This window comes from Sus scrofa, chromosome 12 (assembly GCF_000003025.6).
Source record: "Sus scrofa isolate TJ Tabasco breed Duroc chromosome 12, Sscrofa11.1, whole genome shotgun sequence".
NCBI lineage: Eukaryota > Metazoa > Chordata > Mammalia > Artiodactyla > Suidae > Sus > Sus scrofa.
In genome coordinates, this window is record NC_010454.4 from 5,326,446 (window position 1) to 5,564,001 (window position 237,556).

At 54.1% G+C, this 237,556-nt stretch overlaps 12 protein-coding genes across 29 annotated transcripts; 8 read left to right on the forward strand and 4 right to left on the reverse strand.

Moving 5' to 3' along the window:
* EXOC7 (exocyst complex component 7) lies at positions 5,050–29,971 on the forward strand. 5 transcript variants are annotated; one of them, XM_003357964.4, is made up of 20 exons: positions 5,050–5,207; positions 5,398–5,463; positions 7,602–7,786; positions 7,982–8,087; positions 13,242–13,464; positions 16,243–16,410; positions 19,671–19,763; positions 22,085–22,230; positions 22,503–22,655; positions 22,942–23,040; positions 23,358–23,420; positions 23,712–23,778; positions 24,473–24,511; positions 25,153–25,218; positions 25,487–25,607; positions 25,767–25,862; positions 26,874–26,937; positions 27,168–27,209; positions 27,324–27,457; positions 27,829–29,971. In XM_003357964.4, the coding sequence occupies exons 1-20, from the start codon at positions 5,148–5,150 to the stop codon at positions 27,929–27,931; spliced, it is 2,094 nt and encodes a 697-aa protein (XP_003358012.3). In that variant the 5' UTR covers positions 5,050–5,147; the 3' UTR covers positions 27,932–29,971. The 5 variants fall into 5 exon arrangements, with proteins under 5 accessions (XP_003358012.3, XP_020922260.1, XP_003358008.3 ...); XM_021066601.1 differs by lacking the exon at positions 24,473–24,511 and adding an exon at positions 21,013–21,166 and having other exon boundaries at positions 22,089–22,230; positions 27,829–28,007; XM_003357960.4 differs by lacking the exon at positions 24,473–24,511.
* On the reverse strand, positions 28,726–33,724 carry ZACN (zinc activated ion channel). Of its 4 annotated transcripts, none has more exons than XM_021066603.1 (10): positions 33,563–33,724; positions 32,099–32,154; positions 31,896–32,020; positions 31,715–31,759; positions 31,464–31,570; positions 31,035–31,204; positions 30,133–30,257; positions 29,807–30,014; positions 29,512–29,688; positions 28,913–29,103 (listed from the first exon to the last, which is right to left on the reverse strand). In XM_021066603.1, exons 1-10 carry the CDS (start codon positions 33,706–33,708, stop codon positions 28,913–28,915), a joined length of 1,350 nt encoding a protein of 449 aa, XP_020922262.1. In that variant the 5' UTR covers positions 33,709–33,724. The 4 variants fall into 4 exon arrangements, with proteins under 4 accessions (XP_020922261.1, XP_020922263.1, XP_020922262.1 ...); XM_003357965.4 differs by lacking the exon at positions 33,563–33,724 and adding an exon at positions 32,397–32,766; XM_021066602.1 differs by lacking the exon at positions 33,563–33,724 and adding an exon at positions 32,397–32,762 and having other exon boundaries at positions 28,726–29,688; positions 29,892–30,014.
* Positions 33,787–37,951, reverse strand: GALR2 (galanin receptor 2). The gene is given in 3 exon segments (XM_021066605.1): positions 33,787–34,104; positions 34,107–34,683; positions 36,146–37,951. Coding segments are annotated over 3 exon segments (1,158 nt in total). The 5' UTR covers positions 36,514–37,951; the 3' UTR covers positions 33,787–33,891.
* Positions 41,909–76,046, forward strand: SRP68 (signal recognition particle 68). The gene is made up of 16 exons (XM_005653867.3): positions 41,909–42,114; positions 43,967–44,033; positions 47,601–47,714; positions 52,793–52,988; positions 53,903–53,985; positions 54,456–54,565; positions 54,925–55,007; positions 57,137–57,277; positions 64,933–65,031; positions 67,783–67,847; positions 70,521–70,677; positions 71,329–71,423; positions 72,621–72,750; positions 74,262–74,337; positions 74,778–74,830; positions 75,258–76,046. Exons 1-16 carry the CDS (start codon positions 41,943–41,945, stop codon positions 75,483–75,485), a joined length of 1,869 nt encoding a protein of 622 aa, XP_005653924.2. The 5' UTR covers positions 41,909–41,942; the 3' UTR covers positions 75,486–76,046.
* EVPL (envoplakin) lies at positions 83,011–99,988 on the forward strand. The gene is given in 23 exon segments (XM_003131184.6): positions 83,011–83,320; positions 85,688–85,787; positions 86,149–86,303; positions 86,393–86,519; positions 87,404–87,529; positions 87,688–87,726; positions 87,874–88,035; positions 88,113–88,220; positions 88,395–88,490; positions 89,680–89,805; positions 90,253–90,399; positions 90,713–90,867; positions 91,027–91,124; positions 91,431–91,603; positions 93,192–93,370; positions 93,456–93,594; positions 93,726–93,919; positions 94,246–94,396; positions 95,122–95,205; positions 95,315–95,425; positions 95,544–95,636; positions 96,330–99,060; positions 99,063–99,988. Coding segments are annotated over 23 exon segments (6,099 nt in total). The 5' UTR covers positions 83,011–83,222; the 3' UTR covers positions 99,770–99,988.
* CDK3 (cyclin dependent kinase 3) lies at positions 100,306–104,529 on the reverse strand. Of its 3 annotated transcripts, XM_003131201.3 has the most exons (8): positions 104,395–104,529; positions 103,643–103,797; positions 103,259–103,336; positions 103,059–103,179; positions 102,790–102,960; positions 102,603–102,704; positions 102,110–102,313; positions 100,306–100,981 (listed from the first exon to the last, which is right to left on the reverse strand). In XM_003131201.3, exons 2-8 carry the CDS (start codon positions 103,756–103,758, stop codon positions 100,856–100,858), a joined length of 918 nt encoding a protein of 305 aa, XP_003131249.1. In that variant the 5' UTR covers positions 103,759–103,797; positions 104,395–104,529; the 3' UTR covers positions 100,306–100,855. The 3 variants fall into 3 exon arrangements, with proteins under 3 accessions (XP_003131249.1, XP_013834614.1, XP_013834619.1); XM_013979160.2 differs by lacking the exon at positions 104,395–104,529 and having other exon boundaries at positions 103,643–104,368; XM_013979165.2 differs by lacking the exons at positions 103,259–103,336; positions 104,395–104,529 and having other exon boundaries at positions 103,643–104,368.
* TEN1 (TEN1, CST complex subunit) lies at positions 104,495–124,695 on the reverse strand. 3 transcript variants are annotated; one of them, XM_013979176.2, is made up of 5 exons: positions 124,430–124,670; positions 120,275–120,383; positions 118,106–118,202; positions 112,928–113,085; positions 104,495–104,900 (listed from the first exon to the last, which is right to left on the reverse strand). In XM_013979176.2, exons 3-5 carry the CDS (start codon positions 118,192–118,194, stop codon positions 104,779–104,781), a joined length of 369 nt encoding a protein of 122 aa, XP_013834630.1. In that variant the 5' UTR covers positions 118,195–118,202; positions 120,275–120,383; positions 124,430–124,670; the 3' UTR covers positions 104,495–104,778. The 3 variants fall into 3 exon arrangements, with proteins under 3 accessions (XP_013834630.1, XP_003131235.1, XP_005653925.1); XM_003131187.4 differs by lacking the exon at positions 120,275–120,383 and having other exon boundaries at positions 104,497–104,900; positions 124,430–124,695; XM_005653868.3 differs by lacking the exons at positions 120,275–120,383; positions 124,430–124,670 and adding an exon at positions 118,416–119,028 and having other exon boundaries at positions 104,497–104,900.
* On the forward strand, positions 124,468–153,105 carry ACOX1 (acyl-CoA oxidase 1, palmitoyl). Of its 7 annotated transcripts, none has more exons than XM_021066018.1 (15): positions 124,768–124,957; positions 125,244–125,403; positions 130,498–130,658; positions 138,570–138,730; positions 140,895–141,002; positions 143,149–143,268; positions 143,415–143,530; positions 143,952–144,121; positions 145,536–145,698; positions 146,544–146,734; positions 147,305–147,484; positions 147,610–147,715; positions 147,847–147,990; positions 148,140–148,346; positions 151,042–153,105. In XM_021066018.1, the coding sequence occupies exons 3-15, from the start codon at positions 130,594–130,596 to the stop codon at positions 151,090–151,092; spliced, it is 1,782 nt and encodes a 593-aa protein (XP_020921677.1). In that variant the 5' UTR covers positions 124,768–124,957; positions 125,244–125,403; positions 130,498–130,593; the 3' UTR covers positions 151,093–153,105.
* On the forward strand, positions 156,131–184,526 carry FBF1 (Fas binding factor 1). Its single transcript, XM_021066608.1, is given in 30 exon segments — positions 156,131–156,603; positions 157,755–157,838; positions 158,377–158,404; positions 159,383–159,424; positions 162,041–162,134; positions 162,754–162,814; positions 163,487–163,537; positions 165,327–165,468; positions 165,980–166,057; positions 166,645–166,764; positions 167,063–167,207; positions 167,324–167,451; positions 168,945–169,044; positions 170,034–170,447; positions 171,782–171,880; positions 172,203–172,291; positions 172,459–172,517; positions 173,261–173,416; positions 173,524–173,624; positions 173,707–173,913; positions 175,059–175,166; positions 175,247–175,386; positions 175,473–175,591; positions 179,227–179,349; positions 179,436–179,621; positions 180,240–180,416; positions 180,497–180,634; positions 180,731–180,848; positions 182,911–183,020; positions 183,496–184,526. Coding segments are annotated over 29 exon segments (3,414 nt in total). The 5' UTR covers positions 156,131–156,603; positions 157,755–157,835; the 3' UTR covers positions 183,574–184,526.
* MRPL38 (mitochondrial ribosomal protein L38) lies at positions 187,975–195,226 on the forward strand. The gene is made up of 9 exons (XM_003131188.4): positions 187,975–188,245; positions 188,362–188,541; positions 190,995–191,129; positions 191,207–191,415; positions 192,966–193,038; positions 193,206–193,251; positions 194,132–194,290; positions 194,518–194,654; positions 194,864–195,226. The coding sequence occupies exons 1-9, from the start codon at positions 188,179–188,181 to the stop codon at positions 194,998–195,000; spliced, it is 1,143 nt and encodes a 380-aa protein (XP_003131236.1). The 5' UTR covers positions 187,975–188,178; the 3' UTR covers positions 195,001–195,226.
* TRIM65 (tripartite motif containing 65) lies at positions 196,611–202,439 on the forward strand. Its single transcript, XM_003131202.4, has 6 exons — positions 196,611–197,292; positions 198,410–198,505; positions 199,203–199,436; positions 199,522–199,693; positions 199,830–199,895; positions 200,634–202,439. Exons 1-6 carry the CDS (start codon positions 196,867–196,869, stop codon positions 201,206–201,208), a joined length of 1,569 nt encoding a protein of 522 aa, XP_003131250.1. The 5' UTR covers positions 196,611–196,866; the 3' UTR covers positions 201,209–202,439.
* Positions 208,814–213,276, forward strand: TRIM47 (tripartite motif containing 47). The gene is made up of 6 exons (XM_003131190.4): positions 208,814–209,590; positions 210,595–210,690; positions 210,973–211,203; positions 211,381–211,579; positions 212,030–212,104; positions 212,332–213,276. Exons 1-6 carry the CDS (start codon positions 208,892–208,894, stop codon positions 212,970–212,972), a joined length of 1,941 nt encoding a protein of 646 aa, XP_003131238.1. The 5' UTR covers positions 208,814–208,891; the 3' UTR covers positions 212,973–213,276.

Genomic DNA, 237,556 nt, shown 5'->3' on the forward strand with positions numbered 1-237,556 from the left:
GGAAATTTGCATTCAAGGGTTGGTCACGCTCCACATGCAGACAGTGGAGAGCCTCTTCTCTGGTGGCCAGAGCCCTCCGGTCTCCTGGAGGCACAGGCTCACCAGGCGCGGGGTCAGCAGCAGGGCCGTGACACGCAGACCGCAGCAGGGAAGGGCTAGGTGCCTCCTTGACCCACTCTCTCTCGCTTTGGGATCTAACAAGGCTGAGTCCTCCAGAGTCTTCCCAGGAGTGCTGGCTGCTGAAGTCTCAGGTGCACATCTTGACAGATGGGACTGTGGCTGTGGGTCTGGAATGTTCCTGCTGGTCCCAGGAAGGTCACTCTGATGTTTCTGTGTGAGCCAGCCTGCCACATCATGAGGGACAAAATAGAGCATCTGCTTCCTGGCTCTGGCACTTCCAGGTGCTTCTCTGCACCTTGGTTCCCCCTCCTGTGAGAACAGAAGTACCGACCCCACCCCCACCCCCCTGCCGCAGTGCACGCACTGGTTGTGAGGACTCTGGGAGACGGTCATTACAAAGGCTCAGCACCGTGCCCCCACATGGGCACTCACACCTCAGGCTCACTTCCTGGCCTGTAAAATGGGGTCCATGTCGCTCGCGTGTCCCCTCAACCAGTGCCTTGTGTTCCCTGCTCTTTTTTTTTTTTTTTTTTTTTTTTGTCTTTTTAGGGCTGCACCCGAGACATTTGGAGGTTCCCAGGCTAGGAGTCGAATTGGGGCTGTAGCCGCCAGCCTACGCCACAGCTCACAGGAACACAGGATCCGAGCTGGGTTTGTGACCTACACCACAGCTCATGGCAACACTGGATCCTTAACCCACTGAGCGAGGCCAGGGACCGAACCTGCAACCTCATGGTTCCTAGTCGGATTTGTTAACCACTGCGGCACGACGGGAACTCCTATTTTCATTCTTTTTTATGGCTGAGTGAATTCTATTGTGTATGTATAAACCACATATTCTTTATCCATTCATGTGCCAGTGGACACTTGGGTTGCCTCTGTGTCTTGGCTCTTGTAAATTAGTGCTGCAATGGGGAGTCCCACTGGGGTGCAGTGGATTAAGAATCTGACTGCAGGAGTTCCTGTCGTGGCTTAGCAGTAGCGAACCCGACTAGTATTCATGAGGACATGGGTTCGATCCTGGCCTCGCTCAGTGGGTTAAGGATCGGGTGTTGCTGCGGCTGTGGAATAGGCCGGCAGCTATAGCTCCGATTTGACCGCTAGCCTGGGAACTTTCATATGCTGCAGGTGTGACCCTAAAAAAACAAAGGCATTTGAGCAGCAGCAGCAGCTCGGATCGCTGCAGTGGTGCAGGTTCGATCTTCGGTCCAGTGCAGTGGGTTAAAGGATCCGGTATTACCAGAGCTGTGGCTAGGACTCAATCCCTAGCTCAGGAATATACAGATGCCAAGGGTGTGGCCATTAAAAAAAATAGTGCTGCAGTGAACATTGGGGTGCATCCTTGATCTTTAAGGACCTGACCTGACCGCTCAGGATGCTGTCAGTAACTCAGGACTGTTTGGAGGACAGGCAAGAGGAGTTGTCAAGTTTTCAAAGGTGGATAAATTGACAATTTGGAACTCAGAACACCTTTCTAAGCAGGGGTGATCACCTGCAGAAATCAGTTTCGTTCCTAATACACTCCAGCTACACCTGGAGAGGCCAGGGAAGGGCTGGGGCAGGCACTGGTTAACATCTCTTGAGTACCTGCTGCGTGCCAGGCCCTTTTTCTTTGCTGTATCACTTAATGCCCGTGGTATGTTTTTCAGAGGGACCCTCTCTTGGCTGAAGTCACGTGGCTTGTGGGTGGCAGGGCTGGGAGCAGTTGAGACCTGTCTGACCTCATACCTGGTTCTCACTCCTCTTCTCTGTGTCATCAGAGCACCGGCTGTGATGGCCACAGGAGTCAGCCTCCACGAGGAACTCACTCCCGTGGGAACACGCATCCAAAGCCAGACTCCCACCTGCTCCACAGACCTCTCCTGGGACCTGCCCTGGGTAAGGTGACAGGTGAGGGGTGGGAGGACAGGGCAGGGGGTCTAGAGAGGGGCAGGGAAGTGCAGCGAGTCTATTCTTTTTTTTTTTTTTTTTGTCTTTTTGGGGCTGCACCTGTGGCATATGGAGGTTCCCAGGCTTGGGATCTATTCGGAGCTGTAGCTGCTGGCCTACGCCACAGCCACGGTAACACGGGATCCTTAACCCACTGAGCGAAGCCAGGGATCGAACCTGTGTCCTGATGGATACTAGTTGGGTTCGTTAACCGCTGAGCCATGACCAGAACTCTAAGACAGTGATTCTTTTTAGCTGCACCCCTGCCGGGCATTTCTGCTTCTTCTGAATGTGTGGCTTTGAGTCTGAAAGCAGAGCGGCTCGGTTGCCTCCAGAGGTACAGCTGACCTCTTTCCCCCGCTTCCCCTTCCAGGATGTGTACCCAACTAGCTTTTCTCACCCCTTTGGTTCTCCCTCCAGGCCCCTGCTCCCCCCTTTCCCTCCTGGGTCCAGCTGTCACGAACTTATTTATGGGCTCATCACAGATTTGGGGGGCGTTCTTTTTGTGTCCAGCCAAGACTGGGTGCTGGAGGCAGCCCTTTAGAAGGCTGGCCCGAGGTCTCCTTGTCACCCAGCCTTCCTCTCCTTTTGTCACTCAGCTGCTTCATGCCTGCCTTTGATCTGTCCTCAGCAGGCCTCCTTTGTCCTGGCCGCTCCTGGCTCCCCCTTTCGCCTGTGGGGTCCTTTTTCTTAGCAGTGGCCACTTCACAGGCTCTGCCGGAAGGGCTCGGGTCCAGCCTTCCAGCCCCCCCTCTCCAAGGTCACACTTTGCCTCCATCCCTCCAGCAGGGATGGATCCCTAAGTGATGTCCCAGCCTCTTTGAGGACTTTAATTCAAAGCAGTGTGAAAATAAATTTACAGCTCACTTGAAAAAGAAACAAAATTAGAGTATCTAGGAAGTTGTTTGTTTATTTTGAGAAAAAAAAAAAAGGGCCAAGGAAGAATATCTCCAACAAATATTAAAATAAATATAATTAAGTCATAAAGCTATATGGCCTTAATTGGTTTGGTACTGGTGCTGAATTAGGTAAAAACAGTTCATTTGAACAGAATATACCGTAAATACTTATGGGGACTTATTTATGATACAGGTAGCATTTAAACTAGTGGTTGACTAATTATTGAAGAAATGATATTGGGACAATTGGGTGTCCACCCAAGAAAAAAAATGCAGATGGCTCCATGTTGTAAACATTAAAAGAAAAGAAAAGCAGGAGGAGGATCTTATAATTTTTCTTCTTTAGCTTGTTCATGTGATGGATTATCTTAGTTTATTTTCAAATGTTGAACCAGCCTTACACACTTGAAATAAATCCCATGTAGTCATGATGTATACTTTATTTTTATACATGTTGGATTCTATTTGCTAACATTTTGAGTATTTTTGCATTTGTATTCATGAGAGATATTGGATTATAGTTTTTCTTTCTTATAATGGAACTAGGAAGTTACCAAACTAAAGAACAGTGTGTGAGGAGTTCCCATCGTGGCTCAGTGGAAACGGATCCGACTAGCATCCATGAAGACGCAAATTCAATCCCTGGCCTCGATCAGTGGGTTAAGGATCTGGCATTGCCGTGAGCTGTGGTGTAGTCGCAGATGAGGCTGGGATCCTGCGTTGCTGTGGCTGTGATGTAGGCCAGCAGCTGTAGCTCTGATTGGACCCCTAGCCTGGGAACCTCCATATGCTACAGGTGCAGGGGCCGCCCCCCCAAAAAAAAACAGGCTGTGAAGGGAGCAAGCTCTTGCTTCCTCCCTATCCCCCACCCCCCAGAAAGAGCATCCCTGAGAGTTGGGCAGTTGGGGCCTCTAGGCGACCCTCACATTTGTGCTCTGAACAAGTTTGGGAATGAAAGCCAAGCAACCGAGGCTGCAGCTGAAACACCGCTTTCTCCTTTGGCTGAAGCAGCTTGTGCTGAGTATAGTTAGGGAATCACAGCTTTTACCAAATCAGTGTCCACTGCCAACAGCATGTGCCTGACATTGGGCTGGGAATCACCGAAACTGGTCTTTTCATTCTTTTATTTATTTATTTAATTTTTCTTCTTTTGGTCTTTTTAGGGCCGCACCCACAGTATATGGAGGTTCCCAGGCTCGGGGTCGGGGACAGAGTGCTCACCCATGGCCCCAACAGCATCTGAAACCATAATCCTGACTTGTGAGCCACCCAGCCCGGCCAGGGTGTCTGCTTTGGAGAGGGCTGTGTGGTTTTACTGGCGGGGTTGGTGAGGACCAGGCTGTGGGTAGAGAACTATAAGTCTGCAAACAGTGCAAGGCGAAGCCTGAGAGATCTGAGACCTGTCTAAGGGCTTGGGGCCCAGGGTGGTGGTGTCCTTAGGGAGAGACTGAGGCATGCATGCATTCAGACACACGGGGAGCATTTCTCACGGGCCTTGGAGGAAATCAGAAAGCCTTGGTTCCTGCGGCTGCCGGAATGTCTCAACTCCTTGGCGGGGTCTCCTCTAAATACAGCTTGGGGGCGTGGCCGGGGGTGGGGTTGGGAGAGGGTAGGGGACTGGTTCAAGGTTACTGCAGGTACGTATGCTCTGGATCCACTGCAAAACCTAGTTACTTGCACACTGGGCCTGTTCCGTGAGCTTTTAGGGCCAAAGAGGGACACTACACAGGTCCTTGGTTCATTAAATGGGCACAATTGGGTATCTAGTGTGTGACAAGCTCTGTGCTGCGTTTTGTGGGAAAGGCGACATTGGTGCCTGGATTCAGACTTCGATCTGGAGAAAGGAGTTCGTCATTGATTTTGTGAAAGGCGTAAACCTTCCCCCGAAGACGGCCAAGTGAGCTGTTACTGTTCTGCCAGCGACAGGACAAAACACCACCCAAGAACCTTCTCTGATGAGAACAGCAATCCCTTCACCTAGGAGAATCCAGGCCACACCTCCCTGCCACACTCAAGATGGCCACTCCAGACCGCTGTACTGAGTTCTACGCAGGCGCACTTCCACCTGCCACTCCCAATATGGCACCACTAGCGCGCCCCGGGGCGGGGCCACGGGCGGAAGTAGGTGTGACAGGAACGGGAGCCGAGAGGGTCAGCTGGGACGAGGTACTGGGCAGTGGGAGTCGCAGAGTCGAAGCCATGATCCCCCCGCAGGAGGCGTCCGCCCGGCGGCGGGAGATCGAGGACAAGCTGAAGCAGGTGGGGCTGGCACTGGGAGGCGGGGGAGGGGAAGGGGCCGAGATCCGGGCCAGGCATCCACTCAGGGAGGCGTCAGGAGTGGGAAGGGGACACTCCCTGCCAGGAGACTGAGTAGGGGGCGAGACCACGGGAGCGGTGAGCTCCTTTAGCCTCCGGCTTCTGGTGATGTCCTCCTTTGCGCTCCCCCCAGGAGGAGGAGACGCTGTCCTTCATCCGAGACAGTCTGGAGAAGAGCGACCAGCTCACCAAGAACATGGTGAGTAACCCCTCCTCAGCTGGGGGGGCTTCCAGGCGCTGGAGGAGACCCTGCGACCCGGTCGTGCCTGGACCTAAGGGCTGGGGTTCTGGTCTGGGTAGTGACAGCCGTGACGCGTGGGTTTCTCCCGCAGCAGTGTGGCACGTCTCTTACCCCTTGTCAGCCCCTTGGCCTCAGATGCTGCAGTCCCCGCTGGCCTGGACTTTCTGATCTCTGCCTAAGTTCTCCATGCTTCCTTCTCTCCTCTGCAAACACTTAGTGAGACTGACCTAAGTGGGTTGGATGCTGGCCATGTGTCACCCTCAATTCAAGTGAGGGTAGGATGGCCAGGTTACCACTTCTTTTTTTTTTTTTTTGTCTTTTGTCTTTTTGTTTTTGTTGTTGTTGTTGTTATTGTTGCTATTTCTTGGGCCGCTCCCGCGGCATATGGAGGTTCCCAGGCTAGGGGTCCAATCGCAGCTGTAGCCACCGGCCTACGCCAGAGCCACAGCAACGCGGGATCCGAGCCGCGTCTGCAACCTACACCACAGCTCACGGCAACGCCGGATCGTTAACCCACTGAGCAAGGGCAGGGACCGAACCCGCAACCTCCTGGTTCTTAGTCGGATTCGTTAACCACTGCGCCACGACGGGAACTCCATTTTTTTTTTTTTTTAACGCAGTGAATTTTATTACGTTTATAGTTGTACAACGATCATCACAACCAAATTTTATAGCATTTCCATCCCAAACCCCCAGCCCATCCCTCCACCCCCAACCTGTCTCCTTTGGCAACCGTAAGTTTTTCCAAGTCTGCGAGTCAGCATCTGTTCTGCAAAGAAGTTCATTGTGTGCTTTTTTTAGATTCCACACATAAGTGAGAGCATTTGATGTGGGTGTCTCACTGTCTGACTCACTTCACGTAGCATGATCATTTCTAGGTCCATCCATGTTGTTGCAAATGCCGTTCTTTCTTTCCTTTTAACGGCTGAGTAATATTCCATGGTGTATATGTACCACATCTTCGTTATCCACTCCTCTGTCCATGGACATTTAGGTTGTTTCCATGTCTTGGTTATTGTGTATAGTGCTGCAGTGCACATTGGAGTACAAGTATCTTTTCGAGTCATGGTTTTCTCTGGATAGATGCCCAGGAGTGGCAGGTTACCCCTTCTGAGATTACTGACTCACCTTTCACTCCAGAGGGCTTGAGGGGTAAAATGAGCTCTGAAGTCAGATCTGGGATCTAGTCCTTGCCCCTCCACTTGTCCGCGTATAGCTTGCTGACAGGTAACTCTGATCCTCAGTTAACTTGTCAGCTGAAACAGAGATGATGCCAGCCTCCCATAGCTCTGAAGGTCACAGAAGCTAGTGCAAAGGGACGTGTCAATAAGTATGAGTTTCTTCCTTATTCCTAGAGGAGACTGGAAAAACATAGGCTGTTTAGTAACACAGTCAGCAACTGCTAGTTCTTTCTTTTTTTCTTTTTGTCTTTTCTAGGGCCGCTCCTGTGGCACATGGAGGTTCCCAGGCTAGGGGTCGAATCGGAGCTGCAGCTGCTGGCCTACCCACAGCCACAGCCACAGCCACACCAGATCCCAGCCTCATCTGCGACCTACACCGCAGCTCATGGCAACGCCGGATCCTTAACCCACTGAGCAAGGCAGGGACCGAACCCGCAACCTCATGGTTCCTAGTCAGATTCGTTAACCACTGCGCCATCACGGGAACTCCTGCTAGTTCTTATTTAATGAGATTCACCCTTAGAAAGGGTTAGGAAGGTACCAGCAATGCATTTGAGGCTACTCTGTATGAAACTACTTCCTGTTCAGTCTAGAACGCTCCAGAGAGAATAGAAATTGAGCTTTGGCTTCGGAGGGTGGACGAGAAGCATTCTGAAGTGATTATCTGCGGAGGAATTAATTTCATGCCTGGCTTGCCTTCACATTAATTGATGTGGGCTACCTCCTGTGTGCCGGGCACGCGGTAGCTGCTGGGGATTCAGTGGGGAAGAGATGTCCCCCGTCCCTTCCCTCATGGGCCTGGTTGTCTAGAAAACCGTAGAAAAAGGCAGCAAATGCCAAAGACCCGGTGGGTGGCAGAAGCGGCTTGGGGACCACCCGGCGGTCTGCGAGCACGGGGCTGCCCTCCCCCTGCAGGTGTCTATCCTGTCGTCCTTTGAGAGTCGCCTCATGAAGCTGGAGAATTCCATCATCCCCGTGCACAAACAGACGGAGAACCTGCAGCGGCTGCAGGAGAATGTTGAGAAGACGCTGTCCTGTCTGGACCACGTCATTAGCTACTACCATGTGGCCAGTGACACTGAGAGGATCATCAGGGAGGGGTGAGCCAGGGCCGGAGGGTCACCTGCCTAACGCCTCCGGGCCAGCCACCCCAGGCCTTGGAAGGGGGGGTAGAACGTATTTGAACCTTGGGTCGCCTGGGTGAATTCTCTTCTCCCCTGTCCAGGTATCATTCCTGGGGCCCTCCCTCTTCATCTTCCACCTGCCCAGGCTGATCCAGCTCTTTTCCTTTCCAGCCCCACAGGGAGGCTGGAGGAGTACCTGGGAAGCATGGCCAAGATTCAGAAGGCTGTGGAGTATTTCCAGGACAACAGCCCAGACAGCCCAGAGCTCAACAAAGTGGTAAGAGGCCAGCAGAGTGATGTGACAGGTTTGGGGACACCAGTCCCTGCCATGGTCTCAGGAGAGACCCTGGATCAGCTTAAAGGAGAATGTAAGAGATAGAACAGAAACATAGAGTATACGACACGCATGGTGGGCACTCAGAGCTCCATCTCAGGAATTACAGATAGACCTTTCCATTACATTTTAATAATTTAAATTATGTTATATATGCAGTATACAGTTAACATTTGGTTTTTTTTTTTTTTTTTTTGTCTTTTCGCCATTTCTAGGGCTGCTCCCATGACATATGGAGGTTCCCAGGCCAGGGGTCGAATCGGAGCTATAGCCGCCGTCCTACGCCAGAGCCACAGCAACACGGGATCTGAGCCATGTCTGCGACCTACACCACAGCTCACAGTAATGCCAGATCCTTAACGCACTGAGCAAGGCCAGGGACCGAACCCGCAACCTCATGGTTCCTAGTCGGATTCGTTAACCACTGCGCCACGACGGGAACTCCTTAACCTTTGATTTTTATAAATGCATTGGTTTTTTTTTTTATTGTAGCAAAAAATACCTCACATTTGCCATCTTGGGGAGTTCCCTTGTGGCGAAGCAGGTTAAGGATCTGGTGTTGTCACTGCAGCAGCTCAGGTTGCTGCTGTATAGCAGGATCGACCCCTGGCCTGGGAACTTCCACATGTCTCAGACACAGCCAAAAAGAAAAAAAAATTACCATTTTATCCATTTTTCGGTGAATAATTCAGTGACATGGACTACAGTCACATTTTTGTACAACCATCTCCAGAATTCTTCTCATCATCTCAGACTGAAACTCAGTAGCCATTCAACAATAGCTCCCTTTCTCCTCTCCCTCAACCCTGGCCATCATCACTCTTCTTTTTTTTAATTTATTTTTTAAAAATTACTCAGTGAATTTTATTACATTTATCGTTGCGCCGTGATCATCACAACCGGATTGTATAGCATTTCCATCCCAAACCCCCAGCCCATCCCCCACCCCCACCCTGCCTCCTTTGGAAACCCTAAGTTTTTCAGTCTGTGAGTCAGTGTCTGTTCTGCAAAGAAGTTCATTGTGTGCTTTTTTTAGATTCCACACGTAAGTGAGAGCATTTGATGTGGGTGTCTCACCGTCTGACTGACTTCACTTAGCATGACCATTTCTAGGTCCATCCATGTTGCTGCAGATGCATTATTTCTTTCCTTTTAACGGCTGAGCAATATTCCATGGTGTATATACCACATCTTCATTATCCACTCCTCTGTCGATGGACATTTAGGTTGTATCCATGTCTTGGCTATTGAAAATAGTGCTGCAGTGAACAGTGAAGTACATGTATCTTTTCAAGTCATGGTTTTCTCTGGATAGATGCCCAGGAGTGGGATTGCTGGATCAAATGGTAATTCTGCTTTTAGTTTTCTGAGGCATCTCCATACTGTTTTCCACAGTGGTTGCACCAATTTACATTCCTACCAACATTGTAATAAGGTTCCCTTTTCTCCACACCCTTTCCAGCGTTTATTTTTTGTAGACTTTTTGATGATGGCCATTCTGGCTGGTGTAAGGTGGTACCTCATAGTGGTTTTGATTTGCATTTCTCTAATAATTTGTGATGTTGAACACCTTTTCATGTGTTTTTTGGCCATCTGTATGTCTTCTTTGGAGAATTGTCTGTTGAGATCTTCTGTCCATTTTTTGATGGGGTGGTTTTTTTGTTTTTTTTTTTTTTTTTTTTTTTTTGGTATTGAGCTGCAGGAGGTGGCTTATAAATTTTAGAGATTAACCCCCTGTCAGTGGCTTCATTTGCAAGTATTTTCTCCCATTCTGTGGGTTGTCTTTTTGTTCTGTTTAGGGTTTCCTTTGCTGTGCAGAAGCTTTTAACTTTAATTAAGTCCCATTTATTTTTTGTTTTTATTACCATTACTCTAGCAGGTGGATCCGAGAAGATATTGCTGTGGTTTATGTCGGAGAGTGTTTGGCCTGTGTTTTCCTCTAAGAGTGTCTGGTCTTATATTTAAGTCTTTAATCCATTTTGAGTTTATTTTTGTGTATGGTGCTAGGAAGTGTTCTAATTTCATTCTTTTACATGTGGCGGTCCAGTTTTCCCAGCACCACTTATTGAAGGGGCTGTCTTTTCTCCGGTGTATATTCTTGCCTTCTTTGTCATAGATTAGCTGACTGTAGGTACGTGGGTTTCATTCTGGGATCCCTCTTCTTTCTGACCCTGTGAATTTGACTACCCAAGGAACCTGCATTCACATGTCTGTATTCAGCTTTTTTGTGTTATATCTTTGTGTTTAAGTGTTGGGGTCTTTAAGTCACTAGAGGGAGATGGAGTAGGGCTGGGCCGTGAGGTGCACGCAGCGCACTGAGGAATGGAGAGCATGCCACCAGAGAGACGGGGGGCGCAGAGGTCCGAGTGGGTGAGGAACATTGGAGGGAAGGCCGCCTTGGACCAAGTCACCTGGCCCAGCTTCCTGGTGGCGTCACAGCTCTAGCCCAGAGGTATGGGTCTTATCCAGAAGACGGAATAGGCTCACGACCAAAGATGGGAAACGCCTTTCTCCCACCCAGGAAGCTCTCACTCAAAACAGTGCTTCCCAGAGTTCCCGTTGTGGCTTAGTAGGTTAAGAACCCGACTGGTATCCATGAGGATGTGTTCTGTGAGTTACGGATCTGGTATTGCCATAAGCTGTGGTGTAGGTGGCAGATGTGTCTCTGATCTGGCGTTGCTCCTGGCAGTGGTGTGGGCCAGCAGCTGCCGCTCTGACTCGACCCCTAGACTAGGAACTTCCATATGCTGTGGGTGCGGCCCTAAAAAGGCAAAAAAGGAGAAGAAGAACAGTGCTTCCCAGCTTATCTTCCAGCATGGTCTCCATCAGAAATGGGAATATTTGTATGGCACACGGGGGTAAACTGGTAACTAGCTGGTGGTAACTAGCCCATTGGCTACCCGGGGGACTGATGAGATCAATACCTTGGTGCACCAGTTACCCCCAGTGGGAACACACCAGTATAACCAGTGTGCTGATGGTGGGAAGCCTGGACTCAGACATTGGCATGTCGGGGACTGGAGACCTTTGTTCTTGCGGGTCTCCACCAGGTTTCAATCACAGAGTGAAGAGCTCTGTGCCAGAACTCGGGTGTGCAAGTGGGCTCGAGGAGAATGCAAACAGCGTAAAACCACGGGTTCACCCCTTCCCTCCCTCCCCTCCGAGGGGCTTCCTTTTCACTTGAGCAGAAACACTCCAGGTCCTCTGTTTTTATAACATCTTCAGGAGTTCCCTGGTGGCTCAGCAGGTTAGGGATCTGGCATCGTCCCTGCTGCGGCTCTGGCTACTGCTGTGGCACAGGTTTGATCCCTGGCCTGGGAACTTCCGCAGGCTGCAAGTGTGGCCACAACAAGGAAAGAAAGAAACAAACAAAAAACCCAAATTAAAACATCTCTACTGAGATAGAATTCACGTACCGTGAAATTTGCCCCCTTAAAGTATCACATTCATTGGTCCTCGTGTAATCGCAGAGTTGTGCGACATCACTAGAATAAACTTTACAACGTTCCCGTCGCTCCCCCAAAAGCCAGAACCCGCTGGCCGTCACTCTTCTTCCCTGCCCTCCCGTCCACCCAGCCTCTGATGATCACTGCTCTATTTCCTCTCTCTAAATTTGCCTGTTCCTGGCTCAGCAGTTAACAAACCCGACTAGCATCCACGAGGATGCGGGTTCGATCCCTGGCTTCGCTTGGTGGGTTGAGGATCCGGCATTGCCGGGACTTCTGGTGTGGGATGCTGATGCTCAGGTCCCACCTCGCTGTGGCTGTGGGGTAGGCCAGCAGCCGTATCCCCCATTTGACTCGTAGCCTGGGAACCAGCATATGCAGCTGGAAAATGTTGCCTGCTTTGGACCTCATGTAAGTGGAAGCCTGCAGTATACGTGACCTCTCCCGTCTGGCCTTCACTCAGCAGAGTGCTTTCAACGTCCTTCCATGTGGCGGCCTGTGTCAGTGCCTCCTTTCATCGTGTGGCTGAATCCTGCTGCAGTGTAAGCATCTGCCACGTTTCATGCATCCGTTCCTCGCTGGTGGACACGCCCCTTTGGGGCTGTCATGAACAGTGTTGCATGGCACCCTGAGCACCTGCTGTGGTGTGGACTTCTGCTTCCAGGTCTCTTAGCTGCCCTGGATACCTGTCTCCCATAAGATACACGATTTGCAAGCATTTTCTCTCATTCCATGGGTTGTCTTTTCACTTTTCACTTTTTCTTTTTCTTTTTTTTTCTTTTTTTTTTTTGCCCTTTTTAGGGCCACCCCCGCGGCACATGGAAGTAAGTCCCCAGGCCAGGGGTCGAATTAAAGCTACAGCTGCCAGCCTACACTACAGCTCACGGCAATGCCGGATCGTTAACCCACTGAGCAAGGTGGGGGATCGAACCTGTGTCCTCATGGTTACTAGTCAGATTCCTTACCACTGAGCCACTATGGGAACTCCCTTTTCACTTTTTTCATGGTATCATTTGCAGCATGAAAGTTTTGAACTTGACATAGTCCAGTGTATCTGTTTTTCTTCTTCTGCAAAACCTTTTCTTTTTTTTTGTCTTTTGTCTTTTTAGGGCTACACCTGTGGCACATGGAGGTTCCAAGGCCAGGGGTCCAACCGGAGCTATGGCCGCCAGCCCACACCACAGCCACAGCAGTGCGGGATCTGAGCCTCATCTGCGACCTACACCATAGCTCACAGCAATGCCGGATCCTTAACCCACTGAGCAAGGCCAGGGATCGAACCCGCAACCTCACGGTTCCTAGTCGGATTCGTTTCCGCTGCGCCAAGACAGGAACTCCCTGTAAAACCTTTTCAAGCAAGAACACAAATGAATGGTGCAGCGAGAAAATCATCTGCTGATATTTGTAAAGCACCTCCTTCTTGTAAAACTCTCTGGGTTTCACCCGAGAGTGTACATTTTAAGAGCACACAAGGTGAAAGAAATGATCGAGGAAGGCTTCCCAGCATTTCTTCTCCGGCAAGAAGGAAGTGCAGGCAGGGAGGGCCGAGGCCCAGGATCAGGAAGGCGAGGGGAGAGGGTGGGGAGGCGAGGTCCAGCTGAGCTCTGGAGCAGCAGCCCAGCCCTCCCTCCCTCCCTCCCTGACCCCGTAGAAGCTGCTGTTTGAACGGGGGAAGGAGTCACTGGAGTCTGAGTTCCGCAGCCTGATGACCCGGCACAGCAAGGTCGTGTCGCCCGTGCTCATCCTGGATCTGATCAGTGGCGAGGACGACCTGGAGGTGCCGGACGAGGTGCCCCTGGAGCACCTGCCCGAGAGCGTGCTGCAGGACGTGATCCGCATCGCCCGCTGGCTGGTGGAATACGGCCGCAACCAAGGTGAGACGCCCGGGCAGCAGGGCCCCGCGCGGGGCCAGAGGAGGGGGTCTTTTCCCGTCGGTGTCTCTCATCCACCTGCATTTCTTTGAAGAAAAAGGAGTTCAGTAGGAAGCAATATGAGTAATAAATTTGTAGCTTATGTATCAAATTGAGAGTCTAGCTCACCCCAAGCATTTCTTCATATACCTAACTTTCCTATTTATTTAATTTTTTGGATTAATTATAAAAATTTCAGGAGGTCCCGCTATGGCTCAGGGGTCCCGGATCCAACATTGTCTCTGCAGCAGCTTGGATTGCTGTGGAGGCACAAGTTCGACCCGCAGCCCAGTGCTGTGGGCTAAAGAGCGATTGTTGCCACAGCTGTGGCATAGGTGGCGGCTGCAGCTCAGATTCAATCCCTGGCCCAGGAACTTTAATGAGGGGAAAAAAATTCAAACGGCACAGCAAAGCTTAGGTGAAAAGCGTTAAGTCCACCTCCCCACTTCCCTGATACTTACAGTGTCATAAACCAAAGATGAGTGCTGCTGAGATTAGTTATACCCTTCAGAAAAATGGTATGCAGCTCTGTGTGTGTGTGTGTGTGTGAGAGAGAGAGAGACAGACAGACAGACAGACAGACACAGAGAGTATGTGTGTGGCGTTTCCTCTCCTCATCCCCAGGTGGGAAGGAGCACATGCCATCCTCTGTCCTATGCTGGTTTTTTGGCTTTTGTTTTTAACTTAGTGATATGCCTTGAGAATTTTCCATATCATTACGTGTATATTTGCTTCACTGTTTTTAACGGTTGCATAATATTCCATGGTGTGGTGGTACCATCATTTCTTTAGCCAGTCCCAGACTCTAAAAAAAAAAATCCCAAGTTAAACAAAAATTTAAAAAAAACAACAACAAAACCTCAGAAGTTCTCTTGTGGTTAATTAAGGATCCAGTGTTGTCACTGTAGCAGCTTGGGTCACTGCTGTGGCGGGGGTTCAGTCCCTGGCCCCAGAACTTCCACATACCACAGGTGCAGCCAAAACCAGAAACAAAACCCCTAAAATTCTAACGAATATTCAATTTTAAGCTTTTTAGTCTCTAAACTCTTCTTTTCTCTGTTTTTTGTTTTGTTTTTGCCTTTTGTCTCTATAGGGCCGCACCCGCGGCATATGGAGGTTCCCAGGCTAGGGGTCTAATCAGAGCTGTAGCTGCCAGCCTACACCACAGCCATAGCAACGCTGGATCCTTAACCCATTGATCGAGGCCAGGGATCGAACCCACAACCTCATGGTTCCTAGTCGGATTCGTTTCCACTGCGCCACAATGGGAACTCCTTTTCTCTCTGTTAAATTGCACACATACCAAGTTGTCAGAGTGTGTCATCACTGCCCCTGCCTTCCCGCTGGGGCAACGTGCTGCTGAGTCTCAGGACAGCCTCTCCTAACCACGCAGTCACATTTGTGGCTCACAAGCTGCTCCGTGGGAGCCGAGGGCACGTGGGAGCTTTTCAGGAGCTCCCTTGGGATAAGAGAGAGGCCAGTGGCCGCCTTCAGACCCCTCAACCCCCTTCGGCCAGAGCCTCTGTGCACTGGTCCGTTTTTCACATGGGGTTCCTTGGGATACACTTGTTGGGACCTGCTGAAATGTACCACAGCATCCATACTTCTCCAGGCTCGTTTGCATTTTTGGATTGTCCAGTTTTCTTTAGGGCTGCGCCCATGGCATATGGAGGTTCCCAGGCTAGGGGTTGAATCAGAGCTACAGTTGCCAGTCTACCCCACAGCTGCAGCAACGCAGGATCCAAGCCACATCTGTGACCTACACCACAGCTGATGGCAATGCCGGATCCTTAACCCTCTGAGCGAGGCCAGGGGGGATCGAACCTGCAACCTCATGGTTCCTAGTCAGATTCCTTTCCTCTTTGCCATGATGGGAACCCCCATTGCTCTTCTTATTTAGGGAGTTCTTTGGGGGTATTTTCTCAAAGGTACAGTTATCAGGTAGAACTGTCTGAACAGATCTGTAACCTTCTTGCCGTCTCGAGTTCCTCTCCAGGTAGATGGGACCAGTCTGCTGACCTGTTGACAACCCTGCAGTTATTTCTTCTTCATTAATTTTGCTTATCTTAGCTATTTAACAGGGCTGCCACGGTCCTCTAGTTTTTTTAAATTTGCACTTCGTTCATGGCTAAAGAGATGGTGTGTTTTTTCACTCAGTGACATTCGTTGTCTCTTTACCACCTATAAATTTACCAAGTCGAGGAGTGCCCGCTGTGGCACAGTAGATTAAGGATCCAGTGGTGGCGCAGGTTCAATCCCCGGCAAGCGCAGTGGTTAAGGACCCAGCGTTGCCACAGCGATGGCATAGTTCGAAGCTGCAACTCAGATTTGATCCCTGGCCCAGAAACCTCCATGTGCCGTGGGTGTGGCTGAACAAGATAAAAAAGAATACATTACCAAGTTGAATCCGGCTGCTAATTTTCTATTTTCTTAAAATCTCAAAAACTTACCTGCCCAGCAGAAATTGACAGAACGTTGTAGATCAACTATAATAAAAAAAAATTCTAAAAGAAAAAAAACCCCTCACCTTCAGAACTTACAACGAATTATTGGTTCTGCGGGGAAATGTCTTCCCTTTTAAGGCTTTTCCAGATGCAGGACGAGGCCACGAGGCTGCTGGGAAAGGGTCTGCAAGTGGAAAGAGCGGGCCTGCTGCTGCCCTCTGGAGCTGCCTCTGGCGGGGGAGGGGGGCCCCGGGGTCTGGCGGAGGCAGGGACCCAGCTGTCACCCGTCTGTCCGCAGATTTCATGAACGTCTACTACCAGATCCGCTCGAGCCAGCTGGACCGCTCCATCAAAGGCCTGAAGGAGCACTTCCGGAAGAGCAGTTCTTCCTCTGGGGTTCCCTACTCCCCCGCCATCCCCAACAAGAGGAAAGACACACCCACCAAGAAGCCAGTCAAGCGGCCAGGTGAGCCCCCGCCCTGGCCCACTTCAGAACCCGCCAGAAGGCTGTGGGACCTGGGTGGCCTTTGGCCACCCACCCCGGGGTGGGCGGCGCCAGGGCCCTAGGGTTTGTCCTCACGGTAGCCCCTGACTGTAGGGGCACAGGACAGCAGGCAGGTGTCCGCCCCCCAAAAGAGCTCCTCTCTCCACCCAGCCGAGTCTAGGGCTTATATAAGTGTCCTTGGAGTGGAGGGTCACAGCACGGAGACGTGGGGTGACAGGGGTGCCGGAGCAGAGCCACTTATTGGGCCCCCGTCCTCTCCCTCTAGTGTCCTGTTGGGAGGCCAGGCATGCTGCTGCCACCCAGCTGTGAGATTGGGGCAGGGTGTCAGGGGTGCAGGGCGAGGGGCAGGCACTGCAGCCTTCACCTCCCAGAAAGCCAGAGTGGCCTGAAGTGATGAGTAGCTAAGAAGTGGAGAGCAGAGGAGTTCCCTGGTGGCTCAAAGGGTTAAGGATCTGGTGTTGTCACTGCTGTGGCTCTGGTTACTATTGTGGCGCAGGTTCGATCCCTGGCCCGGGAATTTCCACATGCCTCAGCCATGGCAAAAAAAAAGTAGATACAGGAACGTTTATGCTTTTACAGTCAGTCCAGAAAGAAAACCATCCCAGGCCATCCTCTCCAAAGACCCTCACCTGGCTTTTGGGCTCCGCAAGAAGTTGGTGCCTTGCGGTGGGAGAGTTGAGGGAGGGGCATTGAGGTGGAAGAGGCCTGGGCTGTGGCTTGTTGGTTGGCCTGGGCGAGCAGCTCACTGTCTGTCCTTCTTCCCATCATCCTGTCCCCTGTAGTCTCTGCTCCAGGTGACAGTGTCCCTGTGTGTCAGCTTCGGCTTGACAAGCCTGGCTGTTCTGGCTGCTGAGAGGGGTTGCCTTCGAGAGGCCGGGGTGGGGGTTCCAGCGGAGGGGCTGCAGGCACCAGGAGAGAGAGCCAGCGAGCCCTGGGGCTGCTCCCACTTTCGCCCACCCCGTCCAGCTGCTCTGGGACCCGTCCCTTGGGACAGTGTTTTCCCGAGCTGCCCGGCCTCTCAGAGAGCAGGAGATCTGCTCACAGTGGCCCGAGCATCTGCTCCTCCCCAGCGCTTTGTTCAGGGCTTAGAGAAATGGCAGAGGCTGCCCGCAGAGGCACAGCGTCGAGGTCCAGAGGCCGGGCAGCCCAGCAGAAAGTGCACAGCCTTCCCCTCCAGCTTGGCTCTCCTGGCTGCTCCCTCGGAGAACCTGCCACGGTCAGGGACTCTACAAGCCAGCCAGGGCAGCCGCAGCTGCCTGCTCGAGGCCTGGTTCGTGCCTGTGCCTCGTGCATTGGGCTGCGGCTGTTTCCACGAGGCTGCTGGGCCCCGGCCGGGCTGTGCTTTCTTCCCCTCTGTCTCCTCTGGGACCCCTGGAGGCCTGGAACCCAGGCCACATGCAGGATGCTGCTGGCCATGCAGGGACCAGAGATCTGATCTTTGGGCTCCCAGTGGACCTCATCCATCCCAGCCCTGTAGCCCTAGAAGGAAAACGCCGGCTGTGAGCGTCCCTCTGGTTTCTTTGGGGTTTCAAGGGTTGTCCGGAACCTTGGGGCTCAGGTCCGATGTTGGGAGCTAGAGGCAGGCCCCCAGCTCTTGAGGAGAGGGGCAGGGTGGCCTCGGGGGTAACGAGACACCAGCCTCAGCGACATCCGTGGTAACTGGGCGCCTGATGGCTTTAGCGGCTGCCAGATCAGCGTCCCCGACCCACATACATGCCAGTGTGCTGGCGAGGCTCCTGATGGCCCGGCGGGCCCATCTGGTCCTAGTTGGTTGTGGGGCGGGAATCTGAATCGCTCATTAGCAGGACTACTTGCTGAAGGAGGAGAACACAGCGAGACAGGTGCCGGGCTGGAGCCGCACACTGGCTCATGAGTAACTAATTGTGGTTGGCACAAACAGCCGCTCCAGACGCCGTCCCCTCTCCCTCAGTCCTTTGGGGAGCTGCCAGGACCCCAGCAGGCTCCCCGTGTTCAGAGCTGCGGTGGAGGACCTGGGCGTCTCCAGGGAAAAGGGACCAGATCCCACTCAGGGCTGCCTTCCCGGCCCCGGCCCATCTGGTTATCAGGGCAGCTGCGCATGTCTGTTTTCAGTGCTGTTTTTATATTTCCCCACGGTTTCTGCCCTGAGATGTCTCGTTCCCACGGAGGCAGCTGACCCAGGGGCTGCGGGCGCTGCGGTGTTGCTTCCGTTGTTCTCACTCAGGACACGAGCTGTTGGTTTCTGCCCCTGTGCCTGGAGCGTGTGCTCGCTCCTGCTGCCCTCCCTCCAGCCGTCCGTGAGGTGGCCTCTGTTAACTTCTTCTTGGCTTTTGCGTTTTTCCCAGTTGCTTTGGTGGCTCAGGTCACTCCCCTGGTGTGTGGGGCCAGTCTGCCTGGGGGTCTCCAAGCCTGCCCTCCTGGGCATTGCTCTCCTGGGGAAGCTCAATCCCATTTCGCCAACTCCCAGGCTCTGCTCTCCGTTGGACTCCTGTTTGGCCACGTCTTGACACTGAGCGTGCCCAGAGAAGGCTGCCTGCCATCTAGCGGCAGGGGGAGGGTGGGTGGGGGGAGGGGAGTGCCCCCAGGCTCTGCCACCTGGTTGTGCCCTCTGGGTGTAAGAGCTAGTGGGCACCAGCTCCTCCGTCCTGAGCCGCAGTCTTCTGAGTCAGTGCCACTCAGCACTGTTTTTAATTGTCGGCCCCTCCCACGGATCCTTACCCATCTCATCGCCTTCACCCTCTGCACTGCCGAAAACGAGCTCAGATCCAGGAGTTCCCCCTTGTGGCTCAGTGGGTTACAAACTGACTAGTATCCATGAAGACGCAGGTTCGATCCCTGGCCTCGTTCAGTGGGTTAAGGATCTGGCATGGCCTCGAGCTGCGGTGTAGGTGGCAGAGTGGCTTGGATCCTGCATTTCTGTGGCTGTGGTGTGCAGGCCAGCAGCTGCAGCTCCCCTAGCCTGGCACCGTCCATATGCGGCAGGTGGGGGCTTAGAGAGACACACACACACAAGAGCTCAGATCTGGAATGACGAGGGTGAGCGGCAGAATCAGGAGCTCCTCCTGAGGAGTGAAACGCCTCCGTTCCCGCAACTCCTCCCGCGGGTGGAGGTCCGGGAGGGGCCTGCAGGGAGGGCGGCCTGGGGGACGGGCGTGGGCCTGGGGCAGGTGGGGGCTGCTGCTGTTTTCTCTCACTCGTTTCCCAGGTCTTCTTACCTTCTCTCTGTGTGGCTCTGGTGACAGGGACGATCCGTAAGGCTCAGAACCTTCTGAAACAGTATTCCCAGCATGGTCTAGATGGGAAAAAGGGGGGCTCTAACCTCATTCCTCTGGAAGGTAATCCCCCCCCCGCCCCGTGTTCCTTGCCTGTTCCCTCCTCCTCCTCTGTGTGTCCACTCCCGAGGCAGGGCAGAGCCTCCAACCCCCCAGAGGGCCTCAGGAGCAACCCTGAGAGGGGAGCCGGGGTGGGAACAGCAGGGCCCTGGGCTGCTGGCTCGGGGACAGGTTTCGTGGCCCTCGGCCTGGTCCTGTCTGGCTGACGGCAGCTCTGCCCTCCCCGAGGCTTCCCGCTCCCTCCCCACCCTGTCTCTGTCCTTGTCTCCTGTTTGAACTCAGAGAAAGTTCTTGGTTATGGGGCAGCCCTTTCACGCTCAGACCAACAGTGGCAGGGCCAAGCCATCCTAGGCCTCCTTTGGAAAGGGGAGCATATGGAGTTCCCACTGTGGCTCAGCTGTAATGAATCCAACCAGTATCCATGAGCATGTGGGTTCGATCGCTTAAGCCTCGCTCAGTGGGTTAAGGATCCAGCGTTGCCGTGCGCTGTGGTGTAGGTCACCAACATGGCTTGGATCCCGCATAGGCCGGCAGCCGTAGCTCTGATTCGACCCCCTAGCCTGGGAACGTCCATATGCCACAGGTGTGGCATTAAAAAAAAAATAGGGGAGCGTGTGCCACACGGGGACAGGCAGCCCGTATGCCGTGTCCCTCCTTCTTCCCGTCAGAGGAGGGATGGCCCTGCCCTGGTAGACCAGGCCCTCCTTCAAAAGAGCAGCCCTGGGAGTTCTCGTTGTGGCACAGCGGAAGCGAATCTGACCAGCATCCGTGAAGATGCAGGTTTGATCCCTGGCCCTGCTGAGTGGGTCAGGGATCCGGCATTGCTGTGAGCTGTGGTGTAAGTCGCAGACGCGGCTCGGATCCCACATTGCCGTGGCTGCGGCGGTCGGTCGGCAGCTGCAGCTCTGATTCGACCCCTAGCTTGGGAGTTTCCATATGCCGCAGGTGTGGCCCTGAAAAGCAAAAAAAAAAAAAAAAAGGAGTGGCCTTGGGGAACAAAAGAAGGCTGTCCCCATGCCCTTGGCAGTGGCATTTCTCTGTCTGATGAGATAAAGCTCCTGGGGCCGAGCGTCTGAAGTGGCAGGAACTCTTCCGACGCCTTCATGGTGCTCCGGGCTTGGGGAAACCAGCCCCTGAGGGTGGCCGGGGCACTGCACGTCAGGCTTGAAATGGCTGTTCCCAGGGTGGTCTGAGGCCCCGAGCCCCCCTCCCATACCCCCCCACCCCATCTCACGTCCCCCCAGAGATCGAGGGCTTCTTCCCAGTCCCCCTAGAGGCAGCCTCCCCACCCCTGGACAAATGCTGCCTGTGTTTGCGGCCGACGTCTCGAAAGGTCACCAGCATGATTTCCGAGTTAAGCACCTGTCTGAGGCCCTGACTGACAAGCACGGGCCGCTGGCAGTTGAGTCCCTCTGCCCAGCCCGCCGGCAGCCACCACTGCATTCACGCAGCCCCAGCCGGGCCGCTCCGCTCCAAGGATGAGCCAGGCCTACTCGCCCCCTCTCTCTCTGGTCTCTTTCTCTCTTTTGGGCACTCGGTCTGTCTCCTTGCCTCTCTCCAGATGGGAGTGCACGCCTGGCTCCCAGGGCCCGGGGAGACGTTGCCGCTTCTCGGAAGGCGGGCAGAGAGGGCAGGGAGCGCCACCACCTGACTCCAGCATCGGCTCCGAGGCTCTGACTCCTCCTCAAAGCCCATCCCTTGGCACACAGAACCAGGTTGCCTGCAGGCACCCCTGCCCCAGCCTCCTCTAGAAGGACCTGGTCTCCTCCTGGGGCAGCAGACGACCAGAGAGCCCTCTCTCTGGGGCGCACAGGGCCTCCTCTCCAGGTTTGACCCCACGCCAGCTAGGCTCATGGACCAGAGCCCACCGCCTTTTTATATGTTCTAGAAGGCCTGGCTTGGGCTGTTGACTGCCAGCATTTTCTGAGATAGACGATGGTGGTGCCCGCCTCCTTGAGGTGGTCACTGCCACTTGCCTGTCCCTGGGCAACCTCTTTTGGTCCCATCCGGAATCCTCAGTCCTGGGGTCAGACGTGTGTTAGCCTTTTCTCCGTCTAGTACCCAATACTCGGGCGTAAACTCTGTCCGTGGTGGAGCTGACAGTGAAGCTAGGGCCAAGGCTGGACCCAGCCCCTGTGTCTCCCTCCAACCCTGCCAGGCCCGCGGGAGTCCTCTCAGCTTTCTGCCGGCAGAGTCCCCCTCCTCGTCTGCTGCTGGTCTGGCCGGAGGCCGGGAGCTGGGGAGACTCGTGCCCTCCCTCCGCAGGGAGAGGGGCTGCCCCCAAACCAGTGGCTCAGGCCCCACGCTGTCTGCCCCCCCCCCAGGAAGAGACGACATGCTGGACGTGGAGACCGACGCCTACATCCACTGCGTCAGCGCCTTCGTCAAGCTGGCCCAGAGCGAGTACCAGCTGCTGACCGACGTCATCCCCGAGCACCATCAGAAAAAGACCTTCGACTCTTTGATCCAGGTCCCACCCCGCCCCGGGGCCCTGACCAGATGCCCCAGCAAGAGCTGTCCCTGCAGAAGCTTGCGTGTGGGCCAGGCCCGTGGTCCACAGCCCTCGGCTCCAGCCCACCACCCTTCCCGCCATCCCGGGGGTCTGTCCTGGGCGCCGTGCCCCGTCGGGACCTCCCCGTCAGAGGCCAGCGTCCCCCCAGGCTCCTGCCGGCGGCCTCGCCGTCCCTGGGAACCAGCCGTCGGCCCCCTCCCCTGAGCCCTGCCCTGGCCCCGCTCCCTCAGGATGCCCTGGACGGGCTGATGCTGGAAGGGGAGAACATTGTGGCCGCCGCCCGCAAGGCCATCATCCGGCACGACTTCTCGGCCGTGCTCACCGTCTTCCCCATCCTGCGGCACCTCAAGCAGACCAAGCCGGAGTTTGACCAGGTGCTCCAGGTATGTGGGTGAGGAGGCCCTCGGGGACAGTGGCGGGGAGGAATCCTGCCGCCCGCCCGGCGCACCCTCCCAAGGGAACCGTGGTTCTCGGCCCCCACGCCCCGGCTCCGAGGATGAATGGCAGCCACTTCCGCAGCGCCCGGGGCGTCTGGGGGGCTCGCAGGGGGCGTGAAGGAGAGAGACAGTCCCCTGGGGTGACGGGCCAGGAAGCAGCTGGAAGGAGCAGGGCTCCATGTGCAGCCTGCGGCCCAGGCCCTGGCACCTGTGCAGCCACGTGCTTCCTCAGGGCACGGCCGCCAGCACCAAGAACAAGCTGCCCGGCCTCATCACCGCCATGGAGACTGTCGGAGCCAAAGCGCTGGAGGACTTCGCCGACAACATCAAGGTGCCCTTTCTTCTCCGCTGCCGCCAGGCCAGCCGGTGACCCGGCCTGGGAACTCCAGAGCGGGCCTCCCGGAAGGAAGGGGGGGAAGTGGGCTGTGCCTCTGGTCTCCTGCCAGTACCCACGGGCCTCCCTTTCTTCCAGGGGCCCCCACCCCAGGCTTGAAGCTCCTGCCTCACTTGTCAGGTCGCCCTTGAGCTTGAGGGGTGTGCTGACATCTGTCTGCCAGGAGGTGGCGCCAGGAGCCTGCCGGCGGCACAGGGTGGGCTCAGGGCCTCCTTGGGAGCCGTCTCAGGGAGTGGGGCTGTTTTTTCCCACAGAACGACCCAGACAAAGAATACAACATGCCCAAGGATGGCACCGTGCACGAACTCACAAGCAACGTAGGTGCTGGGTGGGGACACCCAGGGCGGGGAGGGGGCCCAGCCTGGCCCGGAGCCTTCACCAAGGGTGCCCAGATGGCAGGAGGGACCCGCTTAGTGCCGCCAGCACCCAGAGGCCAGACCCACAGGGTGAATCACAAAGTTGGCAGCCCCCTTTCCACTGGGCGGACCCCTGGTGCTGCACCTGCCCCAAAGGGGTCAGAAGGGGTGAATCGTGGGAAGTGACCTGACCTCGTGGCAGGTGGGTCCTGCCTTTGACCTTCTTCCTGGACCTGTTTGCTGCCCCTGCAGGCCATCCTCTTCCTGCAGCAGCTCCTGGACTTCCAGGAGACAGCAGGCGCCATGCTGGCCTCCCAAGGTACTGGGCACCTCCCAGCGGGGCCCGGGGCCCCACTCCTCTCTCTTGCCTGGAGATGTGGGCTTAGCCCCCCTCCAGGGGCACTGGCCCCCTCTGGGTGAGGAGATTTCCACCCCCACCCCCGCCCCGAGCTGAGCATCAGGAAGGTGGGGGGGCGGTTAGACCACCTCTCGTGGCCTCCATCCCCTCTGGGCTCCTCCCGCTGTCCTCACTCTGGAGAGAATGCGCTTGTTTGAAGGTGCCCTTCCTGCCCTTCCCCCCCCCCCGCGTTTCCCGGCTCCTCATGTGTCGCCTGTCCTCCTAATGAGTGTCACGCCGTTGACCCCGTCAGGGGCCGGCATCTCAGGGCCAGCCCGGCCTCCTCTCTTGACCGCCGCCCCGGGACTGGGGCTCGGGGGATTAGCGCGTTAGCACAGAGACCTGGTGCAGCTTGCTGGTGTCCCCAGGCTTCCCCCTTTCACCCCGGTTGCTTGGGCAGGGAGCCAAGGAGCAGCCTCTGGCCTGCGGTTTTCCCGCTGTCCCCTTTGTGCAGCGTGACGCTGCCCTGCTGCCTGTGTTTGGGCGTCGTGGGGAGTGGGGCTGCCTGGCTGGAGGGCGCGGCCGTTTCTAACCTGTTTTTGCACTTCGCATCTTTCTCCCTCCTTGTCTCTCCTCCCCCCCTTCCCCTCTGTGCTCACTGCCTCTCACTCCGTAGTTCTTGGGGACACATACAATATTCCTTTAGACCCCCGAGGTAAGCGGCAGGGCTCGGTGGCCCCATCCTCCCCCTCTGGAGCCCCGTGGGTGACGTTTCCCTGGGGACAGAGGCCCCTGGACAGACCCGGGACCTGCTGGGGAAGGAGTCAGAGGGGACACGGGTTCCTTCAGCGTGTTCCCAACCCTCTCAGCTCCCTGATGGCTACTTTCTGTCCCTGGGCTTCTCCAGGCGGGATCCTGCTGTGTCCAGCGCCCTCAGTACACCCTCCAGGCTGGCCCAGCCCCTCCCGGCCCCCTCCCCTACCTGTCCCCCTCCCCGCTTGCCCCTCGGCTGGCCTTCTGCTCTGTGCAGGCAGCAGGTCCGTTCAGGAGGGCTGTTCAGGAGGGTTCAGGAGGCCATGCAGAGCCTATTCTAAGTCTCTGTTGCTGTCACCTGGGATAAGAGAGCCTTGTAGAAACCAGCCAGCCTGGATCTGATTTGGGGCTAGGGCTCAGGGCGTGCCCCTTGCTGTCCTGCCAGCCTTCCTGCTGATCCTATGATGGGAAGAGGCCCAAGGGAGCGCCCGGCGGCGGGAGGGAGCCCTGCGGCTCAGCACCCAGCTGCTCCGTGGGCCAGGGGAGGCCAGAGAGGGTCAGCGGCCGGGACAGGCTGCAGTAACAGGCCTTCTCCTCTCGCAGAGACCAGCTCCTCAGCCACCAGCTACAACTCGGAGTTCAGCAAGCGCCTGCTGAGCACCTATATCTGTGAGTGCTCCTGCGCCCGGGCTCCCTGCCTCTCTCTGCCGCTCCCCTTTGTGCTCTGCTGCTGTTCCCGTCCTGCTCCTGAGCGCCCCTGACCTTCAGACGTGCAGCCTTCCCTCTGGTTCAGGGTCTGCGGGGGCTGGGCCAAGGGTCCTGAGGTCCATGGGCTCTGGAATTGGGGAGGGACAAGGAGCAACAGGTGGGAGTTGGTTTGTGGGCCCCCTTTGGTCCAGCTGCCTTGGTGGGCATGGCCGCATCCTTCCCTGTGCAGGTAAAGTGCTGGGCAACCTGCAGCTGAACTTACTGAGCAAGTCCAAGGTGTACGAGGACCCGGCCCTGAGCGCCGTCTTCCTGCACAACAACTACAACTACATCCTCAAGGCCCTGGAGAAGTAAGGGGCCTCCCCCGCCCCGCCCGGCCTCCCCCCCCCCCCCCCCCCCCCCCCCCCCCCCGCCCGGCCTGCTGGGCGGGCCCCGGCGTGGCCGCGGAGCCGGCAGCCTTTCTGTCCTCCTCTCTCTCCCCTTCTCCCCCGCACCCCACCCCGCCCCAGGTCTGAGCTGATCCAGCTGGTGGCCGTGACCCAGAAGACTGCCGAGCGCTCCTACCGGGAGCACATCGAACAGCAGATCCAGACCTACCAGCGCAGGTGGGCACCCGCCCCCTCCCCTCGCCCGGGTACCCACCCACCCCTTCCTTCTCAGCCTCAGAACCACCCCGGGCCCAGCAGGAGTGGGGTCAGTGACAGCCCCTGTGATGGTCCCACCCCTGCGCGGGCTGGAGCGGAAGCCCCCTTCCCCACCAGTCCCCGCCCCCCGGGGGCTGTTTGGCCAGCCGTGGCACGGGAGCCTGCCAAGGGTGACCCAGCAGACATGTCGGGAACATTTAGACCGAGGGAAGAGCAGGGTCGCAAGGGCACTCGAACTGGGCTGAGCCTCTCGACAGGGCTTTGTGCTCCTCTCCTCCTGTCGCTTATTTATTTATTTATTTTTTGGTCTTTCAGGGCCGCACCAGTGGCGGCACATGGAGGTTCCCAGGCCAGGGGTCAAATCGGAGCTGCAACTGCCGGCCTCCACCACAGCCACAGCCACGCGGGATCCGAGCCACATCTGGGACCTACACCACAGCTCATGGCAATGCCAGATCCTTAACCCACTGAGCGGGACCAGGGATCGAAGCCGCGTCCTCATGGATGCTGGTCGGATTCATTAACCACTGAGCCACAGCGGGAACTCCTTTTTTTTTCCCCCTATTTCTGAGTTTGGGCATCTCTCTCCCTTTGTGCGTTTCTTCCCCAGGAGTGTGTCTCTCTCTCCCTTCTCATTTATCTGCCCTCCGCGCTCTCCTTTCTTTCTCATCTGCTTCTCTGTCTTAATTAGGTATATTGACGTGAGTGTACTTGAAAGCGCTGGTTCAATGTATTGAGTTTCCTGTTCTTTATTTTAAAAGTGAGCAGATGGAACATTTTTCTTCCCAAGGACGAGTCTGAGCTCTGTTTTGCTTAGTTGTGACCCAGATCGATTCCCTCCCTCCCCACCTCCCCTCCGTAGATCCAGAAATTAAAAACAAAAGCAAAAAACCCCAACCATCCAGCCCCAGGGAAGGAGCAGCTGCCTGAGGCTGCCCCTTCCGTGCCCCCGCTTCTCTCCCTGCCTGGCAGCTGGTTAAAGGTGACTGACTACCTCACTGAGAAGAATCTACCTGTGTTCCAACCCGGAGTCAAGGTGGGCTGAAGGGCCGGGCTGGAGAGGGGTGTCTGGCAGACACGATGCTTTCTGTTGTGTCTCTGGGACAAAACGGACAAGCCAGCGTCCAACTGGCCTGAGAGAGTAAAGGATGCCTGGGGCCCTCGGGATGGGACCTCAGGGGTGGGGAGGAGGGCGCTGGCCTTGGTGTTTGGGGAGGGAGCAGGGGAAGGGCGCCACCGCTCTGAGAACTGCTTTCTGTCTCGAAGCTGCGGGACAAGGAGCGGCAGGTGATCAAGGAGCGTTTTAAGGTGAGTCAGGACCCTCTCCCCGCCCGATCGCTGCTGCTGCTGCTGCTGCCATAGCCACACAGACCCAAACGCTGGCCTCCGGGTCACTTCTTTTTCCACCTTTTGGGCGGCCAGGGCTTCAACGATGGCCTTGAAGAACTGTGCAAGATCCAGAAGGCCTGGGCCATTCCCGACACAGAGCAGAGAGACAAGATCCGCCAAGCCCAGAAAAACATCGTGAAGGAGACCTACGGGGCCTTTCTGCACAGGTGAGTCCTGAGCCTGTCTCCCCAGGCCTGCGCTCCCCCTGCCCCAGCTGGGCCTCTGGGCTCTTCTCCAAGAAAACATGGAGGGGTTCCCTGGTGACCTAGTGGTTAAGGATCCGGCATTGTCCTTGCCGAGGCCCAGGTCACTGCTGTGATGCGGGTTCAATCCCTGGCCCAGGAACTTTCACATGCCACAAGCGCAGCCAAAAAAGAAGAAGAAAGAAAACACAGGGAGGGTGGTGGGTTTGGGGGGCAGATCCAGTGCCCGGGGCTTTGGTGCGGGGTCAGACGTGGACGTCACTCAGGGGCACCCCATCAGGAGGGCGCTGAGCCGGAGCTGGGGGCCGCCCCCGCTGACCCCGGTGCCTGGTCAGGTACGGCAGCGTGCCCTTCACCAAGAACCCCGAGAAGTACATCAAGTACCGCGTGGAGCAGGTGGGCGACATGATCGATCGCCTGTTTGACACCTCCGCCTGAGCGGCCGCCGCCCCACCTGGCTCTGCCAGACCAGCCATGTTACCGGACAGATAAACCCGTGTTAACCAGCCTCGGGCCCCGGGAGCGTGGCATCCTTTGAGACAGTCGTCTTTCTCCGTCACGTCGAGTCCTGGTCTGCGCTTCCTCTCAAAGCCCCCGTCCCCCGCCCAGCCCGTGCGCCCCCAGAACCCGGGGTGGGGGGTCCTCCTCCGTGCCTGGGTTTTGTGACCCTGACCGCAGCCTGTAGGGGCCACATGATGACTTCAAGACCAGAAGGGCAGAGAAGGAGGACAGGGGTCTGGGCCCACACTGCCTTGGGTGTACAGGAGCAGGAGGGCAGGGCAGCCGACCTCTGCCCCTTTGGCCCAGGCATGTGGAGAAAAAGCCCCCACAACTGAGCTGCCAGATCCAGTGCAGGGAACGCATCCCCTGTCCTCACGGTCCTGCAGTCTGGGGGCGTCCTGCTCCCGAAACTCCCCCCCCACCCCCAGTGACCAGAGCAGGAATGCCCTCTCCCCAGCCCTCAGAGCCAGCACCCCACAGGGGTGCACAGGAGTCCCAACCACCCTGTGCGGCCACTTAGGCACCTGTCACCCAGTCCCCAGTGCTCTGGCCCATGGCCAAGCAGCAGTGGCTGCAGAAGGAGCAGCTAGGCTGCCTTTGGGGCGGGTGACCAGCGGACGGGGGTGAACCCTTCAGGAGCAGAGTGGGAATCGGGGGCGTGAGACGGAGCCCCACTTATGTTGACAAGTGTGAGCAGCTGAGCTCCGTGAACACAGACCCTTGAGATGCCCTTGCACTTGGGTGATGGGTTTATTCCACACTCTGCCCGCTCGCACTAACAGAAGGGAGAGCTCGGGGTGGCTGGAGTCCTCGAGGCTTAGGGAAGAGGGTCGACCTCCCTCCGCCTCTCTCCGGAGACCCTGTCACAGCCCTCCCCGCCAGACCTGCCCCCGCCCCCAGGCCTGCAGCCCCTCCTCGTTACAGCCTGGGCTTCCCGCCATGGGGCGCGCCCTCCCCGGGGGCTGGGTCAGACTTGCATGTCCCCCACTTCCAGAGTGCAAGGAAGATGAACTGGCTACACAGCATCCCCGCCACATACACCAGGAAGAACGTGTGGTCAGCAGCCTCGACCCAGCTCTTTGCTGGCCCCTTGACTCCTCTGGGGGCTGCTGCGGGGAGAGGCAGGGAAAGCAGGTGTACCCAGGGCTCAGCCAGCCTGCACGCTCCAGCACATGCTCACTGGTTGTTAGAGTCACAACTAATGAACATTTGGGCCTGGCCCATTCTAGGTCCCCCTGTGATGTAGACATGCCCGCGGGAAGAGGCTCTCAGGCAGAGGGTTAGCCCAGGCAGTCTGAAATCACGCCCCGGCCTTTAGGGAGGCGAACCCTGCTCCCTGATCCAGATCTGCTGCTGCCAAGGGCCGCCGTGGTGGAGCCCAGGGCCAGTGGGCCAGCAGAATATGGGTGGAAACCTCTAAGCCTGGTGGCCCCAAGCCCAAGTGTGCCGCCTGCCAGCTCTGCCCCAAGGCCTTGTTCCTCAGCAGCCCCCCAGGAAGGCCCCCAGGCCCTGCCCACCTTCAGGATTAGCCCCTGGCTGCCCGTGGGCTTGCTGCGCCCCTCTCGGAGCTGGAGCTGGGCTGGGGCCGGGGCCGCTCTCGGCCCTGAGGTTGCCACGGGCCAGCAGCGCGGCCAGCAGCACAGTCTCCATGGTGCTGATGAAGAGCAGCAGCAGCAGGACGGTGAAGTAGTAAACTGGGTGGGAGGGGAAGGAAAGTCAGGGCCAGGCCTGGCCTTGAGCGTGCGGGGCCCGAGCAGAGGCACCCTGGCTCGGGGGACAGCCGCTGTGGCCGGGCGAGGGCTTGGGGCTTACTGAGCAGTGGGTTGCAGGAGGAGGAGCTGGGCAGGCCCTGCACAAGGGAGGAGTGGAAGACGAGGTAGCCCAGCAGCAGGGTCACCTTGTAGGCAATGCGCTCGGTCCGGAGGGGCAGCAGCCCCCCGCACAGGTCAGCCAGCAGCAGCGCCTCCCCGGGCACCAGTAGCGCTATGATGGTCTTGAGCGCCGTGTTCTCCAGGCGCAACTGGAAGGAAGGAAGTCGGGGCTTTCCTGGGGGTGCGTGGGGGCGGGCGGGAGAAGGGTGGTGTCGTGGGGCATCTCGGTGCCCCCCTCGGCCGTGGGGCAGCCACCTCCTGACTCACCGTCACCTGGAAGCAGGGCACCAGCTGCCAGGGTGGGACCTGGGCTCTCAAATCCCGAACCACATATTCCCGCTTGACACTCACAATCTCGTTCACCGCCAGGACCCGGAACTCCAGCTCCATCACTGAAGGGGCGTGAGGGGCGGGGCGGAGGTGAGAGCCGTGAACTAGGAAACAAACAGCCCCGCCCCCGCGGGGGCGGGGACAGCTGGAGCCCAGGGAGGATGTCTGACGGCGGTGGGGGACAGACCCAAAGAAACTGGTCTTTACAAGAGCTTTCCAAACTGATTTTTGCAGTACCCCGTTTTCTCCAGTTAGAGGAAGAGCCTTTACAGATGCATAGATGAATTTTCATTGTAAAAATAAATGCACTTTGCACCACTCGGAGGGGGACGCGGTCACAGACTCACCAGTATATCATCTCACCCTTGACATAGGATTCAGGGGGCAGCTGCTGTGTTATTTCCCAGAGGGGAGGGCTGTAAGGGGAGGTGGGACTTCTCTGTCAAGCTGCCGGGTTTGTGGGATATGCATGGGGTGGCTACACCTTGGAGAGGCTTCCAGGAAGGAGGCCGCAGCCATCTGAACCTCTGGGCTTGACACAAGTTTGGGCCTGGCTGCTGGGAGGCAGTTGCTCCGGAGTAGCTCGGGGTGGGGGTTGTGAGGGAGGAGAGAAGATTGAAGTTAGGCTGCAGCCTAGAGCAGTGGAGAACCAGGAGGTGGGGCTGCCGTGTGCCTGGGAGGCGCAGGGTCAAAGAAGCTCCGTTAAGCCTCAGGGTAGACTGGTGTGAACACAGATACAGCAGCCCTGCATCGAGTCATGTCAACGGCCTATGCTGGAGGCCCAAGGCTTCCCCTTCCGCCACCCCTCATCCCCCAGCCCCCGTCCTGACAGCACCAACCAGTGTTGCTGAAAGCGAAGAAGCTGAGGTTGCACTCGCTCTCGTCTCTGGGGAAGTGGAAGAGCTCAAGGTCACAGTTGGTCTCGGTGGTGAGGGCCAGGTAGAGCTCGATGTGGCCGTCCCGGTCCACTTGGGCCTGGGGGCTCTCGTTCTGCCAGTTCACCCAGAGCCTGCAGAGGGAAAGGCATGACAGCCAGAGGCCCGGCTCCTCCTCAGAAGCGGGGCGGGGGGCACCTGCATGTGCCCAGCTGCCACCCACTGCCCTCGGGGTTCCAGAACATAGGGCCGTGTGAGGCACGGCAGTCGTACCCAAAGTCTGGTGGGGTCACCAGGAGGGGAATGTTCACTAAGGACCTTCTGGCTCTAAAAGGGGACTAGAGAGGGATACGCCCGGCCAGTTCCCTGGGACAAGAACCCCGTGTCACTTACGCCTCCCGGATAGTGAGTCCTGGCATCCAGAAAGATTCCAAGGGCAGCGTGACTGGGCCATGCCGGGGTCCAGGCGAGTTCCAGGCCAGGCGAGTGTCCAGCCAGGACTGGGGACACAAGGATGCTCCTAAGGCTCCCACTCTCTGTACACATGTGCCCCCGCTGGGCAGGTCGATGAAGGCCAGTACTCTGCCAGACCCCCAGGCTCTCCCTCCCCACCCTCAACTGACCCCCCAAGCATGCGTGCTCACCAGCTGAAGCAGCAGCGTGGAGGACATGGTGTAGCGCAGAATGTCCTGGGGAAGGGGCCGTGTGTCACTGTGAGGGTGGGCGTATGTAACAAGGCAAGAGACCCCAGCACTGGCTGGGCCAGGTCTGTTCCACGCCCCCCCCAGGGGGCCCCTGAATCCTCCACAGCCTGAGGGCACTTACCACGTTAAACACGTTGGACACAAACACCTGCACATCCACAAGCAGGGGCGCGCTTCCGTTGTTGGGGATCTGGATGGGTTCCTGAATGTTGCGGGATGAGTTGAGGTTGAAGAAGAATGGCTGGTCTGAGGGATGGAGGTCAAGGTCAGCCAGTGCCCTGGGACCCAGATCCTGAAGCTCAAGACCTTACGCTTTCTACCTACCAGCCACTGGTTTGCTGAAGCTGTGCACCTGGGTCAAGGGTTGAGTGGTACTGAGCCTGAGGAAGGCAAGATGGAGCAGAAGCCACAGAGCCATCAGCAGCAGCTGCACCAAGGGGCTGGATGGAGCAGCAGCGCCTAAGCTGCAACCTCTATTCCAGTAACTTCTCTGGGGAATGGGGCTGTTGATTGGAAGCAGCTGTTGTTCTGTGCAACGACCCTGGAGCCTTGGCCTTGGTACACCCTCACCCCAGGTTCCACAAACACCCGAAGACAAAGCCCAGGACCCAGCCCCACCCACCTTGCACCTGCCTGGGCTTCCCGGTCCTGTTCCATTTCCACCACCTGGAACCAGTTACCACATTCAAGGCTGGCCAAGAGAACCAGGCAAGCATGGGACCCCCCCTCCCCGCCCCAACACACACACCTTTCTCTGATACGGTTCTTCCAATCCGGACAGGTGCAGCCTGTGTTTCCACAGCAGGCGCCCACCTGGCTAATAGCCACACCCTTACCAAAGTGCCCTATGCTCAACAACGAGGCACATCTTTGAGAGTTTTCGTTTTCCTGCCTCTCCTTTAAACACCAAATGAATTTCATGTAAAAAGCCTTGGCTTGGAGTGCTCATCACGGCTCAGCAGAAATGAGTCTGACTAGGATCCATGAAGAAGCAGGTTCAATCCCTGGCCTCGCTCAGTGGGTTAAGGATCCGGCATTGTCATGAGCATAGGTTGCAGAGGAGGCTCAGATCTGGCATTGCCGTGGCTGTGGTGCAGGCCAGCAGCCATAGCTCTGATTCAACCCCCAGCCTGGGAGCCTCCATATGTTTCGGGTGTGGCCTTAAAAAGACAAAATGAATACATATTTTAAAAAGCCTTGGCTCAAGAACTCCAGGAGTGGGGCAAACCTGGGGATAGGTAGAGACTAGCTCCTTTTTTTTTTTTTCCTTGCCACAGCATGCAGTGCCTTAATGTGGGATCTCAATGCCGAGACCAGGGAATGAACCCAGACCACAGCAGTGAAAGTGCCAACTCCTAGCCACTAGACCAGCAGGGAACTCCCCAGACCAGCTCCTGACCAAAGCCCTTGGGGCATTTCTGCTCTGCAAGGGAGTCTCAGCCTCCCCAGTTCAGCAGTGTCTTAGAACCATTTCTGCGAGCCCTGGAGCAGGACTGATGAGCCTGGGGATCAAAGGAGCACTTGGAGAGCAGATCCCAGTCAGCTGCCACAAAGGGAGGAAACCCCAAGGCTGCAAGTGGGTCGCACTGATCTGGCTGGCACTCCTCCAAGGGGCCCCAGGGAGCTGGGCACAGACGCGGAGCGGCCACAGCGCCAGCACACGAATGCTTCTAGGAACACACAGAGTGTCCAAGTGTGTCGTCGACCAACTTGAGCGAGCGCACTCACACACCCTGCCTGCCTCTGTGGAGCTCACTGGCGGGCGCTGGTTGGCTGATCTGTACACACCTGGCGCTTCGCGGCCAAGTGCAGAGAGCCTTCGCCGTCCCAGGCTCCCCCGCCTCAGGTGTTTCTATGCAGATTTGACCTCTGCTGCCTTCCTGCAGGCTGCCTTCTTTCCGTGTAACTCGGCTGAGCACCTTGCACCCGTGCATCCAGGCGTCCCTGTGAACTCCCAGAGCCTCTTACCACGGAGCCTCACGCCCAGGAGATACGCGGAGACAGCGCGCCACTGCACGTGAAATGATTCGCGCCTTTTATTAACAGAGGAAACTCCCTCCACGATCCCACGACCTCGGACTCCAAACTTTTAACACCCAAGGTACCCTCAGGACACATCAACTGTCAGGATGCCTTTGGGGGCCTTTCGGTTCCCCCCAGCACGAGCCGGAGGTCGGGCTCGCGGACTGGCCGCTGAGAGGCGCGGGCGGAGGGGCCGAGGGCCCGGCCGCCTCGCTCACGTGCGTCAGGTGGGTGGACTCGCGCTCCAGCACGCTGCCGTTCTGGGTGCGCTGGGCCGCGATGCACACGCGGCCCGAGCCTCTCCGCGGGCCGGGGCGCGGCGCAGCAGGCCCGCGCAGATCTTGCGGAAGCCCTTGCGGAAATGCTTGGAGACGAGAGCGTAGACGATGGGGTTGACGCAGGAGTTGGCGTAGGACACCAGGTGCGAGAGGATCCGCAGCGCGTAGGTGGCGCGGGTAAGCGGGAAGCGGCCGAACCACACGCAGAGGATTAGCGCGTGGTGAGGCAACCAACACAGGCAGAAGAGCGCGGCCACGATGCTGATCATTCGCGTTACCTTGCGCTTGGCGCGCCGGGCGCCCGAGCCGGCGGCCACCGGCTCCACGGCGCGCCAGAGGTAGCGCAGGGTGCGCGCGGAGGTCAGGCTGAGCACCAGCACCGGCAGCAGGTAGCTGAAGACAAAGGTGCAGAGGTCCATGGCGCGGCGGCGGGGCGCGCTCCACGCCGGGTGGCACACGGTCAGGTTGGCTAACCGCGACTGGCGGTAGTAACTCAGGTACGGTCCGGAAAAGAGCAGCGACAGCCCCCAGATGAACCCGATGGCCGCCAGCGCGTTGCGAGGCGTGCGCAGCTCGCGGGAGTGTAGCGGGTAGCGGATGGCCAGATACCTGCGGGTCAGGCCAGAAAGGGAGACGTCGGGTGAACCGGCGGATTCGCAGGGGCTGGGCCGGACCCCTCCATCTCCAGCTCCACATCCACCCTCCAGGAAGGTCCCCAGCGCACAGTAACACCGCACAAGCCCGGAGGGCGACACGGAGCATTCTGGACACTCTCCGCCTTGCCTCGATGTGGGGCGGGACTCGGCAGCAGAAAGGCGCGGAGCTACGACCACAGTCAGACTCCACCCGGGAGGGCACCTTGAAGATTAAACTGGTATGATGCCACCATCACCACCCTAATACCAAAACCAGACAAAGATACCACCAAAAAAAAAAAAAAAAAAAAAAAAAAAGAATAGGACCCGGTGTCCTGAGGCTCTAGCAGCCTGTAGACACATCAGCCAAGGAACCTCGAAGGGAATTCCTTAAAGAAGCCAACACTCTCTGCGTCCCACAAACGCTCCCGGAACCGACACGCTTGTGTTCGGTGTATGTATGTATACACTGAGGCATATGGGGAATATGGCCTCCCCTCCCTGCCTGACTAGGGAATGTGGGGGGACGTGGGGACAGAGGGGACCTGGAGGTACCGAAGTCAGACTGGGATTTCCTTCCCAGGAATCATCCAGGTGTCCTTCCAAGCTCCAGCTTTGTGGGGGACTCTTGGGCATGTTCCTCTCTTGACCCTGCTGCCAGGCTTGTCCGTGGGGTGCAGAGGGGGTGGGACCGAGCTAGGGACCCTCTGGCTTGCTTGCTCGGACTTTGGCGAGGGCTCTTTCGAGGGACCCAAATTCCGCAGTCCAAACCAGAGTCGACTGTGCTGAGCCAACAAACGGTGGCTTCCAGGTGATCAAGGTGGAGGCGCCCCAGCTTGACGCCAGGAGACAGACCATTGGCTTCACACACAGGATTACTGGATGGGCGACGCTAAGCAAATTACTTATGAACTCAATCTCATCTGTAAATCCGGCACAGTAAGTCCTCCCATCCCAGCCTCACAGGGGGTATTGAGCTTCAAGGGAGATCCAGCGCTTGAAAATACTTTGTGCCAGGAAATACCGTGCTTCGTCAGACCCTGCTGGCACTGGAGAGCTGAGGTCTCCTGCCTGCAGCTCCTGAGAATGCATCTGAGAAAGGGACACCAAGATCTCCCATTTTTTTGGCGGAATCTGTGGCACGCAGAAGTTCCCGAGCCAGGGGTGGAACCCATGCCGCATCCGTGACCAGAGCCACAGCAATGACAATATCAGATCGCCAACCTGCTGAGCCACAGGGGACCTCCCCAAGGTCCCTATTCTTATTCCTCTTTCTCCACCTCCGCGCCTGTTTGTCTCTTACTCCTTCCTGGTCCCCTTGCCTTCCTAGTGTTCTTTTCTATGCTCTGTGGGTCCCTCCCGGGCCCTCCAGTCCTGCCCCCTTGTCCAGCCCAGGCTGCGCGCTGACTGCCTGGGCCGCTAGGGTGCTTGCTCACCTGTCCAGGGAGACCGCGGCCAGCGTGAAGCTACTGGCGTGCATGGTGAGGAAGATGAGGAAGTGCACCGCCTTGCAGAGCAGCGAGCCGAACACCCAGCCCTCCAGGGTGTAGGTGGTGGCCTGGAAGGGCACGCAGCACACGACGAAACACAGGTCAGCCACGCCCAGGTTGAGGATGAACAGGTTGGTGGTGCTGACCGCCTGGCCGCCGTGCAGCAGCACCGCCAGCACCAGTGCGTTACCCACGGTGCCCACGAGGAAGATGAGGGCAAACAGCATGGGCACGATGACCGCCTCGGGCTGCCAGCTGCCCCCGCCGCCCGCCTCGCTCGAGTCCTCGGTGTCCAGGTCACCCGAGCCATTCATGGTGCCGCCGCACCGAGGCTTCCCGGGCTCCGGCGGCCGTCAGGTCCCCGCGAGCGCGCAGCTCCGGCGGCTTCAACCGCTGCAGCGCCCAGCGCGACTCGGCGGAGCTGCAGGCGAAGCGAGGCTCGCTGCGGTTGGGGCAGGAGAAGGGGGTGCGCTGGGGTCAGGGGGAGGAGCGAGCAGCCGAAGGGGGGGACGATCCCCCTGGCGGCCCGCTGCGCTGGGGGAAGGGCTCTGCCGGGGCCCCGGCGCGCCCGGGCCACCGCACAGGCCGCCCACCCCGAGGACGGAGGGCTGCGTTCGGGCGGGCTCCCCGGCCCCCTGAGCCGTCGGCGCGCTCCAGCCTCCGGGCCCGGGTTGCGCCGGGCTGAGCCGCGGACTGACTTTCCAGCCGGGCAGACGCCAGAGTGGCGGAGGGACCGATGACCCTCGGGCCCCGAGTGTGCGCGGCCCTGCGGCGAGCGCGCCTACCCCGGCACCCTTGGCGCTGCCCTGCAACCGGGAGGGCAGGCTAGGTCCAGGGGACCTCTAAAGCGAGGGGGTGAGGGGGTACTAGATGCGGAGGAAGATGGGGGGCGGAGGTTTTCTGGGACCCACGAGTGGGACGGCCCTGCCATGTGCTCCTCGCCTCTTCCCAGCTCTAACTGCAAGAACCCCAAGGACAGCGGTGGGGAAGGAGGGTGGAGGAAGGTTTCTGAGGGAATGTGCTTAGACTCATTTCATTCCCTCCTCTTCTCCACTGAGCCATTACCCGCTCCAGTTCAATCCAATAAAATTGTCTTTTTAGGGCCGCACCTGCGGCACATGGAGGCTCCCACGTCTAATCAGAGATGCGGCTTCACTGCAAGGCAATGCGGGATCCTCAGCCCACGGAGCGAGGCCAGGGATCGAACCCACATCTTCACGGATCCTAGTTGGATTCATTAACCACTAAGCCACGACGGGAAGTCCTCAATCCAGTAAAATTTTATTGAGCCTCTGCTGTGCGTCAGGCCCTGTTCTTGGTGTCTCACTTTCCACAGTGTTACCTTAGGAGTTTATAACCCCGTCTAAGAGGCTCTGGTCAGAATGGAGTGAGATCTATGAGAGAGACCTGAAGCCACTTGGTAGAATCCGAACGAACCAAGTTCTTTTTCTCTTTCTTTTTCTCCTTCCCCTATTCAGATATCCCAAAGGGGGAACTTTAGGGAAACTCGAGACAGCAGAGTTCAGGGGTCGGCAGCATTTTCCTAGATGGTCAGGGGGGTGTTTAGGTTGCAATAAAACTTAAATATTTGTTTCTGATTTTGAGGTATGAGGCATGAAACGTTTGTGACCTGGAATCATTACCGTTATAGGATTTTAAAACCGGGCTTGAGGAGTTCCCGTCGTAGCTCAGTGGTTAACGAATCTGACTAGGAGCCATGAGGTTGCGGGATCGATCCCTGGCCTAGCTCAGTGGGTTAACTGATCCGGCGTTGCCGTGAGCTATGGTGGAGCTATGGTGTAGGTGGCAGATGCGGCTTGGATTTGGTGTTGCTGTGGCTCTGGTGTAGGCCGGTGGCTACAGCTCCGATTAGACCCCTAGCCTGGGAACCTCCACATGCCATGGGAAGCGGTCCTAGAAAAGACAAAAAAAAAAACAAAAAATACAAAATAAATAAAATAAAACTGGGCTTGAAAATCACCGCCTTCTGTAGCTTGACCTCTGCTTCACCTTTCCCTGTCTTGTTCCTTGGGTCCAAGTCAAAAACATTTTTTTCACTTCCCCCCACCCCCCAGGGTCCCAGCCTAGGAGCCCAGCCACCTACTCCTCTTGATAGCGAATCCTATTCACACCTCTGCCCTGCCTACTTCTTCACTGAATAGTAAGATAATGTTCCTGTTTGTGAGATGTGTACATTCAGTACACACTTATTAAGCACCCGCTCCTTCCCGGCTCCTCGTACAGCAAGCTCTACAAAGATCAAGGCCCTCCATGAACTTCCTTTCTAGCAGGGGAGACAGACAATAAATACAACGCAAGTCAGTTATTAGTCGATTACAAGTTGATAAGTACTATCAGGAAAAGTGGATCAGGTGAGGGAATTGGAAGTACCGGAGCAGTAGTGATGGTGCACCTTAAAATAGGGTGTTTAGGAAGGTGGCATTTGACCTTAGGAAGGTGACATCTGAGCAAACACTTGAAGGAGGTGAGGGAGCTAGCCTAGCAAATATTTAGGGGAAGTGCATTCCAGATAGAAGAGCCAGTGCAATTCCTGTCGGGGATCAGTGGTTAACAAACCTGACTAGCATCCATGAGGTTGCAGGTTCGATCCCTAGCCTTGCTCAGTGGATTAAGGATCCGGTGTTGCCATGAGCTGTGGTGTAGGTTGCAGATGCAGCTTGGATCCCACGTGGCTGTGGCTGTGGCGTAGGCTGGCAGCTGTAGCTCTGATTCGACCCCTAGCCTGGGAACCTCCATATGCCATTGGTGCGGCCCTAAAAAAAGACAAAAGCACGAGAAAAAGAAAACAAAAGAGCCAGTGCAAAGGCTCTAAGAGGAGGGTTCTGCCCAGGTCCCTAAGCAAGGAGGGTGGTATGGTTTAAGTTGAGTGAAGGACATGGACTGGAAAGGAGGTGAGAGGCACAGCAGATAGGACTTTTTTCCATTGTAAGGAAGGCTTCTAGTCTGAGTAGAAAGAGGAGCCACTGCGGAGTTTTGACTATAGAACCAAGATGATCTGACTTTTTCTTTTGTTGTTGCTATTTTAGGGTCACACCTGGGGCATACGGGGATTCCCAGGCTAGGGGTCAGATGGGAGCTACAGCCACTGCCCTACGCCACAGCAATGCGGGATCCTGGACACATCTTCGACCTACACCACAGCTCAAGGCAACGCCAGATCCTTAACCCACTGAGCGAGGCCAGGGATTGAACCCACATTCTCATGGATCCTAGTCTGGTTTGTTAACTGCTGAGCCACGACAGGAACTCCCTGACTTACTCTTTTTAAAGAAAGCATTATTGGGGTTCCTCTCATGGCTCAGTAGTTAATGAACACAGCTAGTAATCAAGAGGTTGCGGGTTTGATCCCTGGCCTCGATCAGTGGGCTAAGGGTCGGGCATTGCCATGAGCTGTGGTGTAGGTCATAGAGGTGGCTCATATCCCGCATTGCTGTGGCTGTGGTGTAGGCAGGTGGCTACATCTCTGATTCAACCCCTAGCCTGGGAAGCCTCCATATGCCATGGGTGTGGCCCTTAAAAAAAAAAAAAGATGAAAAAAGAGCATTATTAAAATGTAATTCACGGAGTTCCTGTCGTGGCTCAGAGGCTAACGAATCCGACTAGGAACCATGAGGTTGTGGGTTTGATCCCTGGCCTTGCTCAGTGGGTTAAGGATCGGGTGTTGCCATGAGATGTGGTGTAGGTTGAAGATGTGGCTCGGGTCTGGCGTTACTGTGGCTCTGGCATCGGTGGGTGGCTACAGCTCCAATTTGACCCCTAGCCTGGGAACCTCCATATGCCTCGGGTGTGGCCCTAGAAAATGCAAAAAGACAAAAAAAATTATATATATATATATAATTCACATAGTGTAAAATTTACCTATACAAAGTGTTCATTTGGTTTTTAGTATACTCATAGCCAACACCATAATCAATTTTAGTTAGTTTTTGGCCATGCCTGTGGCACGCAAAGTTCTTGGGTCAGCTGTGGAGCCCAGGTCACAGCAGTGACCAGAGCCACAGTAGTGACAACACCAGATCCCTAATTCACCAGGCCATCACGGAAGTTCGCCACAATTAGGGCATTTTTGTTCCTGCCGAAAGAAACCCACCTCCCACCCCTAACCCTAGGCAACCACTCTGTCTCTATAGACTGGCCTATTCTGGACACTGTATATAAGTGGAAGCAAACAATATGTGACCTTTATCTGTGGCCTCTTTCTTTTCTTTTCTTTGGCCATGCCCAGGGCATGTGGAATTTCCTAGGCCGGGGATCTAACCCTTGGCACAGCAGCAACCTGAGCCACTGCAGGGACAAATCCAGGTCCTTAGCCTGCTGAATGCAAGGGAACTCCATGGCTTTTCTCATTTAGTATAATGTTTTAGAGATTCACCACATGCAGCATGTATTAGTACTTTACTCCTTTCTTTTTTTTTTTTTTTTTTTTTTTGTCTTTTTGTCTTTTGTTGTTGCTATTTCTTGGGCCGCTCCTGCGGCATATGGAGGTTCCCAGGCTAGGGGTTGAATCTGAGCTGTAGCCACCGGCCTACGCCAGAGCCACAGCAACGCGGGATCCGAGCCGCGTCTGCAACCTACACCACAGCTCACGGCAACGCCGGATCGTTAACCCACTGAGCAAGGGCAGGGACCGAACCCGCAACCTCATGGTTCCTAGTCGGATTCGTTAACCACTGCACCACGACGGGAACTCCCCTTTACTCCTTTCTATGGCCAAGTAAGATTCCATTGTATGACGTGCCATTCTATTTATCCCTACATTTGTTGATGGACATTTATTTATTTATTTTTGTCTTTTTAGGGCCGCACCCGTGGCACATGGAGGTTCCCAGGCTAGGGCCTACACCACAGCCACAGCTAGGCTAGATCTGAGCTGTGTCTGTGAACTATACCACAGCTCATGGCAACGGCGCATCCTTAACCCACTGAGCAAGGCCAGGGATCAAACTGGCAACAACTATTCTACTTCCTATGAATTTAACTACATTATAGATACCTCACATAAATAGAATATTACCCTTTTTTGTAACCGGCTTAGTTAGCACAATATTTTCAAGCTTCAAACGTGTTGTAGCACGTGTAGAATTTCCTTCCTTTTTAAGGCTGAATTAGTATTCCATTGTACAGATAGAAGACATTTTGTTTATCCCTTGAGTGTCACTGGGTTGCTTCCAGGGAAGGGTACAGCTCCCCATTTGCTTGAGAAAGCTCCTGCATTGTGGTCAGCTCCAGAGGAAGGCGCAGACAGAGGCGGTTCCCTCTCGGGAGGAGTACTGAGGAGTAGTTAGTGCGGAAGGGTGGGAACCCCATCTCCCAAGTGCCCGGGGAGGGAGACACTCCAGAAATCAAATGTCTTAGCCAACTGCCTTCCTTTGTGCGCAGAACGGGAGCCGGATCCCCCATGCAGGGATGTAGGAATTGGGAGGCCATCCCTCGGTCCTCCCTCCACCCTTGGTGGACGGGAAATGGGATGGTCACCAGAAGACGTCAGAAGCTACGGCCTGCCTGCGCCTCCGGACCCAGCAGCCTAGCCCGCCGCCAATGGAGCATGGGAATCGGAGCCCATGCGCAGGCGCACTCCAACAAGTGGCCGCTGCCTGAGGGCAGGACGGGCGGCGGCGGAGTCCGCCGCTATCCCATCAGCCCGTCCGCGCCTGTCCCGCTCTCTCCTTCCCGGGTCGTCCCGCCTCCTCTATCCCAGCCTGCTCTGCGGCGCGGGGGCAAGATGGCTGCTGAGAAACAGGTTCCTGGAGGCGGAGGCGGCAGCAGCGGCGGCGGCGGTGGTGGCAGTAGCGGTGGTGGACGCGGTGCCGGAGGAGAGGAAAATAAGGAAAATGAACGGCCTTCAGCCGGGTCGAAGGCAAACAAAGAATTCGGGGATAGCCTGAGTTTGGAGAGTATCCTACAGTAATTGGGCCTAACTCGTAATGACTACGTGTCGTTCTGGCGGGTCGGGGGCGGGAGATGCGGCGGGTCCCGGCGCACCCTGGGCAGGAGAGGCCGAGGGCTGTAGTTACTCTCGCCCCTATTTTTTTGACACCTAGGGTTCTAGGGTCTGTGTTTCGACTGGCTTTTTCTCGCATCTCCTTTGCCTTCTAGTCTGGGGAATTTCCTCTTCTTTCAGGTGGCACTGGAATCTTGAGCAGTTTTCTGCAGTTTTCCTGCAGTTGTCCAGGTGGAGGACTGGTGACAGGGCTGACACTGTGGCCACCCTGGTGAACTACTGGCTTGGCACCTTGGGTCACTGCGCTGGGCAGAGGAAACTGCAGTCTTGGCCTTTTTGTCTTAATGCTTCTGTCTGACAACCGTCGGAGAGTGGATAATGAAAGTTACAGTTTGATGCTCTGGAAGTGGAAGCAAAGGCTGACTGTTCTGAGGAAAAGCGTATTGCCCATTTTGAATATAAATCATCGTAGATTTCTAGCAGTACTTGGATAGCTTTCTTGATAGGTCTGTAGGCGTTTTATCTTGGTGAGAGTCATTGAGATGAGCTGGAGGAATTGGTTTCTGGTTTTATCAGAGTGTGTCACAATTAAGTGCTTATGCGTCTGATTTGTGGCTTTTTGAAGTGGATAAATGGTTAAGAAATTGTAGGTGAATTTCTGAAATTACACATATGGCTTGACATCTTTTGGGGAATTGGAGTTTTGCTTTTTGAACTGGTAGTATATACTTCAGTTAGAATGCCTTGATTTTGCTGCAAACCTTCTATCTCCTTGTCACATCAGTGACTGAAAATAGTCCTTTTATTGTTCAGTACTTGAAAATACACCTATAGAGAAGCATCGAGGAGACTTTGAAATGAAACTAAAATTGTAGGCAAAGGTCATTGGATTTCCTAAGTTTGGGACATAAAGTAATTTCAGATTTTTTAAAAGGAAAGTTTGGTCAGGGCTTTTTCTTTTAAAAGGAAAATCTAGTATTCAATGCATACCGTGGCCTCCTTTGGTTGGCCTGTGCTCAGCATGGCCACAGGCAGTGTCGCAGCTGCTAAGGAAAGTCAGATTTGGCAGGTGTGGGACATTATGCAAATAGAGGTATAGTCCGTGTCATTTATAACCTGAATCAGCTTGAATGAGTAAAATCCTGGGTCCAGGTGTAAAACATTGGGAACCACCCCGATGCAGTCAGTATTTAGAATCCAGCAACTATTAAGTTGTTGGGTTTCATTAATCCTCAGTGGCCAATAATGCACCCCCCCCTTTTTTAGTTTGAAGTAGTAGCAGTTCAAGCAATCAGCTTTTCTCCTTGCTTAGCCTTGTCGTATGACAGAATAGCTGTTGGTGTAAACCAGCTAAAATGGAAAAAATAAAAATCATTAAAGGAGTTCCCATCGTGGCTCAGTGGTTAACAAACCCGACTGGTATCCATGAGGACGTGGGTTTGATCCCCAGCCTCACTCAGTGGGTTAAGGATCTGGTGTTGCCGTGAGCTGTGGTGTAGGTCGCAGATGTAGCTGGGATCCCGCATTGTTGTGGCTGTGGCGTAGGCCGGGAGCTACACCTCCGATTCAACCCCTACCCTGGGAACCTTCATATGCCATGGGTTCGTCCCTAAAAAGACCAAAAAAATAAAGAAAATTAGCTGTTGAAAATGGTTCTTAGAGATTTCACAAGTGAAGGTACTAAGGGTTTCAGAAATGTTTCATGTGCTGTGATTTGATACAGATGTGAGCTCCCGGCACTAACAGACTAATGTGATTTATTTGGATTCTTGCCATTGTGAGCTTTTCCTTAATCCTGACTCTAGTTCTTCAGATTATCAAGGAATCCCAGCAGCAGCATGGTTTACGGCATGGAGATTTTCAGAGGTACAGGTCAGTATCACGTGCAGGATGTATAGAAGTCACTGTGGCATTTTCAGACTTGGGCTGTTTTTGTTAATATCCTGTTTACCCTGCTGTATCAGGAAGTATACCTAGAAAGGCAAGCTGTTATATTGAATCCTCAAAATGATACTTAATTTTCTGGAGTTCCCGTCATGGTGCAGTGGAAACAAATCCTACTAGGAACCATGAGGTTGTGGGTTCCATCCCTGGCCTTGCTCAATGGCTTAAGGATCCGGCGTTGCTGTGAGCTGTGGTATAGGTTGCAGACGCGGCTCGGGTGTAGGCTGGCGGCTACAGCTCCGATTCAACCCCTAGCCTGGGAACCTCCATATGCCATGAGTGTGGCCCTAAAAAGATACTTAATTTTCAAATTTAGAAGGACCCAATCTTTTTATCCATTTTGCCTCAGGGCATTGCACATACATTGCAGACACTTCTGCTGGAGATAACAAGCAGTTATGGTAATCTTTTTTTTTTTTAACTTAACCACATTATGGATTCTTGGTTAAATTCAGATTTTCAGTATTTTAAGCATCATATAAGAGGAATTTATGTGCTATCATAATTTATTGGTAGACTTATAATAGCTTTCAAGTTGAAAACCACTTTTAATATGACTCAAAAAATTGAATACAGGAGTTCCCGCTGTGGCATAATGGGTTAAGGATCTGGTCTTGTCTCTGTGGAGGCAGAGCTTCGATTCCTTGGCCTGGTGAGGTTGGGTTAAGGATCTGGCTTTGCTGTAGCAGTGATGTGGGTGGCAGCTGCGTCTTGGGTTCAGTTCCTGGCCTGGGAACTTCATGTGCCATCAGCGCAGCCAAAAAAAAAAGAAGAACATTGAGTAGATACTTAATATATAATACAGTTCAGTACTTTGAAAGCAGAAATATCCAACTATTTCTATATTGTAGATAGAGGCTTTCACTATCTGGTTGTTTTTCTTTTTTCTCCCTTCAGTACTATGTTTGAAATTCTTCCGTATGGTTGTATTTTATCCTCACTGCTCTATGTTGTTCTCCCATGTGACTGTCCTGTGGTTTATTTTCCACTATACTGTTGCTGGGCATTTGGCCAGTTTCCTGTTTGGATTGTTAACACATGAGAGAATACCACGGAGCAATGAGAATAATCTTGTGTCTAGATTCTCTTACTTAACCTATTGCTCGGTACTGTTTCATTGCAGGGATGAACCACAGTCTGCATTCTGTTCCCCAATTCATTGGCTTTTGGTTGTCTCCGATTTTGGGGTTTTGTTGTTGTTATTTTCTTCAATATTGCATTTTTAATTAGTATTCTGGTGGTAAAATATAGAGAACATAAAAATGAGTTTGATGTGTACCCTTTAGTCCATTTTTATGTTATTTAGTACAGAAATGTATTTGTATATGTGTGCCTACTGAATATTTTTTTGATCTTCCCAGTTTGCTGGTATTATGTTTACAACTTTGTATCCCACTTTTTCTGCAAACATTATATGGGTTGTGTTTCTCCATATCTATAAAAATGTTCCCAGTTCCCACTGTGGCATGGTGGGTTAAGAATCTGACTGCAGTGGCTTGGATCCCCGGCCCAGTACAGTGTTAAAGGGTGGCTTGGGTTCCATCCTGGGAACTTCTGTATGCTGCAGATGTGGCCACACAAATAAATAAATCATATATATATATATATATATATTTTTTTTTTTTTCATTTTATGGCCGCATCTGTGGCCTATGGAAGTTCCCAGGCTATAGCAAAGCCAGATCCTTTAACCCACTCTGCTGGGCGGGGGATTGAACCTACACTTCCACCGTGATCTGAGCCGCTGCAGTCAGAAACCTAAGCCCCTTCACCATGGTGGAACACCAACATATGGTTTTTTCGTTTGTTTGTTTTGTTCTTTCTGGGGCCGAACCTGCGGCATATGGAGGTTCCCAGGCTAGGGGTTGAATCAGAGCTATAGCTGCCGGCCTACACTACAGCCACAGCAACGCGGGATCCGAGCTGAGTCTGCAACGTACACCACAGCTCACAGCAATGCCAGATCCTTAACCCACCGAGCAAGGCCAGAGATCAAACCCACAACTTCATGGTTCCTAGTTGGATTTGTTGCCTCTGCGCCATGATGGGAACTCCTGATTATTTCTTTAGCATAGAGTATTATAGAAGTAGACTGTTGGAGTTCCTGTCATGGCACAGCAGAAATGAGCTAGTAGCTATGAGGACTCGGGTTCGATCCCTGGTCTCGCTCTGTGGGTTAAGGATCTGGCATTGCCATGAGCTATGGTGTATAGGTCGAAGATGCAGCTCAGATCCCGTGTTGCTGTAGGTGTGGTGCAGGCCAGCAGTTTTGGCTCCGATTTGACCCCTAGCCTGGGAACCTGCATATGCCACAGGTATGGCCCTAAAAATACAAAAAAAATGAAGTAGACTGTCAGTTCAGGGAGTATGAACTTTTTTTTTTGTCTTTTTGCTATTTCTTTGGGCCGCTCCCTCCGCATATGGACGTTCCCAGGCTAGGGGTCCAATCGGAGCTGTAGCCACCGGCCTACGCCAGAGCCACAGCAACGCAGGATCCGAGCCGCGTCTGCAACCTACACCACAGCTCACGGCAACGCCAGATCATTAACCCACTGAGCAAGGGCAGCGACTGAACCCGCAACCTCATGGTTCCTAGTCGGATTCGTTAACCACTGCGCCACGACGGGAACTTTTTTTTTTTTTTTAATGGCTGCACCTGCAACATATGGAAGCTCTCAGGCCAGGGAGCGAATCCAAGCCGTAGCTATGACCTATGCCACAGCTATGATAATGCCAGATCCTTAACTCACTGCACTGGGCCATGGATCCAACCTGTGCCACTGCAGAGACAACATGGGTTCCTTAACCCACTGAGCCACAGTGGGAACTACAGGAGAATTAACATTTTTTTTTTCCTCTTTCTAGGGCTGCACCTGCATCCATGAAAGTTCCCAGGCCAGGGGTCATATTGGAACTGCACCTGCCAGCCTACACCACAGCAACACAGAATCCAAGCTGTGTCTGTGACCTGCACTGCACCTCATGGCAACACCAGATCCTTAAACCACTGAGTGAGGCCAAGGATCAAACCCACGTCCACCTGGGTACTAGTTGGATTCATAACCTGCCAAGCCACAATGGAAACTCCCAGCATGAACATTTTTAATGATCATGATGAATGTGTCCATATTGCCAGAAAATTTGTGCTAAATTTTTGTTTTGTTTTTTAGGGATGCACCCGTGGCACATGGAGGTTCCCAGGCTAGGGGTTGAATTGGAGCTACAGCTGCTGGCCTACGCCACAGCCACAGCCACACAGGATCCAAGCCGCCTCTGCAATCTGCACCTTAGCTCATGGCAGCGCCGGATCCTCAGTCCACTGAGCAAGACCAGGGATTGAACCTGCGTCCTCATGGATACTAGTTGGGTTCATTACCCCTGAAGCACAGTAGGAACTCCAGATTACCCCAGACTTTTGACCTTACCTCATCACGGAATTTGTTATTGCAGCTGCTTTCAGTTTGGCTGAATGATTTTTGTTTATGATTTCTTACAGAGGCTACTGTTCCCGGAGACAAAGACGTCTTCGGAAAACACTCAACTTCAAGATGGGGAACAGACACAAGTTCACAGGGAAAAAAGTAACCGAGGATCTTCTGACTGATAACAGGTATGAACTGCTCAGGGTTCACTGCTGAGTACACTTACTGAATAATTACAGGCTGCCAGGTATTGTGTCAGACCCTCTTGTTATTTCATGGGATTCTCGTATCAGCTCTGGCATAAGCATCTTTACTATTCCTTGCTATATAAGATGAGGAAACTGAGGCTTGGAGAGGTTCGGTGAGGGAGCAGCACATGTGGAAGTCAGTGATCAGAATCTAATGGGTTATTGGTAGGTTTGTAGAATGCAGATTTCAGTGTCTAAGTGCTTCCTTAAGTGAGTACATCCTGTCTGTAAATTATCACAGAAGAGCTTTGTTTTTCAGTGCCGACTGCGTTCATGCTTAACATTTGCTGAAGGATTACTCTGTCCAGTGACATGTATTAACAGTCTATAGGTCAGTTCCTCAAACTTTGACCTCTGGGCCAGATTGGTCTTCCTGCCACCTGTTTTTTGTAAATAAAGTTTTATTGGAACCCAGCCCCACCATTTATTTAGGTATTTATTCAGCTGCTTTTGTGCTACATGTAGCAGAGTGGTTGTTTGACACAGACCATATGGCCTAGAAAGGCTAAGATATTTACCGTTGGGCCCTTTACAAAAAAGTTTGCTGCCCCCTGGTCTGGTATGTGGCCTGAGCCATGTTGCATGTAGGAGAGTTGGGGAGGCATCATCATTGAACCTCTTTGACTGTGATACTCTTCAAAGATGTCCATCAAGTACAGCACAACGAACTCTCCAAGATAACTTCTCATTCTGCAGTCTTGGAAGGGAGAAGTTAGTTTGGGGGTTCTTGATGGGAAGCCAGGAAGCCTGCATGGAGGAGGCCGGACCTTTGAAGATTTGTGAGCGGAAAAGAAATTCTGTGTCAGGAGAAGGCACACGTGGTGTTGTTTGTTTATCTTTTGTCCTTTGAGGGCTGCACCCACAGCATGTGGAGGTTCCCAGGCTAGGGGTCGAATTGGAGCTGCAGCCGCCGGCCTACACCACAGCTCACGGCAACGCCAGGTCCTTAACCCACTGAGCGAGGCCAGGGATCAAACCCGAAACCTCATGGTTCCTAGTTGGATTCGTTTCCGCTGCACCTCGATGGGAACTCCGTGTGGTGGTTTTGAATACACTGCAGGAACTGTGATGCTGGGCACTTGTTGCTGCGGCTCAGGCAGCAGAGGCTCAGAGCTCTCGGAGTATGAGCTGCAGTCCGTTCTGGAGCATGTGGACCATGGTGGATGTAGAGGAGATGTCGTCAAATCTCACGCGGTCATCTGATGAGATGGGTTGGGAAGTCTGTTAAAAAAGTGAGGCACGGGAGTTCCCTTCGTAGCTCAGCAACGAATGAACCCGAGGTTCATTACGAGGATCCGTGAGGATGCGGGTTTGATCCCTGGCCTTGCTCAGTGGGTTAAGGATCTGGCGTTGCCGTGAGCTGTGGTGTAGGTCGCAGACTCGTCTCGGATCCCGCGTTGCTGTGACTGTGGTGTAGGCTGGCAGCTACAGCTCCAATTCAGCCCCTAGCCTGGGATCCTCCATATGCTGTGGGCACGGCCCTAAAAAGCAAAAAAAAAGTGAGGCAAGATTAAGCTGCAGTTAAAGGAAGATTGATGAAGGCAGTGGTTTTGATGATAATGAAGTAGTTAACTTACATGACAGGAAGTTCTAGCCACTGGTCTATAAGTGTGTTATGTGCATTACTACGTGGAAGAGTGAAACCCAGAAAGATGGGTGTTTTGCCCAAAGTCACACAGCTCGTAACGCTGGTTCTAGTCCATGCTCTAGAGCTGCCTGCTTAACCCCATCAACACACTGCCTCTCTGCACAGTGAAAGAAATGACCAACAAATGGAAACCTATTGAGTGGGAGAAGTCATTTCCAAATGACGTCTGACGAGTTAACATCCAAAATATATAAAGAACCTCATACAACTCAATATCAAAAAACAATTTGTTTTAAAAATGGACAGAAGGAGTTCCCTCTGTGGCACAATCGGATCAGCAGCGTCTTGGGAGCGCTGGGACGCAGGTTGGATCCTGGCCTGGCACAGTGGTTTAAGGATCCAGGCATTGCCGCAACTGTGGCTTAGTTCACAACTGTGGCTCAGATCTGACCCCTGGGCGGCAGCTCCACATGCCTTGGAGCGGCCAAAAAAGATGGGCAGAAGGTCTGAAGAGTAGTTTCTTCCAAGGAAGACATACAGATGACCAGCAGGCACCTGAGAAGATGCTCTCCGTCACTGGTTGTCAGGGCAGTGCACATGGAAACCACGACACGTCCCCTCACACCTGTCAGGATCGCGATCGCCGTCACCAAAAAGACAAGAAGTGGCAAGTGTTGATGAGGGTGTGGAGAGAAGCGGTCCCTGGTGCTGTTGGTGGGCCTGTAAATCGGTGCAGCCACAGTGGAAGGTGGTATGGAGGGTCTCCCCAAAATTAAAAGCAACTGTATGACTCATCAATTCCACTTCCGGGTATTTATCTGAAAAACAAAAACACTAATTAGAAAAGGTGTATGCACACTAGTAAATATTGCAGCGTTGTTTACCATAACTAAGATATGGAAGCAACCTCAGTGATAACCGAGGTTTTATGTGTATAAAAAACCAAGACCGCAGAGTTCCCGTTGAGGCTCATTGGTAGTGAACCTGACTGGTATCCTTGAGGATGTGGGTTTGATCCTTGGCCTTGCTCAATGGGTTAAGGATGTGGCGTTGTGCTGAGTTTTGGAGTAGGGTGGCAGCTGCAGCTCCGATTCAACAACTAGCCCCGGAACTTCCATGTGCAGTGGCATGGCCCTGAAAAGAAAAAGAAAAAAAACCAAGAGCCCAAAAATAAAAACGAGATACCAAATTCACTTTTTTTTTTTTTTGTCTTTTTTATCCATTTTAGGGCTGCACTCGCAGCATATGGAGGTTCCCAGGCTAGGGGTCTGGTCTAAGCTGTTCCTGCCAGCCTACACCACAGCCACAGCAACAGCAGATCCGAGCCGCGTCTGCAACCTACACCACAGCTCACGGCAACGCTGGATCTTTAACCCACTGAGCAAGGCCAGGGATCGAACCTGCAACCTCATGGTTCCTGGTTGGATTCGTTTCTACTGCGCCACAACGGGAACTCCAACTTCACCTTTTAGAAGCAAGATCAGGCCATATACATGTTTTATATTATAAGATGTGTATAATTCAGTTATATAGAAGAACAGAGTTTTGCTGTTTACAACGGCCTGGCTAGACCTAGAGAGTATTATGCCCTTTTTTTTGGTTTGTTGCGGGGGGAGCGGCTGCAACCGAGGCTTGTGGAGGTTCCCAGGCTAGGACTGTAGCTGCAGCAACACAGGATCCAAGACACATCTGTGACCTACACCACAGCTCATGGCAACACCAGATCCCCAACCCACTGAGCGAGGCTAGGGATTGAACCCGTTTCCTCATGGTTACTAGTTGGATTGGTTTCCCTAAGCCACAAGGGGAACTCCTAGAGAGTCTTATGCCAAGTGAAATTAGAGAAAGACAAACACTGTATGATATCACTTACACGTGGAACCTAAAAAGCAAAGGAACCGTCAAAGGGGAACAGACACAGAGAGAAGAGCTGGTGGTTGCTAGCGGGGAGGGGGGCAGTGGGAAGGGTGGATGAGATAGCAGAAGGGGATTCAGAGGCACAGACTTCCATTTATAAAGTGGTGAATCCTTCACAGGGCTCCAGTGGACAGCACAGGGGGTATAGTCAGCTATATTGTAACACCATAGTGTAGTGACAGACTGTAACTAGACTTACTATGAGCATTTTGTAATGTGTCCAAGTATTGAATCTCTTTGTGGTAAACCTGAAACCGATGTAATGTATTAAGTCAGTTATACTTCAATTTATTTATTTATTTAATTAATTTGTCTTTTTAGGGCTGCACCTGCAGCATATGGAGGTTCCCAGCTAGGAGTCAAATTGGAGCTGTAGCTTCCGACCTACACCACAGCCACGGTAATGTCAGATCCTTAACCCAGTGAGCGAGGCTAGGGATCAAACACACGTCCTCATGTATCCTAGTCAGATTTGTTACCCATGACCCACAAAGGGAACCCTAGTTATACTTCAATTTAAAAAAGCATACGCAGGGAGTTTCCATTGCGGCTCAGCAGAAACGAATCTGACCAGTATCCATGAGGACATAGGTTCGATCCCTGGCCTTGCTCAGTGGGTTAAGAATCTGGCATTGCTCTGAGCTGTGGTGTAGGTTGCTGAGTCTCGGATCTGTCATTGCTGTGGTGTAGGCCGGCAGCTACAGCTCCAATTCGACCCCTAGCCTGGGAACCTCCATATGCCAAGGGGCGCAGCCCTAAAAAGCAAAATAAATAAAAATAAAAAAATTATGCACAGAAATTCCCTGCTGACTCAGTAGGTTAAGGATCTGATGTCGTCACTGCTGTGGGCTTGGAGCTGTGGTGCAGGTCGATCCCCGGCCTAAGAATTTCTACACGGTGTGAGCTTGGCCAAAAAAAAAAGTATACACACGCGTGTATTTCTTTATTGCCTCTTAAGGACTTGGTTTCTAGCTGGACTGGGATGAAGGAGGTAGGATTCGAAGATGAGGCCAGATTGTGTGTCTGGACGGCCTCTATCTGCTCTGTTTGGGAGGGGTAGGTCTGGGTTTGCCATGTTTGGGGAGGCTTTTCAACGAGATGTGTCTGGTAGATGGTTAGAAACCTATCAGGTGCTGGGAGTTCCCATTGTGGCACAGTGGAAACAAATCCAACTGGGAACCATGAGGTTTCGGGTTCGATTCCTGGCCTCGCGCAGTGGGTTAAGGATCCTGCGTTGCTGTGGCTGTGGTGTAGGCCGGCAGCTGTAGCTCTGATCTAGCTTGGGAACCTCCATATGCCACCAGAGTGGCCCTAAAAAGCAACAAAAAAAAAAACCTATCAGGTGTTGACTTGGGAGTTGAGGTTCATACTGAGGGAAGAGCAGCTCTGAGGAGGAAAGTGGGGGGGGGGCGGAGAGAAAATTTGAGGGGCTGAAACTTGCACCTCAGAGGATATCTGAGTCCCGTGCTCCTGGCCTTTGCTGTTCAGTTGGTGTGTTCTGTCTCTGCTTTAGATATTTGCTTCTGGTTCTGATGGATGCTGAGAGAGCCTGGAGCTACGCCATGCAGCTCAAGCAGGAAGCCAACACTGAACCCCGAAAACGGTTCCACTTACTGTCTCGCCTCCGCAAAGCCGTGAAGCATGCCGAGGAGTTGGAACGCTTGTGTGAGAGCAATCGTGTGGACGCCAAGACCAAGCTGGAGGCTCAGGTTAGTGTCTTACATCAGCTTTGCTTTATTGTGGAGATTGGAGACAGGGCCTAAAGAAAAAAAAAGGGTTGAACAGAACAGTTTCTTTACAGTTTCTTACAGTTTCTTCTTACAGGAGAGGAAAAAGTCTCATCTTGCCTTTAAAAGGTGAAGTTGTTTTTAGTTTTGAGTTCTTGGTTTTTAACAGTTAGCTTTAACTTTGAAGACAGCCGATGCTCCTTTTTTTTTTTTTTTTTTTTTTTCCTTTGGCCTTTCTAGGGCCACACTCGAGGCACATGGAGGTTCCCAGGCTAGAGGTCCAATCAGAGCTGTAGCCCCCAGCCTACGCCACAGCCACAGCAACACAGGATCCGAGCCGCGTCTGCAACCTACATCACAGATCACAGCAACGCCAGATCCTGAACCCACTGAGCGAGGCCAGGGATGGAACCCGCAACCTCATGGTTCCTAGTCGGATTCATTTCTGCTGCACCATGATGGGAATTCCGGATATATCATGTTTGTAGTCACCTTTTTTCTTGGCCATGTCTGTGGCATGTGGAAATTCCCAGGCCAAGGATTGAACCTTTGCCACAGTAGTGACCTGAGCTACAGCAGTGACAACACTGGATCCTTAACCCATTTAGCCATAGGGGAACACCTGTATTCAACTTTCGATGCTTATGTTATAACCCAGAAGGTAGTTATTAGGTGAAATGAAGAAAACACATTCTTTTTATTTGGAAGCTCTCTCTCGGGAAGTAAGTGAACCATCAGTTATTTATGTGTCACATCTTATTAGTGAAATAAATTTTTTTCTTTTAGAATCAATCTGAATAGCTCTATACTTTTGATATCAGTTGGAAGCAGGAGATTGGGCTGTCGCAGTGGTTCTCAGGGGCTGAAGCAGTTTCTCTTTTCCCGTCGCCTTACAGGCTTACACGGCTTACCTCTCAGGAATGCTGCGGTTTGAACATCAGGAATGGAAAGCTGCCATTGAGGCTTTTAACAAATGCAAGTAAGTCCTCTGGTCCAGAGGCTGTGACCAGTTTTGATGATAGTCATATTCAAGCTGCAGATCAGCTAATGAGTTTTTTTTCTGTGAAAGTTACACAGTTTTGTTGTTTTCTTCTCTTGAGAAAAGTTGACTATTCTCTTGAAGCCCCAGAGTATGCCAGTTCTGAAGGAAGGGCTTGAAAGCCCATGTTTGGTTTTTAGTAGCTACATTCCCTGTGAGTTTATTTTCTTCTTTTTTTTGGGGGGGGCACACCCATGGCCTGTGGAGGTTCCCAGGCTAGGGGTCAGATCTGCGACCTACACCACAGCTCACAGCAACGCCGGATCTTTAACCCACTGAGTGAGGCCAGGGATCAAACCAGCAACCTCGTGGTTCCCAGTTGGATTTGTTTCTGCTGAGCCACGACAGAACTTTAAGAGTTTATTTTCTTAAAGTAAGGCTGCCTGACTCCTGGTGTTTCTCCCCTGCAGAACTATCTACGAGAAGCTGGCCAGTGCTTTCACAGAGGAGCAGGCCGTGCTCTACAACCAGCGGGTGGAGGAGATCTCCCCCAACATCCGCTACTGCGCGTACAACATCGGTGAGCGGGGCTGCGCTGGCTGTCGCGGGGGGCCTGCGAGGGGTTCATCCCAGAGAACCCAGACAGTTGCTTGAACTTTCTGTCCTTTCCCTCGCGTCCATCTTTGGTCTGGGTTTTGGTTGATGAAAAAAGTAGAGTTGTTGGAGTCTGTCCTGCTCAAAATCCAGGAGGCGGCTCCCTGGCTTCTGTTCCGGCCCTGCCGTCTCCTGTTCTCGCCAGGAGCTTTGTGCCAGGACCGGGGACTCCTTGCAGTGTGCCGGTAGAGGGGGACGAGCTCGGAGTTGAAGCTGGTGGTTCTCAAGAGAACAGATAAGACCACTGAGGGTTTTCCGTGCAATCTCTCTCTCTCTCTTTTCCAGGGGACCAGTCAGCTATCAATGAACTCATGCAGATGAGATTGAGGTCTGGGGGCACTGAGGGGCTCCTGGCTGAAAAATTGGAGGTAAGCTAGCATGCGCCTTTGTTTCTTGTGAAGAGTCTTTGGCTTGTGAAAGAAGTAACCTGTGATCTCATCATCCAGGCATAATTGCTGTTAATTGTGCTTATTTATCTATTTATTTATTTGTTTTGCTTTTTAGGGCCACACCCGTGGCATATGGAACGTCCTCATGGATGCCAGTCAGATTCGTTTCTGCTGAGCCACGACGGGAACCCCTGCACGTTTACACACACATATATATATATATATATATTTTTTTTTGCTTTTTAGGGCCAGACCCACAGCATATGGAGCTTCCCAGGCTAGGGGTCAGATCGGAGCTACAGCCGCGAGCCTTTGCCACAGCAATGCAGACCCTGAGCCGCATCTGTGACTTACACCACAGCTCGGTGAGGCCAGGGATCGAACCTGCAACCTCATGGTTCCTAGATGGATTCATTTCTGCTGTGCCATGATGGAAACTCCTGCATATTTATATTTTGAAGAAAAACATTTTTTTTGACCATGTCCATGGCAAAAGTGAAAGTTCCCCCAGCCTGGGATTGAATCTGTGCCGCAGCAGTGACAGTGCCGAATCCTTAACTTGCTAAACCACAGAGAACTATGGACACGTGTTTTAAAAAATAGGGTCTCGGTATAACCTGCTTCTCTTTACACACATATTTTATTAGCATATGGTTGATTTGCAGCGCTGTGCCTGTCTCTGCTGTACAGCAGAGTGACCCCGTCCCACGTGTGAATGTACATTCGCTTTCTTGTGTTACCTTCCGTCATGGTCCATCCCCGTAGACTAGACGTGGTTCCCTGTGCTGTACGGGGGGACCTCACTGCTTATCCGTCCTCAGTGTCATGGCTGGTGTCTGCTAACCGCAAACTCCCCCTCCCTCCCCCTCCTTCCCCCTTCCCCCTTGGCAACCACAGGTCTGTTCTCTTACGTCTGTGAGTCTGTTTCTGTTTTGTAGATAGGTTGGTTTGTGCGGTATTTTAGACTCCACTTAGAATTGATAGCATAGTAATCTGCTGCTTAAATTTAATATCGCGTGCATTTTTTCCACGTCAGTGAGTACACCGCCACACATCTTTTGATGGCCTCCTGGTCTTCCATTGTAGTACATGTTTTATTTGATCACTCATTGTATGCCATTTTTTACTTTGTTTGTTTGTTTGTTTGTTTTTTAGGGCTGCACCTGCAGCATATGGAAGTTCCCAGGCTAGGGATCAAAACAGAGCTACAGCTGCTGGCCTACACCACAGCCACAGCCACATCCACGCCAGATCCGAGCCATATCTGTGACCTACACCACACCTCACGGCGACGCCAGATCCTTAACCCACTGAATGAGGCCAGGAATCGAAGCTGCATCCTCCTGGATACTAGTTGGATTTGTTTGGATTTGTTACCCTTGAGCCACAGCCGGGACTCCCTTGTTGATTGTTTAAAGTGGTCACTGGTGTTAGCATGAATATCTGTGTCCCTAGCTTTTGTACACATTCTTAGTTATTGCCTTAGGATAAAATTTTAAAAGTGGAGCTGAATGTTTTTGGACACTTTTAACAGATGTTGGCAAGTCTTTTTAGCTTCCGCTGATTTACGTTGTCGTGCATACAGATACTCCTTCCTCCTCACGTGCCTCCCAAAACTTAGTGTTGCTCTTTTTAGCCTCCTAGTATGTTCTTTTCCTGTTGACTTTCTGTAAACTAAGAAATATTGATACCAAGGAGGAGTTTAAATGTACATTTGCCACGCATGTTCTGTTTTCTAGCCTGTAATGTGTCATTTTTAGAAAAGAGACAGGAGTTCCCGTCGTGGCGCAGTGGTTAACGAATCCGACTAGCAACCATGAGGTTGCGGGTTCGGTCCCTGCCCTTGCTCAGTGGGTTAAAGGATCTGGCGTTGCCGTGAGCTGTGGTGTAGGTTGCAGATGCGGCTCGGATCCCGCGTTGCTGTGGCTCTGGCGTAGGCTGGTGGCTACGGCTCCGATTCACCCCCTGGCCTGGGAACCTCCATATGCCGCGGGAGCGGCCCAAGAAATAGCAAAAAGAAAAAAAGAAAAAAGAAAAGAAAAGAGACAAATGCTGGTTTCCACGGGTTGTCGCCGTGACCACTCATAACTTTTAAAACTGCTTCCCAGGCGCTGATCACCCAGACTCGAGCCAAGCAGGCGGCCACCATGAGCGAGGTGGAGTGGAGAGGCCGCGCGGTCCCGGTGAAGGTCGACAGAGTGAGGATCTTTTTACTGGGACTGGCCGACAACGAGGCGGCCATCGCCCAGGTGAGGGCCGGGGCCGGTGGCGCGTGCGGGCGTGGGTCGAAGGTCGCCCTGGTGTGCCGACGCGGTGGTGTTCGTTGGTGTTCATTTCCCGCACACGTTCATCGAAGTGCTGCTCGGGGTGTGCTAACAGTCTCAGGACGCACCCTCTTGAATAAAGTTATTTCCAAGCTGAGGTTCTCAGGAGGAGTCCTTAGGTTTAGAGGGTAAAGAAGTCAGCAGTGACAGCCTTCAAGAAAAGTGGGCACCGTCGAGGCTGCGTGAGGTCTGGGGTCCCGTTCGGCCCAGCAGGTGGTACAGCGGCAGAACTGTTAGGTCTGTTAGGTCCCCGGCCGCTCTCGGACCGCTGTCCTAGCCGTCTAGCCCTGAAGGGCCGCCCCTTGTTCCTGGGCCCTTGAAGGACAGCCCGGCAGCCCGGACACCTTGTTTACGTGCGGCACACGTGCAGTGGTCACGCGGTGTCGCCCTAACCGACGCTGTCACGGACGTGATTGTTACCTGCGTTGGGTGTGAACAGCCGAGTGAGCCCAGAAGGTGGGAGATCCTGGTGAGGTTGGTTTGCCGACGTGACTGAGGCCTTTTTTACAGCCCCTTCATATTGGGTAAAGCACGTCTGGAAAAAACCAGGCTGCTCACTGTGTCTCCACCCTCTCCAGGGGCCAGCCGCATTCCCTGCGACGTCGCGGTGCCCGAAGCATGTGGGGGGGTGCTCTGTCGGTTGTGTTGATGCGCTGCTTTAAGCTTCCAGTCCTTTCCGCGACGTTGGGTCGGGGGCACTTTCAGCCGTGCAGGATTTCTTTGTGCCTGTTGTCTGTGTTACGTGTTGCCTCTCTCGTTTCCCTTGTATGTGCCTGAAGGACAGACGACTAGAACAACAGCAGAAAGTTGCGTTTTCATTCATCTAAAAGGCTGCACTTTTTCTGAGAGCATTTCATTGGCCCTGCCTGTGTTGGGCTCTCTTCTGGCCTGGGGCCGAGGGCACCCATGTGGATAATGCAGCTGGAGTAACTTCTGGTCTCACAGTGGTAGATGCTGGAAGCAAGGAACTGTCTCAGTTCTGTGCCAGGCATCGGTGACAGTGGGGCAGGAATTCAGGTTAGACTAGGAGTTGGGGAGGTTCATCAGGGCAAATGAAATAGAGACTTCTTAGGAACGGGGCCGCAGACACAATCATACATTTATTAAGTAACTTTAAAAAGTTATTCATGGGAGTTCCCGTCGTGGCGCAGTGGTTAACGAATCCGACTAGGAACCATGAGGTTGCAGGTTCGATCCCTGGCCTTGCTCAGTGGGTTAAGGATCTGGTGTTGCCGTGAGCTGTGGTGTAGGTCACAGACGTGGCTTGGATCCCACATTGCTGTGGCCCTGGCGCAGGGCAGCAGCTATAGCTCCGATTGGACCCCTAGCTCGGGAACCTCCATATGCAGGTGTGGCCCTAAAAAGACAAAAAGACCAAAAAAAGTTATTCTTGCTTAACATTTAGAAAACATGAATATTTTTCAGAAATCAGCCTGTAATCTGACTTCCCGTATACCTTCATTGATACTGCATTCTACTAAAAAATCATGTATTTCCTTTTAAGTCTTTCATCTTCATAAGAGACAGTTGTGATTTTTTTTTATCTGTTGGAATCATACCGAGATCCAGGTTTGTATCCTGTTTTTTACTAACATGTTGTAAGGATTTTTCATGTTCCTATGCAATATTTCACCAATTTCTTGAGTACGCGGTAGTCCCCTGGACAGAGACACCCCAGAGACAAGCAGGGAGGGTACCGGTCCTCCTCAGTGTTCTGCCTGCGCTGCTTAATGCTCTCTTTTTATCTTTTTCACCCTGGGGTGGGTGAGACTCTCATGTTACAGGTGGGAAAACTCAGAGTGTGACCTGCCCACGGCCTTGTACCTGATGGACGGGAGTGCTTGCACTCAAACCAGGCCCTTTGACCCCAGCACTCGTGTTCCTTGAAGTTTTCTACATGTCCTGTTAGATTCATCAGGAACCTAGTGACAGGATCATTTTCCTTGGCTTTGGTAAACAGTTAAATATAGTTTCACTTCACAGTACAAAAGCAGAGTCCTGGGTGCCTGATAAAGACTGAAAAAGCAGAATCTTGATTGAAATAAATAGTCCTCGGAGCTCCCGTGGTGCTGCAGCGGAAAGAAACCCGACTAGGAACCGTGAGGTAGTGGGTTCCATCCCTGGCCTCGCTCAGTGGTTGAGGGTCCAGCGTTGCCGTGAGCTGTGATGTAGATCGCAGATGCGGCTCAGATCTGGCGTGGCTGTGTCTGTGGTATAGGCCGCCGCTGCAACAGCTCCTATTAGACCCCTCGCCTGGGAACCTCCGTGTGAATTACTTTGATCATTTTCAACATTTAAACCAACCTTGAATATCTGCGGTAAGCCCCTTGTTTACAGCATATTGTTCTTTTTACATATTGCTGGGCTTGATTTGTTAACACTTGGAGAATTTCACCTCTATCTTCATGAGAAGTAGTGGCCTATGACTTTCTTTTCTTGTATGTAATGTCTTTTTTCAGGGTTGGTGTCAGGGTTATACATAACTCATAAAACAAGTTTGGAGATGTTCCTTCTTACTCTGCTTTCTGAAAGAATATGTGACATTGGTGTCTTTTTTCCGTAAATGTTTGTGGTCTTTCCACATCAGTAGAACCACTGGGCCTGGGATTTTCTTTGTGGGAAGGTTTGTAAATTTTGTTTTTGTTTGTTCTAAACAAATATAATTCCTTTACGAGTTGTACATTTCTCTTGTATTACCCTGTGTCCCTTTGGATTTTTGTTTTTAGAAGAAATGTATTAATTTCATGCAAATTGTTGATTTTGTTACCACAGAGTTTGTAATAGTGCTTTATCAGTTTAATGTTTGTAGAATCTGTCACGTTATTTCCTCTTAAGTCCTGGTTAATATACTGGTTAATCACAGTTATGATTTTTAAGGATCGTACAGTGCATTAGGATCAATCACTTGAGTATCGGAGACCTTTCAGAAATGATAGATCAAAGAAAATGTGTATAAAAATCCTGGGAATCCCATTGAGGGTTTTTTTGTTTTTTTTTTTTTTAATTTTTTTGTCTTTTTAGGGCCATAACTACAGCATATGGAGGTTCCCAGGCTAGGGGTCGAATTGCAGCTGTAGCTGCTGGCCTACACTGCAGCCATAGCCACGCCAGATCTGAGCCGCGTCTGTGACCTACACCACAGCTCACAGCAGTGCCAGATCCTTAACCCACTGAGTGAGGCCAGGGATCGAACCCGTAACCTCATGGTTCCTAGTCGGATTCGTTAACCATTGAGCCACGATGGGAACTCCCCGTTAAGGTTTTAACATTAAAAACAGCTCCGTGCCCCATGTGCTACATCACACATACACCAGACCGAGCCAGCAAGTAAAACAGTGTAAGTTCAGTGTCAAATAAAGTTTACTCATATCCTTAGATGTCAGGCCTAGTGCTGTGGCTGATTAAACGTATATCGAGTTGAGTGAACCATGGGTTATTAAATGCCAAAGATGCCCTTTGGCCATTTGAGGCTAATCTCTGGAAGAACTGCCTGCTCCCTGGTGCCACTGTCAGGTGGTGGCAGCTTTTCTGACTGTGTTGGGTTGTTCTCTGCCCTGGGAACCGAGGGGTCTGTCTGAGAGAGACCGGGCTTTCGTTGCCCTGTTTGCTAACCTGGCTGGTGGTGGTGGTTGCCACCCTCTGGGCACTGGAATGCAGGACTTGGGCAGCCCCGGCTTCTTGCTTACTTGTCAAGGTTTTTATGACATTTAAGTAGTAGAACAGCAGTTTACTGAAAAGCATGGAAGGAAGAAATAATTCAGGGAGATAATATTAAACTGCAAAGACTGGAGCTGAGGCTCAATCAGCTGCCAGAAATCCAGCTGCAAAATCCTTCCTTTCTTTACCCAAAACTCTGGGGCCTCATGCCTTTGATAGTGTTTTACTTTTTTTTTTTTCATATATATTTTTTTAGGGCCACACCCACAGCACATGGAGGTTCCCAGGCTAGGGGCCGAATTGGAGCTACAGCTGCCGGTCTACCCCATAGCTCTCGGCGACGCCGGATCCTTAACCCACTGAGCTTGGCCAGGGATCGAACCTGCGTCCTCATGGTTCCTGGTCGGGTTCATTTCCGCCGCGCCACAGCAGGAACTCCGATATTGTCTTACTTTATGATTTCTCTCTCTTGCTTTGTTAACGCTTGATCCCACCCAGACTGTCACTGACGGTTGCCTTGTGTGAGGATGTTAGGCAGCTGGGGCGGGAGTGGGTTTAAAGTACCTGCAGGTTTGAGGACTCTTATCCCCAAGTTACAGGTAATATTTTCCTTTCTTTTTGTCTTTTGTCTTTGGATAATATTTTAATGTTTGACTGGAAGGGAGATAATCTCTGTTTCTTTCTTAAAAATTATTTTTAACTGAGATTTGTATCCTCCTTTGCTCCGTATCAGTGTGTTTTTTCCTCGACCTCAGTGGGCCGAGCGAGACCTGGTTCTCCTACGGGTGTGGCAGAGACCGTGGTCAGACTCACCTGCCTGTCCCTCAGTCACACCACCGCCTTCCAGCAATTTTTGTAGACAAGGGAAAACAATCTGGGAGTTCCCATTGTGGCTCAGCAGGTTTATGAACCTGGCATAGTGTCCGTGAGGTTGCTGGTTCGATTCCTGGCCTTGCTCAGTGGGTTAAGGATCCGGCGTTGCCCTGAGCTGTGGTGTAGGTCGCAGACGCGGCTTGGATCCTGCGTTGCTGTGGCTGTGGTGTAGACCGGCGGCTGCAGCTCCGATTGGACCCCTAGCCTGGGAACCTTCTTATGCTGTGGGTGCGGCCCTAAAAATGAAATAAAATAAAACCATCTGGGAGCTCTGTTTTTGATAGCCGGACAGGACCCCGGCAGCTGGCTTTAGGCGGCCTGGAGACGTGGCTGAGGCTGTAGAAGAGCCCCTCCGAGAGTGCTGGAGGTTTCCTGAGCGTCGATCTAGAGCTTGTCTGTCAGGATCCAGTTTCGCATTACTTCTGGGCTGACGATGTCTCTCTGTCGTAGGCACCTGGGCGCGGGTCCCAGCAGAGCGCAAACCCTCAGGCAGGCGGTTCGCCCCTTGGGTTTGGGAGCCCATCTCTGTGGGCTCAGTGGCAGGCCTGAGCCGTCTGCGGGTAGCCTCTGAGGAACCTGCACGCGTGTCGAGAGGTGTTTGTCCCGCTGTCCTTTCAGGATTGTCTTGGCCTCCAAGGTGGTTTATGGAAGAAGAGTATGAGGAGCAAAACACGCTCGTGCGTGAGCACTCTTTGCCCAGCCTGGGAGCCTTGAAAGCAGGTCTGCCCCAGAGGATGGTGTTCCCTGCGTTGCCGCGCCGCCGGGTGCTGTTGGAAAAGGCAGCTGACTTCTCTGCGCCTTAAGACTTCCTGTGACGTTCCCAATGGAAGTTAGAATTTTCTGGGAGCAGAGGAAACGTTTGCTTCCAGTCAATACCTTGATGCAGAGCTTTCCTCTTTCAAGGAAAGTGAAGCTAATACCTGGCGGGAAGGAGGTTCAGCATTTTTGCATCGTCTTGATTTTTTTTTACTTGCATGTACCCTCGCCATGAGAGAGACAGGTCCTGTGCAGCTGGTAAAGCCAAGCTCCCTCTTCTCTTTCTTCTGCACCCATCGCCTCAGGTCCTGAACCCCACCCACTTTGAGAGGGTGTGGGTGGCGTGTTTGCTGGATTGTGCTGGAGGTCATCCTGCCTGCTCACGCCGTGGCTCTGGGTGTGTGGGTGGCGCCAGGTCTCTGCTCCTGTCATTCCAGCTGCTGACTGTGTGGCGGCCCCGTTCCGAAAGAGCTGCACTGTGAGCGATGTGGCAGTTGGATTAAGTGATTATGAAGAATCTTGCTAACTTGACCTGTTTAACAGTGTTTTGTGTGGAGTGTGTTTCTCCAGAGCTGCCCTTGGCCACACAGTGGCTGAAATTGATTAAAATTTCAGGCCTCGGTAGCCACAGGTAGCTGGTGCCTCTGTTGGACAAGGCAGGGATGTGACCATCACAGAACGTGCGAGTGGACAGCGCTGCTCTAGGTCTCAGGGTGTTAGTGGAGCCACGTTTGCCTTCGTACAGCTGGGCTCCTTGTTTGTTCCTAAGTTCCGCAACAACAAGAAAGTCGCGTAACTTCTAAATAGTCAGGTATGTTTGAGTTGAGTGGGTAACTTATAAGGAAGTTTTTTACACGCTGGAATCTGGGAGAAGCATAAGAGTGCTTAAGGGAAGAAAAGGGTTTTCTTTCAGCTCCTCGCAGGCACCTCTTAGAGGGGCTGGCAGGCCTGGGCTTTCTTTGGGGCTGTCTCAGAGGTCAGTTGACTGTCAAGAGATCACATTGTGTGTTAGTTTCTGCGGAAAGTCAAACACGGTCCCGGGAATGTTGGTGTGCTCACGTCAGAGTGGGTCTGCCGGTAACACAGGTTCATCCCCTTGCTGCCCTTCGCCCATTCCCACCTGCTCAGTCGGATTCTTTGGGATGATAATGTGGTTTGGCAGGTATTCAGTTAATGAGTCACCTTTGGCCTTATCCGCTGGCGGGCAGAGGGGTGACGCCCGAGCTTTGCAGAGACTGTCATCCCGAGCTGGTCAGCCTCTCCCTAAAACTCTTCTCAGCGTAGCCGTGTGGACTGAGTGCAGAATTTCTGTGGTGAGAACTGTGGAGTTGTACTCCAAGGAAAAGAAACTTCTGGGAGTTCCTGTCGTGGTTCAGTGGTTAACGAATCCGATTAGGAACCATGAGGTTTCGGGTTTGATCCCTGGCCTTGCTCAGTGGGTTGAGGATCCGGTGTTGCCGTGAGCTGTGGTGTAGGTTGCAGACGTGGCTTGGATCCTGTGTTGCTGTGGCTCTGGCGTAGACCGGGGGCTACAGCTCCGATCAGACCCCTAGCCTGGGAACCTCCATATGCCGCGGAAGCAGCCTAAGAAATGGCAAAAAGACAAAAATAAATAAATAAATAATAAAGAAATTTCTGGTGTGCTGTGCTTCAGTGTGAGGTAGCAGTGCCCAAATCTAGTCTGTAAGACCGCTCTAGGGGTGCCAGGTGCAGGTCCTGAGCAGAGGCATTGGAGGAACGTAGCAAAAAAATTTTGGGGGGGGCCATACCTGCAGCTTGTGGAGGTTCCCAGGCTAGGGGTCAAATTGAAGCTACAGTCGCAGGCCTACACCACAGCCACAGCAGCATGGGATCCGAGCTGCATCTGTGACCTACACCACAGCTCACGGCAACGCCAGATCCTTAACCCACTGAGCAAGGCCAGGGATCAAACCCTTGTCCTCATGGATACTAGTCAGTTGGTTCATTAACCACTGAGCCACGACAGGAACTCCCAGAAAAGTTTTTGATAGGAAAAAAATTAAAGCATCTGTTGCCTGACAGTTTCAGATCAGTTATACGGCTGTTTCTTCAGTATGTTCGCTTTACATCGATGTATATAATTTCCATGGAAATAAGGGATGAGCCATAAGAGAAATCTCACGCGGTGGAGCACAGTAGCAGTTGCCGTGACCTCTGGTTGGGGGTGTCTTTGGGGGTCTCCTGGGCAGCCTTGAAGCACTGTCCTGCCCTCCTGCATGGGACACTGCGGGTTACTCACGAGGACGTTTGTCTCACATTCTGCTTTGGTTCAGGCTGAAAGCGAAGAAACCAAGGAGCGGCTGTTCGAGTCCATGCTCAGCGAGTGTCGGGACGCCATCCAGGCCGTTCGCGAAGAGCTCAAGCCAGACCAGGTAGGACTGTCAGCGGAGCCACGGCTCTTGCTCTGGGCCGGGCTCCTCCTCGTCTGTGTGTCGCCTTCTCGGGGCACCGACTCGCAGCCCCCGCTGGCTTTAGGTGTGGTGACTGGCTCATAACCACGGCAGCCTCTTCTGGGCCCCACCAGGTTGCGAAAGTCTTTGCTCTGTATCCTGTGTCTCCTGATGGTTTTCTCTGTTGCCTGTTAGCCTTAGGTCTGAAGTTTGTGTCTCCGGGTGGATTTCTCCCGTGCTCCCTTTTTTAAATAACATCACTGTGATTCATCCGGGCGTCCAGGCGGAGCAGCTCCGAACCGTTTTTGTCTCTCTCCGCTGTTACCACAAGCCCTGTCTCTTCTCCCTTTGTAATTTTTCTGGCTGCTTGTCCATCCCACCTGTTTCTAGTGAGCCTTTTATATTTTGCTTGGATTACCATCAAGGTCTCCTGATTGCTTTTCCTATCTTAAGTTCATTTTGCTTCTCCAGGCATTTTTGCCAGAAGAACAGATTGAATCTTTTTATTTATTTTTTTTTATCTTTTTGCCTTTTCTAGGGCTGCATCTGCAGCATATGGAGGTTCCCAGGCTAGGGGTCTAATCAGAGCTGTAGCTGCCGCCTACACCACAGCCACAGCAACATGGGATCCAAGCTGCGTCTGCGACCTACACCACAGCTCATGGCAATGCCAGATCCTTAACCCACTGAACGAGGCCAGGGATCGAACCTGCACCCTCATGGTTTCTAGTCGGATTCCTTGACCACTGAGCCACGACGGGAACTCCCAGATTGAATCTTTTTAGTTTCCATTTCACTCTCTGCTTATGAAAAGCCCAGTGGCTTGCTGAGGTCCTGGAGCAGTGCTCTCTAAACTTTCGTAATAAAGCAGCCCCCAAGTTAACCTCTGATACGTTTATTTATAAACAATATACCCTATTATTCACTTGATTTGTGATATATAAAATGCATTAAAATGAAGTTTTTAGACTTGAGATAAATATAAATAGACGTCGTTTTCTGTGTTTGCCCCACTCTGAGGGTTGTGTGTCCTGCGTCAGACCCCGCTGGTCTGTCAGGTACATTTCCGACTCCTTGAGCCCCTGTCTTTCAGTCCTCTGTTTCCACCATTGTGAGTGGCTGCTTCCCTCTGAGTCATTGTCTTTTTTTTTTTTTTTTTTTTTTTTTTTTTGCTTTTTAGGGCCGTACCTGCAGCACATGGAAGTCTCCAGGCTAGGGGTCAAATCGGAGCTACAGCTGCCAGCCTACACCAGAGCCACAGCAACTGAGGTTCCGAGCCGCATTTGCAACCTACACCACAGCTCACCACAACGCCAGATCCCCCACCCGCCGATGGAGGCCAGGGGTCGAACCCGCATCTTCACGCATACCAGTTGGATTCGTTTCTGCTGTGCCGCAGTGGGAACTCCCCCTCTGAGTCGTCTGCCTCAAGCTGTTGTCCTCACCTTCCTTATACTGCTGTCTTTCCCTTCTCCTCACACCTGGCTGCTCCTTCCTCTCTTTCCACCTGTCCCAACTCTGGCCGGCTTTCAAGCTGCAGCGCATGGCTCCCCATCAGTGAGGAGCCCGCCTACGCCATCCTAGCCCGTGTGTCTCATTTCTTGACTATCTGTACTTGCAGCTCTAATTTTTGTTTGATAGTTAATCCAGCATTGTATTGTTTCCTATTTGTCTTTTTGTTTTGTTTTTCCTAAGACGATAACAAGCATATTAAGAGCAGTTCTTTTTCTTGGGTCTTCTGCCACAGCCCCTTCTGTAGTTCAGGAAGTGCATGTTGGGCCACAGTCAGTTGTCTCCTCCTCCCTTTGAGCTGCCGTCTGCGTGGCAAACGTCCCTTCATTCGTTCAGCAGGTCCGTGCCGAGCCTCAGCCTCTGTCAGTCGCTTTGCGTTCTGAGCAGACACGTCACGGAACGCGGTGCATTTAGTGATAGTGAGCTCTCCCGTCGCTGCTGTGACATTACCACAAGTGCAGTGGCTTAAACCGACACAAATGTGTCATCTCACACTTCTGGAGGTTGGGAGGCTGAAACGAGTCCAGAGGGCCGCGTTCCTGTGGAAGCTCCAGGGGAGACTCCGTCCCCAGTGTTGCAGAGAGTGCCTTTTCCTCCTCGTCGAGGCCACCCGCGTTTCTTGCCCTGTGGCCCCTTCCCCGTCTCCAGGCAGCAGCAGAGCGGCCTCCCTCCTGTCTGACCGCGGCCTCAGGCCCAGTCTTCTCTGTATCACTGACCCTGTTGCCTCCCTCTTCTCGGGAGCCTGGGACTGGGCGGGGCCACCCGGAGAGTCCAGGCTAATCTGGAGATCCTTAACCTCACCGCATCTCTGAGGCCTCTTGAGTGAAAGGTAACATCTTCACAGGTTCCTCTTGGGCTGTGGACAGCTTTGGGGGCCGTCATCCAACAGCCACAGAGGCAGGAGCTGCTGGCACAGGCATAGAACATGAGTCTAAGACAGGTCCCAAAATGGAGCCGAGGACCGTCCGCCTTAAGGCTTTGGGCCTGCACCCTGGACACAGTGGACAGGGAGCCTTCCTGGCTGTTACTCTGAATTCTCCTCTTCAGACCTGGTGTTTCGATGCCAGGGGCAGCTGAGTGACTCCGTGGTTCAGGAATGTGCCCCTCACTATCAGACCCTGCCTGTGCCCCAGGGCACTGCGAGGACCACAGCGTTGAGTGAGCTGGGCAGAGCCAGGGATAGGATCAGCTGGTTTATCTTTACTGTTTCGCTTTCTGCAGAAACAGAGAGACTATCCCCTTGATGGCGAGTCGGGGAAGGTGTCTAATCTTCAGTACCTGCACAGGTAAGGGTGGTTGTTTTCTCTCCTTTTTGACATGGTCTGGTATGACCTGGGAGCAAAAGAGTATCCGTAGTGTTTATATACCTTACGGTTTACGTTGGTTGGTACACGTGACAGTACGAATGCATTTGCGCACGTTTTATCATCTAGGTTTGCATTTGTATATTCTTGTGTATAATTCAAAATTTTTATGCAGGATAAGAACTAGAATACAACCAGTAATTCTGAAGCTCTCTGTGGCCCCACCCATGTTGATTCCGGCCCCTCTCCTATTTATCTTTTATTTTATTTTTTATTTTTTTGCTTTTTTAGGGCCACACCCACAGCATATGGAGGTGCCCGGGGTAGGGGTCGAATCGGAGCTACAGCTGTCAGCCCACACCGCAGCCAGGGCCATGCGGGATCCGTGCCGCCTCTGCAACCTCCAGCAGAGGTCACGGCGATGCCGGACCCTGGACCCCTGAGCAAGGCTGGAGATCGCACCCACATCCTCATGAGTACTAGTTGGTCACCTCCGCTGTGCCACACCGGGAACTCCCCTGCCGCCTCTAGAGCCAGCCACTCTCCCTCCCATGCCAGGCTCCTAGGCCCACTCTCCTCTGTGTTCCCAGTGTTTCAAGTTACCCCTTTTACATTTAAGTTCAATTTCAACTCCAGTCTAATTCCGTCTGGAGTTTAATTTTGAGTGCGGCGTGGATCCAGCTCACCTTTTTCCGTGAGGATGAGGGATTGCCGCAGTGTGCAGTTTGCTCTGCGGGCACGCGGCCCGCTTTCTCCTTGCGGGCTCTTTCCGGGCTCCTCTGCCCTGCGGGTGCACTTGTCTGTACGGACACCAGCGCACTGACTCCCTGCGGAGTTGTCACGCTCCTCGGGGTCTGGTGGAGCAAGTCCCCCCCAGGCTTTCCCTCCCTTCGCTCTGCCTATGCATCTTTAGAATCATCACCTCAGTGTTTTGAAAGTGAGTCATTTTGTTTCATAGAACAAAGAAGGAAGGAAGAGTGACACTCTTCAGACTTCCTGAAGGGAAATAAAATCCACTTCCCATCAGATCCTCTTTCCATGTGACCTTCGAAGTTTCATTTCTCAGACTGTTTGTAATTTCTTTAGCAAAACCTTGCAATATTTTCAGTCATTCTCTTGCTCCCTCCCTTTTTTTTAAATAAAAACAAAACCACAGAAACTCCTCTCCCTCCCCTAGTCTCCGTTCCTGGGGACTTTGGTGTGGTGCCAGATGACTCAGGCGTACCAGGACCGAGCGGGAGCGGCCCTTAGTCTTCTGGTTCATCAGCCCCGGGAGAAGGCTGGCCAGGGGACACCTAGTAGTTCACAGCCACGGAGAGGCGGAGTCAGCGGCTGGTCAGCCTCCCAGCCTTGAGGGACGCAGGAGCTTCAGCAGGGCTCAGGGGACCTGCACAGCGTGAAGCCCCCTTGCCCTCGGACCCGTCCTCCCACCTCCACGTGGAGCTCGTGTCGAGATCATGAGTCCAGCAAGGGTCCGAGGCCAGCTTGGGGTAGATTGAAGTCAGGAATCAGGAGGGGCTTGTATTTTAATAAAACTCTGCAGAGCTGGCTCTAGAGTCCTGTCCCGCTCTGAATAATAATTACTTTGTTTTGAGAGTCTGATTTTTAGGGAAATCCACCTCCTGACCTTCCCTCCCACGTCTCAGAAGCAGACGCTTTTGATTCTTTTAACCAGTTCTTTTGATATTTGCCTCCGTGGCGCTACATGCCCTGTGCACACTGATCTTTGGGTGTGGGCAGCATTTACCACTTTCCCCACAGCCCTCCCTCACCCAGGCTGCTCCTGCTCCACACCCCGAGCTCTCTTGACCTCCCATCTGACTCCTGCGCAAGCTTCCTCATTTCTGATGCCATGTTTTTTTTGTTGTTTTCTTGTCCTTCTAGGGCCGCACCCTAAAAGGGTGCAGGCCATATGGAGGTTCCCAGGCTAAGGGTCTAATCAGAGCTGTAGCTGCCGGCCTACGCCACAGCCACAGCAACGCAGGATCCGAGGCCTGTCTGCAGCCTACAGCACAGTTTATGGCAACGCCAGATCCTTAACCCGCCCAGCGAGGCCAGGGATCGAACCTGTGTCCTCATGGATACGAGTCAGGGTTGTTAACCACGAAGCCATGGCAGCATCTCCTCTGGTGCCATTTTTCAAAATAAATTTTTATTATAGTTGATTTATCTGATGCCATTTTAATTTCTAAGAGCTCATTTGTGTTCTTTGAAAATTATTTTCTGAAGTTTTCTCCTCCTACAAAGTCTAGCTCTTCCAGCTTGCTCTTTTCCCCTCTTCTGTCTCACTGGAGGTTTCCCTCCTGTGTCTCATGACCCTTGTCCCTCTACTCCTGTTAAAGACTCTGCCTTTTCTAGTGGGAGCTCTGCACCCTTGCAGCTCATCAGCTGTGGGCCTCACTGTAAGCGTTCTGGCTCTTAGAAAAGATACAGAGGGCATGTAATTCAAGCTCAAATCAAATTTCGTGTAAGGTCTCACATGGGTCCCCTGCACGTTAGCCACTGAACAGCAGCCGGCATTGAGGGCCCTTGGAGCTTGAGGCCCAGGCCTCACCCCCGCACTCCCCTTGGTCAGTCCCAGCTCGTGGCCCAGTGCGCCTCTGGGAACGTCAGCTTCCCTGAGCACAGTCTGAGCTGACATGTGCTGCATTCCAGCTACCTGACTTACATCAAGCTGTCGACAGCGATCAAGCGGAACGAGAACATGGCCAGAGGCCTGCAGAAGGCGCTGCTGCAGCAGCAGCCGGAAGATGACGGCAAGCGCTCCCCCCGGCCCCAGGACCTGATCCGGCTCTATGACATCATCCTGCAGGTGACCCTGGAGGGCTGGGAAAGCAGAGTCCGTCTCGTGTGTGTGCTGGACACAGAATGGCTGAGTGTTGCATAGCGAAGCTGCTGGGACAGCCAGGAGCTGTTAGCATCTTGCTGAAAGACAGAGAGGTCTTGTTCTCGTACCAGTTCAGCCGCCCATGAGCCCGATGCTCAGATGTGTTGCTGTGTAGACGCTAGTAAACCCACAGGTGTTCCCGTGCAGGATGGTCCCCCGTGGGCTGGGGAGCATCCTGGGACCTGCTGCCACACTGCTGCGGCCCCCAGGAGCTTAGGGGCGCGTGAGCTTGTTTGACCCCTGCATGCAAGCAAGGCGTCTGTGCAGGTGCCACACGGGTGGGCCGTCTGCGACGTGAGTTGAGAGCCGGAGAGCTCCCCTCTGGCTGAGAGGGTCCAGGGAGCCTCTGAGGGCAGTGAGGTGTGGCGGAAAGATAAAGGACAAGTAGGCTTTCAGTGTCAGGAGGGTGGAGGTGACACCAGGTGCGGCTGCTGCCGTGTCACTCCTCACAGGCTTTTCCCCGTCATTTGGAGCCTAGGTGCTTTGTTTTTGTCCACGTCTGTTCTTAAAAGTCCTCTGTCAGAAACTCTGTGAGGCCTCCTCTCTTTGAGTTTTCTTGTTGCGTCTCTTGTGCAGAATCTGGTGGAATTGCTCCAGCTTCCTGGCTTAGAAGAGGACAGAGCCTTCCAGAAAGAAATAGGCCTCAAAACTCTGGTGTACAAGGCTTACAGGTAAGGTCCCAAGGGACAGACAGGGCTCTCTCCCGCCGCCCGCTGGTTCTGGAGGCCTTGGGAACGTGTCCCTTCCCCTGGAAGTTTGGGTCCCGGGCTGTGTGATCAGAGGGCAGTCAGGCCAGTGCTCAAGGGAAGCCTGGGAGTGTGGCTGGGAGTTTCCAGTGCAGCGTTGGTCGGTGGAGAGCTTGGGGAGCTGGGGACACATGATACCCATCTTCGCTTCCTCCCTCCTCCCGGGGACCGAGGGACAAGTGTTGGGAAAGGCGTTAATTAGAACCAGAGCAGCTGGTTCAGGACACCTGAACTGAACTGGGAGAAAGCGCAGCCTTTCGGCTTCCCGTGCGTAACGTGGGAGTGGACTGGCAAGAAGGGGAGGGGACGGAACAGCACCGGGGAGCCTGGCGTGGTTTTGCTCTTCCTCTCCTGGCCAGCACCCCACTGCTCTCTGGCTCCCGTCAGGGGCCTGCAGCGCTCAGGCCCTGCAGATCCCAGTGGAGTAATTTCTGTTAGGAAGAGGTTTCGTTCTCTGGGGTTGGTTTTTGAACGAGATAAGCAGGAGTTTCCGTCATGGCACAGCAGAAATGAATCCATCTATGAACCATGAGGTTGCGGGTCCCATCCCCGGCCTCTCAGTGGGTTAAGGATCTGGCGTTGCCGTGAGGTGTGGTGTAGGTCGCAGACATGGCTCGGATCCTGCGTGGCTGTGGCTGTGGTGTAGGCCAGCAGCTGTAGCTCTGATTCGACCCCTAGCCTGGGAACCTCTTTGTGCTGCAGGTATGGCCCTAAAAAGCAAAAAAACAAAAAAGAGAGAGAGAAGGAGTTAAGCAGAGATGAACAGTAGTGACCTACCTGTGTGGGCAGCGAGCGGCGGGTTTATATCAGCCGGGCAACATCCCTGCCTCCTGCCTGCCTCCGGCTCCCTCCCTGTGCCTTTTAGGAACCGCCATCTTCACAGAGTCAGCCAGTAGGGAAAAGACAGTGGGTCAGCTTTGGACCCGCATTGTCACCTCTGATGGGGGAGCAGAGGCAGCAGAGAAGCCTGCACACTTGGACGTGGAGAGTGGCGGGATCTCCCGTCTCGGGCAGGGACCCCGGGGTTAAGGAGCTCCACACGTTGGCCTAAACAGCGAGGAAAGCCTTGATCTTGGGTGATTGTCGCTTAAGGACACTGTGGCCCTTTTCCTTCCGCGTCAGATGTTTCTTCATCGCTCAGTCCTACGTGCTGGTGAAGAAGTGGAGCGAAGCCCTTGTCCTGTATGACAGGGTCCTGAAATATGCAGACGAAGTGAATTCTGATGCCGGCGCCTTCAAGAACAGCCTCAAGGTGAGCCCTCGGCCTCCCCCTGCTTCCAAGCCCTGAGCGGTTGTGCAGCGAGGCTCCGACGCCTTCTCAGACCGGTCCTGCCCTGTCAGCCGTGGGGCGGGGTGAGTCCCGGGTGCCTGGGAGCCGCAGGCGGTGATTCCTGGCCGTGTTCCGGGCCCGAGAGCTCAGGTTCTAAGGAGGACAGCCTTCCTCTGCTTAAAACCGCCCTGGAGTCCTTGCCTCAGACCGGCTGCGTGTTGCAGTCACTTGAAAAGATTTTTTAAAAGGTGGATGTCTGGGTGCCGCCGTCCGAGATGCCGGTTCTGACTGGAGTGGGATCTGGTCTGAGCACTGGGGCTTCTCATGGCCCCTCCGTGATTCTAATCCGCAGCCAAGCTGAGAACCACTGGTGCAGCCTTTCCACACACAGTGTGCCTGACCAGCAGCAGCACTGGGGAGTTGGCTAGAAACACCAGTTCTCAGGCCCTGCCCCAGGCCTACTGAGTCCAGAAGTGCCTTTTAGCAAGACCCCTGGCGGTTCGGGTATGTGGATATCGAGGCTTACATGCTGATCCGGTCTGTCTTACGGACCTGAAGCTGCAGACGGCTGTGAGGATACAGAGAGTCGTAAAGCCCTCGCCCAGGGAATCCTTGTGCATCTGACGAGTGGAGACTGTTGGGAGAAGCGGGCTAAGGTTACTGTCACAGATGGTGTCACAGCCAGTATGCGAGCAGCTGGGTCTGCCGTTGGCGTCCTGTGTCTGCCGGGACAGCACGGGCTTGGGGGTGGGGTGGGGAGAGACCTGCCCAGGGCCTGTGGTTCTGCCACAGCCCTGAGACCTGCTTGGGGGAGCCCCGTCCGCATACAGGAGGAGAGACGACGAGGGGGCCGTGGGAGGTGGGCGTGGGCAGAGGGTGGGGTGACCCGTGTGGCAGGATCAGCGGAAGGGGTGCCGGCGGACTGTGGAGGCAGACCCGTGGGGACGGTTTGTCTCGGAGAGAGGACAGAGGCAAGGTTTACGGGAGCTCATCTGACCCCCCGGGCCGGGTGGTTCGGGGGAGGTGACAGGGACAAGAGGCGTGAGGGCTTCCCAGTACCCAGACCTACTCTGATCGTCCCCAGTTCTGCCGAGTGAGGCTGAGGCGGGCGGGGTCGCGGGGTAGGGCCCTGGATCCCTGCCCTGCCGCCGCCCTGGGCGTCCGTCTTCTCGCCTGTAAAGGGCAGGTGTGGACCCCGCAGACGACCGCGGCGAGGGAACTCGCACTTGGCGAACCGCGCGGAGCCGTGCCTGGAACAGAGCGGGTCGGGTCCGATGCGTTTGCTGCTGGTGTCGTCCAGTCGTCACCATCTCCACACGCTGTCACTGAAGCCGCGGCATAGGTTGCCCTCTTTGAAACAGGCTCATTCTGTGTGTGTGCTCTTTTAAATAGGGAGAGCCGTCTTGAAAGTCTAAAACCCCGAGAACATCCCAGCAGGGCCACCCAGGTCCGTTTGCTGTGCTCACGCGTCTGCGTTTTCCCGATTGTTGCAGGACCTGCCTGACGTGCTGGAGCTCATCTCGCAAGTGAGGTCGGAAAAGTGCTGCCTGCAGGCGGCCGCCATCCTGGGTGAGCACCTGCCGTCCTGGCCGCCGCGTCCCCAGACTGCCGCGCTGCTGCCCTCTGCTCCTGCCCCCATGCCGCTGTTTTCAGACTGGAAGGGGTTGTTGTGGTTAATCCGTAAGATTGTAATATTCTCCTGCCGTTGCATCTGCCGCGCTAAGTCACTGAGTCGAGCAGAAGAATTGAGAGAAGCTGCTGTGTGAGCGGTCCCTCCCGCCTGCTGGTGTCTCGCACTTAGCCGGGCTCGCTTCACTGGGGTCACGGCCTTGTCCCGGGGTTTAGCGTTGTTACCTGTGCCAATTCTCTGCCGGGTTTGGACTCGGGAGAGAGAGGCTCCCTCCCCGCACACCTTTGCCCTCGGGGTTTGGAACCAGACCTGCCATAGGTCCTCATTCGTGTCCGTTGTGTCGAGTCGCTGTTCTTACTGAATCCTGTGACTCTTTCAGATACAAATGACCCCCAGCAAACGGAGACCTCGTCCCAAGTCAAGGACAACAAGGTGAGTCTGGGCTGCGGCTGCTGAGGGCCTGAGGGGTTCCTGACAGACCAGGAATGTGGGCCCCTTGGAAGCCCAGAGGACCCTCGATTCCTCAGGACACGCCCCGCTTCCCCCTCCGTTTACTCAGGCCCCGCAGGCTGCCTCTGTACGGTTTCTTAGGTGTCATCCAGATGGTCCCAAGTGAGGCCAGGGACCTGCTGTGCCTGGGAGCCCCGACTCTGACAGGCCCGTGCCCCAGTCCCGGGCCACCTCTCTCAGCCTCTCCAGGTTTCAGTGACTCTCGGCTATAAACTGGGCATGTGAGAGCCCCTCACGGGGGGTTAGGGGTTGTGGGGGGCACACGTGAGCTCTGAACTGGGGGCTGGACACGTCGCGATGTCCAGGCTGTGACGGACGTTGGGGTTTCTGCCTTTGATCTGATTTCCAGCCCCTGGTGGAGCGGTTTGAGACCTTCTGCCTGGACCCTTCCCTCGTCACCAAGCAAGCCAACCTCGTGCACTTCCCGCCGGGATTCCAGCCCGTCCCCTGCAAGCCCCTCTTCTTTGACCTGGCCCTCAACCACGTGGCCTTCCCACCCCTGGAGGACAAGTTGGAGCAGAAGACCAAGAGCGGCCTCGCCGGATACATCAAGGGCATCTTTGGCTTCAGGAGCTAACCAGGCTCTTCCTGGGGGCAGGGGAGCCTGACGCTGGGTCTGTGTTGGGAGAAACGCCAGCAGGGTCCGTCTGTTAAATCCAGGTCTGCGTTGGCCCAGGGCGGGAGTGTGACAGGCTCAGCCCTGCGTTCCTGTGTCTCGTGCGGTGTACACTTCCATTCGTAACCATTGTGCTGGGGGGCGCCCTGTCGGCTTCTGTAAACGTTTGGGGTCCTCCCCAGACCTCCCGGGGCGGGGCCCCTGCGCCCGCGGTCAGTGACATGTTGGTGGGGAGCCCCGCCAGGCACGGATGGGGACTTGAATGTGTTGTCCTGTTGCTTCAGTACCATGGATGTGAAATGAACTCAGCCTTGCTGCGAGCGTCCAGGCCCCCTTGAGGAGTTTGCCCATGACTGGGAAACACTGCAGCGTCGCCCCAGAATTACAGTCAGCCTTATTCCCCTCCCTCCAAGTGAAAGTGAAGACGTTTCCGAACAAGCAAAGAGCTCTATTTTTAGAAGAAATATGTTACCCTCAGAAATGATGAAAACAAATCTTATATTAAAAGGCAAAGATTCTGGGTACTGTGCCCATTCTTTACATGCCCTCACGGCCGGTCCCGGTTCTGCTCGGGCTTCCGGCCCCCTGGATCCTGAGCTCCGGCAGCCTGGGTCTGTCTGATGCTGGGTAAGAGTGTCAGAGGCGCTGTGCCTAAAGACTCCCAAGCTGCGGGGTCTGGATGCCATTATATTTTAATCACTTTTCACTTTCCTTCCTTATCTCTTTTTTTCTTTGGTCTTTTTTTAAAAGAATTTGCATTCATTTATTTACTTATTTTGCTTTTTAGAGTCACACCCCTGGCATCTGGAGGTTCCCAGGCTAGGGGTCGAATTGGAGCTGCAGCTGCCGGCCTACACCCCAGCCACAGCCACGTGGATCCAAGCCTCATCTGTGACCTACACCACAGCTCACGGTAACGCCAGATCCCAGACCCACTGAGTGAGGCCAGGGATCAAAACTTTCCTCGTGGATCCTAGTTGGGTCCTTTCTGCTGCGCCACGACAGGAACTCCCTTTAGCTGCTCTTTTCTAATTCTAGTGTATCGATTACAGTCGTCACAAAAGCAATGCCGGAGAGCAGGCAGTCGCAGTGACTTAAACTGAGGTGTGTGCAGTGCGTGAGACCCACTGTGGGCTCAGAGGTGCCTCTTTCCCAGCGAGCCTCGGGAGGGCATCACCGCACGGCAGGAGATGGGGCTGGGCAGGCGCAGCGGACCTCAGCGCTGGACCTGAGAGTTGGCGGGGGCTCCGGGGCTCGGAGAGCACATCTCTGCCCAGGATTTGCTTGTGTCAAGGAGCCTCGGGAAGCTGGCGGGTTTTTAGTCTGAGGTTTCGTCTGTTCCCCACAGCTTAGGGGTGTCTTCCTGCTCTCCCTGCCTCCTTCCTCAGAGGGCTTTAGGTTGAGGTCCTGGACTTGGGTTCTGCAGGCCCGGTCAGTGCTCCTGACGGGCTGAGGTGGGGGTGCCAGGGGCCTTCCTCCTCCTCCTCCCCCTCGTCCAGCTCCCCGGTGCCCTTGGCAGCACCAGGGCGGTTGTCCACGTCGTCTCCTTTGCCTCCTCTTGCCGACCTGGGCCAAGGCCACGGCCGGGCAGTCCTCCAGTGTCAGCCCAGTTCAGGGCCCCGCTGCGGGCTGCTGGCTCCGGGTCTGAGACACTGGGAGGTGGGGCCGCGGCTGGAGAAGTGCCTCCTCCTGGCTTCTGGGCCGCTGTCCCTGTGTCCGGCTCACAGCTCCAGGTCCTTTCACTCTTGGGGGCTGGCATCGGGGGAGCCGGAATCCTGTCGGTCATCTTGACGGAAGGTTTTCCAAGCTTTTTCTTTCTCATGAACACACTGAAAATTCCACGCGTGTCCCTGCTGGCTGCTCTGAGTAGTGGCGGCTGGTGTCAGCCCGCGAGGCTGTGACAGGCCATGTGTCATAGTTAAGGCACACATTTACATAAGAGGACAGACGCGGCAGGGCCGAGGTCTCGCCCAGCGCCCACATCCCCTCCCATGCCACCCCAGACATGGAACAGGCTGTGTCGTGGAGACCCCGGCCTGTCCTCGGGCCTGCGAGGCGGCCGCAGCCTCTCGTGGGAGCGGGTTCAGAGTCAGGCCTGGGCACTGCTGCTGGGTTCCCAGAACAGAGCCGCGGAGGCCGCCTGCTCGTGCCGCCCCGGGTGGGGAGCAGTGAGTCCCTCGGCTGTGAGCAGGGCCTGGACGCTCGCCCTGCTTCCGTGGGTCTTTCCCGCGGGTTCTTGTCCCTCCCACAGGATGGGCTGTGGGTCGGTCGGTCAGGCGGCAGGGTTTGGCCCTGGAGGAGTCTTCTGTCCCCACAGATCCGGAGATGCGGGAAGCTCTGCTGAGCCTGGGTTCGTAGGACACGCCCAGGCGCGGCTGTGTCAGCGGTGTTTTATCTGTCGGGTGGTGGCTTGATGAGCAGGGTTAGCAGGTGAAGTCCACCGGGTAGAAGGTCCATGTGGGAACTTGGAGGGTGGTCTTCTGACCCTTGGGTGGGAAGGACGCGATTGGCCACGTGTGTCGCCTTTCGCTCTGTGGCTTCTGCCAGAGAAAAGGGCCGTAAGGCATTGGGTCTGGACAGGCCCTCCTCCGCCCATCCCCCGGGTTTCCCCTCTTCGTGTGCGTGGTTTTGCTGTGCCCTCCAGCTCTCCATTAGACAGGGTGAGAATTCTTGGATTCCCTGTGGCATGTAAAACACTGCCGGCCTTGGTTCCATCTCCTGCCTCTGGTGGCAGCCTGAGCCTTTCACCATGGCCGTGAGGTGACAGCCTGTGGTGGCCCTGGGCCTTCGCCGGTCTTTCCTCCCGCAGCTGGGGCGATGGCCTCACGGCCCCAGGAGAGGAGGCCCAGCTCCAGGGACTCCAAGGCAGCAGCTGGGCTCTGTTGGCTGTCACCGCTGTTGGCGATGCTTCTCTCTCCGGCGCTCAGCATCCCTTCGGCCCACGCGCGAATTGATCACACAAGTGTAAACAGCACATCACTGCCTGCAGCCTGGAGAAGCTTGGAGCCTTCAGAGGTCTAGGAACACGTCCAAAGAGAGCAAAAACATGTATCAGGGTCTTTTTGCTCTGTTTTGAAGGCCCTTGTTGCTCCAGAGAAGATGGAAACCAGATTTAACTCTAAAATGTACCGATGTTGCAAGACAGAGGTTGGAAGGCGCCTGCCTCCCGACAGCATCAGCTGCGGGTCTGTTAGCTGTTGGAGACCGTGGGCGTCGGTGTGACCCCCCTGCCCCCCTCGCTGCTGGGCTCTGCCCTCCATGTGGGCACCGTCTGGCATAGTCAAGGCTCTTGAGTGTTGGAGCCGTGTTAGTAGTTGGTACAAGTGGAAATACGACCTCAGACGATGAATCCTAACGGAGCGCGTTCGGGAACCCTTCACCCTTTGAGCTGCCGAGGGGCTGTGATCTAAGGAGTTAAGATTTGCTTTCACCGCTTTGGCTCTGGGGGCAGGATCGTGGCGGCTCTCTCAGGCCGTGTCGCACAGGTGCCCAGACCTGCAGAGAGCGAGGCAGCGGCCGCGGGGTTTCTCCGTCGCCCCACCCGCCGCGCTGCTTGTAAACGCGTTGGAAAGGGAGCCTCGTGGCTCGGGGGCCCCTGTTCTCAGCAGGCGGTCTTGTTGACCTTTATTACCTGCAACTCTGTGTCCTCACGCTCAGTCCGTGGTTCTTGGAAGAGAACCACGTCTCCTCTGTGAGGCTGAACTTGTCTCAAAGATCTGCCAAGAGGCAGTGCAGCTCCAGCAGGCAGGTAACGACCCCTGAGAGCTGCTGATGTTTGGTAGTTTGGGCTCGTGTTGGCGTGGAGGTGGCGGGGGCGGGACACGAGGACGTCTCGGTCCCTGACAGGCGGAGGGCTTAGTCCTTAGGAGACCCCGAGAGATGGATTTCCTTCCCTTCACTCCCCACGGGTGGCGCTGGCCTTGGGACACCCCGCCTTTCCCTCCACGGCCGCCTGTAGGCGCCCTTCACCCCTGAGCCCTGTCTTGGGGCTTTGAGGGAGGGGCCCCCACCCGGCTAGGGCAGAATCTCTAGAACAGGCTCTCCTGCTCCCTGCAGCCACACAGTCTGCGCCAGGGTCCAGGCTGCCGTGCGCTGAGCTGGGCCCACAGGGCAGAGGTGAGGAGCCCCCCCCCCCGCCCCCCGCCCAGCCAGCCGCCTCCTCCTCTGGGCGCCCCGCTACCTCTTCCCTCCCATCCCCTCCCCAGCTGGGTCCTGCTGGGTCTCAGCAGCATCATTAGGACAACAGCTTGAGTCTGATGAGCTGCCCTTTGTTGTTTCCTGTTTCCTGGCCATAAAGACTGATTAGGAAGGCCTGCCCCTCAGCTACGAAAACATATTAGTTCTTTCTCTCTGTTTGTTTTATAAACCTTTTTCTTCCTCAACCGGTGAGCAGGACTTGGTGCAGGCAGAACCCCTGCTGCTTCAGTGCAGCACTAGACCTCCCTCCCCAGCTGCTGTGCTAGACCTTTGACCTTGCAAAGGACATGGCTAGTGAGCCGCCTCCATCCAACCTGAACTTCTCTACAATAGGGCCACAGGTCCCCAGACCTGGCTATTAAGGCTAGTCATTGTCTTCAAGGTGACGAGAGCTTAGAGCCCTTGGGCAACGTGAGGCCTAGCAGTTCCCGAGGGAGAGTGGGCAGGCTGCGGACCTGTGGGTGCAGGGGTGGCTTGTGAGACAGGCTGCCGCCCCGGCCTGGAGCTGTGGGCCTTAGCGGCACTGGTCCCATGGTGAGCCAGGGCCAGGCACTGTTGCCCAAGGAGGGACAAACACCCCAGGCAGCCTCGACCTTGCCCTCCCACTCAGCTTGGCAGCCCTAAAAAAAAAAAAAAAAAGTCATAGGTGGCAGAGCACTGGCAGGAGGCTTGGGACCCACAGAGGAGGAAGCAAGTGCCAGGCCAGGGGTGGGTCGCAGGGGGCAGGACGAGAGCCAGGTCTGGGCCCCCTGCCGGGTTCAAAAGGACGCGATGTGGCCGAGGCCTGGGGAGGCTGAAACTCAGCACCAGGTCTGGCTTGAAGGTCAGGGCCATCCGATAGAATTATAATGCCACAAATTTCAATTTTCCAGCAGCCACTTTAAGTAAAAATAGCACCCTTTCCACCACATGAGAGCGCGAGGACCCGCGACCCCGCAGAGCACACTGGCTGAGCACGCCCTTCAGAACTGCGAGCGATAAACCGCTGCTGTTCACAGCAGCCAACGCACTGAACAGGCACCAGGTGAAATCCGGTTTTTAAATCCACTTTTTAAATATCTTTTTATCTTCAAAAGATTATTTTGACCTGTAACCAATTACCGCGATATTTTACGTCCTTTTTTTCATGCCAAGTCTTTGAAGTCTGGTGTGAATTTCACACCTTCAGCACCTCTCAGTTAAGACTGGCCACGTATCCAGGGCTCCAGGGCCGCAGGGGCTGGGACAGTGCAGGGGGTCAGAGCAGTCCACCCCATCCCTGCCTTCTAAGTGAACAACTCACTTTTTTTCCTCGGGTAGTTAAAACCCTGCGTCTTTCTTTGTCCTGTGCCTTTGTCTCGGGGGCCAGGGTCACTGCCATCTCAGTAGGAGCATCCCGCAGTGGCAGCCGCCTCAGAGGCCTGGCTGTTCCTGCTTCCTGCGCGTCGGCCCTGTCCGGGGAGCTGGGGCCTGATTGGACTTGACGTTAGGCAGTCACGCCGGGAATTCAGCTCTTGTTTTTCTTGCATTGAATCAGTTTGTCTTAATCTCTGGGGCGTGCAAGGGCCGCCTCTGGTACTCATTTATTTTCAGGGGCGTCTGCAGCAAAGCTCAGACATTCCAAACCTCAGCCCAGCTGCCTTTTGCCACCTGCCCTTTATCTGGTGTGTGTGTGTGGAGCACACAGCCTCTCCCCCACTCAGCTCAGCAGGGCCTCCCCTGGCTGCTCCCATTCCTGGGGCTGGAGTCTGGATGTTTCCCTCTCCTGGAAGCCCCCATCTCCAATGACCACCCCTCCCAAGAAAGGGCCCAGCATCCTCAGGGAGGCAGGCCAGTGGCTGAGGGCTGCTGTCTGCAGCCTTGGCTGTCAGATCAGGAAACGAGCTCACGCTTGGGTTTGAGATGAGAAGCCAGTGGTCAGGGCTGGCTCCTGAACCCTGAAGTCACTTAAGCAAATGGGCCCCTTTCTGAGAACAGTAGATTGATTGCAGGCGTGCAACCAGTGATTAGAAGAGAATTGTCACCCGGGAATAACACGGAGAGAGAGGCTGGCCTCTGGGCCCGGCTTTCCAGCTCTGGCTCCGTGGCATCCTCACACTCGGCTGGGAGAAGACCACTGGAGGCCGCTCTGCTTCCTCGTTGCTACTTGCTACGTCAAGGCCTCCTGCGGGCCCCCGGGAATGACTCTGGGTCTGTAGAAGGGACTTGACCTGGGCCGTGGTAGAAATACCTGGAAGTGAGGGAAGCCACTCTCTCCTTGAAGACCCTGGGAACCAGGACGGAGAAGGCAGCCCTTGGTGTAAGGAACAGGCCAATAAACTGGCCCTGCTGTTGGACACTCCACCCAACTCCAGAAAAGACCCCGAGGGGCCACGTCTGGGGAGGGAGAGGTAGGAAAACCCAAGTTCACTGGGTTCCCAGAAGGCTCCCCAGACCCCGGGCTCAGCAGCACCTCAAGGCTAATGCTGAGAGGGTCCTTGGGGAAGGGGTCCAGGGAGGGGGGCTCCCTGCCCCTCTGAAGCTGGTCTGAAACTCTTCTGAGGATTCCACCGAGGGGCATCTGACTCCATCTGGCCCTGGAGCTGTGGACGGGTGGGATGACCAGCCAGGCAGAGGGAGCGGCTGGGGACGGCTGGGTGGTGCCTGCTTTTTTCCCTTTCTTTTTAGGGGCGCATCCGCAGATAGATGGAAGTTCTCGGGCTGGGGGTCCAATCGGAGCGACAGCTGCTGGCCTGCACCACAGCCACAGCAACGCGGGCTCCGAGCTGCGTCTGTGACCCACACTGCAGCTCATGCCAACGCCGGATCCTTAATTCACTGAGCAAGGCCAGGGATGGAACCCTCATCCTCATGGATACTAGTCTGGTCCTTAACCTGCTGAGCCACAGTGGGAACTCCCAGTGTCCCCTCTTGAGGCGTACCTCATGCCAGCTGTCTGAGCTGAATGCCTCCTGGCCGCCCCACTATGTTGGTGGAGGACTCGGAGCAGAGACCTCGACCTCCCTCCCACCCCTGGCGGGGCCAGAGCCCTGGGTGGGGGCGGGCCTGCTAGCACTGGGTCAGCTGGAGGTGTTTATTAACCCCAAGCCCGAGCTCTAAGCCTGGGCCTCTGTCCCTGAGCCTGGTGCAGGCTCGCGTCCGTCTGTCTGGAGCCCTGTCCCTCCCGGGTCCAGCTATTTCCCTATCTAGGCGTGACTGCTGCCGGCTCCCTCTGGGTATGTGGGTGTAACAAGTCCCAACCTTCTCTGAGAGTCGTGCAGGCTCGGGCGCCCCGCCCTCTGGGCTGTGCCCTTTCCTCCCAAACTGGTTGTGCAGGAGCGGGCGTGAGTGTGGGAGCCTGGGTGCATGCGCCCTGGCCTCCCTCGCAGCCTCACCTGCAGGGAGGGGCCGCCAGAAACTGCCTGCCCAGGGCCCGGCCGCCCCACCTCGCCAGAGCCTGGCTGAGCCGCCAGCGAGGACGCACGCAGCCCGCACGCCCGCGCCGGCCGAGCCCCGCCAGAGCAGGCACCTGCCTCCACGACCATGTTCAAGGGGCTGAGCAAAAGCTCCCAGGGGAAGGGGTCCCCCAAGGGCTCCCCGGCCAAAGGCTCCCCCAAGGGGTCCCCCAGCAAGCACAGCCGGTGAGCGGGGCCAGGGGAGGTGGCCGGGGCTGGGGTGGCGCCAGACTCAGGAGCTCCAGCCACCTGGAGGCAGCGGGCGGGAGCCTAGGACCAGCCCAGTGCTGGCATTTGGTGTCCTAAGGCCAAGAAGCCCGGGGGTGGACTCTCTTCTCAGGCCGAGCTCCAGCTCTGGCAGGAGGCCAGGGCCAGCCTAGAGCTTGTCGTGTTCTCCGGGGGGCCTGAGGGCCACGGGTTGAGGCTGCTCGGCAGATGCCCTGGACGGGCGCCCACACAGCTGCCTTCCTCGGCTGGGAAGCCAGGGGACAGGAGGGCCTGGGTCCCTGTCTGTGGTTCTGCCCTCAAGGCTCAGCTGGGACTGGGATGACCCTGGGACCTGGGCACAGGGTGGGCAGGAGGGCTGAGGCCGGAGGAGCTGAGAGGTGGGGTGGGGCGCGGGGTTGCAGGAGGTGGGGCTGTGCTGCCCTCACGTCCAGGCGGCAGTTCCTCCCGTCCCCTGGCTCGCACCTCGGCCTTGAGAGTTCGGTGCTGTGGGGAGGGGGAGGGACAGTCTCAGAGCCTCCCTTGGGTCACCCAGCTCTCTGCAGGGCCCAGCCGGCTCTCCAGAGCCCCACATTCTGCAGACAGCGTCCTTCCACTCACTGGCCATCGGTCTGCTCTGCAGGGTGGAGGTGGCGGCTGGCCTGCCCGGGGTCCCGGCCGTGGAGATGAGAGCAGAGATGAAAGGCCCATCACCCCGATAGGAATCAGGGCGACGACATCAAGGCTGGGCTCCTGGGCGGACAGGAAAGGCAGCCGTTAAGACTCTCACTGGAATGACCGGCCCTCCCTGGGGCTCTCAGTCCCTGCCCAGGGTGGGGCGGCCTCCCCCTGGCAGGAACAGCCCTTCCAGGACTCGGGACCCAGAGCTCTCATCCCCAGGCAGGATCCTGGGCAGCTCGGTCCCCACGGCCCTGTCCCTGGCTGCAGCCCCCACTAAAGAGGGCCTGTCATTCCCCTCAAGTGCAGTCCATATAGTTATTGGTCACCTACTGTGTGCCAAGAATGTTCTAGACCCAGGGGAGGCCCCTGCAAATAGAAACGATGGTTCCCTCCCTTCCCAGTGCTTCCATTTTTTTTTTTTTTAAGGCCACACCCATGGCATATGGAGATTCCCAGGCTAGGGGTCCAATCAGAGCTACAGCTGCTGGCCTACACCCACAGCCACAGCATCGCAGGATCGGAGCCCACACTGCAGCTCACAGCAACCTTGGATCCTTAATCCACTGAGTGAGGCCAGGGATCGAACCTGCATCCTCATGGATGCTAGTCAGATTTGTTTCCGCTGAGCCACAATGGGAACTCTGATAGGGCTTCCATTCTAGTGGAATGAAAACTAACACTGGGTACCGACTCTGCTCAGGACGCTGCAGATGAATTCCTTCTGCTAACACAGTGACGTGGTGAGGTTGTTATTAGCCTTACTTTACAGGTGGGGAACCTCAAACTCGGAGAGGTTACCTTGCCCAAGACCTCGAGGCTGGAGTGACGGAGAGGGAGAAAAACCAAGCTGTCTGGCCGGAGTTCTTTCAGACTGCGTCTTTGTGGCGATGCCCCTGTGCTTGGTGTGGGGGTGGGGGCTTATCCATGGACCCCTGGTTCAAGGCCCTGATGGCGACCTCAGGGGTGCCGTGCTCATGAGGCTTAAACCACTTTGCCTTTTGCCAGAGCTGCTCAACCCTCTGGGCTCCAGAGCGTGAGCTCAAGCCCACAGCAGGCACCCTACAGAGGGATGCTGGGAACGGCCACTGGGGACCTGGTTCAGGCTCCTTGCTCTGCTCCTGTCTGTGTGACCTGGCCCAAGTCAGGTCCCAGTTTGGGCTCTGAGCACCCCATTCTGGAAAGTGCCCTGGTCCTCCGATGGCCTCTCCCCGCCCCCAGGAACCTGTTAGCCCAGACACAGACCAAGCCGGGGCGGCAGGGATTCAGGGCTCCGAGGTGGTGGGGGAGCTGCCTGGGCCCACGCCGCTGCTCCCCGGCCCCCAGCCAGCCCACTGCCCCTCCCAAGACCTGGGCTTTTCCATCTCGTTCCATATTAGGGCTCAGCCGGTGGTTCCCTCACTCCTGGGGTAACTGCTCTCCAGCCAGAGGAAGCGGCAGGGACCCTGATGGGGTGGGGACCTGCTCCTCCGGGCTGCATACACCCCGGCCCCTCATTTCCCGAATCCTCACAGGAATGGGTGTCTCCCAGAGGTTTCCATGGAACCAGAGTGCCCCTGGGCTTGGGCTCCTCCCGACGGCCCTGAGCCTGGCAGGAGGGCAGACCTCTGCCCAAGGGGAACAGAGGGAACCTTTCCAACCACGCTGCCCTCTGTCCCCACCACCCATCAGAGCTGCCACCCAGGAGCTGGCCCTGCTCATCTCCCGCATGCAGGCCAATGCCGACCAGGTGGAGAGGGACATCCTGGAGACCCAGAAGAAGCTGCAGCAGGTGAGACCTGAGGCCAGACGGCAGGTGTGCAGACGTGGGAGGCCCGTAGCCACAGCTGGTGGTCCCTGGCATGCCCACTCGTCGTGATGAAGATGGACGGACAGCCCTGTCCTTCACTGGCCACCCCCAAACACAGTGGGAGAGAGGGCTCAGCACTCTTCTGCTGGGCTCCTAGCCTGGGGGCGGGGGCGGAGAGTCACAGGGATGCAAGGCGGGCCCAGGCTTCCCCTGTGTCCTTGAGTTCATGCCCCAGGAGCCTGGGCCCGCCCTCTGCCGGTGTGGGCACCAAGGTGGGCCGGGGCCCCTCAGGGTGGGGCTTGGACAGCAGCGGCAGGCAGTGAAGATTCAGCCCACCCCGCAGGACCGGCAGCACAGCGAGCAGAGCCAGGCCCTGCAGCACCGGCAGGCGGTGGGCCGCAGCCTGAAGGAGGCCGAGGTGCTGCTCAAAGACCTCTTCCTGGACGTGGACAAGGCCCGGCGGCTCAAGCACCCGCAGGCCGAGGAGATCGAGAAGGAGTGAGTGGGGTGGCAGGTGGGGGGACCTGGGGCTCGGGGATGGAGGCGCCGGGGGACCAGCTCCGACCTGCTGGCCACCTCCTTGGCAGCATCAAGCAGCTGCATGAGCGGGTGACCCAGGAGTGTGCCGAGTACCGCGCCCTGTATGAGAAGATGGTGCTGCCGGCTGACATGGCACCCAGGGTCGACTGGGCACAGGTGCTGGAGCAGAAGCAGGTCAGGGGCTGATGCGCGCTTGGACCTGGGGGCCGTCAGGGGTCTGGGGAGGGAGAGGGCAGAGGAGACGCTGCAGTCAGGGAGGGCTTCCTGCAGGTGGGAGGGGTTGTTGGGTTGAAGTGAAGGGGTGAGGAGAGGACATTCCAGAAAAAAGGAGCAAGAGTTCCCGTCGTGGCTCAGGGATTAACGAACCTGACTAGCATCCATGAGGATGCAGGCTCGATCCCTGGCCTTGCTCAGTGGGTTAAGGATCCGGCGTTGCCATGAGCTGCAGTGGAGATGACAGACACGGCTCGATCCCGAGTTGCTGTGGCTGCGGTGTAGGCCGGCAGCTGTAGCTCCAATTCAGCCCCTAGCCTGGAACTTCCATGTACCACGGGCCTAAAAAGACAAGAAGACAAAAAAAAAAAAAAAAATAGAGTCTCCTGCCTTGAGATGCCATGGGAAGTGGGATCTCTGGGCAGAACCAGATCAGGGACACCCTGCACATCAGGTGAGGAGCTGTGCTTTGATGTCACAACAGCAAGGGTGCCAGGGGAGGGCATGGGCTGGCTCCGGGAGCCAGGCAGGAGGTGCCGAGGCTGGAGCCAGGCAGGGGCCAGGCGGAGTGGGGAGACTTTGCAGAGGCTGAGCCCCGAGTCCTGGGGACCAGTGGGATGCAGGCTCCAAAGTCACGCAACACGGAGGCCTCTGCCAGGGCCACTGGAGAAGACACGTTCTGCAGAGGGGAACTGCGGCCATTTACCTGGGCGCCCACCTGGCCCATCCACCCTCTGCCCAAAGGACCAGCTCTGTCCCTGCCAAGGGGATGTGGGGAGGGTGTGGGTGCCGGAGGGCTCCACCCCAGGCCCTGCAGCAGAGCTGAGTGGCCAGCTCTTCTGCAGAAGCAGGTCAGCGAAGGCCAGTACGGCCCGGGCATGGCAGAGCTGGAGCAACAGATCGCCGAGCACAACATCCTGCAGAAGGAGATCGAGGCCTACGGGCAGCAGCTGCGGACCCTCATAGGGCCGGTGGGTGAGCTGTGCCCACACCCATCCCAGCCCCAGCCCCGTCCCTCTCCTCCCATCAGAGCCCGAGCAGGCTAGGCGAGGGAGGGAGGAGTGGGGCCCTTCTCCTCTGAACCCCATCTCTCACGGGGCCTGCATTCTCTCCCCCTTGGTCGAAGCAGGATGCGGACACTATCCGGAGCCAATACCGGAACCTACTGGTGAGCAGGGGGAAGGGCTGGGCTGGGTGGGCGGAAGCCGAGCAGGGCCTGGCTGTCTGCACCCTTGACGGGGTCAGCGTTTCTGGGCACAGCCTGATGGTGCCTCTCGCCACCCCTTCCCTCTCCCCGCCTCTCCCCCGAGCACAGAAGGCGGCCTCGTGGCGCGGGCAGAGCCTGGGCAGCCTATACACGCACCTGCAGGGCTGCACGCGCCAGCTGAGCGCCCTGGCCCAGCAGCAGCAGCGCATTCTGCAGCAGGACTGGAGCGACCTCATGGCCGACCCCGAGGGCCTGCGGAGGGAGTACGAGGTCAGCGGGGGAGAGTGGGGGCGGGGGGGGGACTGGGACGTCCTGGTCCTTACTGCCCCCCTCCAACTCTCTCCCAGAACTTCAAGCAGCATGAGCTGCTGAGCCAGGAGCAGTGTGTGAACCAGCTGGAGGACGACGGGGAGCGCATGGTGGAGCTCGGGCACCCGGCTGTGGGGCCCATCCAGGTGCGAAGGCCCCGCTGCCTCTGGGACCCCTGCTGCGTCCATCGGGGAGCTTCCAAGAGGCTGGGGAGACCAGGAGGGAGACAGTGGGCGGGCCCAGCCGAAGGGGTGCGTGGCAGAGTGGGTGGATGGGCCAGGGTGGGGTGTGGCCTGAGGGCTCCACGCTGCTGCCCACAGGCCCACCAGGAGGCCCTGAAGATAGAGTGGCAGAACTTCCTGAACCTGTGCATCTGCCAGGAATGCCATCTGCAGCATGTGGAGGGTTACCGCCGGGTGAGCTGTGGGTGCGGCGGGGTGGGGGCAGGGGTGCCTGGAGGACACTGGCCACAGGCCATGCTCGAATCTCCTGAGAAGGACAGAGCTGTGTCCTGGTGACTGGGTGACATCACTCCTGGGAGATGAAAGTTGGTTCTTGTGGGTGAAAAAAAATTTATTCATTTTATGGATAAATCACAGATATGCATACACAAAAGACGTCTTATATATTAAAATTTCACAGCACCGATGGAGACAATAAGGAAAAATGTCTAAAATAGCTCTTTAGGAGTTCCCGTCCTGGCTCAGTGGTTAACGAATCCGACTAGGAACCATGAGGTTACAGGTTCGATCCCTGGCCTTGGTCAGTGGGTTAAGGATCCAGCATTGCCATGAGCTGTGGTGTAGATCGCAGACGTGGCTCGGATCCCACATTGCTGTGGCTCTGGCGTAGGCCGGTGGCTGTGGCTCCGATTTGACCCCTAGCCTGGGAACCCCCATATGCCGCGGGAGCGGCCCAAGAAAATGGCAAAAAGACAAAAAAGACAAAAAAAAAAAAAAAAAAACTTCCTTAGAAGGGACAGTAATGAAACAAGGGTTGAGAAACATGGATATAATAGACAACAGGTAGAAAAAGAAAAAAATAACAAAAGAGAAAAAATTAAAAATACAGAGTTCCGGTTGTGGTGCAGCAGTAACAAACCCCACTAGTCTCCATGAGGATGTGGGTTCGATCCCTGGCCTCACTCGGGGGGTTAAGAATCCGGCACGGCCGTGAGCTGTGGTTAAGTTGCAGACATGGCTCGCATCTTGCTGTGGCTGTGGCGTAGGCCAGCAGCTGCAGCTCGGATTGGACCCCTAGCCTGGGAACTTCCATTTGCTGCTCCCTAAAAAGAAAAAAGAAGAAAGAAGAAAGTAGTGTGTATATATATATATGTGTGTGTGTGTGTGTGTGTGTGTGTATAAGCCCTTCGTCTGTGCAGGAAGCACAAAAACCAAAGTGTTTCACGACACTTACAGAAACGTTCAGTGACCCCAAAACACCCCATTTGCAGAGCAGTTCTGTTAAAAAGGCCCGGCTGCCTGGGGAGACGGGTCCGTGTAGGGCAAGTGGCAGTTTGGGTTTAGCCGGTTTGCATTTAGCTGGTGTGCAGGGTTGCGGGCAGTGGGTGCCCCAGCTCTGCCCCTGACCACCCACCAACCTCAGTTCCAGGAAGAGGCCGACTCTGTTGGCCAGTCCCTGGCAAAGCTCAGCTCCCGGCTGGACACCCAGTACAGCCCTGGCCCCGGCGGCCCTCCTGGCGCCCTGACAGAGCTGCTTCGACAGCTGGAGGTGAGACGACCCCACCCACCCGCCACCCGAACCCACTCCTGGGGACGAGGCCTGCCCGTGTGTGTCTGGGCCTCCTGCCTCCAGGGCACTCCGTCCAGCCTGGAGCCCCAGCCGCAGAGGCAGGAGAAGGGGGTTCGCTCCAGCAGGAGGAGCCTGGTCTGCTCCCAGCAAGCCCTTCCCACCGCTGGGCCTCCGTTTCCTCACCTGTTATGTGGCCAGGACTGCCCAGAAGAGCTCTGAGGCCTGGGTGATGCTGGACAGTACCTATCCCGCCCCTACCTGCGACCCTAGGATCCGGGGTCCCCAGGGAGGGGCTCCTTTTACTTTGCGGACTGAGAGACCCTGTCTTCATGGAGGATGGGCCCCTCCCGGGCCCTCTTGGGGGAACATCTGGGGCGGGCCTCCGGTGTGGCTTGGTCTGAGCCCCCACTGCCTGGGACCCCGCAGGCAGAGGAGAAGCAGCTGGCCGTGGCCGAGAAGACTGTTAGGGACCTGCAGCTGCGGAGCCAGGAGGTGGCTCCGCTGCCGCAACGCAGGAGCCCACCCCAGCAGCCCCTGCACGTGGACAGCATCTGCGACTGGGACTCTGGAGAAGTATAGTCTCTGAGGGCCCGGCTCCCCTGGCCCCGCCCGGCTCCCCTGGCCACGCCTGGCTCCCCTGGCCTCCCCACTCCTGTCCCACCCCGAGCCCCCTCCTACCCCCGTCCCCGCCCCCACCCCCACCCCAGCAGCCCTTCTCTCCAAGCCCTGTCCTGCCTCTGGCCCATCCCTCTCCTACCCCAGCACCTCCCGCCCACCCTAGCTCCAGTCCCCACCTGTCCCCACCCAGCCTCCACCCCTCTTAGGCTCAACCCCTTCGCCAGCCCAGCCCCCGAGCCTGCACGAGCCCCTCCCCACCTGCCCGCAGGTGCAGCTGCTGCGGGGTGAGCGCTATACACTGATGGACAACGACGACCCGCACACCTGGGTGGTCCAGGGCCCCACAGGCGAGACCAAACGTGCCCCAGCTGCCTGCTTCTGCCTCCCAGCTCCGGACCCTGAGGCCGTGGCCAGGGCCTCCAGGTGGGTCTGCCTGGGGAGCCTCAGGAGCAGGAGGAGCCGGGGGCCAGACCGGGCCCTGCAGCTGGAGGCCATTGCCTGGCCTTCGCCTGGAAGCGTGTCTGTGGGGCTGGGGGAGGGCGAGTGGAGGCACATCCTTCTCTGATCTCCTCCTCCTTCCAGGCTGGCCTCGGAGCTGCAGGCCCTGAAGCAGAAACTGACCACTGTCCAGAGCCGCCTGAAGGCCGGTGCCGAGGAGCCCTTTCGGCCTGGCCAGCAGGGTAGCGAGGGCTGAACAGGGAGGGGGGAGGCATTGCTGGAATGGAGGGAATAGGTTCCTACTTGGTCCCTGTGGGGGTTGCCAGGGGCAGAGGTGCCCCCAAATTAAGGACTCCTGCTCTGGGGATTCCATCTCCTGGGTCAGCAAGCCCCTGGCACTGTCCCTCCCTCAGCCAGGCCCTGCCCACACCCTTCCCTCCCTACCCCGCCCCCGACAGGACCCCCTGTGGGCACTCAGGGAGGGCCCGTCAGGCAGGTGGACGGACATGAGGGGGCCCTGGCCCCTTACAGGCACCCTTGTCCTCCAGCTCCAGCTGGCTCAGCCCCAGCCGACCCACAGGCCCAGAAGCTCCTGACACAGATGACCCGGCTGGAGGAGGACCTGGGGCAGATAGAGAGGCAGGTGCTGGCCTGGGCCAGGGCCCCGCTGAGCCGTGCCACCCCACTGGAGGACCTGGAGGGCCGCATCCAAAGCCACAAGGTGGGTGAAGCAGGGCGGCTGGGATAACGGCCTGGAGTTCCTGTTGTGGCTCAGCAGGTTAAGAACCTGACTTGTGTCCCTGAGGATGCAGGTTTGATCCTGGCCTCGCTCAGTGGGTTAAGGATCCGGCGTTGCCACAAGCTGCGGCGTAGATCACAGATGCGGCTCAGAACCCGCATCGCTGTGGCTGTGGTGGAGGCCGGCCACTGCAGCTCTGATTCGACCCCTAGCCTGGGGCCCTAAAAAGGAGGAAAAAAAAGAAAAGAAATAGTCTAGCCCTGGGGGTGCATAGACTAAAGATGAGGCAAGTGTGGGAGCAGCCCAGGGCCCCTGAGGTGGGAGAAGGGAGCGGATGGTCCGGGGCTCACACAGGCCCATTCCCATCCTGGCTCCGCCGTGGACCAGCTCTGTGACTTGGGGCCACTCACGCACCTTCTCTGGGCCTTGGTTTCCTCATCCCTGAAAACGGGCACGATAATACCCAGCTCGCCTGGTTGTCCTGAGGCTGAGTATAGGAGGGCCTGGGAAGGTTCTAGAAGGGCAGGGCTCAGAGTAGAGAGGCCTGCACCTGCTCTGGAAGGGTGTTCCGGCGAGGCTCTGAGAGCAGCATCTTAGGGGTGTTTGCTCCTGGCCGGTGGGCGGGGAGCCGCCCGGAGAGGTTGGCGGCGTGTAAACACGATCTCAAAAGGACTCGGAGGTGCTACGAGGGAAAGCCGCCCCTTCCCCGCACTGGGCAGGGAGGCAGTTTGGATTATATGCTTCCAAACCGGTTTTTACTCAAACATATTGTTTGGATTTGGCTTTTTAAAAATGTGAATCATGTCATTCACGTCGTTGTGCAACTTTTATGTTCACTCCGCAACATGCCTCAGCTGTGGGGCCGGAGGGCTGCAGCTGGGTCCGAGGGCCGGCGAGGGTCAGAGGGCTCCACAGGCTGGGTCCTGGGCCAACTTGAAGGTGCCGGGGGACGGAGCAGGAGTGGCAGAGGGAGGCAATGCCAGTTACGCCGCCTCAGCAATACCTCTGCCCACGCCGGGCACTGGTTACCACTGCCCTGGGACCTGGTGGCTCTCTTGGGCCCGGGCAGGTTCCAAGTAGGTCCTCAGGTGTTGAAGTCACAGCATCTGGCACATCAGGGGTGCTGGGGGTCCAGTTCGCCTGGAAGGTAGGCCATGCATGGCATGGCACAGAGTGGGCACCAATGGCTTACGGAATGAATGAATGAGGACCCGATGAAAGAAGGATTGAAATCACCCCGTGTGGATGGAGCCAGGGCTTGGTGGCCTGACCTGGAGTGACAGGGCGGGGAACTGAGGTTTTGGGAACAAGACAGTGACATGAAGACCAAGGCGGGCGGAAGCTCCCGACTCACAGAGTCTTGTTCCATCCTCTCATCAGGCGTCTTATAGATGAGGAGACCGAGGGTCCGCGAGGTTGGCCTGCCCCAGGTCATATCCCTGGGAACTGAGCCCCAGCATGTCCACACCACACGCTCGGGCTTCGTGGGCAGTGTTGGGTGGACCTGGCAGGAGGGCTGGGTTGAACCCACCTGCCCAAAGCAGAGGTCCTGAGCCCCGCCCCACCCTAGGGCACCACCCAGCGGCTGCAGAGCCTGGGGGCTGAGAAGGAGGCGGCCCAGCAGGAGTGTGAGGCGTTTCTCTCCGGGCAGCCGGTGGGCGCCGCCGCCCTGCACCTGCCCGTGGTCCTTAACAACGTCAAGAACAAGTACAGCGACGTGCAGGTGCTCTGCGGCCTCTACAGAGAGAAGTGAGTGCTCTGGGGTGGGGGCGGCTGGGCGGGGCAGCTGGGTGTGGCCAAGGGGACGTCTGACCATTGACCTCTCCTGTGGCAGAGCTAAGGCTGCCCTCGGCCTGGAGCGGCAGATCCAGGATGCGGACAGGGTCATCCGAGGCTTTGAGTCCGCCCTGGCACAGGAGGCCCCCATCCCTGCCAGCCCGGGCGCCCTGCAGCAGAAGGTCAGCGAGCTGCAGGTGAGGGCCAGGTGGCCTCCTGGCAGGAGAGGGGGCACAGCCTGAACAAGCATTTGGGGGCAGGGGCAGGGCAGACCTGGCGTCTCCCTGGACCTCGAGGGTGCATCGCGCTGTGTCGCCTCCTCCCCCAGCGCCAGCGGAGGGCGCTGCTGGAGCAGCAGGCCTGCGTGCTGGGGCTGCACCGCCAGCTGAAGGCGGCTGAGCACACGTGCAGCGCGCTGCAGAACAACTTCCACGAGTTCTGCCAAGACCTGCCGCACCAGCAGCGCCAGGTGCGGGCCCTCACCGACCGCTACCACGCCGTGGGGGACCAGCTGGACCTGCGGTGAGTGACTGGGCCCATGCTGCACCACAGCGGCTGCTGACAAGCTGTGTGACCCTGAACTGGAGACGTCACCTCTCTGAGGCTCAGGTTCCTCACCTCTAATGTGGCATGATGCCAGGACCGACATCCCAGGTGGCGCCGGGCAGACACTGTCCGGTCCACCTCTGAAGGCTCAGCTCCAGCACTGGGCCAGAATTAGGGGGCGCGCGGGGGGGGTGTCTCCTGACCTGTCCCAGGGAGAGAGGGACCCACCAGCCTCCTCTGTGCCCCTCATCTGTCCCCCGAAGGCAGCTCTCACCTCTGCTTTGGGCCTCAACCTCCTGCAGGGAGAAGATGGTGCAAGACACCGGCCTCATGTACCAGCAGTTCAAGAACTGCAGGGACAACCTGAGCTCCTGGCTGGAGCAGCTGCCCCGCGGCCAGGTGCGGCCCAGCGACGGGCCCAGCCAGATCGCCTACAAGCTGCAGGCGCAGAAGGTGAGGAGCTGGAGCTGCAGGCGACCTGGGGACAGGTAGCCAGAGCGGGGCCCTCAAGCCAAGTTCAGTTCCCAGGTGGACACCCCAGCAGGAGAGCCACCTGTGCACGTGCGGCCCCCTGGTGACCAGGGTTTTAAGGACCGCAAAGCTCAGCCCATGGGGGCCCGGAGTCCCTTACCACCAGCCTTCCACCCACAATGCTCCACTTTGCTCCCAGAAACGGCCAGCCTTTCTCTGTCTAGTCTGAGGTCGGCCGCGGGCTTTACGCTCCTGGGGCTTCCAACCCCCTACTGCATAGCCTCTTCCTGCCTGCTGAGCCCCGACCGCCGAGCCCCGACCACCTGCTCGTCATGAACCAGGGCCTGGCGTTCAGCTCGGCCCTCAGGCAGCGCCCAGTCTGGCGGGGAGGCTGGTGCATCTCAGGCCGTGACACTGATAAACACGTTAGTGGAGAAGCCGGTGCGGGACACGCGTGGACAGCAGGGCAAGCCGCCTGGAACTGACACCCAGGCCAAGGCCTGAGGAATAAACAGGGTGCCCAGGTGTTGGGGAGGGGTCGAAACGTGCCAAGCAGAAGCCACGGTGGGTCACAGGGGAGAAGAGGCACTTTCCCACGGAGCCCTTCCTGCCCTCGGGTGGAGCCACCTGCTGGCGGCCCTGGAGGTGCCCAGCGGAAGGGGAGTCCAGGTGAGCGGTGCTTCTGACTGTCACTTCTTCCCTGGCAGAGGCTGCTGCAGGAGATCCAGGGCCGCGAGCAGGACAAGGCCATGGCATCCCGCCTCTCCCAGGACCTCCAGGCGGCCCTCCAGGTAAGCATTTACTCCAGCAGGTCCCTCTGTGTCTCCCACTCTGCCAGTCCCCTCCCCCTGCCAGCTGCCCCCGCGTGAGCCAGCCTGTTCTCCTTTTCCCCCTGCTCAGGGCTATGAGCTGCAGGCAAACACCTACCGCTGCTCCCTGGAGCCCCTCCAGGCGGGGTCGGCCCCCACGAGACCCCGAGTGGCTCCCCTGCAGGAGAGCATCCAGGCCCAGGTGAGGGAGGCTGTGTGTTCCCTGGCAGGCGGGCGCCGGCTCTGCTGCCTCTGGAGGGTGGGGGTGGGGGTGGGGAGCGGACCCCACCCTCCGTCTCCCGCCCTTTTGGCCTCTCCAGGAGAAGAGCCTGACCAAGGCCTACACTGAGGCTGCAGCTCTGCAGCAGCAGCAACTGCACCAGCTGGAGTTTGCCAGAAAGATTCTGGAGAAGGTAGGGAGGTGATGCCCTTCGGTTCCCGCACTGGGCAGCCTGGCCCGTTGTGGGCCTGGCAGCCTTCCCTTCTTCCTCCCCCTGCAGCCTGCACCCCGGGACAGGCTCGGCGGCCTGAGCTCCCTGCCTCCCCAGTTCTCCCCCAGCAGCTCTTACAGGCTGGTTCCACCTCAGAGTTAGTACGAGGAGATGTCATTCAATCCGGTCATAGCTGAGCCACCGGGCAGTGCCCTGGTGGGGACAGGAGAAAATGGCCACAACGTCTTCAGCCTTGGGACCCAGCCCCCGCTGGGGAGAGGCCACCTGGGTCTCTGTCCCTGGGAGAGCAGGAGCCAGAAGGTCTCCAGGACTCGGGGTGGCTGGCCAAGGGACTTTGCAGCTTTCTCCTACCCAGAGAAGCTCTCCGGGGTCCCTCAGAGGCCTGCGGGCCCATTTCGGGAGCTTGGGTGGAAGGGGAAGGGGGACGGCTTGGGAGAGAGACTTTCCTATTTGCAGCCTGACCACTGCCTTGCACCCTAAACCCTGGGCCTTGAGAATCCTGCCTCCAAGCATCTCATGGCTTTGGTTCCACCTCCCAGGACCTACTGGGAACCCAGGAAGCAGGGAGGGGTCCTGGTCTCAGGAAAGTGGGGTGGGAATGGGCCCTTTGCTCCCCTCCCCCCAGGACTCTCCCCTCTTCCTCTCACTCTGCAGAAGGAGCTCAGCGAGGACGTTCCGGTGACCCACCACGCACAGCAGGGGTCCGAGCGCCCCGCCCCAGCAGGGGCAGAGGCCGAGGCCCTGAGATCCCAGCTGGAGGAGGAGAGGAGGCGGGTGGCCCAGGTGCAGCGGGAGCTGGAGGAGCAGAGGAACCAGCTGCTGGAGCTGAGGACCCAGCGGCCCTTGGAGAGACTGGAGGAGAAAGAAGTGGTGGAGTGCTTCCGGGACCCCCAGCTGGAGAGTCGCCTGTCCAGGTTGAAGTCCCAGGTGGAGGCCGAGGACCGGAAGCGGGCTGGCCTGCAGGCAGCGCTGGAGGCCGCGGCCCAGAAGCTCGTGCAGCTGGAGAGCGAGAGGAAGGCCACGCGGCCTCACCTGCTGACCAAGGAGGTCACCCACATCGAGAGGGACCCCAGCCTGGACAGCCAGGCGGCCCAGCTCGTCGGCGAGATCCAGCACCTGAGGGCGGAGGACGCCGCCGTCTCGGCCCAGCTAGAGGCGCTGAGGACCGAGCTGCAGGCCCTCGAGCGGAAGGAGGCGAGCGTGCAGGAGAAGGTGGTGGTGAAAGAGGTGGTCAAGGTGGAGAAGGACCTGGAGATGGTCCGGGCGGTGCAGGCCCTGAGGCGGCAGATGCAGGAGGACGCGGCGCAGCGGAAAGGGGCAGAGGCGGCCGTGGCCAAGGCGCAGGCTCGCATCGCGGAGCTGGAGCGGGCCATCAGCGCCGTGGAGCCGAAGGTGGTTGTGAAGGAGGTGAAGAAGGTGGAGCAGGACCCCGGGCTCCTCCGAGAGGCGTCCAGGCTCAGGGGCCTCCTGGAGGAGGAGAGGAAGAAGAACGGGGCTCTGGCCAGGGAGCTGAAGGAGCTGCACGAGCAGCACAGCGTGGCGGAGAAGCAGAAGCCCAGAGTGGCGCTGCAGGAGCGCGTCCACGAGATCTTCCACGTGGACCCGGAGACCGAGCGGGAGATTGCGCGGCTCAGGGCCGAGCTGCAGGACATGGCCCGCAAGAGGGGCGGCGTGGAGGAGGCGGTGGGGCAGCTGCTGCCCGAGCTGGCGGTCCTGCGGGCGCAGAAGCCCACGGTGGAGTACAAGGAGGTGACGGAGGAGGTGGTGAAGCACGAGCAGAGCCCGGAGGTGCTGCGGGAGATCGACCGCCTGAAGGCTCAGCTCAATGAGCTGGTCAACGGCAGCGGGCGGGCCCAGGAGCAGCTCATCCGGCTGCAGGGGGAGCGCGACGAGTGGCGGCGGGCGCGGGCCAAGGTGGAGACCAGGACGGTGAGCAAGGAGGTGGTGCGCCGCGAGAAGGACCCGGTCCTGGAGCAGGAGGCCCGGCGGCTGCGCCAGGAGGTGCGGGAGGCGGCCCAGAAGCGGCGGGCCACCGAGGCCGTGGTCTACGAGCTGCAGAACAAGTACCTGCTGCTGGAGAGGAGGCGGCCCGAGGAGAAGGTGGTGCTGCAGGAGGTGGTGGTTACCCAGAAGGACCCAAAGCTGCGCGAGGAGCACAGCCGGCTGAGCCGCAGCCTGGACGAGCAGGTGGCCCGGCGGCGGCAGCTGGAGCGGGAGGTGCAGCAGCTGCGGGCGGCCATCGAGGAGGACGAGGCCCTGCTGGGCTTCCAGGAGGACCGCAGCAAGAAGCTGGCGGCCGAGCGGGAGCTGCGGCAGCTGACCCTGCGGGTCCAGGAGCTGGAGAGGCGGCCTCCCGCGGTGCAGGAGAAGATCGTCATGGAGGAGGTGGTGCAGCTGGAGAAGGACCCGGACCTGGAGAAGTCCACGGAGGCCCTGCGGCGGGCCCTGGAGCAGGAGAAGACGCGGGTGTCGGAGCTGCACCGGGAGTGCAAGAACCTGCAGGTGCAGATCGACGTCCTCCAGAAAACCAAGTCGCAGGAGAAGACCATCTACAAGGAAGTGATCAGGGTGGAGAAGGACCGGGTGCTGGAGGGCGAGCGCGCCCGGGCGTGGGAGGCGCTCAACAGGGAGCGCGCCGCCCGGCAGAGCCGCGAGGAGGGGGCCAGGCGCCTGCGGGAGCGGATCGACCGGGCCGAGGCGCTGGAGCGGACCTGGTCGCGGGAGGAGGCCGAGCTCCAGCAGGCCCGGGACCAGGCGAGCCAGGAGTGCGGGCAGCTGCGGCAGGAGCTGCGGGAGCTGGAGAAGCAGAAGCAGCAGCAGGTGATAGACCTGCAGGAGGAGTCCAAGCTGCGCAGCCAGAAGACGGAGAGCGAGCGGCAGAGGGCAGCCCAGCGGGGCCAGGAGCTCTCGCAGCTCGAGGCGGCCATCCTCCGAGAGAAGGACCAGATCTACGAGAAGGAGCGGACCCTCCGCGACCTCCACGCCAAGGTGGGCTGCGAGGAGCTCAGCCAGGAGACCCAGACGCGCGAGACCAACCTCTCCACCAAGATCTCCATCTTGGAGCCCGAGACGGGGAAGGACCTGTCGCCGTACGAGGCCTATAAGCGGGGCATCATTGACCGAGGCCAGTACCTCCAGCTGCAGGAGCTCGAGTGTGACTGGGAGGAGATCACCACCTCTGGCCCCCGTGGGGAGGAGTCTGTGCTCCTGGACCGCAAGAGCGGGAAGCAGTACTCCATCGAGGCCGCCCTGCGCGGCCGGCGCATCTCCAAGGAGGAGTACCACCTCTACAAGGACGGCCGCCTCCCCATCGGCGAGTTCGCCCTGCTCGTGGCGGGCGAGACCAAGCCCTGCGCCTCCCTCTCCATCGGCGCCATCATCTCCAAGTCCCGCTCGCCTCCCCGGGCCCCCAGGGCGCCGGTTTCTTCTCTCCCGGCTTCTCCCTCGGGCTCGGCGAGGACAGCATCCCCATCGCCGGGGTCTACGACACAACCACAGACAACAAGTGCACCATCAAGACGGCCGTGGCCAAGAACATGCTGGACCCCATCACCGGGCAGAAGCTGCTGGAGGCGCAGGCGGCCACGGGGGGCATCGTGGACCTCCTCAGCCGAGAGCGCTACTCCGTGCACAAGGCCGTGGAGAGGGGGCTGATCGAGAACAGCGCAACGCAGAGGCTGCTCAACGCCCAGAAGGCCTTCACCGGCATCGAGGACCCCGTCACCAAGAAGCGGCTGTCGGTGGGCGAGGCCATCCGGAAGGGCTGGATGCCCCTGGAGAGCGTGCTCCCGCACCTGCAGGTGCAGCACCTGACCGGCGGGCTCATCGACCCCAAGAGGACAGGCCGCATCCCCCTCTCGCAGGCCGTGCTCTCCGGAATGATCAGTGAAGAGCTGGCCCAGCTCCTGCAGGACGAGGGCAGCTACGACAAGGACCTGACAGACCCCATCTCCAAGGAGAGGGTGAGCTACAGGGAGGCCATGGGGCGCTGCCGGAAAGACCCGCTGAGCGGCCTGCTGCTCCTGCCAGCCTCCCTGGAGGGGTACCGCTGCTACCGTTCGGCCTCCCCCACCGCCCCACGCTCCCTGCGCTGACGGGGGCCTGGGGGGGAGGCATGCGTGAGGGGGAGGGTAGGACGCACGCAGCCTGGTCTGAGCGGGTGGGGCTTCCCACTGTCTGACCCGTGTCCCATTCCTCAAATGCGCTTGGCGCTGGGCTCCCTCCCCGAACCTGGTACCTAAAGCACCCCCAACCCGGCAGCCCTCTTTTCCTCCCTCCCCCCCCAGCACTTGCAATAAACAGCTTCTCAGGTGGGTGTCTGGTTCACATTTGGGAAATGGGGCATGACCACGAGGGAGGGATAGTGCTGCTTGGGTCCCTCCCAGGTGGCCCTGCTGGGAACGGGGTGGCTCCTTTGACTCTGGGAGGGATCCGGCGTGGGGAGGTCATGGAGAATCCGGCTCAGGGCCACTCGGTTCAGGCCAGGACGGTCTCCAGCCCTCTGTCAACCTCCCCCATGTCAGCAAGTCCCTGGTTCCCAACCCTCCCCTCCCCACCACTCCCCACTCCCCGCCTCCCCCGCCACCCCAGCAGAAAAACATTGCAACGCTCAGGAATGCACCTCTCTCTCTTTCGTTTTTAAAGGAATGCGTCGCTTTTATTTTCTGCTCTTAAAGCCAGAGACAGACAAACCCAAGCACATCCTAGGTGAAAACACCCTTTCGAACAGCCACACGCCCGACCTCTGGGGTTGGGAGCTGCCTGTCTTCCTCGCTCCGCTTCCTGTTTAACTTGGGGACGCTTAACTGGAACTCAACTCTTCCCTAAAACACTTTAAATCCAAAAAGACCAGCCAGGGGGACCCCCTGCCCTCGGGGTCCGGGCAGGCTTCCTGCTCTCCTCGGCACCTGCTGTTCTGGTGCCAGGGGACCCCGCCTCTAACGCACCCCCTCCCTCGTGCTTGGGGCTTCTGTGCCCCTATCTCGAAACGGCACCAACGAACCCAACAAACAACACAGGAACACGCCAACCTGCTGGCAGGACTAACCCAAACTCAGCCCTCTGGCAGCTGATGCCACTCTGCTCTCTCCCCAGATGTGGCCTCTTTCTTGGCAAGTGGGTGGGGAGGCCGGGGGGCAGCAGCCGGAGAGAGCCTCGGAGGCGGCGGGCCTCACACACTCTCAGCGGCAGAAACGCTCCAGCGCACACTGGCGGGGGGCCGGGGAGCTCTCGGTGGACGAGAAGTACGGGTGGGCAAGGGCGGCCTTGGCCGAGATCCGCCGGCTGGGGTCGTACTGCAGGAGTTGCTGCACAGGAAGGAGGAGGAGGCAAGAGATGGGGTCCGGGGGTGACCAGACGGGAGAGGAATGGCCCGCCCAGGGTCCAGCTGGAGGGCCCCAAGCCCCAGAGCAGCTGCCTTCAAGCCCGGAACTGACCGAAGCCACTACCTCCCAGCTCGAGAGCCAGTGCTGGACACTCCCGGAATCTGGGGACAAAGACTCTGTCCTGGTCCAGCCCTGCCAAGTCACCTGCTTCTCCTACAGGTCCCCAAGGCCGAGTCCGTCTCTCCCCTTCCTGACAGAGGTTCCCAGGCTCTCACCTAAGTCTAGTTGAGACAGACTTCTCTCTAGGCGTCTGGAAGAGGGGCCAGACCTGCCTGGGGAGCACACTTGAGGGCAGGATAGAAACTCAAAATCCCTAATCCCGGCCAGGCTGTGGAAGGGCCTCGTGCCTTGGAGCCGCCAGGCTGGGAGCTGAGAGCCTTGGCTGGAAGTGCAGGCGGTCCTGCTGGCCCTGGACGGGGAGCCAAACACAGCCCTCTGGAAAGCTGGGCACACAGCCTGAACTTGACCTGGCTGCCCCGCCTTCCTCTGACCCAAGGACACATGCTGAGTCTTTGGGGAAAAGAAGGGACGGTTCTGCCCGAGGCCCCCTGGGCAGCCTGGCCTGGGCCAGCCCAAGGGGTCAGGATGGTGCCACAGGAGGAGTGGGTGAGGCCTGTGGCCAGAGCCTAGGCAGCGGGGAGCAGCCTCATGTGAAGAGTAACCGCCGTGGAAGGTCCTGTGGGGATGCCCAGGACGGGGGAGGTGTGGGCCCTGCCTGGGAACGCTTCCAGCTTAAGAGTGTCCCCAAGAAAAAAAATTACCAAAACACAAGGTGACAAAGGGCACGTGGCGCAGCATAAAAGCAAGGCTAACTAGAAGGGGGCAGTTCTAAAGGGGAAGATGAACAGGGCGCTTATCCTGGGAGAGGCCTGCACGTGGAACAGGCTGCCTGCATGGGGACGAGCCAGCCGTGTGCAGGGGTCAAAAAAGAGACCAGCGTGGACTCAGAAGGAGCCCAGGTTACGTAAGCGGCTGGGTGACGAGGGGACACGTTAGCAGCAGCTGGCGCTCGGAGGTCTTACTTGCCCTCTGCCGTCTCCCTGGACCTACCGTGAGCAGGTCCCTGCCCTCTGGCTCCAGGCTGGGCACGATCTCCTCCAGCCCCTTCCTGGTCCACTTGGGGAAGCTGCCCTTATAGTCAGGCAGCTGGGTGACTCCCGGCCACATGGCTTCACTGGGTGTCCCCAGGGTCCGAAAGATACGAAAGAGCTGGTCAATCTCAGAGTCGCCAGGAAACAGGGCTCTGCGGGTCACCTGGGATGAGGGAGGGAGAAGGCGTGGGGTCTCTTTGCTTGTCGTACAGGGTCCAGGACCAGGAAAGAGGCCTGACCTGGGGGGGTGCCTTCAAGACTCTCTTTCCCAGGGCTGGGCCCCGAGTTCTGGCCTTCTCAGGAAAAAGGCCTGCTGCCTCAGACCTTCCGCCAGTCCCAAACACCCGTTAAGTCTCCTCTAATAGGAGACTCAGAGCACCCCCCCCCCGCCCCCCGCCCCGGGAGGACCCTGCCTGTGGCCTCTCTGTGGCCATGTTTGTCCCTCTCTCTACCATCTCTGCAAAGATGCAGCCAATGCTCCAGACATCCACAGCCGTCGAGTAGAACTTGCAGCCCAGGAGGATCTCGGGGGCCCGATACCAGAGTGTCACCACCTGCGGGGCCAAGAAAACCGCCACCAGTCAGGGTGGCCGAGGGCCCTGGTGACATCCGCCTTCTCCAGACCCTGTCCCACGGTACCTCATGGGTGTAGGTGCGTAGGGGCACCCCGAAGGCTCGGGCCAGCCCGAAGTCAGCCAGCTTGATGGCCCCCAACTCACTGATGAGCAGATTCTGGGGCTTCAGGTCTCGGTGGATGACCCGATGCGAGTGGCAGAAGTTCACCCCCTGCAGCAGCTGGAAGAGGTAGCTCTGGAACAGCGGGCGTGAGAAAGAGCCGGCTGAGCGGACGCAGGGCTGGCTGAGCGGGGCCTGGCTGGTCTTCCCCCCCGACCTCCCGCCCGGGGTACCTTGACCAAGTGCAGGGGGAGCTCGGAGGCTGGGGTGGCGTCCATGTACTTCTTCAGGTCCTGGCTGAGGAACTCAAACACCAGGTAAAGCTTCTTCTCGCTGTGCACCACGTCTAGCAGCCTGGCCGGGGGACGCCCGTCAGCGCGTGGCTGCCAGCCGGGCGGGGACAGGCCCCCTTCCCACTCCTTCCCCGCCGCACCTGACGATGTTGGGGTGCTTAAGCTCTTTGAGCAGGGAGATCTCTCTGATGGCGGTGCTCGGGACCCCTTCGGTCTCCCTGGAGGAGAGGAGGGCACCGCAGTGGGGGCCAGAGCAGAGAAGGGTGCCTCTGTCCCGGAGGGGGTGTCACCTGTGTTCCCAATTCCCTAAGGATAGCGCAACCCCGGCCACAGGGCGCTGTGCTCCTGGCCACTTGCTCGTCACCCCCAGGGGTCCAACGTGGAAGGGCTGTACCTCCGTAGCCGCCCCCCTTGTAACCGGGAGTTGAACATAAAACCCTGAAGTGAGGGACAGGCAGGGGGAGCTCCTGGGGCTGAGGGTCACCCCCGGACGAGGGGGTCTCGGCGGCCGTCCCAGCACTCACAGATCCAGCCTGATCTTCTTGAGGGCCACAAGCTGCCCCGTCTCCTTGTTCTTGGCCTTGTACACCACCCCATAGGTGCCCTCGCCAATCTTCTCCACCTTCTGGAACACGTCCATGGCCGCAGAGCCGCCCTGGAAACAGACGGCGCCTGGGGCCTTCGCCCCCACGCCCAGCACCCCACTGCCTCTCCAGCCTCCACGGCCCCCCGGCCCAGGGCCCCCCATGCTGCGGCCTGTGGCCCCCAGGGCTCACCCTGCTCTGCCTGCCAGGCCGCCCTGGCCTCAGCCCGGCGCCCACCCCGACCCCAGCCCATCCCTGGGGTCCTGGCTTGGAGCGAGGCCGCCCCTGGTCCAGCCCCGGCAGGACAGGAACCCCCAGGCCCCAGGAGGCAGCCGCCCCGAGCCGGCTACGGAGCGCGAGCGGGCCCAAACCTCTCGGCCCCAGCCCCGGCCCCGGGCCCTGCCCGGCCAGGCCTGAGCCTGCGGAGGCAGAAGGTTGCCCAGAGGGGCCGCCCAGGTGGGCCGGGGTCAGCTTGGGGCAGAGGTCAGGGGTCAGGAAGAGCTTCTGAAGCCACAGTCCGGCCCTAGGCCGCACGGCCAGGGTGAGCGGCTGGGCCCGGCCTGTTTGGAGGACACTCAGCCTCCTGGGAGGGTAGAACCTTGGCAAGAGCGGCCCCCCGGCGTCCTGGGACCCCCACCTGGGCCCTGGCACCCCCCAGGGCCCTCCCCTCAGGCGCCCAGCCCAGAATTCACCAGAAACCCTGCGCTCCTGCAGCCTCACTGCGGGCAGGCAGCCGGCTCCGAGGCTCCCCCTCCTGGCCCCTGCTGGCGCTGCACCATGTGCACACACGGCTGGGCCACCACCAGGCTTTATTCACAAGGACCTTCTGGAAGCCTCCAGGACAGCACAGGAAGCCCAGCCCCCGGCACCCCAGAGCCCGGCCTTCTGCGGTGGGGAGGGGTGGTCAGGCTTCAGAGTCTCACACCCCAGGCTCTGGGACAGTTCCGATTAGCAACCCCGCCTCTCTTCTCTCCGGCCCCAGAAAAGGTCATCTCTCCAGGGAAGCTTCTGCATCTTCTCCGCAGCACAGCTGGATCGCAGTCTTGCCAGGAGCTGCCCCCCGCTTTTTTTTTTCCCTACTGGCCTCCGTCCCTCTCTTGCAGGTACTGCCTCTGCTCCCGGATGGCTTGTTCTAACAGAGGTAGATTCATTCCTTCCACGCAAGTCAGCACCCGGGCCTTCACCACGGAGCCTCCACCTGAAAAACACAGACAACAGGAGACAGGTACCCGCCGTGTCGGCACACACTCTGCAGAGGCATTCCAGCCGTTTCTCCTCGACTGGTTTCCCCGTCCTGAGTCTGACCGCGCAGGTATGAAAGATGGATTAAGGGATGTTGGTTTGGTTTTGTTTTTGTCTTTTTGCCTTGTCTAGGGCCACTCCCACAGCACATGGAGGTTCCCAGGCTAAGGGTCTAATCGGAGCTGTAGCCACCGGCCTACACCAGAGCCCCAGCAACTCGGGACCTGAGCCGAGTCTGCGACCTACACCACAGCTCACGGCAACGCTGGATCTTTAACCCCCTGAGCAAGGCCAGGGATTGCACCCGCAACCTCATGGTTCCTAGTCGGATTCGTAACCACTGAGCCACGACGGGAACTCCAAGGGATGTTGGTAAATTGGCCTGCCTCGGCCTCAGAACTGCGGGCCCACCATGCTCTGCAGGCACATGCCTGGAACTTAGGAGCTTGGAAATTCCACTTCTCCAGGGAGGAGGCTCAGAAAAGTGGACCCTCTGCTTCCCTCTGTTGTCATCTTCACTCCTGCCAGCTTCTCTGGAGGTCCCAAATGCCCGGAGCTGAGGAGAGGTCTCAACGACCAGCCTAGTTCTCCATCTGCACCAAGGGAAGGTCCCCTTGGAATCCCAGGGCACACTGGCATTAGAAATTGGGGTAGGGAGTTCCCGTCATGGTGCAGCGGAAATGAATCTGACTAGGAACCATGAGGACGAAGTTTCAATCCCTGGCCTCGCTCAGTGGGTTAAGATCCGGCGTTGCCGTGAGCTGTGGTGTAGGTTGCAGACGCCGCTCGGATCCCGCGTTGCCGTGGCTCTGGCGTAGCCGGTGGGTGCAGCTACGACTGAACCCCTAGCCTGGGAACTTCCCACATGCTGCCAGTAAAGCCCTAAAAAGACAGAAAAAAAAAAAAAAAAAGAAAGAAAGAAAAAAGAAAAGAAGTTGGAGCAGTTGTTCCCACTGTGGTGCAATGGAATTGGCAGCCTCTTGGGAACCCTGGGACGCAGGTTCAATCCCTGGCCCAGCACAGTGGGTTAAAGATTGGGCATTGCCGCAACTGCAGCTCAGATCCGATCTCTGGCCCAAGAACTCCATCTACCACAGGGTGGCAAAGAAAGAAAGAAAAGAAAGAAAGAAAGAAAAGAAAGAAAGAAAAAACGAAAGAAAGGAAGGAAGGAAGGAAGAAAGAAAGGAAGAAAGAAAGAAAGAAATTAGGGCAAAGAGTACCCCACATGCAATCCATCCAAGGGGAGAGCCTCACCTTACAGGGGAAAGTCATTCTGCCCTGAACAGGGGGCTGGGGGCGCTTCTAACGTGCTGTGGTGACCTGACGGAAAGCTTATCAAAGATCAGGTGACACCAAACGGGAAAGACTTCTGTGGTTTTGCCCTAATAGGTTGTTATTCTGGGTTTGGTTCTCTGGGCACGTCAACGAGTAGACTCAATGTTCTATTTTCTTTTGATGCCCTTGTGAGATAGAAGCTCACTCTGATCCAAGCCTCCCTTCTGTCGTGGCGCAGCGGAAACGAATCCAACTAGGAACCATGAGGTTGCGGGTTCGATCCCTGGCCTCGCTCAGTGGGTTAACGATCCGGCGTTGCCGTGGGCTGTGGTGTAGGTTGCAGATGCGGCTCAGATCTGGTGTGACTGTGGCTGTGGTGTAGGCCAGCAGCAACGGCTCCGATTCAACCCATAGCCTGGGAACTTCCATATGCCATGGATTCAGCCCTAAAAAAAAAAAGAGAGAGAGAGAGGGAGAGCAAAAAAACCCCACAAAAGACAAAAAATAATACCTAGATTATCTATACGGACCATCAACAAACAGGGTATCTGCCTAAACTTCACTTGGCGCTGAAATGCCTAGACCTCTTCCTTTTTCTCTTCTTTTGGGCTGTGCCCCATGGCATACAGAAGTTCCTGGGCCAGGGATGAGACCTGCCTCACAGCAGTAACCAGAGACACAAGCGTGACAATGTCAGACCCTTAACCTGCTGAGCCACCAGAGAACGCCAGCCGAGACCTTTGCTTGTGACACACGTGGCCGTAAATAGTTTGCACAGAGCATCCGCCTGGGTTTAGGACAACACGGAGAGCAAGGACGAATATCAAAGTGCTCTAGTTAACCATTTAAAAACCTCAACATAGGGGCGTTCCTGCTCTGGCCCAGCGGGTTAAAGATCGGACCCAGGTTGCTGAGGCGCCCTGTTTGGTCCCCGGCCAGGTGCAGTGGCTTAATGACTCAGCGTTGCCATGGCTGTGGCTCAGATTCAAATCCTGGCCCAGGAACCTCCGTGTGCCACAGGTGTGCCCCCCGGCCCCCCAAAAATCTCAAAGTAGGAGCACAGGTCACATGTTTCCAAACTTCCTGTATGAAGATTTTCTTAGTTCTTGGACTTAATTGTGCAGAACTCTCCTTACAGTGTTGCCTATCAGCTCTTTCCTCTGAGCTGGAGATAAGACGTGTGAATTTCCCCCCCATGAACGCAGAAAAGTTATTTACAATGGAAGTGAGCTTTAGAAATAGGATTATCACAGGGGCAAACCAGGCGAATCCCTTAGTCCGTCTTTGAAAGGTCTCCGTAGGAGTTCCTGTGGTGGGCACCTGACTAGTATCCATGAGGACGTGGGTTCGATCCCTGGCCTCGCTCAGTGAGTTAAGGATCCAGTGTTGCTGTGAGCTGTGGTTGTAGGTCGCAGACATGGCTCGCATCCCACGTTGCTGTGGCTGTGGTGTAGGCCGGCAGCTGTAGCTCAGATTGGATCCCTAGCCTGGGAACCTCTGTATGCCGCAGGTACAGTGCTAAGAAGACGGAAAAAAAAAGAGAGAGGAAAAAGTCTGTGTAAAAGGACTAAGAGAACAGCATTTGAAGAGCACTTCAGGGGAGAGAGAAAGGACTGTACGAACGAGCCTTTGTACCTGCAAGGCTAGATCGAGAAACTGCAGCAGAGGAGGAGCTGATGCAAAAGCAGCCGGAATGCAGTGGGTCGAGGTGTGAGCCAGAGGTAAGGAAGGGGTGATATGGGGCCCGGACCGTCTTTCGGGGAGTTTGTGAGAGGAGGCTCATCCCTGGGCAGGGATCCAGAGCCGGGGTTGACATTATTTTTGCTGCTCCTGTTTTACCTTAGAAGAGGCTTGAGCGCTTTATATGCTGGGAGGCAAGAACCAGGGGTAACTTCCCTTCCTGCATATAAAGGTTAAGGATTCAGCGGAGACAGCAAAGTCCCTGCGGGAGGGTGACTGGCCACACGTGTTGCAGCACAGGGGCTGTGCCTAGGGCAGGAGGGACCCTCTTCCCTCCCAGCCTGCAGCAAAGGAGGACTGGGGGGTGAGGATGCATTTTCCAGGAGAGACTGCTGCTCTGGCCTCAGTTTTACCCGGGATGTAGGCAGGAGGGGATGAGTGTGAACACCCTGCGTGACAGGTGTGTGACAGGTGCACGTCTGAAATAGCTCTGTTGCAGACGGGGGAGAGGGGACTGGCCAGACCCGGGGCAGGAGTTCTAGGCAAGCCTGGAGGGCCCTGAGGAGAGAAGAGAGCTTGCAGCTGTTGTGCTAGGAAGCCCCGGAGCTTTGGGGCCTTTCTCCGTCCACAGCTGGGTGGGACCGGAAAGGGTGCAGGTTTAGCCCGCGAGGAGTGTTGGATGGCGAGGGCTTGGAACTTCTGCCAGGAAAGTGGTTGACACGACAGCGAGGTCCAGCTGGAGCGGGGAGAAGGGGGGAAAACCCAGCAGGTCAAAGTCTTTGGGTCCCGCTGGGTGACACAGCAGAGAGCAGAAAGACACTGAAGATGGAGCCGCCTAGTTTCAAGCGGCAGAGGCGGGGCCGTTCTGGGCCTGTGGGAGGCGGCAGTGGGGCAGAGGTGGGCGTTGGCAGAACTGGGAGCAGTGGGGCAGAGGTGGGCATTGTGTGCGGTGACAAACCCGCGGAACCAGTAGGATTATGGCCCCACCTCAGGTTCTCTGATGTGCTTGAGGCTCCTGGTGGGGGGCGGCGGGGGGCAGGTTTCATTGCAAGGCCCAGAGGAGGCTAGAGCATAAGAAGGGGCTTTAAGACAGAGGAGCAAAGGTTCGAGAAGACACAACAGGACCCAGTGGTCAGGGGGACGAAAAGCAGAACAGGTGGGATTTATGGAGAGCGGAGCTCTGGGGCAGCCTCCCACTGCAGGCAAGGAACCTTCAGCCTGGGACTTCACGTGGCCCCGGCAGCAGAGCTGGGGAGAGGCTGTGCCCCACCCGTTAATCCCCGGACTGGAAGCGTAGGGCGTAGGGCTGGCGTTTCTTTGCTTTGTGGGCAGAAATGCCAGAGAGACGATTTGAAGTGGCTTTTGTCCACTGTCAGAACTGCCAACCTTGCCATAGGGCAAGATCTGGGTCTGGCTGACCTCTGCGTCACCACAGGACTTAAGACCTAGCCAGGGGCCTGACATGCCACCTCCAGCTGGAGTTAAAGTTCGCACCACCCCCGCCCTCCCCTCCTCGCCAGCAGCGCTCTTGCCTTGTGTCAGTCACGAATGATGGGCATGTGGTCCTCAGAAATTAGGAACAGAGCGGAAAAATTGAACAGAGAAAAAAGTTACAGGCTGTGATGAAAACAATGAGAAGTGGTGAACTCGCCAGAGCCTGGGAAGAACGCGGCTGGGGCTGAGGCTTGATCACCAAGGTTTTGTTTTGTTTTTTGTTTTTTGTTTTTGGCAAGAATACTTCAGGGTGGAACCCTCTGTGCTCTTCGGGTGCATCACACCAGAGTCACCTGATTATCGCTCTGCTTTTTGAAATGTTGGATTGATCGGACAGGCCCGATGCCAGCCAGCTTCACCAAATGATTTTATCAGCTGGTGATTGATGGCTGTTGCTGGATGTATGATGTCCTTAGGGCTTTTAAAGTGGTGACTTTAGAATTTAATGATTTCTCCTGCGTGTATTTACTGAGATTCTTCTCTAAAGAACTTTCCCTCGTCCGAGCTTTTGGTTTCCCTGAAATACAATCCACTCAGAAAAAAGCAGGAGAGACTCGAGGGCAGAAGGAGCAGGTTTAATGCATCCGGAGGAAGCAATCAGCTAATTCCAGGTCACAGTTTTCCAATAAATGGCATTTAAAAGAAAAAAAATGGGAGTTCCACGGTGGCTAAGCGGGTGGAGGAGCCAGCGTTGTCACTGCTGTGGCGCAGGTTCAATCCCTGGCCCGGGGACTTCCAAATGCTGTGGGTGCAGCCAAAAGGAGAAAAAGAAAGAAGACAGAACCATTGTAGAGACTGTGTATGACCCAAAGTCAACGTATAGACTCGGCCTCCTGCTTTTATTCATGTATGTATTTATTTATTTATTTATTTTGTCTTTTTGCCATTTCTTGGGCCGCTCCTGCGGCATATGGAGGTTCCCAGGCTAGGGGTCCAGTCGGAGCTGTAGCCACAGGCCTATGCCAGAGCCACAGCAACGTGGGATCCGAGTCTGCAACCTACACCACAGCTCACGGCAACGCCGGATCCTTAACCCACTGAAGCAAGGGCAGGGACCGAACCCGCAACCTCATGGTTCCTAGTCAGATTCGTTAACCACTGCGCCACGATGGGAACTCCCATGTATTTATTGATTGATTTTTTTAGGGCCGCTCCCGAGGCACATGGAAGTTCCCGAGGTTGAATAGGAGTTACAGCCACCGGCCTACACCACAGTCACAGCCACACCAGCTCTAAGCCACATCTGCAACCTGCCCCACAGCTCACGGCAACGCTGGATCCTTCACCCACTGAGCGAGGCCAGGGATCGAACCTGCCGCCTCATGGTTCCTAGTCGGATCTGTTTCCAATGCACCACGACGATGGGAACTCCTGCCTCCTGCTTTTAAATGAACCCAAACTGTAAAAAGCCGTTTGGGGTGGAGGAGGGGAATGGACATGACGGGGCACGTGTTAGGATACACAAGGAACAGGCATCAGGTCTGTTGCGTGTGACTGTGATGACGTTAGAGACACACGCTGAGGAATTTACAGGCTCGGGAGATGAGGTCAGACGTGCCCTGAAACACACCCGCAAAACAGGGCGGAGGATGGGGGCAGTGACGTCACAGAAGAGAGGGATGTGGATCGCTGCCAAGTCCCGGGGCCGGGTACAGGCGGGCTCCTGGGTACTGCCGTTCTCCTTCTGGGCACGCTTGATTTGAAGGCATTAAATTTTAAAAAATCGTGTGGGTTGAATTTATACCTTTCAAGCCCTCTCTGTATTTGCCATCAGGTCTTTGAGTTCCAGATCCTGGGCAGTCAGCGTCCAGGAGCTGCCAGGACACTGTCCGGGCCAGGAGGGCAGAGGGGAGCTGCAGGTGGTTTGGGCTGCGGTGCAGAGTAAATAATTTATTTAAGGGCCTTTGGGCGCACTTCCAGCCCTCCCTCTGCAACTCCTCTCAAATCAATTATGAGAGCAGGGACTCTGAGCTCAAAGGCGTTAGCCCGAATAAAGATTAACTTCTATTAAATGAAATGTAATTAAAGTCAGCCCGATTTAATTACTTCTTGTTCAAGTGTATTTCATCCCAGTTAAAAACAACTCCTGCAGCTGTTAGAAAATAAGCTGGTAACAAAAATCAAGAAACATAAATGTTTGTCTCTAACGGAGCAAAATTCCACTTTTAGGATTAATATTTGCGGGAATTCCCGCTATGGCACAGTGGAAACAGATCTGACGAGCATCCACGAGGATGTAGGTTTGCTCCCTGGCCTCGTGCAGGGAGCTCAGATCCCTGCGGCTGTGGCTGTGGGGTAGGCCGGCAGCTGCAGCTCCAATTCGACCCCTAGCCTGGGAACTTCTATATGCCTCAGGTGTGGCCCTAAAAACCAAAAAAAAAAAAAAAAAAAGCTAATAAAAGTATAAGGAATCCTACAATCTCATGACTCAGAAATAATTAGTTACAACATTTTGGTAAATAATATTTCAAATTTTTACGTGTATAAACAAATCTAATAAAAATGAAATCACAGGACTGCTTTTTCTTAGTATGATACTGTGAACATCTTTTCATGCCCATCAGTATAAATTTACAACTTTTTTCTTTCTTTTCTTTTCTTTTTTTTTTATGGCTGCACCCACAACATATGAAAGTTCTGAGCCAGGGACTGAATCAAAGCTGCAGCTTTGGCAATAACACATCCTTCAACCCACTGTATGGGGCTGGGGAGCAAACCCACACTCTGCAGCGATCAAGCTGCTGCAATTAGTTTTTTTGCTTGTTTGTTTGTTTTTTAAGGGCCGCAGGTGCACCACATGGAAGTACCCAGGCTAGGGGTTTAATCAGAGCACAGCTGCCAGCCTACACCACAGCCACAGCAACTCAGGATCTGTGGCGTGTCTGTGACCTACACCACAGTTCACGGCAACGCCGGATCCTTAACCCACTGAATGAGGCCAGGGATTGAGCCCGTGTCCTCATGGATACTGTTCTGGTTCGTTACTGGTGAGCCACGACGGGAACTCCTGACTACCGAGGTTTTAAAGAGCAACCTTCAGGAGTTCCCGTCGTAGCACAGCGGAAACGAATCCAACTAGGAACCATGATATTTCGGGTTCTATCCCTGGCCTTGCTCAGAGGGTTAGGGATCTGGCGTTGCTGTGAGCTGTGGTTTAGCTTGCAGATGCAGCTCAGATCTGGTGTTGCTGTGGCTCTGGCATAGGCCAGCAGCTGTAGCTCTGATTAGACCCCTAGCCTGGGAACTCCATATGCCATGGGGGTGGCCCTAGAAAAGGCAAAAAGACCAAAAAAAAAAAAAGAAAGAAAGAAAAGAAAGGAGATTAATAGTTGGTTTTCTCCCACTTCCCTATGGCAGGTCCACCACGAGCACAATCACTTCTGGTTCCTAGGAGCCCTGGACTCACTGGGAGGATTTGGAAGGAATCAGAACCCCGAGGAGGCACTCCTGTTGGGCCAGAAGCCAGGCCCAGGCACCCAAAACACTACCCCAGTCAGGCCCCAGAGTAAAAAGGGGCGCGAGGCCACCGCTTACCCTCCTGGCGCTCCAGCTCCCCCAGCACAGTGTAGAGGGAGCCGACCTGGGCTTGGAACGGTTCCACCAACTCGGTACAGACGAGGATCCGGTGCTGGTCAGACCGGTGCTGAGCCATCAGGGTCACTCGGGACTGGGTCAGGTCGTAGCTGCACAACCTGGAGGTCAAGGTAAGCATGATCATTTCTTTTCATTTTTTTGTGGGGGGGGGGGCGCAGGCCCATGGTATGCAGAGGTTCCCAGGCAAGGGACAGAACCCAAGCCACAGCAGTGACAGTGCTGAGTCCTTAAGCCACAGAGCCACCAGGGAGCTCCAGCACAATCATTTCTATCCATGGACAGAACCACCACAAAGCTCAAAAGGTTCTGAGGGCGTTCCCGTCGTGGCGCAGCAGAAACAAATCCGACTAGGAACCATGAGGTTGCAGGTTCGATCCCTGGCCTTGCTCAATGGGTTAAGGATCTGGCATGGCTGTGGCTGTGGCGTAGGCTGGTTGCTTAGCTCCTATTAGACCCCTTGCCCGGAAACCTCCATATGCCACAAAAGTGGCCCTAAAAAGCAAAAAAAAGGTTCTAAGGCCAAAAACATCCAGAGGAAAATGTTCACTCTCACTTGGACCAGAGACATTAAAACGGCAGCAACAGAAAACATGGTTTTAATGTATGTGACTGAGAAACAAATTACAGGCATTCAAAGGCACTTGCTCAGTGAGTGGCTACAAAAGTAGATACTGTCAGGATTCCTGTCATGGCTCTGGTAACGAACCCGACTAGGATCCATGAGGACGCAGGTTCAATCCCTGGCCTCACTCAGTGGGTTAAGAATCCAGCATTGCCATGAGCTCTGGTGTGGGTCGAAGATGTGGCTCAGATCTGGCGTGGCGGTGGCTGTGGTTGTGGCCAGCAACTACAGCTTCAATTCCACCCCTAGCCTGGGACCCTCCATATGCCGCAGGTGCGGCCCTCAAAAGCAAAAACCAAACCAAACCAAAGTAGGTGCTGTCTCACCACCACCCCCAAAAGTTCCCCTGTGCTCCTCTGAACCCACTCTCCCCATCTCCCACCCCAGGCAACTTCTGATCTGCTCTTGGTCTCCAGTGATGAGTCTGCCTACTCAAGCTTGTATGCTTCTCTGTGTAGCTTCCTTCACGCAGCATCATGCTTTTGAGACTCGTTTATGCAGCCAGGTAAATCAGTAGTTTGTTTCTTTTCCTTGCTCAGCAGCACTCTGCCAAGTGGATAAATGAATTTTCATTATCCATTCCCCTGGTTTGCTACCAGTTGGGTATTACGAATAAACTGGTATAAGGTTTGCATAGAAGCCTTTGAGCTGATATATGTTTTCACTTCTCTTGGGGAAAGACCCAAGTAGGATTTCTGGGTCATCTGGTCAGTCTGTTTAAAGGAAACGGCCAAACCGATTTTCAAAGAAGCTATGCCACCCTTCCCCCGAGCCATGTACAAGGCTTACGAGTCTTCCACTTCCTTGTCAGCATTTGATAGGATTGGTCTCTTGAATCTTAGCCACTCTACTGGATATGAAATTCTGTATCATGGTGGGGTTTTGTTTTGGGGTTTTTTGGTCCACACCCGAGGCATGTGGACCTTCCCAGGCCAGGGATCAAATCTGTGCCACAGCAGCAACCCAAGCTGCTGCAGTGACCACACCAGATTCTTAAACTGCTGTGCTGCTGGAGAACTCCCACTGTGGTTTTAATTGGCATTTCCCTAATGATGCGTGATGCTGGACACATCTTCATGTGCTTACCATCTGTGTATCTTCTTTAGCATCTGTTCGAATGCTTTACGCGTTTTAACAATAACTTGTCTTCTTATTATTGGATTCTTTTTTTTTCTTAATGTCTTTTTAGGGCTACACACTTGGCATATGGAACTTCCCAGGCTAGGGGTCCAATTGGAGCTACAGCTGCTGGCCTACACCACAGCCACAGCTACAGCAACGTGGGATCCGAGCCGTGTCTGCAACCTACACCACAGCTCACGGCGATGCCGGATCCTTAACCCACTCGGCGAGGCCAGGGATGGAACCTGCACCCACATGGATACTAGTTGGGTTTGTTACTGGTGAGCCACAGCAGGAACTCCTTGATTATGACCTGAGCCCCTGCAGTCAGGTTCGTACCCCACATGCCACAGCAGGCACTCCCTTAATGGTATCTTTTGATGAGAAGCTTCTAATTGTATTGAAATGCAGTTTATTCATGATTTTTCTATTATGGTTTTTGCTTTCTGTGACTACGTCTTTGTCTAGCTCAATGCTGTGCAGATTTTCTCCTGTTTTCTTTTGAACATTTTGTAGTTTTAGCTTATGCATCTATGGTCCAGTTTGAATTTTTTTGGGGGGTATGCTATGGGGTAGGGATCAAGGGGTTTTTTTGTGGTTTTTTTTTGCTCTTTCTTGGGCTGCTCCTGCAGCATATGGAGGTTCCCAGGCTAGGGGTCGAATTGGAGCTGTAGCTGCCAGCCTACGCCAGAACCACAGCAACTCGGGACCAGAGCCGCGTCTGCAACCTACACCACAGCTCACGGCAACGCTGGATCGTTAACCCATTGAGCAAGGGCAGGGACCGAACCTGCAACCTCATCGTTCCTAGTCGGATTCGTTAACCACTGCACCATGATGGGAACTCCCTCAAGGGGGTTTTTTACCCCCACAAAAACAGTAGGAGTAGGGAGCTCCCTGGTAGCCTAGGCTGGTGGATAGGACTCAGTGCTTTCACTGCTGTGGCCCAGGTTCAGTTCCCGGTCTGGGACCTGAGATCCCACATCAAGCTGCTGCGCAATGTGGCCAAAGAATGAAGAAATAAAGAATGAAAAGGGTACTAGTAGTGGTTCTAGAACCACTTGTTGAAATGATCATTCTTGCCCCACTCCATGACGCCGATGTCTCTCTCTCTGTTGACAAGCAGTGTGTTTTGGTTACGTAAATCGAATGTGATTCAATCACGGTATTTTGATGTGATTTGATTATGGTACATCTAGGCAAGGAAATAAAATGAATCTACTCCAAGTGATAATACCGGAGTTCCTGCTATGGCACAGCAGGTTAAGGATCCAGCGTTGCCGCAGCTATGACGTAGGTCGTAGCTGTGGCTCAGATTCAGTCCCTGGCCTGGGAACTTCCAGCCAAAAAAGAAAAGCAATTAAAAATAAAGATGTAAAGTGATGATATAGATCTACGCATCTGGCATGGAACGAGGTCTCGCGCACCCGGGTAAATGTGTCAATGGTACCACAGCGTGAGATGAGAGGATCCCATCGAGGATAAACTAGCGCCCCACGGATGTACAGTCGTGCCTTCCAGGCGCTCCCGTGATCCTCTTCTCCTGGTGTCCGCACCCCCGTGTGGACCCCCTCGACCCTGACTGGCGCGAACCTGGACTGACTTCCGCGTTCAGGTCGTTGACCGCATGGCTTTCTCTTTGCTGTCTCTGTTGCATCAGTCACTCTGGGGAAGGCCATGGGGCCACGGTGTCTAGACCCTCAAGTAACCGGACGGGAAAATCTACACGGTGAGGCACGGAGCCTTTGTGACGACAGGCCACACGCCGCTCCCACACCTGCGAGTCACCTAGACGCAGACCCTTCAGGCCCAGACCAGCCGGCAGGTGCTGGCAGCCCTGGCTGATGTCTTGACTGTAATCTAAAAAGTGAGTCCGAGTGGCGTCCCCACTGCGGCGCGGCAGAAACGAATCTGATGAGGATCCGCTTGGTTGCAAGTGCATCCCTGGACTCGCTCAGTGGGTTAAGGATCTCGAGGTGCCGTGAGCTGTGGGGTAGCCAGGCAGCTGCAGCTCCAATTCAACCCCTCCCCAGCTAAGCCACTCCCAAACTCCTAACCCACAGTTAGTAGGAAAAAATAAGCATTTGTTGTCATTTTAAGCTACTAAATTTTGGAGTGATTTGTTACACAGCAGTATGTGACTATCACAGTATATACGGATATACATATGTTGTGTGTACACCCACCCACCCACATCTACACATAAACATACAGAAACACACGAAAAAGCATGTAATCACCAAAAGGCTAGCAGTAGGTGGTTGTCCAGACAGTGGGATTCCAAGTGATTTTTGCTCACTTACGGATTGCCTAGTTTTTTTACAGTGAATATGTATTAATTTTTTTAGCATTCTTTACATAATTAGATGAAATTATAAATGAAATTATAAGATGATTTTAAAATAATTTTGAAAATGTATACTTTAAAGTAAAACATAGGAGTTCCCGTCGTGGCGCAGTGGTTAACGAATCCGACTAGGAACCATGAGGTTGCGGGTTCGGTCCCTGCCCTTGCTCAGTGGGTTAACGATCCGGCGTTGCCGTGAGCTGTGGTGTAGGTTGCAGACGCGGCTCGGATCCCGCGTTGCTGTGGCTCTGGCGTAGGCCGGTGGCTGCAGCTCCGATTCAACCCCTAGCCTGGGAACCTCCATATGCCGCGGGAGCGGTCCAAGAAATAGCAACAACAACAACAACAACAACAACAAAACAAAAGACAAAAAATAAATAAATAAAAATAAATAAATAAAAATTTAAAAAAATAAATAAATAAAGTAAAACATAAATCTAAAATATAAAAAGACCATTAAATCATTTTTGAAAATAATTACAAATATGTACATTAAAAATAATTTTTTAGGAGTTCCCCTTTTGGCTCAGTGGGTTAAGGATCCGGAATTGCCACAAGCTGGTGTGCAGGTCACAGATGCGCCAGGGCTGTGGCATAAGCCCCAGCTGGAGCTCTGATTTGACATCTAGCCTGAGAGCTTCCATATGCCACAGTGCAACTCTAAAATGAAAATAATAATAATTTTTTACATTTTTAGTTTTCACTTTTTTTTAGGGCCGCACCTGCAGCATATGGAGGTTCCCAGGCTAGGGGTCTAGTCGGAGCTACAGCTGCCAGGCCTACATCACAGTCACAGCAATGCCAGATCCGAGCCACGTCTGCTACCTACACCACAGCTCACGGCAACGCCGGATCCTTAACCCACTGAGCAAGGCCAGAGATCGAACCCTCAACCTCATGGTTCCTAGTCGGATTTGTTTCCATTGCGCCACAATGGGAACTCCTAAAATTTTTAGTTTTAAAAAAGAAAGTTTTCATTTTTTTTTTTTTAAAACATCCTCCCAGCGTGTGAAAAAAACGATCTTACCTGCCAAAAGTTCTCAGTGTGTTCCCATCAGGAACGTGGCCGGCACTAACTTCCCAGGGAAAGTAATAGATCCCAGGTTGGGGCAGCATCCGTGCTCCTGAAACGAAATAGCTGAGATGGATTTCTGAAGATTTCTGACAAACCAAGCCCACCCAAGGTGGAGATTAACAGACACCTGAGACCAGCAACGTCCCAAAAGCTAGTTCCGGGAGGAGGTATGTTAAAATTTTTAAAGATTTTTTGGATAGGTTAAGCGCTCACACACTTTAAAAAACAAAGCAACACACAAAAGATCTACGTGGAAATGTACCTTTCCTGCTCCCCCTTCTATGTGGCCCATTCCCTCCCTGAGCCCCTGAAGCAGGGGTCGGAATGGCAGACGGTGACGTGTGATGTTTGCCGCAGCGTCTCAGTTCTGCCATCATAGGATGAAAACTCTCAGACAGCACATCACGAGGGAGAGGCCTTTATTCCCTTCAGCCTTTATTTACAAAAACAGTGATGTCTGGCCTGGCCTGTGCTGATGCTTGCCGACTCCCGCTCTGGAGGAGACCATCGTCATACATTGCTGTCGTTTCATTATGCGGACAAACCAATATGAGTACACAGGTATACAGACTGCTCTTGGCTTTTTTCTCATATATATATAATCCTGGGTAAGATCCTTGCGGAAATCTGACGACAGAGCTTTAGTCCAGAGGTTTAATATAAATTCACATCTTGCACAATTGTTTGCAATATCCCCTAAAGAGGAGGCTCCCTGGGCTGTGTTGTTGGCCAATGTTCCACAGTCATGTCAGTATTTTGTGCCTGGACAAGTTTGGCCAGCACAGTGCAAAAGCAGCTGGCCAAGTCCCAGTCCTCTTCCTGTAAGTACAGATGTCTCTAATTGCTGTGACCCAGGAGCAGAGCTGTCTGGTCACGAAAGACAGCCCCCTATTCATCTCTGGCATGAGAGAGAAGCAAAAAACAAAACCCCCAAAACAGCCAAGAGAAGAAAAAATACGGTGGTTCCTGATTTGGAAAATGAGGATAATCCCATCCAATCTAGCAAAATGCTGAAACTGTAGAATCTTTCTTTCTTTTTTTTTTGGTCTTTTCTGGGGCCACACTCGCGGCATATGGAGGTTCCCGGCTAGGGGTCTAATTGGAGCTGTAGCTGCCAGCCTATGCCAAAACCACATCAACGCGGGATCCGAGCCATGTCTGTGACCTACACCACAGCTCACAGCAACGCCGGATCCTTAACCCACTGAGCAAGGCTAGGGATCGAACCCGCAACCTTATGGTTCCTAGTCGGATTCGTTAACCACTAAGCCATGATAGGAACTCCTAGAATCTTTTTAAAAGTAATTTTCTACTCTCAAGTTATACAAGCTAAGCTAAAAGGAACTAGGTCATTACATTTATTTTTATTTTACAAATCACCATGAATCTAGCCACAGCAACCAGAGAAGAAAAAGAAGTAAAAGGAATCCAAATTGGAAAAGAGGTAAAACTATCACTGTTTGCAAATGATATGATACTAAGAAAACCCTAAAGACAGAACCAGAAAACTGGTGTCTTTGCCAAATTCATCATTGAATTTGGCAAAGTTGCAGGCTATAAAATTAATACCCAGAAATCAACTGCATTTCTTTATACTAATAATGGAAGATCAGAAAGAGAAATCAGAGAAACCATCCCATTTACAAGCACATCAAAACAAATACCTAGGAACAAACCTACCTAAAGAAACAAAAGACCTGTTCTCTGAAAACTGTAAGACACTGACAAAAGAAACCAAAGACAACACAAACAGAAAGACACACCATGCTCTTGGATTGGAAGAATCAATATTGTCAAAATGACTATACTACCCAAGGCAATCTGCAGATTCAGTGCAACCCCTATCAAATCACCAAAGACATTCTTCACAGAACTAGAACAGAATATTTTAAAATTTGTATGGAAACACACAAATAGCCAAAGCAATATTGAAAATGCAAAAAGAAAATGGAGGAATCAAGCTTCCTGACTTTAGGCAACACGACAAAGCCACAGTCGTCAAAACAATATGGTACTGGCACAAAAACAGAAATATAGACCAATGAAACAGGATAGAAAGCCCAGCTCTAAACCCAAGTACCTACAGGCAACTCATCTATGACAAAGGAGAACAGAACATACAGTGGAAGAAAGACAGCCTCTTCAATAAATGGTGCTGGAAAAACTGGAAAACTGGAAAGCAGAAGGCTCTTTGACATGAACCACAGCAACATCTTGTTTGATCCACCTCCTAGAATAATGACAATAAAGATACAAATAAACCAGGGGGCCCTAATCAACTTCAAAAGCTTTTGCACAGCAAAGGAAACCATTAAAAAAACCAAAAAGGGAGGAAATCTTTGCCAACGATGCAACAGACAAGGCCCTAATCTCCAAAATATACAAACAACTCATGCAGTTCAACAACAAAAAAACAAACTTGTACTACAGAACTTGACGAAACATTGTAAATCAACTATACTTTAATAATAATAATAATAAATTTTAGGAGTTCCCGTCTTGGCTCAGTGGTTAACGAATCCGACTAGGAACCATGAGGTTGCGGGTTTCATCCCTGCCCTTGCTCAGTGGGTTAAGGATCCGGCGTTGCCATGAGCTGTGGTGTAGGTTGCAGACGCGGCTCGGATCTGGCATTGCTGTGGCTCTGGTGTAGGCCGGTGGCTACAGCTCTGATTAGACCCCCAGCCTGGGAATCTCCATATGCCATGGGAGTAGCCCTAGAAATGGCAAAAAGACAAAAAGACAAAAAAAAAAAAAATTAAATCACCATGCAGTAGCATTGACTCTTTGGCAGGGGCAAAGAGGAACAAACCTACCTAAAGAAACAAAAGACCTGTTCTCTGAAAACTGAGAACTGACGAAAGAAACCAAAGACAACACAAACAGAAAGACACACCATGCTCTTGGATTGGAAGAATCAATATTGTCAAAATATTCTTTGTAAACTTTAACCTCAATTTTCTCTTCAAACAAAAGTTTCCATGTGTTTGCTTAAGACATCTCTGTTAAATCAGCACAGATGACTCAATAAATCATTACACATGTTATTGCACATTCAAGAAAATTTCTGACAGAGTTCCCGTTGTGGGTCAGTGGAAATGAATCTGACTAGCATCCATGAGGATGCAGGTTTGATCCCTGTCCCCACTCAGTGGGTTAAGGATCTGGCGTTGCTGTGGCTGTGGTGCAGGCCAGCGGCTGCAGCTCTGATTCAACCCCTGGCCTGGGAATCTCCATATGCCGAAGGTGTGGCCCTAAGGGAAAAAAAAAAAGTTTCCGAGAAGATTAATCAGGACAGGTTTCTCTTGTGGCTCAACTGGATTTCAAATACTGTCCTTAGCAGTCTGAGTAATGGTAAAACCTGAACCTCGAGACTTGTCCTTTTCATTCCCCAAGGCAAAAATATCCATTTCTGGAAGGAAAATCCATGGTATGAACAAGAAAAACCTGTGTGTGTGTGTGTGTGTGTGTGTGTGTGTGGTGTGTGTGTGTGTGTGTGTGTGTGTGTTTGCTCTTTTTAGGGCTGCACCGGTGGCATATGGAGGTTCCAGGCTAGGGGTCTAATCAGAGCTACAGCTGCCAGCCTACACCACAGTCACAGCAACGCAGGATCCTTAACCCAGTGATCGAGGCTAGGGATCGAACTGGCACCCTCCTGGATACTACCTGCAACCTGCTGAGCCCCAGTGGGGACTCCCCAGGGGTCATTTTTGATGCGTCCTGTCCTGTCATCAATTTGTCAGCTCTACCTCAAAATATGTATCGATCTGCCCACTTCTCTCCATCACCACCACCTCAACGAGATACAAAACAAAACAAAACCCCAACTGCCACTTCTGAAAAGCTGGGAGCAAAAGCAGGTGCTGAACATGCTCTCTGCACACAGCACCACCAAAGGGGTGGGCAGACCACCTAAGCCACCCTTCTCGCCCAACCCGTGGGCCACCACTACCCTCACCCCAGCTCACCAACCCAAGGAGCAAGGGAAACGGTTGCTCATCTTCTGCAGGAAAGTGTTGTTGCAGCAAGGACCCCAGTAAAGCCTTGCCTGAATTTCTTGCCTGGCCTCCTATCAATTTCTTTCTTTCTCTCTCTCTCTCTCTTTTTTTTTTCCTGTCTTTTTAGGGCCACACCCGCAGCACATGGAGGTTCCCAGGCTAGGAGTCAAATCAGAGCTGCAGCTGCTGGCCTACACCACAGCCACAGCAACACCAGATCCAAGCCGTGTCTGCAACCTACACCACAGCTCACAGTAACGCCAAATGGTTTAACCCACTGAGAAGGGCCAGCTATGGAACCCACCTGCTCAAGAATACTAGTTGGGTTCGCTACCGCTGAGGTACAAGGAGAACTCCTTATCAATTTCTATAGATTAAGGAGTCCAAGAAGAACATAGTAACAGAGCCAGCTTTTTTGTTTGTTTGTCTTTTCTAGGGCCACACCCACTGCATATAGAGGTTCCCAGGCCAGGGGTCCAATCAGAGCTGTAACTGCCGGCCTATGCCAGAGCCACAGCAACACGGGATCCGAGCTGTGTCTGTCACCTACACCACAGCTCATGGCAATGCTGGATCCTTAACCTGCTGAGTGAGGCCAGGGATCAAACCCGAAACCTCATGGTTCCTAGTCGGATTCGTTAACCACTGAGCCACGACGAGAACTCCCAGAGCCAGCTTCTGACAAGAGGAAGACACGGTAGCCAAACAAATAGTTTAATGCCGGGGGTATTAACAACAACATCAGTTATCCATGACTTGCCCAGGTACATTGGAACCTGAGCCAAAAAGAACAATCGGTAATAATGTTTCTGTCTCTTTAAAATTTTGGTTTTTTAGGGCCGCACCTGCGGCATAGGGAGGTTCCCAGGCTAGGGGTCCAATCGGAGCTGTAGCTGTTGGCCTATGCCACAGCCACAGCAACTAGGGATCTGAGCCAAGTCTGGGACCTACACCACAGTTCACTGCAACAGACAACACCGGATCCTTAACCTGCTGAGCAAGGCCAGGGATCGATCCCGAGTCCTCATAGACACTAGTCTGGTTCACTAACTGCTGAGCCACGATGGGAACTCCAACTTTTTGTGTTTTATTCATCATAGATTTTCCTGCATTTTGACTTTTTTAAATGTCTTATTAAAATAACTACTAGTCTTTTTTTTTTTTTTTTTGTCTTTTTGCTATTTCTTGGGCCGCTCCCGCGGCGTATGGAGGTTCCCAGGCTAGGGGTCCAATCGGAGCTGTAGCCACTGGCCTACACCAGAGCCACAGCAACGCGGGATCTGAGCCTCATCTGCAATCTACACCACAGCTCACGGCAACGCCGGATCGTTAACCCGCTGAGCAAGGGCAGGGATCGAACCCGCAACCTCATGGTTCCTAGTCGGATTCGTTCACCACTGCGCCACGACGGGAACTCCTAACTACTAATCTTGATTCGTTTTTTGGTGCTCCCTTTTGTCTGAGGTGAATGCCTCACTCACCGTACTTATTGCCAGGACTGTTACTAAAAACTGATGCAATAAGGAACAGCTTGCAAGTGTACAGTTTTTAATTTATTTTTATTTATTTTTTAAAGGGCATTAGTTATGTTGTTACAAAGGTAGATGAAAGATACAGATGTGTAGTGTGCCATTACCTGATCACCCTGGCATGAAGTCAAAAAGTAACTAAAATAAGCAAATCATTCAATAGCATGTTAAGTATTTTACTGAGCAATTCTTTAGGGATCAAAATAAAAAACCACGACTGGTTGACAGTGGCTGTTTCTGAGGATAGGCAACTTGAGCTTTTCATTACAAATCCTCCTACACTAGTTCTTTGATGACGACGATAATTGTGAAACAGAAAAGTCTGGATTCCAAGACCTGTGAACACACAGTTCTAAGTCTCACTCCAAGTCCACACCCACCCAGAAACGGTGGGTGGGGGGAAGCACCTGCAATTCCACACCCAGCTCCTCGCAGCCCTTGCCTCCGGCAGCAAAGATACCATTATCTTAACAAAAGACAGCTGGAGCCTCTCCCCGGTGCAACTTTGGACCCCGTCTTTTCCTTTTTTCCTCCAACCTTGGATAGTTTCGCGGAATCCTACGACCTCCCCCAGCAACTGCGCAAGGCCCACAGGCGCATCGCCCGCAGCCCTAGAGGTTCCGGCCACCGGCGTTTCCGGGGAGGCCTTTAGCGGACGGACCCCGAAGCGGCGGGGCGGGCAGGTCCCAAGGCGCAGGCGCAGTCCTCCTCCGACGCGGTGCCCCGCCCCTTCCCCGCCCGTCGCTAACCTGTCAGGGCGTCGGGGGGGCTTCACGTTGCCTCTTTCCGCCCAGCGTGATCACGTGACGGGTGAGGGGTTAGGTTACCGAGAGCTCCCGGCTTGTCCCCCCTCTGCAGTTTCTCGACCTTCTTCCGGGCACCCCCTTGCCCGGGGGCCGCTCTGAGGCTCCTCTCGCCGAGAGGCAGGGACTCACCCGCCCCGAGGCTCTCACTGGCGCCTCCTCCGCCTCGGCCGCGGCAGTCACGCGGCGCGGGAGAAAGGGCGGGCCCGGGCGGGCGGAGGCGAGCGGGGGCGGGGACTCGCGCCGTCCTGGGCGGCCCTTAGGGCTGGCGCCGCGCTGGAGGTGCAGATAACCCGCTGGTGCTGCCCTCGCTGCTGCTGTCTCCGCCGCCTCCCCGACCTCCGCTGCCTCTGCTGGCTGTCACCATGAACCAGGACCTACAGAAGGAGCGAGCCGCCGCCAGCTTCAACCCGGAGCTGCTCACACACGTCCTGGACGGCAGTCCAGAGAATACCCGGCGCCGCCGAGAGATCGGTGAGGACGGCGGGCCGGGCCTCCCTCCCCGCCCTTCCCGGAGCAAAGCTTGAGACTCCCACCGGGAGGAGTCAGAGCGGCTGTGAGGCGTAGGCCGCAACCTCCGGCTCAGCTTTAGGGGAACCGGGAAACCCCCTCCCCACACTTTTAGAGATGCTTGTGGCGGGGGAATCGCCCATCCTGAGAGGGGATCTGTACCCGTAAGTCCGAAACCTGCTGTGATCCGGGGAGCTGTAACAGAGCCTTGAATCTGTGTTTCTCTTGATACCCTATCATTCTTTTCCAGAAAACATGATTCTGAGTGACCCAGACCTGCAGCATGAGGACCTGAACTTCCTCAGTCGAAGCCAGCGTTACGAGGTGGCTGTTAAGAAGAGCGCCACCACGGTGAAGAAGATAAGGGAGTTTGGCCTCGCAGACCCAGATGAAATCCTGTGGTTTAAAAAGTAGGTATGCGGAGCTTTCCCGTGGAGGATCCGAGGTAACTAACCCGACTAGTATCCCTGAGGATGCAGGTTGGACCCCTGGCCTCCCTGAGTGGGTTAAGGATCAGGAGTTGCAGTGAGCTGTTGCAGGTCTGCAGCTGCTGCTCGAATTTGACCTCTAGCCTGGGAACTTCCATATGCAGCTGGTGTGGCGCTAAAAAGACAAAAAAGACCCCCCCCCCCAAAAAAAGGTACGTGTGTCTTAGTTTACATCAAGTGCCCAAGCCCAAACTAAAGCCACAATCTGTGGTGTCCTTTTTCTCTTGTTTGGCGTTTGAAGACTCAAATTGGCATATTTTCACACCACTTTAAAGTTGTAAGTATGAGAAATAAGGTTTCCGCTTACATTTAAGCCTTTTCAGTGGATGACATTTGTACAAAGCTTATAATGGAGATGCTGTAATAGGATTTCAAGAATCATACAAATTCTGTCCACGTGTGTCAATTTTGAGTGATTTAAATGCAGAATGACTTTGCTGTTTGTAAGAAGGAGGCCTGCTGAATCTAGAAGCTAAATTGGGAAGGAATTTTTTTTCTCAGCTGCAAAGACCAAACATTTAAATATTTTAGAGCAATAACAGATTGTATTTTCACATGATAGTGTAGCTCTTGAGTTTAATAATGGAAAATAGGGATGGATGAAAAAGAACTTGAGTCAAACCTCAGAATGGATATAAGGATTCAGCATTTTTTAATCTGGTAACGGTGTTTAAATGGCTCTTATGTGAGTGAATAGACACCTCATAAAACATGCCTTGGTCCTACTCTTGAAAACTGACCTTTTTTCAGACCATCTGCTTTTGGTTGTGTTTTTTTCATTAGAAAGAAAACACAAACTTTTTTTTGTTTGTCTTTAAACAGTATAATTATAGGAACCTAGTACAAGATTCCTTTGGCCTATAACATCTCTTAACAGTTTTTGTTTGTTCCTGTTTTAGGTTCCTACATATTAGGTTTTAGGTTTCTACATTTTAGAACTCCACTATTTTCATCAATAAAGAGCAAATGAGGAGTTCCCGTTGTGGCCCAGCGGTAATGAACCTGACTAGGATCTGTGAGGACCTGGGTTTGATCCCTGGCCTTGATCAGTGGGTTAATGATCCGGCATTGCCATGAGCTGTGGTGTGGGTCATGGACAAGGCTCCGATCTGGCGTTGCTGTGGCTGTGGTGTAGACCAGCAGCTATAGCTCAACCCCTAGCCTGGGAACCTCCATACGCCTCAGGTGTGGCCCTAAAAAAAAGGCAAAGAGTAAATAATGTGAATGGTACTTATTTAAGAGCCAAGAAAAGTGGAACATGGTACAGGTTCTGCCTTTTTGTAGCAATAGTCATTATTCCTTTTTACTGCTGCCTTTAATACATTTGGTATCTAATTATTTTTAACTCCATCGGGTTATTATTTTCAAGAGGAAATGATTTACTTTGACCCTTAGGATCACACTCAGAACTCCTTTCCATTTTGGTTATAAAAACATGGTTAATTTATTTTCGATAGCCTAAATCAGAGTACTTAGCAACTTCCAAATGCTCTTTTTTTTTTTTTTTTTTTTTAATTTTTCAAGTTTGTAACCCCTGGCTGTGAGGCTATCGAGGTGGAATAACTCCTAGCTTCTGTTTCTGATTTACCTGAGTTGGGTTTGTCACCTCGTTAGTATGATTTAATTCTTCCCTTAAAACAGCACGGAAGAGGTGGTTGGGTTGGTTTGACTTTTGTATGGTGAATGCAGTGTGTTTCAGAGGGTGGTTGGAAGATTTTATAACCTTGGTGGTTCCTGATGTGTAACCAGACTCCAGTGAAGTCCCAACAGAACAAGGTCCTTTATGTAAGTTAAAGATCACTGGACACCAGCCAGTTGTTTTCTTTATCGTTTTTTATGACACAGCCCTTTCTGCTTGGGGAGTAACTTTGGCATACCCTTTGACATCTCTCCAGTATTTCTGAGATAGGACAGGGAGGTCACTTTATTAGAGAAAGGGATTGCAAATTAGTCTTTGCAATTCCCCAACACTATCAATTGTCCCTCATGCCCGGGTTTCATGGGTCACTAACAGAGTTAACTGTGATAGACCATAAATAGTGAGATAGGCACCAGATTTCTTTGTTTCTTTCTTTCTTTTTTTTTTTTTTTTTTTTTTTTTTGTCTTTTTAGGGCTGTACCTGCGGCACCTGGAGGTTCCAGGATGGGGTCCAATCAGAGCTGTAGCTGCCGGCCTACACCACCACCGTAGCAATGCAGGATCCAGGCCTCGACTTCAACTCTACACCACAGCTCACGGCAGCGCCTGATCCCCAACCCACTGAGTGAGACCAAGGATCGAACCTGTGTCCTCGTGGATACTAGTCGGATTCGTTTCCACTGAGCCATGACGGGAACTCCCCTCATGAGAAAATTTTGAAATAGGCTAACATATTTGTAAAGTACTTTGAAATTTCTCAACTCAAGCCGTGAAAGAACCCTCCTCTCCATCCCTCGGGAAAATAAGATTGCTCTTTGCAGAATGTAAACGTTTCCTAGTCTCCTTGTCTGTAATTTTGTCTTTTAACTGTACTGTCTGCTATGAAAAAAAGTGAAGTAGCCTTAAAAGTAACTTAAAATTTTATTTATTTATTTATTTATTTTGTCTTTTTGCTTTTTTCCAGGGCCGCTCCTGTGGCACATGGAGGTTCCCAGGGTAGGGGTCTAATAGGAGCTGTAGCCACCGGCCTACACCACAGCCCCAGCAACGCAGGATCCGAGCCGCGTCTGCGACGACCCACACCACAGCTCACGGCAGGGCCGGATCCTTAACCCACTGAGCAAGGCCAGGGATCGAACCCTCAACCTCATGGCTCCTAGTCGGATTCGTTAACCACTGCGCCACGACAGGAACTCCTTGCTTTTTGTTTAAAGTTCTATTGAAGTATAGTTAATTTACAAGGCTGTGATCATTTCTGCTGTACAGCCAAGTCCTTCTTAGGTTTTTAAAGCCCGTTCCTTGAAAAGCATCTTGAAGAGGGATTAGACATAACTTAAAAACGAGAGCTCAGGAGTTCCCATCCTGGCTCAGCAGAAACAAATCGACTAGCATCCTGAAGACGCAGGTTGGATCCCTGGCCTCGCTCAGTGGGTTGAGGATCAGGCGTTGCCGTGAGTTGTGATGTAGGTTGCAGGTGTGGCCTCGATCTGGCGTTGCTGTGGCTGTGGCGTAGGCTGGCAGCTACAGCTCCGATTTGGCTCCTAGCCTGGGAACCTCCATATGCCATGGGTGTGGCCCTAAAAAGACAAACGAAAGAAAAAAAACAAAGACCTCAGATTCTATTCTTGAATTGACTTTCAAGTAGCCTCTAAAAAAAAAAAAAAAAAAAATCTTGGAAGTATTTGATGGTTTTTGTGTCACATAAGCTCTCAGTTTCCTAGAGAGATTTTGTGTCAACATCATTTTTATCACTGCAGAGCCTCCTCAGTTGCCTTGAGGGAATAAGAGTGTCTTATATTGCCCCTGTTTTTAGCACCTGAATTACTGCTTCTGTTTCTCAGAAGTTCTTGCAAGTTCTTTCCTCTGTTAGTAAAACATGCCTTTTAGGGAGGGCTGTGGTGCTCTTGCCTTTGAGGGACTGGTTTCTGCATTTGTTCCCTCTTTATCCCGCTTCAGTGAGAAGGGTGTGTTTTGCAGAAGTGTGGTTGTGTGTCTGTAGCACAGCAGGAAGTTGCTGCTGATCAGAATTACTTGGAAGCCGACTCATCTCTTCGTTCCTCCACCACCTTTCCCCTCATTCTCTCCTTTTAGTGTAAATTAACATTTGATATTTATGTAAAAATTACAGAGCCTCAGGGTTTAAAAGCTTTTTTGGGGGTGGGGGGTGTGTGTCATTTTTGGCCCCCTGAGGCACATGGAGTTGCCAGGGGCCAGGGATCAGATCGGAGCCACATTTGCGACCTGAGCTTCGGCAACACCGGATCCCCAGCCCATTGTGCCTGGTCGGGGATCAAACCCGCATCGCAGTGGCTCCCCAGACACTCCCGCCGAGCCCATTGTGTCACAGTGGGAGGTCCTAAAAAGCATTTTTGATGTCGGCTAGTCCAGGTGTTCCTTGGATGTTTGAGTCTGTCCCCAGCATCCTTGAAAGGTGGTGGAATGGCTTCAGGGCCTCCCCCAGAGGGAGTGGGCAGCCTGTCCGCCTGTCCCCCTTTCCCTCCGTTCATGCTCTGCTCGTTGTGCAGGCCAGGATAGGCCGGTGGCGACACTGCTGCTCCGCCAGCCCTTGAAAAGTTGCGAGGGTCAGTTGGATGGTAGTTGTTTTGTACTCAAGCTCTTTACATAGCTAGATGCACCAGGGCAGAGCCCTGGAAAACCTGTGGCACGGCATTGCCAAGACCGAATAGTGCATGTGTCACCTCTGCTAACCACTTCACATGTTCTGTTTTAGAAGAAAATCGTTGAGAACTGACTTCATCGTGATTAGAGTTCTCGTAACCTGGAAGAATTTTCAGACTGTGACAGGTTTTTCATGTGCCCCCATTGCCCGCTCACTCAGCTGTAAGCTTTGGAGGCCTTGAGGCCTTGGTGCCTTGGTGCTGGAGGGTGTGTCTCTACCGTCCTGGACATCGGGTCCCTTTACTAGGGGGAGATAGTGTAAGTTTTTCTTCTGGAGGACATTTCGTTAACAGCTCAACACGTAAGTGTTCTATGGAGTCCCCTTTGATTTCCAAAATAAGTAAACCCTGAAAATAAAGCAAAAACAAGCGCACACTCGCCAAAATCGAACCAACAGATAATACCCACAAATCCGTAAACAAGGCCTTTTGAGGCTACAACATGAGTAGATTTGCTTCCTGGACTAAGTGTAAAATTCAGAATTCTGGTCCCGAAATGACTACGAGGAGAGGAGATACCACTAGCTTCTGCTGTTGGCTTGTGAGACAGTAAAAATGGTGACTGTTGCTCTGAATTTCCGAAGCAGGGGGGTTAAGTTTTCCTGACCTTTCCCCCGAGGGCCCGGCCGTCTGCCAAGAATGGTGGTAGAATGCAGTTTCTGGCGTAAGGCTGAGATGCTTTTTTCTTCTCTCCTGTAGACTGCATTTGGTCAATTTTGTGGAACCTGTGGGCCTCAATTACTCCATGTTTATTCCTACCTTGCTGAGCCAGGGCACCACTGCTCAGAGGGAGAAATGGCTGCCTCCGTCCAAACGACTGGAGATCATTGGCACCTACGCCCAGACGGAGCTGGGCCACGGTTAGTCCGCGTTGGAGGGTCAGTGGGTTACCCACCTCAGGACCTCAATTAACAAATGACTCCTGGCGTTTCGATTTTTCTTTTTTTTTTTTTTTTTTTTTTTCCGTTTGGGATTTTGTTTTTAAACTGTTAAATCTTAAAATAAAATCCAGCCTCTCGTTTTCTCATAGCTCATCTGCTCAGACACTGGTTCAAGACTCTGGCCTGAAACGTCTGCCCTTGTTATTTTTGTGAAGCCTCTTCCCATTGTTGGATACACCCGCAGAAATGGGCGTCGAGCATTTTGGGAAGATGGGGTTGGAAGTGGCACAGAGCTCCCAGTTGTGTTGGTGTCTGATTGATGAAGGACTCGGTTGGAAGTTCTTAAGCGGGTTCATGACCCAGCAACATCCAGGCGCTGCCTCTTGGCTTTCATGAAGTCGAAGATGTGGAGTTTACTGGGCAGAGGGTTAGAGCAGTGAGGTGTCTTAGTCCCACTAGCAAGGTGGCGAGGTGATTCGGGAAAAAAGTCCCCGATTCTCTTCATTTTTTTTCTTAGACATTTTTCTATACACGGCCATGGGCTTTGTGTTACCCGTAATTCTTGGTTATGTGGGTCCCCAAAACCTGGCCCTTTTCAGAAAGTTTTGGGTTTGGGTTTGTTTGCACAGACGAGGCCCTGGACAGATTGGAGGGTCTTGAATCTGAGCTGCGCGGTCTCGTTCCAAATTACCACGATGCTTGTGTTATGTAAACCAAGGAATGTAAAGACAGGGGTGAGAGAAGGATGCAGACGGCAGGAAAGCTGCTTTTGTGTGTGGGATGCGGTGCCTTCTGACTTGTGAATCGGTTTAAGGCTGTGCTTTATCATGACACCCGTGGGCACAGCAGATTCTGGTCACTGATGTGCTTGTAGGACACTGCCAAACAGCCGGGACCGCTTCAGGCTGACCCGTAAGGACACGACAGGCCTGAGGGGTCATAAAATCTCCCTCTCTTGGAGAGTGTGGGGTGTTTTGTAATCTTGAATTCGCTTCGTGGCACAGAAACCCTCGGTTTTAGTGTTGGCCTTGCATCGATTTGACTTTTCACAATCATGCTGTTTGCAGGAGGCGTAAGATGTGTAAACACTGCTGAGACTAAATGAGCCTAAAGGGTGTACCTTTTGTGGGTCTGATCTTTCTGTCCCTGTTGATAAAGTACGTTCCAAATCTGTACCTGAGGGAAGAGAGGAGAAAAGGAAGGCTCGAACCTGGCGGGTTTGAGGAGCCCAGGATATTGGACGACGGTCTTGGCTCAGGGCGAGTTTGTGTTTGTTAGTTTTCCTTCCCTTCTTTTTTCTAGTTTTCACACTAAGTAAATCACAGAGATTGAGACAAGGTTGTGTTGGAACCAGCTTTGTCTTAATCTCTGTGGTTTACTTAGGGGAGGAAGTTTTAAAATTCGGGCTCGTTGCTTGCCAGAACTTTGTCAGTTCGTACTGGCGGTGCCTCGCTGACTGCTGCTCTTTTCCGGGGAAGCCAGTCAGTGGGTTCGTTAATTTGCATCCTGTGCTGCTGTCATGTTACACAGACTATATAAAAAGTAGTTCAAGGCCAAAGGCAACTGGTCCAGGAGGAAGATTTGACTATTTTAAGTGCTGAGACTTTGAAACCTTAATGGGTCAACAATAATTCTCTAAAATGTTCTCACAGACTTGGATGGAACTTGGTGGCCGCTTTGCTCAGCTTTATTCCAGGATCCTCCGGAATCTTAACATTCAACCACCTGCAGAAAGTCTAGGTCACCAGTTTCCGCTCTTCCCTCTGGAATATGTGGTCTCTCCTCTAAGTACACACTTGTCTCTAAGTCCCAACACACTTCTGGTCTGTGGGTCTGTGGGTCTGTGAGCCTCAGAGGCAGAGGCCTGGGCCCAGGAGGGCGCCTTCTCCCTGGGGTTCCGGTGCTCCGGGGACAGTCTGGAACGTGGTGCAGCATTGCCCATCCTGACCTTGCTTCTCCAGGTCACAAAGCGGGTGGTACGTTTGGTCTTCACAAGGATCCAGTGGTTTCAAGCCCTGGCTGCTGAATAGGGATTCTTCTTGCCTTTTCTTTTGTTGTTACCATTCTTATTACAATTATGAAGGAGAATAGAGCTTAGTTGGTACCTGCGTATCATCCTTGAAGGTGGCATAGTCCCTTTGCAAATTCCCATCACGTAACATCGACACAGGAAAGAGTGCACCTTCCTTCCTTGGAACCTTGAAAACTAAGTGGTGAGCTTGATGCCCAGAGTCACTCACCTTCCTCTCCCGGTGTGTCACTGCCGCGTCCCTCCAGCAGACTCCCAGCCCCTTGGTCCCAGAGCGATTCGCTTCCCTCTTGACCTTCCCGTGAGACTGACTTGCTCCCTGGGTGTTCCAGTTTCCCCGCTGTTGGTAATGAGAGTCCAGACTTCTTTACGAAAACTCTGTTTCCGGGCCGTGCCTTTGGACGCTCTTTCTCAGAAATGAATGCGCTTGAAGGGATTGAGCACCTGACAGCTTTGTGTTGCGCCATGGAAGACATAGAGCAAGTTGGGGCGTATTTAAGCAATTTATTAGTGTACTTGTGTCTCCACAGCCCCATCAACACAATTACTAGTTTTTTGCCGTTTTAATATATATCTAAGAGTTAAAAGTTTATGGAGTTTTTTTGTTTGGGTTGGGTTTGGTTTTTGCTCTTTCAGGCCGCACTCGTGGCATGTGGAAGTTCCCAGGCTAGGGGTGGAGTTGGAGCTACAGCTGCTGGCCACAGCCACAGCCACGCGGGATCCGAGCCACATCTGCAACCTACAGCACAGTGCACAGCAACACTGGGTCCCCGACCCCCTGAGCAAGGCCAGGGATCGAACCCTCATCCTCCTGAATGCCAGTCGGATTGGTTTCCCTAAGAGTTAAAGTTTTAATTTTCCCTTGCTAGTGAGCCTGGGTGTTCCAGGTTTTGGTTTACTGCTTGCACATCCCGTGGATAATTGAGGTTTTTCTCCTTTGAGTACTGAATACATGGAATCTGCATGTTGATCTCATGAGGTTGTGTTACATCCTTCCAATATTTTTCCTGTTGCCTCTGCATCCTTGGAGTTTCGCTTGTGGCTCAGCGGTAGTAAAACCCGACTAGAATCCGTGAGGACTTGGGTTTGATCTCTGGCCTCACTCTGGGTTAAGGATCCGGCGTTGTCCTGAGCTGTGGTGTAGGTCGCAGACGGGGCTCGGATCCCATGTGGCTGTGGTTGTGGTGTAAGCCAGTGACTACAGTTCCAATTCGACCCCTAGCCTGGGAACCTCCATATGCTGCAGGTGCTTTAAAAAAAATAAAAAAAAAAAAAGGTTTGCGTTCTTCTCTGGGTGGAGATAAATTTCCTTCTTCCCATATCTGGGATAATTATCTTCTATTTTATTCCTTTTTTCGTTTTTGTTTGATTTGTGTTTAATGCTTTGACTTGGGTATAATGAGTGAATCCCATCCTGTTTTTATGTTTATCAGCCAGTAGGTCTTTCCCCTTGTTTAGTTCTTTCTGGTTCATCTTAGGGTTTTATAATAGTTTCAATTAATTTCTGGAACTTGAAATATGTTGATTTGCTTTTCTCCTAGCGTCGTAAACTTTGGCTCAGTATTGCTTCTTAAGATAAAAAAAAAAGATTTTAAAATCTGATAGGATAAGCCTACCATGTTGTATTTCAAGATATATGTATTCAGTGTTCTTGCATGTTATTCTTCCAGATAAGTTCTGATCTCAGTTTGCCAAGTTCTAAAACGTATTCTATAGGAATTTAAAACCTGTGTTACATTAACTCCCTGTATTTTCTTAGGAAGGATTAATTTTACTTAGTCCTCTCAGCCAAGGATTAGCACTCTTTCCTGTTATTCATATCTTTTATTCATCCTATTAAATATATTTTTTCTAATTCAGTCTTTAATATCCTGAACTAAATTACTTAAATTTTTTAAATATTTTGTTGCTATTATAAATCACCTTTTTCTTTACTGGGGTTTTTCTCTGAATGATTCTAATGAGTAAGAATGAAGTGATTTTTTTTCCTTATAGCCTACAGCTTTTCTCAATTCATTTATCACTAATGCTTTCTTTTGTTATTGATTTCCTAGGATTATAATCATACTGTCCATGGAGATACTATTTTTGAATTCTTCCTTTCCCATATATTACTTTTTTTTTTTTTTTTTCTTTTTAGGGCTGCACCGACAGCATATGGAGGTTCCCAGGCTAGGGGTCAAATCAGAGCTGGAGCCGCCAGCCTATGCCACAGCCACAGCAACACAGGATCCAAGTGGCATCTGCAACTTACACCACAGCTCACGGCAATACCAGATTTGTAACCCACTGAGCGAGGCCAGGGATTGAACCCACAGCCTCATGGTTCCTAGTCGTATACGTTTCCACTGTGCCACCACAGGAACTCCCCCTGTATGTTATTAACCTAACTATTGTGTCCTCAGATTTGACTGCCAGCCATCCCAGCCCCGAATCCTGTAGGAGAGACTGGGAGGGCCTTTTGGTGTTAACAGTTTTTAAAGAATTGACTCTAACTCTTTATGAAGTAAAATGTTGGTGGAGTTCCCATCGTGGCTCAGTGGTTAACGAATCCAACTAGGAACCATGAGGTTGTGGGTTCAGTCCCTGCCCTTGCTCAGTGGGTTAACGATCCGGCCTTGCCGTGAGCTGTGGTGTAGGTTGCAGACTTGGCTCGGATCCTGCGTTGCTGTGGCTCTGGCGTAGGCTGGTGGCTATGGCTCTGATTAGACCCCTAGCCTGGGAACCTCCATATGCCACGGGAGCGGCCCAAAGAAATAGCAAAAAGACAAAAAAATAAATAAAAATAAAATGTTGGTGCCTTGCAACTTTAAAATTATTGTAAAATAATATCTTTGTTATGATAAAGATGACAACACATACTTGATATGAGTCAAACTATCCAGGTCACTTTCTCCTTGTAATATTTCTGCATTTCATCCACTTTTTTTTTTTTTTTTTTTTTTTTGTCTTTTTGCCATTTCTTGGGCTGCTCCTGTGCCATATGGAGGTTCCCAGGCTAGGGGTCCAATCGAAGCTATAGCTGCCGGCCTACACCAGAGCCACAGCAACGCAGGATCTGAGCCGCGTCTGCGACCTACCCCACAGCTCACAGCAATGCCGGATCCTTAACCCACTGAGCAAGGCCAGGGAACGAACCTGCAACCTCATGGTTCCTAGTCGGATTCGTTAACCACTGAGCCACGACGGGAACTCCTGCATTTCATCCACTTCTGAATAATCCTTATCCGAGTCAAAGGAGATGTTTTTTTTCTCCCGAACACGTTTCAGTTTCAGAACAGTGTCTGATTATAGTTGTTTTCCCCCTGCCCTGCTGAGAGGCTCGGGGGCGACCCTTGGCGTCCACCCTTATTCCTGATGCAGCACACCATGCCACCTGCCCTCGAGTCTGGAGGGAGCTTCCAAGCCGCTTCTCCTTCACCAGGAAGTGCTTGGTTTTCTAGTAGTGGCAGGTGGCGTCTCAGCGCTGAAAGTGGTTGAGTCCTGGGCACACATTTATTTTTCTCCCTCTGGACCACTCTTTTAAAAACAGGACAGTCGACATTCCTGTGTGTGAGTGAAAGGTATTGCCTCATCCCAGGAATGTGTTTTTCCGGGAATGTCGACTATTTTCTTAAGCTTTTTTTTTTTTGTGAAAATGATTCCGGATTCACAGGAGGTCACACCGAGAGCATGGAGATGTCTCGTGGACCTTTCACCTAGTTTGTGCCGTGGTGACATCTTGCAGGATTTCTGCTTGGATGCTTCCAAGTCTCGCTGCGGGTTTTGGCACGTCTTCCTGGTGTCCTCCCCACTGTCCTCAGCCCAGGTTGCGCTGGAAGACGGATTTGGCCAGAGATCCTTGCCCGCGTTTTGCCGTTATCCCTTTGCCCCGAAGACCCTTCACTCGTCTCAGCTTTCGTTTCTTTGTAAAACAAGGCCATTATTCATGCATTCTATGATTTTTTGCGTGTGTGGCTGGCTCGCTGAAAGCACAGCCCACTCCCCCGACACCCTCATGGGAAGACGGCACAGATCAGCCCTCCCGGAGCTCTCTGCCCTGACTGTTCTCCTTCTTAAGTGGAACAGACGGAGGGCTTTTGAAATTGAAATGTTCAGGCTTCTTTTTTTTTTTTTTAATTAATGGATTTTATTACATTTATAGTTGTACAGTGATCATCACAACCCGATTCTGTAGCATTTCCATCTCAAACCCCCCAGCCCTTCCCCCACCCTCATTTCTAAGATAATTAAAGAGCCAACGAAGAGCGGTATAGAATTGATTAATTTAGAGCTGAAAGTTAAATAAAATCCCATATGGAACTATTCCCATATTTAGAAATTTAGAAATCAGTTCATGGGAGTTCCCTGGTGGTATTGTGGTTAGGACGCAGCACTTTCACCACTACAGCCCAGGTTTGATCCCTGCTCTAGGAGGGCCCTAGAGCCCACATCCAGCCACTATACGCTGAGGCCTAAATAAATAAATAAATACATTCACCAAAAAAAGCCTAAAGCACCTGCAATTTTTTTTTTTATTGTCTTTTTAGGGCCACACACACAGCATATGGAGGTTCCCAGCCGAGGGGTCAAATTGAGCTACAGCTGGAGTTCCCGTCGTGGGCAGGGGTTAACGAATCCGACTAGGAACCATGAGGTTGCAGGTTCGATCCCTAACCTTGCCCAGTGGGTGAAGGATCCGGCGTTGCCGTGAGGTTGCAGACGCGGCTCGGATCCTGAGTTGCTGTGGCTCTGGTGTAGGCCGGTGGCTGCAGCTGTAATTAGACCCCTAGCCTGGGAACCTCCATATGCCGCGGGAGGGGCTCGAGGAAAAACAAAAAGACAAAATAAATAAATAGACAACTATCCTGTTCCTCCTGATTAGTGATAATTGCCCTGTAATTGTTATGGAGAGCTTGTTATGAATATGTCGTTTGTAAATATTATGTTCTTTACTAAAAAGTCACATCTTTTGATTTCTGAAATTATTTGGATGAAGAGCACTGTCAGTTTTTGTATTGTTTCAGCAGTAGGTGTAGCTCGATCTTTGCCAGGGATCTGAATGAAATGACCACAGTTATGTGAGGAATGTGGATTATCGCTGGATGTTTTGAGGACAAACAGAAAAGTTTCCAGCCCAGGAGCATTATTTAAATCAGAATCTGGAAAAAGTTTCTGCTGAGAGAACTACTGTCTCCGTTTTTCATTGGAGTAAATCATTTATTTCTTTGTTTCTTTTTGTCTTTTTAGGGCCGCACCCACGCCATGTAGAAGTTCCCAGGCTAGGGGTCAAATCGGAGCTGTAGGTGCCAGCCTACACCACCACAGCCACAGCAATGCCAGATCCAAGCCACGTCTGCAACCTGCACTACAGCTCACAGCCAGCGCCAGATCCTTCACCCACTGAGCGAGGCCAGGGATCGAACCTGCTTCCTCATGGATGCTAGTCAGATTTGTTAGTGCTGCGCTACAGCGGGAACTCCAAGAGTAAATCAGTTGAATTCTTCATTCCATCCAGCCTCTACACATTTTTTATTTTCTTTGCTTTAATTGCAAGGCTGGACTCCTCTGCCTCGCCCGTGTGGCTTCGTGCCGCACAGGCTTTGGAGTCGGAAGCCCGTCTCTGCCAAAATTAATTATTTTAGAGATGAGCAGTATTAGACTATACTTCTTAGCAATGTAAGAAACCTGGAAATTGCCAAGAGTCGTGAAGTAATACAGAAAGGGGCAGTGCTCCCGTCCGGGATGAAAGTCCCCCCGACTGATTCATGCTCGCAGGAGGTGTTCTTCCCTCCTCCCCTCGCTCTGTTTGTTCACGTTGCTGTTTCTCTCACACCTGATGACTCCTCTCTCAAATGCCCGTCCTTGGTATTTCTTTGAAGCTTTGTGCAGCGAGGACATCCTGGGCCTCTGGATCTGCACGTGGGCATGTTCCTGCCCACCTTGCTTCACCAGGCAACTGAGGAACAGCAGGAACGCTTCTTCATGCCCGCCTGGAACTTCAAGATCATTGGCACTTATGCTCAGACAGAGATGGGTCATGGTACGATGCATTCAGTCTACCTTCTGGGTCGGGGCGGGGGCTCTGCAAGCTTAGTGTGCATGGCGTGGCCCCCCGCGTGTCAGCAGTGGCCTCTCCACGTGCTGTGTAAGATCTGTCCAAATGGGATCTTGCTGCAGGGCCCAGGGTTTTCTCACACACAAGTCTCGGCATAGACGGCTCTGGTCCGTGGAAATTAAAGATGTTGTCACAGCTCCCTCGGTCATGGTTCCCCTTCAGCAGGTCAGGAATTACAGGTCTGGTTTTTCAAGCTCACTGACGGTGTATGGAATTGGTGCGCAGATAGACTTTGAACCCACCTCTCTCTCTCCACTCCTGTCTGATCACCTTTGCTATGACAGCCTAGGGAACGAGCACAGATCAGTAGCGTTCATGCCCTTTGACTTGCGAAACGAGTGGCTTCTGCAGCCACAGTCTGGCATTTTGTCCCTCGAGTTATTTGTGCCTTGATTCACTCAGGTGGGTGCAGTCCCGCAGGTGGCTCGATCAGCGTGGAGGAAAAACAGGACGAGCTCTACTTGCAGGCGGTTGTGGCCGCACCCAGGGTGTGCCGCCTTGGGCTTTCCATCCCCCACCCGCCTTCGCCCATGGACTGGATGCCGCTGGAGGTCGTGGCTGGTTTGGCTGGTGTCTGTGTTTGCCGTGCATTCACTTCCAGCTTCTTCTTTCCTACCCAGAGGTTTCAGAAGAGCTGGTCTGGTGGACCTTTGCCGCTTGCTCCTTAATTCTTTCTATACATTTTCATCTTAACTTGATCACCAATACGGCTTTCAGCTTTGGTGCCGAATGTTGTTTTGCAGGATTTTCCAAAGAATCAGAGCGGAACACTATTTGATTTTGTTTACTATACTACCTTGTTTTCCGGAGTTCCCGTCATGGCTCAGTGGTTAACAAATCCGACTAGGAACCATGAGGTTTCAGGTTCGATCCCTGGCCTCGCTCAGTGGGTTAAGGATCCGGTGTTTCCGTGAGCTGTGGTGTAGGTCGCAGACGCGGCTCGGATCCCGCGTTGCTGTGGCTCTGGCGTAGGCTGGCAGCAACAGCTCCAATTAGACCCCTAGCCTGGGAACCTCCACATGCCATGGAAGCGGCCCTAGAAAAAGCAAAAAGACCAAAAAAAAATGTATGTATATATATATACATACATATATACAATGAGCACAGATGTGATTTATATATACATGCTACCTTGTTTTCTGTAAAAGTTTCTTTCTTGGAGAAACGAGTCTCGGTGTCTGATTCTTTGACTCCTCTGCCGGGGAAGGCTGGGAGTCAGCCTTAAGGGTTCAGTGAGATCTGGCTTTATCAAAGCCGCTTGAGAAAGGGTTCTCGACATTGGTTTCAAGATAGTACTGTTCGGGAGAGTGTCCTTTGGGACATTTCTCTGTACCTCTTTTCAAAGAATTTTGGCACATTTGTATTACGATTTAAAACAGGAATCCATCTCCAGGAAACATGAAAACAGGAACCATCCAGGACACATTAAGGCCTCGCGGGGGGAGGCCGCAGGCCAAACTCAGGCCCCAGTGTCGGACTTTCAGAAATAAAAAAAGTCACTGCTCCAGGCCTTCTCCGTGGAACAGTTGTCACTTTTGAAGCTCTTGCTGGCATTCATTCTGAAATAACTTCTCAGCTTAGGAGAACTTCAGCTGGCGTGCCTTCCTGTCAGGTGCACCTCATTCTTTGTTCTAATGGAGAATTCCACACCCTCGAATTGGTGTGGTAGACACAGCACAGATGAGTTGAAATTGGCACATTAACAACTTAAAGACGCCTTTGAAAGGACAGGGAGCACCTCTGTTAAATTCATATCCTGTCATCTTCTGAAACTGTGATCGTAAGCTGCCTTGGCGTTTTCTTTTGGTTGCTCTAAAGAGACGTGACGCATCCGCTGCCGCAGGGGTGCGCTCAGTCGGGAGCAGAAGTGGAACCTGCTTGGCAGTGGTGGTTTCGCCTTGCTGTCCGATGGAAGCAGAAGAAGGACTCTTGGTTGTCAACCATTTGTAGCTCACCCACCGATGTTTCGTTCTTCGATTCTGTTCCTCTGGAGACACTAGAACTTTAAAGGCCTGGACAGGGAATTTTTTTCACCCCGTACCTATTTTTCCCATATTCTGTCTAAAGCAGATGTCATTCGTTTCCTCAGGAACTCATCTTCGAGGCTTGGAAACCACAGCCACTTATGACCCTGCAACCGAGGAGTTCATTCTCAATAGCCCTACTGTGACTTCCATCAAGTGGTGGCCTGGTGGACGTAAGTGAATTTTCTAACAGTTTTTCAGTGTTTCGAAGATTTACTGTAAGTTTGTGACTAGAAGGTAGAGCTGATACGACAATATATTTTTGAAATAGAGAAGAAGCTCTTAAGGCTTAAACTCGTCTAAGCTGTTTCACATTCTCTTGTGGTGCATGTTATCGATATTAATACATTTTGACAAAGCACAGAAAAGGCAGCTGTCTGATTCTGCTTCTCTTAGGTTTTCATCTGAACATTCACATGAGTTACCATGGTGCCATGGTCACCACTGAAAAGTAATTAGCGTTCCCTGTCTTGTTATTGCCATATTGAAAAGCATTTGAGTTTTCAAATTTTCCTTAGGAGTAGGTTTTTGTTTTTTTCCTTTTTAGGGCCACACCCACAGCATATGGAAGTTCCCAGGCTAGGGGTCGAATCAGAGCTACAGCTGCCAGTCTGCATCACAGCAACACAGGATCCAAGCCACGTCTGCGACCTACACCACAGCTCACGGCAGTGCTGGATCCTTAACCCACTGAGTGAGGCCACGGATTGAACCTGCAACCTCATGGTTCCTAGTCGGGTTCACTAACCACTGAGCCATGAAGGGAACTCCTCTTATGAATGATTTTGACGTGAAATTTAGTTAACCCGACTTCTATTCTGAGTTCATGTTTTATTTTTTTTTCTCTCTTCTCTGAGTTATTGTTTTAGGATCTATTTCAGATGGCATTTGTGGTTGAAGGATTTTGTTTTCTCACATTATATGTTTTAATATGTGATGCTACATTTTGATGAGAAAAAAACTAGCATGCCAAAGAAGGTAAATATTTCTGAATGTGCCGACCAGAACTCTTAAAGCAGCAGTATCCCATGTGGTGTTGGAATAGTCTCTGTCTTTGCTGTTCAGTGTGGGAATCACTAGCCACTTGTAGCTGTTGAGCACTCGAAATGTGGCTAGCTGGCTGAGAGACTAGATCTTTTATTTTACTTAATTATAATTAATTTAAATGCAAATAAAAACATCTGGCTAGTGGCTACTGTTTTGGAAAGCCCCTAAGGAAGAGAAGGGAAGCAATTTAAATTACTGTTCTTTTGGTTATCCTAAATAAATTTATAAATTTCTTTATATAAATGAATGAAAAAAGAAAAGCTATCTTTTATTTTTTGGCCACACCTGCAGCATATGATAGTTTCCAGGCCAGGGATCAAACCCCCTGCGGCAACTCGTGCCTCTGCAGAGACCCGAGCCGCTGCAGTCAGGTTCTTTTCCTTTTTTTTTTTTTTTTTTTTTTTTTTTTTTTTTTGGCCTTTTCTAGGGCCGCTTCCTCGGCATATGGAGATTCCCAGGCTAGGGGTCGAATCGGAGCCGTAGCCACCAGCCTACACCACAGCCACAGCAACGCAGAATCCAAGCTGCGTCTGCAACCTACACCACAGCTCATGGCAATGCCAGATCCTTAACCCACAGAGCGAGGCCAGGGATCGAACCCGCAACCTCATGGTTCCTAGTTGGATTCGTTAACCACTCTGCCACAACGGGAACTCCTACAGTCAGATTCTTAACCCACTGTCTCACAGCAGGAGCTCCCAAAGCTGGTCTATTTTTTAAATGAAGGATTGCTATCAAATGTACACGCTATATATACATCTTAAACTTACACAGCGTTAGGTTAATTATATCAATAAAAATTTGTTCTCTGTGTATTTAAAAAAATGAAGGATTGCTTTGCCAAAATTCAGTACATTTTTATAATTATCAGTTTCAGTGGATTTTCTTCTAAAAACTAGCTGTGGCACTGCCACAGAAGAGCCCTCCAGGGACCCTTTGTTGGGGGATTCTGCTGTTAGACCTTACGTGCACTTGGCCTCTTTGGTTTCTATCCTTGAAAGTGTAAGGATGGAGGTCAGTTGGGACTCAGCCGTATCGGACCCAGGTAGAATCCATACAGACACGGGTTCGATCCCTGGCCTCGCTCAGTGGGTTAAGGATGTGGCTTAAATCTGGTATTGCTGTGGCCCTGGTATAGGCCGGCCGCTGTAGCTCTGATTCGACCCCTAGCATGGGAACTTCCATATGCCGTGGGTTCCGCCCTAAAAAGCAAAGAAAGAAAGTGTAAGAACGTTTGCTCACTGCCCTTTCCTGTTCTCTTTGGTGCTGCAGTCGGGAAGACCTCAAATCACGCGATAGTACTGGCCCAGCTCATCACCCAGGGGAAGTGCTATGGACTGCATGCCTTCATTGTCCCTATCCGGGAACAGGGGACCCATAAGCCTTTACCAGGTTAGAACTGTTCCTCTGATGTTGAGATGGAAAATCAAAGCAGGCACTTTCTTCTGCAAAAAGTATAATACGTAAGAAAAGAGGAGGAGGGGAGCCAGGAATTCCAGCACATAAACACCTTGTGACTTGCCTTGCCTCTGTGGTAGGTATTACCGTCGGGGACATTGGCCCCAAATTCGGCTATGATGAGATGGATAATGGCTACCTGAAGATGGACAATTACCGTATTCCCAGAGAAAACATGCTGATGAAGTATGCCCAGGTATATTTAGACAGAATACAGGACCAAGCAGGCAGACATGGTGGTCTCAGTGGCTCTTGGTAATCACGGGGTTAGAGAGGTCTGTTTTTTAGAAGGTAATGACAAACTTTTACTTCGGATACCGCTTTCATTGTGACCATGAAGTCACAAGCCGCAGGCCCATAGGAGGAGCATGCTTTGGCTTTCAGAACCAGGGGGCCTCCAGCTTCACCCTGCATTAGACTCACCCGGAGGGCCGGCTAAGCCCTTGATTGCTTGGCCCCCAGAGTCTGATTTCGTGGGTCTGGGTGGGGACTGAGATTTCCAAGCAAGTTTCCCGCTGATGCTGACGCTTTTCTGGGGCCCCGCTTGGAGAAGCCCTGGCCTGCACGGCTCTTTGGGTTTAACTGAAGGCAGCGCCCATCTCCTCTTCTTTTTCCAGGTGAAGCCAGATGGCACGTATGTGAAGCCCCTGAGTAACAAGCTGACCTACGGCACCATGGTGTTCATCAGGTCCTTCCTCGTGGGCGAGGCCGCCCGGTGTCTGTCGAAGGCGTGCACCATCGCCATCCGCTACAGCGCCGTGAGGCACCAGTCTGAACTCAGGCCAGAGTAAGAGTGGAGTCTGGGACGGTCCCGGTACAGACACCTGGCCTTGACCCTGTCCAAGGAGCCAAACTCCCAGACGTAGTGCACAGGAGGTGCACTTGCTACACAATGAGCTGGGGCAGCGGTGTACTGGGTCTGCTCCTTGGAATCGAGGCTTCCCTTAAGTGGAAGGACGAGAGTACCCACCCTATCATTACTTCTTTTTTTTCTTTTTTTCTTCTCTTTTTTATTTTTTAGGGCCGCACCCACGGCATATGGAGGTTCCCAGGCTAGGGGTCTAATCAGAGCTGCATCTGCCAGCCTACACCACAGCCACAGCAATGCCAGATCCTTAACCCACTGAGCAAGGCCAGGGATCGAACCCGCAGCGTCATAGTCCTAGTCGGATTCATTTCCGCTGTGCCGTGACGGGAACTCCACCTTACTGTTACTTTTAACCTTCTAAGAAAAACAGTAACATTGCTTGAGCTCTGTAAATGAAATTTTCAAAACACTGAAGGCAGTGGGACGATTCTAATTGCTACTAACAAGTACAAACTGGGTTTGGCAAAAGCAGCATTAAACTTGCTTCCCTGTTGTGGCTGTGGACTTAGTTTATTCTCACTGCTGCCTTTCACTTGGGCATGACTCCTTGATAAGCTTTTCACGTTTAAAGAAGGAATAAAGAAATTGGTAAGAGCAGACCTCCTTAGACTTCAGCTGTTTAAGTCAGTGCATTGGGTCTTATCAGATTGTGGGCTAAACGTAGTTTATTCGACCATCTAGACCCTTTAACGTTGCCTTCCTGCTGTGGAGTTAACAAACACTGGTTTTGGGTGTTGCTGTGAAATACAGTTTCCTCAGTAAGACTGGAAAGACTGAGCAGACGGGAGCTGCAGCCAGAATACTCTGTCCGCCTAAGGCGGTCCGACGAGCCGGTGCAGAGCCTGGTAGGCAGATAGCTTGGATGTAAATCAAGGGTCTGCCACGTATTAGCTCGGTGACCTTGGGCAGCTTCTTTTTCTGTTTAGGGCTGTACCTGCGTCATGGAAGTTCCCAGGCTAGGTGTTGAATCGGAACTGCAGCAGCCGGCCCCTGCCACAGCAATGTGGGGTCCAAGCCACATGTGCGACCTGTGCCACAGCTTGCGGCAATGCTGGATCCCTAACCCCCTGAGCAAGGGCAGGGCTTGAACCCACATCCTCATGAATACCAGGCAGGTTCTTAACCCACTGAGCCACAAGGGGAACTCCCTTGGGCAGGTTCTTAACCTCCCATTTTCCCCAGCTGTAAAACGGGGTCATAAAAACTAGCTCACGGGGTCTTTATGAGGATTAGATAAATTAATCTATCAAATGCTTCGACTGGAACTTGGCACATAGTGAGCTCTGTATAGGTGTTTGACTTTTTTTTTTTTTCCTTTTTTAATATACGTTAGTGAACCAGAACCACAGATTTTGGATTATCAAACCCAGCAGTATAAACTCTTTCCCTTCCTGGCCACTGCCTATGCCTTCCAGTTTGTTGGCGCATATATAAAAGAGACCTATCACCGCATTAATGAAAACATCCGCCAGGGGGACCTGAGCGGCCTACCTGAGGTATGTACGTGTCCAGTTTCGCTCGCTGCGGGCTCCCTTCTGGCTTGTATTTGCCTGTTGGATTATGTCCAAAGAAAACTAAGTTTTGGGATGGCTTGAGAAGAATCGATGTATTTGGAGTTCCCGTCGTGGCACAGTGGTTAATGAATCCAACTAGGAACCATGAGGTTGCAGGTTCGATCCCTGGTCTTGCTCAGTGGGTTGAGGATCCAGTGTTGCCGTGAGCTGTGGTGTAGGTTGCAGATGTGGCTCGGATCCTGAGTTGCTGTGGCTCTGGCGTAGGCTGGTGGCTACAGCTCCGATTTGACCCCCAGCCTGGGAATCTCCATATGCCATGGGAGCAGCCCTAGAAAAGGCAAAAAGACCCAAAAAAGGGGGGGGGGGATTGATGTATTCTCGGGAGTTCTCTGGAGGTGCAGCAGGTTAAGGATCTGGCATCGTCACTGTGTGGCCCTGGTTTGATCCCTGGCCTGGGAACATCCTTGTGCCACAGTGTGGCCAAAAAAGAGAGGATGAATCCATATGTTCTCAAAAGTTAGGAGACATTTTTCTGGTTGAGAGTGGGTCACATGTGAACATGTGTGAGTTTTTCAGTTTCAAAATTCCTGTACCGTGTTGGTCACCTGTTAATCAGGGGAACCTAAGTGATGCGTTTTTCGCCAAGTACAACAGTTCAGAAGGGAGTGTTATTAATTCCGGCCAATTAGATGGCCATGCTTTTCAGTTTACACACACGGCGGGGGTTTTGAAAGTGGCCGGTGCTGTCAAGTGAGGGTGAGGGTTTGTCCCTGGAACACGGGGGGCAGCACCAGCGAGGTTCCGATGGCTCTGTGCTTCCCCGTTAGCTTCACGCCCTCACCGCGGGGTTGAAGGCTTTCACATCCTGGACGGCTAATGCTGCCATCGAAGCTTGTCGGATGGCGTGTGGCGGGCACGGCTATTCTCACTGCAGTGGACTTCCAAATATCTATGTCAACTTCACCCCAACCTGCACCTTCGAGGGAGAAAACACTGTCATGATGCTGCAGACGGCCAGGTGAGACTTGGAGTCGTGGACTCTCTTCTCGAGAGTGTTCGAAGAGAAAAAGCAAAAGCAAAAGTGGAATAAAATTTAAAAAAAGAATGTTTGAGGAGTTCCTGTTGTGGCTCAACGGAAATGAACCCGACCAGTATCCGTGAGGACACAGGTTCAATCCCTGGCCTCACTCAGTGGGTGAAGGTTCCAGCATTGCCGTGAGCTGTGATATAAGCTGCAGACCCAGCTCGGATCTGGCGTGGCTGTGGCTGTGGGGTAGGCCGGCAGCTGCCGCTCCACTTCTAGCCCTAGCCTGGGAACTTGCATATGCCACAGATGCGGCCCTAAAAAGAAAAAGAGGAAAAAATGTGTGAGTCCCTTTCATTGGTTCCTGGCCCCATGTTTTCTCTTTGTATTATGTTTGTTCATGAAAGGTGTCACTTGGCCTTCCATCCCGACCCATGGTTTTTATCTGGTGGTCAGACGAGTAAAAATCACCTGTCACAGAGTGCCAGCTCATTCCCGGGGTTTGTTTCTTACTGCTTCCTGAGACGCATAGTTACTGAAGGCATGTGTCCTGGTGACTCGTAGGTTCCTGATGAAAAGTTACAACCAGGTGCACTCAGGCAAGTTGGTGTGTGGCATGGTGTCCTACCTGAATGACCTGCCCAGCCAGCGCATCCAGCCTCAGCAGGTGGCAGCCTGGCCGACCGTGGCGGATATCAACAGCCCTGACAGCCTGATCGAAGCCTATAGACTGCGTGCCTCCAGGTGAGCACACCCTCAAGCTGCACCAGGCAGCCGTGGGGGCCTCTGCGACCCGGGGCCTGAACAGACGAGGAAGGCACCTGTGATCCACTGCTTCCTCGAGCTCTGGTTCCTTTCCTTTTTAACAGACTAGTAGAAATTGCTGCGAAAAACCTTCAAACTGAAATGAGTCACAGGAAGAGCAAGGAGGCAGCGTGGAACCTAACTTCCATTGACCTCGTCCGAGCCAGTGAGGTGAGCGCAGCGATGGTTCTCCCCCCACGCCGCCCCCTCCACCACCCACCCGGTGTCCTTCGTGCAGAAACCCTTATCTCTTTTGAATCTTTTTCACGGATTAGGACACTCCGGTGTTTCTTTTCACCTAGGCACATTGCCACTACGTGGTCGTCAAGCTCTTTGCCGAAAAACTCCACCAGATTCAGGAGAGGTCCATCCACGCTGTCTTAAGGAACCTGTGTCTCCTCTATGCTCTGTATGGAATCAGTCAGAACTCAGGGGATTTTCTTCAGGTCCGTGTTTTCTGAGTTTCAGTCTTTTTCTTTAAAATTGTTTTGTAGACAAGTGCGGTTTACTCGTGCACATGTGTTTATAGACCTGTATAGACGTGTCGGGGTCCGTACCTGTGTGATGTATACGTTTGCTCGTTTGTTCCTTTTAGGGGAGCATCATGACAGAGTCTCAAGTCACCCACGTGAACGAGCGTGTGAAGGAATTACTGATGGCCATTCGCCCTGAAGCCGTTGCTCTGGTTGACGCATTTGATTTTCAGGATGTGACCCTGGGCTCCGTGCTTGGCCGCTATGACGGGAATGTGTATGAAAACATGTTTGAATGGGCCAAGAAATCCCCGCTAAACAAAACGGAGGTAAAAAGCAAAAACAGCTTTTCACCCTTTTTAAAGTCCTTCATTTAGATGTTAAGGCAGGGAGTTCCCATCCTGGCTCCGCGGTAATGAACCCGACTGGTAACCGTGAGGATGCGGGTTTGCTCCCTCGCCGCCCTCAGCGGGTCAAGGACCTGGCGATGAGGGGTGGTTGGCTGCAGACACGCTGCTGTGGCTGGGGTGCGGGCCGGCAGCTGTAGCGCCGATTTGAGCCCCAGCCTGGGAACCTCCATATGCCGCGGTGTGGCCCTAAAAAGACTAAAGATAAATAAGTAAATAAATATTGAGGCAGGAAAGACCTCTGAGAGCAATTGATCTTTGAAAGCTTTTATGACCGTTTCAAACAGTCACGTTATTTGAGCAACAGAGTCTTAAGGGAGCAGGTCGTTCCTGCTCGGTGCTGGTTTTCATTTCCTTGGCTGTTGAACAGCAGTTGAGAATTTTCAAACACAGACGCAAATCGAATCCTGCAGTGCGTCTCCGTGTCCTCTTTGCTGTGTTCTAACAACTCTCTGCTCCTGGCCAGTGGCCTTTCCTCTGAACCTCCCAGCTGAGGGTTATTTGGAAACAAATCCAAGCTATCAGATAATTTTATTCATTTGTTTATTTGTTTTCTGTTTCACTCCCCCACCCCCACCCCCACCATAGCCTATGGATGTTCCTGGGCCAGGGATCAAATCCAAGCTGGAGCTGCAGCCTACACCACAACTGCAGCAACACAGGATCCTTAACCCACAGCACTGGGCCAAGGATCAAACCAAGCGTCTCCATTAACCCACTGCGCCCCAGCAGGAACTCTTTTTTTTTTTTTTCTTTTCTTTTCTTTTCTATTATTATATTTTTAAAAGTTATTTCCCCAATACAGTTTTTTTTTTTCTACTGTACAGCAAGGTGACCCAGTTACACATACACGTGTACATACTTTTTTCTCACATTATCACGCTCCAGCATAAGTGACTAGACATAGTTCCCAGGGCTACACAGCAGGATCTCAGTGCTAATCCATTCCAAAGGCAGCAGTGTGCATCTGTGAACCCCAAGCTCCCAATCCACCCCACTCCCTCCCCCTCCCCCTTGGAACCACAAGTTTATTCTCCAAGTCCATGATTTTCTTTTCTGTGGAAAGGTGCATTTGTGCGTGTATTAGATTCCAGATAGAAGTGATATCATATGGTATTTGTCTTTGTCTTTCTGACTTACTTCACTCAGTATGAGAGTCTCTAGTTCCATCCATGTTGCTGCAAATGGCCTTATTTTGTTCTTTCTTATAGCCGAGTAGTATTCCGTTGTGTATCTATAGCACATCTTCCTAATCCAATCGTCTGTCGATGGACATTTGGGTTGTTTCCACGTCTCAGCTATTGTGAATAGTGCTGCAGTGAACATGCGGGTGCACGTGTCTTTTTCAAGGAAAGTTTTGTCCGGATAGGTGCCCAAGAGTGGGGTGGCTGGGTCATATGGTAGTTGTATGTATAGATGTCTAAGGTACCTCCATACCGACCTCCACAGTGGCTGTACCAGCTTACATTCCCCCCAACAGTGCAGGAGGGTTCCCTTTTCTCCACGCCCCTCCAGCATTGGTTATTTGTGGACTTATTAATGACGGCCATTCTGACGGGTATGAGGTGGTATCTCGGAGTAGTTTTGATTTGCATTTCTCTCGTAATCAGGGATGTTGAGCATTTTTTTCATGTGCTTGTTGGCCATCTGAATATCTTCCTTGGAAAAATGTCTCTTCGGGTTTTTCAGCAGGAACTCTTAAGAACTCTCTTTTTAAAACATAACTGTAGTCCCATTCTCACACCTAAACAAATTAATAATTTTTTAGTATCAAACCGAATCAGTGTCTGAATTTCTGCAGTTAGCTCACCTCTTCCCCCATCTCAGTTTTTTTGAATCAAGATCCAAATAAGGTTCAGATAATTTCTGGATTAAAAATGTTATTTTAGGAGTTCCCATTGTGGCTCATCAGGAAACAAATCTGACCAGCATCCAAGAGGACGCAGGTTCGACTCCTGGCCTTGCTCAGTAGGTTAAGGATCTGGCATTGCCGTGAGCTGTGGTGTAGGTCGCAGACACGGCTCGGATCCCGCTAGCTACAGCTCCGATTCGACCCCAGCCTGGGAACCTCCATATGCCGTGGTGCGGCCCTAAAAAGCAAAAAAACAACAAAAAAAAACTTCTATTTTAGGGAATGCCCTGGTGGTTAGGGATCTGGCATTGTCATGCTGTGACTTGGGTTGTTGCTGTGCTGAGTTTGTTCGTTCCCTGGCTTGGGAGCTTGCACATGCCACAAGCATGGCCAAAAAAAAGTATGCTATTTTGAATTGCATGTCAGTGAAACCTCCCTATCAGTAATTTTTTTTTTTTTTTTTTTTTTTTTTTTTTTTTGTCTTTTTGCCATTTCTTGGGCCACTCCTGCGGCATATGGAGTTTCCCAAGCTAGGGGTCTAATCGGAGCTGTAGCCGCCAGCCTATGCCAGAGCCACAGCAGCGCGGGATCCGAGCCGCATCTGCGACCTACACCACAGCTCAGGACAACGCCGGATCCTTAACCCACTGAGCAAGGCCAGGGATCAAACCCTCAACCTCATGGTTCCTAGTCAGATTCATTAACCACCGCTCCACAACGGGAATTCCCCATCAGTAATTTTTTTTCTCTCTCCTTCCCTTGCAGGTCCATGAATCTTACCACAAGCACCTGAAGTCACTGCAGTCCAAGCTCTGAAGTGTCCTGACGACGAGTTCAGTCTGCTCCCGAAAGCAGTTGTGCTCCGTTCCCCTCACACCTGTCACAGAAATCTGCGTGGAACCTTTATCCAATTCAGAAAAGCTATAGAGCAAATGATAAATTTTCCCTTTTCTCTTTTTTTACATTGAAAAAAAAAAAACAAAAAACAAAAACCCCAAATTTCGGAGATTAAAGGAAAAAAACAGGTGGTTTACAAGTGCAGTTAACACTGAAAGACTGTTGGGCATTCAGAAAGGCTTTAAGATGTGTGGTAGGACTTCCATTTGTACTGCTGACCCCAGGAGGCTATGACTTTTAATAATCTGTAGCACTTAACTACTAAGTAGTTAATTATTCCCTAATCACAAGTGTTTTTAAAGCAAAGCAAAGGTATTTCGTGAGGGGGCGGGGGTAGAACCCTGCCGCCCTTTCCCACTAATCACCCTGCGACTCCCGCCAGGGCGCGGGTTAGCCAGCAGGACTGAAGAGGGACCGCCTGGTGTACGTGTGACTTTGTGTTCAGCACCTTGATGCGTTTCCTGCCTGCCTGCCCACCTGCGTTCATGCATCGGGCCTGTCTAACTGTTCCGAGTCGTAGTTTCCCAGCACCAGGATTTCCCCAGCACAGGCTACCGTGGGGTCCCTGCCCCGTGAAATTAACGCACCTTCCACTGGAGGGGTCCCTAAAGTGCCACTCTAGTGCTCTACAAGGCCCTTTGTCCCCAGCTTCTCGGAAGGGGGGAGGGAGCGAGGTTTTCTCTGCGTGTTTCTACTTGTGGCAACTGATGGGACCTCAGTGCTTCTGATCCTTCCTGTCCATCTCCTGAGAGATGCGGGAGAAAGGAGGCAAAAACAGCCCCACTTCCGCCTTAGTAGGACAGGAGCAGGGAGCATGCTCAGTTATGGTTGCTGTAACTTTGGTGACCACATTGCTGGCATTTCCTGAAACAGTCCAGTTTTCCTGTAGTCTGTCACTTTGGCCCAATTCATTAAAATGCTTGGAGGTTACAGCATCTGGCATTACAAAAAATAAAAGCACCCCTTGTCGCCTCTTAGACCCAGGAGTAGCACAGACCCAGGAGTAGCACGTTTGTCTGCCTGGACAAACGTCATGTTCTGATTTTTGGATCAGAAAATATGAATCGTTGAAACTGACTAAAGGGTAAGTGGAAGTTCCATAGAACCTATTTCTTTTTGTATATCCAATTTTTTCGTCAGTATCCGATTTTATTTTCAGTATGTTCCTACGAGCTTTATCTGACTTGCTGCACTGTCAGCCGAAGTCTAATTTACACAATCATTCTATATTAAAAGGCTAAACATGTATCTCAAGGTAATTTTTTCTTAAAATCAGTGTAAAACAAGTCACTAGATTTTTTTTTTTTTTTTAACTTGTTAACTGTATTTGTGACATCTGCCTCATGAAACCAGTCATTCTAGAATCAGTCTTGAGAATGTCGTATATAATTCGGTGGAAATGGAACTCCTGTCTTGGGACCTGACATAAAATCGATCCCAGTAGAACTGGCAACAAGAGACTTTAAGGTCCGGCAAAAGAAATAACTGCCTGTTAAGCCTTAATCTTTCTACTAGGAGAACTAATAGATCATTATGTTCAGATTGAAGTAAAAATGCACTCTGTTCATTTCCTTCGGGTGTGTCTTGACTAGTTCAGATCCTGGGAGGTAATAGAATGTATTCAGATTGCTTAATACTGACCTATTAAATATGGAATTGTTTCCAATTAGTGGTTAAAAATTGTACTGGCAGGAATACCTGTGGCAAGGATCCGAGGGTGTTTGGAACGATACCCACCCAATCCAGCTGCATGGATCTGGGATCTGAGCAGGTTGCAATAGGTTGTGGGCCCTGCACAGCCACCTTCTGTCCAGCACCTTAAGTTTTACTTACCAACTAAACTGGATATTGACAGTATTTCTGTTAACATTGAAATGTTTTGTCTTGAATCTTATTCACTGTAATTAAAGAATAAAATCCTGTAAAACCTGATCTGTACTGTCCAGATGGAAAGAGTGCGCCCACTTCATAATTAAATGAGTTTAAATTATGGAGCGTTTTACGATGGAGGTTTAGGTGATGTTAAACGGAGCAGTATCGCCGAACCAGCTGCCACGCTGTCACCACAGAAGACCTGCCAGTGCTCGGCCGGTGCAGGAGGACAGGTTCATTGGCTGCGCTTGAGCAGCTGACCTGGTCTGCTGTCCCTGAGAAGCCACACTTTGCCACAGATAAGTTTGTTTCTGTTGGGTTCTTTTGTGAGCCGTTTTCACAAGGAGTACAGAGGTCAATGTCAGCCGAATCTACAGAATGATGAGCAGTGCTGAGTAGGATTCATGAGATTTTTCCGTTTAGATGGTCCTGATATAAAGCCTTTGAAGTTTAATAGGTTTGGGCTGTTTATAATGGACGAAGGCTGGTTCCTCAGTGTTGGGAGCTGTATTTCAGGCTGTCTTCGCTAGACACTAGGTATGTTTCAGTGTTTGGACAGTAGTGACCTCGAAGCACAGTTGGTCCCAAAGCCTTTGGGGCCCTTCATGTTCTTGTCTTCAGAAGATAATTCTGCTAAGTAGCAGTTTATCTTCAGAACATTCACTTAATTGCAACGTTAACCTTGTTCACATGCTTTTCTGAGAACTCTCTGCTTGTAACTTTAGATGACATACCTGGAGGCATTTAATAGTCCTAAAGTTAACGTGTTAGATCCTAATTCTGCAGTATAGGATCTTCAGTGCAGGGCTTTGGCTGGGGCGATAGATTCGTGGTCCTAGGGTTCTCTGGGGAACAAAAACCACTTCAGTTGAGAGTTCCTACTGTGGCTCCGCAGTAACGAACCCGACTAGTATCCATGAGGACACAGGTTCAATCACGAGCCCCGCTCAGTGGCTTAAGGGTCCAGCATTGCCGCAAGTTTTGGTGTAGGTCGCATACTTGATGTGAATCCTGCATTGCTGTGGCTGTGGTGTAGGCCGGCAGCTGCAGCTCTAATTCGACCCCTAGCCTGGGAACGTCCATAAGCTGCAGGTGGGGCCCTAAAAAGACAAAGCAACAACAACAGACTTTTAGATAACTTTTGGTCAAAATTCCTCCTACGCCTTTATGATTTCTTTCCATCCATCTTAGTAAAAAGGAAGAGAATTAGATGCAGATGGTCTGAAACACCCATTAATCTTTTTACATATATGGAAGATAGCCTGGAGTTATAGATTGATTTCAAGCAGTAGCCGAACAGAGAAGCAGTGCCAGGAAATTGTTTATTCTACTCGAGACGAAGATACTTTTGTTGTCTCCTGACTCAGATAAAGTTATGATCATTTTCATGAATAAAGCAGCAATCATCTCAGTTAATTGAGTATTTACTAATCCATTCCTGGAGGATTAGACCAAATTACCGTAAATGAGTAACTTTTCATTTTAAAATATTGGTGAAGTTTTGCTTTTAGCTATCCAAAATAAAATTACCTATTCCTGTGGTCCATGATAATAAACAAAGAATTATGTAAGGAACCTTTAGAGTTATCAGATGTTAGCTATTGCAGACATGTAAATTTCTGAATTCCAAAGGATTTTGATTTTTTGTTTTGCCTTCAAAGTGAGCCACCAGTTATCTTGGGAAGATCATGGAAAACAGAGTGACTTTAAGAATATTGGGCCAGGAGTTCCCGTCGTGTCTCAGTGGTTAACGAATCTGACTAGGAACCGTGAGGTTGCAGGTTCGATCCCTGGCCTTGCTCAGTGGGTTAAGGATCCGGCGTTGCCGTGAGCTGTGGTGTAGGTTGCAGACGCGGCTTGGATCCCTTGTTGCTGTGGCTCTGGTGTAGACTGGCGTCTACAGCTCCGATTGGACCCCTAGACTGGGAACCTCCATGTGCGGCCCTAGGAAAAAAAAAGCAAAAAGACAAAAAAAAAAAAAAATGTTGAACCAAAAGTTGTTTTGCCACGTCACTGTCAACCGTTCCGCAGATTATGTAGCAAATATGTGATCTTCCCCCTAAAACTCTGACTGCTGACTACTACTTTGTAAACACCATTTTATTTCAAATTCCTATGGATTCGAGAAAATTACTTAGGTCCTTGGCAGTGTATTATTACTTTGATATCTTTTTTTCTTTTATTGTTGTGATTTGAGTTTGGTTCCTACCTGACAAGACGCATTTAGCATGTGTTGTTACCCATCCCTAGCTGGGCATGTCACTGCCGGGCAGGGGAGTAACAAGGAGATGCAGGAGTCCACAGTGTGTTAATCAAACTGGTGACCTGCCAACCCTGCCTGGCCTGAGGATAAGCCAAACCGCTAGCACTTCTTCCTTTGTAAAACTGAAAAACCCTTAATAAAATCTATAATCCACACAGAAATGTTATTGTCTTTATTAGGGGATGGTGTTGGGTTTCATTCTGGCTTTGAAGCTTTGATTTTCATAATTGAACAGGGAGGTCACAGTCACTTGCCTAAGCTCTGGGGTTTGGCATATGAATATACGAATATATACCTATGGTTTCACCACGTCAACCTTCCACTCTTTTTTTAAGTATAACCGATTTACAAATCTTCCACTCTTGACAGGTTTCTCGCAATCTCCACCTCTCCACGAGTCAGCTCTCTTAAGAGTGGTAGAACTTTAAGTGCTCTGTGTGGAGCTCAGGCCCCAACCAATCTCCAAGGAGCAAAAACCGCACTGGCGCACAGCACCGTCTTAGCAAAAGGGCGTTCACACAGCTCCTAGCAACGCGCTAAGCCGCAAACCAAGGCCGTCACGGACTAACGGCCGCGGCGAGGCAGTCTGGGAAATGTAGTTCGTCTCGGCGCCCTGACTCGGGCGGATGAGCGGGCCTACGACTACAACCCCCAAGATGCTTCGCTTCTCCCCAATCTTCCGGAGGCCGGGCAACTAAGAGATTAACGTTTTCGAGGCTCTGAGGCGGGAGGCCTCCCTGAGTTGGGCTCGAGCGGGGCCTGGGCCAACGGCTCTGTCTGGGAAGTGTCCCAGCTACCGCGCCTCCGAGAGGAATGGCGCGTAACCCCGGGGGTTTCAGGGGCTGGAAGGATCGTAGGCTGCGCTCGGGTTGAGACGGGCTGAGCGCGCGGAGGGGGTGGCGCATAGAGGGGCGCGGAGCCTCAGGACCGAGCGGGTGACGCCCGGAGGGCCCTAGCGGATCAGTAGCGCCTGGTATTGTAAAACGCCTGGTGCGGAGGTGGCAGAGCAGATGCGATGCTATGGTCCTCGTGGCTCTGTGGCCCTTGCAAGGCTTTGAGACGTTCCCGCGGTCTGGGAGGCTGGGACGTGGCAGATTCCTGGACGTGATGTGAGACCCAGCGTGTTTGGGCTTGTAGGTTGTGAACATAACCATTACAGAGAAGGAGAAACAGAAGCATTCGGAGTGGCCCCTGGCCAGTGACCCCTCATAAACCGCGTTCTGATGACAGGACAGGCCGACATCAGAGAACTAGAGATGCCCACCTGCACTCCTTTCTTCCAAGCTGTGCCAGAGGTCAGTTTTGGTAACGCTGAGGAGGGGCCGGGAAAGGCCGGTGGTTCTGAGGTAAAACAGTTCTCTACGAATGGAGTGCGTCGGATTCACAGTTAGCGGGAAGCGAAAAATTTCCGCCGACAGAAAAATGCTCTCGAGGAGTAACCGGCATTCACATCCGCACCCTGCGCTGAAATGCTGCCTGGAAAGTAGGCAGAGGTGTTGCCTGGAAGGCGTGTTGGCCTTAGTGCACCCACCTCCTTTCTGAGATGAGTGCCTGCCGTTTTCCACATCCTCTCTCAGGGTAAGGGGCGAGGACCACTGCACCTTTTTTTGTTTCAAATAATCTGCAAGCCTTGAAAAGTTACCCAGAACACTTTGCTTTTCAACTGACTTGCTCCTCTTATTTTTTTTTTTTTAATATTTTTTATGACTTGCTCCTCTTATAAGGAATTTTTTTAATTGACGGAAATAGGTTTTGACCTCTTGAATGGGTGAAGTGAGGGAAGGCTTGATAAACCACGGACTCAACCAGTATTAAAATTACATCTGGGAGTTCCCGTGGTGGCTCAGTGATTAACGGACCCGACTAGTAACCATGAGGTTGTAGGTTCGATCCCTGGACTCGCTCAGTGGGTTAAGGATCCGACGTTGCCCTGAGCTGTGGTGTAGGCCGGCGACAGCTCTGATTGGACCCCTAGCCTGGGAACCTCCATATGCTGTGGGTGTGGCCCTAAAAAGATGAAAAATGAAATAAATAAATAAATAAAATCTGTTTTGTTTAGTGGTTTTGTTCTTTGGCCTGCAGCATACAGCAGCTTGCTGTGGAATCTCAGTTCCCAGACCAGGGATTGAACCCAGGCCACAGCAGTGAAAGGGCCAAGTTCTAACCACAGTCAATTTTTTTTTTCCTTTTTAGGGCCGCACATGCGGCATATGGAAGTTCCCAGGCTAAGGGTTGAACCAGAGCTGCAGCTGCCGGCCATAGCCACAGCAACTTGGGATCTGAGCCCTGTCCTCAACCTACCCCATAGCACACAGCAACGCTGGATCCTTTACCCACTGAGCGAGGCCAGGGATCCTCACGGATGCTGGTCGGGTTCATTGCTGCTGAGCCAAAACGGGAACTTCCCAAATCATTTTTAAACAACCAGTTTAACTTTCTTCATTAGGGACGAAGAGCCCAATGGGCCGAATTCAGATGAGCTGGGCAGCCCTGTGAAGGAGCCGCAAGCAGCCCCCAGGGCCTCGAGATGGTAGGCAGAAAGCAAAGTTGGTGTGTGGGAACGTGAACCTACCCTCACCCCTCCTCCCACCTCCAGGAAGATCTTGACCTTGGGGGGTGGGTGACCCCAAAGAAGAGTGATGGTTAGTCTCCCTGATGCACTAAGCAAGCATTTCTTCTGAGCCTCGGAATGGGCATCTGAAAGCGTTTGTAAGGGTCCGTCACTGGTAACGAAGCGCCAGGGGAGAGTCAGGGAATGGAGGACAGTGTTCCATCCTGGCTGGCTGGGTGGTATCTGGAAACATGGGGAAAAGGGAGGGACTGCTGCCCACTGGCGGCGTCCACAGGGGCGTCCACTGCTCATGCACTGGGGCCATTTTCATGCTCTGACTGAATCTGTTCTCAGAAATTCTAAGAACATCGTAAAGGGCGTTTGCCTCTAAATGCCCTTGGTGCTCCTTTTCTGCTGGTGACCTGGCAAAAGGCAAAACACTTCCAGTTCTGCATCCTTGGTTTCAACACACATTCGCGGCCTGATCCTGTTAATGCGATTTGTTTTTCCCTTTTAGGCACCAAAAACCAAGAAGGGATTAAAAGGTGAGTGGAGAAGCTCCTGCTGTGGCGCTGTGGCTGAACAGGATCAGCAGCTTCTTGGGAGTGCTGGCACGTGGGTTCGATCCCCAGCCCAGCACAGTGGGTTAGCGGTCTGGCATTGCCACAGCCATGGCTTAGTTCGCAGCTGCAGCTGGATCTGATCCCTGGTCCGGGTTCCATATGCTGCAAGGTGGCCAAAAAAAAAAAAGGAGAGTGGAAATGAACATTGCTCTTAAGTCAAAAATAATCCCCACCCCCATCATGGATCCACAGATAACTTAGACGTGTCCGTCTGAATGTTTCTGTTTTTAAGGCCACTCCCATGGCATATGGAAGTTCTGAGGCTGCGGGTCCCATCGGAGCTGCCGCTGCTGGCCTACGCCACAGCCGCAGCAGCTGGGGATATGAGCTGTGTCTGACCCACACCACAGCTCACAGCAGTGCCGGATCCTTAACCCACTGAGTGAGGCCAGGGATTTACTGAAAGTCTTCACCGTAATTTTTTTTTTTTTTTTTTTTTTGGCTTTTTAAGGCCACACCCATGGCATATGGAGGTGCCAGGCCAGGGGTCAAATTGGAGCTATAGCTGCCGGCCTACACCACAACCACAGCAACGCCAGATCCAAGCCACCACAGCCCACAGCAATGCCGGATCCTTAACCTACTGATCGAGGCCAGGGATTGAACCCGCAGCCTCAGGGATGCTAGTTGGATGCGTTTCCGCTGCGCCACAACGGGAACTCTTTTTTTTTTTTCTTTTTTTAAACCATCATCTTTTGAGAAAATTATTTTTAGTTTCTACCCTGGGGTCTTTCACCAAGGCATTGTGACCTGTTGCCAGGAGCTAGAAAACCTCTCACGGGCAGTGAAGAGCGAGCCAAGCCCAAGTCCCAAGCCCAGCGCTCTGAGGTCCTGGGCTGAGGTCTCAAGACATGACCGTTCTTTCTCCCCAAAGTCACAGTGGCCCCTCTCTTGTTTCAGACTCCATTGACGATGTCCTTGGTGACCTCCTGGGGGACGAGGGTAAGTGCCCCTTTCCCAGAAGCCCCTGATCTAAGCTTGTAATTCACAGAAAGTTCACTCTTTAAAAGTATACTCTTCAGTGGCGTTTAGTATATTGACACAGTTGTGCAACCCGCACCCTAGTCGAATTCCAGAACGTTTTCATCCCCACGAGGAAAGGCCCTGCCGTGAGCAGCCGCTCCTCATTCTCCCCTCCCTGAGCCCTGGGCCAGCACTCGTTTAATCCGATGGATTTCCCTACCACGGACATTTTAGGCAAAGTGGAATCATGCAGAAAGAGGCTTTTGCGTCCGGCTTCTTTCGCCCTCCATACTGTTGCCAAGGTTTGTCACTGTTGCATTCCTCCCTCGTTCCCTTTCGACGGCTGGACCGCAGGCCCTTGTACAGGAAGCCTCCCTTTGTTTAGCCCTTCATCGGTGGACGGAGATTCAGGGGGTTCCCACCTTGCGGCGAGGCTGTTCTGAATAACGGCTGTTGGGAAGGTGCATCCCAGGTTCTCGCGTGGGCGTCTGTGTTCAGTTCTTTGGCGTGGAAACTTAGGAGCTGAATGACTGGACTCTATGGTGACACGTCATTTAGCTTTTCGAGGGCCCGCCAAACCCTTTTCCGCAGCATGTGTGCCATCTTACGTTCCCACCAGCAGTGTAAGGAGGTTCCAGCTTCTTCACATCCTTGCCCCTGCTTGTTCCCTTCTTTCTGATGAAGCCGTCTGAGTGGGTGTAAAGTTGCATTTCACAGTGGGCTACACGCGTGACTAACGCTGTTGAACATCTTTTTGTTTGTATGTTGGTTGTTTTAAGGGCCACACCTGCGGCGTACGGAGGTTCCCAGGCTGAGGGTCACATTGGAGCTACAGATGCCAGCCTACACCACAGCCACAGCCACGCGGGATCTAAGCCACATCTGAAACCTACACCACAGCTCACGGCAACGCTGGATCCTCAACCCACCAAGCGAGACCAGGTCTTGATCCCTCGTCCTCATGGATACTAGTTGGATTCGTTTCTGCTGCGCCACAGCAGGAGCTCCCTTATGTTTTCTTGTGGTTTTGTTTTGTTTGTTTTGTTTCCTTTTGGCCACCCCACGGCATATGGAGCCAGGGATCAGACCCAAGCCACACTCACAACTTAAGCCACAGCTGCGGCAATGCCAGATCCTTAACCCAGGATCATGACCCCACTGTGCCAGGCAGGGGATTGAGCTTAAAACCCAGCGCTCCCAAGATGCCGCTGATCCTGTTGCGCTACAGCGGAAACTCCTCTTCATGTGTTTATTGGTCGTTGATATCTTTGGAGAAAGGTCTACAGATCTTCGCTGTTTTTAAATTAGGTTATTTGTCTTTTTATTTTTGTCCTTTTTTTTTTTTTTTTGTCTTTTCTAGGGCCACACCCACAGCATATGGAGGTTCCCAGGCTAGGGGTCTAATCAGAGCTGTAGCCGTCGGCCTACATCACAGCAACTCAGGATCCAAGCTGTGTCTGCAACCTACACCACAGCTCACGGCAACGCCAGATCCTTAACCCACTGAGCAAGGCCAGGGATCGAACCCGCAACCTCATGGTTCCTAGTCGGATTCGTTAACCACTGAGCCATGACGGGAACTCCTTTTTTTTTTTTTTTTTTAAATTAAAATATAGTTGATTTACAACATGCTAATGTCTGCTACACAGCAAAGTGACTCAGTTATACACGTGTACACTTTTTTGTTTTTTGGTTTTTTTTGTGTTTTTGCCATTTCTTGGGCTGTTCCCACGGCATATGGAGGTTCTCAGGCTAGGGGTCTAATCAGAGCTGTAGCTGCCGGCCTACACCACAGCCACAGCAACACAGGAGCCAAGCTGAGTCTGCAAGACCTACACCATAGCTCACGGCAACACCAGATCCTTAACCCACCGAGCGAGGCCAGGGATCGAACCCTTCTCCTCATGAATCCTAGTTGGGTTTGTTACCGCTGAGCCACAATAGGAACTCCTACATGTATTAGTTTGTACCTACTAACCCCAAACTCTCACTCCATCCCTCTCCCGCCACCCCCCTTGGTAGCCCCAAGTCTGCTCTCGGTGTCTCTGAGTCTGTTTCTGTTCTGTAGATAGGTTCATTTGTGCGGCATTTTAGATTCTGCATATAAGTGCTATCTTATGGTATTTGTCTGTCTTTTTTTTTTTTTTTGCCTTTTCTAGGACCGCTTCCCACAGCATATGGAGGTTCCCAGGTTAGGGGTCCAATGGGAGCTGTAGCCTCCAGCCTGCACCAGAGCCACAGCAACACAGGATCCGAGCCGTGTCTGCGACCTACACCACAGTTCACGGCAACGCCGGATCCTTAACCCACTGAGCAAGGCCAGGGATCGAACCCGCAACCTCATGGTTCCTAGTCGGCTTCGTTAACCACTGCGCCACAACGGGAATGCCTGTCTTTCTCTTTCTGACCTACCTGACTTAGTACGAGAATCTCTAGTTGCATCCACCCACTCAGGTGTTTGAAGGACCTGCCCACCTCCAAAAGGCCCCCTTCCAGGAGGAAGGTGTGGGGCCAGCTTGGTGGGAACGTGCTTGCCTGTCCCCTCGCCTCCAGTTCTCTGTGGCTGAACGACCTCTCTTGTTTTCTTTCTTCCAGCCGCACTGCCCGAGAAGCCCGTCAAGCTAGTTTCCCGGGCCGGGGACACCACTGGAGTAGACCAGGCGCCCCCCTCTTCAAGGGCAAGAGCAAAGTGAGCCCATGAGACAGGCCGGGGCATCCAAGTCCTGTTTCAGTCCTAAAGCTCTTGCCCCTCCGCCCCCCCACTGTGGGCCCCACTTGTAGTGTGGGCCCCACTTGTAGTGTCACCGCGTCGTCCTCCTGCCCTTGGCGCCTGGTCACTGAAAGGGCCTGGAGGAGAGGGACGAGAACTGAGCTGGAGGCCAGAGGTTCTGGCTTCTCGTCCTACATTAGTTCCTTCCTGTGTGATCTTGGGCAATTCCTGAACCTCTCTGAGCCTCAGTTGTCTTAGCCTCAGAATAAGAGGATTGGCCCCGTGGGGGCCTCTCCTGACAGTTACAGGGTAGGGAGGGCTCTTGTGAGCTCTCTGCCCTCCACCTTCGTTTTAGTCCAAGCAATTCTGTTTTTCTCTCTTACCTGTGGTTTTTCAAGGGGCTCTACTGCTGTTAAAAAAAAAAAAAAAAAAAAAAAAGTTAAGAATCACTGCATTTAGGGGGTGTGTGAAATTCCTTTTAGCAACTCTGCCCCGGGAGAAGGGTCTGTCGAGGTTCCCCTGGACACTTTAAGCCAGTCTCCATTCTTAGAATCATGGGGACTGTTGGTGGGTGGCTGCTGACTCTGCCCCTTTGCAGGTCCCTCCTGGAAGACGATGCCTTCGGCACCAGGACAGGCCTGGCAAGAGCTGATGCCGAGGTGAGCCGGGCCCACTCCCTCCTCCTCACGCTCTGCTCAGCCCCAGAAACAGCCAGATGGGTCTTGTGGCCGAGGGGCTGCTCCGAGAAGGTGTAGAAGTCCCTGCAAAGCCACCTTGTTTTGTTTTTGTTTTTGTTTTGGCCATGCCTGTGGCATGTGAAAGCTCCTGGGCCAGGGACCGACCCCGAGCCACAGCAGTGACCCAGGCCACTGCAGTGACAACACTGGATCCTTAATTCACTGCGCCACAAGAGAACCCCAAAGCCAGTTTGTTCTTCAAGAGAACATACGCGAGGGCTGCTGAGTGGACTCAGAGCGACATCCGTTTCCTTCCTCCCCGTGAGACGAGCTAGAAAGCAGATGCCCTAGCAGGGGCTGGAGGCTCGGATGTTCCCCTTTGAACTGTGCTTTGCAATCAGCCCCACAGCTGCCAGGCCTGGGGTGGCAGTGGTCCTCCCTCAGGAGGGACAGAAAGTGGCAGCGCTTTCTGGGTCCCCCACAAGTGGGCAAGTTCGACTTCAAGCAATGCCCGAGCCCCCCGTGAGGGCAGGGCCCTCCCCTTTACACCCCGACGGCCCGGCCTTGCTCCTGCCCTAACAGAAGTGCAGCAGCAAGGACCCTGAGCTTTGTGGGGCCTCGACGAACACGTGTCCTCACCCTCCTGGCCTGCAGGTCTCGGATATCTCAGATGTAGACCCGCAGTCCCTGCTCCAGGCCATGCAGGTAAGGAAACCGCTTGCACGATTCAGGGAGCTGGGGAGATGGGGTAGGATCATGTTTCATGCCAAGCCTTCATTCTCCGTCTGATTTCTTCCTTTACAATGTGTGTTTCTGAGCCCTTCCGAGCGCAAGAATGGCATTCAGGGAGTTCCCATCGTGGCTCAGCGGAAACGAATGTGACCAGCATCCGTGAGGATGCAGGTTCAATCCCTGGCCTGGCTCAGTGGGCCAGGGATCCTGCATTGCCCTGAGCTGTGGTGTAGGTTGCAGACACGGCTCGGATCCTGCGTGGCTGTGGCTGTGGCTGTGGTGTAGGCCAGCAGCTGTAGCTCCGATTCAACCCCTAGCCTGGGAACTTCTGTATGCCAAGGGCGCGGCCGTAAAAAGCAGAAAACCCCAGAAAACGAAAAGAATGGCTTTCATCCACGTGCTCTGGCCCTCCATGCCCCTCTGGTGTAAATCCGTTTTCCTGGTTTGTGGGGATCTGCCCACCCAGAGACACAGCCCCGTCACAGGCCTCTGGTGAAACGGGGCTGGCTCCCTCCTGAGGAAAAGGGGAGATGGTCTCCCCTAAATCTTTCTCCAGATTTCTCCTGCCAGGTCCCCTGGTACAGCTGTCCTCTCATCAGATCAAGCCCCAAGCTAGTCTCTGCCAGGGAATTTTGAGCCGTAAATCTGAACAGTTCATAAGCGAAATCTCTCGGCGCTCGGCGGCCTGGCTGGGCCCTAAAACCTTGAGTCGCCCTTGGTGCCTCCTCCCCTTCCGTCCAGCCTGGCCTCCGCCTCATGTCCCTTCTGGCCAACCCGCGTTGCCAGGAGCCAGGGCTGAGCACCTGCCTGCCAACCTGCGGGGCCCTAAAGAGTTGGGATCTCTCCCTTCTTGGCTCCAGAGTCAGCCTCTTTCCCCTCAACTTGAAACCACGCTTGCCCAAGGCCAGGCCGCTGCGACCCTGAGTCGGCCCCTCGAGGCCTCTGACTCGGCTAATGGCGGTGGCTCTGAGTCTCTCATTCCAGAACCGGGAACCGAACCGCCCACCCACTCTGCCTGCCTTTGGTTCTGTTATCTTTCCCAACTCAGCTCTTTTCTGAGTAATTTTCTCACTTTGTTTTGCTTCCTCAATACTGGCCCTGGCGTGCCAGCCGCCCTCCTCAAGTGCAAGTCTATTGTCCTTTCAGAGTTGTTGAGCCGCCAGTCGGTATCAGGGCTCGTGGTGACAGTGAGTCCCGACGCCTCCTCTCCCAGCCTGGTTAGGGTGGCTTTGAATGTCCTCACCCTAGAGCGTCGGTTGACACAGACCAACAGTCTCACCCTACCGCTGCCTCGGATGGCACTTGGTGTCCCCTGACTCAGGCAGGCTAAGGGCCCCAGATCAGATTTCCCGTGACTTTGGACGAAGGGTTATCTCAGGTCCCGCCTTACTGCCCAGGAGCCTGCTCTTTTGTTTCTACGGCCAACAGCTTCAGCGTGTGCTGAGCCTGTGTGAGAAGCTGCTGTCAGCAGATCTTAGGCACCCTCTCGTCCTGGCACTGAGGCAGCAGCTACTAGTAAGGCTGGTAGAAGTCCCAGGAGACCGTTCGGCTTATCTGAGACGCTGTGTGGGACCTCTGGGCTTTTGCCCTGCCTCTGTCCTTGTTCTGTAACCCTGGAGGGGTCGGTTCCCCCCCACCAAGTCCCCATTTGTTCCCCGTGGAGACTGGAGGCAGCGTCCTTCCCAGGCTGCTCAGAGCTCGGGGACACGGAGCCGCCGGCTAAGCACCTTTGGGGCTGCCTCCCGCCTTCTCGCGTTTCCAGGACCTGGATGAAATGGATGCTGTTCTCTTTGGTCTGAAGACGTCGAATCTAGGCTCAAGCACGAGGTCCGCAAAGGTCTCTGGGAAAGAAGAGCAGCCTAGTAAACTGAGACCCGCCGGGGTGTTCACTGCCCACGAGAAAGGTGTGTGGAAGATAGGTCCCCAGACCCAGGGCCACGTGGGGCGTGTGGAGGTGCTCGCGTGTCCCCATGGGTTTTCTCTGCCTGGGCAGGGCGGCCGGGCACTCACTGTGTCCTCGTGGGTGTTTGGGTGTCTGTGGTCGGGGAGGGAGGCGGGCTGAGCTTTTACCCTTCCTCGGCCTCTTCCAGTCCCTCTAAGTCCAGCGTGGCCACTCCTGGAGAAGCCCTTGGAGATTAACTGGAGATTTTCTGGTTGCCTGTACGTCTCCCAAACCTGGGTTTCTGTTTGGAATGACTTGTGCATAGAGGCCTGGGGGAGCTTCCTGACCACATTTCCAGGCCAGAAGCCTGTTTGAGAACTAGGGACCTATCCCATGGCTGTGTCCATGGCCGCAGGCCCTTGGCCGCCGGGTAGAAGCCTGCGCCAGCCCAGTGGTCCCGGTCATCGTGTGGCCGCACGTGGGCCAAGAGAGCCCCAAGGCCTGAGACCTTCCCTCGTCTTTGCTCCCTGCAGGAGATGCCATTCCCGCCAAGAAGCTACCTCCCTCTCCCACCAGCTCTGGGCATCAGTACCGGAAGTTCTCCTTCGAAGGTACCACAGGCCTTGCAGTCATGCCTCTGGGACGCTTCGGTTTTGTGAGCGGAGTAGCCAGGGCGCTGCTTCCTTGCTTCTGCCCGAGGCTGAGTCGCTGTGTCGTCAGATGAGGAGCCGACAGCTGGCAGCACTGATTCGTCCCTCCTCGCTTCAGGGAGGGACCAGTTCTGTTCCACCGGCTGGGCTGTTGGGGGCACGCACTTGCAGGGACTTTGAAGCCAGGTGTCAAACTGAAGATTTTATGAAGTCGAGGAAAAATTCCCTTTCCCATCGCAATCGCAGGGATGTTTGACTTCCCCCCTCCTGCCTTGGGGACGTTTCCAGAAGGCCTGTGCAGGTGGCCGAGCCTGGGCAGTGGCACTGGAAGGCAGGCAGGGGGCTGCTCTCCTCGCTCCCCCTCCTTTCCCGAGCCGGGTCTGTGTCTGAGCCCCCCCGTCTCCCAGGCCCTGTCCCTGATGCCAAGTGGCTTGTTGGGGATCCGAGAGCTGGGAATCTGCAGTCCAGGGCCACACGCCCCAGGGCAGCGCGGTGCCTGCTTCCTGCACAAAGCGACCGTCCTCCCTGTGCTGTCCCTCTGCCAGCAGACGTGGAGGACCCCTTGGCCGGACTCCTCTCCGACGACGAGGGAGGAGTTGCCAAGAAGCCGTCTGGGACAGAGAGTAAAACAGCTTCTGAAAAGAACCCAGTCCCGGTCAGAGACCAAGGTAGGGAAGGGTGGGCTTGTGACCTGTCCCGGGGCAGGTGCAGGCGGCTCCCTGAACTGTCTGGTGCAAAACCAGAGACCCCACCAGGCAGGAACCACAGGTCGGAGATCCTGGACCACAAGGTTCTCCGTCTCTGAGGACAGAGGGGGATGCGTGAGCCTAGGAGTGGGGCAGGCTGTTGGCTCCCTTGGGCAGAGGTTCCACCCAGAGGTCGGGGTGGCAGGAAATCACCCCTTCGGCCCGTTCAGACTTGGCAGTGAGAGCAAGAAGGCCGTGAGCGTCGCGTTCTGTCTCTTAGGGCCCGCTATTCCTCTAACTCCTGGGGACACCCCAGTCCGGAAGAAAGGAGACTCGCTGTTTGACAATGGGGACGACATCGTGGCCGCCCTGGGCTTTGGAGACAGCCCCAAGGCGGAGAGGAGGCGGACGGGAGACCAGTAAGGGCCCTGAGGAGCCGAGAGTCCAGGCCTGGCGAAAAGCTAGAGGGAGGGTAGAGTGTGGCCCCCCAGAGCCCCTCATCCTGGCACAGACCTGCCCCTTGTCCTGTCCTGCAGGGAAGGGCCCCTCCTGCTCGCTCCAAGCTGGATGAGCTGCTGGGTCGGGGCACGGCCGCCAGACTCCTGGCCCGCCCGGGCACTGGGGAGCACAGGGAGTTCCAGCTGGACCCAAAGTACCAGAGGCCACAGGGTGAGGAAGCTTGTGGGCATGGGGGGAGGGGGGGTTACCACAGCCCATAGTAAGAAATAAACTAACAGGCTTTAGGAGTTCCCTCATGGCTCAGCAGGTTAAGAATCCAGCGTTGTCACTGCTGTGGCACTGGTTCCATCCCTGGCCTGGGAACTTCTTTTTTTTTTTTTTGTCTTTTTGTCATTTCTGGGGCTGCTCCTGCAGCATATGGAGGTTCCCAGGCTAGGGGTCTAATCAGAGCTGTAGCCGCCAGCCTACACCACAGCTACAACAACGTGGGATCCGAGCCACATCTGCAACCTACACCACAGCTCACGGCAACGCCGGATCCTTAACCCACTGAGCAAGGCCAGGGGTCGAACCCACAACCTCATGGTTCCTAGTCGGATTAGTTAACCACTGAGCCACCACGGGAACTCCTGGCCTGGGAACTTTGCATGGCGAGGGTGTGGCCAAAACAAAGCAATATGAGGAGTTCCCATCGTGGCGCAGCAGAAATGAATCCAACTAGGAACCATGAGGTTGCGAGTTCAATCCCTGGCCTCAGTCAGTGGGTTAAGGATCCGGCGTTGCCGTGAGCTGTGGTGCAGGACACAGGCGGCTCGGATCCCGCATTGCTGTGGCTGTGCTGTAGGCCAGCAGCTACACTCCGATTCAGCCTCTAGCCTGGGAACCTCCATGTGCCGTGGGTGCAGGCCTAAAAAGACAAAACAAAATTTAAAAAAAAAAAAATTATGCTTTACCTCTTGTCACACACAGTAGTATTCACATTTATAACTGAGACAGAGGTGTCAGGAAATCATAATTACCATTTTGAGTGCTCTGTTGTTTTTTGTTTATGTGCTCTCTAACTTATAAATGCATTGGTTGTGACTCATTGGTTTCTCCGCCTGCTAAAGGGCAGTGGCTCACGGTTGGAAGCACACTGCTCTGGACCAGTGTTTCTCTGATGGGCCCGCCGGCCATTGGTTGAGAATCATTCTTGTGGTAGGAGCAGCTCTCAGGGCCCCGAGGGCACCCTGCCAACAGCTCCTGGTGGATGTGCCACCTGCCGGACGCCCAGCCCCTCACCCTGCCTCCGCCACAGCAGCTTCCCCTTCACTCATCCTGCCCGTCAAGCTGCCTGTTCAGCTTCTCTTTTTTCCTTTTTTTCACTCTTTTTAGGGCCACACCCACGCCACATGGAAGTTCCCAGGCTAGGGATTGAATCGGAGCTGCAGCCACCAGCTTAGGCCACAGCCACAGCAGTGCCAGATCCAAGCCACGTCTGCCGCCTACACCACAGCTCACGGCAAGGCTGGATCCTTAACCCACTGAGCAGGGCCAGGGCTTGAACCTACGTCCTCATGGATACGAGTTGAGTCCATTACCATGGAGCCACGACAGGAACTCCCAGTTCAGCTTTTCTTAAACAGAGAATTTTGTAGCTGCAAAAGAAGGGTCTCCCCACCCCGGCCTGCTCAGCTCTCAATCATAGGTTCCTTAATTCACAGACAGAGAAGATGCCTGGGGAGACGAGGACTTCACCTTTGGAGCCTACCAGCCCACCTTGTGCTCGTCCGAGGGCCGGCAGCCCCGCCGGCAGTCCGTCCGGTAAGCATGGAGACAGGCCGCCCACTGGTACAGCAGGCCTGGCCCTGCCCTTCCCCAGCCCAGGCTTGTTTGGGAGGCACTAGGCTGCGTGGGTGCTGAAGAAGGAGGGGCTTGCCCGGTGCCCACCAGTCCAGGCCGAGGCCCCCAGCAGGAGCCGGCTCCCAGCCTCCCAGGAAGGAAAAGGAGACGGTGGGCCCGACCCCATGGGCAGCCCCAGAAAGCCATGAACGGCTGTGGTGGCAGCGCGGGTCCCTGGGGAGTGGTGAGCCCTGGGGAGATGGGGAGGACAGTGGCTTCGAGCTCTGCTCCCTGGGAACACCACCCTCATGGCACACCTGTCCCAGCGTGCAACAAGATACTAAGTTAGTGGATGGGAGTTTCTGGGGTTGGAGTTTTTTCTCCCAGTATCTATTTTAAACTTTGTACTTTGAAATCACTTCGGACCGACAGAAAGGTTGTGAGAAGAGCTCCCTCCTGCCGGCTCCGTACGCAGCGAGCAGCCTCGGCCATGGCGGCTTTTTCGGCCCCTCTTTCTGTCCACATGACCCCTTGTGGTCCTTTGCTCTCCAGGGTTCTCAAACCCTGGAACCCGCGGCCACTGGCCAGCAGCTCATAGAGGTTACAAACAGGTGGCGGGTTGACTCTTAATTGAAAAGCCTAAAACCACCTGATCTGGCTGAGTTTTCTCTGGGGGTGTGCCCGTGGCGCTGCTTTGGCAGGCAGCCGTGCTAACCACTGCACCACTAGCCCTCAGCGTGCTGGTCCCCTCCTCTGCTGGATCCCGAGGCCGCATCCAGGAGGTCTGTTTCACGGTGTTGCATGGACCTCGCTCAGCTGGCCATGGCTTTGTCTGTGCAGTGCCCCTGGGCATCATGACTCCTTAGCTTGGGCCCCACGGTCACCCCCCCGCAGCAGAGGGAGAGGCCAATCAGGGGGCCCTTGGGATGGGCTGATTGCCCTGCCTTCGACCCCTCTTCTCTGTCTTGAAGTAGGTTCCTAGAAGACACCACAGACCCCAAGGGAGAACCGGACTCCAGACAGAGCACCCCAGCGGCATCCAGCCCCACTCAGCTCAGGAGGGGAGGCGCCGACTGGCTGGGCCTCAAGGACGACAGCTCAGACTTGCTCCCTCCCTCCCCCACCCGGGAGGCTCGGAGGGGACCCCCTCTCGCGAGCCAGCATTCTGCCCCTGGCCACCACTCTGCCCCGGGCGGGCTGCCCTCCTCAGGGGCAAAGCCACCAACCGAGGGTACCAGTTCCCCTGCCAAAGACAGCCAGGCTTCCCAGCCGGGAGCATCAGAGGAGCAGGGGGAGGAGGACTGGCTGAGCCACTTCCTGTCTTGGAAGAAGTCCCAAGGTCTGGCAAGGGAGGAGCACGCCGCGGGCCGACCCCCCGTCAGCAGGTAGGGGCTTAGGCTGCCAACTCTGGTGGAGGGAGGACTTTGCCTTCTGGGTGCCTCAGCCAGAGCGCCCACCGTGCTTTGCGGGCAGGGCACCACCTTACTGCCTCAGCCATGCTGTTCCCTCTCTGGGCTCCCCACCTCTGCCCAGGTGAAAGCCCGAGGGAGGTGGGCTATTGACGCTCACACCTCGACAGCCATGGAGACAGATGCTGACCTGATCAGGCTGGAGACTGAGGGTGCGCTTGTGGCAAACACAGCCATCCTGGTACCTCCGAGCAGGGCCTCCGCCCTCAGCGCCCTCGGGCTGGGGGAGCACCCAGTGTCCCCTTACTCTGCTCACCTGAGCTAAAGCAGGAGACTAGGGTGCTGGGTGGGATTTGCTTGTACTCTTTTTTGTTGTTGTGTTTTGGTTTTTTGTCCTTTTAGGGCCGCACCCGTGGCACATGGAGGTTCCCAGACCAGGGGTCCAGTGGGAGCTACAACTGCCAGCCTACGCCACAGCCACAGCAGCGCCAGATCTGAACCATGTCTGCGACCTACACCACAGCTGACAGCAACACCAGATCCTTAACCCACTGAGCGAGGCCAGGGATCGAACCCTCAACCTCATGGTTCCTAGTCGGATTCATTTCCGCTGTGCCACGACGGGAACTCCGGGATTTGCTTGTCCTCTTAGAGAGTGTTCGAGAAGGCAGTGGCCAAGCGGTGGCTCCTGGGGCACGTTGCAGAATGTGGGACAGGACAGTGAGTGGCCCCTGAGGGGGCTGGTGAGTCCAGCCCGTCCAGGGGAAGCAGCAAGATGCTCTATGGCCAGAGTGAAGGGAGGGAGGGGAGCGGTTGTGTGACAGGCCAGGGATGTCACCCAGCCCTGGGCTTGGTGTGAACGTGCGGGGAGGTTTGGATCTGGGCCTGAAACCAAGGGGGAGCTTCCTCGCTGACCCTCGAGAGCCAGCAGTGGAGCGGGAACAGCAGACAGGAGGAGAGCGGGCGCCGGCCGGTGCTGCAGGAGAGGGAGCAGGCCTCAGTCAAAGCTCAGCACGCCGCGTGGACCCGAGCACGGCCTCGGTGCCCCCGACAGGTCCATGACCGCCCCCCCGGACTGTCATCAGACGGCGGCCCCAGTGAGCACTGAGGCCAGGACGGGGTTCGGAGGCCAGGGGCTCTGACTGGGGAGGAGAACTCCCAAGACAGGATGGCAGGACCGGGAGGAAGGCTGAGGGGAGGTGGGAAAAGGAGCCACTGCACCGCTTTACACGTGGGCTTTGTCCCAGCCTGTCCTCGTCCAGCGTCCCCTGGACCTTCTGCCACCTTCACTTTAACATTGACTTTCTCAGCCAGCCTGCTGCCAGCATGCAAGGGCTCGAGCCAGCAGCTGCCCGAGGCACCCCAGGGGCATCAGCACAGAGGCCACCTGCCCAGCCTGCCACCTCGGGGTATGTTCATGGCATGGCCGAGGTGGGTGAGACGTGGTGGGGTGCCTGGCCCCCTGCCTTAGCACGTTGGCTGGCCGGGCTGGGCTCCACGTGGTCCGTGTGGCATATGGTGCCACACTGTGTGTCAGGCTCACTGAGTCAAGGGGACCTGAAGCTGGGTCCCCATCCCCTTCTCCGGACCAAAAGCACACTCTCAGTAAACTGCCCGCCTCGAGGCCTTTCCAGTCCTGAACTTGAACCTCCTGCCAGGCTCCCCTCCCCGTCTCCCCATGTCCCACACAGAAGGCCGTTCACCTCGCCACGCCTGTCCCTGTGTCCTCAGGTCCCCTGTGACCGGGAACCGGGCCTCCTTGGCCCCGAGTGAAGGTGACCCAAAGAGAGGAAGGGCCCCTGGAGACTGCACCCGCACTGGTTTGTGTTCTGCTCTGTTTGGGGGTTTGACGCTGGGTGGAAAAGAGGCACTTCCAGCTTCCTTCAGGGGCCCCCCAAGACCAGGGAAGCCAGACTCTCCCCGTCACAGGCGGACCCCGGGGCCTCCCTGCGCCTCTTCCTCATTTCTGTGTCGGTTGATTTTTCAGAGCGTGCAGTTTGTTTTCCAAGCTCCCAGGAACCCCCAGGGCCTCCTCTGCCTGGCCAGGTAAAGAGTGTAGACAAACAGGTGTAGGTTTCAGGTCCCTGGGGCGAGCCTCATGTGCTCAGAGGCAAACACCTGCCAAACCTGCCAAACTGCCGGGAAGAAGGCATCGGGCTGTCTGCCGGCTCCCCCAGCGCTCCCCACCGGTGCAGGCAGCGTGGGGTGCTGACTTGCCAGCACTGGTAGGGGATTGAGGTGGCACCAGGTAGGGGCAGCCAGGAATGCTCCCGTCAGCACGCAGGGCTGCACGTGACCTGATGGTCCATCTAAAAAGCCCCCTCCATGCCGGCCATCCCCCAGTTTCCCAGATGTGGCAGCACCTGTGAGCCCCGGGCCTGAGGAGGCACCTCCCTCATAGCCCCAAAGTGCCTCTGGGGTGGTGGGTGGTGGGCAGCCTGCAGGAACCAGAGCAGCTCTCAGCGTTGGCACTTCAGGCCTGCCCCAAAGGGCCAGGGGCATAACCTTTTGTCCTAGCTGTTGACCTTGGAATCTGGACCCCCTACTGGGGAGGATATTCTTCTGGGTGAGGTAGGGGGGCTCCTTTTCCCTAACCAGACCTGAGAGGTCATAGGGGCAGTGGCCTATGAGTCTGCAAAGCCTTAGCCTCTTGGTGTCATGTCCTCAACCCGTCTGGTCCTCACCCCAACAGATCTGGCTCAGGGAGGCCCAGAGAGGGCCAGAGGTAGGTGAGCTCAGCTGAGCCCTGTCCGCTGCCTAACAGGGACCTCCCTCCCCTTCTCCTCCAGCCCCCGCTCCCAGAGTCCCTGGCCTGGAGCCTGCTGCCGGGTACAGAATACCAGAGGCAGCTCCTGGCAGCACAGGCTCAGCTTCAGGGCAGCACCACTGAGCTCCAGGCAGACCTCCTGCAGAGTCAGGCCCGCGTGGCAGAGCTGGAGGCCCAGGTGAGGGCTGGGGGCAGCTGGCTCCCCAGGGGGCAGGACCGCAGTGGGGCCAAGGGACCGCCTCCCCTCCCTCCACACCGTCCCTCCCGCTCTCCTGCCTCCTCCAGGTGCGGAAGCTGGTGCTTGAGCGGAGCCAGCACGAGGTGCTGCTGGCAAGTTTGCAGCAACAGCACCAGGCAGACCTGGAACTCATCGAGAGTGCCCACAGGTACCTGGGGCCAGCCCCAGCCCACATGCCCTGGGAGGCCCTGCGTGTGGCTGTCCTCACCCTGTGGGTATTCCGTTGGCAGGAGCCGAGTCAAGGTGCTAGAAACATTGTACCAGCAGCGGGAAGAGCGGCTGCAGAGAGAGAAGGAGGAGTTGTCTGCTCAGTATGTGTCTCGCTGCCAGGAAGCCGAAGAGGACCGCGCCAAGCTAACAGCCCAGCACCAGCAGCGCTTGGCAGCTGCCGTGCAGGAAAAGGACCAGGAGATGGAGCGGCTCCGGGAGCTGCAGCGGTGAGGGCAAGGCCCAGGGGCAGGGGGCCGGGGGCTGTTTCAAGGCAGCCAGGAGGAGCCGACTGCCATGAGCCCCAGGCTGTGGCCCAGCAACCTTTGAAGCCAGGCTAGAGCCCTTCCCTTCCAGGTGAGGACTGAAGCCAGGCTCCCTGACTGCCCCCCACCCCAGGTGGGGACCCAGCACTCCTACAGAGTGGGTTCAAGGGATCACTGGCTGTTCAGGCAGGGCCTGGCTACTAGGCAACCCGAGGGCTAACTCAGCACAGGATGTAACCCATTCCCCAGCCAAACCTTTCGACTGGATCAGCCCTGGAAAGGTTTGTACTGCTGGCCTGGTGTATCATTCTGGTCACCTTTCTAGATGAGAGCGAATCTAAGAAAAGGCCCATGAGGGAGTTCCTGCTGTGGTGTATTGGGTTAAGAACCTTACTGCACCAGCAGCTCGGGTTGCTGCAGAGGCACAGGTTCACTCCCCAGCCTGGTGCAATGGGTTAGAGGATCCGGTGTTGCCGAAGCTGTAGCATGGTTAGCAGCTGTGGCTTGATTCAGTCCCTGGCCCAGGATCTTCCATATACTGTGGGTGCAGCCATTAAAAAAAAAGGAAGGAGTTCCTGTTGTGGCTCAGTGGTTAATGAACCTGACTAGTATCCATGAGGATGCGGGTTGGATCCCTGGCTTCACTCAGTGGGTTGGGAATCAGGTGTTGCCATGAGCTGTGGTGTGGGTCGCAGACACAGCTCGGATCCTGTGTGGCTGTGGCTGTGGTGCAGGCCGGCAGCTGTAGATCCGATTCAACCTCTAGCCTGGGAACCTCCGTATGCCATGGGTGTGGCCCTTAAAAAAAGACAAAAAATTTTTAAAAATTAAAGAAGAAGGAAAAAGAAAAGGCCTATGAGGGAATTGGCCAGTGAGGGCGGAGCAGGCCTTTTCACGCAGCTCAGACGCCACCCAGACGCCAGATGCCTGTCCTTTCCTGCATCGGGTGTCCTTTGCTAAACAGCAAGGAATCTCCCCACCCCTGGGGTGGATGTGGTGTTGAGGCACCGAGACAGCCAGGGAGACGGGCGGCTGGGAGCCTGGGAGCTGCCGGAGGCTCTGCTCGCCACGCAGAGCTGCTCACTGCACCGCGCTCCCCGCTGCCCCAGGGCCTCCATCCTGGAGATGCGCAAGGACCACGAGGAGCAGCTGCAGCAGCTGAAGCTGCTGAAAGACCGCGAGATCGACGCTGTCACCAGCGCCACCTCCCACACGCGGTAGGCGCGCCACCCAGGCCCTGCCCACCCCAAGGGGCAGTGAGGGGTCCCCAGGCCTGTGTGACGCGAGGCTCCTCCAGGTCCCTGAATGGCATCATGGATCAGATGGAGCGGTACTCCAGCAGCCTGCAGGAGCTGTCCTCCCGCGTGGAGGCCTCATACCTCAGCACCACCCAGCAGCGGGAGCTGGGCATCCGGCAGCAGGACCAGCAGTTCCGAGGTACCGCGGGGGCCGCGGGGCCCTCCCTCCCTCCCCTCTGTGCGGGCGGGAAGGCGGGCTGCAGTCAGCCTCCTGCGGGCCCGCAGCGCTGCAGGAGAGGCTGGGCCGGCAGCAGCGGGACATGGAGGAGGAGCGGAGCCGGCTCCAGGAGGTCATCGGGAAGATGGAGGCGCGCCTGGGCGAGCAGAGCCGGCTGCTGGAGCAGGTGGGCACCATCTCCCCCCCGGGCAGCCAGGCCCGGCAGCTGCAGCTGGACTTTCCTCTGGATTGTCTCTCTGCGCCTTCCTGCTTCCGCAGGGGCTCCCACCTGCAGAATTGCCCCAGGCCCGCCCCTGCCTGCCCATCGCTGTAGCTGCCACTCTGCTCCCCGTCACTTGGACCTCTCCTGTCGGCTGCCACTGTGACTTTGGGAGAAATGCTCTTGAGTTCTGAGCTGCAGCAAATAACGTTTTTATTTTATTTTATTAATTAACTTACTTTGTCTCTTTAGGGCTGCACTCGTGGCTCATGGAAGGTCCCAGGCTAAGGGTCAAATCGGAGCCGTAGCCACCGGCCTACGCCAGAGCCACAGCAACGAAGGATCCGAGCCGCATCTGCAACCTACACCACAGCTCACGGCCACGCAGGATCCTTAACCCACTGATCAAGGCCAGGGATCGAACCTGCAACCTCATGGTTCCTAGTCAGATTCATTTCCGCTGAGCTACGACAGGAACCCCCAGATAACATTTTTTTTTATTATTATTATTTTTTTTAATATATAATGATTTTTATTTTTTTCCATTATAGCTGGTTTACAGTGTTCTGTCAATTTTCTGCTGTACAGCATGGTGGCCCAGTTACACATACATGTACACATTCTTTTTTCTCACGTTATCTTGCTCCATCATAAGTGACTAGCCATAGTTCCCAGTGCTACACAGATAACATTGTTTAAATCCCTTTCTAAGAGCGAACTTTAGGAGTTCCCGTCATGGCGCAGTGCTTAACGAATCTGACTGGGAACTATGAGGTTGCGGGTTTGATCCCTGGCCTTGCTCAGTGGGTTAAGGATCCGGCGTTGCTGTGAGCTGTGGTGTAGGTTGCAAACCCGGCTCGGATTCTGCGTTGCTGTGGCTCTGGCTCTGCCTTTTTGTGCTTGCTTCAGTGGCATACATACTAAAATTGTGGTGACATGGAAGAGATTAGCACGGCCCTATGCAAGGATGACACGCAAATTCGTGAAGTGTCATATTTATGAAAAAACTCAAATTGACCCCTACCTTATGCCAAAGGAAAAAAGCAATTTCTGATGAAATTGATCCCATAAATATTTGTTGAATTCAGAAATAATAATACTTTTTTGTTTGTTGTCTTTTGTCTTTTTAGGGCTGCACCCACGGCATTTGGAGGTTCCGAGGCTAGGGGTCTAATCAGAGCTGTAGCTGCTGGCCTCCACCACAGCCACAGCAATGCCAGATCTGAGCCGTGTCTTGGACCTATCCCCAGCTCATGGCAACGCCGGATCCTTAACCCACTGAGCGAGGCCAGGGATCAAACCAACAACCTCATGGTTCCTAGTCGGATTCATTTCCGCTGCACCAAGACAAGAACTCCAATAATACCTTTTCTGTACAAAGTTGTAAAATGTTAAATTTCATTTAAAAATTTAAAATAACAGACAAAAATAACGTAAAAATTATCCACTAGCCAGAGGTAGCCACTCATGACATCACATATATCCCGTAGACATCAGTATGTAGACAGGTGTTTTTGACAGGTGTTTTTGATTTTTTTTTTGTTATTTCCCCAATTTTTTTTTTCTACTGTACAGCAAGGTGACCCAGTTACACATACATGTGTACATACTTTTTTCTCACATGATCAGGCTCCAGCATAAGTGACTAGACATAGTTCCCAGGGCTACACAGCAGGATCTCAGTGCTAATCCGTTCCAAAGGCAGCAGTGTGCATCTGTGAACCCCAAGCTCCCAATCCACCCCACTCCCTCCCCCTCCCCCTTGGAACCACAAGTTTATTCTCCAAGTCCATGATTTTCTTTTCTGTGGAAAGGTTCATTTGTGCGTGTATTAGATTCCAGATAGAAGTGATATCATATGGTATTTGTCTTTGTCTTTCTGACGTACTTCACTCAGGATGAGAGTCTCTAGTTCCATCCGTGTTGCTGCAAATGGCATTATGCTGTTCTTTTCTATGGCTTGGTAGTATTCTGCTGTGTATATGTACCATGTATATACCACATCTTCCTAATCCAATCGTCTGTCGATGGACATTTGGGTTGTTTCCACGTCTCGGCTATTGTGAATAGTGCTGCCGTGAACATGCGGGTGCACGTGTCTTTTTCAAGGAAAGTTTTGTCCGGATAGTGGGGTGGCTGGGTCATATGGTAGTTCTATGGATAGATGTCTAAGGTACCTCCATACCGACCTCCACAGTGGCTGTACCAGCTTACATTCCCCCCAACAGTGCAGGAGGGTTCCCTTTTCTCCACGCCCCTCCAGCATTGGTTATCTGTGGACTTATTAATGACAGCCATTCTGACGGGTATGAGGTGCTATCTCATGGTGGTTTTGATTTGCATTTCTCTCGTAATCAGGGATGTTGAGCGTTTTTTTTTCATGTACTTGTTGGCCATCTGAATATCTTCCTTGGAGAAATGTCACTTCAGGTCTTTTGCCCATTTTTCCATTGGGTTGTTGGCTTTTTTGCTGTTAAGTTGTATAAATTGCTTGTGTATTTTAGAGATTAAGCCCTCGTCCGTTGCATCATTTGAAACTATTTTCTCCCATTCTGTAAGTTGTCTTTTTGTTTTCTTTGTGGTTTCCTTTGCTGTGCAAAAGCTTGTCAGTTTGATTAGGTCCCATTTATTTTTGCTTTTATTTCTGTTGCTTTGGGAGACTGACCTGAGAAAACATTTGTAAGGTCGATGTCAGAGAATGTTTTGCCTCTGTTCTCTTCCAGGAGTTTGATGGTGTCTTGTATTATATTTAAGTCTTTAAGCCATTTTGAGTTGATTTTGGTGCATGGTGTGAGGGTGTGTTGTGGTTTCATTGATTTGCATGCAGCTGTCCAGGTTTCCCAGCAAGGCTTGCTGAAAAGACGGTCTTTTTCCCATTTTATGTTCTTGCCTCCTTTGTCAAAAATTAATTGACCATAGGTGTCTGGGTTTATTTCTGGGTGCTCTGTTCTGTTCCATTGGTCTGTATATTGGTTTTGATTTTTTTTCTTTTTTCATTTTTTTGGCCATGCCAGCGGCATTAGAAAGTTCCCAGGTCACGGGCTGAACCCACACAGCAGCAGCCTGAGCTGCTGCAGTGACACCACCAGATCCTTAAGAAACTCAGACTCTGGTTTTGGGTTTTTGTTTGTTTGTTTTTTGTTTTTTCTCATGAACCATATTAATTCAGTCCTTCGTTTGGTGCTTTATTCATCGCCTGCCTCAGGCCAGGCTGTGCGTGCCCTGCGTCCCCTTGCATGTGGTGTCACATCCACCCTGGTGCTCTCAGCCTGTTGGGTAACAGGAGATAATGAGGCAGTGCCGTAGCTGGCAATTCAGGGAGCACAGATCTTGCCGAGTTTGGGCCCTTTGGAGCTGCTCCCGGCCTCTCTCCAACAGTGGTTCCTGAGCCCTTAGCCTGGGCAGTTAATCCCAGCGGCCAGGCCCTGCCAGTCCCTTGGGCTCCTCTCATTTTGCACCACCCAGGAAAGGTGTTTGAGGCGAGGTGTGGGCAAAGCCGGATGGGGGGCCGTTCGCACAGCTCCCCAGGGAGCACACAGGCCTGGTCGGGGGCAGGCGGAGCGTGCAGGGGTGCGAGCCCTCAGCCCTGCCCTGGCCCGCAGGAACGCTGGCGGGCGACCGCTGAGCAGTCCAAGGTGGAGGCCGCGCAGCGCGCCCTGGAGGAGCAGAGGAAGGTCGTGGTCCAGCAGATGGCCATGGAGCGGGAGGAGCTGGAGAGGGCCAAGGTAAGTCCCCGACACCGTGTTTGGCTCTGTCCCTGCCATCGCCAAGCCCAAGGATGCTCACCCTGTGCCCGGCGCCCCTGTCGCAGAGCGCCCTGCTGGAGGAGCAGAAGTCTGTCATGCACAAGTGTGGGGAGGAGCGGCGGCGCCTGGCGGCCGAGTGGGCCGAGTTCTTTGCGCAGCAGAAGCTGAGTAAGGAGCGGGCAGAGCGAGAGGCAGAGCGGGCGCTGCAGGTGGACTCCCAGCGGGAGGGCACCCTCGTCAGCCTGGTCAAGGTAGGGGGGCCAGAGCCTTCTGCACAGTGGGGAACCCCGGGCATCCCTGCCCCTTCCCCACCCGCACTGTCTGCTCCCCCGTCAGGATGCATTAGCTTAGCAAAGAGGGCAGCAATAACAAGAGACCAGGAATTCAAACCGTAGTGAACAGGAGCTCCCGTTGTGGCTTAGTGGTTAAGAACCCAACACAGTGTCGGTGAGGATGCAGGTTCAATCCCTGGCCTCGCTCAGTGGCTGTGGTATAGACTGGCAGCTGCGGCTCTGATTTGACCCCCTCACCCAGAACTTCAGTATGCTGTGGGTGCAGCCCTAAAAAAAAAAAAATCAGTGATCATGTAACAAAAACTTCCTTTTATTGTCCTAGGTGCTTCAAACACATGTGCTTACTTAACCCTCATCACGTTCCTATGACTGAGATAGTCTAAAATTAAGGAAACTGAGGTCCAGAGAGGTTGAGCCCAGGGCCAAGGGGCAGCACAGAGGCTTGGCCCCAGGTCCCACCGCCCTCCTCCTAGAGTTGGGGTGGAGCAATGATTCGGGGCGGGGGGACCTTGAACCCCGAGCAGAGCCCCATTCAACTCCCGGGAGGAGAATGCAGCGAGGCTTTGCTGTCTCCAGGAGCAGGCAGAGCTGAAGGTCAGGGCAGGTGAGCTCCGGGCCAAGGAGGACCAGCTGGCAGCCGAGAGGGCGGCTCTAGAGCGGGAGCGGCAGGAGCTGCGGCTGGAGAAGGAGCGGGTCAGCGCAGAGGCCCAGCGCATCAGGCTGCGCGCCACGGAGGTAGAGAGCATGAGCCAGGTACTGGGCGGCACAGCCCTAGGGCACAAGGGATGACCTGACCCCAGCCAGCCCGGCTGACCCAGGCGGCCTCCCCGCAGGTGGCCTCGGAAAAGTACCAAGAGGGGGAGTGGGCGTTGCAAAAGGCCCAGCAGGTGCAGTCAGAGCAGCAGGTGTGGCTGCAGCTGGTGCAGCAACAGCAGGAACAGCTGCGGCAGCAGGAGCAGCACATGCAGCAGGCAAGACTCCTCCCCAATCCCACCCCCACCCCGACAGCCCCTTCCCCAGCTTCAACCCTCATGGCTGTGTCCTCCTCTCTGGGGCAATGGGAACAGGAGCATCTGAGTCTGTCCCAGCAGCGGCTGCAGCTGGATCGAGTCCGGCAGGACCTGCCCTCCGGCCCCATGGGGCTGCTCTCCAGAGCCCAGGGCCCTGCTGCCTCTGGCCTTAGTGGTAAGTAGCTCCAGGAGGATGGGACACTGGCTCAGCCGCCCCACTGGGTGGGGCAGTGCCAGCAACATCCAGCCCACGCCCCCTGTGTGCTCAGATGAGGGGGCAGCTGGCTTTTAAAATCATCTTGTCGTTTATTTTTTTAACGCTAGTAATACATGTAAATTATAGAAAAATAAGCCAGAAATAGAAGGAAGGGGCTGTTCCCTGGTGGTCTAGTGGTTAGGATTCTGTCCTGGGTTCAATTCCTGGTCTAGAAACTAAGACCCCACATCAAACTGCTGCATGTTGTGGCCAAAAATAAGTAATTCATTCATTAAAAAAATCTTTTAAGGTGTTCTCTTGTGGCTCAGCGGTAACAGATCTGACTAGGATCCATGAGTATGTGGGTTTGATCCCTAGCCTCGCTCAGTGGGTTAAGGATCTGGCATTGCCATGAGCTGTGGTGTAGGTGGCAGACGTGGCTCAGATCCTGCATTGCCATGACTGTGGCATAGGCCGGCAGCTACAGCTCCAATTCGACCCCTAGCCTGGGAACCTCCATATGCCACAGGTATGGCCCCAAAAAGCAAAAAAATAAAAGGAAGAAAACTATTTTTTAAAATATTACCTTCATCCTTACTCCCTAAGGAACAATTGCCGAGACCTGCTCGTCAACCCAGGTCCCAAAGTCAGGTGCCGCAGGATTAGAAAGCAGAGACAAAGCAGTAGAGTGGGGGTCAGGGGCTCCCGCCTTCAGGAGGCAACAGCCGCCCTCTGAGCCAAGGCACGATTTGTATCTGCTGTTTCCTCCTTCCCTGTACGTCCCGGATCCCACGTGGCATCTACAACGTTACTGACCAAGGCTACAGATACGCCAGGCACAGGCGCTTTGAATTCACAGAGGCTAGAAACGATTAAGCCTCCAGAGGATTAATCATTTAATGCTTTTATTGTTTATGCTTAAGGCTCTGAGGCCCTTTCCTCAGCTCCCTTAGGGTTCTGGTCGTGAGAATAAGAATGTCGATGGCTTTGCGTCAACGACGTCTGGAGTATTTGGCCACGTGCTCTCAAGCAGCCCCTCCTCCGCTGTTTCCCATCTCACTCCCTTTCCCCCAGGGGTCTGGCAAAGTCTTAGATATTTTGCAAGCCTGGACTGGCGTCATTCTTGAAGCGCCATCTAGTTGCTTTGATTCGCTGTGGCCTGTGTACATGCATGTCTGGCAAGCCTCCAACCAACAACTTTAGACATTTTAGTGCAGAACATTCTGGACTGTTGTGCGTATGTTGTGGGGGTTCCCTTGTGACTCACTGGGTTAAGGACCCGAGAGTCTCCCTCAGGTTGCAGGTTTGATCCCTGGCCTCACTCAATGTGTTAAGGATCTGGCATTGCCGCAAGCTGTGGCATAGGTCACAGATGCGGCTCGGGTCTGGTGTGGCTGCGGCTGTGGCTCCAATTTGACTCCTGGCCTGGGAACTTGTATATGCCGCAGGTGTGGCCATAAAAAAAAAAAATTGAGATTGCATTACGCGTTTCGTACCTTTTATACATTCATTTTTTTTCCTTCACAAATATACAGATGGGATGTTTTCACATCTGCAAACATCTAATTTAATTCTTTTTTTCTTTTTGGCTGAGCTCGCTACATGCGGAAGTTCCCAGGCCAGGAATCAAACCTCTGCCACAATGGCAACCCAGGCTGCTGCAGTGGCAATGCTTGATCCTTAACCTACTGCACCGCAAGAGAACTCCACATTCAACTTAATTCTTAATCAGCATATGTTTCCGATAGGAGGTAGTTTCATATGTTTACTGGTTTCCTCTGAGTGGTTTTATCCATGGAAACCTTTCTACTTACGTCTCTGCACCTTTGCCCGATTATTTCCCTCAAATAAATTCCTAGAATTGGACTTCACAGGTGAGCTCCCGTGAGCATCTTCAAAGGTTTTGAGAGTTGGGTGGGCCCTGAAGGTCAGTCCAGTTGCACCACCTGCAGGGGTGAGACGGCCCCAGGGAACAAGCTGCGGCGGCCCTGGTCTCCCACCAACCTTCTGTCCCTGACTTTCTCCTCCTCGGCCTTTCCAGCCGTCGTGGCTCCTGCCCCCGCCACTCTTCTGTGCAGCCAGTGGCCAGCTGGCCAGGGCCCCTCGCACCTCCTGGCCAAGCTGGTGCTGCTAAAACACACAGCCGAGCAGGTGAGCTTCCCAGAGCAGAGGCGCCCAGACCCACCCATGCCTCTTGGGCTCAGGGCTCCTCCTGTTCACAATGGGGACAGGCAGCCCAGGCAGAGGCAGAAGGGAGCACAGCCCACCCCCTGGAGAACAGTGGCGCAGACTGCCCAGAGGACAGGTCTCAGGGGGCTCACTTCATCCCTGATGCACCAGGCTCTGTGCTGAAGCTGTGTGTGCCTCCCCAGCCCTACGAGGCAGGTAACAGCCACTTAGCGGGATGACATCAACCAGCGACTCACCAGGAGTGAGAGCTGGTGTCCCCCTTGGCAGGCAGAGCCCGGACACCGGGCAGGGTGGGGTGGGGGGTCCCCCAAGGAGAGCTGCTCAGCCGACACCCAGGGTCCATCTCACTTGCAGTCCCTCGACCCAGTGTCCCTGTTCACAGTGGCGGGTACAGGAGGGAGCCGGGGGCGACTGCTCACGCAGCTCTGCTTTGCAGGACCGCGACTTCCTGGAGGACGAAGAGTTCTTCCTGGAGACCCTGAAGAAAGCCGCCTACAACGTGACCTCCCACTGAGCCTGAAGGCCCTGCCGCCCCCGACCCGAGGCCACAGGCCCTGGAACTCGCTCACCACCCACCGGCCGCAGCTCTGAGCAGCTCCGCCATGCCCAGGCCCCCTTACAGCTCTTCCTATGGACGGGGTGCCAGCACCTTTCAGGGCTCGCTGGCCCGTGGCCTCTCCCAGCCCCCAGGATGCGGGTGCTGATGACATCTCGGCCCCACGACGTTATCAGCACCAGCTTCGGGTCTCCTGCCCGGCAGACTTGCAGCTCAGAGCCCAGGGCCTGACATCTGCGGCCCTCGGGCCCTCAGCCCGTATAGGTGGTTTGGGGATCTTTTCCCTGGGTGTCTTCCTGGCCCCGCTGCCGCACGGACTCTCCCGCCCTCCTGGCTTGAGGGCCCAGCAGAGAGAGCACGGGGTGTCCCCCCTCACGGGGACATAGATCAGACCCCACCTTTCAAAGGGCCTCCTGGCTTCTGGCCGAGGGGGTGGGGGTGTTGTGGGGCCAGGGAGGGCGCCGAGCCCGGCCAGCTCCTACCTCAGACCAACATGCTATCGGGACTCGGCCAGCCCTTCCTGCTCCCAGGCTGGCTGCACAAGGCCCCCGCCTCGCTCCCAGCTGCCCAGTGGACTAGCCACCCAGATCCTGGCCCCGTCAATTTCTTCTAGCACACCCCCCAGAGGCAGAGGGGGCTGGGGGTGACAGCAGGGTAGGAAAGGACAGAAGACTTCTCTCTGTGCTGGCCACCTGCTGCAGAGCCACAGCCCAGTGGGAAGGAAGATGACCGAGCCAGAGTCCCTGCCTGGAAGGATACACAGCACCCAGTCTGCCACCCCAGGTCGAGGCTTTGCCCTTCTCCGCATGTGGGCAGTGGGCCACAGCCGCCCAGACAGGTGCCAGGAGAGAGGTGGGAGGATTGGTGGTTGTCCCCTGAGGACGCAAATAATAAAATCACAATTACCAGCACTCCTGTCTTGGCTTGGCACGTTGAGAACCTAGCTAGTATCCGTGAGGTTGTGGGTTCGATCCCTGGCCTCACTCAGTGGGTTAAGGATCCGGCGTTGCCATGAGCTGTGGTTTAAGTTGCAGATGCATTTCGGATCTGGCGTGGCTGTGGCTGTGGTGTAGGCTGGCAGCTGTAGCTCCGATTTGATCCCTAGCCTGGGAACCTCCATATGCCACAGATGTGGCCCTAAAAAGCAAAAACAAAACAAAAAAAAATCACAACTACCTCTAGAGCGGCTTCTCTCACCTTCCATCGGGGAGCAGGAAGGTGACAGAGAACAGTGCCACGTGGGCCGTGAGCGGGCGCAGATGCAGCTCTGCCCTCTTTCAGAGCAACTTTCAGGGGGTCTTCACCTTGGACCCAGTCAATTGCTCTATTTCTTCCTTTTTTGGGGGGGTGGGGGCTAGTGGCATGTGGAAGTTCTGGACCCAGGGATCAAACCCAAGCCACAGCAGTGACCTGCACCATTGCAGTGACAATGCAAGCTTCTTAACCTGCTGTGCCAAAAGTGAACTCCTAAATCACTCTATTCTTAATGACTGGATTCTTAGAATTTGCCTCGGCTCATCAAAGTTTGAACTTCTTTCTTAGAAAGGTTTGCTCTGTAGTCTTGTTAGTTATGAGGAAACTGGCCTGGTCTGGGACGCCGGGCTCTGCACTCTCCAAACCCGCTGGCTGCGCTGCGGGCCGCGCAAAGGTACGATCATCACTCCTCCTTCACGCGTGAAGGGACGAGACTCAGAGATGAAATAACCTGCCCAAGGTGGCCCCGCAGATAGCAGGACCCGGGTTTGAGTTCTGCCTGGGCGGGTTCCAAGGCCCCGTGCACTCAGCCACACCACTCTGCTGCCTCCTGGGTTAATGATCCCGCGTTGCTGTGGCTTTGGTATAGGCTGGTGGCTACAGCTCCGATTGGAGCCCTAGCCTGGGAACCTCCATATGCCCCAGGAACAGTCCTAAAAAGCAAAAAAAAAAACAAAAAAGTAAGGAGTAACGGAGAACTGAGCCACGTGATTGACCAGCCAACGCTCTGCCTCTGCTTCGGAGACCCTGTGTTTCTTCATCCTAAGAGGGGCAGGCTGTGGTGGGGGTGGGTTTAGAGGCAAGTAGTAGAGGATCCAGAAACAAAGGGAAAAGATCAAACAGCAAAGGAGGCCAGATGTAAACACCCTCAGAATATTAAAAGGACAAGCGTCCCTGTGTGCCTCCCAGCCTGAGTGTGCACACAATCCCGATCTGCTCACAACTTGCGGCTCTGCTGTCCGTTCAGCAGGATTTCACGAAATAATAAGCCATGACTCTTGAGGGGCAGGATGGGGTCTTATTGACCTTAACATCTAGTAGATGTGCACTGATGGGTGACGTGGCAGTGAGTTGAGCTGTTTGGCTGCTGTTCATGAAAGCCAAATTCAAGTTGGGGCCACTTGCTGCTGGATGAAGAGACCCCTCACACCATTCCAGTGTTAATATGAGGACCAAGCTTCTGCTAGCACCAGAGCATCGAGACAGGTCACCACCCTGGTTGGGACATCAGGAAAGGCTTCCTGAAAGGACCACTGCTCGGACTCTGGGAGGTGGCCAGGCAACGGGGAAAGGTTAGGAGTGGCAGGCAGAAGGGAGAGCATGTGCAAAGGTCCTGTGCCAGAGAGAGAGAAGTGCTGAAGAAGTGAAAAGTGAAATCGAGTTTATGATTCATTTCTCTATCCAAAACTTTATTCCCTTTCATGTACCCTCTGGCCTCAATCCTGGGCTAACTGAACACATTATCAACCTGAGTCCAATGGCCGAAACTGCTGCTGTTGATAACATCACCAAAGCACTAAAGTTGCTATGATAGATAGCACTGTGTAAACTCAGTTGTTTTTCCAGGGCAAGATGACCTAACAGATCCCCGAACCATTGACCACCTGTCCAAAGATCCCTAAACCAGAGACAAATGATTCCCCAAACTGCAGGTCACAAGGCAATGATTAACCCCAGCTTCTTTGTTCGTCCCTTAAAAAAAATTTAAAAAAAAACGCAGTTCTCGATGGTAACAAACCCAACTAGAATCCACGAGAACATGGGTTAAATCCCTGGCCTTGTTCAGGGGGTTAAGGATCTGCGTTGCTGTGGCTGTGGTATAGGCTACCAGCTGTAGCTCTGATCTGACCCCTAGCCTGGGAACCTCCATATGCCCCTGGTGCAGCCCTAAAAAACAATAATAACTCAAAGCAAGGTGAGGGAGTTCCCTAGTAGTTAGGACTTGGCACTTCCATGGCTATGGCCCGGGTTCCATCCCTGGTTTGGGAACTGAGATCCCACATCAAGCTGCTGCACATGGTGGTCAAAAAAAAAAAAAGTTAAAGTGAATCTGAGGCTTGTCTTCCACTCCCTTGCTCGGTGTGACAATACTTTTACCTTGTTGCAAACCCACCATCAGAGTTTGGCTTTTGGCACCTTGGGCACATGAGCCCTTGCCTGCTTACAAAGAATTGGGTTGAGTTCCAGGACAGAGGGGCCAGAGCAGAAGTGGGGCCAGATCACCTGGGGTATCAAGTTTTATCTTGTTAGAACTGGATCAGGAGAGCCATGCAGCTCTGAAACGATTTAGGCAGAAACACTGTCTTGACCAGGTCACTTCTGTGTGGATGATAGAAACGCAGGATCCAAGCCACATCTGTGACCTATACCACAGCTCGCGGCAATGCCGGATCCTTAATCCACTGAGCGAGGCCAGGGATTGAACCCACAACCTCGTGGTTCCTGGTCAGATTTGTTTCCGCTGGGCCACGACAGGAACTCCTCTTTCTTTTCTTTTTAAGGCCACACCTGTGGCATACGGGTTTCCCCGAGAGGGGATAGAATAGGAGCTTCAACTGCCAGCCTACACCACAGCCACAGCCACACCACCAGCCCCATCTGGGACCTAAGCCTCTGCAGCACGTGGCAAGGCCGGATCCTTAACCCACTGAGTGAGGCCAGGGTTTGAACCCACATCCTCATGGATACTAGTAGGGTTCTTAACCCACTAAGCCACAATGGGAACTCCCCATCTACCCCCTTTAAACCACACTAGGAGGGAAACACTGTTAGCACTCGCATTTTTTTTCCAAACGAGGTCACACACAATCTGGGATTTGAACCCAAGCAGGCGGACTCCTGAATGCATCCTCGCACCTCCTCCTGCCTGTGCTGCCACACCAACTGGGAGCTCAGGATGCCGCCGCCTTTAAGGATGGGTGACCCTTATGAGCAGGACCCAGGGCCCCACAGAGCGCCAACCTCTCGAGTGGAGGCGGAAGCCCGCCGACGGCCCCAAGTCTGTACCTCCCCCTGGTGGCAGGCTGCGAGCCGGGGGCCCACACCGCTCGCAGCTCCGCCCCGCCGCCCACCGGGCACTTCCGGAGGCCGCCCGCCCTGGGCGACGGCCAGCTCTGGCCTGGAGGCAGGAGCTCGTGGATTCCGGGAAGGTCTTGGGGCTTGAGTGGGGGCGGGGCTTTAGGGCTCGGGGCGGGGCTTTAGGGCTCGGGGCGGGGCCTGCGCCGTGCGCTCAGGCGCGGCTCCGGCCACCTCTGCCGGGTCCTGCGGGCGGCGGCGGCGGCGGCGGCGGCGGCGGCGGCCTGAGCGAAGATGGCGGCGCCCTGGTGGCGAGCCGCGCTGTGCGCAAGTCGGCGGTGGCGGGGCTTCAGCACCTCAGGTGAGGGCTCTTGCAGGTCCCCGAAGAGCTGAACCCTGGGGCTTGAGCCCGCGTTCGCCTCCCGCCTCCGCGAGGCCGGCCCGGAGCCTGCCTGACGTCCCGCTCTCTGTCCGCAGCCGCCCTGAGCCGCCGGGCCGCTCCGCTGGGGCCGATGCCCAACGAGGACATCGATGTGAGCGACCTAGAGCGACTGAAGAAGTACCGCAGCTTCGACCGCTACCGGCGCCGGGCGGAGCAGGAGGCGCGGAAGCCGCATTGGTGGCGGACCTACCGGGAGCATTTCGGGGAGGAGTCAGGTGCGGGGAGGAGCTGGGCTGTGACCCCGCCTTCCGGGGACTCGGGGGAGGGGGCCTGCCCGCATTCCCGTCCGCACTGGGGTGGTTTAGTCCCTCCAGGATTTTTCACACCCTCTGGTCCTTGTATCTGGAAAATTCCCTTCCGTCAGAATGTGAGAGTTCCCCTTAGATATTTCTACTCCTAAAATGCTTTCCTGAGCAGCCCCCTCACCCCCCCACCCATTCCAGATTAGAGTGCCCTTCTGTGCACTCTTCGTGTAGTCCCGGCCACACATGACCGCCATGGATCTTGCACGCGCACAGTGCTTGGCACGTAGGTGTGCAATACTTTGCTGAATTAAACTAAAAGCCCTGGGCAAAATGACCCAGGATTCCTGCCTTTGAGGGACCTACACTTAGTGAGTGCATCCTTTTAGAAGGCATTTATGGGAGTTCCCCTTGTGGCCCAGGGGTAACGAACCCGACTAGTGTCCATGAAGACGCGGGTTCCATCCCTGGCCTCGCTCAGTGGGTAGGATCTGGTGTTGCTGTGAGCCGTGGTGTAGGCTGCAGCTGTAGCTCTGACTAGACCCCTAGCCTGGGAACTTGCATATGCCCTGGATTCAGTCCTACTGAAAAAAAAGCTAGGCATTTATGGGTGGAGTTTTAATGGTGTGGTTAAGGGCACACACATGGAATCTACAAAGTTGTTAAACAAAAATCAGCCTCTTGGGAGTGACTTTCCTGAGGCTGAATTTCCTCAGTTTACAATTTTAATAAAATGAATGATTATGCTGGAGTTCCCGCCTTGGTGCAGTGGGTTAAGAATCCGACAGCAGGAGTTCCCGTCGTGGCGCAGTGGTTAACGAATCCGACTAGGAACCATGAGGTTGCGGGTTCGATCCCTGCCCTTGCTCAGTGAGTTAACGATCCGGTGTTGCCGTGAGCTGTGGTGTAGGTTGCAGATGCGGCTCGGATCCCGAGTTGCTGTGGCTCTGGCGTAGGCCGGTGGCTACAGCTCCGATTCAATCCCTAGCCTGGGAACCTCCATATGCCGCTGGAGCGGCCCAAAGAAATAGCAAAAAGACAAAAAAAAAAAAGGTTAAGAATCCGACAGCAGCTGCTCAGGTTGCTGCTGAAGAACAGGTTCAATCCCTGGTCGCAGTGGGTTGAAGGCTCCAGCTGTTGGCTGGGATTCAGTCCCTGATTCAGGAACTTCCATATGCCGCTGGTTTGGCCTTAAAATAAAAAAACTTATATCTGTATATCTATATGACTGTGTGTCACAGATTTGCTGTGAGGATGAAAGGAAGCAGTTCATTGGAATTCTTAGACTAACGTCATTCTTGTTGAGAGTTCAATGTATGTTTCTTATTGTCTTTGTCTAATGTAAATGGGAAAACGTGTTGGATTGAAAGTTTTCTAGGGCCTTGTTATTCAGAGTGTGTTCTGAGACCAGCAGCATGGGCAGTACCTGGGAGCTTGGGAGAAATGCAGAGTCTCAAGCCCCATGCTCACCTGCTGATTCAGAATTTGATTATTTTGGTTTTTTTTTTTTTTTTTTTTTTGCTTTTTAGGGCCGCACCCACAGCATATGGAGGGTCCCAAGCTAGGGGTTCAATTGGAGCTACAGCTGCCAGCCTACACCACAGCCACAGCAACATCAGATGCAAGCCATGTCTATGACCTACACCACAGCTCATGGTAATGCCGGATCCTTAACCCACTGAGCAAGGGTATTGAACCCCCATCCACATGGATACTAGTCAGGTTCTTAACCCACTGAGCCACAGCAGGAACTCCTGCATTTGTTTTTTATATGCTTTTCCATCATGATCTATCCAGACCTTCTTGTTTATCCATTCGCAATGTAATGCTTTGCTTCTGCTAACCCCAGACTCCCACCCAGTTCCTCCCATTCCTTACCCCCACCCCCTTGGCAACCACAAGTCTGTTCTTTTTATTTTCTTTTTAGGGCCGCACCCATGGCGAATGGAAGTTCCCAGGCTAGGGCTCGAATCAGAGCTATAGCCGCCAGCCTACGCCACAGCCACAGCAGTGCCGGATCCTTAGTCCACTGAGCGAGGCCAGGGATCAAACCTGCATCCTAGTTTGGGATACTAGTCAGATTCATTTCCGCTGAGCCACGATGGGAACTCCCACAAGTCTGTTCTTTATGTCTTTCTGTTTTGTAGATAGGTGCATTTGTACCCTATTTTAAATTCCCGTATATAAGTGATATCATGTGATATTTGTTTCTCTTTCTGATTTACTTCCTTTATGAGAATCTCTAGTTGCGTACGTATTGCTGCGAACGGCATTATTTCATTCCTTTTTCTGGCTGAGTAGTATTCCATTGTACCACATCTTAATCCATTCATTTGTCAGTGGCCATTTAGGTTGTTTCCATGTCCTGGCTACCGTGAATAGTGCCGCTCTGATCCCACTTTCTCCAACCCATCTTCTCTCCCCAGGTCCCAAAGACAGGGTGGACATTGGGCTGCCTCCACCCAAGGTCTCTCGGACCCAACAGCTGTTAGAGCGGAAACAGGCCCTCCGGGAGCTGCGGGCCAACGTGGAGGAGGAGCGAGCTGCTCGCCTCCAAACAGGTAAGCCTTCCCGGGGAGAGGGCCCTGGGTGTGTCCCCGCCCCCACCCTGCATCCCAACTGGCACCATTCCTTCCAGCCCGCATCCCACTGGAGGCCGTGCGGGCCGAGTGGGAGAGGACCTGTGGCCCCTACCACAAGCAGCGTCTGGCCGAGTACTGCGGCCTCTATCGAGACCTGTTCCACGGTGCCACCTTCGTGCCCCGAGTCCCCCTGCATGTGGCCTACGCCGTAGGTGAGGACGACTTGATGCCTGTGTATCATGGCAACGAGGTCACTCCAACAGAGGTAACTGCTGGCCCGTGCCCCTCCCTGCCCTGTGTGCACAGACACATCCCACCACGGGCCCACAGGCAACTCCGTTATGGAAGCGTTTATAGAGGCAGTGTTTGTGGTGGTTAAGGGCACAAGCATGGCATCTGTGTGGGCTGATCTGGGGCTTTTTTGTTCTCTGTTTCCTCTTTTTTTTTGTCTTTTAGGGCTGCACCCAAAGCATGTAGAGGTTTCCAGGCTAGGGGTTGAATCAGCTACAGCTGCCAGCCTCGCCACAGGCACAGCCATCCCTACACCACAGCTCATGGCAGCGGTGGATCATCAACCCACTGAGCGAGGCCAGGGATCGAACCCTCAACCTCACAGTTCCTAGTCAGATTTGTTTCCGCTGCACCACGACGGGAACTCCTCTGTCTCCTCTTTTTGATCTCCTGGTAAAAAAACAACATCATACAGTAATTACAAAGAAGGGAATATAGGACTTCCCATCATGGCTCAGAGGTACAAACCCAACTAGTATCCTTGAGGACACATGTTCCATCCCTTTTCTTGCTCAGTGGGTTGCGGATCCAGCATTGCCGTGAGCTCTGGTGTAAGTCACAGATGCGGCTTGGACCCCACAGTGTTGCTGTGGCTGTGGTGTAGACCAGCAGCTGCAACTTCATTTTGACCCCTAGCCTGGGAACCTCTGTATGCCCTGGGCGTGGCCCTGAAAAAGAAAAGAAAAGAGAATATAAAATGAAAGAAAGGAGTTCTCGTTGTGGCTCAGCAAGTTAAGAACCCATGAGGATGCAGGTTCGATCCCTGGCCTCACTCAGCAGGTTAAGGATCCAGCGCTGCCGTGAACTGTGGTGTAGGTTGCAGATGCAGCTCGGATCTGGTGTTGCTGTGGCTGTGGTATAGGCTGGCAGCTGCAGCTCCAGTTCAACCGTATCCTGGGAACGTCCATGTGCTACAGATACAGTCCTGAAAAGCAAAAAAATTAAAATTTTCTTTAAAAATATAATGAAAGAAAAAGAAGCTCCATGTTGACCTACTCCCGTGACTGGCCCTGTCTTTAGAGTGCGCCCTCTTAGCCCCTGGCCACTGACACACGGGCCTCTTGTGGTTCAGATCTCTGCATAGGCAACTCTGTAGGATTCTTTCTTTAAGTCTCTCTTTGCCCATCTGCCTTTGGAGGGATTGTCAAGGGCATTTAATTCTTTTTTTTTTTTTTTTTTTTTTTTTGTCTTTTTGCCATTTTTTGGGCCGCTCCCGCAGCATATGGAGGTTCCCAGGTTAGGGGTCAAATTGGAGCTGTAGCCGCTGGCCTACACCACAGCCACAGCAATGCCAGATCCTTAACCCACTGAGCAAGGCCAGGGATCGAACCCGCAACCTCAGGGTTCCTAGTCGCATTCGTTAACCACTGAGCCACGACGGGAACTCCAAGGGCCTTTAATTCAGAATGGGGTTTCCTTTCTCCAAGGCTCCCTCAGGACCCTGCCCTCCAGAACGCAGGCCTGTTTAGAACAGTTTCTCTGTACCTGATGCGGGTGACAGCTCCCTTGTTGTCTCCCCACCAGGCTGCCCAGGCCCCGGAGGTGACCTATGAGGCAGACGAGGGCTCCCTGTGGACCCTGTTGCTCACCAACTTGGGTAGGTGCCTGGAGCTCACTGGCACTCTTGCCTCCCTCACTCGCATGAGCCAGGGCGCTGGGGAGCTGGGGGAGGAGCCAAGTGGGAAGCTCTGGCTCAGCTCCTTCCAAGGGAGGTGGGGGCAGGGGCAGCAGTGCCCGCAGTCAGTGGGGTGTGTTTGTGTGCAGATGGACACCTGCTGGAACCAGATGCCGAGTATGTCCACTGGCTGGTGTGAGTACCTGGGGTGGGGTGGGCAGGAAGCCTTCCGGGAGGTCCTGGCATCCTAGACAGAGCCACACCTGAATTTCAGGATTGACCATGGGATTTGGGATTAACCTCCCATCCCCGAAGGTGGTTCCTGAGGGGGTAGGTCCCTGGGATCCAGGGGCTGATGACAGGTGCAGAAGGAAGAGCAGGCAGTGAGCCCAGGCGGCTGCCACAGGCTGGTCTCCCTGAACCCTTGCTCACCTGTAAGACCAGGAGGTTGCCACCAGGTGCCTCAGCCACCCTCAGGGGCTCTGTGGCAGTCAACTGAGAAAAGAGGCCTTGTGGCCTCTGGCACTTGTGACATGCCCACATTGGGCTGTCTTTTTGTTTTCTTGGTGGCCTTTGCTTCTGAGCTCAGGCCAAGGGGCAGAGGTGAGGCTTTTTCATTCAACTAAAGTTACCAACCTCTGCCACAGGACCCAGAGGAGTGGTCCCTGGGGCGGGTACTGCAGCGGCCATCCTGGTACCAGGCCGGGCAAACACTCCTGAGAAACCCAGAGTCTTCGGGAAACAGAGAGAGAAGCATCCCACCTGCCTGACCGGCCGTGGAAGCCCCACCGGCTCCCAGAGCCAGTAAATGGCTTGTCCTTGCTCTCATCCTGCCAGAACCTGGGGCCTCGTCCTCAGTCTCTGCGCCCCATCTGCTCCCTCCACCAGCTCTCGGGCCTCCCGAGGCTTCCAGAGCCCTGCTTGCGGCTTGACTGTACGGTAGAGGTCGTCTTAGGGTCTGTCCTCCCTGGCGAGTCAAGTGTGCGACATCCAGTCTCTAGGGAGCAATGGGTGGGGATGTCCTTGCTGCCATCTCCTGCAAGTGGCAATTAACAGATGCTTTTCCTCCCACCAGAACCAACATCCCGGGCAACAGGGTGACTGAAGGACAGGAGACGTGTCCCTACCTCCCTCCCTTCCCTGCCCGAGGCTCCGGTTTCCACCGCTTTGCCTTCCTGCTCTTCAAGCAGGATAAGCGAATCGACTTCTCTGGGGACACCCGGCCCTCACCCTGGTAATCTGCACCCCCACACCCCCAGTCTCCCTCCGGGCCTCGGGCCAGCTTCGCAGCAGCAGTGGGTCTTGCTCATTTCTCCTCTCTGCTAACTTGGGCCTGGAGGCGGGCAGTAGGCTGGTTGTGCTGGGCAGACCCTGGGGGGCTTCTGGCATCGCCTTTGGGCCAGAAGCAGGGGCGGGCTCTGCTGCCCCCTTCCCCTCTCTCATGCTTCCCACTTCCTCTAGCTACCAGCTTGCCCAGCGGACCTTCCACACTTTCGATTTCTACAAGAAGCACCAAGATGCCATGACTCCGGCTGGCCTGGCCTTCTTCCAATGCCGCTGGGATGACTCTGTCACCCGCGTCTTCCACCAGCTCCTGGGTAAGGGCGGGCTGAGTCGGGGAGGGGGGCTCTGAGCTCACAGACCTCTGACGGGCCAGAAGCGCCTGTCAGGAGAAGGCCACCAGCAGCCAGGCCACTCCTGGGGTGGGCTGGCTGGGTATCCCCACCTGGGCAGTCCCACCTAGGGGACAAAAGAGAGACTCCGGCCAGCAGCAGTCCACACACATGCCCTTCCACTCTTCTTGCAGACATGCGAGAGCCCGTCTTTGAGTTTGTGCGGCCGCCCCCTTATCACCCTAAGCAGAAGCGCTTCCCCCACCGGCAGCCCCTGCGCTACCTGGACCGGTACAGAGACAGTCACGAACCCACCTATGGCATCTACTGACAGGCCAGAGTGCCACCCACCTCAGAGAGTAGACTGGGCCTCTTGGGCCACCCTGTCAGGCTCTGCAGGCAGGAGCAATAGAGAAACGAGATACGGGCGCCACGGGGCCAGGCATTGGGGTTCCCAGCCCTGCCAGAGGCAGGCCCAGAACTTGGAGTGAAGAAGGCTGGGCGGGCTTGGTAGGGAGGTGTCCTGGAGGCTATGAATAAAGATTTTTGCTGTAGCAGGTCTGGGTCTGTATTTGTGGAGCTGTCAGAGCGCCCCCTGGTGGAATTCTTGCTTTATGGACCAGAAGGGGGGCTGCCTCCCACCCGCAGAGGTGACCCTTCAACTCTGCTTCCTGAGGGTGTCAGAGGCCCTGTGATCCAGGGGCTGAAGATGGGTATGGAGGAGAAGCAGGCAGTGGGCCCAGGCTTCTGGCCTCCAGGTGTTTTGAATAAGAAGCCTTGTCAGGTGGGGCAAAGGCAAGTGTGAGAGCTCTCTGGGCACACCCCCTGCTCGAGGCCCAAAGAGCCCCTGTGACCTTGCTGGCTGGCTAGAGGAATTTTCTCTCTAAAGGGCAAGACTGCCTAGTAGCTAGTCAAGAGGATCAGCGCACCTTTTCCAGAAAGAAAAACTTCACATATTATGACACAGGGGTCATAATATGATACTTGCTGCATGGCAGTGAGAGGAGTCCTGCCTCAAAATCAGGCCAGCTTGGCGCTCCCGTTTGATCCCTAACCTCGCTCGGTGGATTAAGGATCCAGTGTTGCCGTGAGCGGTGGTGTGGTTTGCTGATGTAGCTTGGATCCTGTGTTGCTGTGGCTGCAGTGTAGGCCAGCAGCTGCAGCTCTGATTCAACCCCTAGTCTGGGAGTTTGCATATGCTGCTGGTGCAGCTCTAAAAAGCAAAAACAAACGAACAAAAAAGTTCAAAAAAAAAAATCAGGCCAGCTCCGTTAGAAAGAAGGGAGAGTTAATCTCCCTCCAACTCGCCTTGGCCCAACACACGCTGCACCCCCAGGCCAGTGACTGACGCCTCCTGCTCAGCTGCAGGAGAACCGCCTCTGAAGAATCAGGTTCCAGGACAGCTTGGACCTGCAAACAAGGAACCCCCCAGCAGAGGGCTGACTCCTAGCAAGGTTTCCAAGTACAGTTGAAAAGGATTGCTTTGCATTTCCATTAAAGGGGCTAGGAGGAAACCACTGTTTTCTGCTGTCTCTTGGTAACCAGAAGAATTCCACCTCACTGTTTAAAAGAACCAAAATTAGGCATAACCTAGGGAAAGACGACATCCCAATCTGGCAAGTATCTGAAACTCAGCTCAAAGAAAAAGCACAGCCGAGCCCTAGGGTCAGGAGAGGGCATTAAGCGAGCACTCGTTGTTTGCCCCTAAAGCTCCTATTGCCGAGCACTCCCACGTGCTGGCCTGTCCCACGTAATCGCCAGAACACCTGGGAGATAGGTAACCTGCTGTATTATTTGTATTAGATTTTCAGCTGAGGCGCTCAGAAGAGGTTCCGTGGTGATCCTCAGCCACAAGGAGGCCCAGAGGCAGGACAGGTTTCCCAAGGCTCCAGTCGCCAGAGCCTGGGGCCGGATTCCCTGCACAGGAACTGTTGGACGAGGGTCTAGGGAAGCAGGATGGAGGTCCTAGGGTGGAGCTGGGGAGAGCTGGACCCCCACCTCCCAGCCTGGGGTGGCAGGCGGCAGGAAAGGGCGACTCGGCGCCCATAGGGGTCGAGCGCCAGAACGGGGGGCCGGCGCTGGCCGGCGCGGAAGTGCTGTCACCTTCCTCTCCCCGGCGCGACCGAGCCCCGCCCGCCCGCCGCTGCCGCCCGCCGTCCCTTTAAGAGGCCCGGCGCTGGGCCCGCGCGCCGCCGCCATGGCCGCGCAGCGGCTGGAGGACAGGCTGACCTGCGCCATCTGCCTGGGGCTCTACCAGGTACCCGTGACGCTGCTCTGCGGCCACAACTTCTGCAGGGGCTGCATCCAGGACTGGTGGGGCCGCCACGAGAAAGCGTGCCCCGAGTGCCGGGAGCCCTTTCCCGCCGGCGCCGAGCCGCGCCGCAACGTGGCTCTCAGCGGCGTGGTGGAGGAGCTGCGCGCCCGGCCCGCGCCCGGTCCCGGCCCCGGCCCCGACCCCGGCCCCGGCCCCGACTCCGACTCCGGCGCGCGCTGCCCCCGGCACGGGCGGCCGCTCGAGCTCTTCTGCCGCACCGAGGGCCTCTGCGTGTGCAGCGCGTGCACCGTGCGCGAGTGTCGCCTCCACGAGCGAGTGCTGCTGGACGCCGAGCGCCGGGAGCGCGAGGTGACGCGCCGGGGACCCCGCCCTGCTCTCTGCGCCCGGCCGGGGCGAGGGGGGGTGGGGTGCAGGGACAGCGTCTTATTCCCAGGCGAAAGGAGGCGGGAGTCAGAAAACAGACGCTTGGGATAGAGATTTCCGATCTGGTGACAAGTCCAGGTGAGGTTACAGGAGTGGCTGGGACGGAGGGGGTGGACGTGAGGAAGTCAAGGCGTCCAGAGCCGGAGTTTTGGAGGATCATCCCCTGGCCGCCGAGGGGGCAGGGAGTCAGGACAAGTGGTCGTTCGTGGGGCTGAAGACCGTGCCCTGCAGTCGCATGAAGGTTTGCAGCCGAGGCCAGCAGGTGGAGGAACAGCCACTACCCCCGAGGCAGGTGCCCTGCAGGAGCTAGAATTGGGCCAGAGGGAGAAGCGATTTTGAGGGGGTGAGAGGACTGATGCCCGCCCTTTGGGGAGGGGCAGGGTGAACCAGAAAGTCACCCTTTGGCTTCCTACTCTTAGCATGTTTTCTGGTGCTGGAGGTAGGGGGGCCTGGGCAGAGGCACAAGAATGGAATTTAGGAAGATCAGATCTGGTGACTTTGGCCAAATTATAAAATTCTCTAACCCATTCCTCATCCGTGAAGCGTGGATACTCTCAGTTCTTCAAAGTGGTGCTGGGATGAGAAAAAGCAAGACAGTTTCTTGACCAGATGCAGGGAACATAGTTCTCGCGAGTGGTCAGCCCTGCACTCCTGAGACTGCAGTGTTTGGATCCTCAGGGGACCAGACAGGCCACAATGAAATAGGGTGCCCTCTTCCTCCTCCCTTGTACATGCACCGCACTGCCACCTGCCAGACAGCTTTGGTGCTTTGGGTCTCCACCCCTTCCCTGCATTTATTTTCGGGGGGGGGGTGCGCTCCACCGGCGCCCCACTTGCTCTGGGTGGGGGAGGGGCTTTGTCCAGGCCTCCCTGGGACTCTGACTGAGGCGGATGCTCTGTGTGCTGGCCCCACCTGGGAGGGGGCGAGGGGGGGGGGATGTCCAGCCTCTGCAGGCGTTTGTTGACTGGCTGAGAAGGGACTTCACAATCCTGACCCCCTCTTGTCACTCACCCCCCACCCTGCCCCCCATGGGCACCACAGGCCCAGCTGAGAGCTACACTGGAGGTCACCCAGAAGCAGGCCACCAAGGCTGAGAGCCAACTACGGGAGCTGCAGCAGCGAAGCATCCAGGTCCAGGTACAAGGCCTGTCTGCTCCACCCCATCCTGTCCTCCAGCTCCGTCCTTCAGGCAGCTGCCAGCTGGTCCCTGAGTGTGAGCTACCTTGAAAATGCTTCCTGGAGTTCCCATCGTGGCTCAGAGGTTTAATAACCCAACATAGTCTCCATGAAGACGCGGGTTCAATCCCTGGCCTCACTCAGTGTGCTAAGGATCCGGCATTGCCATAGTTGTGGTGCAGGCTGGCAGCTGTAGCTCCTATTCAACCCCAAGCCCAGGAGCTATCATATGCCACAGGTGCACCCTTAAAAAGAAGGAAAAAGAAGAGTTCCCGTTGTGGCTCAATGCTAATGAACCTGACTAATAGCCAAGAGTAATCGAGTTCTATCCCTGGCCTCGCTCAGTGGGTTAAAGATCTGGCGTTGCCATGAGCTGTGGTGTAGGTTGCAGATGCGGCTCAGATCTGGCTTTGCTGTGGCTGTGGCGTAGGCCGGCAGGTACAGCTCCGATTCTACCCCTAGCCTGGGAACTTCCATATGCTGCGAGTACAGCCCTAAAAAGAAAAAAAGAAGAAGAAATGCCTCCTGGCAGCAAGAAATGAAAGGCTGAAGGTGGGCGGGGAGATATTTCAGGGACCTCAGCCCCCTACACCCCTGCTCTGCAGCTCAGTGGGCAGCGCAGGCCTGGCTACCCTCTACTCCTCCTGTGCCCATCCAGAGCTCAGCCTGCACCCTGGCATCCATGGTCTCTGGCAAGTTCAGCCGTCTGCTGCAGGCCCTGGAGATGCAGCGGGCCATGGCTCTGAAGGACATCGAGGCAGCCAAGACTCAGGCGCTGGAACAGGCCCGGGACGAGGAACAGCGACTGCAGGGCCACCTGGAGGCCTTGACTCACTGTGATCACAGGATTCACGACCTCCTGGAGCAGTCAGATGACTGCACCTTCCTCCAGGTACCAGGCCTCGGGGTGGCAGGGTGGGAGGCCGGTGAGCCTGCCTCTCCTGCCTGGGCTTACTACAGCCGTCCCCGGGGCGCAGGAATCACAGCTCCTGGCGCCCCCAGGGCCTCTGGGGCCACTGACTCTCCCGCAGTGGAACGAAGATCAGTTTGGAGACCTGAAAGAGTCACTGAGCCAGCTGTGTGGCCTCCTCCTAGAAGCGGGGAGCCCCCCCGTAGTGCCAGCCGAGGCTGCTGCCTTTGACTCCATGGGTGAGGTGACCCCCAATGGCTCCCGACCCCCGGGTGCCCAACTGTCCCTCCCACTGGGGTTGGAGGATGGGTCAGGGCCAGCCCCCCACGAGCTCCCCTCCAAAACACTGATCTAAAACGCGGTTTTGCCCCCTAGAGGCCCCAGGTCCCCTGGCACCAGTCCTGAGCCCGCTTTGTCCACTGCGAAGGAAGCTCTGGCAGAGTAAGAAGGCCCTGCACACACACATGGGTGCCTGTGTGAGCCTGTGGGTGTGAGTGCCTCGTGCACGCACATGGGTGGGTCAGGGGGAGTCTGTGCATGTGGCATGTGCCATGAATGTTCCATTCAGGAGGTGTGTCTCTTGCCCTTCCCTGGGTCTGGCCCCGCCCCCTGTTCCCCTGTGGCACGTGGAGCCACTTTGGCGTTTACGGAGACCCTGGACCCAGGAACCTGGGCTCAGTCCCGACTCTTCCACCTACTACCACCTTTCTTTTTTTTTTTTTTTTTTTTTTTTTTGCTATTTCTTGGGCCGCTCCCGCGGCATATGGAGGTTCCCAGGCTAGGGGTCGAATCGGAGCCGTGGCCACCGGCCTACACCAGAGCCACAGCAACGCAGGATCTGAGCCGCGTCTGCGACCTACACCACAGCTCACGGCAACGCCGGATCGTTAACCCACTGAGCAAGGGCAGGGACCGAACCCGCAACCTCATGGTTCCTAGTCGGATTCGTTAACCACTGCGCCACGACGGGAACTCCAGGTCACCTTTCTGACCCTCGGTTTTCTCATCTGTGGGATGAGATCGATGGAAGGTTCCAGGTCAGAGGTTGCCCCCAGGATGGGAGGGCAGGGGCATGTTCACTCAGCTGGCTTCAGTTGCTGTTCTCCCATCTGGGGACAGGCTGGGGGCCGTGCCCTGGCAGCCTTGCCTGCTCACCTTCCATCCCTCTCTGCCCAACAGATTATCGCAACCTGACCTTTGACCCTATCAGTGCCAACCGCCACCTCTACCTGTCTCAGCAGGACCAGCAGGTAAAGCACTGTCGCAAGCCCCAGGGCCCAGACGGGCCAGACAGCTTCGAGCTCTGGCAGGTGCAGTGTGCCCAGAGCTTCCAGGCCGGCCGGCACTACTGGGAGGTGCGTGCATCCAGCCACTCGGTGACCCTGGGTGTCGCCTACCCGGAACTGAAAAGGCGCAAGCTGGGTCCCCACACAGACAACATCGGCCGCGGGCCCACCTCCTGGGGGCTCTGCATTCAGGAGGACCGCACCCAGGCCTGGCACAACGGGGTGGCCCAGCGCCTCCCAGGGGTGTCAGGACGGCTCCTGGGCATGGATTTGGACCTGGCCTCTGGCTGCCTCAGCTTCTACAGCCTGGAGCCCAAGACCCAACTCCTGCATACCTTCCACGCCATCTTCACCCGGCCCCTCTACCCCATTTTCTGGCTCCTCGAGGGTAGGACCCTGACTCTGTGCCATCGGCCTGAAGCCAAGCCCCCTCCAGGGCTCCAGGTAGAGGCCGCAGGGCTCAGCTGAGGAAAGCCTGGGATGGAGCCCGGGGTTGGGACCAGGCGCCACCATGCCTGTGTGCCCAAGAACCACCCCAGCCCCTGGCCTGGGAACCTGAGGCCACAGCTCAAATGGGACCAGTTCTTGGCTGGGAGACTGGCTAAGGACCAGGCCGGGCCACTTGGAGAGAGAGCCGGCAGGGTGGAGTGGGGGAGTCTCCAAACTGGAGGTCCCTTTGCCACCTCTTTGAAGGGACAGGAGCTGAAGGGAGTAAAATGGGAGCGCAGTTCCAGGCGCTGCCTGGACCTCAGAAGCTAGGGCGGTGCCTGACGCTCCTGGTCCTACAGGGGAGCCGTAATGGGCCAGCCAGCCAGCCAGGCGTCAGCCCCAGCTTGACCTCCCTCCCAGCCAGCGTGGACCCAGGGGCAAAAGGAAATCTCCAGAAAATTGATTTGTACCTTCTCTCTCTTGTTCTTTATCTTTTTTTTTTTTTTTTTTTTTTTTCTCCCTTAACATTTTTGGTATATTTTTGTCTTTTTCTCTTTGGACGTCCTCATGACGGCATTCTTTAGGCAATTGTGTTTTCTGCACTTTCTGTGTAACAGAAGAAGCATTTTTCTCATTGTTAACCTTTTCCCCTGAATGACCATGATATAAACGGCCATGCTAATGTCTGTCAGAGTATATCTGCCCATTGCTGGACCTTCAAAATGTTTTCTTTGGGGCTGTAAAAATATGGCCGTGATAACTAATTTTTGAGCTAGGAGCTTTGGTCATATGACAGCTATGGATGGAAGCTTCATTCCCTAAAGAGGAATTACCCAACAGGGAAACAGTGAACACTTAAAGATGTTATTTTTATGCGAAAGACCAAAATGAGGAAACCTTGAGTCAAGCCAGCTGGCACCTCTGCCCCCTTATCACAGCAGCCAAGTTAGCTTGGCAGAGCCTGGGCCCCTGTCCCCCGCCCCCTGCCAATCCCCGCCCAGGGTGTGGGGTTAAATGCAGTAGTTCATGTAGTTCCAGTATGGTGCTAACTCCTTTTATTTTGCTCTTTTCTATTCCAAACATGTTTCCGAGAAGATTCTGGTACATGTTTGGGCTTGTGTTCCTGGAACTGAGGGTTCTGGGTCCTAGGAGAGCAGTAATTTCGTACTTGAAATGTGCCACTTTCTTGATCCGGGTTCTGCGGGTGTTTGCTTTACGACTTTACACTGTGCATAGGTGTTTTATAAACTCAGTTGTCAGTATCACATAATAAAAGTTTTTGGGGTTTTCTTTTTTTTGGGGGGAGGTTAATTTTATGGCCACACCTACAGCATGTGGAAGTTCCCAGTCCAGGGATTGAATCCAAGCTGTAGCTACATGTTCTGTGGGAGTTTCTATATTGTGACTATTAGCCTTTGTTCACATATGACACCGCTGCTGTTTTCATAGAGCACTGCAGAGCTGGGCTCCTCAAGGAGGTGTGGGAGCGAGCATTGGCAAATCCCTGGAAAGCTACTGCAGGTTAAGTTCACTTGGTCTAGGAGTTCCCTGGTGCCCTAGTGGTTAAGGATTCGGTGTTTTCACTGATGTGGGTCAGGTTCAGTCCCTAGCCCCAGGAACTTCCGCATGCCGCAGGTGTGGGGAAAAAAAAAAAAAAAAAAAAAAAATACTAAATTCCCTCAGTCTACCTGATTCTGACAGAACTCTCCCCAGGAAAAGCACCTCAGTCTGGAGGGAAAAAGAAGCATTGACTTTGGAGTGTCACATTTGTAGAGGGGACACATTTGATTAGCTTAGGAGTGTTTCCAGCCTCTCTGCCCCCCTCCTCATGGTTTCTGGGCTTCTGTGAGGCAGAATCAGGAGAGTGGGCACACAGAACAAGAACAGGGGAGAACAGGAGAGAGTTTATTTATTTTTATTTAAGTGCCGCACTGGCAGCGTATGGAGGTTCCCAGGCTAGGGGTCGAATCAGAGCTTTAGCCACTGGCTTACACCTCAGCCACAGCAATGCAGGATCCCAACCATGTCTACAACCTACACCACAGCTCACAGCAACACCGGATCCTCAACCCACTGAGCAAGGCCAGGGATCGAACCCACAACCTCATGGTTCCTAGTTGGATTCATTTCCACTGCACCATGATGGGAACTCCACTGGGAGAGATTTTACAAGATGGGGGCCTTGGGCCAGTGGCGTTGGAAGGACTTGGATTGGAGGCCAGAGGTGGGAGGGGTAAAGAGAATAAGAGGCGGCTCTTTCCCAGACAGGAAGGGATGGGAGGGAGCAGCGGGGTGAAGGTAGGAAGTGTGGCTTCAAGCACCTTGGAGCTGGAAGCTAGCAGACAATGGAACCAGGTCTTTGACACAGAAGGGAAGGACTTCCATTTAGAATTCCATACCCAGCCCAACTGTCAATCACGGCAAAGCCTGAACAAAGGCTTTTGCTGACACTTCCACATCCACTCCCAGGAAGCTCCCAGAGGGCACACTTCAAAAATAAAGCAGTAAATCAACAAAGGCAAAGGGAGACCTCAGACGCAAAGCACAGGGAGTTCAACACAAAGGAGAAGCGATAAAGAATCAAAATCTCCAGAAATAGCACGGACATTCAGATGTTCAAGGCTGAGAGGCAGACACGGAGGTAAGTGCAAGAGGAGACAGGTAAAGGAGTTGAACCAGATTGTCAGTGGGACCAAGAATCTGGAGGAGATGGGACACAGGACTGCTGTCTTTTGTTACAATCCTCACTAAATTGTAGACTTTTTATTTATTTTTTGCTTTTTAGGGTCACACCTGCGGCATCTGGAAGTTCCCAGGCTAGGGGTTGAATGGGAGCTGTAGCTGCCAGCCTGCACCACAGCCAGAGCAATGGGGAATACAGGCTGTGTCTGCACCTACACCACAGCTCACGGCAATGAGCTTAACCCTTAACCCACTGAGCGAGGCCAGGGATTGAACCTACATCCTCAAGGATGCTGGTCAGATTTGTTAACCGCTGAGCCACAACGGGAACTCCAAACTGTTGACTTTTTAAATACTCTAAATATGCTACTTTGGGAGTTCTTGCTGTGGCACAGCGAGTTAAGAATCTGACTGCAGGAGTTACCGTCCTGGCTCAGTCAGTGCAAATGAATCCAACTAGTATCCATGAGGATGTGGGTTCGATACCTGGCCTCACTCAGTGGGTCAGGGATCTGGTGGGCTGTGGCGGAGGCTGGCTGCTGCAGCTCCAATTTGACCACTAGCCTGGGAACTTCCATAGGCCACAGATCCAGCCCCCCCCCCCCCCGCAAAAAGGCAAGAATGTGATTGCAGCTGCAACAGCTCGGGTTGCTATGGTGGCATGGGTTCAATCCCCTAGCCAGCACAGTGGGTTAAAGGGTCCAGCATTGCCAGGGCTGTGACATAGGTCACAGCTCTGACTCAGATTCAGTCCCCAGCCTGGGAAATTCCATGAGCCGAGGGTGGAGCCATAAAAATAAATAAATATCTTTGAAATAAATACAAACTTTTTTTTGGCCACCCCTCAGCTGAGGCAGTTGCTGGGGCAAAGATCAGATCCAAGCCACAGTTGCAACCTAAGCTGCAGTTGTGGCAACACCAGACCCCTAATCCACTGTGCCGGGCCAGGAATTGAACCTGCATCTCAGTGCTCCCAAGATGCCACCTATCTGATTGTACCACACCAGAACTCCACAAACGCTTTAAAGTATGTTCATATAAAGAAGTGCTGTCGTGGGAGTTCCCGTCGTGGCGCAGTGGTTAACAAATCCGACTTGGAACCATGAGGTTGTGGGTTCAATCCCTGGCCTTGCTCAGTGGGTTAAGGATCCGGCGTTGCCTTGAGCCGTGGTGTAGGTCACAGATACAGCTGGGATCTGGCGTTGCTGTGGCCGTGGTGTAGGCTGGTGGCTACAGCTCCGATTAGACCCCTAGCCTGGGAACCTCCATATTCCATGGGTGCGGCCCTGGAAAAGACAAAAAGACAAAAAAAGTGTTATTGTGGGATGTGGCTTGGATCCCGTTTCCTTTTTTTTTTTTTTTTTTTCAGACATCCAAGCAATGCTAGGCCTGGCTCCCTAGGTGCTCTCATTTGCTTGGCTACTTTTGCTTGTTTGTTTCTGTTGGATTTTTTCCCTTTGGCAGGGAGGGGAAGTAACAGTGCAGCCAGCCAGTCATTGATGAAGTTTAGGATTGCTTTCAGGCGCACCTTCTGGGTTTAAACCCTGCCTGCTCTGCAAGACGAGTTATGTGATCTCTGGCCAGTGATGTCACCTGTCGGAATTCCGTTTCGCTCCGTCATGACAGTCCTTACAAGGGCGGAGTGAGATGCAGGCAGGCACACGGTTCCGGCAGCACTCGAAAGCGTCAGCCACCCTTTCCCCTTAAGGTCCAGGCTATTTCAAGAATCATGAATCAGGCAACTTTATTTTATTTTTATTTACTTTTATTTTTTTTATTTACTTTTTTTGTCTTTTTGTCTTTTCTAGAGCCGCTCCTGTGGCATATGGAGGTTCCCAGGCTAGGGGTCTAATCGGAGCTGTAGCCACCAGCCTACACCACAGCCACATCAACACCAGATCCGAGCCGTGTCTGCGACCTACACCACAGCTCATGGCAACGCCAGATCCTTAACCCACTGAGCAAGGCCAGGGATCAAACCCACATCCCCATGGTTCCTAGTCGGATTTGTTAACCACTGCGCCACGACGAGAACTCCAATGGGGTAACTTTAAAGCCATGATAGTGGAGATGAAAAATTCAAATGCTGCCTCCCTGACAAATCACTTCTCTATGCTTTCCTGGGGGAGCGCATCCTCCTGAACAAGCTTCCGGGTGGGGGGCAGAAGGCTGGCTGGACCTTATCCCTGAGCATCCCCAAACCCGAGGGGCACCCCGCTCTCCCCTCCAGAACCAGGCGAGTCTGTGGTCTCAGCAAGCCCAGGCAGCCTGGCTGCCGAGCCGCAGAGCGGGGCGGCGCTGATGCCTGAGTCTCTGTACTGTTCCTGGGTCTTGGCAGACAAGATCAAGATCAAGATCAAGTGCTCCTTGTGGAAACCAACATATGGAACTCATTACCCGCCTTCCTGCCAAACAAGGCACACCCAGGCCGGTTCCTTCTGCGACTCTTCAGCCCAGAAGTTTTTTCCCACCCTAGTTTCTGCGCGCCTGAGCCCTAGCAGTCTGTGCAGGCCCAGCTCACATGCTACTTCCTTCATGTAGACATACAGAAGTCCCTGGGCCAGGGATCGAACCTGCATCACCGCAGTAACCTGAGCCACGGAAGTGACAACACCTGATCCTTTAATCACTAGGCCGCCAGGGAGCTCCCCACTTCTCGTTTAATATTTAATGGATCCTAGTTTTTTTCTCTCCTTCCAGGAGGCTCTGCCTACGAGCTTTCTAAATTAGACATTTTTAACCTGGGCTCTTGGGGGGGAAATCCTCCTTGTTTTCACTGTCCCCTAACTGAAATTTAGCACTTCTTTCTATTATAAATGGAGAGTGATAGTGGAAATACCTGTCACTTGTTACCAATAGAAATTATAGATTTTTCATAGCACATTTAGAGGTGACAGAGAATTTTAAGTATTTTTACATTTATCACAATTGCAAACATACAGTAATTTTTGTCTCCATGAGATCTTATTATTTATTTGTTCTTTTGTTAAAGAAATATGTATATAACTTTATCACATATTTGTTTTCTTCATATTTTGTTTTCTGGGGTTTTTTTAGGGCCACACCCGCGGCATATGGAGGTTCCCAGGCTAGGGGTCTAATCAGAGCTACAGCTGCCGGCCTACACCACAGCCACAGCAATGCAAGATCTGAGCCCTGTCTTCAGCTTACACCACAGCTCATGGCAAAACCGGACCCTTACCCACTGAGCAAGGCCAAGGATCGAACCCACCTCCTCATGGATGCTAGTTGGGTTTGTTAACCACTGAGCCACGACGGGAACTCCAATGAACTTTTAATTTTAGAACAGTTACAAACTTACTGAAAAGCTGCAAAGATAATTTCCCCTTTTGTCTGCCTCATGATGACTATGATATATTTGTCACAATTAAAGAGCCAATATTGATACATTCTTATTAATGATATTCCATAATTTGTTCAGATTTCCTTAGTTTTCCCCATCATCCTTTTTCTCTTTTAGGAGCACCCAGAAATCACATTACACTGAATTATCCTGTGTCCTCCGGCTTCGCTTGGCTGTGACAGGTTTTCAGGCTTTCCTCTTTTCCTTTTCCTTCTGTTTTTTCCTTTTTACAGCCACATCTGCGGCCTGTGGACCTTCTTGGGCTAGGGCTTGGATCAGAGCTGCAGCTGGATCCTGTGCCACAGCCACAGCAATGCTGGATCCCAGCCACATCTGTGACCTACCCTGCAGCTCATGGCAATGCCTGATCCTTAACCCACGGAGCCAGGCCAGGGATTGAATCTGAATCCTCATGGATACTAGTTGGGTTCTTAACCCACTGAGCTGCAACAGGTACTCCAGACGTTTCTTGTTGTTTGGTTTTTGATGAACTTGACAGTTTCCAGGGGTTCTGGTCAAGGGCTGTGTAGTCTGTCTCTCCACTGGGATTTGTCTGAGGTTTTACTAGTAATTAGAGTGGGGTTATGGGTTTGGGGGAGGAAGCTCATATCACATCCAGGGTGCCTACTGCGGACATGACTGATGACTGTCGGTGTTGACCGCGACCACTGGCTGAGGTCGTCTTGGCCAGGTTTTGCCGCTGTCAAGTCACCCTTCTGCTCTCTTTGGAAGGAAGTCACTATGCACAGCCCGCACTTAAGGACTGGGAAGCCCTGCTCCACCTTGGAGTATTTACAGAATCTGTTTGGAATTCCTCTGAATGGGAAATTTGTCTACTCTCCCTCATTTATTTATCCAGTGATTTATTTATTATCAGCAGGAACTCATGAGTGTTTGTTTTCTACTTTGGGTTGCAACCCAGCGCTACTTTAGTTATTCTGTTGCCACTCTGTTGGGTTTAGCTTAACATCGTTGAGGTAATTTAAATACAATAAACCCCACTGGTTTAAGTGCATGGTTGGAGGAGCCTCAGCAAAGCCTCCAACTGGGGAACCCACACCCCTAGCCCAGGCCACACCACGGGAGGGACCGGAACTGAATGATGAGACTAGGGACGTGGAGGATGACCCCAGCTTCCCATTTCAGCTGTGGAGGAGCGCAAGTTCCCCGCCTGAGGTAAACAGAGTCTCTAAGGGGCAAAAACATGCGCACGTCAGCAGTTCTTTTTTTTCCTCTGCCGTCAGCAGCTCAGCAACTTTGCTAACAGTGCTGCCCAGGGGTCTGGAGCGCAAGGGGCAGGCGCGACACGGGGCGGGGGGCGGAGGTCGCCCAGCGCCTTAGGAGCCCCTGGCAGGCACGGGGTGGGGGAGTTTGGGGGGTCGTGGAGGGGTGAACTCCTTCCCTGCTTTCAGTGTGTCCCGTCCCCGTCCCGCCCTCTTCCCTCTCCCTCTTTGGTCCAGGAGGCCCTCGGGGGTCAGACGAGGCCCAGAGGCCGTCCCGCGCGGCCTGGGCTGGGGCGGGTGCCCGGGCGGGCAGGCGGGCCCGCGGCGCCGGGGGCGGGCCGAGCGGGGGGCGGGCCCCTTGGCTGCGGTCCAGGGGGCGGGGCGGCGGCGCGGACGGTCTGGGTCCCTCCCAGGCGGGAGCGGCCCAGGCGGTGCCCCAGCGGCCGCGGAGCCATGGACGGCGGCTGGCCCTTCAGCTGCCCCATCTGCTTGGAGCCGCTCCGGGAGCCAGTGACGCTGCCCTGCGGCCACAACTTCTGTCTCGCCTGCCTGAGCGCGCTCTGGCCGCACCGCGGCGCGGGGGGCGCCGGGGGGCCGGGAGGCACGGCCCGCTGCCCGCTGTGCCAGGAGCCTTTCCCCGACGGCCTGCAGCTCCGCAAGAACCACACGCTGTCCGAGCTGCTGCAGCTCCGTCAGGGCTCGGGCCCGGGGCCCGGCCCAGGCCCGGCGCCGACCCCGGCCGCAGCCCTGGCGCCCGAGCCGGCGGCGCCCAGCGCGCCGCCCAGCTCGCCGCCCAGCGCTCCGGAGCCATCGGCGCCCAGCGCGCCCGAGCCGTGGCCGGAGGGCGAAGAGCCGGTGCGCTGCGACGCGTGCCCCGAGGGCGCCGCCCTGCCCGCCGCGCTCTCCTGCCTCTCCTGCCTCGCCTCCTTCTGTCCCGCACATCTGGGCCCGCACGAGCGCAGCCCCGCGCTGCGCGGACATCGCCTGGTGCCGCCGCTGCGCCGGCTGGAGGAGAGCCTGTGCCCGCGCCACCTGCGGCCGCTGGAGCGCTACTGCCGCGCGGACCGCGTGTGCCTTTGCGAGACCTGCGCCGCCCAGGAGCACCGAGGCCACGAGCTTGTGCCGCTGGAGCAGGAGCGCGCGCTCCAGGAGGTGGGATGCGGTTGCAGCGGGCGGGCGGGCGGCCGGGACGGGTGACCCGCCTCGAGAGCCGAGGCCCCATCACCCCCATCCTTCCCAGGCTGGGTCTTAATTTCCTCCTTTGCCGTCCCTTCCAGCCTGGACAGTCATCTGATCGCTGTGGGACATTTCGCTCAGGATGAGAATGGGGGGGGGGGTTGGAGGAACCCAGTGTGAACCCAAAAAGGACGGGAAAAGCAGGCTGGGGTCCCGAGGCTGGGGCGCGGCCGGGGGCGGGGGGGGTGTTTAAAGCAGCAGAGAGCTCGTGCCCATGCCGGTCCCAGCTCAGATTTGCTGCGGTGAGGGTTTCAGTGGGTGGGGCAGGCGACAGGAGGGCTGCAGAGGTGGGGCCGAACCCACCGGCACACAGACCCCTCTGTCCAGCTGACCTGGCGGCCCGCAGTGAGAGCATGTGGGCGCTGTCCAGCTCGTTACCTCCGCCCCCAGTTTCCTTTGGCCCTCAGCCGGGTCTTGGCACTTCTGGCCTTGGGATTTTCCGTCTCTCCTGCCTGGAGCAGTGACTCATAAGACCCAGGGGGTTTGCCCGGAATCCCCATTTTTCAGGCCTGGACTGGGGACACAAACTCTTTGAGAACAGGGATTCTCAGAACAGCTGAATGCCAGCTTGTGCAGCCACCTGTCCTCTCTCAGTCTCTGCCTCGTCCCCACCTAGGGAAGCTCCCAAATGAATGTGAGCGATATTGAGGAGCATGGATGGCCCTGTACTTGCTCACAAGTCAGAGAGGAGAGGCAGACACCCCACAGCCAGCCTGCCTGCCCTCCCCTTTGGGAATGGCACCTGCCTGGGCTTGAGGCACCCCCTGGCGTACTGTACAACATCGCGGCCACTCCCAGCTCCACCTAGGCACAGATACCACTCCTGGGTCCCCCACCACCACCCTTGGTAAGACCTGGGACCCCAGTGCAGGGCTGTGACCTCGGCCAGACCCTGTGCTCCTTAAGGATGTCACCTGCAGGCTGAGCAGCCCAAAGTCCTGAGCGCCGTGGAGGACCGCATGGATGAGCTGGGCGCCGGCATTGCACAGTCCCGGCGCACCGTGGCCCTCATCAAGGTCAGATCCTGTCCTAACCCCTGTCCCGGCCACTCTCGTAGCCAGCTCCCGCCCGGCAGTGTGCGCTTGCGGTACACCGACCACACCAAAGACGCCCGCGCTCCCGGCCTTGCCCGGCCCCAGTGAGCGCGAGCATCTCCCAGACCTGGCATAAACCCAGGATGGCTCGGGCTGGTGCCTTCGTCCCCCCAAGAGGACAGGGTGGGAAGGAGGGGTCTGGGAGGAATGGCCAAGACAGCAGGGTTCTTTGCCCTCATTGCTGCCCTCTGTCGTCTTGTGCAGAGCGCAGCCGTGGCAGAGCGAGAAAGGGTGAGCCGGCTGTTTGCCGAGGCCGCGGCCGTCCTGCAGAGGTTCCAGACAGAGGTGCTGGGCTTCATCGACGAGGGGGAGGCCACCATGCTGGGCCATTCCCAGGGCGACCTGCGGCGCCAGGAGGACCAGCGCAGCCGTCTCAGCCAGGCCCGCCACAACCTCAGTCAGGTCCCCGAGGCCGACTCGGTCAGCTTCCTGCAGGTGAGGGCAGCTCTGTGAGCCAAAGAGGGCCCAGAAGGGGTTGGGCAGAAGCGGAGGGAGGAGAAGGCAGTGGATGCCTGGTCCCCCAGGCCGTGCCAGCCTCCTGGCAGAGCTGTCTCACCCCCACCGGGAGGAGCTGTAGCCAGCAGAGCCTTAATGGGCATTTGTCTGGTACAGGAGCTCCTGGCACTCAGGCTGGCCTTGGAGGAGGGGTGCGGCCCTGGGCCCGCTCCCCCGAGGGAGCTCAGCTTCACCAAGTCGTCCCAGGCCGTCCGGAAGGTGCGAGATGTGCTGGCTTCGGCCTGCACCAGCCAGTGGGAGCAGCTGCAGGGGCTGGGCAGTGACGAGGACGGGCTGCAGAAGCCAGGCACGGAAGGTGGGTGCCCCCGCAAGTGACTCACCCCTCCCCAGACTCCCCACACGGCGCCCAGGCCTGGTGCCATCCAGCAGTGGAGGATGGAAACGGTGCCTAGCACAGGGTGGGACCCAAAATCCTGCCAGTGCCTGGAGCCACCACCCTGTAATCACGAGTCAGCCCCTGTGGCCACAGCCCAGGGGGAAGAGCGGGCCTCTCCTAGCCCACCCTCTAGCTTCTGGAGGCTGAAGCCCAGGGAGGGAGGGGAGCGCAGCCAGAACCCGAGGACCAGGCAGGCATGTGCACCCAGGGGGCCATATTTGGGGTGTGCGTGTCCCCAGGTGGCGTGGGATGCTGGGAGGCAGGAGGAAGAGAAAGATGTCAGTTGCAGGTTCAGAGGAGGGTCGCTTTGCCCAGCAGCCGAACCACGGGCAGCTGGGGAGACCCCCGCAACTGTCTCCTCTTCCGCAGCCGAGACTGAGACCCAGGACCCCGACAGCACCAACAGCCTGGAGAGTGAGGCCCCCAGGGATTACTTCCTCAAGTGTAAGTACCGAGCCCTCCCCAGGCTGCTGGGCTGGGCCTTGGCTGGGCCCTCCGTGTTCGTGGGGTGAGCCAGGTCCGCTCTGGGGATGCTCCCCGGGGGGCCCGCGTCCTTGCTGGTTGCAGAGGAGGGGCAAGAGGGGCTGTGTTTGGGGAGGCGGGGCCCGTAGGGGAGGAGCGGTACCACCTGACCTTGGACCTGAGCCCCGCCTCTCCGTTGGTGAGAGCAGTTGCCTACATCGTGGACCTGGACAGCGACACGGCCGACAAGTTCCTGCAGCTGTTTGGAACCAAGGGTGTGAAAAGGGTGCTGTGTCCCATCAACTACCCTGAGTCACCCACCCGCTTCACCCACTGCGAGCAGGTGCTGGGCGAGGGCGCCCTGGACCGGGGCACCTACTACTGGGAGGTGGAGATCATTGAAGGCTGGGTCAGCGTGGGGGTCATGGCCGAGGACTTCTCCCCCCTGGAGCCCTACGACCGGGGCCGGCTCGGCCGCAATGCCCACTCCTGCTGCCTGCAGTGGAACGGACGCAGCTTCTCCGTCTGGTTCCACGGGCTGGAGGCGGCCCTGCCCCACCCTTTCTCGCCCACTGTCGGGATCTGCCTGGAATATGCCGACCGAGCCCTGGCCTTCTACGCCGTGCAGGACGGCAAGATGAGCCTTCTGCGGAGGCTGAAGGCCTCCCGGGCCCGCCGGACTGGCACCCCGGCCTCCCCCGTTGACCCCTTCCAGAGCCGCCTGGACAGCCACTTTGCCGGGCTCTTCACACGCAGGCTCAAGCCCGCCTTCTTCCTGGAGAGTGTGGACGCCCATCTGCAGATCGGGCCCCTCAAGAAGTCCTGCATATCTGTGCTGAAGAGGAGGTGATGCTGGGGGCCGGGGACCTCCTCCTGCTGCTGTCCCAGCTCCTGGGACGCTTGCTTCTCTGCATCCCTGTTTTGCTCCGGGGGAGTCACCAGCCCTGGAGTCCCACTCATTCCCCACCTGCCATGTACACGGCTTTCCGCCTTCAGGGAGGAGGCTCCTGGGACTCTGTCCCCCTGCAGGCCTTGTTTCTGGGAGAAAGAGCCGCAGCTTGGACAGTGCCAGGCCACCCCAGCCCCTGCTCTCCCAGGTTCCTGGGACAGTGCCTGGCACATAGTAGGTGCTCAATAAACATTTGTGGAATGAATGACTCCCTCTTCTACCCTTCCCTCCCCCACCAGGAATCCCCAGTACTTCTCATCTTTCAAAAGCTTACCTTGAGTTTCTGTGGTGGCACAGGGGTTAACAAATCTGACTAGGAACCATGAGGTTGCAGGTTCGATCCCTGGCCTCGCTCAGTGGGTTAAGGATCTGGCATTGCCGTGAGCTGTGGTGTAGCTGTGGTGTAGGTCACAGACACGGTTTGGATCCCACATTGCTGTGGCTCTGGCGTAGGCCGGTAGCTACAGCTCCAATTCAACCCCTAGCCTGGGAACCTCCATATGCCGCAGGAGCAGTCCTAGAAAAGGCAAAAAGACAAAAAAAAAAAAAAAAAAGCTTACCTTGAGGAGTTCCCTGGTGGCTTAGTGGTCAAGGACTCAGCATTATCACTGCTGGGGCTCAGGTTACTGCTGTTCAATCCCAGGCCTGGGGACTTTCACATGCCATGGTTAATTAAAAAAAAAAAAAAAAAGAGGAGTTCCCATCGTGGCGCAGTGGTTAACGAATCCGACTAGGAACCATGGGGTTGCGGGTTCGGTCCCTGCCCTTGCTCAGTGGGTTAACGATCCGGTGTTGCCGTGAGCTGTGGTGTAGGTTGCAGACGTGGCTCGGATCCCACGTTGCTGTGGCTCTGGCGTAGGCTGGTGGCTACAGCTCTGATTAGACCCCTAGCCTGGGAACCTCCATATGCTGCGGGAGCGGCCCAAGAAATAGCAAAAAAAAAAAAAAAAAAAAAAAAAAGAGAGAGAGAGAGCTGATTGGAGTTCCTGTCATGGCACAGCGGAAACAAACGAATCCAACTAGGAACGGTGAGGTTGCAGGTTCCATCCCTGGCCTCACTCAGTGGGTCAAGGATCCCGGGTTGCCGTGATCTGTGGTGTAGGTCACAGACGTGGCTTGGATCTGGCGTTGCTGTGGCTGTGGTGTAGGCCGGCAGCTGTAGCTCCAATTCGACCCCTAGCCTGGGAACCTCCACATGCCTTGGGAGAGGCCCTAGAAAAGACAAAAAAAAAAAAAAAAGAGCTGATCTTGAAAAGGCCGGAGAAGGAGATGAGTCCCTGGTCTCAGGATTCTTGTTGGGAGGGAGAGTCCTGGCCCAGGAGGAGGGGGTTGAAAAACAGGGTGCCTATATTTTGGGGCACGCATACTCCCTGGTTCTGGGCAAAGGCAGCTACAGGTGGCTTCTCCCGAAAGGGTCCAGTCATTCTGGCTGCTCCAGTGTTTGCTTTGGGTGGCCTGGTTCCCATCAGCTATTTTCAGCCTTGATGCCACAGTCTAGTTCTGGACCTGCCTAAGGGTGTTTGCGCCCGGGATTAAATGCAGACATTGCGCCCCCCCAAGAGCAGGGCACGACTCCTGGACGCAGGCTAGAAAGTCTGAGATCTAGAGCTTCTTTCATTCACATACATTCTCAGCCCATGAGAGGTGGGGCTGAACCGACCCCAGGGTGTGGCTGGAGCCCAGGGCAGCCACTCTGAAGGGACCTCCTTTGAAAGCTGCCTCCTATCTCCGTACAGCTGCGCAGCTAGAACAGTGCTCAGTCTCCACACCGGGGAGACGCTGGGCTCTGCACCCCGGCAGAGCCTCTGCCTCTCTCCCAGGAAGGCCTGCTGCCCCCTGCTGCCCCAGAGCCCCCATCCTGGCTGGGGGTGCACACCTTCTGCTTTCAAGCAAGGCTTGTTCCCTGAGGCTACAAGGTGAGTGTGTTCCCAGGCCCGTCCCCTCCTCCAGGGGTTCTCTGTGACTCATGTGCACCCCAGGGTGAGCTGTGCCTGGAGAGCAGGGGCGGACAGAGGCCTCTCAGCCCGGGCTCAAGGTCGGGCGGGACAATGGGTGAGTTATGCAGCCAGACAGCAAGGCCGTACAAGTCCTGCCCCGGCTGCCTCACCAGCTAAAAATAGCCCCTCCCACAGAGCCAGCTTGTGCCCCCGGCAGCCAGGATGTTGTTTTTCCGGGCGGGCCTGCTGGCTCCTGGGGCTCTGTGTTCTCAAAACGGTTTCCTTGACAGCCAGGGGCCCCAGTTCACCGGGCCTGGGCGGCTGGGGGAGGCTGCTCCTGTCGCTGTCACAGGAGCGATGGGGCTTCCTAGAGAGGCTCCCCTCTTCACCGAGCCCCCTGCCAGCCCCACCCAGCCTGGCACTCTTCACCCCGCTACACTCCCCTCGGATCCCTGATCCTGCCAGTCGGGCATGTGAGGTAGATGGACTTGAGTTGGACGGATGAGGCCCCCGCACAGGACTGGCGCTTCCTGGATGGAGTTTGGGCCTGGCTAGTCAAGTCCACAGCCGCAGTGTCCCTGGCCCTGGCAAAGCGATTGCCAGCTTCCAAAGGCTCATGGGACCTGGTGCATCTTCATCTCATATCCCCCTGTTAACTGATTGACAGCTCAAAGCAGGAAACCGGCTTCTCCCAGGCTGCGCTGCTTGCAAGGGGCTGGCTGAACCTGACCCTGGGTTTCAGTGTCATCCTTTCTGGAGTCTAGGCTGCAACCCTGCCCTTTCTCTGTGGCTCTAGGCTAATGCTAGAGCTGGAGAGCTGGGCTGTATGTGAGAGTCTGTGTGTTTCTGGGTGTATCTATCTCTTGCCTATGTGTATGTGTTTGTGTGTCTGTGTGTATCTACGTATGTGTCTCTGGGTTTGTGTCTGGGTGCCTGTGTGTGTCTGTGCTGGTAGGTTGTGTGTGCATTAGTGATATGTCTGCATGTCTGCGTCGGTGTGAATCTGTGTGTCTGTGCGTGTGGATCCAGCCCGGTGGCTTTTCAGAGTGCTCTGAGGACCCCGGAGTTCTGAGGAGGCCCACTGAGCAGGGCAGGCTGGCGGGGTGGGAGGGGAGACTATGGGCCCCTCACCACCCCGCCAACAGTTTAACCAGAGCAGACTGTACCCAAGATGGCTTGCAAAAAAAGAAGCTCTTAAGGAGTTCCCACCATGGTGCAGTGGGTTAAGAATCCCACCGCAGCAGCTGGGGTTGATGCTGAGGTGCAGGGAGGTGTGGGTTCAATCCCTGGCCTGGGGACTTCCATATGCCATGGGTGCAGCCATTAAAAAAAAAAAGAGAGAGAGAGAGAGAAAGAGAAACTGTTAAAAAGACAAAAGATTAGGAGTTCCCGTCATGGTGCAGTGGAAACAAATCTGACTAGGAACCACGAGGTTGTGGGTTCAATCTCTGGCCTCGCTCAGTGGGTTAAGGATCTGGTGTTGCCATGAGCTGTGGTGTAGGTTGCAGATGTGGCTCAGATCTGGTGTTGCTGTGCTGTGGTGTAGGCCGGTGGCTACAGCTCCGATTCGACCCCTGGCCTGGGAACCTCCATGTGCTGAGAGTGAGGCCCTAAAAAAGGACAAAAAACAAAAAAATAATAATAAATAAAGGCTCTTAAAAAAAAAAAGGCAAAAGATTAGACAGCCATCCATCTAGACCAAACCATCTTCTCTCTGTCTATTTTTTTCTTTTTTTTTGGTCTTTGGCTTTTTAGGGCTGCACCAGGGGCATATGGAGGTTCCCAGGCTAGGGGTCCAATCAAAGCTGCAGCTGCGGGTCTACGGGATCCAAGCCTTGTCTGCGACCTACACCACGGCTCACCGCAACGCTGGATCCTTAACCCACTAAGTGAGGCCAGGGATCAAACCGCATCCTCATGGACACTAGTCAAATGTATTTCTGCTGAGCCACGACGGGAACTCCATTGTCCGTCCAACATTTTACCACTGCCATTTCCAGGTGATGAAACCGAGTTATGTCCTGTGCTTAGAAATGTCTAAACACACACATATGGACACGTGTGTGGGGGGGGTGTGGGTGTGGGGGTGTGTGTGTGTGTGTGTGTGTCTAAGAGCTGCCCTTGGCCCAGGCCCAAGTTTCCAGAGCCACCAGAATCCTTCCCTGGCAGAGCTGCCTGAGGATCTGTGGTCTCTGAAGCTCCCGTCCAAGCCCCGCCAGTCACAGACGGTGGCGGAGGGTGAAGGGTCTTTGAGGCTGTGTTGCTATTCGTCTGGCTCCTTTGGGCCAGGCCGGGAGCCAACCGCCGCTTGAGTCGGTTTCTGTGGGAAAATGAGCTCGGAATTCCAAACAACACACTGATGCACGGACTTAAGCATCCCTCCCCTCTTGGCAGCTGCAGACGGCTGGGTGCTGAACCGCTGACGGCTCCCCCATCCCCCTGCCCGGACTCTAGGAGGAAGGGGGCAGAGGCAGCCTCCCTCCGCCCCCCACTCCTCCCCCTCCTCTCTCTCCCTCCTCCTCCTCCTCCCCCTCGGACCTGCTCACAGCTGGACCAAGAAAGAAGTGCTTGTCTTGGGCCCCTCCTCTTCCCAGGCACAGGGTGAGGCTGGACTGAGGCTGTGGCTGAAAAGGGGAGCCTGGCCAGGAAGATGGGGCCGAACTGGGAGGGACGGAGCTTTGCAGCCGGCTTTCCTGGCATTGGGTTTTCTCCCCTGGGAAGAAAATAGCATTTGGCCGCAGGGTCTGGGCCCCATTCAGCCAACACCCAACACACACATGCCCATTTGATGCCAACACTGAAAATCTGGACTAGGAGGTCACTCCCTTTCTGCAGAGTCACATATTCTGGAAGATGCCTAGGAACTGCAGGGGGCCCTGGGTGGTCCTTGTGGGCTCCACTGAGGTGGGAGCCTCCACCTCCTTCCCAGTGTCCTCGGGAAGGGGCCCGGGAGGGAGATCCCCCCCGTCGGAGGCTCAGAACCAACCGAGCGCTGAGGCAGGTAGGACGTGCTCTTTGATGTTCTGTGTCATCACGGGACATTCAGTTTCTGAAGTCTACTCCTTTACATCTCTGATTTTGCTTTAATATAAAGAACAACCCCCTTTGTGCCCCAGCAGTGGAGAATGGCTTTGTATGTACGTTCTAGAATCAGAAAGTCTTGGCTAGAGTTCCCGTGGTGGCTGAATGGGTTAAGAACCCGACTAATCTCCATGAGGATGCGGGTTCGATCCCTGGCCTCCCTCAGTGGGTTAAGGATCCAGCGTTGCCATGAGCCGTGGTGTAGTTTGCAGATGTGGCTCGGGTCTGGCGTGGCTGTGGCTGTGGGGTAGGCCGGCAGCTGCAGCTCTGATTCAACCCCTAGTCTGGGAACTTCCATATGCCTCGGGTGTGGCCCTAAAAACAAAAAAGAAACCACAAAACGTCTTGACTAAAATTGCTCTCTGTGTGCCTTTCAGCAAGTACTGAGCCCTCTGTACCCAAGTTTCCTCACTTGCAAAGTAGGGATATTAGTAACATTGCATCAGAAATTTAGAGAACACACACACACACAAAAGAAATTCAGAGAACAAACAGAACCAAGTTGCCAGAGGGGAGCGGTTTGGGGGAGACGAGAAACAGGTGACGGAGATTGAGAATAGGCTAGATAGCATTAGCTGGAGGATTAAATGAGATAATTTAGTGAATCCCCCTGTGGCGCAGCCGGTCGAGGATCCAGCATTGTCCCTGTAGTGGCTCAGGCTCGATCCTTGGACCGGGAACTCCTGCATGCTGCGTTGCCGCCAAAAAAAAAGAGGAAGTTAATTTAGGCAAAGTGCATGGCACAAGTCTGGCACAGTGAGCTTTCAATAAGTGTCACTGTTGTTATTATTATTTGCTTGAATGATGGGTAAAATTTATACTCTTTTTTTGGGGGGGGGTTTGGTTTTGGGGGCCACACCTGCAGCATATGGAGGTTCCCAGGCTAAGTATCTAATCAGAGCTACAACTGCCGGCCTAGGCCACAGCCACAGCAATGTCAGATCCGAGCCACATCTGCGACCTACACCACCGCGCATGGCAACGCCAGATCCTTCACCCACTGAGCGAGGCCAGGGATGGAACCCCCAACCTCATGGTTCCTAGTTGGATGCGTTTCCACTGTGCCACGACGGGAACTCCAAACTTGATACTCTTGAAAGTTTTGTCAGTCCTCGGATTTGTTCTTTGGAAGCTAAGATGAGCCCAGACTTGAATTTGCCAGGATGCTCCATTCTGCCCCACCCACCAAGCCCGGAAACGTTCACTCGTTTATTCGGCAGCATTTACTCGGTGCGGGGCACTGTGTTCTGGACTCGGGCTACAGCGCCCTGCAAGCCGCTGCATAACTGTAACCATAATAAGTGCTATACAAGAAAAAGGCAGCAACTCCACCCCTGGGGATACACCCAAAACGCCAGAAAACTGCGACTCGAACAGATCCTTGTCCACGTGTGTTCATAGCAGCAGCCGTATTCACAGCAGCCAGAGGACGGAAACAGCCCAGTGTCCACCACTGGATGATTGGGTGAACAAAATCTGGTCTGAATATACGATAGAATATCCTTTTGTTTTGTTTTGTTTTTTGTTTTGTTTTGAGGGCCACACGCGCAGCATATAGAGGTTCCCACGCTAGGGGCCTCATCGGAGCTACAGCTGTCAGGCTATACCACAGTCACAGCAACACTGGATCTGAGCCGTGTCTGCAAGCTACACCACAGCTCACGGCAATGCCGGATCCTTAACCCACTGAGCTTGCCCAGGGATGGAACTCGCAACCTCGTGGTTACTAGTCAGATTCGTTTCGGCTGCACCATTGTGGGAACTCGAATAGAATATTCTCTTTTTTGCTGTTTTGTTTGTTTGTATTTTAGGGCCGCACTCACAGCACAGGGAGGTTCCCAGGCTGGGGGGCAAATAGGAGCTAGAGCTTCCGGCCTATGCCAGAGCCACAGCCACGTGGGGTCTGAACTGTGTCTGCAACCTGCACCACAGCTCACGGCAATGCCGGATCCTTGAGCCACTGAGCGAGGCCAGGGATCGAACCCGCATCATCCTCATGGATCCTAGTCGGGTTCCTTAACCGCTGAGCCACAAAGGGAACTCCTCCAATAGAATGTTCTTTAGCCTTGAAAAGGCAGGAAACGCCCACATGTGCTCCCACCGTGAATAAAGCTTGAAGACATCATGCTAAGAGAAATCAGCCAAAGGCAAGAGGACAAGTCTCGAATGCTGCCACTTCTCCGAGGCTCCTGGAGTAGGTGAGTTCATAGCGGCAGAAAGTAAGAGGGTGATTATGAAGGGCTGGGGCCGGGGGCCGGGGGGGGGGCGGAGGGAGGCGCTAGTGTTTAATGGGATCAGACTTTCAGGGTAAGAGGAAAACGTTCTAGAAACTGATCCTGGTGACGGCTGCACAACGACGTGGTTCAGCTTCAGGTTACCAAGCTGTATACTTAAAACAGTAAACGTCAGGTTCCCGTTGCAGCTCAGCGGCAACGAACCCTACCAGTATCCATGAGGATGCGATTTCAATCCCTGGCCTTGCTCAGTAGGTGTAGGATCCAGCGTTGCCGTGAGCTGTGGTGTAGGTGGCAGACTCGGCTGGGATCTGGCATGGCTGCGGCTGTAATTGGATGACCTGTAGCCCGCGAATTATGCCGCAGGTGCGGCCCCAAAAAGACAAAAAAAAAAAAGAAGAAGAAAAGGTATGTTGTATGTGGTGTAAAGAGTGTATTTTACCACCGAGGGGAACCAGATATTTTGCCTCTGCTACAACACAAAACAAAACAAATGAAACACAACTGTCCCAGGGCCCTGGGCGGGGATGGGAAATAAAGGAAAAAGACCTGGTCCTATTAGAGCGGGGGGAGGGGCCTTTCCAGGGAGGGCGCCCCCCCAAGGGACGGCTGAGGCCGGAGGACAAGGAGGCTGGAGGACAAGGTTAAGAAGCTGGGGTTAGGAGTTCCCGTCGTGGCGCAGTGGTTAACGAGTCCGACTAGGAACCATGAGGTTGCGGGTTCGGTCCCTGCCCTTGCTCAGTGGGTTAAGGATCCGGCGTTGCCGTGAGCTGTGGTGTAGGTCGCAGACGCGGCTCGGATCCCGAGTTGTTGTGGCTCCGGCGTAGGCTGGTGGCTACAGCTCCGATTAGACTCCTAGCCTGGGAACCTCCATATGCCGCGGGAGCGGCCTAAGAAATAGCAAAAAGACAAAAAAAAAAAAAAAAAAAAAAGAAGAAGAAGCTGGGGATGGGCTGGGGACTGGGCCAGAGCACTCCAGCGGCCAAAGTGTCCTCAGGACAAGTGTCATGAGGTGACAGGCTGGGCGGGGCAGGGCAGAACCTGGTAAGGATTCTGGACTTTTCTTAGGAGTAATGGGAAGCACTGAATTTCACATGGATAAACAATCAGATTTGCAAGTTTATTTTTAATTTTTTTTTTGCTTTTTAGGACTGCTCCCGTGGCATATGGAAATTCCCAGGCTAGGAGTCGAATCAGAGCTGTAGCTGCCATCCTACACCACAGCCACAGCAGCGCAGGATCCAAGCCACATCTTCAACCTACACCACAGCTCATGGCAACGCCGGATCCTTAACCCACTGAGTGAGGCCAGGGATCGAACCCGCAACCTCATGGTTCCTAGTTGGATTCGTTTCCGCTGTGCCACATCGGGAACTCCTAGATTTACAAGTTTAAAATCACGGTATAATTTAAATGAGAAATGGGTTTAAGGAGGGAAAAGGAGGATGAGAGAGACCTTGCCTCTCTCTAGAGAGATGGAGAGGACATGACCCCCACCTCCCTGTCCCAAATCCGGGAAAGAAGACCCAGAAATAGCAGGAAAGGGCCAGGATTCACCAGAGCCCTTCCTGACACTGCACAGGGGTCCCTCCTGCATAGGGGTCCCTCCAGGCGTGGCTCCTTGGTGCAAGGTGGGGATACCTTCAGAGGTGATGGCTGTGTCTTTCTGGGATTTTTTTTGGCAGGGGGGATTTTTAGGACCACACCCGTGGCATGTGGAAGTTCCCAGGCTAGGGGCTGAATAGGAGCTGTAGCCACCAGTCTACACCACAACCACAGCAATGAAGGAGCCGAGCCTCATCTGCGACCTATACCACAGCTCATGGCAACGCCGGATCTTAACCCGCTGAGCGGGGCTAGGGATCGAACCTGAGTCCTCATGAATACTCGTCGGGTTCTTTAACCATTGATCCACAACGGGAACTCCTTTCTGGGGTTTTTTGGAGACACAGAAGGGGAACTGGACATCAGGAGGTTTGCATAAACACTCCTACATCAGGAATCACTGAGGATGCCTTGCAGCTGTGCCTGGGGATATTGGACTTAAGGGAGCAGGGAGGTCTGGAGTGGGAAAGGCTGGGTGGAGTTCATCTCCATAGCAACCAGAAACAGCCCCAGACAAGTCCTGGCTGAGCTTTCTGAAGGAGGAGCAAGAAACTTGTGTTACTGAAATACCCACGGCCAAAATGACATGCCCCATGACATGGCGTCTGCCACTCCATCTTTGAAGCCCTACCAACCAACAGCAAACGGCAGAAAGTTGAGCGTTACCAAGAGTTTCCTTTCTCTGACTGGCTTATTTGAAAGATGATGACCAGCTGTGTAAAAACAAAAGCAAAACGGTGTATCCAGCATGAATTTGCTCCATATTACACTCGGGTACAAGAAATGTGAATTTTGGTATTTTTCCTAAATCATGAAGTTTGATTAGGAGCTGCCCTTCGCCAAGAGGGTAAGGAATTCAACCTCAGGTGTGAGTTGGGGTGGGGGTGGGCGTGGGAGCGTGTTTGGGAATCCTTGCAACTCTTCCTTTGTCTTCCCACAGTGTTCTCCCTGTGTGCATGTCTGTGTCCAAATTTCCCCTTTTTGAAAGGACACCAGTCATATTGGGTTAGAGCCCATCCGAATGACCTCATCTTAACTAATGATGTCTGCCAGGGCCCTACTTCCAAATAAGGTCACTGGACTTCCCCGGGTGGCTTAGCGATTAAAGGATCCAGCCTCATCACTGCAGTGGCTCGGGTCAGTGCTATGGTGCAGGTTCCATCCCTGGCCTGGGAACATCTGCAGGCTGTGCGCATGCCCCAAAAAAAGTCACGATTTGAGGTACTAGGGAGTAGGAATTTAACATAGGAATTGGAGTGGTGGGTGGGGACACAATTTAACTCCTAACACCCACTGTCTAACCTGGGCTCTGCCATACTGGGACTCTGCATTTCTCCATCACCTGCTGCTCCCTGCCCAGCTCGGCCAACAGGGGGCGCTAGAGGGCCTGCAGGGCTGGAGGATCTGGGCGGCCGCTTCCCAGCTGCTGCCTGTTCCATCCTTAGGGGAAGGCTTCTTCACATGGGCAGCGGCGGGTCCTTAGCGGCCGCTAAGTGCAGCTTGTAGTTTTTCCAGCCTTTGCAGAACCAGCTGCCTCCAGCCCCCTTCGGAGACGCCAGCACCCGCGAGCGTGTGCCCTACTCAGAGAGCTGAGGTTTTGTTCCCAGGGGCTTTTCCTTCAAGCCTTTGTGTTTTCATTATCCTGACTTTGCCCTTAGGTCCCCCAGCCCAAGTTCGGGCACCTCTGGGACACCTTAGAATTATTTTTTTCACCTCTTCGGTTACCTAGCAACCGAATTTTAAAGCAACATGCCTAGCTTTACACCTTTGTGAATTCTTTGTATTAAATTCTCTCTGTTCAGATAGCTGGACCCCCAAACCCCCATTCTTGATATTCAGGCACCCTCCTCCCCACCCACCTCCAATTGGCCACAGGCCACCTCTCAGGATTGTCCTGTGGGAGCAGGGTGGGTGGGGGGTAGGCGGCTACCAGGGGAGGATCCGCTAAACTCTGCTCCAGTCTCTGGAAAGCACCCCTTCCCTCTCCAAGTCCAGCCATTCTGCCCCCTCCGTCCTGCGGCCCCAGCTCCAGACAAAAGCTTTGTATTTTCAAAGTATCTGGCAACTTCTGTGTTCAGCCAGAGCTGAGAACCACTGTTAGGGAGCCCATAAGCCCGCCCTGGGGAAAAGAAGGCTTTGCCTGCCCTTTCGGTTTAGAGATGGAAAAAGGCCTGTTAGCCCTTTGAGCCTCCTAGCACACAAAGAGTGAAGCAAAGATGTGATATTAACGGAGTTCCTGTCGTGGCGCAGCAGAAACGAATCCAACTAGGAACCATGAGGTTGCAGGTTCAATCCCAGTGGGTTAAGGATCCGGTGTTGCCATGAGCTGTGGTGTAGGTCACAGATGTGGCTTGGATCTGGTGTTGCTGTGGCTGTGGCGTAGGCTGGTGGCTACAGCTCTGATTCAACCCCTAGCCTGGGAAACTCCATGTGCCGTAGGTGCAGCCCTAAAAAGACCAAAAAAAAAAAAATGGTATTCAAAACAAAACATAAAAAACAAACAGGAGTTCCCATTGTGGTGCAGCAGAAACAAATCCGACTAGCACCCATGAGGATGGAGGTTTGATCCCTGGCCTTGATCAGTGGGTGGGGGATCCAGCGTTGCTGCGAGCTGCAGTGGGGTAGGTCCCAGATGTCCAATCCTGTATTGCCGTGGCTGTGGCATAGGCTGGCAGCTGTAGCTCCGATTCAACCCCTCCCGATGCCACGGGTACAACCCTGAGAAGCAAAAAACAAAACAAAACAAAAAAACAAAGAAAACACCCCAAACTATTGTCCATACCAAGAAGGTGAAAATGACTTAAATTTCACTGACAGTAACCCTTTAATAACCTGACTGTGGAACTGTGAGGAAGGGAGAGCTTCAGCCACAGGCGCTGGATGGATGTGGTGCTGAACCAATCGTGGGGTCCCCTCTCCTGCCTGGCAATGAGCCAATCCGCTGACACTTGGTTGTGGTGAAGGAAAGCGTAGCTTTTAAGGAGAGCGCCCTGCAAGGAGTCCAGGCCAGCCGGGCTCAAAAGACCAGAACTCCCCTGTGACTTTCAGAGAGAACGGTTTTTAAAGACAGGCTGAGAGAGGGTTTGCACAAGTCAGACACTTAAGCCAGAATTAGTTAAGCCAGCTATCTGGCTGCAGGCAGACTTCCGATTCATCACGTGTCCCTTCCTGTCAGGAGGCCCCAGTGTGGCCGAAGCATTGTGTGTTCATAATTGTGTATTTTTACACTTTATTTATTTTATTTTTTTGTCTTTTTGGCCTTTTCTAGGGCCACACCCGAGGCATATGGAGGTTCCCAGGCTAGGGGTTGAATTGGAGCTGTAGCTGCCGGCCTACACCAGGGCCACAGCAATGCGGGATCCGAACCGTGTCTACGACCTACACCACAGCTCACGGCAATGCTGGATCCTTAACCCACTAAGTAAGGCCAGGGATCGAACCCACAACCTCATGGTTCCTAGTCTGATTCGTTAACCACTGCGCCACAACGGAAACTCCTTTATACAATTCTTAAACAGGGCCTCCAACACTGGATAGGATTCAGGCCCCATAAAACCTGCCTCTGGGAGTTCCCACTGTGGCATGGTGGGTTAAGAACCTGACTGCAGCAGCTTGGGTCACTGCAGAGGTGTGGGTTCCATCGATCCCTGGCCCAGGGGCATTGACGTAGCTGTGGCATAGGTGGCAGCTTAAATTCAGTCCCTGGCCCTGGGGAACTTCCATATGCCATGGGTGTGGACATTTAAAAAAAAAAAACAAAAATGAAACCTGTCTCTGCCTCTGCTACCAACAAGGTTCCACAAAAGGGTTGGGAACTGCACTGTTGCCCTAACCTCCCTCTTACAGTCCTTTTTTTTTTTTTCCTTTGCTTTTTAGGGCCGCACCCACAGCATATGGAAGTTCCCCAGACCTGGGGTCAAATCAGAGCTACAGCTGCCGGCCTACACCACAGTCTCAGCAATGCCAGATCTGAGCCGTGTCTGTGACCTACACCACAGCTCACGGCCATGCTGGATCCTTACCCCACTGAGCAAAGCCAGGGATGGAACCCAAGTTCTCATGGATACTAGTTGGGTTTGTTACCACTGAGCCACAACGGGAACTCCCTTTATTTAAAAAAAAAAAAATTGGAGTTCCCGTAGGGATGCAGTGGTTAACAAATCTGACTAGGAACCATGAGGTTGCAGGTTTGATCCCTGGCCTTGCTCATTGGGTTAAGGATCTGGCGTTGCCGTGAGCTGTGGTGTAGGTTGCAGACGAGGCTCAGATCCCGCATTGCTGTGGCTCTGGCGTAGGCCAGTGGCTATGGCTCCAATTCGACCCCTAGCCTGGGAACCTCCATATGCCTCAAGTGTGGCCCTAAAAAGCAAAAATAATAATAATAATAATAAAATATGCACAGTAAACAAAACAGTACACAAGAGCATACAATACACAAGGAGTCGCCTGCCAACCTTAATTCCCAGAGCTGTGCCTCAATGGGATAATGCTAAAAAAACAATGTCTGGTGGATCTTTCCAGAAATGTAATATCTAGACTTAGATGTGGAAGTATATGTATTCACCACTCTGTCCTGACAAACCTTAGCACTCTTTTTTTCGTTTGTTTTTTTAGGGTGGCACCCACAGCATATGGAGGTTCCTAGGCTAGGGGTCCAGTTGGAGCTACAGCTGCTGGCCTCCGCCAGAGCCATAGCATCCTACCCCGCAGCTCACAGCAACTTCAGATCCTTAACCCACTGAGTGAGGCCAGGGATCGAACCCGCAACCTCATGGTTCCTAGTTGGATTCGTTTCCGCTGTGCCACATCGGGAACTCCTAGATTTACAAGTTTAAAATCACGGTATAATTTAAATGAGAAATGGGTTTAAGGAGGGAAAAGGAGGATGAGAGAGACCTTGCCTCTCTCTAGAGAGATGGAGAGGACATGACCCCCACCTCCCTGTCCCAAATCCGGGAAAGAAGACCCAGAAATAGCAGGAAAGGGCCAGGATTCACCAGAGCCCTTCCTGACACTGCACAGGGGTCCCTCCTGCATAGGGGTCCCTCCAGGCGTGGCTCCTTGGTGCAAGGTGGGGATACCTTCAGAGGTGATGGCTGTGTCTTTCTGGGATTTTTTTTGGCAGGGGGGATTTTTAGGACCACACCCGTGGCATGTGGAAGTTCCCAGGCTAGGGGCTGAATAGGAGCTGTAGCCACCAGTCTACACCACAACCACAGCAATGAAGGAGCCGAGCCTCATCTGCGACCTATACCACAGCTCATGGCAACGCCGGATCTTAACCCGCTGAGCGGGGCTAGGGATCGAACCTGAGTCCTCATGAATACTCGTCGGGTTCTTTAACCATTGATCCACAACGGGAACTCCTTTCTGGGGTTTTTTTGGAGACACAGAAGGGGAACTGGACATCAGGAGGTTTGCATAAACACTCCTACATCAGGAATCACTGAGGATGCCTTGCAGCTGTGCCTGGGGATATTGGACTTAAGGGAGCAGGGAGGTCTGGAGTGGGAAAGGCTGGGTGGAGTTCATCTCCATAGCAACCAGAAACAGCCCCAGACAAGTCCTGGCTGAGCTTTCTGAAGGAGGAGCAAGAAACTTGTGTTACTGAAATACCCACGGCCAAAATGACATGCCCCATGACATGGCGTCTGCCACTCCATCTTTGAAGCCCTACCAACCAACAGCAAACGGCAGAAAGTTGAGCGTTACCAAGAGTTTCCTTTCTCTGACTGGCTTATTTGAAAGATGATGACCAGCTGTGTAAAAACAAAAGCAAAACGGTGTATCCAGCATGAATTTGCTCCATATTACACTCGGGTACAAGAAATGTGAATTTTGGTATTTTTCCTAAATCATGAAGTTTGATTAGGAGCTGCCCTTCGCCAAGAGGGTAAGGAATTCAACCTCAGGTGTGAGTTGGGGTGGGGGTGGGCGTGGGAGCGTGTTTGGGAATCCTTGCAACTCTTCCTTTGTCTTCCCACAGTGTTCTCCCTGTGTGCATGTCTGTGTCCAAATTTCCCCTTTTTGAAAGGACACCAGTCATATTGGGTTAGAGCCCATCCGAATGACCTCATCTTAACTAATGATGTCTGCCAGGGCCCTACTTCCAAATAAGGTCACTGGACTTCCCCGGGTGGCTTAGCGATTAAAGGATCCAGCCTCATCACTGCAGTGGCTCGGGTCAGTGCTATGGTGCAGGTTCCATCCCTGGCCTGGGAACATCTGCAGGCTGTGCGCATGCCCCAAAAAAAGTCACGATTTGAGGTACTAGGGAGTAGGAATTTAACATAGGAATTGGAGTGGTGGGTGGGGACACAATTTAACTCCTAACACCCACTGTCTAACCTGGGCTCTGCCATACTGGGACTCTGCATTTCTCCATCACCTGCTGCTCCCTGCCCAGCTCGGCCAACAGGGGGCGCTAGAGGGCCTGCAGGGCTGGAGGATCTGGGCGGCCGCTTCCCAGCTGCTGCCTGTTCCATCCTTAGGGGAAGGCTTCTTCACATGGGCAGCGGCGGGTCCTTAGCGGCCGCTAAGTGCAGCTTGTAGTTTTTCCAGCCTTTGCAGAACCAGCTGCCTCCAGCCCCCTTCGGAGACGCCAGCACCCGCGAGCGTGTGCCCTACTCAGAGAGCTGGGGTTTTGTTCCCAGGGGCTTTTCCTTCAAGCCTTTGTGTTTTCATTATCCTGACTTTGCCCTTAGGTCCCCCAGCCCAAGTTCGGGCACCTCTGGGACACCTTAGAATTATTTTTTTCACCTCTTCGGTTACCTAGCAACCGAATTTTAAAGCAACATGCCTAGCTTTACACCTTTGTGAATTCTTTGTATTAAATTCTCTCTGTTCAGATAGCTGGACCCCCAAACCCCCATTCTTGATATTCAGGCACCCTCCTCCCCACCCACCTCCAATTGGCCACAGGCCACCTCTCAGGATTGTCCTGTGGGAGCAGGGTGGGTGGGGGGGTAGGCGGCTACCAGGGGAGGATCCGCTAAACTCTGCTCCAGTCTCTGGAAAGCACCCCTTCCCTCTCCAAGTCCAGCCATTCTGCCCCCTCCGTCCTGCGGCCCCAGCTCCAGACAAAAGCTTTGTATTTTCAAAGTATCTGGCAACTTCTGTGTTCAGCCAGAGCTGAGAACCACTGTTAGGGAGCCCATAAGCCCGCCCTGGGGAAAAGAAGGCTTTGCCTGCCCTTTCGGTTTAGAGATGGAAAAAGGCCTGTTAGCCCTTTGAGCCTCCTAGCACACAAAGAGTGAAGCAAAGATGTGATATTAACGGAGTTCCTGTCGTGGCGCAGCAGAAACGAATCCAACTAGGAACCATGAGGTTGCAGGTTCAATCCCAGTGGGTTAAGGATCCGGTGTTGCCATGAGCTGTGGTGTAGGTCACAGATGTGGCTTGGATCTGGTGTTGCTGTGGCTGTGGCGTAGGCTGGTGGCTACAGCTCTGATTCAACCCCTAGCCTGGGAAACTCCATGTGCCGTAGGTGCAGCCCTAAAAAGACCAAAAAAAAAAAAATGGTATTCAAAACAAAACATAAAAAACAAACAGGAGTTCCCATTGTGGTGCAGCAGAAACAAATCCGACTAGCACCCATGAGGATGGAGGTTTGATCCCTGGCCTTGATCAGTGGGTGGGGGATCCAGCGTTGCTGCGAGCTGCAGTGGGGTAGGTCCCAGATGTCCAATCCTGTATTGCCGTGGCTGTGGCATAGGCTGGCAGCTGTAGCTCCGATTCAACCCCTCCCGATGCCACGGGTACAACCCTGAGAAGCAAAAAACAAAACAAAACAAAAAAACAAAGAAAACACCCCAAACTATTGTCCATACCAAGAAGGTGAAAATGACTTAAATTTCACTGACAGTAACCCTTTAATAACCTGACTGTGGAACTGTGAGGAAGGGAGAGCTTCAGCCACAGGCGCTGGATGGATGTGGTGCTGAACCAATCGTGGGGTCCCCTCTCCTGCCTGGCAATGAGCCAATCCGCTGACACTTGGTTGTGGTGAAGGAAAGCGTAGCTTTTAAGGAGAGCGCCCTGCAAGGAGTCCAGGCCAGCCGGGCTCAAAAGACCAGAACTCCCCTGTGACTTTCAGAGAGAACGGTTTTTAAAGACAGGCTGAGAGAGGGTTTGCACAAGTCAGACACTTAAGCCAGAATTAGTTAAGCCAGCTATCTGGCTGCAGGCAGACTTCCGATTCATCACGTGTCCCTTCCTGTCAGGAGGCCCCAGTGTGGCCGAAGCATTGTGTGTTCATAATTGTGTATTTTTACACTTTATTTATTTTATTTTTTTGTCTTTTTGGCCTTTTCTAGGGCCACACCCGAGGCATATGGAGGTTCCCAGGCTAGGGGTTGAATTGGAGCTGTAGCTGCCGGCCTACACCAGGGCCACAGCAATGCGGGATCCGAACCGTGTCTACGACCTACACCACAGCTCACGGCAATGCTGGATCCTTAACCCACTAAGTAAGGCCAGGGATCGAACCCACAACCTCATGGTTCCTAGTCTGATTCGTTAACCACTGCGCCACAACGGAAACTCCTTTATACAATTCTTAAACAGGGCCTCCAACACTGGATAGGATTCAGGCCCCATAAAACCTGCCTCTGGGAGTTCCCACTGTGGCATGGTGGGTTAAGAACCTGACTGCAGCAGCTTGGGTCACTGCAGAGGTGTGGGTTCCATCGATCCCTGGCCCAGGGGCATTGACGTAGCTGTGGCATAGGTGGCAGCTTAAATTCAGTCCCTGGCCCTGGGGAACTTCCATATGCCATGGGTGTGGACATTTAAAAAAAAAAAACAAAAATGAAACCTGTCTCTGCCTCTGCTACCAACAAGGTTCCACAAAAGGGTTGGGAACTGCACTGTTGCCCTAACCTCCCTCTTACAGTCCTTTTTTTTTTTTTCCTTTGCTTTTTAGGGCCGCACCCACAGCATATGGAAGTTCCCCAGACCTGGGGTCAAATCAGAGCTACAGCTGCCGGCCTACACCACAGTCTCAGCAATGCCAGATCTGAGCCGTGTCTGTGACCTACACCACAGCTCACGGCCATGCTGGATCCTTACCCCACTGAGCAAAGCCAGGGATGGAACCCAAGTTCTCATGGATACTAGTTGGGTTTGTTACCACTGAGCCACAACGGGAACTCCCTTTATTTAAAAAAAAAAAAATTGGAGTTCCCGTAGGGATGCAGTGGTTAACAAATCTGACTAGGAACCATGAGGTTGCAGGTTTGATCCCTGGCCTTGCTCATTGGGTTAAGGATCTGGCGTTGCCGTGAGCTGTGGTGTAGGTTGCAGACGAGGCTCAGATCCCGCATTGCTGTGGCTCTGGCGTAGGCCAGTGGCTATGGCTCCAATTCGACCCCTAGCCTGGGAACCTCCATATGCCTCAAGTGTGGCCCTAAAAAGCAAAAATAATAATAATAATAATAAAATATGCACAGTAAACAAAACAGTACACAAGAGCATACAATACACAAGGAGTCGCCTGCCAACCTTAATTCCCAGAGCTGTGCCTCAATGGGATAATGCTAAAAAAACAATGTCTGGTGGATCTTTCCAGAAATGTAATATCTAGACTTAGATGTGGAAGTATATGTATTCACCACTCTGTCCTGACAAACCTTAGCACTCTTTTTTTCGTTTGTTTTTTAGGGTGGCACCCACAGCATATGGAGGTTCCTAGGCTAGGGGTCCAGTTGGAGCTACAGCTGCTGGCCTCCGCCAGAGCCATAGCATCCTACCCGCAGCTCACAGCAACTTCAGATCCTTAACCCACTGAGTGAGGCCAGGGATCGAACCCGCAACCTCATGGTTCCTAGTTGGATTCGTTTCCGCTGTGCCACATCGGGAACTCCTAGATTTACAAGTTTAAAATCACGGTATAATTTAAATGAGAAATGGGTTTAAGGAGGGAAAAGGAGGATGAGAGAGACCTTGCCTCTCTCTAGAGAGATGGAGAGGACATGACCCCACCTCCCTGTCCCAAATCCGGGAAAGAAGACCCAGAAATAGCAGGAAAGGGCCAGGATTCACCAGAGCCCTTCCTGACACTGCACAGGGGTCCCTCCTGCATAGGGGTCCCTCCAGGCGTGGCTCCTTGGTGCAAGGTGGGGATACCTTCAGAGGTGATGGCTGTGTCTTTCTGGGATTTTTTTTGGCAGGGGGGGATTTTTAGGACCACACCCGTGGCATGTGGAAGTTCCCAGGCTAGGGGCTGAATAGGAGCTGTAGCCACCAGTCTACACCACAACCACAGCAATGAAGGAGCCGAGCCTCATCTGCGACCTATACCACAGCTCATGGCAACGCCGGATCTTAACCCGCTGAGCGGGGCTAGGGATCGAACCTGAGTCCTCATGAATACTCGTCGGGTTCTTTAACCATTGATCCACAACGGGAACTCCTTTCTGGGGTTTTTTTGGAGACACAGAAGGGGAACTGGACATCAGGAGGTTTGCATAAACACTCCTACATCAGGAATCACTGAGGATGCCTTGCAGCTGTGCCTGGGGATATTGGACTTAAGGGAGCAGGGAGGTCTGGAGTGGGAAAGGCTGGGTGGAGTTCATCTCCATAGCAACCAGAAACAGCCCCAGACAAGTCCTGGCTGAGCTTTCTGAAGGAGGAGCAAGAAACTTGTGTTACTGAAATACCCACGGCCAAAATGACATGCCCCATGACATGGCGTCTGCCACTCCATCTTTGAAGCCCTACCAACCAACAGCAAACGGCAGAAAGTTGAGCGTTACCAAGAGTTTCCTTCTCTGACTGGCTTATTTGAAAGATGATGACCAGCTGTGTAAAAACAAAAGCAAAACGGTGTATCCAGCATGAATTTGCTCCATATTACACTCGGGTACAAGAAATGTGAATTTTGGTATTTTTCCTAAATCATGAAGTTTGATTAGGATCTGCCCTTCGCCAAGAGGGTAAGGAATTCAACCTCAGGTGTGAGTTGGGGTGGGGTGGGCGTGGGAGCGTGTTTGGGAATCCTTGCAACTCTTCCTTTGTCTTCCCACAGTGTTCTCCCTGTGTGCATGTCTGTGTCCAAATTTCCCCTTTTTGAAAGGACACCAGTCATATTGGGTTAGAGCCCATCCGAATGACCTCATCTTAACTAATGATGTCTGCCAGGGCCCTACTTCCAAATAAGGTCACTGGACTTCCCCGGGTGGCTTAGCGATTAAAGGATCCAGCCTCATCACTGCAGTGGCTCGGGTCAGTGCTATGGTGCAGGTTCCATCCCTGGCCTGGGAACATCTGCAGGCTGTGCGCATGCCCCAAAAAAAGTCACGATTTGAGGTACTAGGGAGTAGGAATTTAACATAGGAATTGGAGTGGTGGGTGGGGACACAATTTAACTCCTAACACCCACTGTCTAACCTGGGCTCTGCCATACTGGGACTCTGCATTTCTCCATCACCTGCTGCTCCCTGCCCAGCTCGGCCAACAGGGGGCGCTAGAGGGCCTGCAGGGCTGGAGGATCTGGGCGGCCGCTTCCCAGCTGCTGCCTGTTCCATCCTTAGGGGAAGGCTTCTTCACATGGGCAGCGGCGGGTCCTTAGCGGCCGCTAAGTGCAGCTTGTAGTTTTTCCAGCCTTTGCAGAACCAGCTGCCTCCAGCCCCCTTCGGAGACGCCAGCACCCGCGAGCGTGTGCCCTACTCAGAGAGCTGGGGTTTTGTTCCCAGGGGCTTTTCCTTCAAGCCTTTGTGTTTTCATTATCCTGACTTTGCCCTTAGGTCCCCAGCCCAAGTTCGGGCACCTCTGGGACACCTTAGAATTATTTTTTTCACCTCTTCGGTTACCTAGCAACCGAATTTTAAAGCAACATGCCTAGCTTTACACCTTTGTGAATTCTTTGTATTAAATTCTCTCTGTTCAGATAGCTGGACCCCCAAACCCCCATTCTTGATATTCAGGCACCCTCCTCCCCACCCACCTCCAATTGGCCACAGGCCACCTCTCAGGATTGTCCTGTGGGAGCAGGGTGGGTGGGGGGGTAGGCGGCTACCAGGGGAGGATCCGCTAAACTCTGCTCCAGTCTCTGGAAAGCACCCCTTCCCTCTCCAAGTCCAGCCATTCTGCCCCCTCCGTCCTGCGGCCCCAGCTCCAGACAAAAGCTTTGTATTTTCAAAGTATCTGGCAACTTCTGTGTTCAGCCAGAGCTGAGAACCACTGTTAGGGAGCCCATAAGCCCGCCCTGGGGAAAAGAAGGCTTTGCCTGCCCTTTCGGTTTAGAGATGGAAAAAGGCCTGTTAGCCCTTTGAGCCTCCTAGCACACAAAGAGTGAAGCAAAGATGTGATATTAACGGAGTTCCTGTCGTGGCGCAGCAGAAACGAATCCAACTAGGAACCATGAGGTTGCAGGTTCAATCCCAGTGGGTTAAGGATCCGGTGTTGCCATGAGCTGTGGTGTAGGTCACAGATGTGGCTTGGATCTGGTGTTGCTGTGGCTGTGGCGTAGGCTGGTGGCTACAGCTCTGATTCAACCCCTAGCCTGGGAAACTCCATGTGCCGTAGGTGCAGCCCTAAAAAGACCAAAAAAAAAAAAATGGTATTCAAAACAAAACATAAAAAACAAACAGGAGTTCCCATTGTGGTGCAGCAGAAACAAATCCGACTAGCACCCATGAGGATGGAGGTTTGATCCCTGGCCTTGATCAGTGGGTGGGGGATCCAGCGTTGCTGCGAGCTGCAGTGGGGTAGGTCCCAGATGTCCAATCCTGTATTGCCGTGGCTGTGGCATAGGCTGGCAGCTGTAGCTCCGATTCAACCCCTCCCGATGCCACGGGTACAACCCTGAGAAGCAAAAAACAAAACAAAACAAAAAAACAAAGAAAACACCCCAAACTATTGTCCATACCAAGAAGGTGAAAATGACTTAAATTTCACTGACAGTAACCCTTTAATAACCTGACTGTGGAACTGTGAGGAAGGGAGAGCTTCAGCCACAGGCGCTGGATGGATGTGGTGCTGAACCAATCGTGGGGTCCCCTCTCCTGCCTGGCAATGAGCCAATCCGCTGACACTTGGTTGTGGTGAAGGAAAGCGTAGCTTTTAAGGAGAGCGCCCTGCAAGGAGTCCAGGCCAGCCGGGCTCAAAAGACCAGAACTCCCCTGTGACTTTCAGAGAGAACGGTTTTTAAAGACAGGCTGAGAGAGGGTTTGCACAAGTCAGACACTTAAGCCAGAATTAGTTAAGCCAGCTATCTGGCTGCAGGCAGACTTCCGATTCATCACGTGTCCCTTCCTGTCAGGAGGCCCCAGTGTGGCCGAAGCATTGTGTGTTCATAATTGTGTATTTTTACACTTTATTTATTTTATTTTTTTGTCTTTTTGGCCTTTTCTAGGCCACACCCGAGGCATATGGAGGTTCCCAGGCTAGGGGTTGAATTGGAGCTGTAGCTGCCGGCCTACACCAGGGCCACAGCAATGCGGGATCCGAACCGTGTCTACGACCTACACCACAGCTCACGGCAATGCTGGATCCTTAACCCACTAAGTAAGGCCAGGGATCGAACCCACAACCTCATGGTTCCTAGTCTGATTCGTTAACCACTGCGCCACAACGGAAACTCCTTTATACAATTCTTAAACAGGGCCTCCAACACTGGATAGGATTCAGGCCCCATAAAACCTGCCTCTGGGAGTTCCCACTGTGGCATGGTGGGTTAAGAACCTGACTGCAGCAGCTTGGGTCACTGCAGAGGTGTGGGTTCCATCGATCCCTGGCCCAGGGGCATTGACGTAGCTGTGGCATAGGTGGCAGCTTAAATTCAGTCCCTGGCCCTGGGGAACTTCCATATGCCATGGGTGTGGACATTTAAAAAAAAAAAACAAAAATGAAACCTGTCTCTGCCTCTGCTACCAACAAGGTTCCACAAAAGGGTTGGGAACTGCACTGTTGCCCTAACCTCCCTCTTACAGTCCTTTTTTTTTTTTCCTTTGCTTTTAGGGCCGCACCCACAGCATATGGAAGTTCCCCAGACCTGGGGTCAAATCAGAGCTACAGCTGCCGGCCTACACCACAGTCTCAGCAATGCCAGATCTGAGCCGTGTCTGTGACCTACACCACAGCTCACGGCCATGCTGGATCCTTACCCCACTGAGCAAAGCCAGGATGGAACCCAAGTTCTCATGGATACTAGTTGGGTTTGTTACCACTGAGCCACAACGGGAACTCCCTTATTTAAAAAAAAAAAAATTGGAGTTCCCGTAGGGATGCAGTGGTTAACAAATCTGACTAGGAACCATGAGGTTGCAGGTTTGATCCCTGGCCTTGCTCATTGGGTTAAGGATCTGGCGTTGCCGTGAGCTGTGGTGTAGGTTGCAGACGAGGCTCAGATCCCGCATTGCTGTGGCTCTGGCGTAGGCCAGTGGCTATGGCTCCAATTCGACCCTAGCCTGGGAACCTCCATATGCCTCAAGTGTGGCCCTAAAAAGCAAAAATAATAATAATAATAATAAAATATGCACAGTAAACAAAACAGTACACAAGAGCATACAATACACAAGGAGTCGCCTGCCAACCTTAATTCCCAGAGCTGTGCCTCAATGGGATAATGCTAAAAAAACAATGTCTGGTGGATCTTTCCAAAATGTAATATCTAGACTTAGATGTGGAAGTATATGTATTCACCACTCTGTCCTGACAAACCTTAGCACTCTTTTTCGTTTGTTTTTTTAGGGTGGCACCCACAGCATATGGAGGTTCCTAGGCTAGGGGTCCAGTTGGAGCTACAGCTGCTGGCCTCCGCCAGAGCCATAGCATCCTACCCCGCAGCTCACAGCAACTTCAGATCCTTAACCACTGAGCGAGGCCAGGGATCGAACCTCATGGTTCCTAGTCGGATTCATTAACCACTGCGCCATGACGGGAACTCCGTTTAGCACTCTTTCCATATCAGCACAGAGAATTTGACCTCATTCTTTCTTTTTTGGCCCTACCCAGTGGCATGGAGAAGCTCCTGGGGCAAGGATCAAACCTGCACCACAGGGGAGTGCCCATCGTGGTTCAGTGGTTAAGGACTCCGTCTAGGAACCATGAGGTTGCAGGTTCCATCCCTGGCCTCGCTCACGGGTTCAGAATCTGGCGTTGCCGTGAGCTGTGAGGTAGGCCGGCTTCACCCCTAGCCTGGAACCTCCATGTGCCATGGGTGTGGCCCTAGGAAAAAAATAAAAGACAAACTTGTGGCACAGCAGTGACAATGTCTGATCCTCAGTCTGCTGCACCACCAGGGAACTCCTGACTTCATTCTTTCCACCACTGCTAAGATTGCATGTAGAGAAATTAACCTAACCTTTCAGGGCAGATTTTATCATGTCCATGATGCACTTCTTCCTTGCACGTATTCTGCAAGGTCCAACTTGGTTTTGCACAAGACCTCCAGGGGCTGGTCCCTGTTTCATAATATTTTCTAGTTTTTCATCCTTCACCTAGGGAATCTGACTCAAAAGGAAAATTAGGCAGGTGGATCCCACCGTGGGACACTATCTGTCAGGAAATCAGCTGTCTGCTTAAAATCCAACTCTGATCACTTAAGATTAAAGATGCACCAGCACTGCCAGGTGGGACACCCCCCTCCCACATTTCCCACAAAGATTCACCTCAGAGGTGGGGG

Bases quoted from the DNA above. Each gene is read 5' to 3' on its own strand.
- EXOC7 (XM_021066601.1), top strand. From the start codon at position 5,148: ATGATCCCCCCGCAGGAGGCGTCCGCCCGGCGGCGGGAGATCGAGGAC. The intron at 19,764-21,012 runs GTAATCCCCCCC...CCAGAGATCGAG, and splicing joins TAACCTCATTCCTCTGGAAG to GGCTTCTTCCCAGTCCCCCT. The intron at 25,608-25,766 runs GTAAGGGGCCTC...ACCCCGCCCCAG, and splicing joins ATCCTCAAGGCCCTGGAGAA to GTCTGAGCTGATCCAGCTGG.
- CDK3 (XM_013979160.2), bottom strand. From the start codon at position 103,866: ATGGGGGGCCCTGGGCCGGGGGGCCGTGGAGGCTGGAGAGGCAGTGGG. The intron at 103,337-103,642 runs GTGAGTGCTGGG...CCTCTCCTCCAG, and splicing joins AAGAAGATCAGGCTGGATCT to GGAGACCGAAGGGGTCCCGA. The intron at 102,314-102,602 runs GTAGAGAGAGGG...CCCTCATCCCAG, and splicing joins GCTGCATCTTTGCAGAGATG to GTGACCCGCAGAGCCCTGTT.
- TRIM47 (XM_003131190.4), top strand. From the start codon at position 208,892: ATGGACGGCGGCTGGCCCTTCAGCTGCCCCATCTGCTTGGAGCCGCTC. The intron at 209,591-210,594 runs GTGGGATGCGGT...TGTCACCTGCAG, and splicing joins AGGAGCGCGCGCTCCAGGAG to GCTGAGCAGCCCAAAGTCCT. The intron at 212,105-212,331 runs GTAAGTACCGAG...TGGTGAGAGCAG, and splicing joins CAGGGATTACTTCCTCAAGT to TTGCCTACATCGTGGACCTG.
- TEN1 (XM_005653868.3), bottom strand. From the start codon at position 118,530: ATGATGGCAGAACTGAGACGCTGCGGCAAACATCACACGTCACCGTCT. The intron at 113,086-118,105 runs GTAAGATCGTTT...CTTGACCTCCAG, and splicing joins ACACTGAGAACTTTTGGCAG to GTTGTGCAGCTACGACCTGA. The intron at 104,901-112,927 runs GTAAGCGGTGGC...TGTGTTTTTCAG, and splicing joins GGAGCTGGAGCGCCAGGAGG to GTGGAGGCTCCGTGGTGAAG.
- SRP68 (XM_005653867.3), top strand. From the start codon at position 41,943: ATGGCTGCTGAGAAACAGGTTCCTGGAGGCGGAGGCGGCAGCAGCGGC. The intron at 52,989-53,902 runs GTTAGTGTCTTA...GTCGCCTTACAG, and splicing joins AGACCAAGCTGGAGGCTCAG to GCTTACACGGCTTACCTCTC. The intron at 54,566-54,924 runs GTGAGCGGGGCT...TCTCTTTTCCAG, and splicing joins CTACTGCGCGTACAACATCG to GGGACCAGTCAGCTATCAAT.
- ACOX1 (XM_021066015.1), top strand. From the start codon at position 124,849: ATGAACCAGGACCTACAGAAGGAGCGAGCCGCCGCCAGCTTCAACCCG. The intron at 130,659-140,894 runs GTTAGTCCGCGT...TCGTTTCCTCAG, and splicing joins CCAGACGGAGCTGGGCCACG to GAACTCATCTTCGAGGCTTG. The intron at 147,485-147,609 runs GTGAGCACACCC...CCTTTTTAACAG, and splicing joins TATAGACTGCGTGCCTCCAG to ACTAGTAGAAATTGCTGCGA.
- MRPL38 (XM_003131188.4), top strand. From the start codon at position 188,179: ATGGCGGCGCCCTGGTGGCGAGCCGCGCTGTGCGCAAGTCGGCGGTGG. The intron at 194,291-194,517 runs GTAATCTGCACC...CACTTCCTCTAG, and splicing joins GACACCCGGCCCTCACCCTG to CTACCAGCTTGCCCAGCGGA. The intron at 194,655-194,863 runs GTAAGGGCGGGC...CTCTTCTTGCAG, and splicing joins CGTCTTCCACCAGCTCCTGG to ACATGCGAGAGCCCGTCTTT.
- ZACN (XM_003357965.4), bottom strand. From the start codon at position 32,695: ATGAAATTCATTTGGTGTTTAAAGGAGAGGCAGGAAAACGAAAACTCT. The intron at 32,021-32,098 runs GTAGGTAGAAAG...TCCATCCCTCAG, and splicing joins CTTCAGCAAACCAGTGGCTG to ACCAGCCATTCTTCTTCAAC. The intron at 30,258-31,034 runs GTTGGTGCTGTC...ACGCCCCTTCAG, and splicing joins CTTCGCTTTCAGCAACACTG to TGATGGAGCTGGAGTTCCGG.
- TRIM65 (XM_003131202.4), top strand. From the start codon at position 196,867: ATGGCCGCGCAGCGGCTGGAGGACAGGCTGACCTGCGCCATCTGCCTG. The intron at 199,437-199,521 runs GTACCAGGCCTC...CCCGGGGCGCAG, and splicing joins ATGACTGCACCTTCCTCCAG to GAATCACAGCTCCTGGCGCC. The intron at 199,896-200,633 runs GTAAGAAGGCCC...TCTGCCCAACAG, and splicing joins GCGAAGGAAGCTCTGGCAGA to ATTATCGCAACCTGACCTTT.